Consider the following 288,358-nt stretch of genomic DNA (forward strand, 5'->3'; position numbering starts at 1 on the left):
TTGCCAAGGGTCCTGACCCAGGAATTTCCCCTCTCTACAGAGAGCCCTAAGATTGTTAATGTGTCCTTGTACTCCATCCTGCCCTTCCCCCTAAAGCCCACCTATTTTGCAACCTTAGGCCATTCCACCAAGCATTCTTGGGCGTAGACCTGTCCTCAGGAAGGAGAAAGATATTGGGGAAAAGGCAGGAGAACAAAGGAAACCTAGGACATATAAAGAGGGCAGAACACCTTGCTTCTTAGGATACCCTAATACCAGCAATGCCCCCCTTCTCCCTTCCGGGAGAAGTCCATGTTACCCCTTTCTAAATAATCCCTGCTTTGTATGCTTGCCTCAACATGCTTCTCTAATGTTCAAACTTCAACATGTGGAAAAGTAAGACTTGTCACCAGTAACCAATGCTGTCACTACCAGACTCAATTTTGCACGAAGTTCCTGAAGCCCTTTCCAATCTCTCTCTTGGGTGAGAACTTTCCAATCAAGACACAGCCAGTGATGAGGGGACGGACTTCCACAGTCTTCTATTCCTTTTGTTTTTGGAGCCTGCCTTTCATTGAATCCATTTCTCTGCTTCCAGTTTTCTGTGCTACACTGGAGCTGAAAAAAATATAAGGGGATCACTAAGCATCCTGAAATCCAGAAAATGGTAAGTGTGTGTTCTTTTTTTAAGACTGGGTAGGGAGGCTGTTTGAAACCACTGGGATTGGCAATGTTGGCTGGAAACTCCTCATAATTGTCTCCAGAGTCTGGTGGATAGAGGTTCTCTCCTTGGCAGCTTAGGCTTTAGTTTTCTCTGACTAGTATAGTGGAGCTTAGGTCAGTATGTTAGACCTCAAGACTTTTGTTCCATAATTGTATGGGGTTTTCAGGGCCTTCCTGAATTCCTATGTGGGCATCTGTGTGCCATTAGCTCAGCATGTCCCCAGAATGTGTGGTGAAGACTGGGATAATCATCAGAAGAGGACCCCAACCTCATTAGTTGTGTTCCTGTGTAGGAGAAGCTGTGGCTTTTTTAGGGACCCCTGTTCTTGTTCCTCTTAAGTTTTTATTTTTGTTGTTTATATGTTTGTTTATTTTAGACCATGAATTATTCCCATGGGTTTTTATCTACTGACCCACATTCTCAACCTTTTTTTGTATATTTATAGAGACAAAGTCTCACTGAGTTTCTTAGAACCACACTCAGTTGCTCAAACTGGTTTTGAACTCAACATCCTCATCCCTCCTGAGCTTTCTAAATGTAGACTAAGAAGTATCTCAAATCCTGAATGGTTATCTGATAGTTTAGCTATCAGATTTGGATTAAATCCCAAATTTCCACCTCCCTTCACATTCTCAAAGGCAGGGATCTTGCTCAACTTGATTGAAAATAAAATAAAATAAAATAGATAGTAAAATTACAAGTCAGCTGTGTCATGGACAGCTTATTTAAACACACCTGAAAGTTAATGGATAGATATGTTAATGAGCACCATTAAAGCCTATTCAATTTAAAAACACACTTGAGACTCACTTATGGGAATACCTTCAACCAAATTCATTTTCCCTGGGGTGAACCCAGTTGGAAGTCACTGGAAGGAGGATGGGATACTTTTAGGACAAACTTGAGCCTAGTTGGTAATAAAAATGCCTTTTTCAATACTCATTTTAAATAGATATTAACCACAGCTCTGCCAAAAACCGTATTTAAACTTCGAAACTAACACACACAAAAAATGGGTTCTTCTGCTATCATGCCCTCTCCCACATTTTGGGAGTTGTATTTTTTCGTGCTAAAATAAATCCTATTCTTTATACTATTACCATCCCTGAGTGTCCATAGATATTATTCTTCAAAACATGTGAGACAAGATCCCATAGAAAATTGGTTAAACGGAAAATTTAGTTTCATCTCAAAAGTTTAATTTCAACATAATTTTGTTTTCCCATGTTTTGTTTTAAAGGCATGCTTTATTTGTATTTTTTTCTCCAAGAACTGGATGGCAGTTTTAAAAGATTTTGCTTTATTCTTGTGAGACTTTCACATAAGATAAAAGCAGGAAAAAATTAGATAACATTAAGAATAATGACTTTTTACTTAATAAAAAAATATAGTCAATGTGTCCCAGTCACCAGGGACAAAATTGTGACATATGCAGTCAAAGAGAGAAATAAAAAATGTCCAAAGCTTCTGCCCCTTTTAATGCTTTATTCACTCAAATTGCTCAATGCAATTATACTCTATAGGTTATTACTCAAGAAAATAACTATCCTGAATGCTAGGCACTGTAATAGAGATAATCCATTCATAGTAAAAAAAAAATAAAGGTTGATTAATTTAATGCTAAGAAGTCTAGATTAATTTTAGACACTGCAAAAGTAACTTAAACATGACAGGCTAGTGACAGACATTCCCTCTGTATACTAAGTTTAAATGTCAGAACAAAATTCTTAAGCCTTAGCCTTTTACTCTAGCAGATGCACACTCACTCAGACCATGGTGACCAGGTCCAGAACCAAGGCAGGCTTCTCCTGGTTTGGAGTGGACAACAGGTTGAGGAGAGAACCTATGGAGAAGTTGTGGCTTTCACCAAAGTTCAGATGAAGTGGTAGAGTTTGAGACATGAGAAAATCATGCAGAGGATCAGAAGAACAAAGACAAGTGATGGGATGTCAGGTCCTCATCAGGCTCTTCAGTTTGAGTGCATGCTAGTTTCTGCTGGCTAAATCCCTGCTCATTAGATCTATTATTTATGCTAAATTTGGAGGCTTTAACCTCTCTTTTAATTCTTATTAGCTCTCATGGGATTTCTTCATGACATCATTTACCCTGGGGTCAGAAACCTGGTATAGTAGTCTGCACTCTGATTTTCTTGTCTCACTCTCTTATCAGGCAAGTATAGCCTGCCAGATATTTCCCTCTGTTTATCAAGTTAAGGGGAAGTAACGTTTTTTTAGGCCATACTGGAGGACTCTGTGTGTGTGGCTGGTGCCACTTCATGTTTCAAACTGGAGTTTTTAAAATGGAGTTGTTTAAGCTCAGTACTAAGGCCATCCTCACAGTCCCAATTAAAGACTTTTTAAAAATGTAATGGGACCTTAATTGAGGTTTTTCGCTCCATATGTGTAAAACCATTTTATTAAAATGACCTGTAGAAGCATTCCAAACATGTCCCGGAAACATCTTTGTCCTAGTGTGGAGGAAAATAAAGATGGGACTGAACTTGATTTAAACTATAAGGAAGTTTAATCACAAAGGCTAGAGTACATAGTGAATCTGAACATCAAAGGCCATGTGAGAAATCTGGTACATTTTAAAAAAATAGTTATCAATGGACTTTTATTTTACTTATTGATATGTGGATCTGAGGATCCAACCCAGTGCCTCACCCATGCTAGGCAAGCATTCTGTTATTCCAGCCCTAATCTGATACATTTTTAATAATCTGTTTTATATATACTTTAACCAGTAGCCTTAACACTTTTTCAATATCTGTTTGGATTTAATTAATAACCCAGAAATCAGTGAAGGAAAGAATCTAATAACTGTGGTTTCAGATATCACAGTGTCTGAGTTAAGATTTCCCCTTTTAAGAACTTAACTGTGTGTTGTGTTCTCATTCCAACCTCCCATATTTGCCCAGTCCTTAGTTTTACAACAGTCTTACATAAGGTATCTACAGTTATCAATGTCTCTTAGCCTATTTAGAAAATATCATTATCTGAGTTATGTCTTTTAGAGATCAGTTTGAACTATAAGTGTGTAGCATCTAAGAGGAGTAGTTGGATGCTGTGAAGCTGGAAGAAATTTTTTGATATTCCTTTCATCTAAAAGGATGTTTTGGGGAGGTGCAAACCAGATATTAAACTCAGAGGCAATCCATGACTTATGCTAATCCCCAGCTCTATTTTATCTTATTTTTTTCTTTTTTTTTGGAAAGAGTTTCTTAGTGCCTTACCATTGCTGAGGCTGCTTTGAACTCGCAATCCTCTGCCTAAAACTCCCAAGCCCCTGGGATTAGAGGCATTTCCCACCATGCCTGACTGGCATTTTATTTTTGTATTAGATACTGTGAAAAAAGGTGTAATAAAAATGGAATTGCAGTTATTTTTTTGAGAAATGTTTTCCAATTTATTTAGATGTATGCCCAGAAATATTATTACTAGATTGTATGGCACTTTTTAGCCAGATTTATTATTATTATTTTTATTTATTGAGTCACTATAGATTAACCCATGGGCACCTTTTCACTGTACTATACACTAACCTGTACCCCTTTTTTGAGACAGCATCTCACTCATTTGGTTACAACCTTACCAAATTGCTGAGACTGGTCTTGAACTTGAGATTCTCTCTTATACTCCTGAGCCACTTGAGCATAGGCATGTGCAGCCTTGCTTTGCTACCCAAAATTGTAATTAGTGGATTATATGTCATTTTTATCTTGAGGTTTCGAAAAACCTTAACACTTTTTTCAAAAAATATATTTATTAATTTTTAAATTTTCACTAATATTTTTACATGTATATGTACACTGGCATAATTGTAATCTTTCAGAAACTGTTCACCTTAGTTGGTTTGGCCCTGGGAGATAAACCCAGGAGTGTTAACCACAGAGCCACATCCCCAGTCTTTTTTATGTTTTATTTTGAAACAATGTGGAGAAAACAGGAGCCACTTCAATGAAACTAAAAATGTGTCTGATCCCAACAAAGCAATTTTTCAAACTACAGCATTTATTTCATTTTGAATGTACCTCCTCTCTTCACCTATTTTTCTGGTTTCAACAGCATGGACAAACATATCTGTAGCCTTATGCTATCATATAACTACCTATTACCAGGATCAGAAACACAGTATTTTATATAGGCTTTGCTACTGTTTGAGGAGTATCATATAAATTAAATAAATACTTTACACAAAAAATAATAGCAATTTATATTCTTTTTCTAATTTAAGAGAAATTGTTTCTTGTCCTCATCAATACTGTGTAATTTTTTTGGCATCAGATGTTAGCTTGCATTTTTATAATTTGTTAAGTTATTAAGAGGTTTTAATTTTCGAACATTTCTCCTACCATAAGTTTCATTTTCTTTTTTATTAAATATTCTTAACTTTTATGTGAGCTCATGAGTTCTCCCACTTCTCTTTATACCTTTACTAAAAATTATGTTATTATTAAGTTGTGGCTGACATAATACTCTTATGTTGTTTATTTATTATTATTTGGTGTTGAGGATGGAGCCAAGGGCCTCACATGTGCCAGGTGAGTGATCTGCTAATGACCAAGAACTCTAGCCCATCTTTGTACCACTTAATGAAAATTTTTTCTTCCTTAATGTTGCCCAATTTATAGTTTTTTTTAACATATTTATGTAACCTTCTGAAAATAAACAACTGCTCTGTTTTGTGGTTCTTGAGATTTTAATCAAAGTTGACATTACACTCATCAACATTGCCAGGCATTTTTTAAAAATCTTATATAGAGACAGGTTGTTGGCAAGTGGCCAAGCTATCCTTGAAATTTTAATCTTTATGCCTTAGTCTTCCAAATAGATGGCATAAGAGGCAAGTACAATGACATTTGCAATATAAATCCCTTTTATTCATGCTGGGCATTGAATGCAGGGGCAACTGATAAATGAATCACATTCCCAGGATTATTTTATATATTATGTAGTGACAGGGTCTCACTGAGCTTTTAAGTGACTCTTTTTTATTGTGGCTGGCATTGAACTCACAATCCTCCTGCCTCAGTCTTCAGCGTTTTGGAATTGCAGGCATGTGCCAACACACCTAGCATAAATTCCTTGTTATAGTAACTTTTGACAGATACATATGGGCTATTGAATCTAGGGGTGGTATACCCTTAAGCCACAGCCACATACCCAGGCCATTCAATATTTTATTTTGAAGCAGAAACTTCCTCATGGTGGCCATGGCCTTCCTGTGTTGACGAGGCTTTCTTTGAACTTTTGGTTCTTCAGCCTCTACCTCCCAAGTCATTGAGATTATTTGTGTAATACCATGCACAGCTGTATTTTATTTTTATATTGAAATGAATAATACTTCTGAAAATGAGTTTCTTCTGGTATTAAGAAAGCATATAATATAGTTTTCCCCAAAAATAATTTCTTGTCCCAATGATTTTATTGGAATGAATGTCATATTTCTATTTCTGCAAAACACTTCACACTTTCTCTAAATTTCAAATTTCTTGTTCTTTGTTTTGTTTTGTTTCATTTTATTTTTATTAATAAAGGTTATGTGTTACTACACACATCTATTTATTCATGTTATTATAAGGTATGTAATTATTTCTATAAGTTCATACTGTGCAACAATATGTGGTAAAATTCATCTGTTGTTCAGTGATGTACTTCAAGTAAATATAATATGTAGCCTGAACATTTTGCAATAAAAATTCTAGATGTCAGTATTCACTATGACATATAAAAAATAAATAAGATAAATTTTTAAAAAAAGTTTAAAAAGTTTATATTTTATTTATTGTAATGTATGCCTATTATTAAATGGGGCATATTTGGTACAGGTACATATATATTACAATTATATACAATTAATATTTTATTGCTACATCTCAAATTAATCATATCTCTTTCAATTTAATTTGTCTTATGGAAGCACCCATCCATGACACTCTATGCAGATGTACACTTTTTGTGGTGTGATAATTTTGTTTTTGCTTGTATATTCTGCCCTTTACTCTCCTTTTTATGAAATTGTCATTTCAAAATTATTCATTTTCCTGAATTTTTGACCTTTTATTTTAACTAGTGAAGTCTGTAGATTTTCTTTTTATTCTCAGCTTTAGGTGCATCTTACTATATAAATTTTTAATGTTCTGTAATTGACCTCTAATATTCTGTAAATTTACCTCCAATTCTGAGCACTCTGGACTATTGATGTCTGAATGAAAAAAAATCTCAAAATTGTTCATGCAAAAAGCAGGAAATGGATGGATCAGAATGTAAGACTGGTGGATGCTAAGTATGTAGGTGACATTATTTTTTTAAAAGTATTGGTGGAGGGGCTGGGCTCAGCTCCAGATTTCTGGACATAAGCGCATAAGAGGCCCTGTGTTTGATCATCAGCACCACATAAAAATAAATAAATAAAATAAAGATATTGTGTTAAACTACAACTGAAAATAAACACATTAAAATTGTGGAATATATGGGGGTAGGGAGAAAAAGATCAATGAAAAAAAAAAACTTGAGCAGCACAAGGGTTCAGATGCGACAAGTCTACAATGGCATCATGAGGTTTGAGGGGTAGTGTTCTTGGAAGCAGAAATAATATTTGGGAAGAAAGAAAAAGGTAACTGTTGCACTATTCCAAAGTGAGAGAGCCAGTTGAGTGGGTTCTGTTTTTAACTCTTCCCATCTATAAGTGGAATTGACAGTTCATGAGGTATGCCTCAGTATGTAGTAGAACACCATATTGAAGTAGCTTCACACTTTTTCAAGACTACAAGCTTTCTTTTACAATTGCAGTCACATTAAATCTTTGTACTTTTTAGTTATTCATTCATTTATTCACTTATTTATTTGTTTTTTTTATTTACCACTTTTTCTTGTCATTGTGTTTACATTACTAGTGATTATATAAAGGTATAAATATCCTGAATGTTAACTTCTTCAATGTTGGTTTATGTGTTTATGTATTTACTTATTATTTGAACAATTTTCCCCTTGCCAAGTCTGATTTATATTATATATTAATCTTGTTTTATAAATACTTGATAAAAAACACATTCTTTTAAACAGCTGAAGGATCTATCTCCTTAACATAATTCCAATCACAAACTAAAGTAAGCATCTGGGTCAGTTTAAAGCTGTGTGAAATCTTTTCTTTTTTCCTATTTACACCTTACAGTAGGACTCCTCTCTCACTTGTATATGTTTGAGAACATACTAATTTCTGAATGCAGCATTTAATAAATATAGATGAGTTTTCATCAACAAACCCACTATTGTTTTTAAGTTGTTTATATCCTTGACCCTGAAAGTTTCACTGATTACCCCTTCACCTCTCTCTCTCTCTCTCTCTCTCTCTCTCTCTCTCTCTCTCTCTCTCTCTTTCATATTACAGATTGAACCCAGGATTGCTTTTCTGCTAAGAAACATCCTCAGCCCTTTATAAAATATTTTATATAGAAAAAGGGTTTTGTGGAGTTTCTTAGAGCCTCACTAAGTTGCTGAGGATAGCTGGCTTTGAACTAGTGATCTTTTACCACAACCTTAGAAGACTCTAGAATTACAGGATTGCACCACTGAACACAGCTTTTCATACTCTCTTTAAAATAATCAGTCACAACTCTAATAATTAAAATTGCATTCACATCACTCTTTTCTAATGCAGTAATATATTACCATCTAAAATATTTTTTAAACAAATGTATGAGGTAACTATTATTTTATTCCCAGAGTTTATTCTGTTACCTCTTTAGGATTGATAAATGGTCTTCTTTCTCTTCTTTCTTCTTCTTAGATATGTGTGGTCTCTTGTTATCAAATGGGTCTATGATAAGTGTGTTTAAAATTATGATTCTAAACCTATCATGAATCCCAACAATTCCAAGAGTATTGAGATAAGAAAAGGAACAATATGCATAACTAATGAATCACTTTCAGTGGAAGCATAGTGCCAGTGTCCAAGGTGAAATGCAATCAAGATGCTTCAGTTGTAAGGTGGTGTCAGAACACTACCGTAGGGATTTGAGGACCTCTAAAACACCATGTCCATATCAGAATCTTTTATTCACCTTTTAAATACAGTTATTGCTGCTTGAATAAAAAATAAAATACTATGTATAAAAAAGGTAAATGAGAATTAAATCCTCTGGAGGCACCAAGGTTGATTTTTAATTCTAGCGGATAATTAGTAAACTAAGATAGACCTTACAATAGCACCATCTTTTCCAACAACATCGAACAGAACATTTAGATGTACTAAACTGAAGTGACAAAAATGCATTTCATGGAGGTGGTATCAAAGAAATTTTAATGGCAGAATCCTGGAAATGTTAGATAATATTATACACATACATATACAGTTATACAGAGAAAAAGATAAATGATAAGCTCACAAATGCAAGGGTAAATTCAATGTACATGAATTGCATGTACAAGGTAATGATGGCACCTAAAAAATCAAGAAAGTAGTAATTGAGGTGATTCAGAACTCTATAATTGTGGGGAATAATAATAAAAATTTAATAAAAATAGATACTCTTATATCCCTTTGGGTATGCCTCTTTCCCCTGCTGTTCATCTGAATTTGATTCTCTCAAATAAGCTTAGGTGAATATTTTGTCAGCTAAGTTTTGTAATTCCCAGTCCTGAACTCACTTTTGTTGCTTTTTAAAAATTTATTCTCATCTGCAGAGGCACAAACCCACTTCACTCATTTTGTTCAACGAACTGACTTTTTTATATCTTTACAATCAATGTTTGAAATAGTCAGTCTATAGGAGGGTCTTCCATATCATATAATATGGTTCTCAGACCCTGTGGGAATTGAGGGTAGTTCCCTGCTGTTATACTATCATCTTCCCTGTGAGAAGGCTTATCTATCTTCTGTATTCCACCAACTCAGAAGAGAAGTATTTGTGGTAACAAGCTAAAGAACACTAGAAGATATAAGATTTGATAAAATGCAAGAAATAATTTTCTCTTAGACTTTTATAGGCAGTATGGCTATTTCATCAACTTGATAAAAATTTATATACTCACAGTCATTCACACTATGAAAGTCTTATATTTAAATAATCCATAATTGTAAGAAATAATTTCTGGTTATTTCATTCCTCTAAGTGACTTAATTTTTTTAGCTATATTAAAAATCAGAAATTACTGAAAATTAAATCTATGTATTCAAATTTCCATCATGATAATGTGATCAGAATTAAGTAGGAATTAAGAGAACATTGAACAATGTTGCTTTAAAACATGATTGAAACTTCCCTGCCTTTTCTGAGTGTAAGAATCAGGTTGATAAAGCAATGTCAAATTTCTGAATAGTATGTAAGTTTATTTGTGATTCATTTTTTCAGTACTAGTTTCCAGGGCTGAGGATATAGCTCAGTTGGTAGAGTGCTTTCCTTGCATGCATAAGGCCCTGAATTCAATCTCTAGCACATAAACACTCAAAGAGACAGAGAGAGAGAGAGAGAGAGAGAGAGAGAGAGAGAGAGAGAGAGAGAGAGACCTGTTCCTTTGTGATGTAACTTATTGGTGGTCTTTGCTAAACCATTCTCTTCATGTTAGATACTCACATGTTCTCTTTGCTTTTAGTTACTTTTGATAACTTCTGCCTTAACTATTATTTTCTTATGAACCTAATAGGGATTCATTTTATTATTTGGAATTAAAAAATCTGCTTTTCACAAAAGGAGGTTTTCTACTGATATATATATATATATATATATATATATATATATATATATATATATATATATATATATATTCTGATCATTCTAGTTTTATATTTTGGAGATTGGCTGTTTTATTTTCAGCTTTTTAACCTACTCAATTTAAACTTGGTCAATTTGTTGGCTAGTTTCCTATCATTTGTTTCATCAAGTGAATGTAGTTTGATCAATTTTAAGGTTCCATTCTCTACTTTTCTACCTCATTGATATTGGTTTCTTCAAAGTTTCCCATCAATGTTTCTGATTGGTGGTGGGAATAACTAGGAACTAAACTCAGAGCTACTGGAGTACTGAGCCTCACACCCAGACCTTTTTTGTATTTCATTCAGTGGCAGGGCCTCACAGGTTTGCTTAGTGCCTTGTTGCTGAGGATAGCTTTGAAGTTGAAATACTCCATCCTCAGTCTCCAGAGCTACTAGGATTCTAGGCTTAAGCCAACTTACCCATCTAGATCTTGCATGTTGTAATTTGATGTCCTTTTAAAATTGCAAATACAAGTATGTTGCACTTACAGAAATATATTTCGATTCATTTTGCAACTATTATTGTGGTAGCAATTTTTGGGGGGCTAATGTGTCTCTATAATTTTTTCTGTTGTACTTATTAAATTAAAAATATATCATGTTAATGTCATGTTATTGACAGTGTTTTACAACATTTATTATTTTTGTAGCTATGTAGTATCTAAAACTGAATAAGCTCATATTTCTTGAATCTTATATGACCCCCAATATAGCTAATTTCAGACACACTTTTTACTGTTTGTACTCAAATTTGTCACTTTATGATTAGTAGGCCAATGACAAAATTTAGTTTCCTTCAAAATATAAATATTTAATTGTATTTATTCAGGTTATCATAACATATCATAAGCCTTTAAATAAAATAGTAGTGTGACTACTTCATAGGTAATTGTGAGCTGTTTAGTAATTAATATTTTACCACAATGTGTCCATTAGAAATAGTTCATAATTTACTCAGTGTACATTCATTAAAATATGATATTTTTAGAGAGCTTTAGCATGACAGCATGAAGATATTCATGAAAGGTTAGCCCAGCAGAACTAGTGAACAGAAAAAAAAATCCAACTATTTATCATTGCTGGTCCAGAAAAGTACCTCAAGAAAATAGACAAGTAAAGGTATAAACAAAAGTATAAAAGGCAATAGAAATACACATTTTCTACTTTCTTAATGGATATTGAAAGCAACATATAAACCTGCATATTTAGAATATTTGTCCCTAGTTCCTCAAAAAGCCTAACCTGAAAAATAAAAACAAAAACAAACAAAAAAAACCCTCTCACTATGTGGTAAGCATTCTTAGTATTCTTCTTTTTTTTTTTTTTCGTTTTGTGAAACCTTTATTATGAAAATCCACTTAAATAGATGAACTACTTTAAGTGACTTTTCAGTAGTTTTGGATTTGAAGAGGAAGGTCTCAAGGTAAGCTTGGAACCTCATGGAATCAAAAAAGATGGGAGGCACATCCAAGCACCCAAAGCCTGAGCACCACTGTGTGGGATTTGGCCAGGTCCTTACACTGAGCCCCGAGTCTGCCCTCTGCCTGCAGTGTGCACTCCAGTGTATAGCAGACACTCAAGACTTGGCCACCAGGCTCAGGCCACCCAGAAAAAGCTCTTGCTTCCCACACTTGGGCTGAATAAGAAAGGGAAGCCTTTGATGTCAGGCCCTGGGCAGCATCCCACACCTCCCCTGCACTTACTGGGGAGCTCACCCTCTCTAGGCCCCTCACAATCTCAGGCATAGAAGATGAGCTCTGGGATCTGCCCACCCTGGACCCCCGTCCCAGTGGTACTATCTGAAGAGCACTGGAACTGGAAGGCCACCTTCCCACACTGTACTTCCGTCATCCCTTCCTGCCCAAAGTAGCTAAGCTCGCTGCCGTCCAAGACAGCGCTGACAGTGTAGAAGGTGTCCTGCTCAACCTGGACTGGGTGCTCAAACCAGACCGGGAAGGTGTTACTGGATCCATCCGACACAAACTTGGTCAGGTTTTGAGCCAGGACCATCCCCAGACGCTTGAGTTCAATCTTTACAGTGTACTCAGCCTTCCCAGAGCTGGACCCGTATAAGCCCAAACCTGCTATAAACACCCTTCTATCCACGGCAAACTGGATGCTGTCACAGCGCCCACGGTACCGCCACTGGTTGCTGCGGTAGGCAGAAGACTGGAAGCGGTGGCACCTCTGTGGAGCAAGGCCTTTCCTCTTGGTCAGGGGAAAGTCAAGGAGGGGCTTGTTGGCAGCTGTGTACCACAGGAAGATGTTGTGGGTCTCCTCCAGGGTCAGGATGTCCGACTGGGCAGCACCATTGGCAAACTCCTCCAGAGTCATGGTTGGGATTCGGACCAGATAGAGGGCTCACCCCAGTACATGCCTCTTGTTATGTGGGGTGGCTGGTAGGCCCTGCCTTCTGCACTCTGCTTCAGCCCAGTTCAGGACAGCTTCAAAGACCACTGCCTCTTTAGTGTTGAGGGCCTCACGGGTCACGATGATCTCCAGGGTCTGCCGGTCAATTTCACAGAAGCCTTCGGACCGAAGGGCCATCTCAGCCTGTGCATCAATGACCTCCCAGCAGCGCTGGGTCAGTTCAGGTTCCTCAAACAGCCGGCTCTGGGACAGCAGGACGCATGCATTTTTGGCTTCCAGGCTTGTCTCCAAAAAGGTGACACAGGCTTTTGCTAGCGCAGGCACAATGTACTTCTTAGCAGCATACAGAGTCGCCAGCACCGTGTCAGCCTCCAACTTGATCTCATCACTGTACATGTACTTTAACAAGACCAGGAATTCCGCGGGCTCCACGTCAGGAATGTGGATTTCGGACTTGACCTCTGCAAGGTCCCCATAGAACATAGCATAGAAGACAGAGCTGCCGACAGCCAAGACATATTTATGAGCGGGAACCCGCCTGGCCGCCCCTAGCGGCCCCACGATGAAGTGTACATCTGCCATGAGCTCGTGTTGAACATCAGCGCGTTCCTCTCGCTCAGCGTCGGATGGAAGGACTGCGGCCCCACGATGAAGTGTACATCTGCCATGAGCTCGTGTTGAACATCAGCGCGTTCCTCTCGCTCAGCGTCGGATGGAAGGACTGCCAGTTGGGGCTCTCAGGGTTGTTGTTGTCCGGGGCGGGCGGTGGCGGGGCGGGCGCCGGGCGGGGCGGGCTGCTCGGACTGGCTTTCTTACCCGTGGCCGCGCCAGCTGCGTTGCTGTTGGCCATGTCGGTGGCGGTGGCGGCAGCGGCGGCTCTGGCTGGCGGGTACAGCTCCGCGGCCATCTTCGTGCGCAGGGCCTGGGGGGTGGCCTCCGCGCTCGGAGGTGTCGAGCCGCGCGTCCTCGCGCCGCGCAGGGGCCTGGGGGGCGGCTCTGTGAGCCCCAGCAGGGAGGTCAGGCACTGCGCCGCCCGCCCGTGCAGGCAGGCCAGCGGCAGCAGCATGGGACCGCGCGGCAGCGGGCGCTGCTGCCCCTGCCGCGGCCCTCCCCGAGGCCTCGGCCCGCCCCGGCTCCCACAGCCCGCACGGGGCCCACCCGCCCGGCGCCCGCCCCTCCTGGAGCCCGCGGCCCGGCCGCAGGGGGCGCCGTCCCGCCCGCCCGTCTGCCCTCGCCCGTACCCGCCGCGGAGCCCAGTATTCTTCTTTATATTGACACATGTTTTGAGGTTTCTAAAGAAAAACATGTAAAAAATAAACAGTGTCTTCAGACTGAAGTGTTTAATATTTTTTTCTCATCACCCACACACATACATTTGGCTTGGTACAAAAATCCTTGTTTAATTCTACTAATTTGCACTTTTTTTCAGAGTGCAACCAAAAGTCTCAGGATGTGTATCTTCTAGTCTAGCATGTACTTAGTGCCACATTAGTTATTCACCAATGGAAATCAGTACTCAAAAGGCCCTGATTAATTAATTAATTATTTTTTAATTTTACTGTGGTATTGACTTTAGTAAATATGAGGATCTTTATTTTATTCTTCTTATTTTTGTTCTTCTTTGTACTGGGGATAAAATTTAGCAGTGCTTTATAATTGAGCAAAATCATCTCTGCCTAAGTTTCCCAATTAGTCTTGTACTTTCATTAGTATCAGGAATTAAACCAAGAGGAACTTAACCACTGAGTTACTTGAAAAACTTTTTTTTTCTTGGTTAAATTTCTGAGGTTGCCTTTAACCTTGAGAATTACCTGCTTTTTCCTTCTGAGCTATGGTATTACAGAAGTTCACCATCATAACAATGAATCTGTACTTATTTGGTTGGCCTCACCATCACAACTTACTAAAATTATAAATGTACACCATCATGCCTGGTGCTTGCTGAGCAAGTGTGAGGTACTGGGTTAAATTCTAAGAATAACATATACATAAATAAATAAAAATTATAGATGTACACCTTCATGCCTGGTGCTAGCTGAGTAAGTTTGAGGTACTGGGTTCAATTCTAAGGATCACATATACATAAATAAATAAAAATTAAAAGTCCATCCACAGCAAGATACATACTTCACATTTGTTTTTTTATTTTATTACTAAATTAATATTTGTTAATAAAATTGGTTATTAAATCCATACTATTATAATTAGGCTTTATAAAACTGGATAATGAACTAGAAGTAATGTATATGTTTTGGTCTCAGGAGATTACAGTTCATCAGTTATTTACAATGTATATCTTTTTCCTTTGATTTGCAACAGTTAGTTATCTCCTTCAAATAGAAATTAAAGTAGAGGGTAAAAATCTTGTAGGCCATATTTGTTTCACCTAAGTGCTAATTTTGTAATTTAAATAACTATTAGATAATTAATTCATTTTTAGTAAATTTCAGATGTTAGTCATTTTAAGGGCTGTGGTGATTGACCCCATTGACACTTTACCAATGAGTCACAGCCTGAGAATTTTCAATTTTAAGACATGGTCTCTCTATGTTGCATAGGACCTCACTAAGTTGTTGAAGTTGGACTCCTACTTGCAATCCTCCTGACTCAACCTTCAGCATTTCTGTGATTACAGTAGTGTTCCACTGCCCCCTAAAGTTATTAGATTTTAAGAGAGCATTATTGGAAATAGAATGACCTTGCTTAGTTTGCTTTGTGTTTGTAATCCTCTGACCTCAGAATCCAAAATTGCCAGTTTTACCAATGTATGATAAATTGTGTAATTTGTATCTTTGTGAATTACTCATGTAACTTATGTGTAAATAACATGTCAGGAAACTTAATGCTCAGGATCTTTTTTCTCAGGTTTCATTTGGTCTTTTAGTAAATGCCTTGTGACTTCTTTTTCATAAATCTGACTGTCCCTATGCATAGTTCCTTCTGTCTGAAAACATGGCTATGAGTTATAGACGATTTTTGGCTTTTTAATGCAGACTTTTTCCCTACTATGTTAGAGTAAGACCCATGACATATGCAAGAGCATAGGTAAGAGAGATTGCCGACACTGAACTAGAGCAAAAGCAGGAGTGAGGAGGCTGAGGAGTCCAGAGAACTGAGGATTGTGTGAGACTGAGCACACTAATCATCAGGGAGATCAAGTTTATATTCTACATAAAATAAATAGGCAATATAAGAAAGCATATATGTGAAGTATTAGAACATACTAGTTAATCATGTGAAATTTTTATTCACTCATAAAGCAGCAACAACAATCAATAGAGTATTAGCAGAATGTTAATTAGAACATAATAAATGTTCACTTTTACAATAAGATATATATATATATATATATATATATATATATATATATATACAGTTGAAAATTTGCATTAGATACCTTTTCAAAAAGAGATAAAAAGACAGATACTGCAAGACATGCCTGTAATCCCAGGACTATAAATTAGAGGCCAGCCTAATACACTTAGAAAAACTCTCTGCCAAAAAATAAAAAGGACTAGGGATGTAGTGCAGTGGTAAATGACCCCAGAGTGCCCTCTGTGACCAAAAATACAAAAGAGAAAAAAATGAGAGAAAGATAGAGAGTGAGGGTCTAAGAGAGAGACAAAGAGAAACAGAAAGAAAGGGAGAGAGAGAGAGAGAGAGAGAGAACCAAGATTAAAAATATACATTTTAAATGGGTTGTGGCAAAACAGTCAAACACCTGCCATGCTTGTGCAAGATCTTAGGTTTGATCTCCATTGGTGCATGCACACACACACTCACAAAAAATGAATATTAATTCATATAAGAATATTAAAACTTGACTACTTTACAATAGTGGTTGATGTATAGACCTAGTTTTCTTATATACTTATTACAAATTATAAAGTAAAAATGAAAATTAAAAAAGTCACAGTATATTCACATAAATGTAAGTGGATCTCATAATGAAAACTCACTGGGTTTTTTTAACAGTAATAAGTTACATTTTTATTTTCCTATTTTACAGGCTTTAGTTTTGGCTGCTTTATGAATTCCATAAATTATTTATTATTCATCTTTTCATTTCTAGAAAGCACATGTGAACTTAAAATTAACTTTATAAATATTTTCAGAGTGTAATTCTTTATCATTTAGTATATTCACATGTTTACCATCCCCAGGATTTAGTTTCAGAAAGTATTTTAGATGAAAATAAATTAGTGTCAACTAGCAGTCTTTCCTTTTTTTTATTTTTCACAGAGCTCTAGGCAATGACTTATATTTATTTTGGATTCATGAATTCACTTGTGCAAAATTAAATATAATATTAATTGTAAAACACATTACAGTTTCTCTGCTTACTTTCAATTAGCTAAAGGTTTCCTTGTACACATTCATTATAACATTTAGTGCTCTCATGAATCCTACTTGCTCAATATGGCTGGGATCATAACCCAGAGTTAGAGTGCTTTTCTAACCTGTTTGAGGCCCAGAGTTCAATTTCTAGCAACACAAATATAATATTCCTTAGTAACAGTCTACTGTGAGGATTTACATGTTTCCATTTATCTATTTACCTTGCATTGATTTTATATATTTGTTCTTATGTATAGTTCAGTAATTAATATTCCTATACGAATGACAGTCTCAATACATTTTTAGTTACTTTTGGTATATTTCTGAAATAAATGATTTTTCATCTAGTAATTCTTTATTTTACCAAGAAACCATCAATGTAATTTTACTTTTGTATCAGAGAGGCATGGAATTTTCAATATTCTGCATATTTACATTTTTCTTTATTGTATTGTTTTATTTTAGGGTATTTTTGCAAATATTTATAATTTTTTTACATAATATAAAACAGTTGCTTTGGATTTGTAAAAGGAAAAAAAGAATAATGTCAAAAATAAACAAATAGTTGTTCATTCAAATGTATAACAAAGATATATTAGAACTGTGGTAGCAGTTCTATGTAATCTTTACCGTATACTATGTACTATGAAGTAATCTAGATTTTAGTAATTATTATTGACTTAACAGCTTTAAAAATTTGGGGTCTCTGGGATGTATAACATTTTTTTCAATGGTTTAGTCCCATATTGTTGGGTAATTATGAAGGGTGCATTTTGGTACTGGAGTATGAATGTCTAAAAAGTTGATTATTTGGGCTCTTGGCTCAATCAGCCTCTCAATAAGGAGGAATGGACTGCCCTCCAGCCAAGGCTAAAAACTTGGAAAAGATAGGTTTTTGAAAACAAAAAAGGAAAACTTGATAATTATGTCTTCACTTTCATGGTGAGGTTATTTTTTGTACAGCAGTTTTCTCAAGTCCAATTTCTTATTTCTTATTTTTACTTTGGAAGCATAAGGAAGACTCCACAGCTGAATCTGATCTATAAATATGTAATTGTTTTCTTCCTAATATTTTATAGTTTTAGTTCTTATATTCTAGTGTAAAACACATTTTATGTTAAACATTGTATATAATCTCACGTAAAATCCAATAACAGTACTTAAAACATAAACATGCATTTATATCAATCTACATTAAAGAAGAGACTATTTATTCTCCATTTAATTTTTCTGACACAATTTTCAAAATTAAATTGACCAGAGGTATGAAGTTTACTTATAGACTTCTACTTTTCTTCCATTGTTGTGTTGTTCAATCTTATTTGTATATATACAAATATATACTCTACCTTTTGAGACACTGGCATTTTAGATATGTGCCACCATGTTTTGTTAGTTTTTGTATTTTATAAAGATGAAATATTGTTTACTTGCATTATTGAAAATCATTCTCACTTATTAATAGAAGTGTTAATAATCAGAAAATTTTAGGATAAATGTGGCCTCTTTAGTTAATAGCTAGAACTGAATTTTTATCTGTATACCAGGGATTACTCTTGTGACAGAGGGGGGTATACGTACCTCAGGTTTATTTTAGAATTGATTTGCATTTAAATTATTATTTGTTTTCTATTTATTTATACTTATTTTTTTTACTCTAACTCATATATGGATTTCTCTTATGATTGTTAAAATAATTCTTGCAATTAAATTTAAAATAGTGCTCTATCAATACATATATATCATAAACATGGAATTCATTTCCCAATTATGTCTATTTGAAATACTTTTGTATTGACACAAGTTCCATGTAGCTTTATGTTCTTATATAGAAAGTCACAGATAATAATCTCATCATGGAATTCTAGTGTATTCTGTGGTATCTTGTTTAAAAGTGCTGTGTTCTTCTACACTCTTTCATGGGTTTTTAAATTTTCATTTTTAGCACTTTTGGGACACAGATGATGTATTCTTTTTCTAAAATTTCCATAGAATATTTTAATGCCATGCCTGTAGGATGCATTGTAGTATTTTCATATTTCTCACATGGTAAGAAATTAAGAATATATTGATGATTACTGAAATTTTTTTTAAAATTGAGACATCAGCCATTACTCAAAATTATTCCAAGTTCTTTTTTGAAGGCTGAGAAGAACACTCTTGAGTATCTTATCCCCACTGGTGATGTACACAATATGAATACATATCCTGCTCTTTTTGGTATTTCTCTGTCCAAAACCTCAGAGTTTTAAGCAAATTTGCATGTAGTATGTGGTTTAGTGGAAATCTTTGGGATTTGGAGTATGCATAGTTGATTCTGAATTCTACTTTTTCTGCTTAATATCTGTGGATATACAAACACATTCTTTCTTTCAAACCATTATATAAGTTTCATGTATAAACTAGGGTTGAATGACATAGAGTGCTTGATATCAGTAATTCTTTCTTATTTTCTGCCTTTATAAACTACATATTGTGCTTTTCATCTTCACCTCTTAAAATGCAGAATCTATTCCTAAGTCTATCTAATATTTTTTTTCCTTTTTTTTTCTTTCTTTTTTTTTTTTTTTTTTTTTACTGGATTAGGGGTGGAGTACCGGGAATTGATGTCAGTGGCACTTGGCTACTGAGCCACATCCACACCCCTATTTTGTAGTTTATTATAGACAGGGTCTCACTGAGTTTCTTTGTCTCTCAACATTGCTGAGACTCAGTTTAAAGAATTTTTTAAGAATTCTCCTGCCACAGTATCCTGAGACACTTGTTCAGGCACCCACCACTTTTATTTGCATTTTTTAAATTTATTCTGGCTCATAGGAACCAGTAAAGATGAAAGTGAATAGTATAGTACCTACACTCAGAAGATCTTGATTTCTTTTGATTTTACTTTTCAAATCCTGTTGTGCCCAAAATAACAAGCCTACATTAGTGGAGGAATTATCAAAGCAGAGAATCATTGTGCTGCTTGTGAGGATGATACCTAACCCTCTGAAGTTCACCAGCCATCAGCTAACTTTTTCTAACAGAAAAACCCAGATAAGCCCAGCTTAAAATAATAAGGCAGCGCAATCATAATCTAATAAGCTTTAGAGTGATTCATTCACCATTTATAATTGGAAACCAAAATTCTGTCACATACTTGGAGAAAATTCTGTGGAAAACAGCAGTTGCCTTATTGGTACTCTTTTCCTTTTTCCCTAAGTTAAGTCTTGACCATTATTGAGGTGCTTTAAGCTTATGCAGACATGTATACATCAAATTGATGCAAAAACTGTCACAATACCTCATACAAACTGAGGAAACAATACCACAGCCTAGGTAGGCATTAGGTCAAAGGCTAAGTTACAAAATAAGATGTTTGTGTTTAATATATTTAAGTTTTAGAGACAAGGCTGTGAAAAAATATACCAAAATGAGACATCCAACTCTTGGAACTCTGTTATGCTCTCTGACATCTGAAATGGGAATGATTCTGTGTTCAGCATCACATAGAAAAAAAATTATTTTCTTTTATACCTTGTCTTTTGGTCTTCATTCTCTTTCTGAGGGCAGTGCCACTACTGATTTTTGGTTTTGTGGCAAAGTATTTATTAGAAAGTGTATTCTCATATCTCCTGTATGGAATTCAGTGGTCCAGGCACTTTGATTCCCCAAAGACAGGGAAGCCATATCCTCAAAATGGAATGTGATCATTATGAATTAAGTTGTGCTAGAGCATTAAAATTGAGAGAGTTGTCAGGATCGAGTTCTAAATACATATATATTCTTTATTAGTAATTTTATATTTTTCTCATAATAAGAATACTGTAGATAAATTCAGTTTTGTGATTAAAATAAATTTCAACTATGTCTTTTTTTTAATTTTATATACTAAAATAGTTAAATCTTCACCTGTGCCTAACATATTATTTGTAGTTGGAAATTAGGGGAGTGCTTCCCAGTTGAGAGCTCTAAGTGTCTTTTTTTGAAATTAGATCAAGAGACTTTAATAAATAAAATATTGCCCATTGTATAGTTTTCAGTAATTAACAATGTGTATGCATTTAATTCATACATTGATATTATGCTATATAAAAGGCTTAATGTAAATATCCTATTGCCAGAATAGACTCCATAACTTTTAAGTAAACTTGCCTTTTAAAAAATCTGCTGTCTGTACTCAATTATAATCACCTTTAAATAATGAAGTAAATGCACACAAGAACATGCCTATCTTGACTCATTCTGGCCTCATTCATTCCTGGAGTTGATGCCATCTACTGTTATTAGATAGTAGACTCAGTGGATTCAGACTAGGAGAGAAGCAGTTTCCAATCAGGTGCTCTTGGATGATACTTGTTTAATCCAACATATGATAAGTACAAAAGCTATGAATTTCACTATCTGATCAACTTTTAATTTCTGGAGCTTGTCATTCTTTCAGATTCATTTCTAGGCTTTCTTCACAGTGCTCAGGAGACTGAGGTTCTCCTTCCTCCTAGATCATAATAAAATCTATTGGGAAAATGCAAGTCACCCTGAAAGCCAGGCAATAGTTAATGTGCAGGGTATTGAGACCGTATCTGTACACTGGAAAGGGAGAAGCACTCTGAAATATTGTGTGGAGATTATCTGGAGAGTAGTTGGATGCCCTGCACCTGATATAAATCTCTTGAGACACCCTTCACTTAATTCTTTTTTTTTCTTTGACTATTGGCAATACTGCTACATGATAATGGGCATGCAGTCATTTCTTTTACTTACTCATTTTAACTCCTTGAATTTATATCCAGAATTAATTTAACCATGTTATATGTTATTTCTGTTTTAAACAGTTCAAGGAGTTTACATTATTTTCACAAGTGACTTTTTTTATACTTACATTTTCACCAACAGAGTGCAAGAGTTTTCTTTTTCCATATCCATAGTTTCTTGACTCTTTGTTTGGTATTAGATTATTGAAAAAACAATTCTCTTTTTTGGGTGGTAGGCACTTGGGACTTAACTAAGATGCACATCCCCAGTCCTATTTTGTATTTTATTTAGAGACAGCATTTAACTGAGTTGCTTAAAGCCTCACTTTTTCTGAGTCTGGGCGTTAAACTCAAGGCCCTCCTTTGTCAACTTTCCAAGCTGCCAGGATTACAGGTATGTGCAACTGTGACTGGTGACAAAAGCTACTCTAATACCTGTGTTCAGTATACAATTGTCCACTATTTGACTTGCTTATCAAATATATCAGGGAAGATTGTGGAGCCCAGTTTTTCAAGTATTCACAGAGAGAGTGTGTGGAAACCTTCTCTGAGAATTAACAAATATATGTGCTTTATAATCCCTTATCTGAACTATTGCATGGGATTTTATAAACCCATTTAGATGCTTGCAAATAAATAGTAACCAAATATTTTGTTATCTAGGGGAGATTTGCCTATAATCAGTAAGTTTTATTCCCAGAACTTGAGCATATGGAATGGCTTTTTATTTGGGGTCCTCTGCCTAAGCCTCCTACTTTTCTTTCTCTAGAGTGTTTTCTTATATGTGAGGTAATGAGTTTCTTCAATTGAATGGGAGATGTTGAGATATTAAATCACTTAATAAAGAAAAATTTTCCTGCTGGGAAAAATTTGCTGTCATGATATTTTTAGAGGGGCAAGCTGAGGACTGGAGATCTTTGTGTGCTGAACACCCATAAATGCATAAACCAAGTTATTTGTGATTTAACTTCTCTTTCCCAATCCCAGGGTCTTAAGCCCATGGAAGCCCTTGGAAGAACATTGATAACTATTATTTTCTTCTGTTCTTCATGGTATTAATGTGCAGATCCTTCTTCAGCACAAGCAAAATTAAGATCTAAAGCACAGAAAACAGTTTAATGGTAGAGTGTTATATATATGGTCCCAATCTTCCTCTTCTTGGGATTTCACTAGCTGTTGGCAATTCTGTTCCAATTACATAGCACATTGCCTAAGGCTGGACTGAGATCCAAGCCTACACTAGCTTTTTAAGATCATCAAAGGGTAGACATTTTCCAAGTTGTACAGTTTCTATAAATTTTTCAACTCATTTTTTTTTACTTTGCCTAAGAGGAACTTGAAATATAATATTTCCTTTTAATGTATTCATTAATGGAAAGTGAGTCAGGAGCTACTACTTATTTGTATTCCCAACAGTGCCCTCACTTAATGTTTGCCTTTTATCATTGGGCTATTATTGTAATCCTGTGTTTTGCAGATTGTACACAAACTACACCAGTGAATTCTGCCCCCACGTTGATCTTTCTTCAGGTTGACCATGTTAACCATTCACATGTGATGTTGTTCTTGAGGTGTTTCGATTTATGTTGACCTTTAAATTCCTATTACGTATACATAAAGTTTTACATACATATACATTCATCTATGGATTTTGTTTTTTATTATTGTAAAATAAGTTCTTCTTTATATTCAGAATTTTTGGGTTGCTGGTTTCAAATATAACATATAACATTCTGGATGAATTTTAGAATTATTTCTCTGGTCACTTCTCTCATTAAAAGTAAAATATGCTAATATTTTAATGAAGTGATATTGTAGATTTAGGGGAAATTTTACATCTTGGTAATGATGAGTTTTATCATGTACACAATGATGTGTATGATAAAGTCTTTTATGTTCTTTTGTATATTTTTATTTTCACAAACTCTACATATTTTTATACACGCATGAATGCAAAATAACACACATATGTGACATCTACATAAAATTATGTGATGACTCACATATTTGTCAAACTGGATGTATTTTGATGAAAATGGGTTTTGAAAATCATTTTCTCACTGTATTCCCTTTGCCTTTCTAATGCTATTCTTGTTATATCTTTCTCAATGTACATTGCCTTTTCTCCATGTCCTGATTTCAGCTGTTTTTACCAATACGGCCATATCCTTATATGTTATCATGGTTCAGATATGCTGTAATTTAAATGAGCATATGCTTCTGCTGGGGAATAGACATGTATTTTCAATAGCCATTTCTTAAAAGAAATTATAATTTTTACTCTCTCTTTAGTTCCTGACAATTTACTTGCTCCATGTTTTTACTTATACTATTTTATTTTTGTGCAACAGATATGATTTTAATTACCATTTTCAAATTTCTAAAGCAATTGAGCTATTTTATATTTATTGAACAATATGTTTATTTTTCAAAGGTGGCTATTGAAGTCTCATCCCTTCCTTTTATTGACATTGAGCATTGAATTCAGAGGCACTTAACCCCTGAACAACATCCTAGATTTTTTAAAATATTTTCTTTTGATACATGGTATCACTTGATTGCTTAGGCCCTTACAAAACTTCTGAGACTGGGTTTGGACTCACAATTCTCTTTCCTGTGTATCCTGAGCTGCTGGGAGTATACAAATATGACACCAATCATAGCTCTTACTTTCTCTATTTTGGAGTCTCTGTGTCTGATATTCTTTTCATTTTTATTTACTATTTTGGTGCCCAGTTTTAAAATCAGGGATTCTTAACTACTGCGCTACATAACCTAATATTTTTATTTTATTTTTTAAGTTTAAGACAGGGTCTCTAATTTGCTTATGGGCTTGGATGTGTTGCTAAGGCTTGGAATCCTCTTGCCCTAGTTTCTGTTACACCTTTTTCTTATGTGAGGCATACATTTTGTCATATGTGAGGCAATTAGTTTTTTCCCAATTTGTTACTTCAGTTTGTACCCTTTAATGGTATCATATTATAAATATGATTTGCATTTAAGTATTTTCCTGTTTTGTTATAAAGGTATCATTTAGTTGCTGGGGATGTGGCTCAAGCCATAACACGCTCACCTGGCATCCGCGGGGTGCTTGGTTTGATCCTCAGCACCACATAAAAAATAAAATAAAGATGTTTTGTCCTCAGAAAACTGAAAAATAAATAATAAAAAAGTTCTCTCTCTCTCTCAAAAAAAATAAAGGTATCATTTCACTTTGAAAATAAATAACCATATTTCTGTCTCTTAATGTTATTATTATTTTATTATTCTTCATGATTAAAAAAAGGTGTGTCATACTACTCAGACACATTCACAGCCATTTCTAAAGTTTATTTTGATTAAGCATCTCACTAAGATGCTTAAGCTGATCTTAATTTTGCAATATTTCTTTTTCTTCCAAGTAGCTGATATTACAATCACCAACCATTATGTACACTGAATAATTTCTTTCTTGTAAAAACTTTGGAATATCTTATATTTTTCTTTTATATTAAGGTATATTTTACCAGTGAATGATTTACTAAATAATACCAGAAATTGATACAATGGCATTTTTTTATTATGCAGATACTCCAATGTTTAAACATATTTTTTTTGAAAGTTTATCTTTTTTTTCTCCTTTATGGTAGTTCTGTTTCTGTGTTATATCATTGTCTAAATGGCCAGAGTCTTCTTAAGTATTCTGTCTTTAGTTCCACAGGGATAATAACTCACCTCATTATGATATCTATATTGATTGCTATAGTGTTAAATCCAATAGTCATATGCAGCACAATGTTTTCATTAATGACGGACTTTATGGACTCTAATGGCTAAATTATAACCTAGGTGTGTAGTGGTATATACCATGTAGAATTAAGTAAGTAACCTGCATCATTAGTAAAATAACAGAATCACCTTATGGTGTATTTTCTATAATGTATCCATATAATTAAATGAGGCATCATTATACATACCACACATAATACAAGTATATAATATATAAATAATATAAAATTTACCAGAGCTCTTTTAATTTTAGTTGTGTTCTCAACGCAACATTTGGAATTACTGATACTTTTTATGCTATATTCACTGTTAATATGTTCAAATATTACTCCTTTGTTAGTATTTTCTCTATACACTCTACCTATAAAAATTGCCTTTCTCAAAATATTGAGACTTATATTTAGTGAATGAAGTCTTACTTTTATATTGAATTTATCATTTAATCGTGTAATTTCTAGTACCCTAATTTTTTTGTCTCCCTTATGCTCTTCCTCACCAACTTTTATGTAATTAATTTGATTATATTTAACAATGCAAATACTTGATCAGCATCACAGTCTACCGATCAATGAATTATTACAAGTGGAACATACTATGTGACTACTATTTCTATTAAGAAATAGAACATTAATGATGCTACAGAGAACAGCTTCGTGTCCTCTTGCTTTCACTATACACTCCAGTCACCCTAGTGGTAATTTCAACTATTTGGTTTCAACTAGTTATTTTAAAGTATTATTGTTTAAACAAGCAAACAAACAAACAAACAAAAAACAATTGGGACAATTTATTTATTTTATTAATTGTACAAGAATTGAGTAAAATATGTATCTCATTGTGTAGGAAACAAAATCTTACACCAATTATGCCTGAAGCTTTTTTGGTGGAGCAAATAGGAGGGTGATCTAGGAGTGATGAAAAAGAGGGGTAGCTCAAAATATCAGGGATGGAGCATGAAGAGTTCAGTTATGAGGGGTTACCTGAGTATACTTGAGTATAAGGATTATGGGATTGTTTGAAGAAAAAAGAAAAAAAAAGCTTAGGTATGAGTTAATGGAGACAATTTGAGGTAGGTCATATGGAACAGGTTCAGAAGTAGAGGACCAGCAGATTTAATTTGGATGAGCAGTGCCTGGAGAGGGATAAATTCGAAGTCTTGAAAGAAAAGGAGAGTGACATTTCTGGTAAAGCTCTAAGAGCAGGAAGCCAGGTGTGTGGCATACTTGTTTGATTACAGCATTCTGATTTTCAGGAATGTCAAAATATAAGGCGACTAGGGTAAGTATCCTGCTGCCACAACATTTCCTGTCTTCTTTCCCATGGGATCAACCTCTTTTCTTATATAATACACAGTTAGCATTTTATTCATCCTCCTTAGATCCATTCTTTTAGTCATTCACCATTTTTTCTTCTACTTGTTCCAATTTGCTTTTTCTTTCATTGTGTCCATATTCAGATCCTTGATTCTCAAGGATGCCTCATTTTTTATGCTTTTCTCTAACATTGTTGTGGGACTGGGAATGAGCTCATGGGAATCTTGGTAACCAGGGCCCTGACTTAGAAAACCTGGACAGTGAAAGATGGTGGCAGAAGCAGTGTATTTTCATGATGGAAACAGCAGTGGCAGTAACCTGTTGGAAAATTCAGAATATTTTGGTGTCCAAGAGTAGAACTGATGACTCATTGATGTATACCTATGTAGGCAGTACCAAATCAATTTTCCACAAGGTTTGTAAATTTATTTTTTTTTGCCTTTCTATTTCATGTTCTCCTTCCTGATTGACATGCAATAGTGAATTTGTTTTTTTGTTAACTTGTCTCTATAGTCATGATTTATACTCATTTTTGTAAATTTACATAATGGTTTAATGTTTCCTCTTTAATTAAGTGAATTTAGAAATATTTTGACTGTAACTTAATCTTTTGGTATGCCTTCTTTTCCTCACAAATATAAACCACTTTCATTCTGTCATATCAACTTTTTGCTACACATGTACTTTGCAAGTATTTTCTCTCACTTTATATTTTATCTTGGATACCTGAGTGTTCCTTATCTACAATATTAAAAATTGGCCTTCACATACATAAATCCATGAAAATAAACAGGAAAGCATCTTAAAGTTTGAGTAATATAGATCACTGATATAATTTCTCTTTTCCCAGTATTCAAATAAGTTCCATGCACATTCATTTTAAGAGGATGACCAAGGTCAGGCAGAAAGTATAAATAGGGTATTAGTAGGAATAATCCAAAGCTCCATGTAATTGAGTGGTTTACAGGGTTTCAAGAAAAAATAAATAAGACTTCCACTCTGTACCCAGCTCTGTCCTCTGCTCTGCATCTGGAGACAGTGTATGATGTCACGTTTTAATCTGTCATAGTCAGTTTTGTGCAAATTAACCTGTCTTGATACATTCTCCTGGATCAGTGTCACCTCTCTTCCTTCATCCACTGTGCATGAAATTTTATTTTTTGTGATTCTGTCAAATACTCTCTGAAAAAATAAAAATAAGCTCAATGGAGGATCTAACATCTATGTTGCTATAGTTTTCAGATTCTATGAGGCTTGAATGTTGTAACTTGTTATGACAGCACCATTCTCTCTCTCTCTCTCTCTCTCTCTCTCTCTCTCTCTCTCTCTCTGTGTGTGTGTGTGTGTGTGTGTGTAGTCTCTCTTTATTTTTTTGAAGGCCGTATCACTACTAGGAGAAGGGAAACATTTGTAATCACAACAAAAATAGAATAGACATTATAACCTGGAATGATTTTCTTCCAGAGTTTCTGAAGGAGTGTGTCTTTGATAAAATTTGTTATTAACCCTCTGTCTTGATAATAAAAACATCCATTACTATAAAAGAATGCATTTTTATTGTTTTAAGCTGTTATATTTGTGATTATTTTTTTAGTAGCAATGGGAATCTCAGTACTTTTTTGCAAGTTTAATTGACAATTTAACCATACTGAATTCTCCTAAAGTGGTAGGTATCAAATATAAATACTGATTGTCCAGGTTGTTTATATATATTTGCAAGTTTAATTGAAAGCTGCCTAACATATTTTCAGAAACAGAATGAGATTGGTAAGGCAAATTCTTCAGTATTTCATTCATTTATTTAATATCTTACCTGCTGCTTACTGCAGATGTGACTCTATCTTTTATATAACTTCTCATTCTTTATAAAATATTTTGTTCTAAAATACTTTTTAATATATTTTATTTTTGCAGTTTTCAAAAGGGTAGGGCTGATTCTGACAAACTTCCTGAAAATATGTTTTTATTTTCTAAAATTGGAGGAATTCTTTATTGCTTCTGTCATCTACTTAATTGAGAACAGAAAATTTACTGGTCATGTTTCTTTCACTTCTTTCACTGAGTGGATGTATTTGTGTCTCTTTTGTGGTCTTGTTTTTTTTTGTTTGTTTGTTTATTTGTTTCTGAATTGTAGATTTTTGAGATTCAAACCAACGTTTTTAATATGGTAAAAGTAAGGTATATACCAAGTAGGTTACTTCTGTCTCTTGCTATTTAATTATGTTTTTTTTTCACAAATGAGTTATAACAGAGCTAAAAAAGTCGATATTTTCAAGGTCACCATAAAGGAGGTGTGCAAAAATAGAAAAAAGTTAGACAACATGGAAAAGTCAACAAAATATATGCACTTGGGCTTCTGACTAATGTGGTGAATTTCTGGCTGAATGTTATCTAAAGTGTGCTGTCATTGTGTACATAAAAATTTGAAAGTGAAGACTTAAATTCAGGATGGTCACATAGAACTCTTTTTCATCTCTAATGTGTCTTAGAGTTTTTACCAGGGGTATTAAAGGATCTCTATACTCCTTATTGTGTAGTGTTCAGTGACTTTGAAACCATTTATGAATTCACTTTCCTGAAACTTTAAAAAGTTGAGAAAAGTGTCTTGTAAAACATAAAACAATCAGTATAAAATAACACTATATTCTGTTGTTTAAATGGTATCTCAACCTATAAATAACTATATTAAAATCTATACTTAGAAATATGTGCACATAGGAAAGAAAATTTAACAAGAACTATTAATAGTACCTATTAATATTGAAGTCAAAATGTCACTAATAACATTTTATAATTTCTCAGTATTATCTATTGAATTCTGTATGTGCTGTATTATTGTCAAAGTTTTACCACACTGCAGAAATTTTGTAATATATTAGAAATCTTCTTTTTTTTGGTACTATTGATTGAATCTAGGTACACTTAAGCACTGAGACAAATCCTGTGCTCCCATGCCCTTTTTATATTTTTATTAGAGACAGTGTTTTGCTGAGTGACTTAGAGCCTTGCTAAGTAGCAGAGGCACTATTTGACCTTGTGATCATCCTGCCTCATCCTCCCAAGTCACTGGAATTATAGGTGTGTACCACCATGTCTAACATATATTAGCAACCTTAAGATTGACACTTGTTTCTCTTTGTTTTATAATAATCTATTGTTATTTTGTACAAAAATTATGCAGTGTATTTTGGGATGTATAATGTGTACAAAAACATTTATAGTACTTGTACAAAGGGTACAAGAAAATAAACAGTCTGTGGTAAGGATTTTATTTTGTATTTAGTAAACTCATATAATATTGGCTCTAATTAAATTGAGATGATAAGATGGAAATTATAATTTTCTTAGCAACCAGTAAAAATAAAATGTAGTGTCATTGAAATACTAACAATTAATTAACCTGAATGGAATAATTATTTGCTTAAAATTATTGATGGCCCCATTCATTCTAATGATCCAAAATAAAAAATAACTGAAATGTTCTTGAATGTTGAAATGAACAATTTGTAGTACATCTATAAAATACAAAAGCAGTTATCAATATAAAGGAACATTTTTCTGATGCACACATGCTTATTGACTCTTACACCAGCTGTATTTAAATTATATTGCCTTATGCCAGGCAAAATAAAATTATAGTTTTTATAATACATTACAGTAACATCCTTCTGGGGAAAAAAAAGTTGCATGTAAAAGAAAATGTTTTTTTTTTGGGGGGGGCGGCAATGATGTAAATACTCTGTGCTTAAAAGCAATGAAGGTTTTTAACATTCTAATTTTTTTAAAACTTTATAATGTATTTCTATGACATTCAAGACATGTACATATGACATCACCAAACATAAATATACAAGGAGGATGGCTGGCCTTTTTTGTGAAATGGGTAGAAGCATAGAAAAAATAGAAATGGCATATAATAGGCAGGTATTAAATCTGGGTAACTGGTAAAATATTTACTTTTTTAAGATACATTTTACATTAATGTAATAAAACATTCCCATGCTAGTTATTAAGAACCTTTTTGCTCTTTGGGATAGTAGATGAAAAAACTGATTTAGACTGTCCTGAGCAAGGCTGATTCAAAATGTGTTTACTTTTGAATAACTTCTGAATCTTTACATAAATGCTTTATGTGGTTTTATATGGGCATCATACTTTCATGAAAATTTTAAAAGTTATCTTTGTGAAATAATTATGTTTCTCAGAATACTAGTAACAATTAATGATTTGGTATAAATCTCAAATTGGTTTTCTTTCTATTTTAATATTTTATCATTCTCAAGCATTTATCCATGTTCTAACACTTGGACATAACTTTATTTATTTTTTTAATTCAGCAACCATTTGGTAAATATTATTTTTTATTCACTTTTTTTCCATCAGTACAGAGGATGGAAGTAAGTATCACAAAATACACACACACACACACACACACACACACACACACAAACACCAATGGATATATATATGTATTCATTCACTGGAAAAATATTCACTTTGTGAATATAATTTTTTTTCTTTGAAATGACACCATACCATGTTACGAATTCTGTCATTGAACTTGCAATCCAAAAGCATAAGGCACATTCATTGCTAGGATTATTGGCATGCAGCACAACACATGGCTTAACCCATTTTTTTTAATAATTTTCTCCAATTAAATTATTTGTTAAAATGATGTGGTTCAAAATCAAAGCACCTAAAACTGTGTCTGGTGTATTCCCAGTAACCTTTAACTGAGTTGAATTGGCAAAATGAATATCAATGATCAGTGTATGCAAAGAATATCAGTAATATAATACAGGCACTCTGGTTTGAATAATTGCCCAATAATAGTCCATATATTTAAGGTTTATTTTTAAGGGTGTTTTATTTAGTGAAAACTTTGCAAAAATAAATCATATTTGGAATTGTTTAGTTCATTGTACAGTATGTACTTGAAAGGAAATGTTCACACCTTGTGTTTCTGTTTTCCATGGGCTTCTGCCATAATGTGCTCACTCACATCAAACATAAATGTATAACACCAAGCATTTATCAACAATAATCTCCAGAACTTTGATTTAAAAATAATATTTTTTATTTTTATTTGATTATCACAAGTATATTTCATAGCTAAAAAATTCTGAGAAATTAGGTGGCCAAAGTCATGAGCACATATCTTATATGTCTTTGCAACTCATTCTTCAAAAGATATTAATTTAAAGTAGTAGTTTTTAGTTTTTACTGCACATGGTAATTTATTTCATATCTTTCAAAGACACACATGCCTCGGTTTCTCTCCACGGATTTCGATTACATTGTTTTAATGCAATATTTATATATATTTTTTTTATTTTTTTGGAAATTAAGAAGCACTTCAAGTGACTGTACACTTTAGCCAGAAGTAGGAAGCATTGATTCATAGTTGAAAACACATTAGCTCTGTGTGGTTTCCTTGTGTGTTGTGTGGAGTTGTCCACTTCAGCCTTTCATGTGGGGATATATGGAGAATAGATTTGCCATGTTGAAAAAAATCAAAGAATGTTTTTTTAAATATATTTTCAGGTGTTTATTCAAACTCCTTGTGGAGGAAATTTTTTTTCAGTAGACCAATCTTGTTCTCTTGCTTTAATATTAAGAAACTCTTTTATAAAAATAATGTCTAAGGTTATTCCAGGTTAAAAATCATAAGTAGACTATGAACACCAAAAAAAGAGAATAAAGTAAGTTGAAGATACATTTTGTGTTATGTGCATTTTTACTATTATCTAATGATGAAAAATAAAAATGAATCATTTAGCTTTATTTTCAAAACATAGTCCAAATTGATTTACCCAAATTTTTCCCTATTAACCCCCCCACACACACATACACACACACACACACACACACACACACACACACACACACACTTGAATGCTTTTAAAAGTATTTGAATAGGAAAATATAATAAAGGATGTAAGACCTAAAAAATTGTACTTCTATAGCATAGGTGTAATTCTTCAGTTTCTTAATTTTTAGAAGAATTTTTATGATTTTTTTTTTTGGTGCTGATAATTCAACGCAGGGTCTTTTGCATTCAATTGAACTATATCAAGAGCCCTATAAAAGTTTCATGATTATTGTGACCTGGAGAAAATCTGAGTTTTTGAGGCAGGCCATTGAGATTCTAAGTTTAAAACATGAATAACCTTTTAGTACCTGTGGCATTGTAAAGTTTTATTAATTAGGTAAAATATAAAAATTGTTCTCTGAAAGAAAAAAAAGCATTAAATGAAAAAATATCTCCAGTTCCATATCCTTTCCTGTATCCCAGTAATTGGCAATACTCTTTAATAGCTGTTCTTATGAAGAGGCAGTATCTCTTTACCATTATGTGAATTTAAAAATAGCTATTATATTACACCAAGTAGAAGAGAGAGAATATGCAAATGTACTGGTATTGTGCTTAGATCTAAAGTGTCTTGAATTCTTCCTGTTTTTGTCTTTGTAAACCTCATCATCTTAAGAAGAAGAAGCTCATATTAGGCTTATGAAGGAGAAGAAGTTATGTGGATGAGAATGAAAAGACCACAGTGTACAGCCATCTCTCTTCTAGAAACAGGGGAACCATGTCAAATAGCTGAGCTTACACTTGTAAAGTATCTGCTGAAATCAGAATAGCCCAGAAAAACCAATTTCAAATTTGGCTTGCTCATAAACTGCTCATTTGAATTATGAATTACTTTGCTGGTAGTTTGTGATAATTAACAGCTTTGTAATACTTAATAGCTTAAATGCATTTAATGGAAACAGGAAGCCAGAATTCAAAACATTCTAATTTCAAGTTAACTGCATAGATTTAGGTTTGGAAGAAGCACCAAATTTATTTTTCTTGATTTAATATTGAAAGTCCTATAAATTATATTGAGTATTGCCAAAATTCATGTAGACATTAAAATGTTATTAGTACTTTAACTCACAGCATACTCTGCAACAGAAGATAAACCAGACAACTATAGTTGGATCACTAGGATGAAGGCTCAATGGAAAACCAAACAAAAAATAATAATCTTTTTGTTCACAACTAAATTTCAGTTTCAGGTGTAGACAGATATGAAGACATGAGGACACTTTTCCCTGGATTTGCATCATCCTTTGTTTTCTGTCTAATATATAAAAATTATACTGACCTTAACAGTTTTCAGTTTGGAAGAATGGTCTGCCGTAGGAAACTCTCACCTTATAGCACACTCATGGGTCTAAAAATACCATTTCTTTCTCATTTGGTTTAAAGGAGAAATATTGTTAAGGAATAGATATTTCCTCACCTCTGATAAGAAAGGAGGGTTTTAGTCATTTAATTATCTGCAGTCCAGGGAATCACAGCATATCAGATATACACTTGTGATATGACAGCCATTTGCCACATGTGGCTAATGAGTTCTAGGAATGTGGTTGATCTACATTGAGAAGTATTAGAAGTGGAAAGAAGTGTGAGATTTGAAAGCTTAATGAAAAATACATGTAGTTAGCTAACAATTTTCATTGTTTGTATATTGGAATGATAAAATTATGGATATATTGTTTTAAAAATAAAAAAAAATCTTAGAAATTATAATCATGATTTCATTATATAATGTAATGTTTAATTATTTTATAACTTAAATTATTATAAAGTACCAATTATTTGTAATAACCTATAAGTTATAAGAATTTATAGGAATTTATTTATACATTCTTATAATTATTTATTTTATTTGTTTTCCTTACAAACTCTAAAAGTTCAGTTACACATATATTTATCATTTTATTTTTTCCAACTATGATGCTGTTGAAGATTGTCTACTTCTTCTAAAATCTAGTTGCTTCAAAATTTCTGAACAAGAGCTGGTTGTGTATTTGCATTCCTGTAATGCTGGTGAATCAGGAAGCTAAAGAAAGTTCACAAGCTGAGAGACAGCCTCAAAGACTTAGTGAGATTCTGCCAATTTTTTTTTTTAAAACAACTGGAGATGTTTCTCAGTAATGCATCCCTGGGGTCTATCTCTGGAACAAAAACAAACAAACAAACAAAAAAGCCTTATTTAGTCAGAGTATGAAGGTTATGAAATCCAAAAATGTAAAGTAATTCTCACTCCATTATTTGCATTTGTGAATCTGTCTTTGGTATTATTGTCATTGATAATTGATATAAAATTATATTCAACATTAAATACTTATGTCCCCTTTTATGGCCAGGTATTCTTGCACATAGAAAGCTCTGTCTGAGAAGGGATATAAATAACATTTTGTTATTTTTGGGTCTTATAGCCTGAATTGGAATTATTCACCTTACACTCAGAGGCACAGCTGTCTAAGCATGGTATTTTTTCTATTCGGGTAAAAATTATAAAATAAAAATGATTGAGGTGATAATTATTAAATCAGATGAAAAACCAGAGAATAGAGGTAAAGCTTCAAATTCTGGGAAACAATTCATCTCTGTCTCAGGCAAATATTTTGATCCATCCCCAGGTTTTTGGATGCCTGGGTGGCTTTGTAATGGGCTCTTTCCCTCTGACTTTCAGAGTCTAGAGTATTTCAAAAATAAGAAGTCTTCAGGGCTGGGCATTATAAAATAAAAACAAATGGGCTGAGTAAAAGTATTCATAACTAATTGTGAGAATCTGCACTTTCCTGAGGTCACTTCTGTAATATTTTAATCCTAGTCTAAATTTGATAGAGCTCAATATACTTCCACATCTGTCCCTAAGAATGGGATTGACAGTCAGGATTCTAGTTTTTGTCCTCTGAATGGTGACCACTGTCTAGCTTGAAACCAGCTCTGTACTTTATTACCTACACACCTTCAGAGTTGTTGTTAAATACAGGATCAGGACATGAGAATTTTGACTCATATAAATAACTTATATTTGAGAGTAGTTGTGATCCAAGGAGTTTTCAGTTTCTCTTTCCTTATCGGGGACACTCACTTTTTAAAGTGCATCTTCCAATGTAGGCAAGTATGAGTTTCCTAAATGCCATATTTTCTCTGCTAATTCACTATATTATGAAGTATTGTTTCCTGGAACATTTCAATTTACATGGAGTTTAATTCATCTTTTTCTCTTACTTTTGTATGGAATTATAAAAAGTGATTGTGTGTGCACATGTGTGTGGTTGTACTTTTACATGAGAGGAACATGAGGTTATAACATGAAACTCTTTAAAAAGGATTTGTACCTAATGTCAGGTGTTAAGATGCAAGTCCATAATCTCAACATTTTAATAGGCTGAAGTGAGAGAATTATTATATTGAGAATAAAAAATATAAAGGGGAGGTGAATGTTGCTCAGTTTGTAGGCACTGCTGAGTTTAATCCTTGATATTAAAATAAAAAAAATCTTTGAACTGTTTATTTGTCTTTCATAAACATAGACAGCAATTTTAGGGCCCCCTTAAGAAAGTTTAGAGAGTGATGTCTCTTCAGAATCTGCCATGTCTTTGAGCGGCTATGGGGTAAAAGTTACATGAAGCTGACCCAAGCTCCCCACAGGTTCCATGTTTGTTGAATTACCTAGAGAATGCCAACCTGTGTGTAATCCTCTCTTCCTACACAGAAGCTTGTGGTTAGGGAATGGAACACCTTGTTGGACTAGCTGGATACTCTAGATACTGTAGAGAATCCAGGAATATCCTTTATAGGTTTCATCTAAATAGTTTAGGTATTGGAATATTAATATTATCTTCCCCAATTGTTAGGTTCAGCTCCCCAGAAACACATTATGGCTCAGATCTATTGATTCTGTAACTGAAAAGAAAGGCAAATATGATTTTTGTTCTCCTTTTTCTTACTCATGTAGGGAAGATTGATTATAAGGTGCCAGAATTTGAAAGGAGAATAAGCTGTAGCAAGGATTTAGAAAAAAAAATCCTAGTGTGTTTATGCAGACTTCTTCAAGGAGGAACTCACTATATGCTTATTGGAAGACATAATGTAATGCCTCAAGTTTGGGGTGGTAACTGAATATTTAAGTAAGTAGGTTGGTGGAATGAGCATGTCTCATTTAGTCTAATATTTTTATTACCTATAAAATGGAGTTTATCACTAATATTTGAAAGATTAAAAAAAGTTTCCAAAGAGAAAAGATAGAGGCAAATTTCAAAAAAATTGTATTCGAACTAAGGTAATTTTTTGAGTCTGAAAAAGAACATGACTGAAGGTTAAGTTAGATCTTAGGTGTATCTGTGGCTATAATTTTCATTGCTGTGGAGCTATTTGTAGAATGTCAGATTGGAAAAAATTAAGAGATAGGTAATAAGCAGCTTTTGTTTTTCTAAATCTACATTGCAATACTTCAAATTCATCAAACATAAGATTTGGATGCATCCAAAATCTTAGGCTGTCAAGGGTTTTTTAAGAAGAAATAGCAAATAAATAAGGTGAAATGAAAATGGACCAAAGGAGGTTAGAACATTAATATCTTTCTGGGCATATTGTGACATGCCAGTAATTACAACAACCTGGAGGTTGAGGAAGAAAGATCAAAGCTGAAGCTTAGTGTAGGAACTTAGTGAGAGACTGACTCAAAATAAATAAATAAATAAATAAATAAATAAATAAAAGGTCTAGAATATATCTTAGTTGTAGAATACCCCTGTACCAAAAAAAAAAAAAAAAAATCAAAATTCCAAATGAAGTATCCTTTACCTTGAAGCCAATGAATAATTAGGAGTGTATGTTGTTTTTTATGTATGTATCAGTGTGTATGTTCATTTGGGCTGCCATGAGATGGCTCAGTACTCTAAGGGTTTCATATAAAGAAAATTATCTAGAGAATACCAACCTTTTTTTTAAACAAATATTTTGTTCTTACCTGAATGTAAAAGTGTTAAATTAAATATTATTTTATGTAAAACAATGGGAATATTCAAAATGAGTATCTGAATCAGCATATTTAAAATAGTGAGGATCTTCTAACTCATATTGGGAAATGTGCTCTTCTATGGCAGAACATAAAAATTGAAGGTAATATCTTCAACCACTTATTTCATAAAATGGCCTATAGAGTGTCCCATTTTCCTCTGACATTTTTTTTATGTTTTATGGAAGGTTTCAATTATCAACTTCCAGATTTATGTAATTTATAACAAGCTGGTATACATAAGTGAGTTATTTTTTATCAGAATAAGTAACTTGAGCGAGTTGATGTAGAGACCCCTAATTTATAGAAAATGAATTATAAATATAAATATTGTTCTATTCTGGGGCTTAAAACTGTCACCTCAGTTAGTAAAATTTGATAGTAGTGAACACCAAACTTTTGGGATCTGTACTGGATGGTATCAGAACTGAATTATTGGACTACTAGTTGTTGAAATATTGGTTGTTATGCAAGTTTGCACATTTGGTATCAAAGGTGGTTGCAGAGTCAGGAATGGTGGCACAAACCTGTAATCATTGTGATGTGAAAAAATGAGGTAGGAAGAAAGTAAATATGATTCAAGACTCAGTAATTTAGAGACCCTAAGCAACATTGTAAGCCCATTTATCACAATTAAAAAACATCAAAACTTCTTGAAATGCATTTCAGGTGTAGAATGCCCCTGGATTAAATCTCTAATTTAAAAAAAAATAATTCTGTTTCAGAAGAAAGACATCACAGATCAGAATGTTAAATTAACTTCATGTATGTGTTTGTTCACTAGTGATAAATGAGACCCTGGTAAAAGGAATATTTCCAAGCTGTCAAAGAGGCATTTATGATGCCAGAGAATTTCAGATTTTTTTTCTTAACTGGTTACTATTCTCCCACTTTCTACTTTGAAATGAACCAAGTGAGGATACAGTTTCACAGTGAGAGTGGCTATCCATATCTGGGAATGTTAAACCTGATATGTCAGTTTCCTTATGAACTGAGAGATTAACAGTCTATTCCCTTAATTTGCTTTTTTATTTTTATTTTACGTTATAACTTTGTGCCATGTGATTCAAGTTGACCCAAGTACCTAAGTGTTTTGTAATAGTTTGCTATTTAAAAATTTTATTCTTTTGTTTTAGAAATGAGTTGTGATGTTGTAAAAGTAATTTTTTAAATACACTGTAGATTTATGTTATATTTAAATAATGAGAAGATAGACAACTTTGGAGATAAACATTCAAATAATTATGTGGACTGTTGAAAGTTTTGGTGTGTCTTTAGTGATATCTTATGTCTTCTACACACTAACGCAACCACCATCATATGAGTATTATTATTACTTATAATTTTGTTGTGCACGTCTCAAGTATCATTGCTTTATTTGCTTGTGCTTCTTTTGAATACTCAATAACTAATTGCAGCTATTATTTATCCTTTGGAATTATGTTGGATTTTTCCCAGTTTTTTTGCTTCAGTGTTTTGCTTTACATGTGCTGCTCCCTGGGTTTCATTATAACAAAATTATCCACCAATTTTACTTCTCATAATGAATTATTGGGGCTGGAGATATAGGTCAGTTGGTACAGTGCTTGCCTTTCATGCAAAAGGCCTTGGGTTCAGTCCTGGGCACCACAAAAAAAGTATCTTATTGAATGGTTGACATCATTATCATATGTGAAAGCCACCTCTTTTAACTCTCATTAATAATATTTGTATAAAATTAAGTACTATGTCATTAATAATATGGTTTATGTAATATGTATTTCTTCATTTTTATTTCAGGAACCATTGACATGATTTAAGATGTGGTCATTGAGTTTTCGGAAGAGGAATGGAAATTCCTGGACCACTCTCAGTAGACTTTACATAGAGATGTGATGTTAGAGATCTGTAAAAACCTACTCTATTGGTGAGCCTAAATTTCATTCAGAATTTTTAATTCAAAACTAATATATTTTTTAACTTTATAGAGTATCTTATGGTACCTTCTATTCTGCATTAAAATGTTTGCTTCTTGATTTTAGTACAAAGATTGCTCATTTGTTTAGGTAGAAAAGAAAATGTTAATTTTTTTTCTTTTTATGTTTAACTTATCTTTTCTAAGTAGTGATCACAATGTAGAGAATAAAAATGGTTTCAAAGTGTTTTAGTGTTTTTGTCTAGAAAAAAATATTTGAGAAAATAATTTTATAGACTCTTATAGGATATTTTCTCTTTCTTTTTTTCCTAATGAGTGTAACATTAAAAAGACTTCTTTAGTTACCAAGAAAATTACAGAACGTGACATATTCCATCAAAAAAAAATTGATGTCACTATGTAATCTTTGGTCACCATTTTGTCTCCAATGAAATAACCTTGGGATTTGAAGAGAAAAGTGAGAGTACACATGTCAAATTGGGTAGAAATCAATGAAGCAGAGAATACACATAAGAGGTCCAAAATTAAAGAGGAATTCACATTTAAAAATGTTAATGGATAAGCTAAAATCTGACAGAAAATATTTTTTCAAGCCTAGGATTGTTTCAGTTGCAATCATTAAAGAGCATTTCATGCTCTCCATTTACCATGCATATCAATTATTTAAGCTCCTTCTTGTTCTTCAGTGATCTTCCTAAATTTAAATTAACAAAATATTGTAGGAAAATCAAAAGAAGAGGGGCTGGGGATGTGGCTCAAGTGGTAGCTCGGTTTGCTGGCATGCATGCAGCCTGGGTTCCATCCTCAACATTGCATACAAACAAAGATGTTGTGTCCACTGAAAAAAAATAAAGATTAAAATTCTCTCTCTCTCTCTCTCTCTCTCTCTCTCTCTCTCTCTCTCTCTCTCTCTCTCCCACTCTCCCTCTTTTAAAAAAAATCAACTGAAGACACAGACAAGTGACAGGAAATGTGGCATAGTGAGAGAGAGGTCAAACTGCCTAGCTTTATTTATATCAACAGGTTAATTTAGGTCATTGGCATTACTAGTACATACTGTTCACTTTATTACTAGGCAGGTTACAAACAGCAACATTATGCAGCTTATTCCTCAGTTATATACTAAGTTGCAATGTGCAGTGTTAGGAGTTTTGTGTAGCTCTCAAGAAAGTCCATTGTATAAACTTACTGTTATATGGACAATTTTAGACTCAGTGAACCATTGTGCTTGTCTAAAAAGAGAGTTTCTTTATTCCAAGGAGTTGTGTGCCAGAGATTATGTTTCAGGTTGATAACACTCTAGTGCACAGCCTTTTCAAGCAGGGCACTGCCATAGCAGCTTTACATTGCACATGTATTTAATTACTTGACTATTTCCTAGGGAAAATGGCAGGGCATTTTAAGTGGGGCAACAAAGTCTTGTCACCCCTACAAATTATTCCACAATGACTGTGAGGATATGAATAACCTGGCATTTATTTGCATTTGGGAGCTCCCTTGAAAATCTGCTCATTTCCAAATAGCTCTAGGCAAAACCAGTGTAAGATATTAATATTAGAGGAGAGTTTCTTTAATATAATTTAAATATTTATTCATTCAAATTTTTCTCATCAGAACTTTATATGAATGCTTATACTGAATATTCTGTGAAGTTTTTCTGCCATGTAATGAATAGCAGTATTTCACAATACCTGCTCCTAGTGGTTATGTAAGTATAGCTGATCAATGTGGTTTAAAGAATAACTTTCAGGGCTGGGGCTGTAGTTTAGTGGCAGAGGGCTTGCCTCACACATGTGAGGCATTGTTTTTTATCTTTAGCACTCCAAAAAATAAATGGATGAAATAAATGCATTCTATCCATCTATAGATACAAAAATTAAAAGAAAGATTTATATTGTATTACAATTATTCATAATATTGTAGGTAAAATTTCTCTAATTCTTGTGTCTTTTTTGACTCTCACTCTTTAGAGAGCTTCAGTGTTGTTCATTATGTTTTCTAACATTAGTGATACTGCTTTTGTTTTTATATCTATATTTAATAATTGAATAGAAATTATCATGACTTGTCACTTTAGGACAGCATTAGGTAAAATTAAACTGCAGGTGACCCGTATGCCATTTTTCAATCAAGTTTTCTATGCTTTTACTCACAGGTATAAATATTATCCCTGTTTTATATTTGATCGTATATAGTGCCCTGATTATTTACTCTACTTTTGTGCTTAATCATGTAATGTATCTAAATTTTGTATATATATATATATATATATATATATATATATATATATATATACAAACACACACACACACACACACACATACAAACACATACACATACATACATACACACACACACACATACAGCAGATTGAACACAGAGGTTCTTATAATATTGAGCTACATCATCACCCCCCTTTTGACTTTTAATTTGAAATAGACTCTTGTTAAGTGGCAAAAGTTGGAATTGTATTTCCATGCCTAAGCCTTCAAAGTAGCTAGAATTAATGGCATATTCATAATCTCTGCATATATGAATCTGTTCTTTTGTCTAGGAGTAAGACTTTAGCTTTTTAAAGGTACCATAAAGATGTTTACAATTTTCTGTCTTTTATTTATTTGTCAAATATGTAATTGTGGTCAAAACTGTATATCTTTGCTGAACTTATTGTCTTATATGTTTTAAATTTACTGGTCACTTCTGTTCATTCAAATTTTTTTGTAAAACTTTTTTTTTCTAGAAAATTTGTATCACATTTTTTCTTCAAACAAGTTCTCCTTTTCCTTACTTTTTCATCCCTAATGCCATTCATTTTGGTCTTCATATTTGGCTACATTAGATATTTCTCAGAAGTAGAATTACCTGGTATTTTGGGGTGTGTGTGTGAATTACTCTTTTTCTTAGCATACTCTCCTGAATACTGATCATTATAGATATTATATAATTTACTTAGTATCTTTGAAAAGATTTCTAACATTTTCATTCAAAATTGCCTTCAAGTAGTCATTTGAAATGATATTTGATTGGCTTGCCACATTGTACTCTTTGAATGTTTTTTAATGAGAATTGGTCTGTAAATATATTTTGTTTTGACCATCAAGTTGAGGGCTAATTGATATACTTTCAATTTTATTACTCATGGCTTTCTCATTTAACCTAATTCCATTGAATATTGTGGCTTTTATTATTTTATATTAGGAAATATTTTTATTTTTTTATGTGTAGTTATTGATGCACCAAGAGTATTCCAAAGAATTTTTCAAATAATTTATTTTGTTTACACAAAAAAATATTCATTGTTTGGTGTTACACATGCTTCTTAGATTTTGGGAGGTGCTACTGACACTTTTTTAAGAACAGGTGCTTATCCACTGAGCCACATCAAAGCTCTTTTTGGGGAAGGGTACTGGGGATTGACCTCAGGGGCACTTGTCCAATGAGCTACATCTCAAGCCCCATTTTTTTATTTTACGTAGAATCATGATCTCCTTGATTTTCTTAGTACCTTGCTATTGAAGAGGCTGGCTTTGAACTCACAATCCTGCTTTTTCAGTCTCCCAAGCTTCTTGAATTACAGGTGTATATTACCGTGCCTAACTTGGAGCTGTTTTTATATTTTCTTTTGTGACAGTGACTAGGTAAATTGCTTAGGGCCTTGCTTAATTGCTGAATTTGGCTTTAAACTCATATTCATAAATTTTGAATATCACTTTCACTTTTGCTTTTCAACTTATTATTTTATGTTACAAAGCAACTTCAATATTTTAATATCTTTAACATTTGTTTTGTATTTTTAACCTGATCTCTTTGGAACAATATTCCATACACTATAAAGAAGATTGCCTCTGTAAACCTAATGAGTATTTAATGCTTTCTGAAGTTTTTTTCATTCTCTGGGTACTAATGCAATGATATTTTTTATTTGCATCAACTGGGGATTGATGTATCCTACTATTACTGTGTTGCTTTTTATGCTGTTGATTTTTTTTTTCTGTGATTTCTTTCTAAAATTTTTTTGTGATTTCTTTATATATATAAAAAATATGAAAGGAGTTATAAATATTTCTACTATGATTATATTCCAGTGATTAGTCATTTTTATCTTTATATGATATCCTACTTTGTATCTCATTTATATAATTATTATCATCTTTGCAATTTTGCATGTAATATTGTTATATCTTTTTGTTTTTAGTCTTTTTGTGACCTTATATCTTAAGAGAAATTTCTGTAGATTTGCATCTGACATAGTTAATATATTTTTATTTTATTTTAATATATTCTTATTAATCACATTGTTTTCTGATTAGTTTTTTCAAATTAGTTTATTTCTACTTAAATTACTGATGAGAAATAACTTACTTCTGTAGATTTCAAATTTTTTTGATATTTTATACATTTTTCTACTATGAAAAAAACTGCCTTAATTTGTATTTCATAGATTCTATGGTGATTATTTTATTTTATTTCCTTCAATGTTTATTTTATCATTACTTTGGAATTATATAAAAGTACATAGGATCTCACTGAGGTGCTTAGTGCCTCACCATTGCTGAGTCTTTCTTTGAACTCATGATGCTCCTGCATTATTCTTTCCAGATACTGGGATTACAGTCATGTACCACATCTTCCAGCAGTACCTGTGTATTTTAATTGATTCTAGCCTTTGATGTATTGTCTTCCAAAAATTTCTAATTTATGAGATGGTGCGTATGTGTGTGTGTGTTTGTGTGTGTGTGTGTGTGTGTGTGTGTGTGTGTGTGTGTGTGTGGTGCTGGGGACTAAGCCCATCTTTTTGCATGTGAGGCAAGCATTCAAACATGTGATCTGTGTCCTCAGCCTGAGACATTGTTTTTAAAAGAATATTTTTAGTATATAATTTCTATCTTTTCTGTTGCTATTTTTTTCTGATTTTTTTTTCAATTTTTTACATTGTCATTTAGTTTATTAAACATATTTCAGGTGGTTTTCTGGCATTACTTAGATAATTAACAATATCAATTTTTGAACTCTCAATTACTAGTATTGCATTGTTTGTTTGCTTGGGTTGAATATACTCTATTGTGTGAGCTATTATTTTCATTGGGATTTTTCTATTCAAAATTGGTTCAACTAGATCATTATAGTCATTTTGGAAAATATTTGGAATTACAAAGTAAACAAAAAAAAGCTGATGTGCAATGATATATAAATTTAATTCCATATAACTGGAAAGCTGAGACAGTGTAATGCCAGTTTAAAATAAATTTCAGCATCTTTTTGATAAACTGTCTTTTAAAAAAGTATACAGATATAGATATAGAAATATAGAAATAGATATATAGAAATACAGAAATGCCTGTGGATCTAGTTTGGTGATAAAATACCCCTGTATTCTCTTATGAAGTAATCCCCCCAAAGATAAAAATATAAATAACCAAATAAGAAATATTCATTTCCTGAAATATTTGAGTCACAGGTGGAGTCTGAATATGTTGAAGTGAAGGGCTATGATTTGACATTGTTGTAGTAATATTAGTCAGTTTGCATTTTATCATCATCTGTGGTGCTATAATTTCTCAAGATTATTTTCAAAGTTCTGAAAGCTTTTGTCATCATATTGTAGTAAATTCTATATATTTTTTGAGTAATAATGGCCTTGAATCATACTGTTCTTTGGCTATTCCCCCCACTTTGATAAAGTTTTGTATAATTGCAGAGTTATTCACCATAGTAAATGTAATAACTTCCTATTATTATTTTAGGTATGTCTTCTAATAAAAACCAAGAATTTTTGGGAGAGCAAGAAATAAAATATTCTTTGCAAAACTTGAAAAAGCAAAGGTATGGAAAGCAGGAGAGTTAATACTTGGTTTTAAACAAGAATTTGAAATTGAAAGAGAGGGAAGTTCATAAAATTTGTCTTAATGAATGGATAAAAACATGAAAATTATTTATTCGTAAATTACAAGTTCATCAGTTTATAGTATTACAAACATCTAAAAAGACTGACTGCTTAACTAGTGCCATTCAGTTTTTATTTGGTTAAACTTTAAATTACATTATTGTAATTCTAAAATTTTTACTACTCAGTATTTTGTGTAAAACCATTTGCAATACACAAAATTTTAAATTGCAAAAACATGTATCAAATTACATTTACACAATGTTTACAGGGCATTATGAAGCTGTATCTTAAAAATACCTTTAGAAAAAAAAGACTCAACCAGTTTGCTCAGCTTTTAAATAGAATTAGAATAGAAATTGCCATTTTAATAAAAAAAACTCAAAAAGTTATTAAATGCTTATGATCAGTTATGTTTTTAAACCTTTTAATAATCTCTACATAAGTGCAGGTTAGAGAAAAGTGTACAGATCATTAATTTAAAGTTGCAGCATTCTAATCTGTCTTTTTAATAAAGTAATAAGGAGATTTTCTACACAGTATAGAAAAATTGTCTTACAATTTAAACACATGCATAGTATTTTTACTTAATGAAAAGAAAAACATGCAGATTAAGGAAATGCTGCAATAAGCCTTACTAAGACATTTGTGTTGAAAAGAACAATTCAGTAATTAAATGTGTTTACAGTGAAAGTTTGGCAGGTAATGCTTTTTAAATGCAATAATAATTAAGCAAAAAAAGGAGAAGAGAAGTAGTTGAATCTTTCTAAAACCCATCAAATAAGCAAAGAGCTCATCTGTCATGTATGGCAATCGAAACATAGGAAAGTCTCAGGAAATTTTAGCACAGTCTCCCGGAAAACCAACAGCCCAAATGGCTTGCAGGAATGCATCACACCCCAAAAGCAGACATGAGGGTCTTGTGAGAATTGTGAAAGGCTTCTGACACTTTTCTGGGATTGTGCTAAGAGGTAGAAAACATGCCTGGGATAGAAGTAGTAGGAATGGTGTGGGGCAAATGAAAAACAATGAAGGGCTTAAGCTAATAATTGTATAACCCTTTGAGAAAAGTAAAGCAGCCACAGTGGTGATTTAAACAACCTTTGAATGTGGAATGGCTTACCATTAAACTTCTCCTCTATAAGAAAAAAAACATCTCTAATATCTTTGTCATTTCATGATTCTGTCTACCATTGCAGAAGCCCACTTTTGTAGAACCTTCTCCCTGAAACTTGATAGTTTGAATCAAAGGTGCTTGTAAATATTTATTTATAATTTTAATTCAACTGCAAGCAGTCTTTGTGTAGTAACCAATTTATTTATGGCTCATAAGTGAGCATAATTACTCCATGTCATCAAACATCAAGCATCCCACCTGAGTAATTTCTTTTTTGGAAGGTGATGAGCCATCTGAATAAAAAAAAATATAAATATCTGAAATAATTAGTAAAGAAATATAAGACCAGGCAAGAACTTATGTTTAAAAAGGCAAAACATCTTATAAATTCTCTAGACCACATAAGTTCTGAAAAACAATTTGTAGATAATTTTTTCAGTTCTTTAATTAAGGGAGTGTGCATCAAAGTAGGAATAAGATTTCAACAGGAAAAGTCTATCTTGAGACAGTTGATTGGCATTCTGACATGTCTCACCAATCTCTGTGATACTAAGTGGCTATGTGGCTCCAATGGATGATACCATCTCCAGTGCCATGCTGAATTTAGAAAAAACTAGGTAGTATATAACATGTGCTGGATAGTCTCAAACCAGCTGGATTTCAACTGTGAGTTCCGAGATACCAGACTTTTTTCCCTAAAGGCTTCCATGCTTTTTTTAAAATTTCATGCACAGTTTATAGATATCTTTCAGCAGCTCCATCTGACATGTACTGCTTCGTCTTTCATATCAACAGGGATTTTTCACAAGACTCCAAGTGAATATCCCAAAAGATCTATGCATTTTTGTGGTTATTGGTGGAATGGGTAAAACTTTCCAAGTGTGAGAAACAGAGACTTTCTGGATCATATACATGTCCCTAGTGAACTAAATCCTGTTGTCATTAGATTTTTCTGAGGCCCTAGGACTACTTATCTGTGTATCTCCAGGAATATGTTTTCAACAAATCAAAAGTATTCTCTAACTTATTTCAGTGAGCTAGTTACATAGAAAGAATTTTAAAAACACCCTCAGTGATAGATATTTTTGCTGGAAAGTTGAGCAGCCCCGCTCAGATGAAGTTTGCTCCTTGGCTTAATGAAGAATGCTCTGGAACATCAGGGCAATGATTATGTCCCAGTGCCTGCAGGATTCCCCACAAATTAAAGCTAGACAATAGTGTTTTGGAGGCAAGGTGGAACTGTAGGGATGTGGGGCATTGGCTAAGCTGGAGAGAGACAACAACACATATGGCAGTCACATTTGAGGACCTTGGTGTGCTTTTAAATATATTTGAACAGCATTTGTAATTATACCCTCTCTGTCTCTCTCTCACACACATATATGTTTATAATATTGTGTTTAAGATAAGCAGGGTTTGGAGATGAATTGTGGTGAGTGTAATGGTGAAAAGACCAAAGACAATTGCTGAATTTTTTATTTGAGCACTCTAGGGTAGATGCTGATACCCAATCCTGTATGGGGCACAAAGACCACATGAGGCAGGAAAAAGAGTGCTAATCTTGAGGAAGGATTTTGTGTTGATGTTTGTGATTTCTCCTAGATATCCATTTGAACATGTCTGAAGGTGACAGGAGCGTACTGGGAAGAAAATGGATAGTTGGGAGGCAGGGGAATTTGTAAAATACTTCCATGAAACTGAGCATGACCCTGGGTGAGGAGAAGATATAGGAATACAGGAAGCATTTCTCTGAGCTGGGGACACATCTGTATTTAGCAATGGAGAAGAAAAGTCTATGAAGAATACAGAGAGTGAAGAAATAGAAAACCAGGGAAATGACATGACATGGATTTCTGAAAGAGATAATTTTCAAAAGAAAGGCAGAACCTCTTGTTCTGAAAACCACTAAAAATGAACTACAGGGTGGCAAAGGAGAGACCTTGGGATTTGGCACCATAGTGGTTTCTGATGATCTCAGTGAAATCCCTGTTTTTAGGTGGTGGAAACTAAAGCCAATTGGATGGTTTGTGGAAAAATTAAGGTCAGCATAGTGAAGGCAATAGCTGGAGATTGTTTATCTCATTGTGTACAATGAGATAAAGGGAGATTTAGCCAGGTGTTAAAATTTATGGTCTCTGAGATGTGGGGAGAGTTCATTCCTACAAATGATTTTTTGTGGCTGCACAAATCTTTTTTCTATTACCATGTTTGCTATTTGCACCCTAGAGATTTTTTTTAAAGTAATATGGAAGCCCAATAGTAATTTCTGGAGAATATGAAGGGTGCTGGGGCAGGGCAAGGGATGAAAATAGAAGATGGATAATTAGATATGATCACTGTGTACCATGCATTTGGAAATATTATGCTTGAGTTCATTAACATATGCAATAAATATTTGTTAATTAAAAGCAAATTAAAACTAATTATTTTATTTGATCACTGACATCTTCAAGACTCCTTTCTTTAAACATGTATGTGTATGTGTGTGTGTGTGTGTTTGTGTGTATGTGTGGGTGTGTGGGTGTATACAGAGTTTTGTAGTCACTTGGTAAAATTGCATTAATTAACACAGCCATGACACCAATTTGTGTATTTTATCAAAGCTTTTTAGTCCACATCTTAAATTTTTGATTCATACAATGCTTAAAGAAGTTATAATTTCTATTAGAATCTCTACATGGAAGTATGAAATGATGGGAAAAATATTTTAAAACTCTCACTCTCCAATTTATGAAATTTAATTCTAATGGAATTTAATGTTATTTATACTCTTGACATAATACTCCCGAAATAAATGTAAAAACCTTTGAAATAAATAAAACACACAAGGATCAGTCAAGAGAACTGTCACAGCCCCATGAGAGCAGGATGAAGTTTATGAAATACTTCTGAATTGAAAGCTAAGTTCCATGAAGATTGGAATCAACATTTTTCATGTCTGTGTGTATTGGGATAATTACTACATTAATATATTTAGGTGTTTGTAAAGTAGGAGAATGTAAGATACTATTACAGTGTTAAAAAATAGGGAAATAGAGGAACACTATCATAAACAGTCATGTTGAATTTAGCTGGAAACACAAATGTGAAGCCTAGAGATGTTTTGTCGAAACCAACAAAGTTAAGCAACTAGATCATCAGTTTTCTTCCTACTGAGGACAAAGTAGAAGGCAATATTTTACACACATACTTTTAATAAATTCAATTAAATGCTTCATTTCAAGGGAAACTAATAAAAAGGCTCTGGTAGAAGGAACTGTCAAGTTCAACTTGTTAAACTGTCTTGTACACATCTATGACTGAGAAGGAAAAATGACTATTTACCATGAATAAATTCAGCAATAACTGAAAGTCTTCTTAGATAAATGGCTACATTTCAAATAATGCTGAAATATTCAATAACTCAGGGAGCTCTTCAGAATAGTCATTCCGTGCCTGAAAGACTCATGGGTACATTGAAGTACGTACTCAGGGCTTTGAGTTTTCTTCAAGAAAAATTTTCTTTTTTCCCAAGCTTTGACCATCCTGACATCAATGTATGAATTCACATATTCGGGGTAAAGCTGTACTTTGATGATCCAGTAACTTTTCTCCTTTAAAATTACAAATTTTCTATAGAAAATGCTTACTTTACCTGAACACCCAAATCCATTGTCATTAATTGAATGAATTTAAATTGTTTTTGAAAAACATTTTTTTTTCTTTAAAGTTTCCAGTGAACAAAATCATCCTTTGATATTTGGGTGAAAAATCAGTGAAAATTTCTTTGAATGTTTGAATATTTCTCAGGCAAAGATAAAATAACTTTCTCTAGATTATTATAAACTGCTTTTATTACAGAAAAGTCAGCAATGTGATAGAAAATAATTTGTTTTTATTGCTTTTTTTTTGGTTGTTGTGGTGGTTTCTTTTGTTTTGTTTTGTTTTGTTTTTCTGGTTCTTTTCCTAGCAAAGAATGTAAGGCCTCTCACTAGACCCCAGATATGTACAGCTTGTTCTTTTAAAAAGTTAATTAAAAATATAATGTTTCATGTGAATGTGAATACTCTTAAAATATATTTTTCAGGTTTTCAATTGAAAACAATTCAGAGTAATGACATGCAATATAAAAGTATATGCCTCTCATAGAGCTTTTTTTTTCAAATGACTAATTTCTGAGAAGTAAATATGGATAGTGAACTGAGACATATTCTCTTAGAAAGAAATCAAGTAAGAGATGAAGAGTGAGAGATAAGAAGAAAATAACCAATGAAATGAGGAAGAAAGAAAGTAGAAAAGAGAGAAAGGAAGCAAGAAATATGACTAATGATTTTTCTCATTTGGGAATGAAGACAGCTTAAAGCTCCTTTTTCCTGAGGGAGTCAGTTTTTCTTCCAGTTTCCCCTTTCCAATGTAGTCCATCTTCTCATTCTCTCACCCTCATCATATTGGATATTTAGCAGATATACATTGTGATTATGGACCAATCTGTGCTTGAAGATAATTTCTTCAGCTACTTTACAGTCCAGGTTAGTAATGAGATGTAGTTTAAGAACTGTGAAAAAAAATGAACCATGGATGCCAATAATGCAGGATTTACTCTTTCCCACTCTAGATACCAAAATGAGAACCTCTTTTCTGTTAACCTTGGCTGAGAAATATAAGGAAAGGTCCTGACTGGCCCTGGTGATGTCTAACTCTACTAAATATTGTTGTGAGCATAATGAACTTGGTCTGTACAGAAATGACTCACAGACCCTGCTATCTGTTTCTGGTAGGTTAGTGCAGGTAACTACCATGGCTCAGAAATGCAAGATCTACGTGGAAAAGGTTAAGTTATAAAAAAAAATGGAGAAAGAATATGAAGCTCTCAGTATCACCAGATTACTACTATTTATCAGATCAAAAAGACTGTGTTTCTCAGTAATATCACCCACAATTTATCTGACCCTTAATGTGTATCAGCACACCTTTTTACTTGGACTATCTTTATTTATTTCAACCAGAGATTTGTTGAGTAAGAAAAAGAAAGTACCCTCATTTTATAGGTTGCATATTGGAAGTGAGGTAGACATGAAAAAAGATCTCAGATAATTTTCTCATGAATATGAATGTAGTAAAATAAGTTTAGATTATCTTTTCCTTAGTATTCAAAGAATTACTATCTATGGAGCAGAGTGATAAATAATCAATTTTTTATTCATATAAAGCATATTTTAAGTGTAAGGTACTAATTAATTCAATAAGGGCTTATGTTCACTGTTCTCTAAAAAGATAATGAAGATTCTAAAAATAGAAAAGAAAGAAAAGCAAGGTTGCTGGAAATTATTTACTCTCAGTACAAGTTTTATTGTTGAGTGTCAGTCCTAGGGCTGGGCATGTTTGAGGCAAGGAAAGTCAGTAAGCCTTCTCTGATTGTTTTAATGAACAAACTTTATTTTACAGAGAGTTGTAGATTTACGGGGAAATAAAGCACACAGTACCATGTCCTCATGTGCCTTCCCTTATTCGGAGTTTTCACTATTTTTTTCTCTGTATAATACTGAGAAATATTCAATGTAAGTACAAAATCAAAGTATGTTGCCAATAGTGATTATTTAAGTAATTATTAATGGCAATAAATTGTTGAATTATTTATTAAAACACTAATTTTACAGTTTTTAAGCATTGACAAAGAATTATTTCAATTTTCATCATGATGACATTTTACAGAGTAGATTCACCATGCCAGAGGTCCCTGTTATTCAACTCTTTAGAATCTTCTACTCCCCTTGATTTCTTGGCAATGTTTAACATTTTTAATGTTTTGACTTTTTTAGAATGTCACAAATTTGGAATTATGCAAAAATGGCATTTAAGACACTATATTCTTTCTGGCAATATGTATTTATGATGCCTTCATGTGTTTTTATGTTTGATAGTAAATTTCATTTTTTAAAAAATTTTTAATGACCCTCCAGAGTATAGATGTATCACAGTGTTTACATAGCTACTGTAGTATCTCTTAGCTGCTTCCTGTTCTTGGCAATCATGAATGAAGAAGCTGTGAATATTTGTATGTGGGTTTTGTGTGGACGTAGCTTTCAATTCCATTGAATTAACACTGAGAAATACAATTAGTGGCCATATTAAGTGTATATTGTGATTTTTAAGGCTACATAACTGTCTTCCAGAATGGTTGTTCAATTTTGTGATCCCAACAGCAATGCATAAGAGTTCTTGTTCCCCATCTTTTCCAGATCTTGATATTGTCAGGTTTAAAATTTTTGAAATTTTTATAGGTGTGTTTAATTTGTAAGTCCTTGATGACATAATATTCAGCATTTTTTCTAGCTTTCCAAATATATACTTTGTTTTTCTGAGGAATATATTGATTTCTTTCATTCAAATTTAAAACAATTGTATTAGGGTAATACTGACATAAAATGAACCATACATATATAATTCATACTTTGTCATGTTGGGACATATGTATTTGCCAGTGTAACAATGACCACAATCAAGTTTTTAACAATGATAGTTTATGCCGATGGCTCTTGGTGCTTCATTGTAATTTCTACCTTTTGCTTTCTTCTCCTTCTGGAGGAGGGGAAACACTGACTGACTTTTCACTGTGATACATTATTCAGTAAATTGGAAATCACACAAATTAATTGTCAGAGACAGTCTGCATAGATGGTTACCTTGGAAAAATCAGTCATCCCTCAAACTTAGTGTATTCATCTGTAATATCAGAAGTCTTGCAATCAGGAATGAAGATACTGGAAAGATAAGGACAAAGTAAATAATGAATCAAGAATTCTGCCTGACACAGCGAAGACTCTTGAATTCTGGTATCCAGTGTTACTCTCCATGCTTTAGTTTGGTGATGCAGAGTACAAGTGGGAGACTATTACTCGGTAGTTTTTTTCTTTTTATTTTATTTGTCCTTTTTAGATATGCATGATAATAGAATATATTTTGGCATATTATACATACATGGATATAATTTATTATATTTAGGATTATGTTTTGACATATTATACATACATGGACTATAACTCATTGTATTTAGGATTCTATTTTTGTGGTTCTGCATAATGCAGTTACTCTGGTCGTGTGTTCAAATGCAAGGATAAAGAACTTATGTCCAGTTCCATAGTTCATTTCTGTCACCTCTAGCTATAATTGTATAGATTTCAGTGTTCTCAAGATATTTTTCTTACTGGTGTTATTGAGGTTGAATTCTCATAAGAGTGCTCATCAAAAAAAAATAAGATAAGTAGTGACACTTACAATGTTGTCATATACTTACCACAATTACCTTGTTTTAAACATTTTAACCACTGAAAATAAACCATGTAATCGGTTAATCAAACACTCACTTACATGCATGGCAAACCCCTAGTAACCAACTCTCTCCTTTCTAACTCTATGATTTCCAGTTTTGGGACATATAATATAAATGTAGTTATAGCACAGGAGAAATTCCATGTCTGATTTTGTTTAATTTTCTTAATATTTTTGATATTTGTCTACATGGTCACCTGTATCAGTACTTCATTTTAATGGCAGGTTAATATTCAAACATATATATTTGAATTCTATATACAAATATATATTTATTTATAAGAATATATCTATATGCACATGTGCTTACTCAAACATGGATACATATAAATACATAGACACATTTGTTTATCATTCTTGAAGGAAATTTTGATTTTTATATATTTTCTAGTGGAAATGGTGATGCCATTGATATTCATGTTCAAGTGTTTGAATATCTGATTTCAGTTAATTTGGAAATATATCTAGGAATGAAATTTGTAGGTCATGTAGTAATTCTATGTTTTAAAATTTTAGCCATCCTCAGATTTATTTCTATACCTACTATATCATTTTAAATATTTAATAAAAGTGTGTGTGGCTGCCCATTTTTGCACATGGTGCCCAACACTACTTTTTTTAAAATAATTCAGGCATTCTCTTGTTTATGAAGTACTCTTTCATGGTATTTTTTGGATTTTTGTTGTTCAGGTTGTTGTAGTAGTTTTGGCATAGGGAAGTGAAGCTTGAGGTGGTCCACCAATGGGAGACATCTTCTACCTGTTTTGTTCAAAGAATCTCACTAAGGTATCCAAGATTTCCACAAACTTGTAATACTACTGCAGATTCCTGAGTAACTTTGATATGAGCATATGTGTATTAATAGACAAAAAAGATAAAAGAATCAATATCCCTCTAGTTGAATTTCACTGAAAGAAATATCAGGAACTTTAATACAAGAAGACAAAAAAAATAGAGCAACTATAAATGTCTAAGATACAAAGTACATAAAAAATTTACATAAAAAGTACATACAACTTTATGATATGCAAATGGTGTAAGATACAGTGAAAATTAATGTGATTGTTGAAAAATCTGATCCAGATACAGAAACAATTACCTACAAGTTATTTTCAGCTATTTAAATAACTTTGTTTTAATAGAAAATTTTAATTCTATTTTATTGATTTTTATAAGAGGTAAAATATTCTGAAATAGAGAATATTATGTTTATAAGAGTGACAAAGTTGATGTTGATCAGTTTAGTCAGAAGCAGACTTTTTTTCTCTGTTAAATTTGCATAGATTTATTTATTATTTATTATGCACCAAAGGACAGAGTATGTCATCACCATTGATCCCAAGCCTTTGAAGACAACTCAGGATGTGATAACTTGCCCACACTATGCATTTTAACAGTGAGATGATGGAGTTCAAACAATACTGGATCTCAAAACACATGATGAGCAGCAGAAGGGTGTGAGTGGCTCTTTTTTCTGGGAATTTATGGAGGAAAATCTGAAGCTTTAAAGAAACATGATTGTTGTTTAAATTTATGAAAGAGAATTATTATGTATCTGCTTGAAAGAACCATATGGTCTCAAAACTAGAGATCACTGAATGCCATTGGTGCAAAAAAGAGGCACCTGTGCCTGTATCTCATGAGAAGAAAGGAACAGTGGTCAGTGAGAAATAGAAGAGCAGGCTACATTTTATTTGGTCTAGCCACAGTATAGAAACACATGATGGTGTAGGTGCACATGGTAAGGATTAATAAGAAAACAATTGGCCACAGGATGGTATTGTGGTTTTTAATTTGAAGCAGGCAAACTTGGAGCCACTGAGGTAGATGGTGATGGCCAAAGCACATCTAGCATGTGGTTAGTGCAGGTGGTGAGTCCCCTCATGACCTTGGCCAGGAAGATAAGTTCTTTGCATTTGAACTGACATGAACTGTCCTACACTTCTCCAAAATCTGTGATACAAAAAGTCCCATGTGTGAGGAGCATTGGGATGTGTGTTAGATCCATGTGGGTAATAGGGAGGTTAGTAATCCTGGGCTTGGGGCCCACAAAGACAGTGACAATGTAAAGGCAATGCAGAAATGTGTCTGCTGATATTCCAATGCCAGCTTAAGGATAGAAGATATTTCTTATAAAAATAAAACTGAAATATTTGTTTATCTTTATGGTAATTCTTGGAAGAAACACAGGACTATTTGATTGCAGCAGGATTTTTATTGACGTGCTTTCAGTCAATCTATTTCACTCTATGTAAAGCACCATTTTATTCTTGATCATAATTTGAAGTCAAGAGCTGATATGGGGCTCTTTCTTCAATGGCTTACTACAAAGAAAGCCCTTGTTGCATCTCAAAAAAAAGAGAAAGAAATTAAAAAATAAGTAAAAAATAAATTTTAACTCAAACATACCTCATTCTTAAGAGTGATAATTTTGTTTATACCCATTTACCTCATAAAATTGCTCATATATTACCCTTGTCTTTAAGCCTGCATACATAATGTTTTCCTTTGTATCATAATTTATATTATTTAATGGTCAATGTTTGCTTGATTTTCAATCTTCCCTGCAGATTTCTTAAAATTAAAAATGGTGTCTTATTTTGCTTGTATCTACAGTGTCTGAAATATTTTTACTTACATAAAAATTATTTACTACAAGTTGTGGATTTCATGTTTTCATAAGCAGAAATAGGAATATTGAGCTGGGGTTGTAGATCAGTAGTTAAGTGCTTGCCTAGCAAGCATGAGGCACTGGGTCCAATCCTCAGAACCACATTAATGTAAAATAAAGGTATTGGGTCCATTTACAAATAAAAATATTTTTAAAAATGATATAGAAATCTTCTAGGGAAATGATCCCATCATGCTCATTTCCAAGTCTTTTTTAATTTGCAAGTGCTTAATTGTAAGAGTTTAAAATATTTTTTTCATTTATTCACATGACCTTCATTTAAATCACATCCTATCAAATTCAACCTGTAACATTTCAGTTAGAATATCTATCACCAATGGAAAAAGGAGAACTGTCTCCCATAAACGATTTTATGAAAAATTTAAAAACTTGTGATTGTATGATGCTGGAATATTTGTTATATGACATTACTTATGTGACTTCTCTTACATCATATTCATTGAAGGACTGAAACACTCAGGGTATTGTTTCTTATTTACAAAATATGCCCATGTTTTCAAACTTAAAGTCATTCTCCTACCAATGACTGTATTTACATAGTTGCTGAACAGTGTGCAAAATATCTCCACTATTATGATCTAGGTAACATTTCTTCTTCATCTACCTTCATGAAAAGGCAAATGTGACTGGATTAAAATTGCACTTGGAAAACATTTTTGTAAAAAAAAAAATTAACTCAGAACACCATTAGTCAAAATTTGAATGGAAAATATAAGAGAAAATAGTTCTCATGAAAAGAGAAAATATATTTTCTTTAGGCTATTTTAAATTGCTCTTCTTAATTGCACAAAATTAATTGAAATTATAATAAATCAATTTGTCATTTAAGTTTAAGAAATATTTACATATTTAAAATAATCAAGGCGCTGGGGCTGTCACTCAGTCATAGCATGCTTGACTAGTACTTCTGAGGCTCTGGTTTCAATCCTTGACACAAAATTTAAAAAAAACAAATTAAAGATATTAAAAAATAAAATAAGAATTTTTTTTATTATTGAGTATCTTATACATGACAGTAGGATGTATTTTGGTATAATTATACAAGAATGAAATATATTTCATTCTAATTGGGACCCCACTTTGTAAATTAACTTGATGATGTTATTCACTGTGGTAGATTCATATATGTACATAGTGAAGTTATGTCCAGTTAGTTCTGTTTATTGACAATTCTCATAATTTTATAAAATATTTATATAATTATATGTTATTAAAGAATAACTCTAAAGCTCATGAAACAGCTGGGAAAAGAGAAGAATTCTAGAAAATTTCAGGTATCAAAGAAAAAAAGTTGTATAATAAAGGGGGGAGTTTGCAGTATCAATTTAAATGAGCCTATGGTTTTCTGTAATAATAGCACTCTGCCATGTCATGAAAAAATAGCATGTTTTTATTTAAACTTAAATTTATTCTAGTGTTTTACTGTGTATTCATACTTTTGGTATTTTTAAAATTACAAAATTCAGTCTATTTACATAAAAATCAAAGACTAGAATTGGAAAATTCTATTGTCATATTTTATGTTCTTTATCAAGGATATGTCTTCATAAGAAACAATAAAGCTACAAGATCAACTAAAATATTAGCATTCCAGATCCATGTCAGATATAAAGAAGCAAGGTTTTCTGATACATGAAATAATAAACTGTAACCAGAATTTTGGGCCTATGGTTGTGTATTCAAATATCAGTATGCCAAACCATAAAATAGTATGTTTTATTTTATTACTAATTTATGTTTATTCTACTATTTTTTGTCTCCAGGCATCACTCAGATCTTTTAAAAAATTTAAATGCACCTCCATTAAATATCTAAGCTCTAGTAAAGTGCAAGTTAAAGTAATTCTGATATAGTGTAACAAGAACCATTTTAAAGAATGCAATGTTTCCTATTTCATGTAAATTCAGATAACACATTTTATATAAAGTTACAACTCAAAATAAGATAATACTAGATAGTTGTTGTGATTGATTTGGATGTAGGGTTTCTCCAAGTTGCTTAGGGCCTTGCTAAGTTGCCGAGTCTGACCTTGAACATGTGATCTTCCTATCTCCCCTCAGTCTCCCAATCTGCTATGATTACATTTGTACCCAAGGATGCCAAGATATGCAGTTGTTTAAGTATTGGAAAAAAAACATAATCTAGAGTAGCCACAATTATAGTATGTTACAGAATAGATTCAGTGCCTCAAAGATATCCAATTTTTACCCTTTCCTAGTTGTCCTGAGACATGGGAAATCATAAATCTTGTAATTGTCTGTTGCTTAGCCTCATCCAGGATGTCATATACTCAGAATAATATATATGTGGCATTTTATCCTAGCTATTTTCCTAATCAAAATGTGTTTAAGATACCTCCTCAACTTTCCATGTTTGTTTGCTTATTAATATTTTATGAATCATGTTTCACTTTATTTATGAGTTCATTTTTGATTAATAATATGTAAATACTTACTGAAGGGTAATTATTGCTTTCTGTTCTTGCAAAATATGAATAAATATGTTACATTGTGTGTGTGTGAGAGAGAGAGAGAGAGAGAGAGAGGGAGGGAGAGAGGGAGAGAGAGAGACAGAGAGAGAGAGAGAGAGAGAGAGACAGAGAGACAGAGAGAGAGAGAGAGAGACAGAGAGAGACAGAGAGAGAGATACTGGTGATGAAACCTGAATTCTCATGCTTGTTAGCTAAGTCCCCTATTAAGGAGCCACATTCCCAATCAAAAAAAAAAAATCATCAACCTTTGAATGAAGAATTTGTGTGGAATCCAGCTTTGAAATCCAATAAATAAATACCTAGTATGTAGTCTGTAGATATATGGTAAGACTGCAGCTTTAAAAGAAATTGCCAAAGTCACTTTCTAGGTTGGCTTTACAATTCTGTGATCCCCTTAGCCATAAATAAGAGTTGCTCTTGTTTCTCTTCTTTGCCTAACAGTTTGCATTATCAGACTTTGGAATTTCAGCCACGCTTATGGGTGCATTACTTGCAATTCAGTTTGATCCATGATGTTGAAAATGTTTTCCTGTCCTTGATTGTCATCTATATTTGTTTGTATATCTTCACAGATCTTTCATTAATTAAAAAATTAGGTAAAACTGACATACAATGAACTAAACACACTGAATTATCAATACATTGAGTTTTTATATATTTACATCTACATAAAAGCATCAGCACAATCAAGACAGTGAACATTTACATCACACCCAACAGGTTTCTTGTGCCCCTTTGGAAACCCTGCCTCTTCCTCCTCCATTATATAGAAACAACACAGAACAAAATTTTTATCATCATAGATGAAAGAATAATTTGAAATTTATATGAGTAGCCATATCTCTGGTCTGCATAGTGGATGAACTTTGAAAAATCTCCCTTAATTTAGTCATCTCTAAAATCATGATGCTACCTGGCTAGTGGCATAGGACTGTAATTCAGGTGGCTCAGGAGGCTCAGGCAGGAGGATGATAAGTTCAAGTCTAGCATCAGCAGCTTTGTGAGTTCCTGAGCAACTTATGAAGAGGCTGTCTCAATGTGAAAAATATAAAGATCTACAGATTTGCTTAGTAGTTAAGTAACCCTAGGTTTATCACTGATAGAAAATTAATATAAAAAAGTGAGAATTTCTCCAAGCAGAATGTAAGACCTTTGGGAAAGGTAATTATTAAAATATATAAAGAAACTGGGATAGGATTTGGCATACAGTAGGCTTGAAATTCCTGGAGTTACTAGCCAAGATTTAATCAGGGATCTACCGTACGTAAGGAAATGTATAGATCCCTAGTGCCTTTATTTCACCAAGAGCTGGTATTCCCTACAATTAAGTAGACTTCATTTTTTTTGTTAGTATTTTCTGGGTTTTTAATTTTTTTGTTATTTGTTTTTTGGATTTTTATTTAAAATCTGATAACATGTGGGAGACCATCCTCACACGTGATTTGAGTTACCTCCCTGACTGGGTGAGAGGCACTTAGACACAGCTGTATCAGAGCTTTCTCCACAATTCTCCATGTCCAAGGGTTTGTCCATGCAGAGGTGTGTCTGGCCACTGCCCCAAAGACCCAATCATCACCCCTTACCTTGGGATGTTGCCCCCTTTAACCTTCATTGGATGGGATTTTCCCTGGAATTTTTTGTTCTTCAATAAAAAGTTTACTCCTTGGCGTGTTCTTGCTCTCTTGCTAGCCTCTTCAGTAAACCTCGCTATCGCATTGGGTGCCTGGAGGTGGGAGCTAGGAGAAACCATCCCAGAGCTGGTTCTAAAGGTAATTAGAGTCTTGTCTCTTTAATTTAAAACTCCCTAGTGTTTACTCATGAATAAAACCTTCTTACATGAACTAGTGCTGGTCGAATGGAAGAGGTGGCACCCAACATGGGGCTCATATGTTAAATTGACAAGGTTGAGTTAGGAAGCGTGCTATAGAAATGCAGAATTTTTGACAAATTTTAGGGTCACAGAAGTACTAGCCAGTTTTTGAAGAAAAGGGACCTTAAAAAATTTACTGATGGGGAATTCAACTTCTACCAATAAAGACATGTATTTGACTATTTTAGAGACAATAATTAATCAGAAGGGAAAGCAAGTTAAAAAGACTCTGTTGCTACAATTCTTAGAGGTTGTAGGTGAATTTTGCCCTTGGTTTTATGACCAAGATTCACCAAATTTACATACATGGGACAAATTTGGAAGAAAATAACATAAAATTTGCCTTTCTGATGAATTACCTGGAAACTTTGAGAATATTCAAAAGGTTTGGACTGCATTAGAGATCTGTCTTTTTGATTACATGGGCCATAGTCCATGGCCCCCTGAAGATTGATTGAAAGCTATTCAAAGAGCCATTAACTCTATTCAAATGGAGAAATTACCTGAGGCTACAGAAATCTCTTTTCCTCTAAGCCTGTTAAAAACTAAAACAAATTATATTCAAACAAAAAACCTCGGGGCAAAACTGAAAGTAAAAAACTTAGCCTTGCCTGAACCAAACTATAGTAGTACAGAGGAAGACTATAGAGAGGAAAACCATAGAGAGTTGGTCACCAGGGGGATAGAAGGTCATTTTCACAGAGAGGAGAATCCAGAGGAGATTCATAGAGATATAGAAAGTCCTCCTCCACAGGACTTACAAGCTCAAATTCAACATGAAGACAGGGAAGAATCTACAGAAAAATTGCAGTCTGAGGAACGTGAGCCAGAAAACGAAGTCCAGGATTTACCAGGGAATTTTAATAGTTTTTGCTTTACGGCACCTGTCCCAGCCATTTGATTTCAGCCATTGTCTCTTAAAAGGACAAATTTTAACAGATACTCTAAGCTGGCAATGACTTTTCTTACTTCATTCCAGCGGGGAATTGGAAAGGCACAGGAAGCTGGGGAAGACACTAGCAAATTTCAACTCTTTCCAGTTTTTGAACAGGTTTAATGATCAGGACCATGTGTAATTCTTTTTAAAACTATTAAAGAGTTAAAAATGCCTACAAGGTCTATGGTCCAAATTCACCATTTGTGCAGAGCTTGCTTGAGACTATCTGCTCTCAACTGCTCCCACGGAGTGACTGGATTTCTTTCGCTAGACCTTGTTTGAGTGGGGGGAATTTTTACTCTGGCAGTCATATTGGACAGACTTTTGTTTGAAGCAGGCAGAAAGCAATTGGAGGCAAGATTTTCAAACACCCGTGGACATGTTTTTAGGAATGGGTGAATTCATTGATTTTGAAAGGCAGCTAAAGTATGAATTTGCAGTGTATGATCAAATTACAGTCTGTGCAAAGCATGCCTGGAGAAAGATTGCCTCCAGGGACCAATCTAGTTTAGTTCTGAGTAAGGTTAAGCAAGGTGCCAATGAACTTTATTCTGATTTCCTGTGTGACTCTATCAGACTGCAAACCATTCCTTTGGTGATCCAGGTGCTTGTGAGTTTATTGTTAAGCAATTGGCATTTGAAAATGCAAATAAATATTGTCAAGATGTTCTCATATCCCACAGAAAAAAGGGTTTTCTGAGTTTATTCAGAGTTTATACCGGAGCAGATCTCACGTCTGTGAGATGGTTTCAGAGATTCTTCGCTTTTGTTCTGATATTGATTCAGCCCATTTACAAACAATTACTCTCACAGCAGCTTCAAAACAAACTCTTCAGCCCCAAGAATTAGTATGCAGAACCTGCAGGATCTGCTTTCATTGTGGGAGGAACAGCCTTTACATGTGAAATTTTAATGCTCATAATTTTAAGTCCAGGGCTCCATCTGCTGTTGGTAATAGATATTACAGAGTTGAAGACCATGTGGCAGGCCAAGATGGGGCTTATCAGTTCGCCTTCTGGCTTCCACTTCTGCTAGTAGGGAGTAACAAATCTTCTGGTCGGCCCATCCCCAGGCCAGAAACACAGGGGAATGAGAAGAAAGGTTGTGCAATTAAACGTCATCACAGCCTACCATAGGGTATGATGATGTTAAATTTCTACCAGAGCAGATCTCACGTCTGTGAGACAGTTTCCTTATGACCCTCAATGACAAATGAACTAAATCCTTAATTAGGGCTACAACAAATCCCTACTAGGATTTTCAAGCCACTTCCTAGAGGAAGTATAGGGTTAATTTTTGGATGTAACAATTTAAAAGTGGCCGATGAGATGATACCTAGAGTAGTAGATTCTTATTTTGAGGGAGAATTAAATGTTACTGTAAAGTCAAATTATGCCCTTTGGCTTACTCCAAAAAAACCACATTTGCTCAATTAATTTTATTACCCTGTAATTCGAATGGACACCCACAAGTATATTAAGTTTCCAAACCGCCAGACAGAGTGAACTGGTCTAAATTAGTGTGGCACAAGTGCCGCCTACTTGAACTTAAAATTAATTATAGAAAGTTCAAAGGTGTAGTGGACACCGGATAAGATATATCAGTCCTGTCCAGTCACTTCTGGCCTAAGAAGTGGCCCTTACATATAGCATCAGCTAACTTAGAGGGAATTGAAAAAATCTCACAGCCTGCTCAAAGTGCTAATTATCTCCCTTGGGAGGATCCTGATGAGAACACTGGAGTTTTAAACCTTATGTGTTCGAGACTTTACCAGTAAACCTATGGGAAAGAGATATAATAAGCAAAATAGGATTATTATTAGTAACTCTAAATTCTATGAGATCATTTGAGGAAATTAATCAAGGGTTCTTCCTGGAGATAATGAGGGAACTTATCAGGGAGAGTATCTGCTTACAAACCAGTCTCCTTGACAGAGATTAGTAAATACTCCAAACCAAAATTTTTACTAGGGGCAATGAGTGTCTCCCCAATTCAAAAAACAGCAGAAAATATCACCAGGATCACAGAAGAGTCTATATGGATTTCTCAGTGGCCAATCTCAGGGGAAAAACGTAAGATAATTTATATGTTAGTTGAGGAACAACTTCAGGCTGGTCATATAGAATCAACACTTAGTCTTTGGAACAACCCCATTTTTGTTATTAAGAAACAGTCAGATAATTTGAGATTACCACAGTATTTAAGGGCAATAAACAATGCAAATCAGCCTATGGGATCATTGCTGCCTGGAAATCTGAGTACATTATTTATGAGTACATTATTTAAGCACTATATGCTGCTTGGTTTATGCACTACTCCCCCAAACAAACAAAAAAATTAAAAAAACAAAAAATTTCTGTCTGTTCATTTGGAACTCACTATCTCTACCTAATAGATGAGTAAACCTGGGCATGGAGGAGCTAGTGGATCAAATTGTCCCATAGTTAATCTAGGAACAAGATGTGACTTTAGTCTAAGTGGTATAGGTTGGCTCTGCCTCAGTTTGATATCTGATGATCAGTGCAGAGTGACCCACCTATGCATACAGCCCCTGAAAGCCACAGGATTAGCTTCTTCCTCCCTGGCTATGTGCAAACAGATGGTCAGCTGTACCTGGTATCTTCAATATGTTCTACATAAAAATACACATTGTGTGAACAGGGATGATTCAGTTTTTTTTTTTTTTTCCTATGTAGGTGCCCTGTTTTCGTCTCTTACTGTTCTGAGTAAAACTTCCAATGGTATACTCAATAAGAGTGGTTGAAACCAGACAACTTTGTCTTATTTCTGATATTAGAGAAAATTATTTCAGCATTTATCCATTCAGTATTTCCCCAGTATGATGTTGACTATGGGTTTTTCTTATGTAGGCAGCATTTTGCATTGTTCTATATCTGTTTGAAGAGGTTTTATTATGAAGAGAGGTTGAGTTGAATTGAATATTTATTATTGGGATATCCCAATGGTTTTTGCCTTTTATTCTGTTAATATAATACTTCACATTATTGATTTGTTTATGTGTGAACATCCTTGCATTTTTATGGTCAATTACTCAGAGGGTATAATATCTTTTAGGTGCTATTAGGTTCAATTTGCTTTCATTTTTTGAGAAATGTTGCATCTATTCTTATCAGGGGTTTTGAATTTTAATTTTTTGTGCAGTTGCCTGGTTTTGTTATGAAGATAATGATAGAACCTGAGTTCAAGGACAAATTTATTAAGAAAAATAACAATTTTATTGAAAGAAAGTTGAATTAAGCAAAGCATGCTTTTTAACCCAAGAGCCCAGGATCAACTTAAACATTTTATAAGAACCTTGCCAGAGGATCATGACTGCTATATACAAAAGGCTACAAAGAATGGCAGCAAGTAAATCCCATGTACATTTTATGTTTACCATCTCATTTCCTATTGGATTTCACCTATAAAACATAAGCAAAAAGATGAATTAGTATTGCATAAGTACCCTCTGAACATGGAGCCATGTGTGATTATATAGGTTGAACACCCATGCGCTCTCTCTCTCTCTCTCTCTCTCTCTCTCTCTCTCTCTCTCTTTCTCTCTGTCTCTTTGAAAAAAAGAATACTAGCCATCAAATACACCCTCTAAGCAAACTTTTAAGTGCTACAACATTGAAAACTCTAGGCATAATATTATACATGAAATTTTTAGAACTAAACTGAAATGTTATACACATTGACCAGTGGCCCTTCTGCACCAGCCTCCAGTAAGCAGCACTGAAGAAGTCTATCTCTGTTCTAACCTTTAAATAAAACTTGCTTTTTACACTTTCCTCAGCATTTTTAGGTGTTCAACCTTTGACATCTGGAGAAATAAAACTTGGCCCTGATTGATTCTAATCATGTGCATTACAAATATTTTTTGTTTTGTGTTCTTGCATGGTACTGAATCCTCACTGGATTCTGAATTTCTCACAAAATTGTCTTCGTCCATGAAATATTACATCAGTGTTATGTGTTGGGAGTGGGCTAAAACTTCCTCTTCTTCCTACTTAAAATATTCTTTAATTCTGTTTTGTAGAAACCAAGATCCACCTACTAGGTGTTGCTGTTCTGGACATCTTAACAAAACTGGGTGTGATATAGATATAGATATAGATATAGATAGATAGATAGATAGATAGATAGATAGATAGATAGATAATAGATAGCTGGGGCATTTAGACACTTGCATATTTCTTTCTGTATTTCTCAACTTGTGTTATTACCAAGATATGCAAGTTCATGTTGGTGTCTCTGATCATGACATAATGCAGCAAACTCAGTCTAGACTTTCTTTCTTGACTATTTCTTTGCTGTCCAAAAGCACAAAATCCAGTACCCACTACCCACCATATACATATTTGTTTTATTAGAAGTGAAGTTGATGAATTCTTAATCAATACTTACATAACAAACTTGCTTACCTAGTAGAGTAAAGTGCTTGGTAAATATTACTTCAGATGTTATCTATATTTGTGTAATTTCCTGTCCAAACAGCATTTGTTTAAAAAAAAAACTCAGACCATTTTCCTTTTAAAGTTTTTTATTGCATTTACTCACATTAGAGTTCAGTATTTGTAACATAAGTTCCACAGTTTTGAAAAATGTAAGTCATTCATTTATATGTCATTTCATTCTAGTACAGAAAAGTTTCTTCACCATAAAAGTGATCTCAGATTATTTGTTTTTGTTGTTGGTTGTTCTTATTTCTGACTTTTCATTTGTTTGTTTGTTTTTTAAGACAGATTCTTTCTCTAATGCTCAGTCTGGTCTCATTCTTGTGGGCTTATTCTGTTCTGCCTCAGCTTCCTGAGAAGCTAGGATTTCAGGCACAGGAGGGCCAGCCACATCCACATTTTATCAAAGGGCTGCACTGTTGTCCAACTCTGAAAATAAGTAGACGTAGTTTACTCCATGTGTTCTCATTCTCAGGAATGTCATATTGAATGAAAGAACTACACTTTGAATCCTATTCTAATGGGATCCCCTTCTACACCGAAAATATTAATTAAACTTCTCTACAAATCTTTACCATAATTGATCTGATTACTATGAGCAAAAGAAAATACAAAAGTGTTCAATGTAATTAAGCTTCCTATTTCCTGTTGCTCTATCTTACTTTGCCATTATCCTGAAAAGAGATCAGCACATCAGATGCTGAACACTTCTTTACTAGTTTTTCACAAGATTTTTGAGGAATCTATCATTGTGATGATATATAATAGTTTGTGAAAATTTTCAAGTGGGAAGTGTGTTTGAAAATGCAGAGTATGATAAGATAGATAAAGTATTGTAATAAAGTCTTTATCCTTGGGCCAGGAGCTTCACAGGGGTATTTACATTTCAAAGAGTAGTGAAGATTTCACTAATTGGGCTCAATGGTAATGGCTGGTAAGGGTATGAAAGAAAGAGTAAAAGAAGCTCTTTCTTTCTCAGGTACTGATTGTTGTAAAAAAAAAGTGTTTTTGAGGTGTTAATTTGCTCAGAACAGTGAAAAAAATTCTGTTGTGTTAGAAACTTCTGTAGATTTTGAACCTCTGAGTATCTCTTCCTATACCCTGGGTATAAAGTTCTAAAACGTCCTGAAAATGGCCTTTAGGATGATTGATTGAGTACAGCACAAAGTTTTTCCTCTTAATCTAGCTGCAGCCAATAAATCTTCTTCCTGATACTCCTCTGGTGTCTAACCTTTTCTCACTTGACTACACTGGCTTCTTTTACTTAGAAAAATGTATTTAAGTTTTATTTTGGTTGTTGAGCTAATTATAGGCTATTCTTTTCTTGTTGAATGGAAATTTCTTGGAAGTACATATGCTTCTCCATAAATTTGCTAAAGAATGTCTATATTCCTTCCAATTTAAATTGTTGTTGAATAATTTGCTGTCAATATTTGCACATGTAAAAGTGGTTTATCCCATGCTTTGAATATAACCCTTGTAACTCAGCCACTGAGGTTTTAAAGAAAAAAAGGACCTTTCTATCTATCTATCTATCTATCTATCTATCTATCTATCTATCTATCTATCTCTATCTCTATCTCTACCTCTATCTCTAATGTTTTGTAACTTGGGTGCTAGGACAGAAAGCCTTGAGAACACACCCACCAGAGGCACCAAGCAATTCAGACTTCAAAGACAGCACAAGAAGATCTAAGGTATACCTATCTCCCAAATTAACAAGTGAATCACAATTTCTTTACAGGATGTTTCAGGCAGGCAGACTTTGAATAGCTTATTTTGAAAAAATCCTTTGTTCTGCCAGGAATGATGGCTCATGCCTATAATTTCAGTGGCTCAGGAAGATGAGGCAGGAGGATTGTGAATTCAAAGGCAACCTCAGCAAAAGCAAGGTGCTTCTCCTTTACTAGCAAAGCAATAATATACCTGCTTTGCCTTTTTCTCAAAACCATTTCCTCCTTCTTAAATTGGTATCAGGGAAAAAGATCAAGGCTTGGTAGCATATACACCATTTCTGTAGTCATCAGTTAATAAATGTGGATAAAATGTGGCAGTGTGATCATTGGATCATATGGTAACTTTATTAAGGATAAAAAACACAATGCTTCTTTCCCAGAAGGCTGTGTCAGTATCCAAGAAACAATCAGAGACTTTCTGAACTCTGTAACCAATCAGTATTTGTCAATTCTGTGTTTTGTGTGAGTCTGTGCCATTTATTAGTGGCTAGAGGAATCTGCTAGTAATTTTAATTTCATTTCCCATTTGACAGGTGCTGTTTATCATCTTTCCATCTGTTTTCATGCTCTTTCTAGAGCTTATTTTGTGAAGGGTCTTTTCATGTCTTTTTCTCTTCTGTACTTGTCACTCACTGGAACTCCTGTGGCACAGCATCCCACTATTTCAACTAATTGTACATGTTCATTAATTGAGGAATTATTAGTGTTTATTTTGATTATTTCATTATTTAGAATATATGCATATACAACCGATCTACAAATTAACGGAACCAGTTATCAATTTTCAGTTGTTTGTTTATGAGGTCACAATTTTAAATCCAAAATTACTCACAAAAGGAATAATATTATGAGGGAGTAGAATATAAGATATATATGATATTTAACATATCCCACAGTACATCTTTTGATATATTCAGTGACATAAAATACTGACATCTATTTAGAAATGCAACTTTAATAGTTTTTTCTTATTAAAATAATACTACAACTCCATAATTTTCATGGCATGAATTATTAAGGCCAGACATTTTTCATGTATTTTTCTACCATTTAAATTTTACATTTTGATTTCTTGTGAAACATATCACCCAGAAAATGAAGAAACTGTTGCTACTCAAGGAAACATAATCTTGAAAGAGTGAGCAGCATAGCCTGATGCTTAATTGAATCCATATTTAGAGTTCCTCCTCTTTTTTTGGAGAAAATGCAATGTGGCACACTTCTGTAATCTCAGTTACTTGGGAGATTGAGGCAGGAGAATCAAAAGTTTGAGCCCACTTTCTAACAACCTAGCAAGAGCCTAAGCAACTTACTGAGACCCTGTTTTGAATGAATGAATAAATAAATATATAAATAGGGGCATGGTTTAATGGTTCATTGCCATCGGTGGGAAAAGAAAAGAAAAAAACAAAAAAGACATGAAGCCAATGTACTAAAATGCTTTATAATTTTGAGAAAGTATACAAATTATATATTGACATCTTTAGAATCATGACAGATAAAATTCTTTTTATTTTAGAGAACTTTTTCACAGCTGTTTATGAAGTTACTGGAAACTTTTTAATATATATTTTATATATGCATTTTGTGGGATACATTATGATAATTCAGTACATATATATAAGTAGTAGTAATCAGATTATAGAAATAAGTATTTTTATCTCTTTAAATGTTAATTATTTTTATGTATTATAAATCTATTTACTAATTTATTTATTTGCTTATTTATTTCTTTATTGTTTAATTGATACTGGGGTTAGAACTCAGTGGTACTTAGCCACTGAGCCACACCTCAAGGCCTCTTTTATTATTTTACTTAGAGACAGGATTGCTGAGGCTGGTTTTGAACTGAAAATCTTCCTGCCTGTGTCCGTGAAGTTAGTGGGATTACAGGCATGTGCCACCTGCCAGGTGTAAATTTTGTTTGGAAACATATTTTAGGTTATTTTCAATAATACTTACACAACTGTGCTGTAGAAGTACCAGAAGTGATTTCTCCATTTTGGTCTTGTGCTCTTCAATGAACTCTTTTGATTTGTCCATTTCTACTCTTCCCATTCTCCTGTGATTACTATTCCATTCTGTTCTACTATATTTAGTTATTGCTTTCTACAAATGAATGAGGACCTTTGGGGTTTGTCCTTCTGCACTGGAAACATTACACCTAACATAAAAATGTCATGGTGTACTTCTTGTTATGGTAAGGTACACAAAATAGAAAATTTACCATTTTTATCTTTTCTTTTCTTTTAATACCAAGATCATTGGTTTACAAATATTATATATATACATATAGAAGTTGCAACCCATTAAAATTTTGTTCCAATTCTTTTGGTTGAAACTTTTGATGCTTTCTAAGAGTGCAGATAAGGGACAGTAAGGACATTTGTACTATTGTGAAAACATTCACCATCCATTCCATTGATTTTTCTTCTTCTCAAAATATCCCTGATTTATTTTCTCAGCTCCTGGAAACTGCCATTCTGTTTTCTGTCTGAAAGAGTTTCTACTCTCAATTCCACCTTCTACATTAAAGTCTTACAGCATTGGATAATTAATGACTGATAAGTCACTTGCAATGATTTTTGAAAGGTTGTGAATTACTCCTGAACCATTTTTTGTTGATGTTCCAATATGCATAATATTCAACGGTATGCCCATGACATGTTTTTCCTATAATTTCATGTGTTTTTGGACATTGAGGTTTTTCCATCAGGGGTTATTTTTTAAAATGGTACTATGAGAACTGGTGTACATTTGAAAACTTCAGTCCCTACATTAATATTTTTGAACATAATTGAACTTATTTTTTAAACACATGACAGCAGAATATATATAATAATTCTTAATATACATATAGAGCACATTTTTTATGTCTCTGTATCTATATAAAGTATGTTCACATCAATTCATGTCTTCATACATGTACTTTGGATAATTATGTCTATCAAATTCCACAATCATTGTAACCATCTGCCCCCTGTTTTCCCCTTCCAGCCCTCAGGCCTATATAGAGTTTGTCTATTTCTCTCATTCTCCCCATCAACACCCATCTTTGAGTCAGTCGCCTCATATCAGAGGAATATTCTGACATTTGTCTTTTTGGGATTTGATAATTTCACTTAGCATTATCTTCTCCAGTTTCATCCATTTACCTGCAAATGCCATGATTTTATTCTCTTTTATTGCTGAGTAATATATAGAGAGAATATTTTTTATATATAATCACGTTTTTGTTTTATCCATCTCTATGCTGAAGGGCATCTAACTTGGTTCCACAGTTTAGGTATTGTTGTTTGTCTTCATAATTGCTGCTATTCTGACTAGAGTGAGATGATATCTTTGAGTAGTTTTGATTTGCATTTCTCAAATTGCTAGAGATTATGAACATTTTTTCATGTATTTGTTTATTGATTTTATATCCTCTTCTGAGAAATGTCTGTTCAGGTCCTTGTCCCATTTATTGATTCATTTATTTGGGTTTTATTTTTTTGGTGCTTAACTTTTTGAGTTATTTATATACCTGGGAGATTAATGCCTTATCTGATGTGTGAGGGGAAAAATTTACTCCCAAGATATAGGTATTTTATTTACCTCACAGATTGTTTCTTATGCTGGGAAGAATATTTTTAGTCTGAGTTTTTCAATTTATTGATTCTTGATTTTAATTCTTGTGCCACAGGAGTCTTATTAAGGAAGTTGGAGCCTAATCTCACATGATGAAGTTTAGGGCCTAATTTTTCTTCTATTAGATAAAGAGACTTTGATTTAATTCCTATGTCCTTGATCTATATTGAGTTGAGTTTTTGTGCATGGTGAGAGATACAGATTTAATTTTATTTTGTTGCATATAGATTTCCAGTTTTCCCAGCACCATTTGTTGAAGAGGTTATCTTTTCTCCAGTGCATGTTTTTTTGTCACTTTTTTTAAAAATATAATATGATTGTAGTTTTCAGGTTAGTCTCTGGTTCCTATATTCAGTACCACAGGTCTACTAGTCTGTTTTGGTGCCAATACCATGCTGTTTTTGTTACATTGCTCTGTTGCATTGTTGAAGATCTGGTAGAGTAATGCCACTCTTCCTGCTAAAGACTGCTTTAGCTATTCTGTTCTCTTATTTTTCCAGATAAGTTTCATGATTGCTCTTTCTATTTTTATGAGGAATGCACTTTGGATTTTGATCAATTGCATTAAATTTGTAAAGTGCTTTTTGTAGTGTGGTCATTTTGATAATTTTAATTCTGCCAATCCAATGGCAATGCAGATTTTTTTTTTTTATCTTCTAAGGTCTTCTTTAATTTCTTTCTTTAGGGTTTTGTGGTTTTAATTGTACAGATATTTTACCTCTTTTATTATATTAATTCCCAAGTATTTTTTTGAGACTATTGTACATTGGGTAGTTTTTTTCATTTCTCTCTCAGAGGATTTGTCACTGATATACAGAAATGCCTTTGACATATGAGTGTTTATTTTATATCCTGCTACTTTGCTAAATTCCATTACTAGATCTAGAATTTGTTCTGGTGAAGCTTCCTGGTTAATTTAGGTATAGAATTATATCATCATCAATTAGTTCTGATTTAAGTTCTTCTTCTCCAATATGTATCTCTTTAATTTCTTTAGTCTGTCTAATTGCTCTGGCCAATGTTTCAAAAACTATGTTAAATAGAAGTGGCGAAAGAGAGCATCCCTGTCTTGTTCCATTTTTTTTTAAAGAATGCCTTCAATTTTTCTTAATTTAGAATAATGTTGACCTGGGCTTAGCATAAATAGCATTTTTCATATTTAGATATGTTCCCATTATTCCTAGGTTTTCTAGTGTCTGGAACATAAAGGGTGCTGTATTTTGTCAAAGGCTTTTTTTTGCATCTATTGAGATGATTACATAATTCTTATCTTTAGGTCTATTGATGTGATAAATTACACTTATTGATTTACATATGTTGAGCCAACCTTGCATTCTTTGGATGAATCCCACTTGATCATGGTGCACAATCTTTTTTGATATTTTTGTATATGATTTTCCAGAATTTTATTGATATTTTTTGCATTTATGTTTATTAGAAATGTTAGTCTAAAGTTTTCTTTTTTCTTTTTGTTTTGTCTTTGCTGGTTTTGGAATTAGGGTGATATTGGTCCCATAGAATGAGTTTGAAAGTGCTCCCTCTTTTTCTATTTCCTGAAATAAATTGAATAGTTTTGATAGTAGTTCTCCTTTAAAGGTCTTGGCAAACTCAGGTGTGTATTCATCTGGCTCTAGGCTTTTCTTGGTTGGTAAGCTTCTGATAGCGTCTTCTATTTCATTGCTTGATTGTGGTCTGTTTAAATTGTGTGTGTCTTCCTGATTCAATCTGGGTAAATTGTATGTGTTAAGAAATTTCTCAATGCCTTCAATATCTTCTATTTTATTGGATTATAAGTTTTCAAAATACTTTGAAATTATCTTCTGTATTTCTGTAGTGTCTGTTTTAATGTTACCTTTTCTATCACATATGCAGGTAATTTGAGTTTTTTCTGTTCTTCTCTTCTTTAGTGTAGCTAAGGGTCTGTCAATTTTATTTATTTTTCCAAAGAACCAACTTATTGTTTTGTCAATTATTCAATTGTTTCTTTTGTTTTGATTTCATTGATTTCAGCTATAACTTTAATTATTTCTTGCCTTCTACTGAGGTTGCTGTTGATTTGTTCTTCTTTTTGCCAGAGCTTGGAGATGTAATGTGGGAAAATTTATTCAATGACTTTTTCTTCTTTTAAAGAATGAACTCCATGCAATGAACTTTCTTCATAGTACTGCTTTCATAGTGTCCCAGATATTTTGATATGTTGCATCAATTTTCTCATTTACCTCTAAGAATTTTTTTTAATCTCCAATTGATATTGTATGCAACCAATTGTTCATTAAGTAGCATATTGTTTAGTCTGCAGGTGTTGGATTAATTTTTATTTTGTATTTAATCACTGATTTTCAATTTCATTCCATTATAATTTGAAAAAGTGCATGATAATATCTCTACTTTTTTTGTATTTGGTAAGAGTTCATTTGTGGCATACTATGTGGTTTATTTTAGAGAAGGCTCCATGTGCTGCTGAGAAGAAGGCATATTATCTTGAAGCACGTTGAAATATTCTATATATGTCAGTTAAGTCTAAGTTGTTTATTGTATTATTTCGAGTTCTATAGTTGTTTTATTCTACTTTTTAATGGAATATCTATTAAGTGGTGAGAAAAGTGTGTAAAAATCATTCAATTCTTTATAGCAGATCAGTAAAAAAACAACGGTTGGCTCAGTAAAAATAAATTGTGAAATATTTATTTTGGGGAAAAGCAACCAAATTAGATAGAGAGAAGTAAAACTATCTCTATTTGCAGGTAAATAATCCCATATATAAAAGATGCCGGATAATGTAGGTAAAAAATATCACTGCCACAGCCAATATAATGAATTCAGCAAAATAACAGATTACAAAATAAATAATGAAAAGATCATCTGATTTATATAACAGTAATGAACATTTTAATGTAAAAATCTAAAAAATTTATTTATATTTGCATAAAAAATACAATGCATAGAAAAAATAACCAAAACCAGAAAAAAAACTTGTACATAAAAATAGAAAACATTCCTCAAATAAAATAGTTCAAAATATATAAGAAGATATTCCATGTTCATAGATGATGTAGTTAGTTTGACAAGAGGGAAATGCTGAACAAAATAATCAACAGCTCTAAAATGATCTCTGTCAAAATTCCAAATACATTTTTTTTTATTTTGCAGAAATAGGATAGCTGGTCATCAAATTCAGACTAAACAGAAAAGTGACACAAATAGCAAAAATAAAATACTTTTAAAAGAAATATAACTCAGAATTTGTAAGTTAAATTTATACAAATCACAAAAATGTGGTACTGGCATCAGGAAACAAGCACATTGATTAATGGAAAAAGTAGATAACCCAGAATAAAATCCACCTGTCTGTTGCCTATGAATATTTTATAAGAATACACAATGGTTAGAGGACAGTCATATCACTGATGGTGCTTGGACAAATGGATATGCATGCAAAAATAATTTCTTTGGAGGGCTGTGAATGTGGCTTAGTGGTAGTGCACTTTCCTTGCATGTGTGAGGCACTGGGTTCAATTCTCAACACCACATACTCATAAATAAATAAAGATATATCAATAATGTTGAAAAAGGTTATTGGAGTAACATAATACTACAATCAAAACTTAAATGTTAACTTTGAGTTGTGCAGAGGGATATAAGGGGAACAGAGGTAGATATGGGAATGGAAAAGATGGTGGAATGAGACTGTCATTATTCCTCTATACATATGAATGATTACACTACTTGTGTGATCCTACACTATTGACAGACAGAGAAAGAAGGAATTTTTGTACAATGTATCAAAATGCATCTTACTGTCCTTTATAACTACTTAGGGCAATTTTTAAAAAAATGAATGTTTTAACCATACCTAAATATGAGTCCTGTTTAAAAGACATCCAAAGTTTTCACACCATATGCCCTTGGATAAGCTAGAATCTCCATTAAATATAGAACTTTGCTTCCAGCTATAGGATGGAATATGTCATTCCATGAACCATTGAATTGAATAATGAGTATAGATCCCCACAAAATTCAAGTTTTACTTGAGAGAATGAGATGTGGAATAAAATGGAGGACAATTAGGGTAACCACAGTTATTTATGAAAGAAATATTTCCCACAATGAAGAAAAGAGTGGCTCACTCAGGAATGTCATCTTTAACCTAACTTAAAGTCCAGGGGAATTTATTCCATTTGTCTCTGGATTTCTTCCTCTCTTCTCTTTCTTTTTCTTTCTGACAACCCCCACTAACTTCTACCTTCACTTTCTTCTTTTCTTTGCAGCATGTGATGTCTGAGTTCACTCTATAAATTTACTATTTTTCCAATGAGTTTTTTGTTGTTATTTTGTTTTATACCTGGGATTGAATACAAGGACTTTTTACTTATGAGACCTTTTTTGTATTTTCTTTAGAGAGAAGACCTCACTGAGATGCTTAGGGCCCCATTAAGTTCTTGAAACTGGCTTTCAACTTGTAATCCTTCTGCCAAGTCCTCAGAAGTCACTGTGATATTGGCTCCACTTAGGTATTTAGAAATCAAATTTTACTGAAAGCTAAATACACTGATACTTGAATGTGATTACTGTGAGATGTTTTCAGCAGACAGACCTGAAAATGTATCTTTTCATTTTATTTTATTCATATATAACCCTTAAAGATTTATACTTTATTATTTTATGCCAGGATTTACCAATTTTGTATCCATGTTAGTGGGCTAATTTCAGTTTGCTATAATTGGTAGCCTCCAAAATGCAAGTCTTCTGCTTTGGAAAACAATAGCTACACATCAAAAAGTTTTCCTTCAGAGGGGGCTTGTTTATTGTTATCTGAGAATGGAATAAATAGTTTTCTTTTTCTTTGAGGACATCCTCTCAAACTATGGCAATACAGGTATTGTCAGACTTGAGAGGCAACAACAAGATTACCAGTCTGCTGAGAGATAAGCCAAAGCTTCTGTCTCATATAACCTCATTTTGGAAGCTCCAGCTCCAAATCTGAATGAAAGTGGAGACAGAGGAGTCTCTTAGGTAGGCCCTAGGAAGGCACTTTGAAGTCTGACCTTTCTCCATCAAAACCCACAAATAGGTATGCTTTGAATTGTTACTAACCTAAATTTTAAAAATATTTTTTTATTTGTAGTTGGACACAAAACCTTTATTTTATTTATTGTTATGTGGTGCTGAGGATTAAACTCAGCTTTTCACACATGCTAGGCAATCACTGCCACTTAGCAACAACATCAGTCCTTACTGGAAATTTTATAGAATTTATTTTATCTTATAGTATTAGTATAATTTATAATATTAAAATTATATTGTACATGAAAAAATTTCAGTATAAATATGCACAAAGCATAAGAATTTATGCAAAAGGAATAAGAATTTAAAAGACTGATAGTTCTAGATTTAAACTACTTTGTAGTACTTAACATATTTCAACTCTTCTTATATCAATTCATAAACTCAGGGACACACATAGTAAAAATCTTAGCTAACATAATATTAGCAGTAGTAGTCATTTCAAATAAAATATGTAGTTTGTGTTTATAAAAAATATTTTGTTCATTGAAATGTTTACAGTTTTATTACATGTAATGTCTAATTATGTTTTTCACTATCACATAGATATTATATTAAATTTGAACAATCTCAGTGCCTTTTGAGACTATCATTAAAAAAAAGGAGAGGAATTTGAATCAAAATTGAGAAAAAGATCAGAAGAGTAGATAAAATGTATTGAAGGGGAGAAAGAAGAGACAGGAAAAGGGAATAACACTTGAATTAATCTGCCCAAATTCTATATGTGAATATACCACAATGAGTGAAAACATCAAGTGTATCCACCACAAAATAATTTTCAAATAAAATTTCTACAGATATGTTGGAACAAGTGCATGGAGTACTGCATACATGGAATACATTAAGGGTGTCTCAGTGGCAGTCCATTCCCCTCATGCAAAGTGTGTGAATGGCAGATGGCTTACCCCATATTCACAGCCCTGGGTGTGAGACCATGTGTTGCAGACCCTACACTTCCTTCATGGCCTACTTCTCAATTGGTCCCTGCAAGGACAGTTAGCCAGAAATTGTATTGGTGGCTGCCTATAATCTGCTTAGCTTATGCCTGTGTATATATACATGGTATCTGTGCACTAAATTCAGACCTGCTTCCAGCTTAGTCTCTGCAGTACTTGATTAGTGACTCTGCAGCCACATTCTCCTCTATTCTGTTCCATGAAGCTTCTCACTGGACAAGAGAGGCCACACAGCTGGTCATAAGCAGGGACTTGAGGTAATCCTATAAGACAGGGCATTTTCCCTCACAGAGTGGTGAGGAAGGGGAAATGGGGAACCTACAGAGTTCCACCAAAGACCTGCAGCTGCACATGCAGTGTACTATCATAGATACAAAAGGTTTATCCCTGAATAAGAGAAAAGTCCAAAAGTTCTGGGACTTAATAATAAACATTAACCCATGCATCAATGCTACTGATGTTTTTGATTCTATAATATAGGACAAGTTAATGCAAGCTCTAGTGAGACAGGGGTATAATTTACCAATACATATTTTCTGTATTGTTACCTTAGACTTTTAGATAATACTACCTATAGTCATAGACTCCCCCTTGTCAAAGAACAGTAGATTAAAGACATGGGGAGATGGAGGGAGAATGGAAGTGCTGGGGAATAATATTTGCCAAATTATATTGTTATACTTTGTGCACGTAAGAATGTATAACAACACATTATACCATTATATACAACTATATGCACCAAACAAGAACAAAAAAAGAAAAAAAGGACCCTATTGTAATAAGAGAGTTGGTGTCTGGTTTGATCAGTTTAATAGGAGAGGAAACCAAAGACAAGAGAGGGGAAAGTGGATTCTTGGGCACCCTGGGTACCTATTAAATGGTTCAAAATAAATTTGTAGAAACTGCATTTTGACAGAGAGATTAATAAAACATTATATGAGCCAGGCACAGTGGTCCCTGCCTGTATTCCAGATGCTTGAGAGTTTTAGACAGGAGAATGGGAAGTTCAAAGCCAGTCTCAGCAAAAGTGAAGTCCTAAGCAACTCAATGAGACCCTCTCTCTAAACAAAATACAAAACAGGGATAGGGATGTGGCTCAGTGGTCAAGTGCTCCTGAGTTCAATCTTCTGTTCTAAAAAAATTATCTGAGTCCTAGGTTCCCTATGATGAGGCAGTATCTTCAATATGGACTTGGTCCTCAAATTGTAAAAAATGAAGCTTATGTGACATGTGATTTTAGTACTCCTATTTCTTTCTCCAATTAAGCAGGGACATACACATCTCTAAGTCATACTATTGTCTGCAGTGATATGAGGTGATTTTCAGGCATATGACAAAGGCTAGTGTGGTGCTTAGTATCAACACATTGATTACTGTCACTTGTTTATTTCCAAAGTGGAGCAGAATAAAATAATTAGAACATTTGTACTAGACATGGATTACCTGTGATCTGATTCTATCTCTGTCATTTAGTAGCTGTAAAACCTTGAGTGAATTATTTTACCAGCCTGGACCTCAAATGTTTTGTTCATAAAATGATGATAATAATTCTACCACTTAATAAGAATAATGGGGGAAAATGAGAATTAAATTAGTTACTCAACAAAAATAATGTCTGGTATATAAATAGACAATAAGTGTTAGCTGTTATGATAAAAATCACAACAAGCAATCCAAAAATTAAAGAAAAAAAAGATGGCGGTATATACAGACAATAAATAAATGCAGAAAAGATGCTTAACATTCTATGTCATTGGATGTTAAGCTGCATGGTTCACACCTTGAGGATCAAGGCCACATTGAAGATACTGTTTCATCATGGGGAACCTAGGACTAGATAATGCTTTTTTGTACAGGACATTGAACTCAGGAGCCCTCAGTCACTGAGCCATAACCCCATCTGTGTTTTGTATTTTGTTTAGAGACAGGGTCTCACTCAGTTGCTTAGAACCTCACTTTTGTTGAGCCTGGCTTTGATTTTGCCATCCTCTTGCCTCAGCTTCTTGAGAAGCTGGATTACTATAACTAGAAATTACTCACATCTTGAAGCATGGGTAAATACAAAAATCTTACAATACCAACTGCTTTGTGTAAGTGGAGGTTCAACAGGAACTCTCATTTATTGCTAGCAGGATAACAAAATTGTACAGCCACTTTGGAAAAGTTGGGCATTTTCTTACAAAGCTAAACACAGTCTTAACCACAATTGTCACAACCACTTTTATGATATTTATCTAATGGAGTTGAGATCTAATGCCTACATGAAAATCTGCATGCACATTTTTATAAGGTCTTAAGTTGTGGATACAGTTAGGTGGAACTTCACTTGCCTAGTGTGCATGAGTATCTGAGTTCCATTCCATGATTACACAAAAATAAAAGTATTCATACTTCCGTTATTCATAGTTGCCCAGAACAGGAAGAAAACAAGATATCCTTCAGTAAACACTTACATTTTTTTAATTAAAAAGTATCATTTTCATCAAATGATGTGTTGTTCAGAATACAAAATCAATGGGCTAACAAATATGAGAGGACACAGAGGCACATTTAATGCATACTGCTTAAAGAATAGCTGGTTTAAAATTTTATAGCTCTGTGAGTTGAAGTATGTGACACTCTTAAAAATGCTAAACAATAGACAATAAAGTATTAATGGTTCCATAGATTCAGGGGCAATAGAAGACAGTGAAGAAATGAAGAACAGAGAACTTTTACATTCTGACACTGTTAATAATGTAACAAAATGGTGGACACTCAACAGAATATTTTATCAGTTTCTTCAGAAATAAATAACAAGTAGTCCAATTAGTCTTGGTTGCCATTTTATTGGTTCTCTAATGATAATGAATCTAAATGAATAGGCAGAATGTAAATAATAGAAAAATCTGTGTGTAGAGAAGGCATATGGGAACTCTTCTCTATATGCTAAATTGCCCTGTAAATGTAACCTTATTTGAGAAAAATAATGCCTTTCTACAAAAACAAACAGAACACACTGGGGGTTCTCATACCTCAGCTATGAGCTATGCCTGGATGGCCCTCACTCAGTGACACAGATGCCTTCATTCTAAAAATTAATGACCCACCACAACTCTGTCTTTATTTTCCTATGAGGTTTTTGTGAACCTTTTGTAAGATATAGAAAGTTCAGGCATCCATTTTCAAAATATTGTATTTTAGTTTTAATTGTCAACTCACTGAGGATATACAAATATCAGAAAATAAAAAACAGAACAAAGGGTCACCAACAGGTAACACCTGAGTGTGGCAGACAGGAAGTGAGTGGAAATGGTCTTGCCTGACTAACACTGATCACTAACACTGATCACACAATAAAGGAGGGAGGACAACTAAAGGGACATTTATTTAAAAAACCCAATAGAGAGAGTTTAAGTTAGGCAATGTTAAGGAATACTGTACATCTCACATACTCACCAATGAGGAACAAGGGGAAAGGCCTTGTGAACTAGAGAAGGAAATTCTCATTGTTTCTGACTGTTCACCTAGACAGTGGATCTTACAATATTATCAGTAAAAGCCTCATTTAATGCTATATATTTTGTCTCTTATGAGTACTTGAGCTTGTTTCTCACACTCTCCTACCAAAAACATTGTCAAAATTTTCAATCTCTTTATAGAGAATGGTAAACAAAAGACCTTATAGGGAAAACTAGTATCTTACCTACTGAAGAAAATTGATTCAACTTTAACGCAAACATGAGTGACATGTTATCTTCCTGTAAAATAGATAGTACTTCCTTAAATACTGAGAACATTTGTTCCAATGTAATTTTACTACATTTATACTAAAGAGAAAATGATCTGAAATGGCTTTTTAGAAAGTCCATAGCAAAGTGAGGCACAGTGATGCATGCCTGTAATTCTGGTATCTTGAGAGGCTGAGTCAGGAGAATCATGATATTAAAGCCAGCTTCAGCAACATAGCAAGATAGTCAAATATTCTGTCTATATTAAAACTGGCTGAGGATGTTACTCAGCAACTAATAACTCTGGGTTCAATTGCTGGTACCAAAAAAAAATTCCACCATGTAGCTTATAAAATGATTATGCTGGGTTGGGGTGGTGGCTCAGTGTTAGAGTGACATATCTTATGAATAAACACTCAAGATCACTCCAAGTAAACAGTACTGCATGAAATAACCACACAGAGGCAGAGTAATACCTTTTCAGGGGATTCTGTGATGACTCTTCTGACCTACAGGGGTGTGTGGAAATAAAGAAAGGAGCATGTACTGAACCCTTTTATTGTGAAGTAGCCATTGAAATGAGGGAAGGAGTAGCATTACAAAGGAACAGGTGAGTGTAACTCAACCCCGTGGCTTATGACTACACATGTAGATCTTCCTTGCTATCTGAGCAGGGAGAACTTCCAAGTTAGCAAAAGATGTAGTGACTGGTCAGAGCCTTGTGTTTTAGGGATGCAATGTGTGGTCACTCAGAGTGGCTTTCCACTTATCCCACCTTTATTAATATAAATTAAAAAGTCAACTGGGGAATTTTATCTCTCACTGGATTTTTGATCCAAGATCATCATCATAGAACGTGTTCATAATTTTAACTTTCCTGACAAACCTAGGAAGTGGTATGTCTAAAAACTCTGTATCTGGGAGTTTCAATTTTCTGTGTCAGGTTTTTCAGTCATTTTCACAATTACTGGGTGAAACTCTACCTTTTGAAATCTGATTAATTTACTGATTCATTTTTAGTACCTTAAGACTCTCAGTATCACAATTAAGAAAATGTTTGTAATATGTGTAAGACTTATTGTGTCCTATGGGGCTCTGTTTCCGCCCTTTTCCTCACTTAATAAAATTGAGTGGAGGCCTTGTGTCAGCCATAGTATCATTAGTTTAAGTTATAGATAATAGTACACATATTTAAATAACAAGAAAAGATTTACCATCTGTAGTTGGTCCTAGATTTTGACAAAAGTTATTTAAAGGGACCATGACAAATAGATATTTAGGTTTTACTATAAGTATAATCTGATTTTTGACTTTAACAGAATTATCAAAATTAAAGAATATAATAAGATGTATATAAAAATGTGTATTTTTGAAATTAGCTCTAGATTAACTTAAATTATTATATTAATTTGGAATTTTGACTGTGACAGAGTGTTTAACTTAGAAGCAGTGGTCTTTATTAGGGACATGAGAAAATATATCTATCCAAAATTGAAATTACATATGTTAAATAAACCTAGATACATATATATATATATATATATATATATATATATATATATATAAACCCAGACTGGTGGTATTCATGTAGATACCAGGTAAGTGCAAGTGAAATAAGGAGCCGCTCCCAGGACACTCTCACAGAGGAGCAGGCACAGGATTCTCATCCCAGCACATTGTGATGGCAAAATTACATGGCCACTGGAAAGAAACTGGTAATAAAACATGAAACAATGAAAACCCACACAGTGATTAAAAAGAACAGAACACCCTGGTGAACTTCTAGGGAGTGTTGCTAAGATCTGTTAGATTTCAGAAGTGATCTCAGAAAGGTGCTTATTGTGCATAAGAAGACGCATATTGGGCATGTGTCTTAGCAGAGGGTACCACAGTGAGAGGTAAGAGCAGTGTCTGCTATGGTTTGAATACAGTTGTGCCTCTCAAGATCCATTGTGATTAAAGGATTGTTCTGCAGGGAGGAACTGTTGGGAGATGGAGCATACCAAGATGTCCTCAATCCTCCCAGCATGCCCTCAGGAGGCAGCTCTTGTGGGACTCCTTGGTAGTTCTTATAAAAAGGTTGTTACAAAAGTTCTCACTAGCTCTCTCTGCTTCTTGGCACTAGATGTGACCACTCCTACCACCACCACTGACCATTTGCCATTAGCCATGAGGTCCTCACCAGGACTGATCCAATGGAGGCACCATGACCCTGAGTCTCCAGACCTGTGAACTAAATAAAACTTTTTTCTTTGTAAAGTTACCTATCTTGATCATTTCTTTATAGTGATGAAAAGCTGACTAAGGACAGTGTTCCACGTTGTAAGGATGCTGGACCATACATGAGAACAGATGGTCTATAAGAACTGGATCCTAATGGGGGTACCCAGCTGAGGCAAACTTGTCAATAGAACCCTCAATGCCAATTCGAGCTAAAAGGCTGAGTCTGATGATGGAACTGTGGAGAGAGGAATTCTGTTAAGATTTTTAGAGACAGTCTGACAGCAGTAGGATTCATCATTCTTTCACCCACAATGGGGAGTTGAGAAGGAGGCTACCTTCCCATCTCTCTCTACTCCTGCTCCACATCAAGCCCAGGGAGAGGTTTGGAGGGTCCCACCATCACCAGGCAAGGAAGAGAGTGTGGTGAAATGGGCCCTAGGTTGCTCACAGTGGGGCCCTGGAGATAGTGAGGACAGACGGGACCCTGCCCAGTGTGGAAGAGGGAAGCTGGCTGTTAGGGGGGGATGCAGGAGAACAACTTACTTGTTCTCGAGAAGTATAAAGGAGTCATGCTGAAGCTGTCTGAGTTCAGGTCATTTTGACAGACTCTGTTCCAGAAATTACTTGCATGGTGGGGGACCCTGAGAGGAGGTTATATGAGCTGTCTCTGTGGCCATAGAATGCATGAGAGAGGTCCCTGAAGATCCCCTAAATCCCCATGAAAGAGCTGGCTTTGAGCATCTGACAGAGGGGATTATAATGGAGCACTTTCTGGGCTGGGGATGTGGCTCAAGTAGTAGCACGCTCGCCTGGCATGCATGCGGCCCAGGTTCGATTCTCAGCACCACGTACAAACAAGGATGTGTCCGCCGATAACTAAAAAATAAATATTAAAAAAAGAATTCTCTCTCTCTCTCTCTCCTGTCTCACTCTCTCTTTAAAAAAATAATGGAGTACTTTCTGCTGAGAGGCTAAGAGCAGCCTAATGAGTGGAGGAGGAAGAGGAAAAAAGAAAAAAGAGAAAGAGGAAGGGGAGGAAGATGAATGAAGAAGAGGAGGACTTTTAGGGATATAGAGAGGAGGGATTAGAGATTAGAAATGTAGGGATGAAGGCCACAGAGACAGGGCTAGACAGTGCAGGGAAGTGTGAATAAGGATGATGGGAACAGGGGAAGGAGGGAATAGGAGCTGGGAAGGAAGAATGAAAAGTTAGATGCAGGGATGAGAAATGCAGAGAGAAGGCAAAGCGGGGGGGTGGGGGGCGGGGTGAAGGACACAGGGATGAGAGATGCTGGCATGAATGACAGAACCGTGGAACACAGCCATTAGGAATACAGGGATGCAGGCATGGTGACCACAAAAATGAGGGATGTGGGGATCAAAGGTGGAAGGATGAAGGCTACGAGGTCCAGGAAAGAGAGACAAATGCTGACGAATGAGGGAAGCAGAGGTGAAGAATGTAATGTAGGTTTTATCTTAAATATCTCAATACTGCACCTACTAAATAAAACAAGATGTGCCTGCTGCAGCTGTGGTGGAGGCAGTTCTGGGGAGCCTGATGTGAGTTTGGGGACCTTCGCAGAGGCTCTGTAGTTTTGTGGGGAAATTGCTTTCTGGGTGCAGAGAATGGGAGTCCCATCTCCAGTCTCCGCCACACCCTGCAGACAATAGGATAACTATTTGTTTTTCACTGGAGAAATGCCATTCATCGTTACAGCAGTAATGACCTAACTGGAAGGGCACTTTGTCCTCTGCCTCATTTCTGGGAAAAGGATGAAGCCCAAAGTTTAAGTGTGGGGCAATGACACAAGCACGTCCAGCACGTAGGCAGGCGGGTGTCAGCAGCAGCCTGGAACGCGTTTCTCAGAATACCCACGTGGAAGAGCTAGGTGACAAGGGCATGAGTTCATTTGTGTCAATTAAGTGATGCAGCCTCTGCCTGGGGACCTCAGCCCATCAGTCACTCTCTCACACACCAACAGGGGTATAACCATACCAGTGACCACAATGTGGCCCCCAATGACACAAGATTCTAAACAACATCTGCATAAAGTCAAGTAGGGGAAGGGCTCTTTGGAGCTTGGCCAGAGCCCCATCGGCAGCCCCAAGTCCTCTAAATGTTATGCTTTGGACACAGCATTTCCTCTAATTTCCTCTAGGTTCTCCTAAAACTCCTATATCTGGAAAACCCTTTTCCCTCCAACCAGCCTTCCCTGCCACTCGGAGATCCTGCCTGGGGTAACCCAGCTCTTCCTCCACCCCAGCTCCGACCCTCACAGAGATTTGTGTCGTCAGTAGAACTCAGGAGGGACATCCCAGCCCCCTTGATCCCAGATGCCCTGCAAGCAGACAGGCTCCACCTTGCTACAAAGCAGCAGTGAAGGCAATAGGTGTGACTCAGCTCAGACAGGGGCACAGTGGCAGCCTTCAGTGCCTTCAAGGCCAGGAACACAGAAGGGACTGGCCCTTTGCCAGCTCCCCAGGGCTGAGTAGACAGAATATGAGGGGAGTTTTGTAGAAGGTAAACACTCCTTGACACTGGGAGGACCCATTGATGATCCTACCCACAGAGGACATACCCCTGGGCAAAACAGGAGGCCAGGGTTGGGGGCTCAGGGTGAACCTGCCTAAGTTCACACCAGGGTTTGCAGCTCGCAGAGCAGGTGGCTTGAGTTTTTCAGCCTGGAATCTTGACTGGGATCACAGGACAAAAATTTGAAAAGGGCACTCATGGATAAAATAAGGGTTATAACTAAATTAATGTACTTATATTCTTAGAAGACTGGATATCCACAAGTGTTAACCAGAACACACAACTCCCCAGAGCCCCTCTTTCTCATCTATTTTGTTTGCTCACCATGATAATGTTCTGACCTCAAGGCAGGTGACATCAGCAGAAGTGGCAATGGGAAGCCAGATTTTAAACGGACATGAACCCAAATTGGCATAATCATTTAGCATTTTAAATTATGTAGCACAAAGCAGCCCCAGAAGATGCTCCATGTAATAGCTATTGGGATTCTGTCACTCATATGACGCTGGAGTTACAAGTAAACATCTACATTTGAGCCACTCAGGGTAAAATGTTGAGACCTCACTTCCATAAGGAACTGGTCTCAGGTATCCCCACAATTCTCCCCACTGTTCCTGCCCTCTTCTTGCTTCATGACTCTTCACCACTGTCATTGACTGAGCAGCAAATGAGGCCTTAGGAACCACATTTATAATATGTGCTCTTCAATTGGCCACTATTAGAGGAAGTATAAGTTACTACCTAAGGGAGTACATATGTATGTGTGAAAGAGAGAGTACATGCATGCATGTATGTGTGCCCGAGAACATGTGTATACATATGGGTGAACGTGTGTGACAGTTATGTCACAGAACAAGTCTTATCCTGTATCTGAGAAGATGAATGATTTGTAGAAACACAGACAAATCTGTTAATTGCAGGATGAATGACTCTGGCAGCTGTGAGTCTGTCACCCTCAGATTATACATCATAAAGGAGATCTTGATAAAAGAGTGAGTTTACTGCAGTGACATCCCATTAATTCATCCTTGGCAGGGAACAGTGAAATCTAATTTTTCCAGATAACTTAGATTACCCTGTAATCACTCTAACTCACAAATTAGCATTTGACTGGAAACATTTTTATCCTTAACCAAACTATTCAAAACACAATTTAATTTTCCTTCAATGACTCTGGTTCCTTTCTGTGAAAGCTGGGTCATTTCATATGATTACAACAAGGGAAACTTCAACAGTGGGTGTGTCCATTTGATCCCTACAGAAATGGCTCTAGTTTACCACATCTTTTGGCCTCACTTGTGCTCTTACTGGTAAGCCACAAGTGTGTGACTACAGTGATTCACAAAGGCCCACAGGATCAATTATGTCAAAAAGGTGAACCTGACCGTAATCAATTGAGATGCTCTTTTTCAGCTGACATATAATCCATCTAGTTTAAGTTTGCAGAACCATAGAGAGCAGGCTGGAGCCGGGACTCAGGAAATCAGGGATGTGCCACGGCTTCATGACCCTGGACAGTCGGGTTATGCAGGTGGGCACTGTGGTGCTGGATCTTCAAACTGCTGCTGAGTTTTCACACCACAGTCCTTAAACCATATAGACCCTTGGAGTTACTGGCTCTTACCCTACTGTATTCCATGGAGGACCGCAGATGGCAGCTGCTCCTTTGTGCTTGGAGTCCTTGCCCACTGAGCCCAACCTGATGCTGGGCTGGGTGTCTGCAGCAGCTGGGCCTCCCTTCTTATCAGTGGAAAGGCCAGCAGTACACTGTTCTCTGCTTCTGCTGACGTCTCCAGAGCTGGAGCACTGACTCAGTCCTCCCCTCTCACTCGCCTTTAGGGGTCTAGATTAAACCAAGAACCAGGAGCTACAAAACTGAGTCCAGACTCTGGCACTCAGTGACTATCACTTAACCAAAGTATTCAAAACACAATTTATTTTTCCTTCAATGAATCTGGGTCACTGGTCAGCACTGTAAGCCTTGGGAATAGGGACAAGCTCATAGTTCCTAAGAACAGTAAAAACACAGAAGTTGGTGAATTTTTGTTTGTAAATCACAGAGGATTATAAAGATCATAAAGAAAGATGGGTATTGTTCTACTCTGTATCGATTGTCTCATTTGGTGTCCACATCAATCCCATGAGGTAGGAGCTCATCATACCCCATTTGACAGATGAAGAAACGTCATTAAAGATCACAGTGGTAAAAGATCACAGTGATGTACTTAAGAGCTCTATAGCACCAGCTTTCTTCTCTGCTTCACAGCCTTCTTCCTAGTCCAAAGTCAAAGCTGACCCTCCCACCGTGTCTCTCACATCACTACCTCCTGATGCAGGTGAGAGGAGGAGGGTCACTGCTGGACCTCTGGACCTTGCCCATAACCTGGAGTCTTAATCATCAGTTTCATAGATGAGCAAAGAATTTTGAAATGTCAGATTTCATTTTCTACTTACAACATGTTTTCAAGACTAGTTCCTCAAAAACTGACTTACTTCCTCTAAGATTTGCCTTTGTTATGTGGCCACATTTCAGCTGTCTTCTGCTCCACTACAGGCTGTGGCCAACCCCACAGGGCAAGGTCAGATAGGAACAGCAATTGGCTGCTAGTAACAGAACATGGCTTAAACAAGAAAGTATTTTATTTCTCTCTCATGGGAAAGAAGTCAGAGTGAGAGTGGAAGTTCCACTGTGTCCTCAGGGACCATCTATCTTTCTTCTCTGCCTCCCTGGTGTGTAATTCTGACAAAAGTTACTGCATCCCTATTGCAGCCAGAAAGACGGAGGAAAGAAGGAGGAAAGAAAAAGAATACAGATGACTTCTTAAGGAGTTGTACGTATCTGGTCCAGCCCAAAACAAAACAAAACAAAAAAACCAGAAACCGTACTAGGTATATCCATCAAAAGGAGGATAATCCTCTTTATATGAAATGCTTGGGACCAGAAGTGTTTCAGATTTTGGAACTTTTCAGAGTTTGTCTTATTTGAACACTTTGGTGGTTGAACACCCCTAATCCAAAAATTTGAAATCCTCCAATATCTGAAACCTTTTGAACACCATATTAACACTCAAAAGGTTTTGGAGTATTTCATACTTTCAGATAAGGGAGGCTCAACCTGTATGTAGGTGGAAAACCAAAAGGGGAAAAGGAGCAATCAGGGTTATTCAATTAACCCTGACATTCATGCCTAGAGGAAGCAGCTGTGACCCCAGGGCAGGATGTCTAAGCAAAGAGGATTCTATCTGAAACTAGAGGCTCAGAGGCAGCACAAGTGCTGTACCTCTGAGGCACAGCAAGCAGAGGCAGGGAAGCAGGAGTGGTGTCCCTGACTGTGCTGTGGCCGTGCTCAGTTGACAGTGCAACGGGAGCTCTCTGGGAGACCTCTTATTACATCCACATCCAATAGTTCCCTGTAGTTAGTGGAAAGTCAATGCCATGGAAGAGCTTAGCTGTACTGGAGTAAAATTTCCCCCTTGCTGCAGCGAGCTACAGAATCTATCCTCTTTGGTGAAAAGTGTTGACCCAATCTGTTTCCTGCTTGATACATCTGAACACCACAGACTAAGTAAGTTGTAAAGAATAGGTTTTCTTGGCTTATGGTTCTGGAGGTTGGGAAGTCCAAAAGCATGGCCCTGGCATCTTCTTGGCATCTGGCGAGGGCCTTCTTGCTTCATCATAACATAGTAAAGAGCATCACGTGGTGAGACAGAGCAAGTGTGCCGGCTCAGATCTCTCTTCTCTTCTAATAAGGCTAATAATGCCATCATGGGGAGTAACCCTTCTCTGATCTCAGCTAAACTTGGTCACCTCCCAAAGACCCTACCACCAAACACCATCAACTCATTATTTCAGGGATTATGTTTCCAGCACTTTTGGAGACACACTCAAACCATAGTAGATGTTTTCCTAATGGTCCTGATAGAATTGGTGAACTGTTAACAGGTGAAGATTCCACCATAGTATAGCTAAGACCCTTATTCCTATAGACTGGGACACTGACTTAGAAATAATGTGCAGATCTGAGACCACTTGAGTCATCATCTGTTGGAGGTAAATTTGAGTTTGAGCTCCAAATATTTCATCAAGTCCATCTGTGAACTGGCTGTTGTTTGTCTGTAAGATGCCTATAGAAAGAGGGCAGAGAGGGAATTCCAATGCATCCTGCTTTGAGCAAGTCCCAAGGGGTTCCCTCTCTCTATAGATGCCCTTTTACAGATAAACATGAAAATCAGACAGGTAATAGGAGGAACCTCAGGTGCAAACTTGATGACAGCTGCTCTGGGCCAGGTTCTGGAGACATTTTTCTTACCAATCACTGCAGTTCTCATGGGGTGGTCTTGGTCCAAGTCAGTGTCCCTGTCAGACCAAACAGTAGCTTACTCCATATTTTCATATAACAATTGTAACATGAAAATGGCATCACTGTTGTGCCTTAGTTGGTTTCAACTAAGATACTCAAATCCACAGATTCTCAAGTCCCTTACATAAAATGATTTAGTATTTGAATATAACCTGTGCATATCCTCCCACACACTTCAAATCATCTCTAGGTAATATTATACCTAACACAATGTAAATGCCGTGAAAATAATTGTCATACTGCGTTGTTTATAGAATAATAACAAGAAAAAAAAAGTTTAGTACTGATTTTTATCCTACTTTCTATCTGCAGTCGGTTGAATCTATAGATATAGTACCTGTGGATACCATGACTATATTTCACTAAAAATAATTTGAAGACACCACTTCCACTTTTGATAACTATTGACAGAGGCAGTATTATTATTTTGAAAGCTATCTTAAAACAAATTGAAAAAGAAAATTCTGACCCATGGCCTACATTCTTTACTTGACATAAGGAGACCCCTAAACTCAATTAAGATTCTAAAATTATCTGCCTAAAGGATTTTTAAAATTCCAGGTCAAAAAGGACAAAGTTCAATAATGAAAAGTACTTTTTCTGGGCACATACACTCCAGGCCTTTCCTTCCACCAAGTCCTCTTGTGGAAGGGCTGGGTGGTGAAAACTTTGACAAAAAATAATTAATTGGCATGACCCAAGAAAGGACATAGGTTTATAGATTCTTGAAAACACCAACTAAATAGGAACTCCTAACAGAGACACCTATTGATATTGTAAACAAAAGTCTAGCTAGAAATTAGTATTATGTCCTAGTCATCGGGAAAAACAAAACTAGAAATTTCTAAGGGTTCTGAAGGAACACCAAGGAAGGGTACATGTGGTCAGCTTTCCCTCATCTTCTTTTCTTCCTCATTGCTCCCATTACTTAAAAGACTTTGAAGATTATTTGCAGCAAATTGTATTTTCTAAAATTGAAAACTATGATATGCCATTAGCTAAAGCTAACCACCACACTGTACAGAAACCTGTAATAGCCCATTTTTTGTTACCATAGTGAAATGCCTGAGGCTGGAGACTTTACACAGGAAAGAGGTTTATTTAGCTCACAGTTCTAGAAATCTAAGAGCATGCTGTTGACATAGGCTTGGCCCTGGCAGGGACCTCAAGGTGAATGGTGTCTCAGTGGTGGAAACATATGTGAGAGGGAGACAGCAAGGTGAGACAGGAAATCAGAGAGCAACAGAGGATCAGGCTTACTGTTTTGAGCAACTCACTCTTGTGAGAAATAACTCGGGGTCCAATAAGAACTACATTAACCCTTGCAAATACAGCACCCCAAAGGCCTAACCACCTCCCATGAGGCACTACTCCTTGAAAGTCCCACCAATTTTTAACATTACCACACTAGGGACCAAGCTTCCAACACATGAACCTTTAGTGGACAAACCACATCCAAACCATAGCAAAACCCAAACCAGACCCACAGAGAGAGACCACATGCAGAGGCCCACTTGTAGAAGAACCTCCAGGCACATAATTAAAAAATCTTTAGATGCTTCTGGCCCCAGCGTCTGAGTCTTCCAGCTGCAGCCCCAGGAATCAGAGCAGAGACAAACCCTTCTGCTGCACCCATCCAAATGTCTGATCCACAGTATCTATGAAAATAAGGGACTGTTTTAAGCCACTAGGATTTGAGGCCATTTGTAACACAACCATAGAAACCAGAACATTAAGTAATCACAAAAATGTCTGTCATTATGTGCACACTCCAGAGCTAACTAGCCCAGATGGACAGATCTAGCACAAAAGAAAAATGCAACCTATCATAAGATCTCTTAAAAGTCCATGGGAGATACTGCCATTATTGCTTACTCTGTAAAAATTTGAAATGAGAAAATTCAAGAATTTCCAAAGGAAAGAGGAAAAAATAACCTTCTTATTATGTGTTGAATCTTAAATTTTTTTTTTCAAGGGAACAAAGTTTAACAATGACTCTCATTAATGACCTTGGTTACTAGGTTACAAAATGAGAAGAAAAGTAGATCATTCACAGCTTTTATTTATTTATTTTTTGTTTTTTTTTTAGAGAGAGAGAATTTATTTTTAATAGTTATTTGTTTTAAGTTCTCGGCGGACACAACATCTTTTGTTTGTATGTGGTGCTGAGGATCGAACCCGGGCCGCACGCATGCCAGGAGAGCGCGCTACCGCTTGAGCCACATCCCCAGCCCCTCATTCACAGCTTTTAAACATAGCTGGAAAAATCTTTTTACATCATTTTATAAAAATAGAAAGATGCAATTGAAAGAAAAATTTTATACAATTTTCTTGATAGATCTAATCTGTAAACAGATTAGGGTGAGTTAGTGCTTTTGATCTAAAACATTTCATTCCTGCTCCTACGTTAGGATGAAGTCTGTAAAGAACAATGAGAAAAACCTGGAGAGTGTACCAAGTTATAATTTGTATTTAGTCTTCTAGAGATCTGAAGTTTTAAGGCAATCAAGTAAGTTGAATTCCAAGGTGGGAGCAGGCCTTTTGAGGAAACATGGGGCACACTATCTACCTCTCTTTGAGCAGAGCACAGGGGACACATGTGGCCACTTTTAAGTAAAAAGGTATCATCTACATTTTAGCAAGTAATTAAAGGTCAAGTCTGGGTTAGTATGTAGATTTGGAATCCCTGGAGAAGCCAGACTTCAGGGAGTTCACACTTGCAGAATCACTGAGTGCTCTCTAGAGAAATATCAGAAACAGGCAGAAGACTAGAGAGACCTCTCTAAGTTGCACAGGCATGTGGATGTGCAGGAAAAGATCAGTCACTGTTGGAGGGCAGGTACAAAGTCACACTCATTTATTTGCATCCTTCCTTCCTGCAGCAAAAACCTTAAGATACCCAGAGAGGGGTATCAAATGCTCCCACCTACAGGACAGAGGAAAAATCCATTGATTTTGAAAAAGGAATAAAAACAAAACCCATTTGTCTCTGGGAGAGGAATAGGTAACCTTTTACCCCCAGGACACAAGAAAGATCCATTGCAACTGTGAGGGATGTAGAAGCAAAAACTTCTTACTTCAGGGAAAAGACAAGAAACTATTTGGGGCCCAGGATCTTACACCAATATCAAGCAGAGGCCTGCTATCAATGAGAGGAGGGGAGGAAATACATCTCCAAGACCAACCATGATATACAGAAGAATTTAGTTGTCACAGGGAAGACAGGCAAGAGAGCTGAGAAAGCCCCACATTGAGGTTTAGGATCTAAGAAAGAGGGTGAATCAGGACAATAGAGAATCTGCCCTCTCACCACGAGCCTAGTACTGAGTAGCAAGTAAAGACACCCTACCCTGCAGGAGAGGGAAGAACCACTCTGGGCCAAGGCATGCTAGAACTGCTAAAATGAAAGGGATCATTATGAACACTGAGAAGAAACATCTTATAGCCCTTTCTCCAACCTAAGAACAAGATAGAAGGATCTCCTATTTAGAGAAACTGAAAGCTTTAGCTGCATTGAAGGTAACAAAAGCAATAACAAAACCTAAACCCAGTTCAACCCCTAAAAGGACTGAATAGGCACAATAACTTACTGTATAAATACTATTTATCTCTGACTGCAGTGTTCTTCTACACACAATGGAATTCAATCAAAAATTACAATTTAAAAAAAGTAAAATAAAACAATCTAGATATAAAGCAATTGACAGACATAGACTTGATGACCCAAAAAAGAGTTGGAACAACCGGACTGGAATTTCAAATACTATAATTCATACACTAATGCATTTAGTGGAAAGAAGAGGCAATGACCATTAACAGACAGATAATTTGCCAAGAGAGATTAAAAATATAAGAAAGAGTATACTAGGGATGCTAGAAATATATGCTATCACAGATGAAAACTTATTTTGAAAGGCACAAGAGTAGAATGAATACAGCTTTGGATTAATTAAAATAATACTTGAAACTGGATCAACAGAAATTATCCAAATAGAAACACAAAGAGAAAAAAATGGCAAAACATTCAAAGACTGTAGGATATCATCATATGGTCTAACATACATATCATTGGAGTCACAGAAGGAGAATAGAGAGAATGGTGCAGAAGAAATATTTTAAGACAAAAAAGTAACGATAATGATAAACTACAGATTCCAGAATCTCAGAGGACCCAGAACAGAATAAATACCAAAAATAAAAGAAAGGAAACAATATCAGTACCCACTACTCACGTCAACTGTTGAGAGCCACAACCGAAAGGGGCCCCAGCAAACTTCCAGCTGCCAGCTGATGATTGGCTCACAGCGACCCCAGCAAACTTCTAGCTGCCAACTGATTGGCTCCTCTGCGGTGATGCTCATTGGGCTCTTTCCCTGCCCTTTCAGACCACGGAGCTGCTCATTGGGGGACTTTTTTTGGCTCCGCCCACACGACCCAGCCAATCGGCCTCAAGAGCAGGAGGAGTAGGGGAGGTTGAGAGGCTTGTGGGAAGCCGGTGGTGGCAGTTGGGCTCTGAAGGTTTTTCCTGAGGAGCTGTGTGGTTTGGTGTGTGTGTTCTAAAAATAAAGTTCATTTCTTTTGACAAGTGGCTCCTGAATTGTGCCCAGCCAGACTGCGGCAATCAACAACAAAACTCATGCATTGGGCTGGGGTTGTGGCTCAGTGGTAGAGCATTTGCCTAGCATGTGTGAGGCACTGGGTTTGATTCTTAGCACCACATGAAAAAATAAGTAAAATATATTGGGTCCATCTACTGCTAATAATATTTTTTTAAAAAAGCCACACATTTACACAGACTACAGTCAAACTGCCTAAAGCTTCAAGAGAAAAGCTTGAAGGCAGCCAGAGAACAGAGAGAATATTACATATAGAGGAGCCAAGATAAGGGCTGAAAGAGGAGAAAGCTGTCACCAACAACTCTATATTCAACAAAACAGTGTTTCAGGAATGAGAGTGAAATAAAGGTGTTCTTGAATGAAAGAAATCTAAGAGAATTTGTTATCAGCAGACCAACCTGCTCTGAAGAAACAATGCTAGTGGAAATTCTTCAGATAGAACAGAAACAATAGAAGAAAACTGGGAACATTAGGAATGGAGTAGAGTAAGAAATTGTAGGTATTAGCATTCTCCAGAGGAACAGAACCAATACAATGTATGTAATTATGAGAGGGGATTTATTTGATTGGCTGGATAGTCCTACAGTGGCCATCTGTAGGCGGGGAGCCAAGAAAACCAGTAGCTGCTCAGTCCAAGAAGACAGAAGCTTCAGAATAAGAGGGATCAGTGATGCAGTCTCAGTCCAAGGCTAAAAGCATGAAAGACCACCAGGAGCTGCTGATGTAAGTCTACATTCAAAGACTGAAGGAGCTGGAGGTTGATGTCTAGGGGTTACAGAAGCACAAAAATATAGTCACTCAAGAAAGGTTGAGCGGGAGCTTCTCCTAAGACTCTGACAAGTTACCCAATGTTCCCCAACACTTTTCCCTCAATAGGCAGCTCTCCTCATGGCAGCTCCTTCTGTGAGGACTCCCATCATTAGGTGACACTCATCTGCTTTCTTGCATGCCACTGTCATCAGGGGAATGAAGTGAAGTCAGTGAGGAGCTGAGATGCACCTGTACCCAGATCTGCACACTATTCCTAAACAGAAAATAGAATTTAAGAATAAGAAAAAAGGTCAAACAGGTCTTATAGCACAATACCCAAAATGCCCATGGTGCAATAAAAAAAATCATTTGTCATATGAAGAACCAGGAGATTTCCCATTTAATAACTTGAAAGGCAAATTATAAGATGGCAACATTGAAATGACTCAGATAGGGCTGGGGATGTGGCTCAAGCAGTAACACACTCACCTGGCATGCGCAGGGCCCTGGGTTCAATCCTCAGCACCACATAAAATACAATAAAGTTGTTGTGTACACCAAAAACTGAAAAATAAATATTAAAAAATTCTCTCTCTCTCTCTCTCAAAAAAAAAAAAAAAGAAAGAAAGAAAGAAAGAAATGACCAGATATTGGAAATATCTTCTAAGGATTTTAGAGCAGCAATCATAAAAATACTGCAGTGAGCAATTATGAACACACTTTAAAAAAGTAAAAAATAGAAAATGTCAGCAAATAAAGATATTAAAAGGTACCAAGTGATGTTATATAACAAAAAAATATAATAATTGAAATTTAAAACTCACTGAATGGCTCAGTGATACTTTAGATATGATACAGGAAAGATTCAGCGAACTCAAAAACAGATCAATAGAAATTTCCAATATGAGCAATAAAGAGAAAGCAGGGGGAAAAAAATTAAAAAGGCAGAACCAGAGATTCAAGAGAAGGAGGAAGCGGTGGAAAAGGAGCCAGGAGGAGTGGTGGTGATATTTGCACAACAATGTGAATGTACTTAATGATACTGAGCTATATGCCTAAAAATGGTTAAATGGCAAGTTTTATGTTACACATGTTTTACCACAACAACAAAATAACAATTCCAAATGTGTATTTTCAATTAAAGTTTCGAGATTTATAAACAAACATCAATAGAACTGTAAAAAAAAAAAAAACACCAAAAATTTACCACTATAGTTGGAAACTGCAACACTACTCAGTTAGAAATTGACATATTGGCAAAGATATAGAAACCCCCAAATATGCTATCAACCGGCTTGACTAACTGAAATTTGTAAAACACATTACCTGAACCAATAGAACACATGTTCTTTTCAAGTGCACACATAACATTTGTCATATGTTGTCTTGACACATCATATCAATCATGTCATGATAAAACCATAAAGCAAACCAAGTAATTCGAGATTTAAAATAATAAAAATTGTATTCTTTGACCACAATGAAATTCAACTGGAAAATAATTACAAAAAATATATCTTGAAAGCTCTTGTGCATTTGGAAATATTATTAAAAGTACACTTAAAAAAACAAACAAAAACTTGGGTCAAAGAGGAAGTTTAAAATGGAATTATAAAATGTATTTAATTGGATACAACAGAAATTGTGAGATGCCCCCAAAGCTTAGAGGGAAATTGATAGCATTAAATACTTATATTGGAAAATGAGAGGACTGGGGAGGTAGCTCCATGGTAGAGTACTTTCCTAGTACCTGCGAAGCCCTGGATTTGAGATCCCCAGCATCAAAAGAAGAAAGAGATATCTCAAATCAATGACCAAAACCTCCACTCTAAGAAACTAGGGGTAAAGAAGTATTGCTTGTATTCCGTGTGCATTTCTATATTTAGGGGTTAAAATCATAGTGTGGCTTTATTTTGGGAGCCATTTCCCACTTTCTCAGCATAAGTTCACACTTTGTGGCACATTTTTCTGTGAACTGAGTTCTTTGATCAGATGCAATTTTGTGTGAAGCAATAAATAATCAGAACATGTGTCAATTCCATTGAGGACAAATCAATGTTCTCTCCATGATGAAAAGGTTCAATGGAGGCAATATTAATAGGTCTACATTTTTTGTACAAGAATATATGCTCCCCTAAGGCAGAACTTGTTTCTTGCTCCATCTCCAGTCCCTAGGAAAGTGCATGCAACGTGGTAGGGGATCGGTATTTTTGCTGAACAAAGAAATTCACTTAAATGTTCTATAGCATATAAGCTTTGCCAGGACTTCCTGCCTGTGTCTTAGGCCATGTTATCTTTGAGATCAACTATTCATCTTTCTTTTGCATATTATGTTCCTTCTTCCCTTTCTGTTCTTCTGTGCTCTCTCATCCCTCTTGTTATACTGTTGTATATATAAGTTTTGAGGCACTTCTTTTTTTAAAGAATAACTTCACTGTAGGGAGCCCAGGCTCAGGTCAGACCCAGGACCATCCCTGCCACCCACACTAGAACCCAGGCCCAGGCCTAGGACCACCCCCACTGACGTGTGTGAGAGCCCAGGCCCAGGACTGCCCCCATGGAGATTGGAGGACCATACTGTGGCTCCCTGTTTATCAATGCATCACTCCCCCAGCCCACCTCCATCTTAGGACACTACAGCCATTACCATAGCCCTCCCAATATAGTAGCCTCCACCTTGGGACAACAGACAGGGCCTTGAGGCAGCTGCCCACCCTAGTACAGCAAGTCACAGCACTGCATCTCCACACAGGCAGCCCAAAGCCATTGTAAGACCCATCTTTTCAGGCTCATCTCTGAAAGTAGTAGCATCCATCTTGGGAAACCCTCACTGCCATCCTGAGTTACCTTCACTAGTGTCACCACCACCTTTAGTTGCAGTAGCATCCATTTTGGGACACTGGCAGGAGACTGGAAGACCAACACCGAGGGGGGGTACAGGTAATCTGCAGGGACACTACAAGATTATAAGGTAGAAACTGTAATACCTAGAACTGCACTGCAAGAAAGGAAAAAAAAAACAAAGGAAGGAAGTGCATCAAACAAGCCAAGATACTACAATAATAGAATCCATGGACAGGGCAGTGATGAAATGTCAGAGAAGTTCAGAATGTACATAATTAAAATGATCTGAGAAATAAAGAATGACATAAGAGAGCAAATATAGGCAAAATTGATCACTCCAATAAGAGATAAGAGAGCAAATACAGGTAGCAAAAGATTACTTCAAGAAAGAAATAGAGATTCTGAAAAAAATGATCAGAAATCCTTGAAATGAAGGAAACAATAAACCAAATAAAAAACTCAATAGAAAGCATCACCAACAGACTAGATCATTAGGAAGAGAGAACGTCAGATAATGAAGACAAAATATACAATCTTGAAAATCAGTTGACCACATAGTGAAGATGGTAAGAAACCATGAACAGAAGATCCGAGAATTATAAGATAGCATCAAAAGACCAAATATAAAATTTATGGGAGAGAGGAAGGCACAGAGATTCAAACCAAAGGAATGCACAATCTCTTCAATGAAATAATATCAGAAAATTTCCCAAACATGAAGAATGAACTGGAAAATCAAGAGGCTATAGGACACAAAATTTACAAAATTACAACAGATCTATACCAAGGAACATTATAACAAAAATGCCTAGCAGACAGAATAAAGTTAGAATCTTAAAGGCTGCAAGAGAGAGGAATCAGATCACATATAGGGGAAGACAAATTCGGATCATAGCAGATTTTTCAAACTAGATCCTCAAAGCCAGGAGATCCTGGAACAACATAAACCAAGCTCTGAAAGAAAATGGATGCCAAACAAGAATCTTATATCCAGCAAAACTAAGCTTTATATTTGATGATGAAATACAAACCTTTCATGATAAACAAAAGTTAAAAGAATTTACAGTGAGAAAGCCTGAACTACAGAGCATCCTCAGCAAAATATCCCAGGAGGAGGAAATGAAAAACAACAATGAAAATCAGCAAAGGGAGGGACTACACTAAAGGAAAGGCCAATCAAAGGAGAAACCAAGTCAAGTTAAAAACCAAAAATAAACCAAAATGTTCAGGAATACAAATCATATTTTAATAACAACCCTGAATATGAATGACCTAAACTCATCAATTAAAAGACATAGACTGCTAGATTAGATGAAAAAAAAAGGCCCAACAATATGGCTGCCTTCAAGAGACTCATCTCACAGGAAAAAACATCCATAGACTGAAGGAGAAAGGGCAGGAAAAACATAACACTCACATGGACCATGTAAACAAGCAGGGATTTCCATCCTCATATCAAATAAAGTGGACTTCAAACCAAAGCTAGTTAAAAGGAATAAAAAAGGACATTTCATATTGCTTAAGGGATTGATACATCAACAAGAGATAACAATCATAAATATCTATGCCCCCAAACAATGGGGCATCTATATATATCAGACAAACCCTTCTCAAATAGACCACAACACAAGAACACTGGGTGACATTAATACACCTCTCTCACTGCTGGATAGATCTTCCAAACACAAACTAAACAAAAAAATTATATAACTCAATAAAACAATCAATGATTGAGACTTAATATACATACATAGAATATTCCATCCATCAATGAGCAAATACACTTTTTTCTCAACAGCATATAAATCCTTCTCCAAAATAGACCATATGTTATGCCACTAACAAATCTTAGCAAATACAAAAAAAAAAAAAAAAAATAGAGATACTACCCGGCATTCTGTCTGACCGTAATGGAATGAAATTAGATATCAATGATTAAATAAAAAATAGAAGCTACTTCAATTCCTGGAGGCTAAATAATATGCTATTGAATGATGCATGGATAACAGAAGACATAAGGGAGGAAATTTTAAAAATTCTTAGAGGTAAATGAGAACTCCAATACAACTTATCAAAATCTCTGGAACACTATGAAGGCAGTGCTAAGAGGAAAGTTCATTACATTAAGCTCATTCATTAAAAGAAGAAAAAGTCAACAAATAAATAATCTGACATTACATTTCAAAGTCCTAGAAAAAGAAGAACACACCAACACCAAAAGCAGTAGAAGATAGGAAATAATTAAAATAAGGGCAGAAATCAATAAAATTGAAACAAAACAAACAATTCACAAAATAAAAATTGACAAAACAAAAAGCTGGTTTTATGAAAAAATAAAATTGATAAACATTTAGCCACCCTAACAAAAAGAAGGAAAGAGAAAACTCAAATTTCTAAAATTCATAATGAAAAAGGAAATATAACAATAGACATTACTGAAATACAGAAGACAAGTAGAAACTATTTTGAAAATTTATACTCTAGTAAAAATAGAAAATCTCAAAGACACTGACAAATTTCTAGAGCCATATGATCTACCCAAACTGAGCCAAGAGGACATACACAATTTAAACAGATAAATTTCAAGCAAGGAAATAGAAAATACCATCAAAAGCCTACCAATCAAGAAAAGCCTGGGACCAGACAGATTCATAGCCAAGTTCTGTGAGACCTACAAAGAAGAATTAATACCAACACTCCTCAAATTATTCCATAAAATAGAAAAGGAGAGAACCCGTCCAAACTCATTCTATGAAGCTAGCATCATCCTGATACCAAAACCAGGCAGAGACACGTCAAGGAAAGAAAATTTCAGATCAATATTCCTGATGAACATAGTTGCAAAAATTCTCAATAAAATTCTAACAAATTGCATACAAAAACATTTTAAAAATAGCACACCATGATCAAGTGGGGTTAATTCCATGAATGCAAAGCTAGTTCAACATACAGAGATCAATAAATGTAATTCATTACATAACTAGACTTAAAGATAAAAATCATATGATTATATCAATTTATGCAGAGAAAGCATTTGACAAAATACATTACCCTTTCATGTTCAAAACACTATAAAAACTAGGGATAGTAGGAACAAAACTCAACATTGTAAAAGCTATCTATGCTAAACCCAAGGCCAACATCATTCTAAATGGAAAAAAATTGAAAGCATTCCCTCTAAGAACTGGAACAAGATGGGGATGTCCTCTTTCACCACTTCTATTCAACATGGTCCTTGAAACTCTAGGAAGAGATTTGACAGGAAAAAGAAATTAAAGGGATACAAATAGAAAAAGAACTCAAAAATCATTATTTGCTGACAACGTAATCCTATATATAGAGGATTCAAAAATCCCCACTAGAAAACTTCTAGAATCAAGTAATGAATTCAGCAAAGTAGCAGGATATAAAATCAATGCCCATATATCAAATTCATTTCTATACATCAGTGATGAATCCTCTGAAAGAGAAGTTAGGAAAACTATCCCATTCACAATAGCCTCAAAAATAAAAAAAAAAAAAAAACACTTGGGAAGGGCTGGGGCTGTACCTCAGTGGTAAAGTGCTTGCCTACCATGTGTGAGGCACTGGGTTCGATCCTCAGCATCGGATAAAAATAAATAAAGATACTGTGTGTTCATCTACAAATAAATAAATATTTTTTAAAAAAATACTTGGGAATCAATGTAACAAAAGAGGTGAAAGACCTCTACAATGAAAACTATAGAACACTAAAGAAAGAAATTGAAGAAGACCTTAGAAGATGCAAAGATCTCCCTTGTTCTTGAATAGACAGAATTAATATTGTCAAAATGGTCATACTACCCAAAGCACTATAAAGATTCAATGTGATTCCAATTAAAATCCCAAAGTCACTCCTTATAGAAATAGAAAAAACAATAATGAAAATTTTAGTCTGTGGCCAGCGCAGATGGTATGAACAGTTTGGCCATGTGGGAGAATCCTAAGGGAGTTTAAATTAAAGACACAGACTCCAATTACCTTTAAACCAGTTCCAGGACACCTCCTCGAATCCCTAGCCTCAAGCTGCCCAGGGAAGTAGCAAGGTTTACTGAAGAGGCTAGCAAGAGAGAGAAAGAGTATGCCAGGGAGAGGGCTTTTATTGGGGAACAAAAAATTCTGGGAAAAATCCCATCCAATGAAGGTCAAGGGGGCAGTGTTCCAAGGTCAGGTGAGACGATTGGATCTTTGAGGGCAGTAGTGAGACATGCCTCCACACAGACAAGCCCTCGAACCCAAGAAGGGTGGGGAAAGCTCTAATACATAAAAAAGTATCTGAGCGCCTCACACCCAGCTGGGGGGGGGGGGTAACTCAATCACGTGCAAGGATGGCCTCCCACAGAAAATCATTTGGAAAAATAAGAGACTCAGAATAGCCAAGGCAATCCTTAGCAAGAAGAGTGAAGCAGGAAGCATCACAATAACAGACCTCAAACTACACTACAAAGCTATAGTAACAAAAACAGCATGGTATTGACACCAAAATAGACATGTAGACCAATGGTACAGAATAGAAGACACAGAGACAAACCCATATAAATATAATTATCTCATCCTAGACAAAGGTGCCACAAATATACATTGGAGATAAGATAGCCTCTTCATTTGGGAAGACTAAAAATCCATATACAGCAAAGTGAACTAAACCCCTATCTCTCACCATGCCCAAAACTCAACTCAAAGTAGATCAAGGACCTAGGAAATAGACCAGCAATCCTGTGCCTAATAGAGGAAAAAGTAGGAAATAGACCAGCGATCCTGTACTTAATAGAAGAAAAAGTAGGCCCAAATCTTCATCATTTCTGATTAGACCCTGACTTCCTTAACAAGAGTCCTAAAGCACAAGAAATGAAATCAAGAATCAATAAATGGGATGAATACAAACTAAAAAGCTTCTTTTCAGCAAAAGAAACAATCAATAAGGTGAAGAGAGAGCCTACATTTTGGGAGCAAAGTTTTGCCACACACACATCAGGTAGAGCACTAATCTCTAGGATATATAAAGAACTCAAAAAACTTAACACCAAAATAACCAAACAACACAATAAATAAATGGGCTAAGGAGCTGAACAGACACTTCTCAGAAGAAGATATACATTCGATCAACAAATATATGAAAAAAATTAAACTCCCTAGTAATTAGAGAAATGCAAATCAAAGCTACTCTAAGATTTCACCTTATGCCAGTCAGAATGGCAGTTATCAAGAATACAGACAAGAATAAATGTTGGTGAGGAAGTGAGGGAAATGGCACACTCATACATTGCTGGTGGGACTGCAAATTGTTACAACCAATTTGGAAAGCAGTATGGAGATTCCTTAGAAAACTTGGAATGGAACCACCATTTGACCCAGCTATCCCACTCCTTGGTTTATACCCAAAGGACTTAAAATCAGCATACTATAGTGACACAGCCACATCAACGATTAAAGCAGCTCAATTCACAAGAGCTAAACTATGGAAGCAACCTAGGTGCCCTTCAATAGATGAATGGATAAAGAAATTTGGTATATATACATGATGGAATATTACTCAGCATTAAAAAAGAATAAAATTATGGCATTTGCAGGTCAATAGGTGGATTTGGAGACTATCATGCTAAGTGAAGTAAGCCAATACCCAAAAACCAAAGGCCAAATGTTCTCTCTGATAAGAGGATGCTGATCCATAATATGGGGGAAGGCTTGGGAAAAACGAAGGAATTGTGATTGGGCAAAAAGGAGGGAGGGGAAAAGAGAGGGCATGGGAGGAGGAAAGATGATGGAATGAGATGGACATCGTTACCCTAGGTGTATGACTGCACATATGGTGCAATGCTACATCATGTACAGCCAGAGAAATGAAAAGCTGCGCTGCAATTGCACACAATGAGTCAAACTGCATTCTGCTGTCATGTATACCTAATTAGAATAAATAAATTAAAAAATAGCTTCATTGAAAAATGTACACACCATAAAGTTCACTAGTTTAAAGTGTAATTGTCTTTTTTTTCCACTTAGTACATTTTTTGTATCATTTTTTCTTAAAGAAAATATAATTGTATTTTGCATAACTTAAGTTTTGGATAATACAAATATTCTGCAATCTTATACTGTATTATAATAAATATATTGTTTGTAAATGCATCATCTGACTACTTTACAAGACATTATTTTTCAACTTTTAAAACTTGTTCTTTTTAGTTACATGTAACAGTCAAATGTATTTTGACACATCATATATACTTGGAGTATAATTTTCCTTTTTTGTGGTTGTACATGGCGTGAAGTTACACTGATCATGTGTTCATGTGTGAACATAGGAAAGTTATGTCTGATTCATTCTACTCTTCCCCATTCCCATCCTCCCTCCCTTCCAGTGACTCCAAACTGTTGGATGGGGGGAGCCCCTCCCCCATTGTGAGTCAGCATCCTCATCTCAGAGAGAACATTTGGCCTTTGGTTTTTGGGGCATTGGCTTATTTCACTTAGCATGATAGTCTCCACTTCCATCCATTTACCAGAAAATGCCATAATTTCATTTCTTTATGGCTGTGTAATATTCCATTGTGTATATGTACCACTGTATTTTATTTTGAGACATGTCTTGCTACATGACTTGGGGCCTTGTTATGTTACATAGGGCCGTGCAAAGTTGGTGAGGCTGGCTTTGAACATGTAATCCTCCTGCCTCAGCCTCCTGAGCTGCTGGGATTACAGGTGTGCAGCCACTACACTAGACAGTAGAGCATTTTTAAAGTTTGTCCATGTTGTAGCATGTATCAGTACTTTATTCCTTTTTATTATGAAATAATATTCCATGGCATAGATATGCCACATCTGGTTTATGCTTTATGCATCAAAGCATTGGGGTTGTTTACAACTTTCTACTATTAGGGATAATGTAACTATGAAAAAGTTTTAAGTGTATGTATGTGTAGTTTCACTTCTCTTGGGCACACTCCTACAAGTAGAATTGCTGAATCACATGGCAACTCTGACATTTTTGAGAAGTGCTGGCAGGGTGTCATGGCACACACCTATAATCCCAGCAGCTCTGAAAACTAAGGAAAGAGGATTGAAAGTTCAAAGCCAGCTTCAGCAATTTAGAAAGGCTCTAAACAACTTAGGCCCTGTCTCTAAAATATTTTTTAAAAGGGCTGGGGATGTGGTGGCTGAATGGTTAAGCATCCCTGGGTTCAATTCCATGTACCAAAAAAAAAAGTGTGAGACTATTTTCTCAGGTGACTTCCAGCAGTGTCTGAATGTTCCAACTTCTCCACACCTTCACCAATCCTTGTTATTGTCATTATTATTATTATTATTATTATTATTATTATTATTGTCATTCTAGTTAATGTTAAGTGGATCATCTCTCTTCATTTTGTTTGATGTGATGTGGTCAACTTCATGTCAATAAATTCATTTTTTTCATGAGCATTTTGTAAATTTTATTTTGTGTTCACTTCAATGTCCTGTGGTCTGATAGCTGGGGTGAAAGAGTGAAGCAACTAAGACTATATTTTTGTTAGAATATGAGGTCTCTGGTTTCTTTACTAAGGTTTTTTAACTTCCTCTAGGTAGTGAGTGGGTTTTGTGGTCTGTGGGGGTTCACCTTGGATTTCAATTCTTTCTTTGGTTCAGTGTGGAACCTCCTTGTGCATTAAGGCATCCATCCTAGTTGTTCACTAGCCCCTCCCCTCCTCTTGTAGTGACAGGGCGCAGATAAGAATATTATTCCCCTTCTGCCAGTAAATTTGTCTAGCTAGTGAGAGTCTCTGGATTTTGCTAATTCACCGGGACCATTTGAGGGAGTAATTTTGTATACCTGAGCAATAAGTTGTTCTTCCCTTCCCACTTCTCTTTGACGTTTCTGGCATTTAATTGGATTTTAGCTCATTTGTGACTGTTTGCCAGTTTTTCTGTGGGAAGAATGTGTTTGTTTCTATTAGATTGCTGTTGGTTTTTTATTTGAAAAGGGGGATGCCATGATCTAGCTGCCCTCTACCACCTTTTCAAAAAGTGTCCTTAGCAGTAGTTGTAGGTGTTTGGCTTACTCCTGGAAATTCCTCATTATTCATTCAACCGTCACTGTATACCTACTGTGTGTTCAGTAGGGCTGTCCAAGCTGGACTATAACAGAGAAAAAGACTCTTGCCTGCCCTCATGGAGTCTCTTGATAAATTATGCCCAAGTCTCTCAAGAAAAACTTGTTTTGCATAAAAATATTTTTTGCATAAAAATACAGAATATAATTTCAATACTTCAAATCTCAGAATTCATACCAAATTCCACTAGATTGTAACAGTAACTTACAGGGGCTGGGTGTATGAGAGCACTTACTTAGCATGAGCAAGGCCCTGGATTTAATCCTCAGTACCACGAATAATAATAATTAATTTACAGCATGAGGACTATAATTATTGTATTATATGCTGGAAATTTGCTGAGTAGATTTTAAGTGATCTTACCACAAAATAGGCAATTATGTGTAATCATAGATATAGGAATAATTTCACTACCTATATTAAAACATCATGTATATCATAAATATATACAATTAAAAAAATTAAGAGCCAGAGGATACAGCTCAGTGTAGAGCCTTTGCCTAGCAGGCATGATGCCCTGGGTTTGATCCTCCCCCAGTAACACACATACATACATACACAATGATACAAACAATAAAAAAAATGTTTAACCTTCATACCCTCTATATTCTTTTCGTTTTTATTCTTATAGATGGACACAATACTTTTATTTATTTACTTTTATGTGGTGCTGAGGATCAAAACCAGTGCCTTACACATGCTAGGCAAGTGCGCTGCCACTGAGCTACAATTGCAGCCCCTACCCTCTACATTCTTGTGACACTTCATACTTAATCAAAAGTGCTTTTGTTGGATATGGCATGGACAGAGGGGAAGCTGAAGATCAGGGGTAAAGGAAATCTGTCTTCATTTTGGAGCTCTCTCCATGTCATATTTGAAAAGCTGCATCAGACATAGCTCATTTTCCACTCATTGCTCACGGTATGAATTAAAATCACTTGCAAATTCCTTAGCTGATGATGCACCAAAAATAAATGCAATTCTGGCATAAGGTATTAAAAAAAAGCACAGTGAAACATAATGGTATTGCTTAGAGAAGATATTTTTACATTTTTAAGTCTTGAGGCATACGAGATTTTTAAAATATCTTTTTATAAGCACCATAAAGCAGAATGGCTCCCTCAGTCATTTGGAGAAATCGGAGCAACATGGTGCTATAGACAAATATTTATCCAAAGCCAATTTCTGAATATTATGTTGCTGCAGCCACATCAAGTGCCCTGAAATTCTTAAATGATTATTTCAAAACCTCCAAGACACTCGGGACATTAACACACTCAGCAAATATATGAAGGACTCTGTGTTCAAGGCATTATACTAAGGACAAAGGGAATGATAGAAATAAATAAAATGGCACCTTCCTGTGAGGAATTACTGGGTATAATATGCAAGAATGCTGACATAGCAAAGTAAAGATATAAAGACTACATAATGACAGATGGCAAGCTGCAGTGATAAATCCTGAATATCTAGAGAAACATCAAGAGAGGGTTGACTGATATGGTCCCCAACCTGTGTAAACAGGTTCCCTAATATTCCCTAGTCAGAACTCATAGAACACATTCTATGGTCTCTTTATGTCCCTCCCAAAATTCATGAAATCTTACCCCCCTTGCACAAAGGCAACGGTATTTAGAGGTGGGGCCTTAGGGACATGATAAGTCCATAGAGTGGAACCCTCATGAAGGAATTAGTGCCCTTCCTTATGAAAGTGGCCCCAGAGAGACCCTCCACACTAATACCATGTGAGGACACAGAAAGGCGTGCTATGCGAAAAGGGGCCTTTACCAGATATTAAATCTGCCAGCACTTTGATCTTGGACTCCATTTCCGTGAGAAATGAAGTTGTTATGTAGAAGCCATCCAGTTCATGGTGTTGTTATGGCAGCTCAAAGGGACTGCTATAGAAATGGATAGCAGAGGAATAGAACCCCAGGCCAAAGCCAAACATGGCATTTTGCTGCCAGTACAAGCCCATGGGATTTTTAACGGTTTACACTCACCCTCACTGGTGTTCTTTGAAAGTGTATTTTATTCTGCAGTTTTTTTAAGGGGCTGTTCATCATTCATAAGATTGAATGCAGAGAACAAGACTCTTGCTTCCATCATTCATAGGATTGTTCAAACTGTATTTGTAAATTTCTTCATATTTCCTACTAGTTCTCTGCCTCAGAGACTTGACTCCACCAAATCCTTGGTATAAAGGTATCCCTGATTGGCTTATACACTTTAAGTTCCAAAGGCCAGCCCCCTGTGCAAACTTTTTAGGATTTGAGAACAAGTTCATTCATATTTTTTTTTATGGATTCTGAATCTTCGAGCTTTCACCTTTTAAACAAGGCAGCTTTGTTATTTAAGTCAGGTCCAAAAACTATAAAAATGGTCAATTATCAGCTGGGTGTGGTGGCACATACCTGTAATCCCAGAGACTTGGGAAGCTGAGGCAGGAGGACTGCAAGTTCAAAGTCCAGTCTCAGTAACTTAGTGAGAGTTTATCTCAAAATAAAAAGGACTGGGAGTAGGGCTCAGTGGTAGAGGGCCCTTGGGTTCAATCCTCCAGTACACACACACACACACACACACACACACACACACATACATACACACATATATATTTTTCTCCAATTGTCAAGGAAGCTGATATTTATTTCTTCCAGGAGCAATGTGTACAGCCAGTAACTTCCTACCAACCCCATTCCCTGACTCCACCACGTGTGGTTGCTCAACAGGGAAATGTTAAGAGATTCTATTCTACATAGAGCTAAATAATTAAGAGGATAATTTTATTATAGTTAACAAAGGGCTGCTTTTTGCTGTTTAAAAGTTATTTTCTAAGGAAATGCCAGTTCAACCATGAGTGTCACAAATAAGAAAAAAGTATTAATTTGCCCTTTAAAAGTCCACACAAACTGTGAAAAAACAATTGCCTCAAATTATTGCTCTATGCTCACAGACAAGTTTCTAGGAAAAAAAAAACTTATGATTGGCTGCTTTGGAAGTAGAATGGGAAAGCAAATGTAAAGAGGATGCACCACCTAGTGACCAGAGCTGGAACTGCTCTTGATGAAAACCAGACATACTTAATCAAGAAGACACCCATTCTTCAAAGGCAAGTTACCACCAAAATGATTTAATTCTCTTTTCAGGGAACCTGTAATTAGCAAATAAACTAGAAAAAAATAAGAGTCCATCTCATGATATTTATGTAGATACTCCCAAGAGATATTTTATAGCTTCTAGATCAGGTATGATGGTTAAGTCTTCTGGCTATTAATATGTGCAGATGTTTAAAAAGCAATACACACAGACACCTAAGTTTGAAAAGAAGAATGTTAAGGATATTTAAATGTTTCAAAAGCAACCTTGAGTAGAACCCACTTTGAATAATTGCTTTTCTGTCCAATAAAGGGTTCACGAGAGAACTACAATAATTCAAAAACATTTATCACATTTACCAACACTTCCACTTTATCAATAAAGACTGCTGGAATGTGGCAAAAATAAACATTTTACTTCTTAATAATAAAGGTAAGTTGTTATGACTATTCAAGATATTTAAATATAAAAACAGGTGTACAATATTTCTTAAGAGTGTAATTTTATTAATTTTAATACATTTGCAACCCTCTACCTTATTAACAAAATTTGAATCATGGCAATTAAACACATAAGTTCTACATTTTACTTTATAAAGACCAGACTATACTGCAAAGCTCAAAAGATGACTGAAGCAGACATAGAAAACCTTAGTTAGGTAACAGAATCAGAGCTCACCCATTCTCTACATTCACAGCTGAATGGCTTTTCAAGACATCCCCTTCAGGTTGGAGATACAAACCACAGATTGACTCAAGCAACAATAAAACTAACTTCATGGAATTAAATGGTCTTTCCATCACTGCAGAATTTGTTCTTCTGGGTTTAAGTTTATATTTTTTCACAGAAAAAAAATAATTCAGGTAAATAAAAACAAATTCCAGGTTAGCATGTTCAGTGTTTAACTTCTTTATTTTACCTTTATCAAGGCAAGCAAAGTACAGATGCTGTACATTAAAAACATACAAACACACAACTCACAACACATCAGTTACTATAGGCCAACAGACCTTTTCCTAAGGATTGCTCCTCTCTGAAGCACATAACCACAGCTAAATGTACAAAGAGCCATCTGCTAGTCCCACGTAGCCAACTCCAATTAGCAAGACATCTATTAGTGTCAATATTCCCAGGCCACCAAAGCTGAAGAGCTTGCCCAGGCCTTCACGCCACTGGCCCAGGTAGAAGCGGTCTGCTCCAAACCCACCTAGTGTGATGCTGCAACAAAAAAGTAGGCTGAAATCTGTAAATGTAGCCAGCTATGGCTTAATATCCACGCCAAGTCACATTTGTGAAAAGGTCTTAAATTATAACAACCCCTAGTTAGAGCATAAATGACCATTTCATAAATTCACAACACCAAATAATGCTGGGCAAGACTGCTTATCAAAAATAAACACATATGGCTTAGCATGTACAGGGCCTAGGATTCAATCCCCAGCACCAAGAAAAAAAATGAATAAAGATGCACACAATTTTTAACCATGGTGAAAGATATGTTTTTCTCTTTTTAATAAAAATAATCAATTTCATTGCTTTTTAATCAAATTAGTCTGACAGAAAGTGTTCTGACATGTAGTCCTGAGCTGGAATCTTGAGACATATACCACAATGAAGTAAACCAGATAAAGTTGTCTTAACTTTCTTCAGTCACTTTTTTTCTTTTTCGTATTGGGGATTGAACTCAGGGGCACTCGACCACTGAGCCACATCCCCAGCCCTATTTTGTATTTTATTTAGAGACAGGGTCTCACTGAGTTCAGCACCTTGTTTTTGCTGAGGCTGGCTTTGAATTCACAATCCGCCTGCCTCAGCCTCCCCAGCCACATGCCCGGCTTTTCAGTCACTCTTATCTAAAAATTTAGTATTACGAATTAATGATTCTTTTTTTTTTTAATAAGAAATGTTGTAGTATATTAGTAAAATGCTTAACTAGGGAAAATTTCAAATTTAAGTGCTTCAAATCTTAAGATCTAACAATATCAGGAAAATATATATTATAAAAATTTCAAAACTCAAATGAAAGGAAAGAGTAGAAAATAGTTTCCATGAGCCAGCTCTCATGATTATTCACATTCAGCCAACTCTGTTTTGATATTGTTAACCTACACCCTCCCCCTACTGCAGAAGACTGCTGGCTCTGTGTTTCCAAAGGAGGTTCTGCATTTGTAGTCAATCAACCACAGATCAAAAATATTTTTTGGGAAAAAAACTGCATCTGTACTAAAAATGCACAGACTTTTCTTTTTGCCCTTATTACCTAAACAATATAGAATAACAACTATTAACATAGCATTCAGGGCTGGGGTTGTGGTTCAGTGGTAGAATGCTCGCCTAGCATGTGTGAGGAACTGGGTTCAATCCTCAGCACCACATAAAACTAAATAAATAAAGTCATTTTGTTCATCTAAACTAAAGAAAAACATTAAAAAAAAAACTATAGCATTCACATTGTATCAGGTATTATAAATCATCTAGAGATGATTTAAGCATGTGGAAGGATATCTACAGTTCTTTGCAAATACTATGCTATTTTACATAAAGGATGTGAGTATCCAAGTGGACCCTGGAATCAACACCCCAAGGCTTCTGAGGGACAACTGTACTTTGGGGCACATCTCATTTACAGAGAATATTTTAAAAGTACTATGTTAACCCTGAACTCCTTGAAAATGCAAATTGTAAATTGTTTGCAAAGAAAATATGAGATCCATTTTTAATATGTGCCTAAGTGTTCAGTAAGATGCCGTAAAACTGGAAATAAAACATTGATTTAAAAAAAGAAAAAAAAAAGTACTACGTTAAACTCAATGAAGGAAACAATTTTTAAGTCCTTAAATGTATCATGGTAATGTAAGATGTTAACTATGCAGCAGACACTGGGTGAGGGGTGTGCAAGAAACTCTCTACCATCGTTATGACATTTATATAAGTCTAAAATTACTTTAAATTAAAAAGTTTTCTTTTAAAGTCAATTGCTAGTTTAATTTGAATAATTAACTGACAAAAACTATGTATGGCCAGCTGTCAAATCTTATTTTGTCATGTCTAATTTCCTATCTTGGATTCCTCTTTTACTTTCCAGTAAACCTCTGGTCAGCACAAACCCTAATGTAATGTCTCTCAACAATGGGCAATTTGGCCTTCTAGGGAACATTTAGCCAGGTCTGGAGGCATTCTGATTGTCCCCACTGGGGGAATGGGGTATGACTGACAACTAGTAGTAGGTATAGGCTAAGGACACTTACTGAACATTTTTACTATGAACAGGACAGCTCTACTACAAAGAATTATTTGGCTCAAAATGTCAACAGGGAGAAGGTTAAAAAATCCTGCCCTATGTCACATATCGCAGGTCTCAGGCTCTAACATCAAGACTTCATGGTAGATAACATAACTTTTTGATTAAACATTTAACCAGGGCCCCACTTGTCTTTCCCCTTAGTGGGAAGACTGATATAATCCTAATGAAAAGTTTAAAATATAAACATTTTAAGAGTTATAGATCTGTAATTATCTGGATGATAAAATTATAGATTATTTAGTTTTTCTTTATTTTCCACTTTTCATTATATTATAATAAACTTATATAAAATAGCTTACATTATATAAAATAATGTTATTTTTTATAAGGTCAATGTTACTTAAAATTTAAAAATATACCTTGCAAAACCTTCATATTTTAACGTATGCATTTTACTGATTCACATAGGTTCAGGATGGGAACCCTGATTAGTCCTAATGCTCTACAATAACAACTTAATTAAGTCATTTCTAGAATGACTTAAAATCTAAATATGCCTGCAGCTAAATTCTACAAAAGTACTGACTGATCTTTTTACCTATCTGCACCTGTGTTTTCTAGAGGCTATCTAACAGAAGTGGTAGGATCTTAGCAAAGGATGTGTCTGGCTAAGCCTAATGTTTGAAAAATTTCATTGATCCCAAAGAAATCCAAATGGTATTTTTAACTTATTAATACCAAAGCTTACCTTAGAGCCATAGCAGTCGACCACTTATAACCTCCAGTCCAATTACAGTATAGCATTTTGGGAAAAGTACGATTACCTTACAAAAAGAAAAAGGAAAACACTCTACATTAAAAAATGGGTACAAAAATACTCTCAGAGATGTCATTATAACTAGTGCCTTATAATTTAGAATCAAAAGGTCACCTCTATTTATAATTAGTTTTACTCTAGTTGATAACACAAAGAAAGTCCTTACCATCTATAAGCACAGATTTAATATTTAAATCAGTTAAGTTGGTGTTAAAATTTAAAGAATATGAAATACTCTACTAGATATCAAAACTTTGGGTGAAGACAGATATATACAACAGGAAGAGCCAGCCCAGAACCAGCACCACATATAAACATTTGACATATAATAGAGAGTGACAGAGATGAGCTGCAAAATTGGCTATCTATGCGGGAGGAAACAGAAAGGTGAACTTGCCTCCTAACATCTACCAAAGTCAATTTCTCGTGGATTATAGTACTAACTGTGAAAGGCCAAATTTCCAGTTTTTAAAAGAAAATAAATATAGAAAATTATGAACCTGGGGTGGGAAAAGAAACAACAAAAAGTAGTAGTTAACTATAAGACTAATTATTTAATCACATTTTCAAAATTCTATTAATCAAAAGATACTCTAAGGAAAGTGGGGAGGAAAAAAGTCAAAATCTGGGAGTTTTAGGGTCACCTAAGGACAGTACCAAGAATATAAAATAATACCAGAAATCTTTAATATTAGACAAAACCTAAAGATAAGACATACTGAAGATCTAGATCATCAAGAATAGTTATGGGCTACCACTGGTGGGAATGTAAATTTCAGAATGTAAACCACTCTAGAAAATAAGACCTGAGGGAGAATATATGCCAGACACACTGCTACAAATATACAAACAGAAGATAGGTACAGAAATTTTAAGAGTTACTGCAATAGGTGAAAACAGCAAAAAATTCAATACCTTGGAGACTGGATACACTGTTGATACAATTTTATAATTTATAATCTGACAGTGTAAAAATAATAAGAGAAGTCCCATTAGAGCCCTAATGTTGAGAGGAAAGAGGTCCCAGAAGACCACAGTCTTATGTTATTTTATACATCTAATCTAAAATAAAGAGCATATCACACTATATTACACACACTTACACACACACACACACAAACAGAACCACAGAATATTTTAAAAGGGAAGTGGATGATGAAATTCAAAAGTTGTTACCTCTATGGAGAATGAAGAACAAGTGGACAAAGGGAACATTCAGGTGGTTACAATGTATCAGAATTGTTCATTGTTAATCAGGGGAAATTCAATTACAGTGTTTTAGATCTGAGATATTTTTTGTTTTATGCAATTTTGTATTTAAAAAGAGTTGCACATTTTCCATACATTTCTTTTTCAGTCCATCAAGTCTACTAATGCAGATTGGCACAACTAAAAAACCGCTGGTGTATATGATAAAATAATTAAATTTTCAAGTTTCTGGTGAACTTAGAAATACTTTGTTTATGAAATTCCTTGAACTCTGACTGACTTACCCAAGCAATGGATGTGATCCCGCACTGTGCAGTTGGTAGTGTAACGTTGCCGAGGACAGGACACTGTCATGCAGCTGGTGGAATTGGAGCACTCATAATCTGTTTCAGGAAGCTGCCAGCAAAATCTGCAAGTCATGTTGATGATAAAGCTCTTTTGGGATTTGAAGTCTTGATCCTACACATCGAAGGACACAGAATTACTCAATCATAATACAGTTGTTTGCCATCATGTCATTAAGACCACATAGTCATATAATACAAAATTTCTAAATTATGTATATTTAAGAACTAGCAGTAAGTGGGAGAAAAATAGACACAAAAACAATATGTATGCAAAACAAATGTATGTTGTATGATCTTATAATCATAAAAATATACACCCAAATATATACTACCTACCAAAGTGGGGAAAAACCTACATAAACTCACATCAAAATAGCAAAAGTTATTTCAAGGTGATAAGATTATTTTATCACTTTTGCCTAATTAACTTATTTTTTAATCAGTACATGAATTTTTATTTTAATTATTTATTTATTTTTGTGCCAGCAATTGAACTCAGGGATGCTTAACAGAGTACATATATTTTAGTAGTATAGAAAAAGATTATTTTATAAGGTCATAGTCACAGATAGCTGCCTGATGCTTCTGTGAGCATAGCACACTGCCTTGCTTCCAAGTTCCCAATTTTCCCAGCATTTTCCAGCTTAGAACAATCACATGGCATATATGTCTGAATTGCTGTGTGTCATGTAGTTCTTCTCAGTTGGGTTGCCTATTGGGTGACCATGCCAAGTGCTCATGGAGATGACAGCAGGAGGAAAAACCCTGAGGTGCAGACTGCAACTGGAGATGGCAGGGAAGACCTGGAACTCAGAAGCAAGGGAATGTGCTATGCTTACAGAAGCACCAAGCTGGGATTAGGGAAACTGGATCCTCCTCCAAACTTGCAGCTCAGTGACCCTCAAAAAAGGACACTCTTACCTTTCTTTCAGCTATATTTCTATCTGGGATTTATTTTGGACAAAACAGGGACTTAATTTTTTTTTTCCAGAGAGGTATGCAGTCATCCCAACATTTACTGAATCCATCTTGTCATTACAAAGAACTGACTTCTTTGCAAGCTCATCTATGTAAAAAGAGATTTTCATGCCTCTATATTATACCAGTTCTTACTACCAAGAACACAGAACCCATCTGCAGGGATTACACCCACTTCAGAAACACTAGTAAAATGAGACCTTCTCCAGGTCTTACAAAACAACATTTCTGTCCTGCACATTTTCATATAATACCAACTGGCTTGTCAGTTACCAACATAATTGGAACAGTAGCAATTTGATAAGGAAGGGAATACAGGATTTTAAAATTTATTTCTATTTATGTACTTTATAGGGCTGTTATAAAAGAATACAAAAACAATTTCAGAATATCCCTCCAACAGTCAAATCTAACAACACTTTTAACTTGGGAATTTACAATGCATTTATTTAGAATAGGTAAGCTGCAGTACTTACAACACATGTAACAGAAGGTTTCACTGTGCAGTCAAAAGTGACAGGCTTCCCATAGACACAGGAGAAATTTGTAGCACAGTCTATACAGTCTGCAGGAAGTCTGCTACACAAACCACTGCTTGGACACTTCATCGGTACTTTCTGTGAGAGGTGAGAGAGTGGCTTATTCTCTCTTGACACTGATCAGAATAACAGGAAAACAATTTTTCTAAGGTGAAGAGACACAAACATTAGCAATGAGACACTATGCTGGAATGCAAAAAGCACTAAGTTGGAGTCAGAGTCAGAGAGACACCTACAATTAAAGTATGGTTCTGGCACCAACCAGCTGTATGACCAGGTGGGCAACATACTGGTAAAAAGTATTTCAGTCCTGCCTCCTAAGTGGCCATGAATATTGAAGATGCTCATGTACAAATAATGTAGAGAAAATGTTAGGTGCATGTTAGGAGCTCAAAAAATCTACCATTTATAAGATGAAAACCTAAATCTTAGACAAGGTAGGAGTTATGGAAAATCTCAGGGAATCTATGGTACAAATGAAGCCAGAATTCAAATCTCCCCATTTCCAATCCAAAATTCTTTTCATTCAAATTTACTGGATAGGAAATGAAGCCACTGACACCTTTGGTGTACCAACTCTAGAAAACACTTTGTCATTATTCCACACTGATATTTCAATAAGCCATATTTGCTAATATAATATTTATATTTTTATAACAAGGTTCAAATTAATTCCATATTTTAATAATTTTTTCAGCAAGTTGCAACGTTTTTCCCAATCCAAACAATGGGGCAACACATTTTTTACAGTTAATAGAACATAAAAGTCACTAGTATTAATGAGAAGAGGGGTTTTAAAAAATGTGTAAAAGAGCCAAGAATTCTTGCGTTTTCTCTTTAAAAAAATGCATTAATTCACATTCAAATAAAAATCCTAAAATACCTCTTCCAGTTTTGAGTCATTAGTATAATGGAACTCTAAAGGAATGAAACTACTTTCCATTTACCAAACACCACTGTATTAAGCAGTCAATCTACAAAATACAATTTTCTTTTCTACTGTTCCTATTTTGACATGGCTGGACACTTTAGAACCACAACTGCTTTCAGGCAGTTAGGCTAACCTCACAGCCTGAATGGAGAGGAAACAAAGGCCCAAGAGGGGTGAATAATTTCCTCAAGTTCCCAATAGCACCATGAGACTCAAGACTTCAGTCTCCATTAATCCCTCTCATACGCTTCCAATTCATACAGCATTGGGGGACCTTTTAATCACCAGCAGGAACTGGGTGCTAGAAATAGAAGGGATTTTCTGAAGGGAAAGAAGCACTGGTTAAAGGTTACTTTGATCGAGGAAGTGGAAAAATAACAGAAATAAGACTGAAATGAGAAGCGTGAGGTTGGAAAAGAGATGAGGTAGGAATGTCAAAAGGTATTCAAATACCAAAACTGTCTACTGAAAATGGCTGTGTATCTGCCCGTATTTCACATAACCTAAGATACAATGCACAGTCAAAAATTAAGTGACTTCGTATACTAAAAGAAACTGTATCAAAAACAGAAAGAAACTACTATATATAAAAAGGCACATTTACTAGAATAGAAAACGTCTAGTACCTGCTGCCCTGGGAACTACTGTGAATGTACGTGTTGGGCCTGGATCCTTTATTGCCTGAGCCAGCGGCTGCGAATGCTCTAAATTTAAGGATCCTACAATTAGAGAAACACGTTATCCCGGGATATGAAAACCTTGATCTGTGTGGTTAACACGCAAGTACTACACCAAGCCAATAACTGCTCTTGAAAACCTCAGGGTCTGACTTCCCCAAGACAGAAAACTGAAAGGGCGCATCACCAATAGGGTCTACACCGTTTCGAGTCTGCAGGTAACAAAGGCGGTTTTAAGTTCGGTTTCTGTTTCCCCGGTGGAGCCCCAGAGAGTTCCCTCTCAGCTGGAGGGTTCGGTAGAGAGGTAGCTGAGCACAGGCTCCGGCGAGGCATCCAGGGCACGCCAGACTGCAGCTACCCGCCGCCCACCGCCCAGCACGCAGCCTCTGTGGTCCTGGCCCCAACGCTTCTAGCAGCTCCTGGAACCCTCTAAACTCTCAGCCCGCCCTGGCGCGACCCCCGACCTTTAACTCACCACCACCAGATAGAATGTAGAACTGCGAGAGGAAGAGCAGCACGCGACACAAGCGGCGGAGGCACAGGAGCGGTCCCGCTGCAGCTGCCATCTTGCCGGCGCCCGCGCACTTCCGGGCCGGGGGCGGGGTTCCCGGCGCGCTCCTAATGGGGGCGTGTCCGGGCGCAGCCTGAGGATTCCAGGGCGCAGGCGCTCTGAAGCTGTGGTCCCTGCGCTATTCTGCGTGGTCCTCTTCTTCGCTGCACCTGCGGAAGATCACCTGGAGGAGTGCAATCGCCTGACCCGGTGAAAATGCTCGGTCCCCAAGGGTCCCTCACACTATTTGACTAGACGCGTGCCCCGCCTCCTTCTCCTTCCACTGCTGGAGCCTGGGAAAGGATCGCTGTAGTACCGAAATTCACCCCTGAAGTGACTGAAGGTAGAGGCGGAAATTTGGGAAGTTAGGCACTATATTCAGGTAGTTGGATGCATACGTTTAGAGATAAATGTTGCTACTGTGTGCTAGGTACTGTGCGAAGGTGCTGGGACCACATTTCATAACTGGACCTGCCTTACTAGCCAACTCCTTAAGGATACGTGGTATTTAGAGAAAATTCCTGTACGACTGGGGAAAAGCCCGATGTGGGATTTTTCACGCGAAAGGAAGGTCTGAGCACAGCCTCTCCCCGAAGGCGACCAGCCTAGGGTAAGAAAGGGAACGCTTTACCCACCTATGTCTGTTCCCAGCACAGCAGACGTCTTGGGGTGCCTCTCTATTCCACCCCTCTTTACCCGCCACAAGATCGTTCACTTTGGGGTCTTCGGGCTGCCCATGAAATAGGCCGAATTCGGGCCCCTCTAAAACTGAGAGCAGCTTCCTCATGCTAAGAGAGTAAAGGCTGAGGAGCTGACCTCCCCTGGTCTAAGAGACTCCAAGGAAGCCCACAATGCCAAACTGTTCCCTGCCCTGCACTCTATCGTAGGCTAACTAAATCTGCATATGGGTATTTCCTAATTTTTGTCTCACTTTGCCTGCCTCTTCTCTTTTTTTAAAAGCTGTCTTTATCCTCAGAGCCTCCCAAGATGGAATTGTGAAATAAAAATTTTCTTCTAACTTCCTTCAAAGCTGGCTTTAAATAAAAAACCTGCTTTCCTACCAATTTGAATATTTGGGTAGCAACCAGCAGTGGAGTAGCCTCTTCTCCAGGGCTGTATTACTGTCACTCTCTAACACCCACTCTTTGACTTGCACTTTTGATGAGTGAAAGAAGAAAAAAGAACACGGAATAACCACTGGCACATGCTTTAAAATTTTTATCACAAGGTACACTTATTACTACTACACAGGCCTGACATATGACACTTTGTTTACCAACTATTTCACAGTTCACATTCCTCAGGAAGTAAAAATCAGAAATCATTTTGAGTCTATAAATCAATAAAATGTCATTCCCAACAAAAAAGCAATTTAACTCTAAGTGAGCATCTTACTGGTATAAGCCCAAAGCCGAAACAAGGAAACACTGTGTGATGCATTTTATTGGGAAATTCATTATTTCTAAAGACGAACAAAGCTCACTTTTTAATTAGAAGCATTAAAACTGCAACTCTTAAACTACAATGCAAATAACAGATTCCACAACACTGAATTTCTTTGATTTTATGAGTCCTTTGTCAGTAATTCAATATTTATTAATACTGCTTTACTTATTGTTGCCGGGTAGTTAAAACAAATTAAGTAATGATTCCATTTAAATGAGATAAAGTTTCAATGTTAACTTAAAAACAGCCATAAAAATACCTGAGACATAAGAAAATAAGATTTCCCCTCAAAGTCAAAAAGGCTTTGTGGACTTTTAATGGAACCCATCTTTTTTCCTCCTTTTTTCTTAGTGCTTGGGATAGAACCCAGGTCCTTTTGAATTCTAAGCAAGCGCTCTGCAACTGATATCTATCCCTAGCCTTGAAGCCTATCTGCTGAAAATCACAAGTCTTAGCAATAACTTCATATATCTCATTTTCTAGTGTTTCCATGTTGCAATGAATAATAGCTCACCATTGAGGTCTCTGAAGTCATTGACTGCTTGGAAATTTCCCAAGCTTCTCTTCTTATCATCTTCAGAACACATTAATGAATTAACTTTATACATATATGCTAATCATTCACTGTGACCCATTTCAACTGATCCCATGAGTGGATCCATCAGTGGGTCCAAAGTTCTTAGAAGTTCTAACATGTTAATTAGTTAGGAAAAATACATTTGCAAAGGTCAAAATAGATTACATAGAAGCAAGTACAAGGAAAGCACTTTAAAAGTCTTCCTCAGCATTTAGTGTACGTGATTTCTTGAGATTCTTCAATTTATTAATGGCAGAAGTTACTGAAATCTCTCCATGAATTTTGTTGTCCCTTGTTCGAACATTTACAGCATTATTTATCTTTTCTTTTTCTCCAAACACTGTAGAAAGGAAGGGAAATAAATCAACCATTAAGTCAACAGTGGTATTATGAGTCTAACAGAATTTTTCTTCAGTATTAGTCACTAATGGTCTATCTAATGGTCATTAAGTTTATGCTTTAGCTGAGTGTCTTGAGGTAAGGAATGACTTATAATCAAATCTTTTTATTGCTCTCTTGAGAATACAGTATTGTGGCCATGGGGCATGAATTAGAGCAGGAAATCTTACAGATCCCCTGACTCTACCTGGTGATACTCGATAAGTCAAAAGATGCACACAGACCCATGCTGGCCAACCAGAATTTTCTGGGATGTGGGCAAAAAGCTTGTTCTCGGTAGTAATCCATATTGTGAGATGATAGCAGGAATCTGCAGCCATGTTTCTTGCCACACAAAAGGAACAAACTGGTCCACTGATAATTCCAACAAACTAGATACTCAAGTGAAGCATACATGACTGTGCAAAAACAGGAACCAGAAATGGGGAGAGATAATCCTTGTAAGGGCTGAGGCTCCTGGTTACTTTTCTAATGCTTTGGGCTGTTTAGGTCCACTTTTCATGACATGGGTACCCTTCTGATAAATCTTTGTCTAACCTAATTTGAGATTTCTGTCACCATAATGAGCCTGATTAACAATACAATACCTACCACAGAGTCAAACATTATCAATGAATAATTGTTGATAGGACAACTTTATGTTTATTGATTGTGTTTTCTACTATTCTTTCAGCTTATAAGAGAGAGCAATATCATGCCTGCAGGCATGTCAATATCAGTTTCTTTTGATTATACAGGTTTACAACCGAAATTTTAGATTCTGTATCCAATTACTCAAGTTCCTCAAGTTATTTTATTTTTCACCTTAATTCTTTTCTTTTGAAAATTTGGAATCTTTCTCATTCATTTGTTTAATTCCCATGATTTCTAATAAACCAGCAAAGCAAGGGAAAATATTTCAGTTCTGTCACATGGCTGAAACATAAGGAGAATAATGCTACTGAAGAGGTTACTTTCAAATTTCTTTCATTTTCATTTGATATGTTCACTATTGTTAATAATACTATACAACAGGATACATGTGGAACTTTATAAGTTTTCATCCAGCAAATAACAGAGGACCTAGCAACAGCTAATCCAGGACTCTTCTTTGTCCGTAGATATTTACAATCAAACTGTCATAATCAAGTAGTTATGCCATAGTCCTTATTTTGCTTTTTTTAAAAAAATTAAAGCCAAAAATATAAACAAACTGAAAAAATATAAACAAATTTAAGTTACCCAAAATAAAATTATATTGAACCAACTGTGCATTTCTTATTTTCTTATTCAGTGTACAGCTGTCATCTAAATCAACATCGGCCATAAATCCTTCCTCAAAAAATTCATTGGATACCTGGAAGGACAAGGAATACTTTCATTATTACATTATTTTTGGTTGACAGACTGACTCTAGGACAGCCCTCATTATTCCCATCTGATATTCATACCCCTGTGTAGCCCTCTACCCTGTATCAGTCAGTCTGTTACCCACAGAGGAGGGCAGAAGTGGTGGTAGTACACTTCTGAGGCTGGGTTATAAAGGACTGCATCTCTCACTCCCCAGATCACTCAAGCTGCCATGTTGTGAGGACATTCAGGCAGCCTAGGAAGAAGTCAATAAGGTAAGGAGCTAAAGTCCATGTGAGTAAGCCTGGAGGACTGCAGCCCTGTGACAGCCTGACTGCAATCTCATCAGACACCACACCAGAACGCACTAGCTATGCTGCTCCCAGATTCCTACCTTGAGGATGCTGAGATAATAAATACTTGCTGTTTTAAGTTGCTCAGTGTTAGGGAAATTGTTATGCAGTAACAGATAATAAGGTATTCTTCTCTAATAGAGCCATATGGAAAAGAATGATTTAATTATGTTTTGAAATACTAATTTCTCAAAAACATTGTGATTCAACTACATGGATATGTTTCATGTTACTTCCAATACTGAAAACTTATTAAATTAATGTGTTAGTTATCCAGTATTTTAAAGCAGGGATGACATTTCAAGTCAATGACCTACACAGAATACATGGCAAAGTATTAGGTACTTCAAATGTCTCTAATTTTACCTGAACTGCATATTCTTCACAAGTTGAACCCACAGGGATGACCATCACCTGACGAGGAGATAGCCAGAAAGGCCTGAAAAGTAGACATTTTCAAAATCATTTCAAAATGACCACTTATTCTGTGATTAAAAAATAACCAAAGATTTTTTTTAAAAGTATGGCTTTAAAAGAGAGCAATTTCAGTGGAATGGTTTAGAAGCAAACTAAACCACATTAAGAGTTAAAAGGCAGTAGAGTAGACAAAAGGAGAAATCTGGAATTTTGATAGGAAAAGAGAAGGAAAAATGGGTTGGAACACAGATGGAAGGTTAATCATATACTTGTGCTTCTGGGCATTTATCCCAAATAGATGAAGACTTATGTTCACATAAATCCTGCACACTAACATACATGGCCACTTTATTTGTAATAGCTAAAAGCCATAAATCCCCCAAATATCCTTCAGCAGGAGAATGTTCAAATTGTGGCGCTTCCACACTATGGAACATCATTAAGTAAAAGTAAACCAAGTGTTGGTACTTGACATAACACTGATGGATCTCAAAGGAATTCCACTGAGTTAAAAAAAAAAAAGCTGATCTGAAGAGATTGCATACTATTTGATTCCGCATACTTGACAATATTAAACTGACAGCTCTATGGAAATGCAGAACAGATTCATGGTTTCCAGATTGGTAGACAGGAGTGAGATAGAGCATTAGTGGGAATAATAAGAATAGGAGGGTCCTTATAAGTGAGCCTTGACTGGCAGCAGTTATTCCATCCAGACACTGTGATAAAAACCTTATAGAACTAAGCATGCACGTGTTTGTGTGTGTGTGTGTGTCTGTGTGTGTACAGAAGCACACACTCTCTTAAATGAGTACAAGTGAAAGTGGTGAAATCTAAATGAGGTTGATAGATCATATCAATCCTTCTTTCCTAGGTTGTGATACTTAAATTCTGCAAGTGTTATCATGGGAGTGGGTGGAAACTGAGAAAAGACTATGCTGCACCTCTCTGTATTGATTGTGTCAAAATGTAATATTTTTTAAAAAACATGGAGGGGTAGGTAAAAGCAATGTTTGATGTGGACATTTGCCTATTTCTTCATCATAATTTCTAGGTGGAAGGGTATGCAATAGGGATTATTCCCAGACAGTTCTTTATGAATGTGCACATTTATATATTTTTTCTTAAACTGTAGAAATAAAATAACATATGATGGACATAATTAAACATTTGATGAAAACCAGAGTGTATAACATGCTCTGGCCTCAGTCTGTCCCCAGTCTTACTTTCCCCAGGGAACCACATTTTAACCGTTTTTTCTTTTAGTTTTTGGAGACATTTCCCTCACAGGTCAGCTGGTGTCAGAAATCTTGGTCCCTGTGAGGAGGACAGCCCATACCATACACTGGCACCACCTCCTGTCTCCTACTTCATCTTCTAATTTCACTAGTTATCTTTAGTTGTTTTTTGTTTGTTTGTTTTTGCCACTTTCACACTACCATTTTAATGTAAGACACCATCATTTCAACTGGATTTTAAATTAAAAACATGGATATTCCTTCACCAAGTTCCAAATCACTACATGGCCTCTGGGAATACAATTTCCCTTCAGTAGTGATAAATACTGATCCTATGGTATGGTACCATCAAAATTAGTTTGAAGTTAGAAGGGAATACAATTGGGACTATTCCCAGATGGTACTTTATGAATGTATGTATTTATGTATTTTTCTTAAATTGCAAAAATGAAATAATATATATGGTAAACATAATTACATATGATAAAATACAGAATATTGGGTATAAAAGAAAGAAATATATACATATTAACTCACACTTAGTATCTATATTCTTGCCTATATTTTTGGCTTCTGTATAATTTTAATAGCTTAAAAGCTCCATGACACCACAATATATTTCTCCAAGGTCCTAAATTAAATATCTCAGTTATACACAGACTCGAATTGCCCAGTACCTTTGGAAGACACTCAGGGAAATTTCTTACCTTAGTATTCCTGCTCAGAAATTTTCTTCCCTGCCCTCTCTTGACATGAACACTAGAATGCATGTGTGGGAACTAGTTTGTGGAAGATATACAAACACAGCACCCTGACTATAATATACATACATATATATATACATATATATATATACATATATATATATATAATATATACATACATATATACATATATATATAATTATATAATTACTCATGAGTAAAGTGGCCAGTAGGTAATATTCATATATATTATATATATATTTTAGTTGTTGATGGACCTTTATTTATTTATATGTGGTGCTGAGAATTAAACCAAGTATTTCATACATGCTAGGCGAGCGCTCTACCACTGAGCTACAGCTACAGCCCGTCATAGGGCTTTTGAGGATCCTGTGGCAATGACTCAGCATTGGCATCCAGTGCCCAGTATCCACAGTGGAAGCTACAGGTATTATGCCTAGCAATAATAGTGGTGGGGCTATAGATCCTGAAGGCAGAATCAAACTACATGAGCAAATAGTCAGTTTCTTAAACATGGGATGGGAACCAAAAATGGCTGGTGTGCCACATTTTCACAGGTTGTATACTGCACCTTCACTGAATGTGGGCTGTAACTCCAGGTGCAGCTGGCTACTTCTGAGAGCAGTGATAGTGAATTCAACAATACTGGCTCAGGCCTTACTTCTTGGCTATAAATTACTTCACAGTGCTGCTGGCAGAAAGCATGGTATGAAAGAAAAGCAAAGCAAAATTCAGAGTAACTGTCTTCTATGAAAAGAAAGTGAACTTTGCTATCTTTTCTGGCACTGGCACTTGCTGAAAGGGATCCAATGTAATCAAACTGCCACAAGACAGCTGGATGCTCCCCCTGGGTTATGGTACCAGGGTTGTGGGATCAGGATATGTCATTACCAATGGTAAATTGTGTCCCCAGAAGATATGTAGTCATAATATATAACTTGGTGAGGGAATGTCCATGTTATTGAGCTCATGCATATCACCTTCTGGCCACTTTATTCATGATATGAATAATTATGAGGGACAAAAAGAAGTTGATGATAACTGAATGGGCCCTCTTGTATAGAATACTGAGACTCTTTTCAACAGTGAGGACCTTACAGTGGGTAATACCACTTTCATGGCCTATTCTGAGGAATCATCCATAAGTCCTCTTCCCCAAATCTATCTGCCATTTATTTTTCCAATCTAATTATTTCTATATCTCTGGTCTTGTGGCCAAAGCCTACATCAGAGCCCTACATCAGTGTAAAACTTCAGACCTCTGGCCAGTTTTCCTTCCAGGCAGAGGGGACCATAAGATGTACTATTCTACATTCTGCAATGGAGAGCATTTTCCTTTTCCGCAGTCATCCCTTGATTGGACTGTGATGCTGTGGCCATTCTCTCTGGGTTTATACCAGTGTATTACTCAGCTATTTATGGATTAGGTTTCCATGTTTTCTTCCCAGAAAATGGTCACGAGGAACACCCAAAGGTAAGCAATACAAGCTGAACAAGAGATGGCAGTGTGACAAGAGACAGTACACTGGGAAACTGAACACGTGTTTTCCAGACAGTAACTGGATCTTTGATAGGCTTAACACAGGTGAAAAGATAACTCTTTAATAGGACTGAGTTCCCCAAAGAGAAAATAGTGCAATTTTATGTCACTCTGTTTTTGCTTTCTTTGTTTCTGTTTTCTGATCTGGCAAAAGGAACAAGATTTCTTATATATTCTTTGCATACCTGCTAATTATAAAAGCGGGAACTGCCATTTTTCCTACCAATTTAATGTTGTTAGCCATGATTTTTAAGAATAGAAGACATCTAGCTTTTCTCTTTCATGTCACTTACCATTTCCCCCCATAGTTTTCTGCAAGAATGGCTATCATTCTTTCCACTGATCCCAACACTGCTTGGTGAATGATCACAGGTCTCTTCTTATCATCCCCATCCTTACTAAAAAATGAAAATTATACATTTTAGTATTTTTCTAAAATTAGGTAATAACTATTATATTCTTACCTTATATCTAATTTTGTCTATAGATTTAGATTAGTGTTTCTGGGTATCTTTCCATTGACTATTTCTTTAGTGGCTGTTCAAAACAAAAGATTGCTTTGTCTTTTGTTTCATTTATTTTTAACAAATTTTATTAGACAACTCTTAACACATACAAAAGTACAGAGAGTAATGCAATCAATTCCCATCTTCCCTTTCTTAAATTCACAGGCAGTTTTATCTGATCCTATGTACCCCATTCCTGCCACTATTGTGCCCACATAGTAAACCTAATTTTTCAAATTGTTTTCAATATTTATTCTAGAAGTCCACTGGTCAAATTCCTTTCATAGACCTAAAACCTTCATGACACATGTCTTACATTTAATGATCTACTCCCCTTTAGAAAAAAATAGAAAAACAAAGTATGACTCTTAATCAAAATGAAGTAACCACCCTGAGATCTATATGCACATTTCTCAGAAAGATAAATTTTACTTCACTGTAACAAATATAATAGGTTCTTATGAGAAAATTTTACCTACAAATTGTACCAGCTAGGTACTACTAAAACATACACAAACCAAACAAAAACAGAGACTAATTAATTAGCTTTACTTCAAATGAAGTAATATTGGATAACATCTCCATCAATAATTTTCTGCTAAGGGAAATTACCTTTAGATCAACGTCAAACAAAACTCCCTGTCTAGATCCCTCAGAAAGTTTTGGGGTGAGTGAATGTCTTCAATCCAGCCTTATGCAGACATATGTAGAAATCATTTATCTCACAAACTTAAACCAGCATGAGATATTCCTGAATGATATATTATATTGTTTTCTATAGGAAATGAAAGAGAAGCAGAATAGCCCCTTCATAAAACCCTGGTAACCAGAAATTTCTGTCCCATGATTCTTCAAGTGTAGACTTAATGGCAGTCAGGGACACCAACTCTGCTTTTATCAAATAAACATTAGAATGAATATCGAGTTTCCCCCAAAATAATCTCCATGGATTTTCACAGAATCATATTAGATTCATAGATAAACTAGAAGATATTATCTTTACAATGTTGATTCTAAGAATGTTGTGTGAATCTTCATTTAAACAATTCTTTACTGACTTTTGATAAAATATTATAGTGTATATTTGAAAATATTATGTATTTCTATTTCTTATTAAGTTTATTCTTAGATATTTTGCATTTTGTTGTTTCTGAAATGTTTTTTACATTACATTTTGAGGCAGGTTATTACTAAATGGATATGAAAGCAAATTGGAATTTGTACTTTGTGCTTACTGCTTACTAATAATAACTTACTGTATTATTAGTTCCAATTTTTCTCCATTTGATTCTGTCAGATTTCAAGAATTTTGGGTTGTTTTTGACAGTTGTAGGGGTTGAACACAGGGCCTCACAAATGGTAGGCAAGTGTTATACCACTGAGCTACATCCCTGGCCAATTTCTAAACATTTTAACATCTACAAATAATAACAATGTAGTCTCTCTTTTTTTGAATATTTCTACTTTCAGAATAATCCTGAGTAATGGTACAAATGGTAGGCATAATCACCTTCTTCTCAACTATATTGAGGGGTTACTATTGTTTTTTGATAAATGTTCCTATTATAAGAAGGGAATTTCTTTCTTTCTGCCCATGACACAGGAACGAATGCTAAGTTTTACCTGACACTTTTCTGCAAGGCTGAGTCTCGTGTTATGTAATATAGGATATATTATTCTTGTTAATATAGGATAAATCCCTATTCCATCATGGCGATGACCTCGATGCTTTTCTCTCCTTCCTAAGCCTGAATAAATCACATTGGTTCTTACTCTAGAGCACACCCCAAACACACCCTCTTTGTTCACCTCTATCACCTGGTTCCATCCATTGTCATTTCTGACCTGTTCACAGACTGCTGCTGCCTCTACTTCTGCTCTCCCTCTCTCCACTGTCCACATACACCTTGAATGGCTGGCTGGCTGATTTGTTTCTCCTCCACGACCTCCTTGTATGAGGAGTGGTTGTTCATTTATTCTAAGCATCTTAAAAGGAAAATATTCTATCAAAAATTATTAAATTTTAAACATGTCAATAATTTTCCTTCTTTCCCCAAAGGAAACCCATAGCAATAGTTTCAATGGCTAATTTAACCAAATATCTGAAAAAGAAATAACATCAATTCTACATAATCTTTTCCAGAAAATAGAACAAAATGGAATAACCTTCCCAACTTATTTTATGAGGCCAGAATTCACAGATACTTGTACAAAGACAGTATGAGAAAGAAAATTACAGAAAATATCCTATATGAACGTACATTCAAGCATTCTCAACAAGCCATTAGAAGATCAAATCCACTAATACATAAACAATGACACTGTATGACCAAGTGTATTTTATCCCAGCAATGCAGTGCTAGTTTAATGTACTGAATAAACAGAATGTACCATAATTATAGACTAAAGAATGAAAAATCATGTGACTATATGAATTTATACAGAAAAACAATTTAACAAATCTAATAATTCAACACACATTCATGATAACAAAACTCTTGAAAAATTGGAAATACAAGGGAACTTCTTTAACTTGATAGAGTATCTACAAAAAGCCTACACATTAACAGTATGATTAAGACTAAAATACTATATACTTTCCTTCTAAGACTAGAAACAAGGCAATGGTGTCCACTCTCATCCTCTTACTCAAAGCAATACTAGTTCTAGCCAGTGCAATCAGGCAAGAGAAGACAACAAAAGGAATACAAATCAGAAACAGAAATTAACTGTCCCTGTTTATACCTGGAATGATTGTCCACAATCATGTAGAATCCTGAGAATTCTACAAAAACACAAAAGCAAATGTCCTAGAATTAATGTGAGTTCAGCAAAGTCTCAGCATACATGGTCAACTTACAAAAATCTGCTGTATTTCCCCCATATGAGCAATGAACACATGTATATAAAAATTAAAACTATAATACCACGTAGAATCACCCCTTAGAAGTGAAATACTTGGATATTTGATATCTACATCAATGAAGATTTGCAAAGGACTTCTATACTAAAATCTGGAAAAAATGAGGAAAGAAATAAAAAGGTCATGGATCGCAACAGAGTTCAAATGTCCATCCGACCCAAACTAAATGCAATTTCAATCAAAATTCCTCCCAGGATTTTAAATAGATTTATTAAAAGCAAAATAATTCTGAAAAAGAAAATAAAGGATTCACATTATTGATTGTAAGTTTTTACTATAAAGCTACATGGTGGGGCTGGGATTGTGGCTCAGTAGTAGAGCGCTCGCCTAGCATGCGCAGGGTCTTGGGTTCGATCCTCAGTACCACATAAAAATAAATGAATGGAATAAAGGTATTATGTCCAACTAAAAAAATTAATATATTTTTTAAAAACCTACATGGTGTTAAAAAAAGATATAATCAGTGGATCAGCAGAACAGGTTGAAGATCTAGAAACAGATCCTCATAAATATGTCTCTGTGTGGGGGCGAGGAAGGTAGGGGTTTGAACCCAGGGCACTTTACCACTGAACTATATCCCCAGCCCCTTCTATTTTAGTTTGAGACAAGATCTCACTAAGTTGCCAAAGCTGGCTTTGAACATGGAATCCTCCAGCCTCAGCCTCCCAAATTGCTGGGATTTTAGTTGTGCGCCCAACTGTCCAACTGATTTTGATTTTTAATTTAAAAAAAAATTGTCTTTTTAGATATACATAAAAGTAGAGTATGTCCAATTGATCTTTGCAAAAGCAAATCAATGACAAAAGAATGATCTTTTTAATGCATGATGTTAAACAATCTAGATGCAACGAACCCTAATCTATACTCTACATCTCATTCACACACTCACACACACGCACACATAAATGCAAGAGATATCTTAGATCTAAATGTGAAACTTAAACCTAGAGAATTTTAAGATAAAACATAGGAGAAAGTCTTTATGACCTGTGTGCTTAGGCAAAGAGTTTATAGACACTATGCCAAAACTCACAATCCATAAAAGAAAAAAAAATTATAAATTAAACTTCATTCTAACTAAAAACTCAATATGAATAAAAAGATACTGTAAAAAAAAAGCAAGCTACAAATTTGGAGAGAAAATATTTGTAAATAACTTAACTATCAAAACATTTATACCTAAAATACTTAAAGATATAAATTCTCAAAATTCAAGGGTAATAAAACAACAAAAATCCCAATTTTAAAATGAGGATAAGACATGAACAGGTCCTTAGCCAAAAAGCATATAAATGGGAAATAAGAACATAAAAATGTTAATTTTGTTAGGACTGAAGAAATGAAAAATCAAAACATAATGAAATACTATTATGCATTTGTTAAGGAGAATCTTAAACAGGGGTAGGGATATAACTGAGAGGCAGAGTGCTTGCCTAGCATGGAAGAACCTCAGTCCCTAGCATCATAAAAACAAACAAACAAATAAACAAACAAATCCGGACAATACCAAGTGTTCTCAAGGAAGTGAAACATATATAACTCACATGCATTCCTGACAAGAATATAAAATGGTAAAGTTACTATAGAAAACAGTTCAGCAATTTCTTACAAAGTTAACATACACTATCATATTTACTCTAAAGAAATAAAACTTTCATTCACATAAAAACTTATCCACTAATGTCTAAAGCAGCTCTATTCATAATCCCCCCAAAATGCAAACGAATCAATGCCTTTAAGTGAATGACTAAACAAGCAAATTGTGCTGCATCCATACAATGATGGTATGCTGTTCAGCAATAAACAGGAACAAACTATTCAAACATGCAAAAACACCCATGAATCTATAAGGCATTATGCTATGTGAAAGAAGACAGACAGTCTCTTAAGATTAATATGGCATGATTCCATTTATATGACATCCTGGAAAAGGCAAAATTATAGTGACAGAGAACATATTAATTGTTGCCAAGGATTAGGGGCAGGAGGAAGTTTGACTGCAAATAGCACAAATAAATTTATTGGAATAATATAGTCATAACTGTGAAGTCAAACCACTCTATATGTGCCAAACTGTACACATGCATCTATACACACACACACACACACACACACACACACACACACAGAGACACACACATCACACACAGAGTTTCACTGTATGTCAAGAAATATTTTTACAACAAGAAGTTATTGGTTTGAAAAATTTGCCTTTTCCCCTGCTTTCTCTGGCAACTGTCTCATCCTCACGTCACTCCAGCTCTTTGTGAAGTCTTCCCCTATGCCTTAGGGACAGTTAACCACCTGGACCATGTTTTCTTGGTACGTTGTTCAGATCTCTAATCCTATGCTTACTTATCTTTCTTCCCCTACTAGACCATGTCCTCAGAAAATTAAAGTTGACCCCTCTTCTGGTTTGGATGTATATGTGTTCCCCAAAGGTCATGTGCTGGAAGCTTGGTCCAGGGATGGAATTCAGGACCTTGTGCATGCTAAGCAAGCATTCTACCACTGATGTGGTGGATCTTTAACAGGTCAGGCCTAGTGGGAGGAGATCAGGTTATAGGGTCATTAGCCTCAGAAAGGATTAATGTAGTTCTCAGAGGACTAAGTTAGTTCTCAGGAGAGCAGGTTGTTATAAGGCTACCCCACACACTTGCCCCTTTCTATATGCAGCCATTTCCCTTTCCATTTCTCTGCCACATTGTGATGCAGTCAGGAGGGCCCTTGCCAGATGCTGGTTCCATGCTGTTTGGGCTTTACAGATATCAGAATAATGAGTTGAATAAACCTCTTTTCTTTAAAAGTACCCAGCTTTAAGTGTTTTGTTGTAGCCACACAAAATGAACTAAGGAAATCCCCAAATAGTGTATAAATACATAAACAAATACATATTAAATATTTGGCATATATACTAGATATACACTAATGTTTATTTTTGTATATTCATCTCAAATGACAAATAATTAGGATATTAGTACTACTTTATTTAATCATATTCAATCACTCACCTAACATATGTAAGATTAAATCTAATAGGCAGTTGGAAGTCCAACTGAATTGTAGCACATTGGTGGTATCTGCCAATAGCATCCTTGATTTTATATCAATCTATAAATTAAACAATGTTTGCTTAGTGACAGTTGAAATTTTTCTTTTAAATTTTTACTTTTTTCAATGCATATGATCCACTTACTTTAGGGCCATAAAATGCTCCATCTCCTGGGTTCATTTTCCATGGTTTTCCAAATTCCATCAAGCTATTCTGCATTTTAAACTTCTATTTTATTGCATATTTTATCCTTTTTTCATATACCTCATGAAAATGAATTCAATATCTTATATTTTACATTAGCTCAATATATATTTATTGAGCATCTTTTATATTTAATAGGGATTATATAAAGATGATTAAGATGACACTTCTCTCAACATACATACATACATTTTAAAAAATATTTATTTTTTAGGTGTACTTGGACACAATACCTTTGTTTTATTTATTTTTATGTGGTACTGAGGATCGAACCCAGGGCCTCACACGTGCTAGATGAGCGCTCTGCTGCTGATCCAAAACCCCAGCCCCCACATATGTACATTTTAATTGGGGGGGGGGGAGAGATAATTTACTAAACTCTTCCAGTGAATTCCAGAGTTAGAGAAAGGATGCTTGGGTCCTCCTTCCAATGCAAGTTCCTTCTGACAGCTTCTGCATCCTGGTGAAAGTCCAGGATCTGTTTCACCTTGTAGATGGATGTTCCTCCACACATGAAAAAGCATGAGAGTCTTGCCCTTGCTCCCTCTTTCATGCTGTGTGGGTGGGTGAGAGAGCTGAAGGGTAGGTCTTGCTACTTCTCTTTAGCTTCTCCTCCACTTCTGCATGTGTCTGGGGATGGGGGAACCCCATGATTTATAGCAGTGTGTGGGCATGAGGCTCCACTTTGGTCTTCAACCTAAGCCACTACCTCTCCACACTCTCTTCACAGTTTGTGATGAAGATGTCCCACACTAAAGATGAGTTGGTGCCTGTAGTAAAGGGGAACTTTGAGTCTCCTGGCATTCCTGTGAATGCAGCTTTCCTAGGAAGAAACTGAGCATTCCTAAGATCTTGACCAGAATACTGTCAAAATAACAGCCAAACTCTTGTTATCACCCCAAAATACTGGTGCCAGGAATGAGGACTGACATCTGGGAGTGAGGTGCTTTTGGAGGAGACCAAGACAGAGGTGGTGCACAGGGCCTGTGGCTAGAGTTAGGAAGTTGTGGCATGCTCCCAGGACTTCAGTCAGAATATGGTCTTGGGAGAGACAGAGATGTCCTTCCTGAGGTCTGGGAGTGTCCCCTTATGCACTGACCCTAACCTTGGCTTTTCAAAGCTGAGATGTGATGTCTAAGTCTGGGTGTGTTCAGGCACAGTGGGCTCTACAGGCTGGGTCTGACTCAAGCACCATGTGCATGCATTTCAGGCAGAGGCCACATCTCTGAGACTCTGAATCAGACTAAGGTAACTCCACAGGCAATGCTTTAAAATCAACTACACAAACCAAGACATAATGCAAATAGAAGGATTTCTTAAAAAATGTATGCCAGTTATTTGTGACTGGCACCAAAAAAGGGTACAAATGAAAACCTGACATAAACTTTTAAGTGTTAAACAAATGTTTTCATCATGAAGGCAACTGGACAAACACATTCTACAACCTGCATATTGATCCCATGACTTCTCGTTTTAAAATTTCTAGAGAAGTGCAGTTTCTTGAGTGCTTTTCATACCTACAAAAATGAAAGGGGAGCCTTTTCTTTCTCCTTACCTTTTCAGCTTCATCCCACATCTCAATTTCTCCAAGGTAGTTTTTTGGCCTTGTAGCCAAGTTTAATTGAAAGGAGAAGCCAAATGTTGAGTAAACTGATTGTAAAAACTGCAAACACCCCTTTATTTCTTCTTCAATCTGAAATCAGAGAAAATGAAATATTCAAATAGAACACCAAATTAAATTTATTTAGGACATTTAAAAAATTCTTCATATCAGATAAAGCCTGATTTTAATAGAGTATATATGACACTATTTTGGTTGCCTATCCATTCCTGCCTTTTATCTTCATTTGTGGGACAGGCATACGCAGGATGCAGACAAGGGCACCACATTGTGAAAAAGCAGTGGTACACCAAGAACAGGAGGTAAAGAGGGCTGCCCAGAGGAAGTTAGGGCCACACTGTGGCCAGAGGCTGGGCAAGAGTTCTCTGTAGAGAGGTAGGGTGTGGCCAGTGGGTTCCCAGTCCAAGCAGAGGAAACACTGAGGGTGAAGGTCAAGGTCAGAGGAGCAGACAGTCAGGGAGCTTCATACTATGCAAGGGAAAACAGACAGGGATGGGTGGTATATGAAGAGGCTAGAAGTACACAGGAACCAGAGAAAATAAAGTACCTACAAAGCCAGGGTCATGTCTGGATGTGTTACCCTGACAACAATGGGGAGCCAGTGAAAGGTAGAGGGGACTAATCTGAAACAAACTGTTCTTTTGCTGTATGAAAACTGACTGGCAAGGCTAGAGAAGTCTGTCAGGAAGCTGGTGAAGTTGTTCAGGAATGATAGGATAGTGCCTTGAACACAGAGAGAGCAGTCAGAATGCAGGGGATTGGTTTAAGAGGTATTTATCCTTTAGTTTTATATGTCAACTTGACTGGGATAAGGAGTAGCTGGAAAAACATTATTTCTTATGTTTGTAAGGGTGTATCTGGAAGTGGTTAGTATTTGAATCAGTAGACTCTGAGTAAAGATTTGTCCTCACCAGTATGGGTAGGTACTACACAATCTGTTGAGAGCCCCAAAGAGAACAAAAGGGTAGAGAGAAGGCAAATTAAATTCTCTCCCTGCCCCCGTCTTTTTAAATTTTTTTTAAATTTTTTAAAATTTTGATTTGTTATATATGACAACAGAATGAATTACAATTCATATTACACATATAGAGCAGAATTTTTCATATCTCTGGTTGTATACAAAGTAGAGTCACATCTTTCATGTCTTCTTACATGTACTTAGGGTAATGATGACCATCACATTCCACCTACTTTCCTACCCTTATGCCCCCCTCCCTCTCTTCTTAAACTAGGACATCCATCCTTTACTATCCTCAGACATAGGAACTTCTGGTTCTTTGGCCCTTGGACTACGGGACTTACACCAGTTACACCTCTACTCACAGTTCTCAGGCCATGGGTCTCATATTGGTAACTAGGAATCACCCACCAGTTTTCCTGGTTCTCCCACTTACAGATGGTATGTAATAGGGCCTTCCTGGGCTCTGTAATCATGTGAGTTGATTGCCATAATAAATACCCTTCTGTATATCTCTATATATTCTATTGGTTCCCTTTCTCTGAAGAACCCTAATACAAAAAGTAATTGCCCTTGTACTAAGCATTATGCTGAATGCTGGGAATTCAAGAATGAATGCAACAATTCAGGAAGTAATGCTATATTTAGGGAGAGTGATCAATAGGTCTTATAGATTTTCCTATTATTGTTCTATTTATTTCTACTTTAATTTCATTGTAGCTAGAAAAAACCTTTTATGATTCCAATTATTTCAAAATTGTTGAGGTTTGTTGTATGGCTTAGGCTATGATTCATCCTGGTAATTCTATCCCTCCTTCCCTCCTTTCTTTCACACTAGGAATTGAATGCAGGGGTGCTTTATCACTGAGCTACATCCCCAGTTCTTTTTTGAGACAGGGTTTTGCTAAATTGCTGAAAGTCTCACTAATATGCTGAGGCTGGCCTTGAACCTATGATCCTCCTACCTCAGCCTCCCAAGTCACTGGGATTACAGGTGTGCACCACCCGGCTATGTATAGTTTTCTTTAGTGGTTTTTCTAGGTATTATTTAACTATCACAATCTACTGATGCTATGATTTTACCAACTCAAGTGAGTGTAGAAACTTTACCTCCTTTTATCCTAGTCAGCTTGGACTGCGACAACAAACCATAGTTTGTGTGGCTTAAACAACAGAAGTTTATTTGTCACAATTCTGGAGGCTAAAAAACCAAGATCAAGGAGATGGTAGATTCAGTTTACTGGTGAAGGCTTTCTTCCTGTCTTGCAGACAGCTTCCTTCTTATTGTGTCCTCACGTGGCAGAGAGGATAGAGAGAGAGGCAGCAAGATCTCCTGTATCTCTTCATATAGCAGTATTTATCATATCATGAAAGCCACACCCTTGTTCTCTCATATAAACCTAACTGATGTCCCAAACTCCATATCCAAATGCCATCCTATGTCAGGGGGTGAGATGGGGTAGGGCTTCAGATATGAATTTTGGGGTGAAAAACTAAGTTCATAGCAACATATTTGCAATATTTTCCCCACATTTAATCATATTTTTGATGATATTATAAATGATTATTCTTTATTTTCAATTTCTAATAGTTCACTGCTAGTATATAGAAACAAAATTGATTTTTATATATTGATATTCCATACTACAATTTTTAAAAACTTAGTTCTCATAATTCTTTTGTAGATACAATTAGTTTTTTGTAGATGTCATCCATGACATACACGGTCATGTCATCAGCAAGTAAAGAGTTTCAATTCTTACTTTCTAATCTGGATATTTATTTCTCTGTTTTGCCTTTTTTCCTTACAGAAATTGTCCAGTTCAATAATCAATAATAAAACTAATGAGAGATGACATTTTTATCTTATTCCTAACCTTAGGGGTAAAGCATTTAAACTTAAAAATAATTAAACTTTTAAGTATGACATTAGCTATAAGTTTTTCACAGATGCCTTTTATCAGATTGAGGAAGTTCCCTTCCATTCCTAGTTTCTTAAGCATTTTTATGAGAAATGAATGTTGAATTTTACTTTGTTAATTAAAAACCAAGTAACAGTGGCTTATTTTCTATTGTTAAATCAATCTTCCATTCCCTGGTCAAGATAAATTGTCCTTTAAAATATTACTGGATTTAATGTGCTAAAATCGTATTTAGAAATTTTGACATTATGTTCATGACATTGGTCTACAGTTTTCTTTAACTGGCTCTGCTTTGTTGCACATCAGGGCAATGGTACCTCATAGAATGAGATGGTAAGCATTTTCAATTTCCTAGCAGAATCTGTCTAGAATGGGTATTATATCTTCCTTACTTTTTGGTAGAATTAACGAATGAAGCCACCTTGGACTGGAATTTTCTTTGTGAGAAGTTTTAAACTATTGATTTAATTTTCATAATGGTCAAAGAGCCACTCATTTATTTCTTCTTGAGTGAAGCTTGGCATGTTTTTCAAACATCTGTCCATTTCATCTAGGTTGTCAAATTTGTTGATACAAAGTTGTTCACAATGTGCCCTATTTCTTTAACGTACAAAATCCATAGTGATGGTACTTCTCATTCCTAATTTTTAAATTTTGTGTCTTATCTTTTTTTCCCTACATTTGACTAAAAGTTTATCAATTTCATTATCCTCTCAAAAAATCAGCTTTTGCTTTTTAGTAATATTCTCTATTATTTTTCTTTTTTCTATTCCGGTGACTGTTCCTCCAGCAATTTCTGTGTTAGCTTTCTGTTGCTATGATAAAACACCTGAGATAATCATCTTAAAAGGAAACAGGTCAGTTGGCTCCATTATTTTGGGCCTGTGGTGGGGCAGACTATCATGGCAGGGAGCACATGGTAGAGCAAAGCTTCTCACATCATAGCAGCCAGGAAGGAGAGCCAGGGGCAGGGAACAAAGAAGGAGAGATGCCAGAGTCCCAGTATTCCCTTATCTCCTTCAAGGGCATGCACCTGACTTCCTCCAGCTAGGCTCTACCTCCTAAAGGTTCCACCAAATTTCAATACACCATCAACTGGGAGCTAAGCCTTCAACATGTGAGTTTCTTGAGGGCATTTAAGATCCACATCATAATAATTTCTTGCTCTGTTCTTTATTATTTTCTTTCTTTCTTTAGTTTCCATTAGGTGTATTTTGCTCTTCTTTTTCTGGTTTCTTAAGTAGAAAATGAGGTGACTGATTTGAAACCTTTTGTAATGTAGGTATACAGTGCTATAAATGTCCCTGTGTAGCTCATTTTAATTTGTGATGTTGTTCTCATTTTCATTCAGTATATAATATTTTAAAATTTCTCTCTTGATTTTTTTTCTTGATATATGAGTTATTCTGAAGTGTGATATTTACTTTCCAAATATTTAGAAGTTTTACAAATAGCTTTCTGTTATTGATTTCTACTGTAATTCCACTGTGTTCAATGGAACATTGTTTTAATTAAATTCCTTTAAATTTATTGAGACTTGTTTTATGGCCCAGAATATCTTGGGAATATTCCATGCATACCTTCAAGGAATATATATTCTGCTATTGTTCTATAAATGCCAGTCAGGTCAAATAAGTAATTAGACCTGAAGTGTTTGACAGTGACTCTCTGTCAACAATTTTAATTTGAACTAAAAATGTAAACTCGATAAGAATTTCTAGGCAATATTAAAAAACAAAAAATCCTGAATTCCAGCAAATCTTTAAAATAGTCCACTTAGTAGAACTTGAGATAATAAAATAAGAAAAGGAAGCCAAAGGACAAAAATAATAAATCTCATGTCAGGAAATTATTGACCTATTGATGTAAATTAGATAACGGCAGGATGTCAGAACTGAATAAGACTAAATGAAACACCTCATTTCACAGCAAATCTGAAACAGAAGGAGATGTGAATTCCTGATAGTCACGCTTCACCTTGTGTCACTGTTTACCTGCTCCACCGTGCAGAAGATATGAGCATCATCCTGCTGGAAGCGCCTGACCCGGGTTAAGCCACTTAAAGTCCCTGACAGTTCATTTCTATGAAGAACTCCAAAATCAGCAAATCTAATTGGCATTTCCCTCCAAGATCATGGATGATGAGCAAACATCAGACTAGAAAAGATACATGAAACACAGTTTTTACATAGCATAGAAAATAATTATTATCTAAATATTAAGAAATTACAATTAAGCCTCAATATTTGTAAACTCCTTATTCTGGTTCTTAGATCACTATATTAAAAATGCTCTTCTAGGCTGGGTTTGTGACTCAGTAGTAGAGTATTTACCTGGCACACATGAGGCACTGGGTTTGATCCTCAGTACCATATAAAAATAAATAAATGGAATAAAGGTATTGTACCTGTCTACAACCAAAAATATTTTTTAAAATTGCTCTTCTATGGATTATTCATTTATTTAGGTTCTGGGGATCTAACGAAAGGCCTCCTGTGTGCTAAACACACTCTCTACCACTTAGCTAAGCCTCTAGCCCTCTTCTAGGAATTTTGGAATCTTAAGTTTACATCACTGCAGCATTCTAGAAAGAATCTCATTATGTCTTACAGAAATTCTGACTTCATCCACTCAGTAAATCTCCACTTGCCATTTATAATTCATTTCCAAGGCTACTTCTTAAGTGAAGCCCTCTGGACACTTCTCCAAATAGGACTGGTCCATCTCTTCTCAGACTCTAAGAACACTTCAAACATATAACTGTTATGGCACTGGTCTTTTTAAATAAGTGATTGCCTACATATATGTTCCTGTCCCTTATGCATGTGAGCTCCATGAGGAAATGGACTATATAAATCACCTTTGCATTTCTAGCACCAAGCTCAGGAAGCATCCAACTAGTATTCTCTGTGGAATTCTCTTCTGCAGAAAGCACTCCTGAATACCTTATTCCATGGCTACAGGCTTCCTTATTCTGAAGCCTGAAGATGCAAAATATCTCTCTATAGTCACTTAGCCTTACTTGTAATTAGAGTTAAAATTGCAGGCTACAGGTTTAAATAATACCTGGTGGGAAAGTTAAGAAGGTATTAATGTAAATGTTTTAGAGAGTGTGGGACACTAGCTTAGACTCACATTCTGTTTAAAAAGAGAGACTGAAGACTATTAACATACCAGTTTTCATAACATTAAAGTTATATATATTTTAACATGCTGTCATCTTCAAGTTAAAATTCTTTTTATCTTTACTAAAAAGGGGCAAGGAGCTTTCTTTAATGTTCCGATATTGGTTTAAATAGTTAGCTTCTAAGGTTAATTTATTAGAAACTATGTAGGTTGGTAAGACAAAACCATAATAGTTGTGTGTGTGTGTGTGTGTGTGTGTGTGTGTGTGTGTGTATAGAATTATGTCTATTCACTTCTAGCTGTAAAATCTGCTTGTCTTCAAGGTTGAATTTATAAACCTACTTTATGATAATTACAGTCTCTCATAGAATCAAAAACAACATTGGGTATAAGATATACCTTTATTTTAGGTACTATTAGGAAATAGAGTGACCTATGATTTACTTTGTGACAAAATATTAAGATGCCACCAATTATAAGATGCATCAAAAATTCAGAGAAGTTGATATATGGAGGGAAAAAGTACCTTACAATCAATGAAATTCAGAAAACCATTTATTATGACCTCAATGCTTTTGTTAAAATAACCCAAACACTACATAGAACTATTTGCAAATATGTATATATGAAATATATTACTATTAAGAGGACAAATATAATTTTTTAAATTGATGCTGTTCTCTGAGAAGCACAAAAACTAAATGGTTTCCAGTTAACATTCCATGCCTGCTGAATATCAAACATACTTTCATTCTCCAGAATGAAAATAACTAGATAAAGATGATTAGTAACCATCATTCTTCAGATTAAAGTAACCATTTAAATCTAAAAAGCAAAATAATAGTAACAGCTAATTATGATGAAGTGTGCTGTGCACTCTTATGCCATATCTTCTCCACTTTTAATACTTACCAGTGCCCTGGACAATTCATGGGTTTGAGAGCAAAGGTATCCTTTTCAATATCAAAGGTGAACATGTTCTCACTGTAATGCTGCCAGTGACCCGAGGCTTCCCAGGGTTTACTGTTGTACATGTTGGGAGAGAGCACTTCCATGAAGATTCATTTGTGATACTCCTCCTTTAAGATAAGAGTGTTTAATGTTAAAATCTGCTAGAAGAGATCACAATTCCATGCAGTACAACACTATGAGCAAACTTTTTAAACTAAGGATAATGATTCACATGTGCTCAGTTTTAGATGTAGTATTTTCTACATCATGAAAAAAAAAAAAGATTTACATATGCACAGTAAAATTTTCACTATATATTTATTTTATGTACAAAATAGTGTATAATATAAATGTTATAATTCTTTGTAAATTAGTAATTAAAATTCAATATCCATAGAAACTTTCTATAAATAAAAACTTCAAAGCCCTTCTTTATTCTAGATAAACAGCAGGGGCTTTTTCCCCCTATTACTTAAGAGGTAGGGAAAATTACACAGTTTAATAAGTCTGAATGTTTAGTGTCATGTTACAGTTTTGATCCATTTAAGTTTTAGACAGAAATGAAATTGATAATTTTAATTTCTCAATTTTGACATGTTAAGTAGCTAATATCCACTAAGTCAGAAGCTGGCTTCTCTCCCTATTAACAGCTTCCTTCATTAAATCATGGTAACAGAAGAAGAGAGTTTGTCAAGTAAAGTTTTTATTTTATTGATACCTTTTCTTCCCCCTGCCTTTGTCAAGATATCAATGTGATGATATTTGTTTTTATTACATTCTCAACATTTGTAAATCAAATGGACATTTGGCACACATGTTGACCACCATACTTTCGGCAAGTTAACAGAATTTAAAATTTATAAAAAGACATTTTAAAATTACAAACAACACAGTGATAGTTTTGGATTACTGAAGGTACTGAAGCTTTATTTATTCCTGGCCACTTGAAAACCCCTAAATAGCTCCTATATCAGTGTCATTTCAAAAAAAGAAAATAGTTTTCAAGCAAGTTCTCATTACAAAAGCTAAAGCAATTCCACATGAACAGCTTCTCCCCAAAACCCCATTAAAATAATTATAAAGAGAGTTTTTATATAAGTGTTAATTTACAAAGATAGAAAAGGAGAATTGAAGATGAGTGCTGGGATACTTTAGAAATTAGAAAGTAGGAAACAAATAACAATTGCCTCAAAAGACCTGGGAAAGCTGGGACTAGGCTGGCAGTGGGAGAATCTCAGGAGCAAACTTGGTCCAGATGGATATAGATTTCTTGGCTTCACAGTTTTAAGGCTTTGAATGTGAGGTGTTCCCCAAAAGCTCCTGTGTTAATACAGGAATGTTTGGAGGTGAAATGATTAGATTAAGAGAGCTGTGATCTAATCAGTTCATCCTGGTTTGGATGGACTGACCAGGTTAGTATGGCTGAAGGAGATGGGTTCCTGGGGTTGTACCTGGATGAATGCATCTTCCCTGTGGCCTCTTCGCCCCTGCCCTCACTATGCTTTCTGGACCCTATAAACTGAGCTGCTTTCTTCCACCATGATGTTCTGCCTCAGCTTAAGGCCAAAGCAGTGGAGTCAGCCATCTATGAACTAAGACCCCTGAGACTGAGCCAAAGCAAACCTTCCCTCCTAAGTTGTTCTTGTTAGGTAATCTGGCCACAGTGACCAAAAAAAAAAAAAAAAAAAAAAAAAAAAAAAAAAAAAAAACTGACCAACAGTGCTTGTCTTCTGATTTTTAGTTTTCTGTTGAGAATTTTAATTACATTTGATACCCAGTCCTATGTCTCTGGGAAACTTTTAGGATCTTTTCTTCATCTCTGGAGCTTTGGTATCTCTCAAATAATGTGCATCTTGGTGACCAAGAGGAGAAAGCTTGTACCAGCAAACTTTGACATACTTCTGTTGGGGGTTTAGGCTGTCCCTTGCTCATTCTGGGTTCCCTTTGCTAAGGAACTAACAGGCAGAGAATGACTTACTACTCTGTGAAGATGACCAATCCTGACTACTGGGATGATTGTGCTGCTATCAAACAGTGGAGTAAGGAAGGCTGTGTCTGGTATTCAGTCAAAACCCTTAATTATTCCCACATCCAACAATAATAGTGGGGAACTCTATAAAGACAGAATTACTAAGAACTTAGATCATATGAGAAGATTTAGGCTATCCACATTATGGCTTGAATTGCATCCTGCCCCAAAAGACATTATGAAGTCCTAACTCCCAGCACTTCAGGATGTGGGAACAGTGTCTTTACAGAGGTAATCAAATCAAAATGAGGTCCCTAGCACGACTCCTCATCCAATATGTCTAGCATCCCTATAAAAAGGGGAAATTTGGACCAGAGACAGTCATGCACAGAGGGAAGACATGTGAAAACAGAACAGGAGAAGGCCACAAGAAACTGGAGGACTGGAGTGACAGCTTCTACAAGCCAAGGAACACTACAGATGGCTGGCAACCCTCATGCAGTGAGAAAGAGGCACAGAAGGATCCTCTAGAGGTTTTGGAGGAAACATGGCCCTGAGGACATCTGGATTTTACACTTCTGGCCTCTTGAATAGTGAGACTATGAATTTCTGTTATTTAAAACTGTTTGTTTAAAACTCTAGGAAACTAACATACCTACCACTAAAACTAGCCATCTGAAGTGCCGGTGGGACATGGAGAACATGGATGGGGTGGCAGAAGGAGGAAGCTCTGGCTTCTCAGCTCAGGCCCATGTCAACCTACAGAGGCTAAGGCTGCAATGGTAGCATTTATTTATGTCTTGTCTTTGCTTTTTTACCTGAAGAGCGCTAATGATGGCTAAACACACAATTTAGATTTTGGGTGAAACAGAACTGTCAAAGCCAACATGATGATGATGATACAATGGCTGATGGGACTTTGTCTAAAGACACTAATATTTTCACTCAAACAGGGCACAAAAATGGGTACAGGGAGGCACAAAGGATTCCCATGCTGGTTATTCTCAACTTGCCACTGTCTGTCTTGCCCACGCTGACTCAGACATTACAGCTATGATGATTGTTTACTCTGTGTTGGCTTGACTGAACCCTGGTGCTCCCAGATTGAAAACTGCTTCTGGGCATTTCTCCAAGAGTTTTTGTCTGTTTGTTTGTTTGCTACTGGGGATTGAATTCAGGAGCACTTGACCACTGAGCCACATCCCCAGCCCTATATTTTGTATTTTATTTAGAGACAGGGTCTCACTGAGTTACTTAGCACCTCACCATTACTGAGGCTGGCTTTGAACTCACAATCCTCCTGTCTCAGCCTTCCGAGCCACTGGAATTACAAGCATGTGCCACTCTGCCCAGCTTCTGAGAGTTTTCCTGGATTATAGTAGCTTCTGATTTGGTGGACTTATTAAAATCACCCTCCCAAATGTGGATGGGCATCATTCAATCCGTTAAGCACCTTAACAGAACAAAACTGTGGAGGAAGAAGGCTTTCGCTGTTTTTGCTTCCTGCCTGCCTGTGGACTCTCTGACCCTTGGACTCAAATTTACACCATCAGCCTCCTGACTCAGGAGCCTTCAGACTCAGACTGGAATCACACCACCAGTTTGCAGGTGGCAGAGAATGGGATTTCTCAGCTTCTGTGATCATGTTAGTCAGTTCCTCACAATAAGTCTCTTCCTCTCTTTATATCCTTCTGGTTCTATTTCTCTAGAGAATCCTAATATATTTGGCTTCTGGATAATTCTAATATTTGCCTTCTGACTTCTAACTGGATTTGACCAATGAGAAGCTCTGAAAGAATTCAGAAGGTAGAAGAAGGGAGAGGTCAGAGTACTTATTCCCTTTCCCCAGTGTTTTCTTGCCTTGGGTTTATTTTGGTCCTGGCTATGTTCCATAGTTACAGCTTCCTTTACATGGCTTCTCCTCCATGGAGTCCAGCTCTCTCTGATTTCTGGTACCACTATTGCTTCTCCTTTCCTCTTCAGGACTAGAGGTAGAGGGTGAGGGATTTCTGCTGGTTTTGACCCCAGGATGCTCTACTATCCATCCCTTATAAGTCACCTTAACTGGGCACATACCTTTGTAACTATCTCCTTCACTACACCTTCTTCAGTTAAACCCTCTAAGTGCCTGGGTGAGGACCCTCTCTGCACAGGTAAATACACTGAGATTTCACATTATCTGCAAAGAAATCTACTGAGTCCAGGGTCATGGGGAGAGGAAGCAGACATTCTCCAAGAGGAGCCACTTTCCTCTCCACTCCATGGCTCCTAGACCATGCAATGAGTCAAGCGGATTCTGGGAAACTCAAAAGATGTGTCTGTGGAAAGTTTCACAAAAGGAACCTCATATACTGCTGACAGGAATGTAAAAAATAGTCACCTTGGAAAATAGTTTGGCAGTTTGAAATCAAACAGCATTTAGAGAAAACAAAAATCAGCTACATATTTTTATTAGAAGACACAATCTATTATTTCTCTTTTAAGTTCAAAAATTTTTATAAATATTACTGAAATAAAATTAATGGAAATAATTTAAATATAAGAGAAAATAGTAAAATGTAAATTAAATAAGAGAGAAAATAGTACAATGTAAAATGTAGTTGAACAAGAATAAAACATTTTAAAAATTTAAACTTACTCGTATGAAATCCATAAGTGTATTATAAATGAAGGCTCCTCGGGGAAGGAAAAAACAGCTTCCAGGACTCAGATCATGGAAAAAGAAAAGTTCCTGTTCCTAGATTAAAATAATAATTGCATTTCAAATTTCATCTTTTGTCAAATAATATTCATCACATACACATGATATGCTAAGAATAAATCATACTCAATTATCTTCCCATATTCTAATAATAGGCATTCCAAAGACTCTCAGTACTTATCCTTAACCGTACATAATACCACATGTAAAATGACAATTCATTCTGATGATTACTTAGTCTTTAACTTGGCTTTTCTGTCATCTTTCTCACTTAATGATAATTTTCTTACTTGGTTACACTTAAACACGTATCTTATGTGGAAAAATATGGCTTTAAAAAAGACCAGAACATTCCACCACAGGAGGTGTGCTTCAAGTGATAATGGTCATTCTTTCTCATGGCTTTCAGCTACCCCTGCATCTGTCCTCACATCAACCTGCAAGGTTACCCCAGACAAGGACAGGCAGGGAGCTTCGTAAGTGAATACCTTGCCAATCACAACAAAGCTAATAAGTGGCAGGATTGAGATTAACAATCCAGGTCTACCCGCTTTCAAATCTCATTCCTTCTTTCTACACCCACCCTTGACTCCTAAATACAATGCAGTTTATGGAGTGTACACAATTTTAAAAAATAATTTCATGATAAAAATAGGAGAACGGTATAATTTTTAAAATCTAATAAAAGATACATAAAAGAAAGACTTTGCTCCTGTTAACAAAGTTTGAAGCTCCCCATTATGAGGCTTCAGTATTAAAACAGCTTGGGAGCTAAACACAGTGGAACATGCCTATAATCCCAGCAACTCGGGAGGCTGAGGCAGGAGGATCTCAAGTTCAAAACCAGCCTCAACAACTTACTGAGGTGCTAAGCAAATTGGCTCAAAGTAAAAATTAAAAAGAGCCGGTGATGTGGCTCAGTGGTTAAGCACCCCTGTGTTCAATCCCTAGTACCAATCAATCAATCAATCAATAACAGCTTGGAACTGAAGGAGAAGCCCACAAAACAGACTGGTGGATCATAATGAAGAATTAAAAATAGGTGAGGGGATTTAATTTATTATACAATTAAGGAATGTAACTATAAAGACAGCTTTCCAAAAAAAGAGATTACTCAATAAAATATCTTTAATGCAACTAGGTAGCCACCTGAGAAAAAAAATAAATAAAGCCAGATTCATATCTCATTCCTTATACCAGATGTAATTTGGGATGGATCAAAATTTCCAAATGTAAAAATAAAGCCATAAGTGAAGTAGGAGTGAACAGGGAATATCTCACAGGAGGATAGTCTATGCAGGACACAAACTCCAACATCAAACAAGAAAACTATCTGCAATATAGATACAAAAGGCTGCCTTTCTTAATTTAGAGAGATACTGTGTATTTTATCCATCACACTGGCAAAACTCTGGGGAGGGCCTGGGAAAAACATTTGCTGAGACACTGTTAAAGGGAGTGTCTATGAGATGTGACATTTCTGGTGGATCTGGCTGTGCTTATCGAAATCTAGAAAGTATGTATTTCAGCATCCCTGGGCCCCGAGAGCATTTAGCCCATACTCCCAAGATCAGAAGCTCTGCTCAAAGGTCACGGTTCCAGAAAAAAGCAGGGTTACCCACAGTTCACTATTCACACTGTGAATGGGTTCAACCCACGTCTTGCTCATACTGCTTGCTAAAGTGACTGTGGATTCCTTGGAAGCCAAGTCAAAGGGGAACCTTACAGTCAGGTCAGCAGTCCCAAGCCCACTGCCTTGAGACTACCTGTTGACGGGTCTGCCTCCTCCCTACACTCCCAGCATCTTGAAGGCAGGATGCTATCCTTTCATCTTCCTCATACATTATTCATATCACTCAAAGTAACATTTAGTGGATGAATGAACGAACAGGTGAATGAATGTGTCAATGAGTAAACTAGCTAACTGGGGGTACAAGTGGGCAGACTAGAGATTGAACTGACCCAGAGATGGAAGTTTGGAAGAAGAAAAAAAGAGAGAGAGATAAAGAGATGTAACTTTTGAGTATTCCTCTACTTCATGTAAGGTTAGTTTTGGGTGTAAAAATTACTTTAAGTATGCAAAATTATCTTACAGTACGGAGAGCAATACAAGCAGACAATGGATCTTACGAATATAGCAGGTTGGGTTAGGTTTGATAAAACCAAAAACTCTTAAGCTTGGGAGACTAGCTTGTTAAGTAACAAGGATCCTGTAAACATGCAGGCTAGATTTATTGTGCCCCTGGGAAAGTCTCTGGAATGAACACAGAAAATGCTTCTGTTGATTAGCATTTTTAGCTTGCGGCTGAGTGCTGACCTAAAAGGGAAAGCCCTGCCCTCCAGATTTTACATAACGTGCCCTTATCAATTCCTGTCAGAGTGTCCCTCGCAGGGACCTCAGGAAAGCTAGTGATTCTGCCTCAGCAAAATGCCCTGTGCTCCCAAGAGCCTGCTAACAGAGGAGGGGCTGGTCACCTGCACATGAATGAGAACTGAACACAGTTCTTTTAAATGAAAGACAGATGCAAGGAGAAGGCTAAGGACGGACAAGGGAAATTAGTGAAATGAACAAGTTTATTGACTCATACATTCTGACAAAGAGCAAATTGAGTTCATGCATATGTGATAACCAGCCCAAGGTCACAAGGGAACTTAGGGCCAGTCTCAGAACAGCGAAGGCTTCCCTCCTCCAGCAACCTCCTCTGGGCAGCAGGGAGGAGGCATTTCCCAGAGGCAAGCTCTGGATACTCTGCCATGTTTTTACTGGACAAAGGAAAGGAAAGATATTCCCCTGCACAGGACACTGGACGCTCATTTAGAGCTGGTAACAGAAGCCTCTGTCAGCACTCAAGGCTCACTTACCCAACTTTTGGGATATTTCCCACACACGTTCTAGAAAAGTATGCAAAATAGGAAATCAGCAAAGAGAGAGACCACAAAAATTGTGAGAGTAAAGTAATGGTAAAACGAGAACACTGTAGTAAATGTAGAAAATAGTGAAAATGCAGAAAACATTATAACATGTGAAAATGCATAGTGGTTATTTCCTGCTGTGGTAGCTAATGTCCAAAAATGACACCCCTCCTCCCAGTTGCCCCCCATCCCCCTGTGCCCTAGTGACCGATACCTCTCTGTTGAGTAGTAGAAGCTAACCGGTTGGACTTCCAAGACCCGATTGGACGTCATCCTATCCTGCAGTTTGAGCCTCGGGAAGGCTTGCTGTGGGGAAGCCCAACTTCCCCAAAGGCCTTCTTATGAGGACATGCATGCTGGTTTTCTGGGAGACAGCCTCCAGCCAGCCCAGCCACGCCAGCAGAAGCACTAACATGTGTCTGACGAGCCCAACCCAGACTGCAACCTCATGAGAGAACCCAGGTGAGAATTGCCCACTCACAGAACCAACATGGCTAATAATAAACAATCCACGAAGTTTCTCTTAAAGCAGCACATCATTGAACCACTGACTAGGCAAACTTCAAGAAAGTGTCCAAATAGATTTCTTGCTGTAATGTTGATGTAAACAACAACATTAAAAAACCATCAGGGGGGCTCTTAAACGGAAGGCCTTAGAAGTGCTTCTACATCTGAGCAGAGCATCCAGCTGTGGGAAGGAAGACTGGCAGGTGGTGGGACAGGGTTGGCTGTGGGAGAAGAAACCTCATAGGCTGGGGGAAAACAATGGTGACCACAGGAGAGCCCAGGAGGTAGTCAGCTGGAGGATCCAGTGATAACATTTAATTTCCAATCTGAGTCATAACCCTGTTATTTCTCTTACAAACTCTAGAATGTGCTAGGGTTAGAGTGGTATTTACAAATGTGGATTTAATTCTGCTAGACTAGATTGTGTGGCAACTCCTTTGATTGCTCTCCCTAGATGTAAATCTTATTGTATTTCCATCAGAGATAATTATGAAGAGACTTGGACTCAAATTCAAACTTAAAAATATAAGACAAAGATGAAAGCAGAAACAAGAACAGAGACTCAAAAACAAACAAAACACAGTTCAAGGATAGTATAACAAAAACAGACTTTTGATACTGGAGAAAGCTGGTAGTTTGCAACAGACTGTACCCCACACCCCGTGTCTCATCCCTAACAAGGGCCTGTAGGCAATTAACCTCTTCGTGACTTGGAATTTTGAGATCTTCAACTGGAAGAAAAAAGTGGCTCTATGATCCTCAGTGATAGTGCAAATTCTAAATAAAAGTCCTGAAATGACAGAGAAAGAGTGAACAAGACTAGGAGCTAGTATGCTATGAACATCTATGTCATGCAAGTCTGCACCAGGCCCTAAATACAAATCTCTAGTCCTCAGCCCAACCCTGCACCTAGACCTTTGTACCCTGGAGAAGCCACAGCACCAAAAGGTCCACTCACCAACCCAGGGTCATGTAGCCTGTCCCCTTGCTTGAGTTTCCAGGGGAACTCAACTGTCCTCTGTTCACTCTGCCAGGCATTACCTTCACTGAGGAATGAGGCCAGGTCCCTGCCTCTGAGACCTGACACAGGGATGGACATCAGTCATTTCAACAGGAAGTCATTTTTGAGACTCAAAACTATGTCTAAAGTGGGCCTTGCGGGATGAATGGGACTCAAACTGGTAGAAGAAATCTGCCAAGGAAGAGTGGATGCCTTCAGCAAGTACTTGCATCAGGACCTGCTGCAGGCAAAGGGCACGTCGTGTCCTGCAAGAGATCAGAGCTTCCAGCAGCACTCAGCATTTCTTTTGCTGTCTTTTTGGCAAAAGAATTTCTTATTAAATAGACCACTCCACTGCCTGTATCTTGCCAAATACACTAATCACCTGTGAGGGAGTTCTTTAAAACATACTAATTTTGGATTATTAGTTGCCCCTAAACTCAAAGGTGACATCCCCTGCAACCAAACCTATCCCAGGTACTAGAAACACATTTGGGAAGAAGACACTCCTGCAGCCCCAAGGAACTATTCTCATACTACCAAGGCAATTTTCACTATGCTCAATACCTTTCTTTAGTTTCTGTTTTTAATAGAATTTTCAAGTGTTGACTGTCCTTTCTTTGGGCTAGGGGATAAGTACATGGCACTTGCTTAGACAAGATTTGGGGTTTTTTGGCCTGGGAAATACTTAGGATATACCCTCTTTCCTTATCACTTCAATACAAATAGGTATTCCTCTTCCAGATAAATCTAGAAATCATTTTGTCATAAATGGATTACAAACCATCACTTTATAATCTTTTTCTGAGAACAAGAAGTATATTAGATACTGCACAAAGTACAGCAAAAGACATAGCTCTGACCCAACAGGCTCAAAAATCTAAATTAAAAGAAAACAAAGGGACAGGATGAAAAGTAGTTTTCTTCTCTTCTACCTCCTCTTCTTCCACCACCCACCCAAATGTATCTTCCATGGGGAATTTCTCAGTTACACAGTTAATTTTTAGGCAGAGATGATGTCCCACGTTCTTTTTAGGGCCATAACCACTAACACACTAAATAACAATAAGGGAAATGTGGTCACATTAATAAAATCAGGGTCAGTTCTGGGGCAACCTGAGGCTGCATCATGGCTTTCTCTCTCAGCAGGGAAGGAAGGGTGCTGGGGAGAGAAGGGCCCGCAGGGCGACAGCTAGGGAGTGTTAGGATAGGGGTGCAGAGTGCTGCACAGTACCCACTGTGCACTGTCAGGGTCAGTCAGACACTGGGCTTACTGGAAGCTGGCCCCCACAGCAGCAAGTAAGGAGGGCAAACCTCACAAACAACACATCTCAGTTGCAGGACATGATTGGGATTGGCATCATCAACCACATGAGACTGGCCTATAGTGGACAGCAGTCAGAGACAATGCCCCGGGTTGAAAAAGGAATCTACCCCATTATGAAATAGAAGAAACCTCAGCAAGTTGTTGTCTATGATCTCTGAGCTGATAAAAGGGTAATACAATGAACTAAGAGTTGTTAATCCATCAAAATCCATGCTAATGAAATTCTCTAAATTGAGTAAAAAACATCACTTTAAACAAATGTAGAATTTTTTAAATTTTTGTTTGCAAACTTGGCTGAGCTTTTGGGACAAAAAGATCTTATTCCCTATTTAATGGAAAACAGTGTTAAAATACCACAACTTAATGCACAGCTGTGACAATGTATTATAAACATTAATATAGGTGATCTATACATAATTGACGAATATCACATGGAAAGTGCATAAGGAGTGTTCAGTTCAAGTCTGGCAACTCACTAGGACTTCCAGCAAAGCCTTCAACTTTGGGGCTGGGGATGTGGCTCAAGTGGTAGCGCGCTCGCCTGGCATGCATGCGGCCCAGGTTCGATCTTTAGCACCACATACAAACAAAGATGTTGTGTCCACCGAGAACTAAAAAATAAATATTAAAAAATTCTCTCTCACTCTTTCTTTAAGAAAATAAATAAATAAATAAAAAGCCTTCGACTTTGTCCTATGAAGTGTGCAGCCCTGTGAGGCACTGTGACCATCTGAAGACCAGCGGGAAGGAAGCCTGTCTAAGAGGCTCTTTCTTTCTTTGTTTAAATTAGAGCACTATAGTTACATATAGTAGTTGGGTTCACTTTGACAGAATCATATGTGCAAGGAATTTGATTTCAAACTCCATCTAGCACCCCTCCTAGTTTTTTCCTCCCCTCATCCCTCCCCCTATTCTCCTTCCTCTACTTTATTGATATTTGACTTCTTTTTTCATTTATTTTTGATTGTTCTATATATACATAAAGATGAAATCCCTTTGGTGCATATATATATATATATATATATATATATATATATATATATATATATCTCATGATTTTGTTAAGTTAATTATGTATTTGCTCCCCTTTACCCTCCTCCCTCCCTACCTCCCTCTTTTTCTCTACCTTCTACTTCACTGATCTTCTCTATAATTTATGATCTGATCCACACACACACACACACACACATACACACAAACTGCCTTCTTTCCCTTATTTTGCTTTAGCTTCTACATATGAGAGAAAACAATTGACCCTTGATTTTCTGACTCTGGCTTATTTGACTTAGTATGATTTTCTCCATTTCCATTCATCTATGAGCAAATGCAATTATTTTATTCTTCTTTATGGTTGAGTAAATTGCCATTGTAAATTCTACATACACCACATTTCTAAGGGGCTTTTAAAAAGAAATTTTGACCTTGCTTTTGTTCAACAGACTTTGTTCTGCTGAACTATTTTGCTTCTGTAGAAAATGACACCTGGGTTTATTATCTTCAACTCCTTTGAGTTCTCTTTTCTACCTGCTACATGAATTCCTAAAGCTAACAGTTTTACAACTTTCGAGAACTAACTTCTCCTTGACATGCCATAAATGATCCCCAAAAGGCAGAATGTGGGTTTTGGTTCTCTTCCCAATCTTAGGAGGAAAGTGTCATCATCTTCTTGGTGGGGTAGCATTTCCAACGACCAAATGTACCTGTTACTGAAGTCAAAACTCTATACTTCAGATACACATTTTACATTTCAAGTGACCCTCCATCATGTGTGGCTTGTGACAACCCCTTGGAACAGTTTAGAAAGTTGCCCCTATTTGTGTTCCTGATGGATACATATAGAGCAGTATCCACCAGTGCACACACAACTGGGATTATTCCAATGAGTACAGACTACCTGGGCTACAGCAGCCCTCTTTTCCTTGAAAGAACCTGGAGGCAAATACCTGTCAGTGCCCAGAGTACACACCTAAAGACCAAGCACATTCTTGTCTGGAGACTGAAATTGTCCCAAACCTTTTCCTGTGATGGCTTAACACCATCTCTTCAGGACATATAATACACAAACACTTATGAGAACACCTGAAGCCTAGAGTAACCAGAATGCAGAAGAAATTATTTTGGTTAAACTGGGGTTAATACTTCTTCTTCTCAGTTTTGTCAATATTTTCTGTATAATATACCAGTCTACTGCTCTGAAAAAAAGAGTGTTCAACACCTAATGTTTACTGATTTAGGATCTTTTTAAAATTTTTTTTTAGTTGTCAATGGACCATTAATTAATATGTGTGGTGCTGATAATTGAACCCAGTGCCTTACACATGCTAGGCAACCACTGAGTAAAGTCCCAGCCCCTGATTTAGGATCTTACATTAATTAAAATTCACTGTAGCTCTCTGGTAGCTCAGTGGTGAGGCACTTGGAGCCTCAGCACCACATAAAAATAAATAAATTAAATAAAGGTATTGTGTCCATCTACAACTAAAAAAAAAAAAATCTTAAAAAATATTTTTAAAAATTCACTATTCTTGTAATTTCATGTTAAGCAGTAACAGATGCAGAAGATTTCATATTTGCCTTAGTATTTGACCCCCAGACATGAAATGGAAGATTTAAAACAATGACAATAAATACTTGTTTTTTTTTTAATTGTTTGGAGATAGGGTTGTCTTGTACTTTGTTCTCTAGGCTGGCCTTGAACTTCTAAACTCAAAGGATCCTCCTGTCTCAGCATCCTAAGGAGCTAGAGCTCTAGGCATGAATCACTGTTCTTGGTTCCTTTGACTTTTTTTTTTTTAATTGAAATTTGCCAATTTTCCCTAAAAGGGACATATAGGGCTTGTTGTTATTTTTGTTTGTTTTGATTGGGGCTTGAACCCAGGGGTGCTTTTACCACTGAGCTACACACCCAGCCCTTTTAATTTTTTTAGTTCGAGATAGAGTCTCACTAAGTTGCTGAGGTGCTTGCTACTATCCTGAAACTTGCAATCCTCCTACCTCAGTCTCCCAGGTTGCTGGCATTACAGGCATGCACCACTGTGCAGGGAGCAACGTATTATGTTTCAAAAGCTGGTTCATTGTGACTAATCAAATGACTATAAACTGACTTGCTCTCCAGGGGCAGCCTTTGTACTTTCCCTAGAGCCATTATGAATGCCTGGAAAGAAGCTGATACGTTTGCAAATAAACACTTCAGTTTTAAAAGTCAGATCATTCTGATAGAATCTTATTTTAGAAAGACAAGGCACAGTTTAGTATATGACAACAATCTGTTCTTAGAATAGAAATCTGCAGGGGGAAAAAAAAGGAAGACTCTAGAAACATTCTTTGAAAGGTGTTTCTATAATTTTAGAGTTCCAGGGCATTGTATAATTTTCCAATCCTGCATGTAAACAGCTGACATGAAAAATGACTTCCCTTGTATATGCATCTGCTTCCACATTGGCTTCTATAATATCCTCATTCTGTTGGGACCAACAAGAAGCTGGTATGGGAGGAGGGCCTGACCTGGAAGGAATACAGGAGATGACCTGCACGCTAATTAATGTCATGTCTTCTCCACGCCCCTCTTCTCACCTACATTCATGTACAAGCATTTAAAATTGGATGAAAAGAATGTCAATCATCATTTCAGTGAAGAAACATCTAATGAAAGCAACATGCAGTAGTCTTGGGTCTGGGAAGAGACCTATGACCTTTGCCTGCTCCCCTTGGCTGATTTTCAACACCAGAAGACAAGCTTGTCTTCTTCCCTGCAGGCGGCTCTAGGGCTCACTGCCTAGGAGCCTGCCCAGAGCCAAGACCAGAGGGCCCCAAGCCCCATCAGCCTTTTCCCCCCTTTTTGAATATTTTTAAATTTACATTTCTAAGACTATGTTCATGATTAATCAGGTTAACTTTTACGATGGTTTAAAGCTAAATCTGTGTATTCTAGGAAGTGTCTACTCTAGCAAGAGCAGCCCTGTGATCAGCAGTGTCAATCACACTCCACTGACCCAGGTAGTGCAGTGACAGAATCATGACTTCAGGATTCTGCATGCGATTTGGGCAAATGTCTTATATCAAGTCAGTATATCAGAATGACAAGAAAGAATATTTTAATCATGCTAGCTGCTTTGAAATATGCTGAATATTACCTTAAATAAAAAAGTATTCCTGCTGGCTGGATGTGGAGGGCGGGGGGGGGCATAGCTTGGTGGGAAAGTTCGCCCTGGATTTGATCCCCAGCACTACAATAAACACAAAAGCAACAAAACTGTTTCTCATTAGTATGAAGTTAATTACATAAGCTTACTTACTGATTTTCTATTCTACTATATCTTTAATCTTTTTTTTTTTCTTTATGCAATTGTTTTCAACAATTTCTTCAATGATTTCTATGTGAATGTACTGTCAGGGTTTTTTGGTATCTAAAAACAAAGTTATAATAAAAATAAACATACTTGTCCATGGTCTGGTGTGTGTGTGTGTGTGTGTGTGTGTGTGTGTGTATGTATGTTTGTTTTTCTTTCTTCTTTAAACAGCTTTATCAAGGTATAACCAATAGACAAAGAACTGCACAGGACTCTAGATACATCCAACACCACTCAAAGCTGTCTTGTGTGTTTTTGTTTTGTTTTGTTTTGTCTGTTTTGTTTTGTTTTGATTTTGGGGTATGGTTGTGTATGTGTGTGTGTGTGTGTGTTTGTGCACGCGCACGAGCGTATGTGCACATGCGCACACATATGTATCCATGCATGCATGTAAGAACATTTAAGACCTATCCTTAAACTTTAAAGAGAACAGGGCTGGGGCCTGGGGATGTGGCTCAAGCGATAGTGCGCTCTCCTGGCATGCGTGCGGCCCGGGTTCGATCCTCAGCACCACATACAAACAAAGATGTTGTGTCTGCCAAAAATTAAAAATAATAAATATTAAAAAAAAAAGAAAAAAGAGAACAGGGCTGGGGCTGAGGCTCAGTGGTAGAGCACTTGCATTGCATGGGTGAGGCCCTGGGTTCAATTCTCAGCACCACATAAAAATAAATAAGTAAGTAAGTAAATAAATAAATAAAGATATCGTGTTCATCTACAACTAAAAAAAAAAAGTTAAAAAAATTCTGAAGAGAAAAATACTGTATTGTTAATGACAGGCACTATACTATTCAGCAGATCTCTAGAACTTAACTTATCTTGCAAAACTGAAACTTTACACCCACTGATAAACACCTCTCCATTTTCTGCACCCCAGTCTCAGGCAACTGTTACTATATTCTTTCCTTCTATGTGTTTAGTACTACAGATGTCTTATAAAAGCAGAATCATGCAAAGTTTGTCCTTCTCTGTCTAGCTTATTTCACTTAACTTAATATTCTCCAGGTTCATGTTGCAAATGGCAGGTCTTTTTTAAGCTGAATAATATTCCACTGTGTGTACATAACACATTTTCTTTATCTATCCATCTGTTGATGGACATGTTGTTTGATTCCACATCTTGGCTACTATGAATAATACTATAGTAAACATGAGAGTATAGATATCTCTTTAAGACCCTGACTTCAATTCTTTTGGATACAGAACCAGAAGTGAAATTGCTGGATATTTTTTAATTTTTTGAGAAACTTCCTTATTGTTTTCCAAAATGCAACACCATTTTATATTTCCATCAACTGCATACAAGAGTTCCCATTTCTCTACATCCTCACCAAAACTTTTCTTGATAATATCCATCCTGACAGGTATGATATGATATCTCACTGTGGTTTTGATTTGCATTTCCCAGATAATTAATGACATTGAGCATCTTTCCTACACCATTTGGCCACTTGTATGTTTTCTTTGGAGAAATGTCTGTTCACATTCATTGCCCATGTTTTAAACAGGTTATTGATATTTTGGCTATTGAGTTGTAGAAGCTCTTGACTTATTTTAGAAATTAACCTCGTTAGATATACAGTTTGCAAATATGTTCTCCCATACTGTAGGATGGCTTTCAACTCTTTTCATTGTTTCCCTGCTTGTTGGTGCATTCTTTGGAGACAGGCAGTCCAGTGTGGTACATAGGAGGTGAAGCTTAGAGCCTCATTACCTGAGTCTCATTGTTTAACCTTAGGCAAATAACTGACTCTCTATGCCTGGTTCACTGTGTCTACCAATGAATTATATTAATTGAAAGAGAAAGTAAAATATCCATTAAGACTATCCAAGGGTTGGGGATTCAGTGCAGGGGTAGAGCACTAAGATCTTAAGCACTACAAACAAACAAACAAACAAACAAATAAATAAAAACTTAATTCAATTAATGTCCCTCATCTGTTTGTCAGTAGATTCAAGTTTGATCTATTCAATGGATCAATACATTCCCACTCTAGTCAGAAAGCTGTGTGGATGGATATTCATCGTAATTCCCAGATACTTAGGAAAATGAAACTTTAAAAAGGGTCTCTGGACAATTTAAACTATGACAATTTTTTTAAGAGTGATCTATTTCCTAACACTACCTGTGTACATCAGTCCTAAAATATTTTCTGTGCCAGAAAAAGCAAAGCATTTAAAGATGTTGGTTTGCTAACAAAGTCTCACAGATCTAACTAAGATTATTGAGGGTCAGCATTTTATACTTATTTATTTTGGGTAATGACTGAGTTCAGCACTCTTAAGCTGGTGTCAAAGTTTTAAATTTTTATTTCTCTGATACTTTATAATATTTACTCGAGGGCATCATCGAACACAATTTCAAATGAATGATTAGTTATGCTGGATGCTAAGAAGTCAATATTACTTAACTCCATCCTCATATCCACTCAAGCTAACCTTAAATTCCCCAGGTACACTAACTGAAGATTCCATGGGAGCTCTCTGTTAGCACAGTTATCCCTCCAGCAAAGACATGGCAGAATTTTATTTTGTTTTCTCATATGCTTTTTGCTTGTATGTGTTTGTGTTTTGGTTTTGGGGAGGCGGGAAGAGATATGAGTAGGCTCAAAGCTATACTTCAAATATGAAATGACTCTCATGCCCTCGTCGCAAATGTCCACAACTGAGGAATTTCTGGCAACACTTGGAGATTTTAGAGGCACCAATAACCTTTCTAAAAATGATTTTGTGACTTTCATTCTAAATGACTATACAAACAAATCATTTAATAGACTGCAGAAAATGGGCCACAAAATGACCAGGAGGCACATGATATCATGCACAATAAGAGGGAACAGGACCAAAATTCAATTTGTAACTTGGTTTAAGTACAAAATCCCTAATTGACATAGGTGGCTGCATTAAATAAATGTGCTGGGCACAACGAACAGCAACTGCACATACCTGTGCAACAGAGAAGGTCCCTCTCTATTTACCCTCCTTATATTAAGAGTCATTGGTCCAATTCAGTTGCAAGTAACCTGCAAGTTTAATAATAAGGGTTTTATATTTTAAAAAAACGGTTTGATTAATTTGGCATAGGGTGATTTAGAGAGCAAACAGAAAAAGCTAAATAGACCCAACATTTCACCCATTAACCATATCTTTCTTTAGCCTTGGTGAGGCTTTCATCTGATCCCTTTAATATGTCATTTTTCCCCTCCCCGTTGCCCCTTTCAATTTTGCCATTTCTAGGACTCTTACATTGAGGGAGTACAAAAATGTCTACAGCACTTAAACTCTTGAAAAGGGTTGTTTGAAAGAAAGGATCTAATTAGCAGGGGGTAAGAGTGCCTTTACTTACTCTGGAGGACAATTGTTCCTGCCAGAGAAGAACCTTGAATAATCTTTGCCTGTGAAAACACAGCGACCTCTGATTGATTTTGTATAACCTGAAGCCTAATGAAAATCTGTCTGCTTCTTCCAACTGTTGCCAAGGAAATTTAATTTGGGATCTACCAATGTAAGATATCTTCCAAACTCTAGGCTTGCCTTGGGATTTAAATGCAAGACTGGGTCCATTTCCTGCTGGCGTGGGAAGCTTGCAACTGAGGATGTTTAGAGACAACTTGATGACTGCACCGTGCAGAATGCTCAGGGAATTCAGGGAACAATGTGTTCTTTTCTCATTGAGTTGTTCATACTTGCTTGAGTAACCTATATTTACTCTTCAATCCGAGATGAAGTTTCTTAACTTTGTATTGTGACTAAGACATAAAATTTTAAGATAAATTAATATAACCTCATACATTTCTTGCAGCAACTATCACCCCACTACTTACACACACACACACACACACACACACACACACACACACACACACACACTTTAAGTAGTGAAACGATGTGTATTCCTTTTTCCTTTTCACCCTGGGATCATTTATTATATTAAAGGCCTCCGAATGGAAGGACCAAATGGCAAAGAAGAAAAAGAGGTGTTGAAGTGTTTCCTTTTTTTCATTTCTGGCTTTAACTATGAGAATGGGACTTATTTTTAGTGAAGAAGAAGATAAAGGAAGAGCAAGGTGGGGCAGGACGAGAAGGAGATGGAGAAGGGGAAGGAGAAGACCCTCTAGTGATAAAAGAATTCCATGTCAATGAACGATAGCATTTTTATAAATCTTTTAGAATCTGTGGATATATTTTATTAATAACACATTTACAGCTTAAGTTCTTAAAGGAATGGACAAATCATACATAGAGCTTGACAATGTGTCACTCATGTATTTGAAGGGGATGATCCACTCCTATGGTGCTATTAATAAAGTGAATAGGTGTGATAAATATGTAACTCTTCAAAGGTAAACATTCTTAGAAAAAGGTTTTCGGCTAAACACTGTACTATTAAACAACTATTGCCAAAGAAATTTAATTTGGGATTTACTAAAATAAAATGTTTCTATTAAGTATACCTACTAAAACAAGGGAATCCTAGTAACTTTTTTCTCCTTCAAGAGAATTTGGGCTGGGGATATGGCCCAGTGGTAGAGCACTTGCCCAGACTGCTGGAGGCCCTGGGTTCCATACCAGCACTAATACTAATAATAATAATACATATTAATAATTTGTAAGCACACCTTTTCCTACTATTTTATGTAGCACACGCTAATTTGTACTTGCCGCAATGAACTCACAATGGTAAGCAGGGACTGAACTTTTTTTTTTTTTGGTATCAGGGATTGAACCCAGGGGTGCTTAACCCCTGAGCCACACTCCCAGCCCTTTTTTATATTTTATGTACAGATAGGGTCTCACTGAGTTGCTTAAGGCCTTGCTAAATTGTTGAAGCTGCCCTTGAACTTGCAATCTACCTGCCTCAGGCTCCCAGGCCATTAGGCTTACAGAAATGTGCCACTGAGCTGGCCTAAACATCTTTTGAAAGAAAATAACTATACAAACAGATGTCTCTGATGTTATAAAGTATCCTTATAAAAGAGAACTGGAGAAGCCTTAGACATTATCTTCTTCAAACGTTCTCAGCAGATGCTCCCTGGACCACCTGTCTGAGGACCAGCAGGAGGTATTGGGGGTGCATTAACTTACAGGCTACCCCTCCCCAAGCTCTGCCCCTTCCTTCAGGCCCAGTGAATCTTAGAAGGCAGAGTCTAGACACCTATAGTTTTAACAGGCACTTATTTCATTCTTGTGTTTACTAAATTTTGAAAACCCTTGTTATTCTTTCTCTTCCATTTTCATATGCAGAAATTCTAACCCAGTTTGTCCAAGATCAGAATGGCAGATATGGGCAAACTTAATCCAATGATCAAATACCACACTACTTCTCTGTAATAAAACATTTGCTAAATACTAAATTGCAGAAAAGCAGAATGAACATTATTTATTTATTAATTTAGTGGGTGCTGAGGATTGAACCCAAGGCCTTATGTATGCTCTACTACTGAGCTATACCCCAGGGACAGAATGGACATTTTAAGTTCGATAATTATCTTATAATAATATCTTAGAGCTTTCTCATTCTTTCTTTTACCCCACAAATCTGTCTTGAATAGCTTATACTGCATAAGCCTTCACTATTATGCGTCAGGAGGTGGGGGCTAAGTGTGCAACTGAGCAAAGAAGAGGTGTGTACCAGGAGGTACAATTACAGTTGCCTGAAATGAACACCACAAGAGTTAACCAGTTAACTGAAGGGGTCAGAGAGTTGTAAGTAGCTGTCCTCAACTCAGGTTCAGGTTCAGATGATGAATACAGATGTCACAGAGGAGAGGCCACTTCTGGTAGGAGGGCTGGGCTTGTAGCAGCCATGGGCAGCAGAGAAAGCACACCTTACTACTCTCATTTACTACCCAGTGAAAATGGTACAGGCTGCAGCTTGAAAGGTACTACTTTGTGCACAAGTGTTCAACATGAATGGAAAAGGAGAGGTAAAAGAAAACAGGGTCCTCGTTCTAGGCATGGCATCTCCAACTCTGCTTTTCCTCACCCCTACCCTCCCTGTTCAGTTCTGCTGTCCACCTGGATCCTAGCTTCTTCCCGCCACTTGTGAGAGAATCCCCACACTCACCAACACTTAACAGGCTCTCCTTTCCCACATGGGAACCAAGGCTCAGAGGAGATTGGCAGCCTTCCTGAGGTCAGAAAGTGAGAGGCAGCTTCCAGACTAGGGCCTGAATACCCTGTGCACAAGCCGGTGTTCCTCCACTACAAAGCTTCTCTGGTAAGGGGACTGGCTGAGATAGCATCTGAGACAGGAAGGGGAAACCCAAAGCAGCACTTCAGAGGGCTGTGGGAGGGGCCTCAGACTGTGAAGTTATTTTCCCTGGCCCTGTGTCCCTTTCCTATGCACCACGGGTAAAATTCCTCCAGGCCAGTACAGCTGTCAGATAACTGCTCAGTGTTTGTAAGCTTTAAGAAACAAACAAACTGATCAACAATCAGCTTTTCTTTTCTGCCATGGTTCAGTAAGTTTAAAAAGGAAGCAGGAGAAAGGAAAGAGAACTGACCTAGAATTGTCAACCTTTGATGTTGGCATCCAAGAATATTTTAAAAAAGAAGCATTTTAGGCAAACAAGGAAAACCACTATTTCAATGAAGACCCATTCTTTGAATAGAATAAATTCAGATTATGAAAACACATGACGTTTTTACCTATTTTTAAAAAATAACTTTGCCTTATACTAATAAAAATGGCATCATGTGGCCCCAACTGTGGTACTTATAAGCTACTGCAGGCTAAGACCTATAAGCCACAGCTTGAAGATTGGGGAAAAAAAAAGAGGAAGGGGGTGTGAGAAGAGAAGGGAAAAGAGAAACACTCAGAGGTTCTCAAGACTTGGAAACAGGCGTAAAGTTCCACTGGATTTGAAAACCCCTCATCATGTGTAATCCGGGCTGTGCCTGTTCTTGAGCTAACAGAACCAAACTGGAGAAGGGGCCAATTTAAAAATACCATAAATAACTGTAAACATCTGCAGCACAAGAAAATCATGTCATGCTAAACATGTTGTTTATGGTGCTATAGAACCATATGCAAAACTTAGTATTTCCTTTGTTTTTGTTTTTTACTTTTGTTTATTCATTTATGGTGCTGGGGATTGGACCCAGAACCTTGCACTTGCTAGGCAAGTGCTGTACCAGTAAGCAATGACCCCAGTCCTTAGTATTTCCTTTAAAAGCATACCATGCCATTATCACTACTAGTTATTAAATTTTTCTTTTACAATTTTAAGTTTTAAAAAATTCTATAAAAGTTTTTTTCAGGATTTAGGTCAATGTTAAAAAAAACATGAGACAAAAAACAAGATAGTTTAAAAAAGGATGACAAAAAATATTTTCTTTCTGAATGATATGTTTCTAGAAATCATGGGAAAATCATTATATTTGATTTAAAAGTAGTGAATTCAAGATACACAAATTCTAAATACCAAGTCTCACCAATCTAGAAACATGCTGAGAAAAAATAGATTAAAAACACAAACTATAAAGCAACTAAAAATAACCATAATAAGGGCTGGGGTTGTGGCTCAGCGGTAGAGTGCTCACCTAGCATGTGCAAGACCCTGGGTTTGATCCTCAGCACCACATAAAAATAAATAAATAAAATAAAGGTATTGTGTCCAACTACAACTAAAAAAACATTAAAAAATAAGTATAATAAGAAAAAATAACTTTGCCTTGTACTCACAAGGCAGTAGTCTGTGTGACCTATTTAAAGAAAACTGAAATTTTTTTAAAGAGAGAGTGAGAGAGGGAGAGAGAGAGAGAGAGAGAGAGAGAGAGAGAGAGAGAATTTTTAATATTTATTTTTTAGTTTTCGGCGGACACAACATCTTTGTTTGTATGTGGTGTTGAGGATCGAACCCGGACGGCACGCATGCCAGGCGAGCACACTACTGCTTGAGCCACATCCCCAGCCCAGAAAACTGAAAAATTTAAAAAATTTTGTGATAACTATAAAAAAAACAAGATATGAGTAGATGCATAGACCATGCCGTGTGTTTGGTTGTAAAGACTAAGAAATTTTAAAAGGACATCTTTTTTCCTCAAAATAATTTGCAGATTCAACATAAAATTTCCAAAGTTCATCTGAAAAAGCAAACAGGCTGTAACGACAACAACAAAAAAAATTTTTGCAGAAGAGTACTAAAGATTTTACATCATTTAAGCAATATGGCACAGGTAGAAAGATAAGCAGAAGGATGGTCAGAGTAGATAACCCAGAAATAAAACCTATACATTATAAGAAAATACCACAAATCAATCAAATAAAGAGGATGGTGTCAACTAAGTAGCAATTCCAATTATTTTTCTTTTTAAATCAGAGCTGTCTCACCCAAGTACATATACTGAAATAAATTCTACATGAATTTAAGACTTGAATAAAATTTTTGTTAAGACAAGTAACAAATTCATCTAGAAATTATAAACTACTATTTTAATTTTGATTATAAAAATAAATTTATCGGCGAATATTGAACTGGAAAAAATATTTGTAGTAAAAAATGTTAATCCAAGAGCAAATAGCTTTCTAGTAAATAGCTCTAGTAAATAGCTCAGTAAACTAAGACAAACTTTTGGTAAGACAACTTGGCAATATATATACCTGGACCCTTAAATATATCTGTATCAATGACCCACTGATTCCACTTGTGGAAATAATTGCATATAATAAATACTCTCCACAAACGTATTTATCAGAGTTGGAAAAGTAATCTAAAAGTGCATTAAAGAACACTTAAGTAAACTATGTAGAATCTTTAAATGAAGTTTTAAAAAGTGTATAATAATGCTTAAAAACATTTGTAATTTTTAATTTTTTTTATACTGGGGTTTAAACCCAGGGGACCTCTACAACTAAGTTACATTCCCAGTTGTTTTTATTTTGAGACTTGATCTCTCTTAAGTTGCTGAAGCTAAACTTGAACTTGTGTTTCTCCTGCCTCACCCTCCCAAGTTTCTGGAATTATAGGCTTGTACCACCACATCTGGCATACACAGAAATATATATGTGACTGGATATACATATGTTTCCGCCCCCATATATAGATACACAAACATATGTATACACCACTGTTTAATGCCTTCAATTTTTTTTTAAATAGGGCATAAGATCCAAAATCAATAATATAGTATTAACATTCATTTTATAGTGTAATATTATAATTCCCAGAGCATCTTAATATCTTTTTCAACAAAATAAAGTCGTAAGAGAATCAGTTATGAATTAAGTGTATATTAAAAAGTCTCATATTTAAAACATTGCAGGGCAATATTTTAAATGCAAATATAATAATGCAGTTTCCTAAACTGGATGAGCACAGCACAGATATTCAGGATAAAAGCACTTCAACGTTTCTACCTTCCACATACACCCTAAAACTGCATTTTCTCTCTACATAATTCCCTGACAGTGTCCACAGAACCCAGGGGAACTTTCAGGGCTTTTCTCTCTGGTCATTAGAATGACAACAGCACGTGGCCTCACACCCTGACAGAAGTATGAGAGGAATTCAGGATGCAAAGGCATGTGGTCAGCAGGACTATGGAGTGGGGCAAAAAGCTCTGGGAGTACAATAGACATGCACAAAAGCCAGAGAGGAGGCAGGATGTGGACTGGATCTAATCTGATGCTTTACTCTTAAAATGCCCAGAGGCCAAACTCCAGCTCCCCAAAAACAGAGGTGGCAGATCTCTTTAGTTAGGTAACCAAGCCTGGGAAGATAAAGAGGACAGGCCTCAAAGTAAACCAAACCCGTAGCACATATGCATACTGCTTGTGTCAAGTACAAGACATCTTTGGGTGACTGTCATTTAAAGTGTTTGTAATAATGCAGAGAATCTGTTATAATGGTTTTGTCATCAGTAAGTTAAATGATGTATTGGAAATTTATTGTTTGTAAATAATACTGCTATGTTCAAGTTCACTTGATTACTGTAAGTTGTAAGTGTAATAGATTTGGTTTGAGACATTTTTTTCCTATTATGATTATAAGCTTGCCTCCCAGACATCTTAAATGCTTAAAAATAAAATATATTAAACCTATAAATGTAGTTTGAAATGTTTAAGGAAAATTCAATCACTTAAAGTGAATCCAATGATCAGTCTTATTTTACACAAAAATAATTAGAACCATTAAGGGAATAACAAGTTTTCTAAACTACAAAAGGAAATGAGCAGAATGTTTTAAAACACCATTAACAGCAGTTCTTTGGAAGGGTGGCATCCCCTCTTGGACATCACTGTCTACCATTTAGTCACTTCCACAGCCAGAAAAAGATGTAAACTGGGCTCCTGGATACAGCCACACCCACAGGAAACAGATGTGGTTGGCAAGGCAGGCCCCAGCCTCTCCACAGCCCTCTCTCCCACTTAGAGATGGCACTTCTTCATCCCATCCTCCAGGAGAGATCCGGTGCTACAAGGCATTCCCAGTCACAGTTGTCATGGAAAAATGGTTACTGATTTGGTACTTTTTCCCATGTATCACACAGCAAAACAATTTTAATCTCTTCCATTAGATACCTACTTTCTCCTGCTCATACATTCTCTTTCCTGCCAGTGTAACCATCTCTCTTTTCTTCTCTCTCAGATCCAGTTTGGACCCTCAGTGTCATGTCCTCTTCAGCAGAACAAAAGGTCTACAGAAGGCCAGAGTGACCATCCACCCTGAGTCTACCATGTCAAAGGTAAAAGCCCAACAAAATGGACTGGGGTGGGGAGGAAGAGGTCTCACTGCCAGGAAAATGAGATTTAAAATAAAATGACTGTCAGAAGCCACTTGAATCCAAGGGAGAAATAAAGAGAGAAAGGCCATCAGAAGGGAACAGAAGAGGCAGAGCTGCTTCAGTACTTTGCTTAATTCTTCTTGCAATCAGTATGATCTTTAAACAAGGCTGGAGATGGCAAGGGCCTTCAAAACAACTACAAGGCCCTCACAAATTTCTCCCACTGCAATGAAAAGAGATTATATGTTTCTGTGGCACCATTGTTAGAGTGGCTTTCTAAGGAAGAAAAATGGACAGCTGTCAGGAAATGGAAGCCAGGGAATGTTTTCTCAAGTTTTCAGAAAAGAGCAAAGAATAAGATTCTGGAAACTACAAACTTGGCAAATATGGCATCGATCCCTAACAAAATTCTAGGGCAGACTGTTAGACAAATGTTCAGTTATGAAAGGAATAATATATGTATAGTATGTTCAATACAAAATGTGTTGGAAATGATTAAGCACTCCTTAATCCTTCTCGGAGGGGCTGGTATGACAGTAAATCTGCATAAAATTTGCTATAGGAGGAAAGATAATCCTGTATCACTATTCCCTCATCTAGTGTCAAAAGAACAGAATCCCTAGAAAGTCAATGCCACAGAGGAATACAAAAGCTAATAACAAGTAGCAGCTCCTTGTTCTAGAGACCTCCACTGAAGCCTCACTTGAAAACCCAGTTCAAGGTGTATTCTGCACAGAGGTACCAAGGGGAATGAGGGATCATTAGCACCCAGTCAAAGCTCTCCTCCACACCAGGTGCATTGGTCAAGACGGGCACCATCCTAAAGGCATACTGTTTCCCAAGGTGCTTCTTGTGGCACTGTGCACAGGAGAATCCCAGAATTCAAATCCCACTTCCTCCACCTACCACGCCCAAATCCTCTCTGGCCTGCAGTTGGCCTTCCAGATTGACAGGACTAAATGTCAACAGGTAGGAAAAACCTAGAATACAATGTCTGGTGTTATTTAGGAAAACCCCCAAAAGGAGTAACCAGATTTATGTAGTCCCCTCAACTCAAATTCTGAATTCTTTTATTGTGTGTGTGTGTGTGTGTGTGTGTGTGTGTGTGTGTTTGCTAGGGATAAAACCTAGAACCTTGCACATGGTTGGCAAGCTTTCTACCACTGATCTATATCCCCAGTCCTAAAATCAGAAACTCTTGACTTAGATTCTCTTGGGTCATCATCTTTTCTTGACAGAAAAAAAGGTAAAATATGAAACACTGAATAAAAAGAATTCTCTGAACAATATTTCGTGTTTCTATTCTTCCCATCTTGTAGCATGTACTGTAAAAACCAAAGCTGCCACAGCCACAGGTTTATACTTACTTGTTCCCTGGCAAAGAAGGTGCTAACCAGTGATCAAGTCCGCCCTTTGCTGCCCCATCCATATTCTTGTTTTAATCAGATATTTTGAGTGAACATTTATGTAACAGGAAGATATTTGCTGGGACTGGAGTTGTAGCTTAGTGGTTGAGTGCTTGCCTCATATATGTGTGAGGCACTGGGTTCGATTCTCAGCACCACATATAAATATGCAAATAAAATAAAGGCCCTTCAACAACTAACTATATATATATATATATATATATATATATATATATATATATATATATATATATATATATATATAAGATATTTGCAAAAAAAGGAGAAAAAAATCCATCTATGATATCTTATTTTTACTGGTGATTTCATTAACTATGTGTCTGGGGACAAATAAAGAGAAATGAAGTCACTTAAGGGAGATGCATTGCAGGATGTGCACCATTACATACACCTGAGAGGCAATTATTAGAAAATATTCAAATTTTGTAAAAGTATATGCATAAAAGAATGTGAACATGAGTGTCTTAGTCTGTTTAGGCAGCTATATCAAGATAACCTAACCTGGATGAGCTCTGGGCAGGCAAGCCCCATGGCTCTGCCAAGCACAGCCCACAGCCCAGCTATGGTAATTGGTCCCTGCAGCTCTCCCAGGCTAGAATCACACACTGTAGCTCTACTGGTCTCAGGGGACAGAGAAACCCTAGCAGGGACTCTGTAGTGGCCTGCCTTTGTGGCAGCCTCTAATTACTGAGGTTCCCGACCCAAGGTCCTGGCTGCTTCATCCACAGAAACCTAGGCAAAGGGAGCAGCATTCCTGAAGCCCGTGGACTCCTGAGGCCTGTAGAGGTGGCACTGCCTGAATGCCACCAAGGTTTACCACTCTGCCCTCTGGAGGGGTGGCTAGTGCCACATGTGGGCCTACTGAGGTTGAACTGGGATGGCCAAAAGACCTGCCCTGGAATGTGGGGAGCAGAGCCTTGAGGCAGTACCACCAAGAACTCCTGGTTTTCTCTCCTGAACATGCTTCTCAATACAGACATACTGAGAATTTTCCAAATATTTAAAGTCTACTTCCCTTTGAATTAAAAATTCTATCTTTAAATCATTGCTCTCTTCTCACATTTTACTATACACATTTAAGAGAAGTCAAGCTGCACCTTCAACACTTTGGTGAGAAATTTGCTTTGCTGAATCTATCATTGCTCACAAACAAAACACCACAACAAACATAATTCAGCCAAGTTCTTTGCCATTTTATAATAAAAATCACCTTTTCTCTGGTTTCCAAAAACACGTTCTTCTTTCTCCTATGAGACCTCGTATTCCAGATTTCATCCTGATCTTGACCATGTGGGTGTTCTCTAAGACAGAGACTTCCTCTGCAGCTCTTTTATTCCCTTTTTAAGCCCTCACCATCCTCGACCTTTACATACATTAACAGCAATGTGGGCCTTTTGTAGTTAGCACCTCAAAATGTCTTTTGACATCTACCCATTGTCCAACTCCAAAGTAGTTTCTGCTGTTTTAGGTACAGTTTTGTACCAAGTAATGATGTTTCAGTCAATGATGGACCACAGGAATATAATGCAGCTGAAAATCCCTATTGCCTAGTGATATTGTAGCTGTTGTAACATCATAACAAGGCTTTACTCAAGAATTTGTGGTGATTCTGGCAACAAACCTACAGTGCTGTCAGTCACATGACAGTATAAACATATAATTATATACAGTTCACAGTTCCTGATAAGAAACAATGGTGCTATACTGGTTTATGTATTTACTATGCCATATTTTTGCCTATTTTAGAATGTACTCTTATTCTATTGATATAAAAATTTACTGGAAAACTGTACAGAAGCAGCCTCCTACATCTTGTGTTTACTATGTCTCTTGATTGCATCAGGAAGCCATTTCAAATGATTGACCTACCATCTAAGATTGTGTAAGTGCACTCTGTAATGTTCACACAATATTGCCTAAGCACACATTTCTCAGATATATCCCCTTGTTATATGACACATGGGGCATATAGCAGTGACTTCACTTCTGGTACTAATTTCTTAGTCCATTCGGACTATATAATGAAATACAACAGACTAGGTAGTTTATAAACAACAGAAATTTATCTCTCGTAGTTCTGGAGGTGGAGAAGTCCAAGATCAAGGTCCTGGCAAATTTGGTGTCTGGTAAAGGCCAACTTTCTCACAGATGATGCCTCTTGTTCTGTGCTTACATGGCAAAGGAGGTAAGAAAGCTCTCTGGGGCCTCTTTTATAATGGCACTAATCTCATCCATGAGGGCTCTGACCGTATGCCCCAGTTACCTCCCAAAAGACCCTACCTTCCAATACTATCACTTCAGGGGTCAAGATGTGAATTTTGGGGACATAAACATTCAAGCCATAGCAATATAAAACATTTATATAGAACTCCTTCAAATGCTTTTTAAAAAAATATTTTAAGTTATAGATGGACATAATATCTTTATTTCATTTATTTATTCATTATGTGGTGCCGAAGATTGAACCTAGTGCCTCACATGTGCTAGGTAAGCGCTCTGCCACTGAGTTACAACTCCAGCCCCTTTCTGATGTTTTTTGAAAGCAACAATTTAACTTTAATCCACAGTTATATTTCATAGTTATATTTCAGAATGTTTTAGATACAACCTATAAGATAAAAGAAATACAGCATGTTTGTTACCTAATGCTAAATACAATCTTAATTGGAAGAATTATTCCCATCTCAAATTCACTTTGGAGTGAGAAAACAATGGATTGATATGTTCATTAAATATATGAAAACGAGTAGGTATTAGATCATAGATAATGGAATTAAAATGTATTGAATTTTTGGCTCATCTTGATAGGGTTTCAGCTGGAATAGTTGGCTGAAATGAAGTACAAAAAGATGAAGTAAGGATGAGATCAATTTTAGGATTGGTCTCTGTGAAGGAAACATGGTGCATTATTGGTACTATAATGATCATCTGAATAGATCTCTATGTATTATTTCATACTTTCAATTAGTAGCCATGAAAAAACAAAGCCAATGTTTCATGAAAGTGAGTCTTGAAGAAAGGCATCCCCAAAGCCATAATTTTCCCAACACTGGCTAAAGCACACAGCCATGTGCATAAGGACCTGACTCTCTCTTCTATTTTTAATTACATATGACAGCAAAGTCCCAAATCCTTATTTTATGTCTTGTACTTAAATTATCCCTTTCCTCTCACAATTTAAGGTCATTCTCTTTTTTCCATTCTCAATTGTTAAGAAAAGTCACCATTCTCCCTCTATCAGAATGACCAGTTATTCTCTAATTTAAGTTCCATTGTTTCCTTGCTGTTGTCTCTGGGAACTTTTGTCAGTGTTCCTCACCCTGCCACCATGAGGGCAGCTCCTGGCACAGGTGTCAGGGAGAGGGGCCCAGGGAGCGGGAGGCTTCCTGACACAGGGTCCAGGCCTCACCATCTGTATGACTGCAGGCAATCTGTGGAAGTCCTCCACCTTTTCTTGAGTAAAATGGAAACAGCCATGTCTACACCGCCACAGTTTTGCTGTAAGGTTTAAAGCCACTCTGCATTTGAAGTTCAATAATCACAATGAGGATATCAGTTTTATTTTTTACCTCCTAATCAAGGTATTCACCCCTAAGGAAAAATCATACAAAGATTCAACAACCTCCATTAAAAAACAAAACAAAATAAAACAAAAAAAAAAACACCAAATCATTATCTGATAACAGAAAGTTCCGATAAGTTGATTCATTTATTCAAGAAATATGTTTTAACTCCTCTGTGCCAAACACTTGTTGGTACTGAGGATACAGCAATGAGAAGACAAAATTCCCAGTTCTTATGGAGCTTCCATTCTAATAAAACTCAGTCAGTAAAATAAATCCAACTTGAGTGGCATGGGAGGCCTGGCAGTTCCGAGCACAGGAATGACAGCATAGCTAACCTTTTGACAGGGTCCTTTCGACTCTCTGAAGTGTGTGTTGGGAAAGGACCATGAACACAGATGCTCCTAAGATGCTACTGCAACAATCCAGGTGATAAGAAGCAGTCACAAATTGGGTCTACACTACAGTGTGCCCGACGCTGAGTGGACTAGAAACTGGCTGAGCACAAGGGAAGAGTCAAGGAAGAGCCCAGGTTTTCTGGGCTGAGCAACTTACTAGCTGTGTAACCTGCACATGACCTAATTTCTGGTTCTGAGAACTAGCTGGGTGTTGAATGTATATAAAGCACACAGCCCAATGCCTGGCACAGTGGGCCCTCCAGTAACGTTCAAGTACAAATCATAAACTGTGAATTGTCTGCTGTGTGCCCAGCTCTTAGTCTATTAGGTCCAGAAATACAAGCATGTGGAAGAGGTGTAATCCAGCCTCCTGGAGTGGGGATCGAGTGGGAGAGAGAAATATTTCTGTATGGTACAGGGTCGAACAAGGGCCACAGGAATGTGCAGAAGAGTTAGAAGTCAGGGGGGAAGGGTGTGAGTCATCACATGGGCGGGATCTAGGAGGGCTGCTTACAGGAGGTGGCAGAGTTGCCTTGTTGGGAGGAAAACCCCTGAGACCTCTCATAGCTGTGAAAAGACTGTAGAAAAGGACAGCATGTTCAGGGAGCACTTGTCTGACACTGAATGATGGTGGTTTATTATTTTTGAAGACAATGATACTGTCTGTGTCTCCTCTATGCACCACATCCTGAGACACAGGCACCATATCCTGAGGATCACAACGTGTACTCTGTTTCTTGTAAATGTTTCTCAAAACATAGTTGTTATTTGGTTTGACTGTTCTTGCTTTCACAATTATAATTTGGTTCAGTCAACTCTAGTCAGCAATGTAACATCACATTATACATCTCCAAAGCAAAATCCTGCAAAAGTACAGTTGCCTGAGGGTGGAAGGGAGGGGTCCCAATCCACACCCCTTGGGCTTTCTCTTTCCATAGATTCCAAGGAACACAGAAGCCTCTGGTGAATTCTGCCATGATCCACAGCCCTGAGCAAGTGTCACTTCTAATAACATTACTCAGTTGGTGATACGTTTGCATAGTGGTCAATCATGATCCAGATCTTTTCATATTGTCCATATACTTAGTATCTGCCTATAAATCTACACTTAATTTCATTTTCTTAGTAAGATGAAATAAAAGGACTACAACATCTAATACAGAAACATAAGCCATGAATTTCTATATTCATGGCATCAACCCTGAAAACAATTCAATTTCTATGAGTTGGAAGGTAGGAGGGAAATTCAGATATGAAATGAAATTGGTGACAATGTCACATTTGGTTTTTATAATTTGAGTCATGGAGATCTTGGAAATTTTATAATGTGAAAAAAACAGAAAATGAGAAACAGTAATAGTTCATGAAGAAACACAATTATTATGGGGGGGCGGGGCCACAGGTACCTGGGATTAAACTCAGGAATACTTAGTCACTGAGCCACACCCTGCCCTTTTTTAATATTTTTATTTGAGACAGGGTCTCAGTAAGTTGCTGAGGCTGGCCTCAAACTTGCAATTCTGCCTCAACCTCCCAAATTGCTGGGATTACAGGTGTGAACCACCACACCCAGCAGAAACAAAATTCTTAATTCTTTTCCACTGAAAGAAATGCAATTACTTTTTTTCACTATTTTTTTTCTTTTGATGCTTATTTGAACATTACAGATTCAAATGCTTAAGAAAACACAGGTACACTTGGTGCCATTAGTTTGTATTCTGTTCTAACTATGGTGCAGATGGAGAAAAAATCATTAGCAAACTAAAGGTAAAATAAACTCAGTGTGGACCTCCGTCAATGGTCAAGCTGTATTTTATTTTATTATAATTTTCTTTTTTGGTACCAGGGGTTAAACCCAGAGGGGCTTAACCACTGAGCTATAACCTCAGTCCTTTTTAATTTTTTTATTTTAAGACACAGTCTAGCTGAGTTACTTAGGGCCTCACTAAGTTGCTGAGGCTGTCTCTGAACTTGCGTGTGATCCTACGGCCTCAACCTCCCAAGCCACTGGGTTTACAGATGTGCACCACAGTGCCCAGCTCACGCTGCACTTTTTTAAAATATAATTTTTAGTTGTAGATGATATGATACCTTTATTTTATGTGGTGCTGAGGATCAAGCCCAGTGCCTCACACATGCTGGACAAGCGCTCTGCCACTGAGCTACAGCCCCAGCCCCTCAAGCTGCATTTTAAAAGGAAATTTTCTATTAAGTCACAACACCCAGTCCTTATCCGTTTTACAAACATCTTTAATAACTAATCAGGAATGAGAAATTATTCTTTATTCTTTCTTTCATTCTTTCTTTCTTTTTTTCTTTCCATAAATGAGTTCTGTTAGGACAGAATTCCTTTTCTTAATAAATTGCACTAAGGTATCATATGCCTGGCCCTAAAGGGATCAGTTTGACCCAAAGGAAACAGATAAGAACTACAGAAAGTAGAAACCAGCAATTTAGCAAATCAACATCTCAGTTGTCATATGCCATGAACTTCTAAAGGAAAAAACAATTGTCAACCACATTTAAGGAGATTCTTTTTTCCATCTCGCAGGCCAGGTTTTGACCTATGTGATTACAGGCAAGCCTGGCCTCTGTAAACAAAGCACACCAGCCAGGCCTCTTCAGGCTCCTTTCTCACTCTTCTGCCAGTTCTATCTACTTAGTGGCTTTTGGCTCAGAGAAGGTGGAGCCTGAATGAAGCAAATGTATCATCTTTGTCCAAGCTCTATATGAAATTCTAGATGAAAATTTTCCAAAGGCACAAACCATGCATGCCACAAATTTATTCAATTTTTCTATATGGTTAAAATGTATTTACAATATTATGCAATATTTATCTAGGAAGGTCTTCTTGTTGCTTGGTAAATCAGCAGGTCAAAATTAAAACCTTAACTCATGAAGAAATTAGCAAATATTTAATATTTTAATACATTTTCTATTTTTCCAAGTGTCAAAATATTTTTTAAAAAATCAGAAAACTTTCCTTCACATTTTTCAAGATAGTTGTGCTTCCTTTTTCAGAAATTAAGGCAGAACTGCCAATGAAAAGCAGCAATCTATGTAGATCAAAGCAGTGAGGAATTCCTTTATGGCATGGTAATTTAAAAATCCAAATAAAATGTATTTACAGTAGAAAACCTGAAGACAAAATACCATACTCATACAAAACAAGCAACAGAGTTGGGAAATAGAAGTGCCCAGGGGAAGCCCCATTATCAATTCTTTGACCTCTTGGAGCTAGATACGAGGCCTAAAAATAACACAAGCTGATTTCACAAGAGCAGAACTCAACCAGGCTTTAGGGCCTGAAGTCCTGGATCAGTGAATGTGTTTGAATAAAGGAGGGCAAGTAGGGGCACAGTGGTAGAAAAGGAGGTGAGGGGAGGCCTACTGGCCACAATTAGGGCTCTGAATTTTGTTCTAAATGTTCAGAAGCCACTGGAAGATGATCAGCAGAAAAATGTCAGAATCATATTTACACATTAAAAGAATTACTCAGCAGTATTGTAAAGTAAGACCAAGTAGAGGCAGGAAAAGCAACTTCTGGCAGCAGATGACTTGGACCATGCAGGTGGTGAGAAAGATCAGATATGTGATATGGTTATAGAAAAAAGTCAACAGGAGTTGCTCATCAGTCACATGCAAGATGCAAGAGGAAGCCAAAGTCAAATTTCTACCTCTTTTCACTATAAATAAACTGCAGATTCCATAAATTAGGAAGAACCATTCAAATGAAAAATAGGTATGGGCTATACACAATTTTTAAAAAGCAAGAAACATTTGCAAATGATAACAAAAGATTTCAACATCTCTCGTAATGACAGAAGTGCAAATTGAGACAAAAAAAAAAAACAGGAAGCTTTCCCCCATGTGATTAGTAAAACAAATTTAAAAATAATTATAGTGGGCTGAATAGTATCCTTCAAATTCTTGTCCACCTAGAACTTCAGAATGTCCTTATTTGCACACAGGGTCTTTGTAGATATAATTACAGTAGCCACCTCTCTCGTTCACCTGTGGTTTTGCTTTCTTAAGTTTCAGTTACTGGCTGTTTTATTCAGCTTTTTCATTACTATAACCAAAAGACCTGACAAGAATAATTAGAGGAGGAGAAGTTTATTTGGGGGCTAACAGTTTCAGAAGTCTTAGTCCATAGATGGCCAATTCCATTGCCATAAAGTGGAACATCATGGCAGAAAGGTGGGGAGGAAGAAAGCAGCTCAGGACAGAGCAACAAATAAGCAGAAATGGGCAGGGGAGCGTTCTGCTCACCAGAGACAATATAAACCTCAAAGGCATATCCCCAATGACCCAACTCTTCTAGTCACACCCGACCTGCCTAAGGTTACCACCCAGTTAATCCCAACCAGTGGATTAATAATACTGATTAGTTCAAGACTCCTAAAACCTAGTTATTTCACCTCTAAACTTTCTTGAATTGTCTCACACATGAGTTTGGGGTGGTGGTGGGGAAGGGACACTTCATATCTAAACTATAACACAAGCAGCCAACAGTGATCAGGAAATATTAAATAGAAAATTCTAGAAATAAACTAGTCATAATCTTAAACTGAATACTATTCTGAGTAGTATGCTGAAATTCTGAGCTATCATGTTCTATCTTACCAGGACATGAAAATCATCCCTTTGTCCAGCATATCCACCATATATACGCTATCTATCTGATACTCATTAGTAACCATCTAGATTATCACATCAATTGTCATGGGCTCTTGGTGTTTGTGTTCAAGTAACCCTTATTGTACTTAATAATGGCCCCAAAGTGCTGAGTAATAATGCTGATAATTTCAATATGCCAAAGAAGCTATAAAGTGCTTCCTTTAAGTGAAAATTCTCAATAAAGAAAAAAGAACTGAATACTGAGGTTGCTAAGATCTATAATAAACAATCTTCTGTTCAAGAAATTGTGAAAAAAAGAATAAAAAGAAATTCATAGTTTTGCTGTTGCATCTCAAACAGCTTAAAATTATGGCCACAGAGTCATTAAGACAGAGGGTCTGGTACTATCCTCAGTGTCAGGCACCCACAAGGAGTCTTAGAATATGTTCCCTGTGGACTAGTCCAAAAAGAGTGGACTAGTAATTAAGATGAGGTCATACTGGATTAGAATGCACTCTAAACCCAATGACTGGTGTCTTATAAGAAGAGGAGAGGACCTACAGAGATAGAAGGGGAATAAGGCCACATGAAGAACGATGCAAAGACTGACATGCTGCAACTATGAGCTAAGAAACTCCAAGAATGACCAGCAGAGTTAGTGAAGGATTCTTCCCTAGACCCTTGACTTCTGGCCTCCAAAACTGTGAAAAGAATAACATTTGTGGTTCTTCATAACAGCAGCCTTAGAAAACAAATACAATAATAGGCAGTGTTACCAAGAATGTGGGAAGTAGCCATCACTCTCATGCCTGTTGGAAGAACCATAAATTAGTAGCTTAGCCTTTGGGAAAGATGATCAGGAGATGCTGACCACAATTTAATTGACCAGATCTCTGACTCAACAATTACAATCTTAGGGGTTTATTCTAAGAAAATAAGAAATATGTACAAAGACTAAAAGGAAGAATAAAAAATTTAAAATTAGTCATATAAAGTATATATGGTATGAATTTATAATCAAGTACTATGTAGTTATTAAAAATAATCTTTGATTAAAGGATAGGTTGGCAGTTTCTTTCAAAACAAAACATACTCCTTAGCACAGGTCCAATCATTGCACTCTTTAGTATTTACAATAAAGAGCTGAAAACATGTGAACACCAAAACTTGGACATGAATGTTTAGAGTCACTTTATTCATAAATGCGAAATTTGGAAACAACCAAGATATCCTTCAAAAGTGAAAGAATAAACAAACTGTAATACAATTTACTCACCACAATTTAGAATATTATTCAACAATCAAAAAATGAGCTATCAGCCACAAAAAGGCATATTACTAAATGAAGTGTCTATGTAGATAGGATCATGTTATATGATTCCAACTGTATGACATTCTGGAAAAGATAAAAACACGAAGACAGTGAAAAATGACAAGGGTTTGGGGGAGCTAGAGCACAGAGGATTTTTAGGGCAGAGAAACTACTCTGTATGATATGCTATTGGCCATTGTACATTTGTCCAAACCCACAGAATGTACACCAAAGCAAAACCTAATGTAAGCCATGAACTTTGGATGATAATGATATGTCAGTGTGGATTTGTCCATTGTAAAAACTGTACCACTTTGGTGCAAATGCTGGTAATGGGGGAGTCTGTGCCTATATGGGGGCAGAAGGTATATGTATTTTATGTTTGATTTTGCTGTGAACCTAAATCTGTTCTAAAAATATTATGGTTTGGATCTAGAATGTCCTCCATGTGTAAACTCACATGGTGAAGGCTGTTCCCCAAATATAGGAGTTTTAAGAGGTGGGGCACTTGGGAATTGATTGGATCTGAAGGCTCTGATCTCAGTGATGGATTAATCCATTGAGGGATTCATAATTTGAATGGACTATTGGTAGATAGTGGAAAATATAAGAGATGAGATCTTGTAGAAGGGAGTAGGTCCTTGGGGGTATGCCCTTGGGGACAATATCTTGCCCCTGGATCCTTCCGCCACCGCCATTTATCTTCTATCTCTGCTTTCCAGATGTCAGAAAATGAACAGCTTTCCTCTGTCATACCCTTCCACCATCATGTTCTGCCTCACCACAAGTAGGAAACAATAAAGCCAAACTAAATCTTTCCTCCTTTTAAGTTTTTTTATGTCAGATATTTGTTATTGTGATGAAAAGCTAAATAGCATAACAAAATTCATTAACTTAAAATAAAAATTTCCAAGGAAAAATTATCTTGAAAAAATATTTGATATATAATATTCAAGATATATGAATACAAAAATACATGGCATGATTCTGATGTTCTTTTTAAAAGTATTTACAAATATATTTAGATATCATGAGATAAAAGCACAGAAAATAGAAAATGCTAACACTGAATGCTGGGATTACATGCAACTTTTGTTTTCCTTTGTGATTACAAGAAAAACATGTATAATTTTGTGATCAGGAACACACAGCTAATGTAATTTAAAATGCAAAATAATATAAATGCAAAAGTCTGAAAACCCTAAGAATATTACTGTGAGAAATAACAAATCCCTTCAACTGAGCTCCCCATGTGGTCTGTGTTGTTTTAACCCACCCATCACATTCATGTTCATGACCTTTGTAACCTACATTCCTCCCAAACTTCCCCTGGGTTCCCTCAAACTCCTCTTTTATCAGGCAACCTGCTTACTCATGCAGGGATGCTAAAATTCATCTCTTATGAATACCCTCCCTTTCCCCTGCTTGCATAACAAAGGTTTCCCAGAATTTTTACGCACCAGTTCCTTCATTCCTCTTGTGATTTGCTGATTAAAAAAAGAGAGAGAGAGAGAGAGAGAGAGAGAGCTTAAAACAAAGTGTTCTTTAAAACTAAAAACATGGGAGCAGAAGGGGGTAAAATCAATATAAATTTGGATGATAAAGTTGAGAAATTATCTCATCAAGCAGAGAAAAAGGACAAAGAGGGAAGAAATGGGAGATAAAAAGGGAAAGAAATCAGGTGCCCATCACAACGAATTTAAGAAGAGCTGCTTCTTAACCTCTCTACTGAGTACAGAGAAGGTCCCACAAACTTCCAAAGACTGGGAGGAACAGAAGCATATATAAAAGACAGAGGATAGGGACATCTCTGAAACTACTGACAACCTTGGAAACAAAAAGACAATTAGTGATGCCACAATATTAGGAGAAACCAATTTCCAATCTAAATTCTAAAGTCAACCATGCTATCAACCGTTCCAGTAGCTTAAAGATGTTCTCAGACATCAATGTACCTTCCTTGATGCCACAACAGCCACTGTTAATGGCCAGCCCTCAGCCTCTCCCATTCTTTCTTGACAACAAGTCCCAGTTTTATTCAGATACTAAGCGATCATCTGTTTTGAAGGAGGCAGGGTACCAGCCCCAACAGGGTTGCTACAGTTTGGAACTGGAATGTCCCCCAAATTTCATGTGCTGAAAGCATGGTCCCCATTACAGCAAGGTTCGGAGGTGGTGTGGCTTTTAGGCAACTATTGGATCCTGGAGACTCTGACCTCATCAGTGGAATATTCATGGATTGGTCCAGTGATAGCTGAATGGACAACAGGTGGGACCTAGCTGAAGGAGGCAGGTCACTGGGGGCCTGCCCTGGAAGGGTTTCTTTTCTCCCTAGCCACTTTGCCCCCACCCTCCTTTTCTCTCTCTGCTTCCAGCTGTCATGTTCTGAGTAGCTTCCCTCCATGCCCATCGCCATGATGTTTCTACCTTGGAGCCAGCTGACTATGGACTAGAATCCTCTGAAACCATGAGCCAAAATAAACTTTTCTCCTCTAAGTTGGACTTGTCAGGTATTTTAGTCACAGTGATGAAAAATTAATGGAAACAAGGGTGAATCCTTGGCAGAAGCCAGTTACAGTAAGTCCATTCCCTTGGCCTGAGATGTAAAGATGGTTAGGAGGTTTTAAGAAAAGGATCTCTTGGCTTTTAAAAAGAGGCTCAGCAGGCAAAATGGTTCCTTTTTATTTACAGATATTGTCTTCAATAGAACACCTTCAACATGAGGGTCACCTTGCAGGTATCCCATGAGGCCAAATCCTTACACTTAAGGCTCAAAGAGGTGATAGCTGGGAAAAACCTGAGTCCATGAAGATATCACCAGGCCTACACCACTATAGCCACTCTCACTCCAGACATATCAGATATAATAATAAATGTCCTTTCTGTTTAGGTTACTTTTATTTGGCTATTACTTGAATATGATGCATATCCTTCTTGGAAAGCTAATGGACCCAATAAATAGAAAAAGTTAAGGGAACTCCTGCAATTACTGTGAGGGTCACCTGAAGAAAACAGCTGTGCAAAAGCCCAGGAAGCATCCACACTGGAGCCTGACTACAATGAGGCTTCAGGATGGAACCCAGGAAAGACAACAGACTTTAAAAGTGTGTAGCTATGAAAAATATCACGCAGGAGGCTTCTGCAATCTTCTTAAAGAGTTTAAGAAGACATAATAACAGATAAAGAATTTAAGAAGGCATAATAATGGGCACACAGACCACATAAGAGCATAATAGCAGGTAAATACAAAACTAAGCAAATGAAAAAATGAGGTCATTTTTTTAAGTGAGGCTAATTTTGAAAAAGTATTTAACAATGATTATTCAAGATACTCTAGAAAAATTAAAATCTGCACAAGAAAGGAAAAGCACACTACTTGGCTCAGCAATGAATAGCACTTACACAGTCACAATAATATTAACAGGAAAATCTCAAGAAACCCTCTTTTCTGCATCCTCTGGCAAAAGCAAAGCCAGAGGATGGGAAGAAGAATTGGGGAAGAAAAGGAAAAGGGAGGGAGAGCCTGGGGTAAGAGCAATGCCCTCTCATCTTCCGTAAGAGGAAATCAGTGGTAATATTAAGGTAGAAAAACCAAGAGATCACAATAGCACCTCATTTCATACTATGGAAGTCAATTCCAAGGAAAAAGATGAAGGTTGAAGAAACTTAAATCCTGTCATACTGACTGACCTATAAAACGATATGAATACATTCCCCGGGTATAATAAAGCATCTGAGTGGACTTTGTTCCAGGTTTCTAGCATGAAGCTTCTAAAACCCTTGTTATTTCCTGAGTGATAAGAGCGTCTTTGTTATGCTAATGAGCGGCTCCTGTCCCTACCTAGAATCAGGATGGAGACTGGTCACCAGAAAGAGCAACTATATTTGATTACAGGATTGGGACTTACAGCTGACTGACCTTCAGGGAGCAGAGTGGGGTTGGAGATGGAGTTCAATCATATGGCCAGTGATTCTGCTCTAATGATTCTGCTCTAATGAAGCCCCAATATAAATTTCAGATATGGAAGCACAGTAGAACTTTCTGGTTGGTGAACTCATGGAAAGGTGGGGTCCTGCAGCACTACTGGTAGCCAGCATGGGCACCATGGCTAGAGGCTTTGCTCCTGCCAGAGGATGCAGAAAGAAAGGTTTCTTGAGATTTTCCTATTAGAATGTTATCCCAGAATGTAAGAGGATTTCTGTCTAGGAAGACTGTCAACTTGGATGGTCATTTAGTTCCACTTTCTTCAGAACAAATGTCTAGTGGTTTCCCTATGGTGGGAGTTAGCCAAAGATAACATGGAAAAATGCAACATTTGTTCTTAGCATACTTCACTTTCCAGGCACCCCTTTCTCCCACCCTGGAGGCATCTCAGCACTTGTTGGAGCCAAACACACTGGGCTACCCTTCTCCAGGTCTGCTCTCTCTTTTTCCCTCCAAAAATCTCCCTTCCTGTGGCATTCTGTTGCCCTTTAAACATCAAAGTGCTGGTTTCATTTATCTGGTATGAAGAATTAATTCATACAAAATATAAATGACTGCTTTTTAAAATATTTTTTTAAGAGAGAGAGAATTTTTTTTAATATTTATTTTTTTAGTTATCGGCAGACACAACATCTTTGTTTGTATGTGGTGCTGAGGATGGAACCCTGGCCGCACGCATGCCAGGCCAGCGCGCTACCGCTTGAGCCACATCCCCAGCCCCCATAAATGACTGCTTGACACAGACAATACTCTTCAAAAATCTGGTTACTTTAAAAATGATATGTCATTGTGATAATCCAGAAAGAAGAAATTCTGATGCTTTTCAAGTCAATTTATAGACAAACTGCTGATGAGTCAAGAACCAAGTGAGCTTCCCTGGTGCCTGTGTCCTCAGTCCTCTGCAGCTTGGGGAGCAAAAATGGATCTTCCACTGTGAGGAATCCTCCTGCTACTTGTAGAACCAGGGCAACCTGGCAACACCAACTCTCACACTAGGCTCACACAGGCTCTGAGGGGAGCTGAGCATCCCCTTCTCCCCCTGCCACCTCACAGCATGTCTATTTTCACTCGGTGGGAAACTGCAGATGAGAATCCATATCCCTGAGGAATGGGCTAAGTCCTTCCAGGGCTTCACATGGAATCCATTCCTCAGTTAAACTGCAAGAGACAGAGGTGGGAAATCAATTTCTTTCAGTATTCTTTAAGTCTTTGATGCTAATCTCAGTCCAAACAGACTTTCCAGAATGATCCAGATTTATACTCCACAAAGGACTGGGATATCTGCATCAAAAATCAGAAAACATTATAAAAGGCAACGTGATATTCGTTTATTTGTACTACCGAAAGCCACTGGAGAAAACGCCTTATCTGGAAAAACAATTTGAACTTTCACTCACCTTCCCAAATCTAAATTGACATCTAATACCCATTTTCCTTGGAAAACAATAGCAGGCAGTAGAAACAGAGCCTTCTATGCTAAGAAATGTTATAGGAACTTGAAAATAAAATAAATACAATACCCAGTTTCTATGTACACTCACTTTCTCCTTTAGCATCAAAGTGTGTTTGTGTTTTGAAATACTTAAGTGGAAACAGTGACTTTACTATGTTCCCTCCACCCAAGTTCATTGCTACAATACCTGAAACTCTGCCAAAGTGTTTGGCCTATCACTCTAGTCCTAAACACAGCCCTGTTTTGAACACTTTCACCACTCCCTTGACTTTTCCATTTTTTTTTTTTTGGAGAGGTGTTGGAGATCAAACCCAGGGACTCAGGCATGCTGGGCAAGCACTCCACTGCTGAGCCAGATACACCCCAAGCCAAATTTTCCATTTTAAAAACAATTTCTGGCATCATGTCTACTTTTACATTTTGAACATGTTTATATAAAGGAGGGCATTTTAATTTTAAGTTATGCAAGTTGAAACTATATTTACTACCTGAATGTGGGTGATTCTATAATACTTCATTTAAAGTTGAAAATAATTCCATTTGTGATAGAGCTCTAATAACTCTACTAATGATATGCGTGACAAAAAGCATGTATTTATGAATCAGTCTGTATAATTACTGATATGCATAATGACTAACTAACATCAATCTTTTTTCAATAACTTTGACCACAGAATTGTCACCTTCTCTCCCTAAAATAATACACTATGAGCACAGAGATTCCCGACATAGACATGAAATGTATATGATTGAACATATCTACTGAAAGAGAATAAGAGATTACCTGAGGTCAATTAAACAAGCCACAGACCCTCACAGGGAGAGGAGAGCACATAGCCCCAGGGTAAGGGAGCCATCTGAGATCACAGGATGCCCCTGTACTGGTAACTAGTTGACACCTTCAGCTCCAAACTACTCTGTTCAGTTTTCAGAGCATGGAAGGCAGTAAACTGTGCCACAATGACCTTGAGGCGAGTAGAGGCATGTAAAGAATATGGTGAGGAGGAAGTTACACTGTCCCTCTACAGCACATTTACCTGTAGTGGTGTCCCACAAAACTGCTTCATGAAGTCAAGCCAGTTGCTGCCTACTGCCACCAAGAGGCCATCTCAATGCCTCAGGCTCAGTGCCTCCACACAGCACACCAGCTCTGCTCAGTCACATAACCACATTCCAAAACCCAGAGGCTGGCAGAGCTGAGCTGTAGTTTCTATCACAATTGTCTGCAGGACTGAGCGAGAAGTGGCAGGACCTGTTAGTAAATCTACCTGAGGAAGGAAAAGGCCGGAAACAGAACAAGGAGGTACAGTCTCACAATTAAATCAAACCTTATAATTATTTTTCTTAACCATGCTTTCATCTGTTGACTCAACTACGACTCAGGCCCTGGGAATGAAAAATAAACCAAGTTCAATGTTTAGGTGCTAAAGGGAAAGAGAAAGTTAAGGCGTGGTTTGGAGTGCTGGGGAGATTTACAATCCAATGAGGATGAAGCTAAGTGTCTTATTCACTGGGGATGCTGCAACAAGATATCACAGACTGGGTGATTTAAACAACAGACATTTGTTTCTAAAAGTTCTAGAAGATTGGAAGTCCAAAATCAAGGTTCTGGCAGGTTGCTGGCAGATGCTCCAATACAGAGCAGTACTAGCAGGCAAAACGCTATGCAAACTCATGGCATGCATGGAGAACAGCCAAGCAGGCAGCAGGAAGTTCAAGAGTTAGGGGAGAAAAGAAGGGAGAGGGTAGAATATAGAAGTCTTAAAAGACTGGGTTAAATAGACTAGAACTTATTTTGTAATTGAGTCAAGTCAGTCAAGCAGTAAAGTGTTTCAACAGAGGAGTGGTATAATCAAATCTGTTTTGGGGAAAAAACCTCGATACAAATATGGATGGGAGATATTAGAGGTGGAAAATGATTCTGATGAGGGGTTCATTATAAAGATCTGTGAACCTCTGGAAATAGCTGCAAAATCATGTGTGTGTGTGCACATGTGTACATGTGTTCACATACACACACTTGTTCTAGAAGGGGACCTGTGGTGTTCGTCAGATACCAAAGGGGTTCATAACTTCAAAAGGGTTAAGAACTACAGGGTTAATGTCAAGTGCATAGGGATGGAGCAGAAATGGCAAGTATGCAGTGAACAGGAAGAATTAATGACTGCAAAATGCCTTTCTGGATCTTCAGTGAATAGTGAGTGAGCGAGGAGGAGGATCCAAAGATGACCACAAAGTTTCTAGCTGGGAAGTGCTGGGGGAGAGGAAAGGAGAGAGGAGAGAAATGCTATCATTATCCTCAGAACAAAGAAGTGATTTCACTTCAAAGAATGGAATATTTAACCTCTGAACTTATGTCACTTTTAACTGGAGATTATCTTCTACTTTTATTGGCCAAAATATTTCTGCCTAAAGACAGAGATAAGATGAACTACAGAGGACCCTGCTTGCATATAAAAATAAAAAGCAGATGAGAAAACAATCTTCAAAGCCTTTCTCACAGTGATTTCTCTCCCTGGGTAGGCCCAATTTTCCATATTCTCCTGGCATTAGGAACCCTCAGGGGGATGTATCTGCCTCTATCACACCAGAGATGGAACTGAACATACATGAGGAAAGTAAATTAAAGATAATGAGCAAAACAGTATTCAATTTTTAAAATAAAAAACATTTTATGTTACTTGAAGATTTTTACAAATTAGGAATTTCACTCACCAGTATGGATTACTCCTTCAATGAACACAGTTTCTTCCTTTGTATCTTCATGTATCATGGGACAAATTTATACTTCTTTAGGAAACACTTGTTAGGCAGAGCCTTAAGGTTCTCTCTGATTTCTTCCCTGTCCTAACCTCCAAAGTTAAAATAGTGACTGACATCCAAAATATGCTCAAGGTTAGGTCCAGAACTAAGTCAGTGTTCAACTCTAGCAAGTAAATTTCTACATGTTAAAAAAAAAGTGTGTGTGTGTGTGTGTGTGTGTGTGTGTGTAAAAATTTATTTCTATGGATTTAAAAACCATTACTACCTGCTTTTATTACATAAGTAATGCACAACAGCACTCCAATTTTGAAATAAACCAGAAGTATACATTTCATTACAAGCCAGCAAAGTGGCCCAAGACCAAAATGTGTGTGCCTTTTTGTTCACGGGGGCACAGGGGGAGGGGGCACTTAACCACATCCCCAGCCCTTTTTTATATTTTATTTTGAGACAGGTTCTAAGTTGCTAAGGTTGGCTTTGAACTCACAATCCTGCTGCCTCAGCCTCCCGAGCTGCTGGGGTTATAGGAGTGTGTCACTGCTGGGCTCTTGGTATGTTTTTTAGGATGCAGGTTCCTGGGACCGACCCAGACTTACTCCATCAGAGCTGCTGCAGTGGGATAGGAGTCTGCACTTAACAGCCATTCAACATGAATTTTGCCAAGACAAAAGCTGTAAAGCCACTGGTGTGGAAAATAGGTGGTAAGGAAAGAAAGAGATAAGGATGAGCACTTGAAGAATAAACAAATAAATAAACTTGGGAAGGATGTAGAAAGACAACGGAAAAACAAAATCAGTCTGTTATGCAGGATAAGAGGGGGGTAGGATAAGAACACCACAGAACCTTGACCTCAGTTATATTCAAGGAAACTGGTCCCCCAGGTTTCCTTTCTGACTGTTCTTAATCAGCTCTGAAGTTTAAAAATCTGTGAGGTGAGCCATGCACAGTGGCTGTAATCTAAGCAACTCAGGAAGCTAAGGCAGGAGGATAGCAAGTTCAAGGACCGCTTCAGCAACTTAGTGAGACTCTGTCTCAAAATAAAAAATAAAAGATTTGGGGGATGTAGCTCAGTGGTACAGCAACCCTGGGCTCAATCCCCAGTGCCCACTTGCCTGTCCTTCCCCCTCCCCACCCCCTTGTGCACACACACACAAACACATACAAATCTGTGAATTTAATGTCCTAAGAGAAGAGGCACAAATAACCAGCACTCCTCCATCACCCTCACTACTGTCGCCCCAACTTCTCACAGAGGACGTCAGGCCCTGAACTCACCCCACTTCCAAGGAGAAGGGGACAGCAGTGGCCTTCAGTTGTCATGGCTGAACAGATCATCTTAAAGGGGGCACCTCTTGCAACTGTGCCCACATCACCAGGGTCCAGAGTGACTCTGGGAGGGCCTTAGGGGCTGCAGTCTCGTTGGAAAGGGGCTTGAAGCTGATTTATAAAGAACTTCAACCCGCTGGGAACCAATGATGGAACCCGGGGAAGTGGAACCTTCACTCACTGAGTGGTTCTCAAACTCCAGCCTGCATCAAAATCAACAGTGGGCCAGCCTCACTCCAGAGCTTCTGGAGAAGCAGGCCTGGAGCAGGCCAAGATTCTGCTATTCTGGATACATTTTTTTCAAATGTTGCTTTTCCTAGTACTACAGATTGAACACAGGGGCATTCATTAGACTATGGAGCTACACCCCCAGCCCTTTTTATTTTGAGACATGGTCTTAAGTTGCTGTTGAGGCTGGACTTGTGATCCTCCTGTCTCAGCCTCCCTTTTCCCTGGGATTACAGGTGCGTGCCATGGCTCCCAGATTGACAGTCTGCATTTCCGACAAGCTCCCAGTGCTGCTGCTGCCTGTGGTACAGGGCCAGCCCTGAGAACCTCCGTCCACATTGTCAGCTCTATTGAAGTCTCCACTTCACCACCAACCAGCTTGAGCGACAGGAAAAAGTTTGGCACAGGCTAAGGAAAATGCAGATCTGAAGCCAAAAAAGACATCTTAATGAGTGCTAATCGAGAGGCAGGGGTCAAGCTAGCAGTGTCCAGATATTAAAGCCAAAGGGGAAAGAAAAAAAAAAGGAGAAAGGACAGGCAAGTGGGTCAGAGAGCAGAGAGAAACCATGGGTTTCAAGAATCCCAGAAAGCTGAAAGGAGTTGCTTTATCTCACTGAAAAGTCCCTGGACTTCCTGACATTGGAGAAAAATGCTTATGGGTTCATGGGCTTTTTGGTTTTTGTTTTCTTGTAGAGTTCATGACTTTTCCTCAAGGCTCTGTGGCCCCAGAAAAGTCTGTGCTCCTCTACTCCAAACCCAGATTCCCCAGCAAAGGGTAGAAGCAAGTGGCAGAACTAACCAGCTGCACTGAAGCTTGGCCACCAGTGAAGCCTGCTCCTGCTCTGGGGTTTCACCATCAGGATGCCTAGATCATTTTCAAATATAATTTTCTGCTTTAACTGCTGTCTTGCAATCTATTGGCTGATGTCATAGGAATTAACAAAAAACTACCAGTTCTCTGATTCCTTTTGTACATGAATTTAACTGAAGTGATATCAACAACCCCCTTCCACCTCCCACACCCTCATTGCCAGCTGCACTGCGTTTCAACTGGTCATTGGCTCCTTACAGGGCTACCTCAAGATGATTCCCAAACCGTAGTCTCATTTACTGTGATCTGAATTTAGCTCTACATGTGAAAAGGAGGGTTTTTGTTTTGTTTTGTTTTTGTTTGTTTTTATCTCTACCACTTTTACTGTGTGATCTAGTTTAGCTATTTCAACTTTCTGTGAAAAGGAATTTTATACTAAAATGTAATGCTTACCCACTGCCCAATCTTCCTTCAACTCACCCAACAAGATTTCATACAGTCTAGAAAATAATTTAGAGACTGAATAAATAATAAATAAATAATAATAAATAATAAACACATAAAGTGCTCTAGCAAAGCACTTTCTTAGTGTCTGTGAGCATTTGCAATTTAGTTGCAGAATTTTAAGTATTAATGATTCTTTCTAAAAAACTTACAAAATTAATTTTTGAATGCAAAGTATGTAGTTACTTTCTTATTTTTGGCATTAAACATTAAATATGTAACTATCAAAATTATATTTAGCAAGAAAACTATTACTTTGTTGAAAAACTGCCCTGTTCATGTTTTCTTTTAAACATTGATTCAGTTGGAGGAGCTGTCCTCCTTTAAAACCTGATGCTTTGAAATCTGTTATAAGAGGATTACTAACTAGTGAATGCCAGCTATTCAGTAATGCTTTCCTCATAATGTCTTAAAATATCAATATATTGTGCTTTAATATATCTCTAGCAATTTTGTGAGGTCTCAGATGCACTGTGGAATGCTCCAGGCTGACATTTAGTCCTTACACACAGGACTTAACACTAAAAACAACTGGAGAAGATGTGACCGGATTTCCCAAATGGGTACTGAGCTCCCTTACATCTAATCCTCTGGAAGCTGCCTCACTTTCACCTCTAATTAAAAAAGGAAAAAAAAACAGTACAATTAAAATCGCATTTTCTTCCCATGATAGGCAACCAGAAGGGAAATTTTAAGAGTTACATGATTTTAAAAGCCCTACACAGATGCTGTTACACAAACTCAATTTCCTCTAGTTTTGGCAATTTGGCTCAAATCTTACTACTCAGTCCTTATCCACCTGAACCAGCAGTGCTTTGCTATCTGGTGTCAACTGGAAGATGAGATTTTTCTTACAGACCTAACATTTAACAGAGCAGCTGCACCTGTTAACACATGTCATCATAAATTAAAACTTAACTCATACTTATTTTCAATGCATAATAATACTATATTACATTGAAAAACTGGGATAAACTATCACAAAACAATGAATTGTGACTTTATGCAGACAGTTCCTTTCAAGTCCTCCCCTTAATCCATACCTCCAACCTCCAACCACCATCTCTCTCTCTCTCTCTCTCTCTCTCTCTCTCTCTCTCTCTCTCTCACACACACACACACACACACACACACACACACACACAGACACAAACACACACACACACACACTTGCATACCCACCACTACTTCATGGCATATATTTGTGATTACTTTTTAGTCAAATTCCTTTTAATTTTTTTTTGACAATTTTGGAAGTACTTTCCAATCTCCTCTGAAGAACTAACAAAAGGAAAGATGCTTAGAATCTACTCTGTGACATTTCATTATTGCTGTTATTGTCTTATGTTTTCTTTAAGGAATACCTTCTTTAAGAAATGCTGCCTCAGCTGTAAACTGTAGCTTGAAGGGGTCATCTGCAGCTCACTGGTTTTGCACACTGATTCCACTTCTTGATCACAGGTCCTCACTGACGGTGGTACTGATGTGGACAGCAAGGTTAACTGAACAGCTGGATGAAACAAGCACTTAGAATTTTCATTTGAATGTGAGTGGATTAAGAAGATTAAAGGGTAGATCCATAATTTTGAGATCGATACTATTCACAAATACCTATGCCAGTTGTTGGGGGTGGGGCGGTGAATGCCTGTAATCCCAGCCAGTTAGGAGGCTGAGGCAGGAAGATTGCAAGTTTAAGAAGTTCAAGGCCAGCAAGGCCTGTTTCAGGAAGGAAGGAAGGAAGAAAGGGAGGGAGGGAGGAAGGAAGGAAGGAAGGAAGGAAGGAAGGAAGGAAGGAAGGAAGGGAGGGAGGGAGGAAGGGAGTGAGGAAGGAAGGAAAATGAAACAAGCAGGATGTCGCTTGGGGTAGAGCACCTGCCCAGCATATGCAAGGTCCTGGATTCAATCCCTAGTACCTCAAAACATTACAAACAAAATCCCTGTGCCAGCTTCTAATTAAGAAGGTCACAGAATATGCATGCTATTTCTTCTCCTTCACGAGTTCCTGCTCCCCCACCCCAAAGAAAAGATCTAAAACCACAAGGAGAAACCAAGATCCATGAGAATGGAAGACAGCAATGACTTTCAGAAAATGGAATACGAGCAGGTGGGTGGTGACAGGATGGGACAAAGGAGAGGCTGCCACGGGGACATGGCAGAGAAGACAGATTGCTCTCAGACCTAGGTTGCAGGCTTGGGGGAGCAGGACCTGGCCACAAAGGGCAGCGGGGAGTACAAGGCTGAACATGGTGGGGGTGTCTATGAATGTCTACAGATAGAACACCTGGGACCCCAGGTTCTCCCCAACCCTGCTCAAATGCCTTCTTCCAAGGAAAGAGCTGGCAGGCTGCAAAGCTTCCAATGTGCTTGCTAGTGACACATTCTTTTTTTCTTTTTTATTGTGGTAAAATACACATAATATAAACTGAAACTCTGTACCCAATAAACATCAATTCTCCAGTCCCTCCTCCTCCCAGCCCCTGACAACCACCATTCTACTTTCTGTCTCTATGAATGTGACTACTCTCGGTACCCCACCTAAGTGGAGTCATACAGTATTTATCCTTTGTGGCTGACTTATTTACTTGGCATAATTTCCTCAAGACTAAGCTACATTGTAACATACGTCAGAGTTTCCTTCCTTTTAAAGGCTGAATAATATTCCATTGCATGAATGAACCTCATTGTGTTTATGCATTCACCCGTCAATGAGCACTGGGTTGCTTCTACCTGTTGGCTATTGTGAATATGCTGCTATAAACATGGGTGTGCAAGTATCTTTTCATGTTCCTGCTTTCTAGTGAATCAGTTATTTATGAATAAATAATTAAGGATAGGAATAGAGGAAGGGATCTTGAAAATTAAATTAAAATTTAAAGAATGTTAGAAGGGTTGAAAAATGAAATCACAGAACTCTTTCAGCAAATAGTATAAATGGAGATCAAACACACAAAAAAGGTAGGACTTAATGTAGATGTTCTAATATTCAAATAACATAATTTCCCAAGAAAAAAGAAAGAAGGTATTTAATCAAAGAAAAAAACTGAAGTTTCTTCAAAACTGGAAGGTATCCATATTCAGAAATCATTTAAACACCTGGAAAAAATTAAGATAGACCATAGGAGGCCCCATAGTGAAATTCTGTCCTATCAGGAATAAAAATAAGATGCAGAGAACTTCCAGAACAAAAAGCAGGTCATGTAAAAGTTCAGGAAATGGAGGAGTACCAGAGATCGAAATAGTAATACTTGTGTTATAGTAGAACAATGCTATCCAAATTCAGAGAAAAATAATCTTTAAGTTAGAATTCTATACTTGGGGCTGGGGATGTGGCTCAAGCGGTAGCGCGCTCGCCTGGCATGCATGCGGCCCGGGTTCGATCCTCAGCACCACATACAAACAAAGATGTTGTGTCTGCCGAAAACTAAAAAATAAATATTAAAAAAAAAAATTATATACTTAAGCAAATCACCAATCACGAAGGAGGCAAGCTGTCTCCATCAGAAGAGAGGAGCTGAGGAAGCAGTTAGGTAGAAGCAGGGAACAGAGGCTTCTGACCTTGCATTACAGGCCTATGGCCTTGTTTCAACAGAGTTCAGTGAATGTCTACTATGTGCCAGGCTCTGCTCTGTTATGAGTGCTGGGAATGCAGCAGTGAATAACACAAAGTTCCTGCCCTCATGGAGTTTTCAATCTAAGTTGAGAGGGACAATAAACAAAAGTATCTTGCTAGGTAAATTGCTCTGAGAAAAATAAGCAGAGTAAGAAGGGACAGAAGATCAGGTAGAGTGCTAGTTTAGAACAGAGGTGACCCAGAGCAGGGAGGGGAGAGCCTGCATGGGTGGGCTGGGGAGGGGTTTCTTCAGGGGTGAAGGGTGCTGAGAACAGTCAGCCACAGAGACTTCAGGCCCAGGCTGCCTCACCCAGCCTGTCCCCCGGACAAGCAGTCTCTTAGAACAAGGTTTTCCATTTGTTCCCAGACTTCTCACTCCTTCCAGACCCCTCTGGGAATGGATTCTGCCTGGAACTGCAGCGGCAGCAGACTAAGTGGCTCCAATTACTATATGGCCAGAGCCCTATCTGGCCAATCTCCTTTTCCTCCTCTCCAGGGGGGAGACAACACAAGTCTTTACAATTGCAAGAGCCCAAGAATATCATCTTACACTTGATGGGTTTTTTATGTGGATTTTCACAAATGAGAGGAGGCTGGGTAGGGAGGAAGGGAGGAGGCTGGCATTTGCAAATGGAGAAACTGAGGCACTTCTGGGTAAGGGACATGATCAGGGTCACAGGTCACATTAGTTACAGTGCAAACTCTAACTTGAGCCTACTTCAGGAGCCAGTACTGGATCAAAACCAAATGTAAAAGTTTTTTGCCCTATTATCTTTCGATTTCTCCACAGATGTAGAAATAAATCACAAGCTGTCAGCAGTTCAAATGAACAAAGGCTCTTTTTACTTAATAAACCGCAAAAGGACTTCTCTTGGAACTTTACCTTGAGTTGTCATTTTCTAGTCACTCACACTGAAGACAGGTACCAAACCTGGGTGAGCCTTGCTCCACTTTAGATTAGAAGAACTGTAGTTCCACAGAAGAAGTAAAGTGCAAATTAAAGGATGGAATCAGGTCTCCCTAGCAGAAGATGGTTCAAGGGTTATATTAAGTGCACTGCTCCTAGCTCCCTTCCACAATGCACCATGTTAGCTGTCCCTTCCAAACACTGCAATTGCAATTTTTTTTCTTCTGGTCTTCAAATTGCATCTCTCTTCTGGGAGCACAGGAATGTTTGCATGTGCCAGGAAGGAGTGTTTGGAGGTGCAGGATGGGAGGAGCAGCCACGGCATGCCAACACAAGGAGTCAGCAGCCATAACCCTGCTGCTCCTGCTGAGCAAGGAGACCCATGGTGGCCCCATCTCCTTCTGGTTCTGGCCAAGTTCCCGAAGCTGATTAAAAACTTGAGTCACTGTTTGCAACTTGAAGTCAGGCCACCACTTCTTAGCCAGATTTACAGTTCTAAGAGTTTTTAAAGATACTCTGACATTTAATCCTTAAAAATTCTCTGCATGAGAGAATCAAACTTGTGTCTACATCCACTTGAAATGAGACAAAAAATGTAAAACTGGACAATGGATGGGATGATATGTGATGAAACAAATAAAGTAAAATAGTACCGGTGGAATCCAGGTGTTAGAGATAAGAGTATTCATTGCAAATCCTTTCAGCTGTGTTGCAGTTTTGACATGTTCATTTAAAAATGTTGGGGTCCGTGGAGAGGGACTCTCCCATCATCCTGGATCATTTCAAAACCCACATGAATGGTTCATTCAGCAATCCAGCCTCAAGCTTCCTGACTCTCTGGATACCTAGGATGCTCCCTTCAGCTCCTGGCCATTCCTCATTCACAACAGTGATATCCTGAAGTTAAAAGGAAGTCTTTTCCCAGTCCAAATTCTCTTCATTCCATCTCCCTGCCTTCATGGTGCTATCACTGCAGAAAGATGCCTAGTGCCCGCACCTCCTTTCTCTCCATGACTTCTGCTGTCAAACCCTGGGGCACTTCCTTGCCAACACACAGGAACGGGCATTTTAAGGTTGGGAACACAGTACGGGGCAGAAAACAGCTCTGCCTGAATGGAGGTTATGTGGAGCCGTAGGTCAGCTCCCAGTAAGCCATGTAGTGACGGATGAGATGTGGGGATACCTCTCTCCTGGGCCCTCCCTCCAACACCCCATGCCTCTTTCCTGGGCTGGCTCTCCACTTTCCTATGGCCTGAATCTTCCAAGATGGCTTAGCCTACTCTCATTCTGATGGAGCATATATCTTTCAACACTTAAAATGTTTTTATTATGAAATAAAGGCCTTGTAGCTTTACCTAGGTGAAATCTCCATTGCAATGTTTAAAAACTCCACAGTCAAAAAAATAAAACTGATCAGAAAAACATTAACCTAGGTTTGTATGAACTCAAAAAATAAAAATAGAACCTTATGATGTGGGAAAAATGCAATAATAAAATAGATACTGAAAAAAGCATCCTGGTTAATCACAGTCTCAGATGTAAGAATGGCCAAGCTGGAGTTCTGGATATCAGCTGTTATGGATTTGAGTCATATCATCTTCTTTTCAATCTGTAGAAATCGTTTTGGTTAGTCTTTCTGGAATCCAAATCGGCTGCTGTTCTCCCTCCAAGCTTCAGGCGTTCCACGTACGAGCCACCAGATGCCGCAGTCTCTGGCTGGGCACAAATCACAAGTCTCCACACAGCTTGTAGATTCAAACAGCAATTCTTTATTCCCGAACTCACACCGGCCGTCTACAAACACGTTCTGGGGGAATCCACGTTCTCTGCTCAAATCCACTCTCTCCCAAATCCACTCTCTGCCCAAATCCTCTCCGCATGGGCTTCTGTCTCCCAAAATATACTGTCTGACCCTAAGCACACAAGAGGAACTCAGCAGCAGGATACGCCCTATTCTAAAGGGGGAACACCCTAATCTCCTATTATGCTAAACCACCCTATTCTAAAGGAGGAACACCCTAAACACGGATCCTGCCCTGGTCCTTGAGCAAGGTCACCTTTCAGAAGTCCTTCCACTAGACAGCATGGGAGTAAGCTGGCAAGGAATTTGTCATACCTACATGGCTGATGGCTCCCAGCAATTTTAAAATATATTTAAAAGAATAAAGAAGGATATAATGAACTCCTATAGATTAATCCCTCAGAATCAACAGTGTCAAGATTTTTGAAATATTGGCCTCATTATACCATTTTATTCTTTTTCTATTCATTCTTTGCTGCAGTATTGTAAAGGAATGCTAACTTCTTCAGTATGCCTCTCTAAATTATGTAGAATTTTAAAAAGCATAACCACAATGTAATGATCACATAAATAAAATCAACACTGACTCCTCGGTATCACCTAACTCAGTCCATGAAAATGTTATTTTCCCCAAATAAATCTTAATCAGAATCCAAACTGGATGCACCATATATATTAGCTTTGGTTGCATTCTTTCTCTTCTTTAATCTAGAAGCCAGCTCTCCCCCACCTTCACTTATTTAATGCCATTAATCTGTTGCAGAAAACAGAGCATTTGTCTCTGAACCATTTGCTTGATTCACCTGCTAGTTTCCTTGTAGCATCATCGTTTAATATTTATTCTTCTCTTATCTTCATGAATGGAAGTTAGCTGTAGAGGAGTGATTAAATACAAGGTTTCAGTTTTTTAGCAAAAATAATTCATAGGTGGACTGGGGTTGTGGCTCAGTGGTAGAGCACTTTTCTAGCATGTGTGAAGCACTGGGTTCAATTCTCAGCACTACATTAAAATAAATAAATGAATAAAGTTTTAAAAAGAGTGGAAAAAAATTCATAAATAGTGCTGAGCACTTCCGACCGCATCTCATCAAGAGGTCCATAGTACTTGCTGGGTCCTCCGTTAGTAACCCACCAGTGGATTAAAGTAAAGTTCCTCTCAACCTTTCTTCAGAAGTTTCACCATTGATGGTCATTGCTTCAATCATTTGTTTCACCAATACGACGATTTTCTGCATCTAAAATTCTTATTCTCCCAACAGCTATTAGCTGGTGTTCTTCTAAAAAGAGCAAGTTTCACTCATGAGACTGCTATTTGTTTACCTGGATTACAACTGATACACAAAAGACAGGATAAGTGCATCATTTTTCTTTTTAAATATTAACTTTCAGAATAAGACTAGTATCCTAATTCATAATTCTACTCAATGTGGTCTAAAAAGTTATTTGGCTTTTCTATCTCTTTTAAACTATCCTTATAGAATCATCGATTTTTATATATTCTTTGTTTCAATTAATTGCAGTGTGTGTGTGTGTGTGTGTGTGTGTGTGTGTGCGCGCGCGGGTGTGTGTGTCATTGTTCATCTTTGGCTAATGAGAGTCTCTTTATATTGGCTTCTCTATCTCTTGACATGGACCCATTAGTCACTGGTAATTTCTTTGCTTTCTGGCACAATAAAATGTTCTGACACATCTGGAATATTTCCTGTCCTATACTTGAAACTAGCCAGAACCCTGGTGACACACATACCTCAATGTGGGTTTTGGACATGTTTCATTGCTGGGATTATCACAGCTTCTAGGATCGTTCCATAGATGGGGCTAGGAAATTCATATTCATACTAATAGTTCCAATTTGGATTTAGCATTATAGCATTTTAGTTTAACTTATCTGTATTACGTTTTGGATCTGAAATGTCCCACGAGCCCTGTGCTAATGTCTTGGTCTCCAGCCAATGGTATGACTGGGGGGGGGGTGGAGACAAAGTTAGGTTATTGGGCATGTCTTTGGAGGGGATGTTGGGACTCCCATTCCTTTCTGTCTCTCTTTGCTCCCTGGCCCCCATGAGGTAACAGCTCCATTGCTACACATTCCCACCATAATGTACTGTGCCATCACAGGTCCAAAGCAGTAGGACCACATAGCCATGGACGGAAACCTCTAGAACTGTGAGGAAAAATTCAAGTGGATTTTTCTCAGGTATTTGTCACAGTGACAGAAAGTTAACTAACACAATCTGCATTAGTCTTCTTAACACAAGTCTTCTTAAAAGAAGACTTTAGGGGCAGGGGTGGTGGCTCTGTGGTGGAGCGCCTGCCTAGAATGTGTAAGGCACTGGGTTCAATTCTCAGCATTGCGTATAAATAAATAAAATAAAAGTTCATTTTTTTTAAAGAGAGAGAGAGAGGGAGGGAGAGAGAGAGAATTTTTTTTTAATATTTATTTTTTAGTTTTTGGTGGACACAACATCTTTGTTTGTATGTGGTGCTGAGGATCGAACTCAGGCCTCATGCATGCCAGACCAGCGCGCTACCACTTGAGCCACATCCCCAGCCCATAAAATTCATTGACAACAAATATATATATATATATATATATATAAAATGTATATATATATGTGTGTGTGTGTGTATGACTTTTAAGATTTTATTTCCAAACTGTATGCCTCTGACAGTCTTGATTTTAGGAGGGAAAGCCTTCAGTTTTTCCACTATTAAGTAAGATGCTGGCTTTGAGGTTTATTTATGTAGGCATACATGTATGTGCATATTTATGTATATACATGAGAATGTTTAACCATGGTAAGCAAACATGAATTAAGCATTTTTTTTTTTAAGGAATGAGTGTTAAAATGTTGTGAAGTACTTTTTTGGCATCTATTAAAGATGATCCTAGGGGTGGGGCTGAGGCTCAGCGGTAGGGTGCGGGGCCCTGGGTTCTATCCTCAGCACCACATAAAAATAAATAAATAAATAAAGGTATTGTGTCTGACTACAACTAAAAAATAAATATTAAAAAAAGATGTTCCTATAATTATATGTTCTCTTTAGATCTACTTGATCTAATACAATAAGTTACATGAATGGATTAATAAATCACATTTGAATTGTTAGAGTAAATCCTGCTTGTCCATTTTTAATGTAACATTAGATTCTATGTTAACAGTTTATTTAAAGTTATGCGTTAATATTGATAAGTAATATTGTTCTGCAGTTCTCTTTTAATAAAGTACTTATCAGGCTTAAGTATTAATGTTATATTTACTTCACTGGAATATTTGGAATTCTCCCTTCTTTTTCTGTGCTATGGAGCAGTTTAAGTAGCACTGGGATTATCTGAGCTTTAAAAATTTGGAAGAATGCCCCTGTGAGAACATCTGGGCATGGAGCTTTTAATCAAGCTCTTTTGCAAATTTCATGCGCAGTTGGGGTGTTTAGATTTTCTGTCTCCAGTGGCATCATTTTTTTGTAAGTTACAACTTCATAGAAAGTTATCTATTTCTTCTAAATTTTCAAATATATTTTCACAGAGTTGTGCAAAGTAGTCACTTTCTTTGTTTTAAATGTTCTGTTTTGATAGTTATTTCTGTCTCATTATATATGTGTGTGTGTGTGTGTGTGTGTGTGTGTGTGTGTGTGTTAATTTAATATACATTTTTTTTAGTTGTTGACAGACCTTTATTTAATTTTTTGTATGTGGTGCTGAGAATCAAACCCAGTGCCGCCTCACACATGCTAGGCAAGTGCTCTATCACTGAGCCACATATGTATATATTTTTTGGGGGGGTACTGGAGATTGAACCCAGGGGTGCTTAACCACTGAGCCACACACCCAGCCTTTCTTAATATTTTATTTAGAGACAGGATCTCACTGAGTTGCTAAGGGCCTCGCTAAGTTGCTGAGGCTAGTTTTGAACTCACAATCCTCCTGGATAATAAAGTACCTCTCACCAGCACTTGTTGTTGTTTGACTTCAGAATGGCTGCCAATCTTACTGGAGTGAGATGGTATCTTAGGGTGGTTTTGATTTGCATTTCTCTGACTGCTAGAGATGGTGAGCATTTTTTCATATACTTGTTGATTGATTGTATGTCCTCCTCTACGAAGTGTCTGTTCAGGTCTTTGGCCCATTTGTTGATTGGGTTATTTGTTATCTTATTGTCTAATTTTTTGAGTTCTTTGTATTCTCTGGATATTAGGGCTCTATCTGAAGTGTGAGGAGTAAATATTTGTTGCCAGGACATAGGCTCCCTATTTACCTCTCTTATTGTTTCTCTTGCTGAGAAAAAACTTTTTAGTTTAAGTAAGTCCCATTTGTTGATTTTTGTTATTAACTCTTGTGCTATGGGTGTCCTATTGAGGAATTTGGAGCCCGACCCCACAATATGTAGATTGGAGCCAACTTTTGGCGAGGATGTGGGGAAAAGGGTACTCTTGAACATTGTTGGTGGGACTGCAAATTGGTGTGGCCAATTTGGAAAGCAGTATGGAGATTCCTGGGAAATCTGGGAATGGAACCACCATTTGACCCAGCTATTGCCCTTCTTGGACTATTCCCTGAAGACCTTAAAAGAGCGTACTACAGGGATACTGCCACATTGATGTTCATAGCAGCACAATTCACAATAGCTAGACTGTGGAACCAACCCAGATGCCCTTCAATAGATGAATGGATAAAAAAAATGTGGCATTTATACACCATGGAGTATTACACAGCACTAAAAAATGACAAAATCATGGAATTTGCAGGGAAATGGATGGCACTAGAGCAGATTATGCTTAGTGAAGCTAGCCAATCCCTAAAAAACAAATACCAAATGTATTCTTTGATATAATGAGAGCAACTAAGAACAGAGCAGGGAGGAAGAGCAGGAAGAAAAGATTAACATTAAACAGAGACATGAGGTGGGAGGGAAAGGGAGAGAAAAGGGAAATTGCATGGAAATGGAGGGAGACCCTCATTGCTATACAAAATTACATATAAGAGGTTGTGAGGGGAATGGGAAAAAATAAGGAGAGAAATGAATTACAGTAGATGGGTAGAGAGAGAAGATGGGAGGGGAGGGGAGGGGGGATAGTAGAGGATTGGAAAGGTAGCAGAATACAACAGTTACTAATAAGGCATTATGTAAAAATGTGGATGTGTAACTGATGTGATTCTGCAATCTGTATTTGGGGTAAAAATGGGAGTGCATAACCCATCTAAATCTAATGTATGAAATATGATATGTCAAGAGCTTTGTAATGTTTTGAACAACCAATAAAAAAAAAGCAAGAAAAATCCAAGGAACTGTCACAGCCCCGAGGAGCCTCCTGCAATGTCACCATGAAATGTAGTGTGGGACCCTGGATAAGGCAAAAAGGGGTTGTTAGATAAAAACCAAGGACATGAGAATAAAGACCGAACCCTAGTTAAAAAAAAATAAATAAATAAAGTACCTCTGCCTCCCTAGCCGCTGGGATTACAGGCGTGTGCCACTGCACCCACCCAGCTTGTCGTTATATCTTATTTGAATATATACTGCCTTCTTCATCCACCTCTTTCTTAATTAGATGATCTAGCTGTTTTTCCTCTTCTTGATTCAAGAACTCAATTCTTTACTTATTTATTAACTCTTTTGGTTTTCTTTTTCCAACCAGTTAATTTCCATTTTTATATTTATAAATCCCTTCTTTCTAGTTATTTTGTGTTTTTCCCTCAGGGTTTTTTTGTTTTGTTTTGTTTTGTTTTTGTTTTTTGGGTTTCTTTGTGTGTATGTGTATGTGTGTGTGTGTGTGGTGCTGGGGATTGAACCCATGGCCTTGTGCGTGTGAGGCAAGCACTCCACCAACTGAGCTATATCTCCAGCCTTCCCCCAGGGTTTTGAGTTTGATGATGCTCAGTTCACTTCTTTTTAATCTATTGAAATTTTTATTTCTACAGGTATTTATGCTATGAATCTTCCTAAGCCTTGTTTCAACTATATCCCATAGACTCTTATATGTCATGCTTCTTTATTATTATTGTTTTCTCAGAATTCTGTAGTTTTGTTCATATTCTCCTTTTGATCCAAGAATTGTTTAACAAGGTTCAAATTTTCCAGATTGAAGGGTGCTATAGTCTGTCTGTGTCTCCTCAAAATACACATGTTGAAACCTAACCCCTAAGATGATCCTATTAAGAAGTGGGCCAGGCTGGGGGTGCAGGTCAGTGGTAGAGTGCTTGCCTACCATGTGTGAGGTCCTAGGTTTCATCCACTCATGAATGGGATTAAAAGAGGCCCCAAAGAGCAGTCTTACCCCTTCTACCATGTGAGAACACGGGGAGAATGCACCATCTACGATGCATAGAGCAAGCCCTCACCAGACAACCAATCTGATGCCTTCATCTTGGACTTCCTAGCACTGTTACCAACATAAAATGAATACATTTCTGTTGTTCACAAACTATCCAGTTTATGGTGTTTTTGTTATAGCCATCCAACTGCACTAACACAAAGGGCTTTTTTTTATGAATAATTAAACCCTTATTGAAGACTTTGACTTTGAAGCAAAAGGGTGTTCTTACTTCCCTCTAAAATTTTTCACATTCTAAGGAAATTTATTTTTATATGTACTTTATCTTTTTCTTTGCCTATATTTATCCCTCTTCCAATGCTATTGGTGTTACTCCTTAGATGTTGTACTTCTGGTAGTCACCACTCAAGCCCTACCTCTATCACTAACCAGCTGCAAGACTTTCGGGAAATCTTCCAACTCCTCTGAGGTTCACTATCTTCCTCTGTTTAAGTAGGGCGTTGATGCTAAGATTCGCTTTAGGTCTAAATTCCATTCTATAGCTGCACTGCAAGTGATAATTACCTCTGTTTTCTATTTAGAATAAATTGGCACTGAAGTAAAAAGCTACTCCTCACCTGTTCTTGAGCTTTAATGCAGTGGAATTTTAAGAGTCTTGTGACTACTATTTGCAATTCCCTCTTGATCTCCATGTTAGTACCTGCTTTGGATCTTAATGAAAATTATGAGTGTATGTCAAGATTGCTCAATAATTCTTCCTGGAATTAATTTAATGACAATACATTTGAAGGCAGATACAGACTTCTTAGGAATAAACCTGAATTCACCACGCATTTTATTGTAAGTTCTCAACAAACCTTCCCTCTAAAGAGTGGTGATGTTATTGACTTGAAAGTTTAGAAAGTGAATTTTAAAGGTGACTGCTTTTCTTGGATCTCAAGGTATTGGAGGATCTGTGACTTAACTTAGGTCTGTATGGTGGCAAAGTCTGTCAAATTTCACTCTAACTATCACTTCAGAGACAGGGCCAACCATGCATTCTTTTTGGTTCTATTAGGGAATTCTTTTGTTGTTGATGTTCTTTTCATTTTTAGGCTTCCTAAAAAACTTGTAGTAAAATGTATATACCATAAAACCTATCACCTTAACCATGTTTAAGTGTTACAGTTCAGCAGTGTTAAGTATGTCAACACCATCATCATCATCATTACTATTAATTGTGGTACTGGAGACAGAACCCAGGGCCTTGCTCATGCTAGCCAAGTGCTCTACTGCTGAGCTACATCTCTAGCCCTTTTTATTTTAAGACAAGGTCTTGCCAAGTTGCCCAGGCTGGCCTTGAATTTGTAATCCTCTTTCCTCAGCCTCCTGAGTAGCTGGGATTATAGGCATGTGCCACTATATCTGGCCAGCCTTTTACTCTAATCATTAATTTGTACTTTTACTCAGAAAATGCTGCTTGATTTCTGCTTTTCAAAATTATTTGAAGTTTTTTATAAGGTCAACTGGTATAAAATACCACGTGCACTTTAAATCACAGAATATGCTCTACTATTGGGGTATAGAATATTATATGCATTGATAGATCTCCTTATTCGTTATTTATTTAGGCCACCTACGTTCTTAATTTTTGCACTTGATCTGTGTAAATCAGAGTGAGGCATGTAAGAGTCCCCTATTATTCCTGCCTTTCTATTTCTCCTTTCATCTCCTATAGTTTCTGCTTTAGGAAAGCTGCCTCTGGGGTATTTAGGGCACCAATAGTTAAGCTTGTCATTGCTTCATCATGAATTACAGACTTGACCATTATATGATGTTTCTGCCTTATGTGATGCTTTTTTTTAGCCTAAATCTACATTTTCAAGATTTTCTTTGAAAGGCAACTTCCCAGCACATCCTCTTGTGTTTCTAACACACTCAACACACACTATGAGTGTACTGCAGAAAGCTCAGTTTTAATTTCCTGCCAATCCAAGAAAATATTCAAATTGTTTCTTGTTTTGGGGTGCTGAAGACTGAACCCAGGGCCTTCCGTGTACATGTTAAGCACATTCTGCTATTGAGCTACATCCCCAGCTGCAAGAATCTTTACTTTCAATAGTAATGAGTCTTCTTACATTTTTTAATATAAATGAAGTGTGTAATACTTAATGTATAGTAAGGTCTGTTTTCTTTGTTCTTCTTTAGTGTTCATTTTTCGTATTTTCTTAGTATTTCTTTCAATAGTTGGATGGTGTTGTACATTTGCTGTAGTAGTAGCTTAATACCAGTCATTCTGTATCATGTTTTTGGTCATTTCTTTGTTCAGATATTATTTGCTGGCTTCCCAACTGGGAAATTCCAAACTTATTATGTAGAGTTGGAGTTCCCTCTAGCTCCAAAGACAGGCTCTAAATATTTTTAGTAGCTAAAAAATCAGACTACTCAATAAAATAATGCATGGGATAAAAACAAAGATTTTCTAAGGAGAATAAAAAGATGTAACATTTCCCTCTTTCCATAGATGGGAAAGAGAGAAAATAAGAAAAACGAAGAAAAGAGTTTTAGAAATTGAAAAAGAAATCAGATCTAAATATGGAAATTGATGCAAAAGTTGTAGTCTACTAACTTCATATTTAGTAGTCTTAATTTGTAAATTAACTCTTAGGCTACACACAAACATTTGTAAAGGGCTATGTTTTTTTAAGTTTCTAAGAAAAATCTTCAGTTAGCAGTTTACAATCTTCTAAAATTAGTTAAAGTAAAAAAAAATAATTGGTGTGAAAATGCAAGGGTTAGCTGTGTGGGAAAATGTCTAATTGAGGGTTGTAAGTTTCTCGTTTCTTGAGAAGAATAAATATTTTGAAGAGTAACACTGAAGGTGGCACTTTTAAAAGAAATTAAATGGTTTCTAGAACACACATGAAAAAGAGTAGTAAGGAAATGGTAATACAACAACCAAAGAAAATGATAAAGGGATAATAAACAGGTTAACTGTGGAAGAAAGCTAATTAAGAGCAATAAGATATCATTAAAATTTTAATTACATTTAAGGCAGAAGAAGTCCATCTGGAAAACTGAACTACCCAATTTTGTAAAAAATTTGAACTTCTACTTAAAAATGTCTTATAAATTAAAAAAAATGGAAAACAGTTATGAAAAAACTGTTCAACCAGAAAAGTGCCCTCCAAAGCAACCAAGAACACTGATAAGCAATTTTTCACACATCAATACACCACACATTAAGATTCACTTTTTTGGGGGGGGGAGGATGGCAGCGCTGGGGATCAAACCCAGGGCCTCAAGCACACAATGTTCTATCACTGAGCAACATCTCCAGTTAGCTGTTCATTAGGGTAACAAAGACCTGGGGACTCTTGTTTGATGTGTAAATTCCCTTCTTTTTCAAGAAGACAGGGTGGCACTCTGCATCACAATATAAACTGAGGGCTGGAGATGCAGCTCAGTGCTAGAGCACTTGGCTAGCACTGTGAGGGCCTGGGTTTGATATCCAGCACCACATACAGCATCATCATCATCATCATCAAATAAATAAATGTACATACAGATGTCAATCATTCTCCTTACCCCCCAAATCTACTTCTACAGATTTACCCATAAAAAACAATATTCAAAGACACATCCACTGAAGCAGTGTTCAAAAGGGAAAACTGGGGAAAACTCAAATATTCACTAATAATGGATAGGGTAAATAAACTGTGGATTAGCAACAAAAAAGACCACTGCTATGATCCTTAAAAATATATAAGGAGAAGGAACCTAAGAAATTGATGCCACTATATTTCAGGATCACTGCTCCCAAATGGGCCTTCAACTCCCTTTATCTAACCATAGGCTCAGAGGTCCTGCTGCTAATGCAACATAAACTCTGCTATAGTTGGATCTGGAATGTCTCACAAAGAGGCATGTATTAAGGCTTGGTCTCTAGCATGGTATTTTGGGGAAGCAGTAGAACCACTGAGAGGTGGGATCTACTAGGAAGTCAATGAGGCTGTGCCACTGAAGGGGATGGAGGACTCTTCTTTTTGCTCTTTTTTCAATTACCGGCCATGAGGTGAATCACCTTCAGCCACCACACACTCCCACTATTATATACTATGTCACCACATGCACAAAGCAACAGGGCCAACTGACCATAAATTGAAATCTCCAAAACTGTCAGCAAAAATAAACCTTTGCTATTTTATGGTGATCATCTCAGTTATTTTGTTACAGTAACAGAAAACTGACTAATATATTCTCCCAACAACAATAAAAAGGAGTGAAGTACTGACTCATGATACATGGACAAACCTTGAAAGCATGCTGAGTAAAACAAGCTAGATACAAAGGAACATATTGTATGAGGACATTTATATGAGATGTTCAGAATGGGAAAATTTATAGACAGCAGATCATTTAGTGGTTGCCAGGACTAAGGAGTGCCAGCGCTGCAGGTTAGATGACCACTAACTGGTATGAGGTTCTTTATGGGGTCCTAAAAATGTTGGAGAGATAGATAATGGTTAAAGTTTTGTGACTCTATGAATATACTAAAAACCACTGAAACATACACTTAATTTAAATGGGTACATTATATGGTATGTGAATTTTTTTATGTTAATAAAGTTGTTAAAAAACTAAGAGCTCTCCCATATGCTATCTTTTGGCACCTCAGTGTCCTTATTCTGCAGAGATAGGCATACAAAATTTACCCCCTTTTCAGAATATACTGTACAATTTCACATGGAATTCTTACTCTCCTCTCACTGGGTTGCAGATGGTCACACAGTGTGAGGGATCAAGCACTCTGGCACAGGGTCTGACACTGAGCCTTGACATTTCAGGGCTGTGCTCCAGTCTCTGTCCAGCTTCCTTCTATCCTAGCTCAGAGATGGCACCAATGCAAAAGTGTTCAGAAGTGCCCTAAGTTGTGAAGATTAAGCTGGATCTCTAGCCTCCTTGAGCCGGACACCCTTTCTTGACAGCACCTACATCTCTAAGGATAGAGGGGCACCCTCATGTACTTAGAATCCTGACCCCTGGGCCACCAGCACTACAATGAAGTAATGAAAGCCCATGTCCAGGTCCCTTAGGCCCTGGTTCTACTTCTCTTCTAACCTAGTTACCTAACAAGTTCTTCAGCATCTACATCTGAGTTTCCTCATCTACAGAAAGGAGGTGACCACATCTACCTCACAGCAGGCATCCATCAATGTATGACTTCTCTGCGCTGCCTCTATTAAAAAAAAAAAGTCAGATTTCTGCTGTGGGCATAATATTACAAATTCTAAGACATGGCATCCACCCAAAAGCCCAGGACTTTATTCTTATCCACACACACACACACACACACACACACACACACACACACTCTTTTCCTTATATGTATTACACTGGGAAGACTGTATTCATCAGCATTCCATTACCATAACAAAATACTTGAGATAACTTTTAAAAAGGAGGGTTTATTTTGGCCCATGGTTTCAAAAGTTTCAGTCCATGGTCACTTAGCCCCATTGCTTTGGGGCTGTGGTGAGGCAGACCATCCTGGCAGGGAGCAAGCTGCTCACACCACCACAGCCAGGAAGTGAAAAAGAAAAGGAAAAAACAAAGAAACAAACAAACAAACAAAAAAAGTGTCTCCCAAACCCCTTCCAGGGTATAGCCTTAGTGACAAAACTTCCCACGAGGCTCCACCTCTGAAAGGCTCCATCACCTTCCAACAGGGCCCTGCTGAGCAAAAAGCCTTCAACAGGCAGCCCTTTAGGAGACTTCCAGGCTCAACTGTGTTCCACACAGTCTGCAAGCTCCTGGGACCTGTGAACAGGTCAGCAGTCTCTAACGCCTTCTCCTTCAACTCTTCTGACAGGGAGATGTTTCTTTTTTACAGCTTTATTGAGGTATATTACACAGGTCATAAAATCTACCCACTTAAAGGGTTCAGTGGTTTTTATTATTGACAGGCCATCATAGAGAGGAAGGCAAAAAAATCAATAAATAAATTCGCTCCCTTCTCTTGCCATCACATCCTCTGTTCCCTACCACTTCCCTTGTCCTCATCTTTCCACCATGATTCTGATTCCCTGGGTGCCCACTGAACGAAAGGCTACTCTTGGATTCCTGGGTGACACCTCTTGGTGACCAAAAAGGAAGAGAGGAAAAGGAGGGAGGAAGGGATGGAGCAGCCAGTGCAGCAGGGGTCCCTTGCTATGGCATGACCCCCTCACCCCACTGCACCTACCAGAAGAATCAACTGGCGAGGCCACAGGCTAAGGTCACATGTCTAACTGAAAACCAAAGGGATGAGGATAAAAATGAAGTCAAATAAATGAAAGGATTTTTGTAGACTTTTAAGGGATAGATGGCAAGTTCGGAGTTTATAAGCAAAAGCTGAAATTTTATTTTTAAACTTTGCTGTATAACCTTTGTTCTAATCCTACAAATAGTCAAAATCCCACAGATAACCTCATGGAACTATCTAAACAATAAATAATTAATTGGGGACAAAAACCAAATTCATACAAGTGATGGTAAACATTTACCATCTAATCTGACTACATTTTTTTTTCATCTTGATTTCTAGTTTCGATTGGGTCCTAATATCTTAAGAAATACTAAGACACATTTTCTATTCCTAGTTTATTTTCCATTGGTTTTATTTTCCAATCATGCCTTACCTTTTGTGTCTTCTCTGGATTTTAGTAGTGAAAAGAAAAAGCATATTTTAGAATAAATGTTTTTTAAAAAAACCCTCATGTCCCCTAAAATCACCCTCATATTCGAGTTACTTGAGTAAAATGTAGAAATTCTTTTTTTTTTAAGAAAGAGTGAGAGAGAGTGAGAAAGAGGGAGAGAGAGAGAGAGAATTTTAATATTTATTTTTTAGTTTTCGGCAGACACAACATCTTTGTTTGTATGTGGTGCTGAGGATCAAACCCGGGCCACACGCATGCCAGGCGAGCGCGCTACCGCTTGAGCCACATCCCCAGCCCCATAAAATATAGAAATTCAAAAGTATTCGAGGTAATATAACAACCAAATAGACATTGTAAAAGACATATACTTAAAATGATTAAAGACCCAGAGAAATAAAAATCCTGGCAAAAACAGGGTAAATAAAAAGATTAGGAAAAGCTGATGGGAATATATTCAAATATGTCACAAATAAATATAAGTAATTATATGTGTCCATTGAACCGATAAAAATGTAAGTTGTGTAAAAAGGGAAAAATAAACCTCACAAAATACACAGAGACACATGTAGATACAGAAAGGTTAAGAGGGAAATTTATATATACTAGAGGATTTTAGATTCTGGGACTGGTGGATCAGGTAATTTAGTCTAGCCCTTCCTATGAACAGAACTGGAAAAAATATAAAGTGTATTTTTCTCAAAGGCAAAAAGAACCAATAAGATAGCAAAAAATAGCCATACCAGGTTCTGGGAAAAGAGGCGTCTGAGAGATGAGCCAAACATGGGGCAGTTTTCCCACTTAGTGGTGTCCTCTAATTCTGGAGAATGAGGTTGTAACACTGTGACTCCATCCAGGCTAAAGGGGCTGATCACTGGAGTCTGAGGCCCACCAAAGTTGAGAAGACTAGTGAATCCTCCTTTGGAATCCCAAAGACGTGAAGAACCAGAAATTGGGAAGCCCTCAAGGCTGTCACAGATTTCCAATCATCTTAGTTCTTGAGACTGAAGTGATGTGATCCCAGATTGCTACTGCTGCAAACTGCTTGGCACACATACAACCCATTCTGAAAAAAGAAAACTACATCATCCTAGATCTTCACTGATTTTCAAATGTTTGTATTTTTCTGCTACTTAATTAAAAATAATCAGACATATGAAAAGATAAAACTTCATGGGAAAAAGCTGTTAGAAACCACAAGCAACAGCAACATACCCAGAAGTGTACTAGTACTAGTATATGAGACCAAAAGTGCAAAATAACTGTGTGTACTATACCCAAAAAGATAAAAGACAAGATTGATCTATTTGGCAGAGAATTGGAAACTTTAAAGAAGAACCAATGAACATGAAAAGAGGTTAATCTCATTAGTGATTAGGAAATGCCTGCTAAAACTACAATGAGCTACTAATATACTCCAACCATGATGGCTCAAATTAAAACACACACACACATACACACACACACACACACACACACACACACACAGCATTGCTAAAGATATTGAGTAACAGGAACTCTCAAGCACTGCTAATTTAAATTGTTTAAACCACTTCACAAAACTTAGTGTTACCTAATAAAGCTGAACATATGTGTAACCAGTGCCATGGCAATTTTACAGCTAGGTTATACATCCAACACGACTCGTGCACCCGAACACCAAGAAACATACACAAGAAAATTTCCAACAGCAAAATTTGGGTACTGGAAGGAAAACTGGATAATCCAGTAATAGATTTTAACACACTTGTTTCAGTAAATTGATCAAGTAGAGACAAGCAGAAAAACAACTGACAAGCCCAATTTAAAGGAAATATGCAGACCCAATTGATGAACCATTATTTTCAACTGCACTGACAACATTTAATAAAAAAGAAAAAAAAAACACCCTGAATTTATTGGGTAGTGACGCAAATTTTAACAAAGATAAAATAATCATTGCCCTGTAGACTACATATCTTACAGCAATTAAATCAGAAATCAAGGGCAAAAATAGTACCTCTCTTCTTGGAAATGTATAGGCACAGTGCTGAAAAATCACAGGTCTGAGAAGAAACCATAAAGGATATTAGAAAATATTTAAAACTACAGTGAGAATCAAAGCACTACATTTTTAAATACATGGGACTCTGTTAAATCACTAGAGAGAAAATCGGAGATTCACAAATACATAAGAAAAGCAAAAAATCTGAAAATCAGTAATCTCAATATGTGACTCAAAATGAGAAAAAAACAGTATACAGTATAATCAGGAGCAGAAATTAGTAAGATTAAAACAAACTCTTTTTTTTAAAAAAAATCAACAAAACTAAAAGCTGGTTTTTAAAAAAGATTTTTAAAAATAGGGCAATATCATGAATGAAGAAAGGGTTTCACCTATAGATGCACCCAACTTTTTTTTTTTTTAAGAAGGGGTTGGGGATGTGGGTTTGGGTCAGTGGTAGAATGTGAGCTTAGCATTTGTGAGGCCTTAAGTTCTATCTCTAGCACCAAAAAGAAAAAAAGAAGAAATAAAGAAAGAGTAAGTAGCCAGGCACAGTGGCCCAAACCTGTAATCCCAGCAGCTTGGGAGGCTGAGGCAGAAGGATTGTGAGTTCAAAGCCAGCCTCAACAACAGTAAGGGGCTAAGCAACTCAGTGAGACCCTGTCTCTAAATAAAATAGAAAACAGGGTTGGGGATGTGGTTCAATGGTTGAGTGCTCCCAAGTTCAATCCCTGGTACCAAAAAAAAAAAAAATGAAAAAGAAAAAAGAAAGAAAGAAAAGAAGCAGTAAGTCTATGCAATACAATTGAAATTTAGGGTAAAAATGAACAGTTTTAAAGGAAAAATGAAAAATAAACATTTTAAGGGAAAAATGTAACCTCAAATTAAGTCAAGAAGAAACAAAACTTGAAGAAGAAATTGAATCAGTAATTTATAATTTATTCCCTCAAGACAAACTAAAAACAAACAAAACGCTGGACACTAGCCCTGGATAATATTAGTGGTAAGTTAGATCAAACATTCAAGATGCATATCTCTATTTACACAACCTTCCAGAGAACAAAAAATTAAGAAAGTATTCTCAACTGATAGAATGAAACTAGGAAAAACAAAAGAAACCAAATCAAACAAGTACAATATGAACATCTTCCTAACACAGATGTACAAATTTCAAATAAAACATTAGAGAACTCAATTTTGCAAAGTCTTAAATAGTAACACTGTCAAGTTCAACTTATCCAAGTAACATAAAAACAGTATCATGCTAGAGAAATCTATCAAGATAATTGTCATTCAGGAAACTGACAGATTAAAGGAGAGAGAATGCATTATCATCTCAATAAGTAGAAATAACACAATTTAAAATTCAAGGCTTACTCATGATACAAACTCTTAGCAACTTAGATCAGAAGTTTAATAAAGGCTATCTACAAAAACATAAAGCAACTATCATACTTAATGATGACAAGAAAATTGTCCTTTTATAATCTGATCTAAGATAAGGGTGCCCACTCACTGCCTGTACCCATCACTGTACAGAGCATCAACATGGAAATGAGACAGAGGATGGACATAAGAACTAGAAAAGGAGACATGGACCTATCATACATGCAGAGAACAGGAAAGTGCTTGGAATAACCATAGAAATCTATAAATTATTGATATTAAAATGAAAGGCTGCTGGTTATAACATAAAAATAGAATAGTCAATGACACATCTATCCATCTAACACAGTTAAAAAATGAAAATACAAATATGAGCCATTGAAAATAACCAAAAACTACCCAACAAATCTAATTAGTCATGTAAGATAAAACATTATTGAAAGTAATTTTAGAAGAATGGTAATGTGCTCTGTTTGCATATAAACAAGAGTTCAAATTATAAGATACTAATTCTCCCCCTTCTAATTAAACATATTCATTGTAATTCCAAGGTCCATGTTAAGGTTGTGGATGTGTGTAAAATCTGCCAGGAAAATCAATGGGCCAACCAACTGACACAACATTAAAGAACACCCAAGGTAATGTGGGAAGGCACTTGCCCTACCAGTTTTCAGGATTTGCTATTAAACTATAGTAACTAAGACAGTGTGGTTTCTACCAAACAGACCAGTGGGAAAGAGAAACAGACCCACATGCATTTGGAAACCTGATATTCAATAGACAAGATATTATATATATATTAGTATAGAAAAGATTAAACACTCAATATATAGTGCCAAAATAGTTGGTAATCCATATTGAAAATAACCAATCTCTTTCTCACCACACTCAGAAACTCGATTTTAAAATTAAAGACCTACATGGGAAAACCAACACTTCAAATCTAAAAATATGTATGTATGTGTGTGTGTGTGTGTGTGTGTGTGTGTGTGTGTGTGAACATGAACATATTTATTATGAACATCTTTATTACCCAGAGAAAAAAAAGCATTTTTAAAAAGACATTAAAAGAGCAAAACTCATAGCTCAGTGGTACAGTACTTGTTTATCATGCAAGAGGCCCTGGGTTTAAATCTCTGCACTGCAAAAAAAAAGAGAGAGAGAGAGAGAGAGAGAGCAAAAATCAGACAAGACTGATAATATGACGACATTAAAGTTAAGAGCAACAACCAGAAAGTGAAAGATAAGCCACAAACAAGAACACATTTGCAATGCATATTGCCATCAAATGACTAATAACAAATACAAAGTACTCCCAAAAATCAATGATCAATCTTGTCTTTCAATAACTTCATTGTTGTTAAAAGTGTGAAGATCTTCAATTTTGCTTCCATTTTGAAAAATGAACATCTAGCCTCTCGGAGAGTATTCTCTACCTTATTGTCATGCCAATGCAGAAGGCTACAACTGATTGGAATAAAAACTATCAAAAACAATTTAATATTAATTCTTAATAACTTTTATAATTATGAAAATATGATAACTGTACAAATGTTGTAAAGATAGTAAGATATATATTTGAATATTCAAAAATTAAAACATTAAGATGGAAAATAAACATAAAACATAAGAATCATTAATAATGCCTCATATGCCCACATAATCCTTATTAATATTGCAGAATTTTTTTCAACACTTTCTTTCCATTAATGAACACATTCACTTCTATGCATGACACATTGAGTCTGAGGCAAAGGTGGCTCCATCCAGCAGCAGTATCCATCAATCAGTAGAAGATGCAAACTAATGCTTAAGAAAGAGGTTAAGTCTGGGAGTGTTGTCTGCGGAGGTCACATTTGTTGACTTGGGAATTGCTAGTGCAGGAAGAGACTGTGGAAGGAACATTAAGAGTGAGAATTAGAAGTTGGGATAAGGGTCATGTTAAGATGTTGGAGGAAAGAACTCGAAAAAAAGAGAAGGTGGGAGGAGAACTGGGCTACTGTGGAAACATTTCAAGAAGAGGGTATTAATCAACTGCCACATCCTGCACAGAATGAGTGCTAAGAAAAGGCCAGCACATTTAGCAGTCAAGAGGGCTGTGCTGAAAATGTCAGATTACAGGAATGCAAAGAAAACAGATAAGGGAGGTAGAGATGCCTGGGTGTAGATCATGCAGTCAACAAATCCGGCAAGAAAAAAAAAAAGTGACAAATGAATAGGAAGTTTTCATCAAGATAAGAGAGATTCAGGAGAGAAGTCCCAAATATTGGAAGACTGAAGATACTAGAGAAAATAAAATAGACTCAAAGCCCTGACAGCAGAAAGGGAGGAGGAACTTGTGAAAGGAGAATAAGACTTGTCAGGAGAAAAGAGCCAGTATGACAAAAGAGATTCTTTTCTTTCTTTGACTTTTTTCTATCTTGTGGCATTGGAGATGGAACCCAGGGTCTTGCACAGGCTAGGTAGGCACTCTATCACTGATCCACATCCTAAGCCCACAAAAGAGATACTTCAAGTTGATGAGGTCAGGAGGACCCTCAGGGTAAGTAAACTCAGAATTCAGTACCCAGATATGTCAAAAAGCAACTTAAACCAAGAAATATCCACATTAACCTTACTAGGACAGGAAAAAAAAATCTATGTCTTTGCTTCAGTTACCCATGGCATGAGAACCAAGACTAATACATCAACGATTTTATAAGAATTGATGGTAAAGGAAAGAATTTTAATTGGTTAACCACTGACAAGTTCCTGTTTCCTTAAAAGCAGCAAAATATTAATTTATTTTAATTTTGAATTTCGGATGTCAGTGTGCATCCACAGAAGATAGTCAATAAATACTGCTAAGTGTTATATGCAATGAATGTTTCTGTGCTACATAGTCAACAGCATAATTGCTAGTTTAAGATACAGAATTAAAAGCAAAACCAATTCAAGGTGAAAGAACCCAACCCAGATCTTCCTATATGTCTGTGACTAAATCAGGAATACAGTGACTCATAGCACTTTATGTAAGTTATATTGAAGTTGCTTCCCTGGAACAGAGAAGTTGGGCTGACCTGTCCCTGTGATCTTCCCCAACCTTTCCACATCCAAACCTCACACTTCTCTTTGGGCCTATCAAAACTCAGCCCCACCTTGAGTGACGCCAAGTCAAACAGGCACAGACATCCTTGTGTCATGAACCCAACAAACTGGAGAAACAAGAATGCTTACTGATCTCCATAACTATTGCTTAAAAGGGGACCTAAAATTTATAAGTAATAAAAACAATTACCTTCTAAGCATATGCACAACTAAAGCTTACAATTGCACTATGTGGAACTTCTAAAATGGCTTTTGACTTCAAATACAAACATACATTAGAGGCAAAAGCTAACTATGAACTTTGTTATAAAGCCATGTATGAAGAGTTGATGTGACTTGAGAAAGTAAAGCTTGCAAAGATTCTTACTGAATGTAGATTTCAAAATGTTAAAACAACTTTAGTTTCCAAAATAGCTGTTAATTTCCTGTAATGTTAAGTAAATTAGTAAGTTAAGTGTGGAAGTCTCTGAGGTAATAGCAAAGCAATATCAGAGGGAAACTGAGGTTTTTTTGTTTTTGTTTTTTTTTTTTTTTTGTACTCTCTTGGAACTATTTGGAGAATGACTGTCAGGAGTGAAGTCACAAAGAAATGCCTACACTCACAGTATTCCACATTCCACAGATGTTTCTGCTCCTTGCTCTAATGAACCCTTCTCTCTTTGTTTTCACATCCTCCAGTAACACTGTAGATCTCCTAGGTCATTCAACATTTTGAATTTACGTCTAATTAGTTCAAACTGCCACCACAAATCATCTCTTTTTTGTGCCTCAAAATTTCCTTATTCTCAAATTTCTTCTTAAACTCCAAACTTAAAATTCTTTACATTTACCTTTTCAACATTTTTCAAGTTCAGCCAGCAGCACCAGATCCTTCCATCCATTTTCCTTCTCCCTCTTCTGTTCCAGTGATCCATAAAGATTCTCTAAGCCTCTATCTTTCTGTAATTATTGTCAGGCGTTTCAAAAAAAAAAAAAAAAAGAAAGAAAAAAACTCTTGCATCTCCCTGAGGTGGTGGTGGAGTTAGAAGGGGCTCTGCATAGCACTAAATTAATCATGACCAATGAGGAATTTCTAAAAACTCTAATGCCTGCTGAGCTACACATTGTCATTCAAATGACTACAAATTCCCAACATTTCCAGTCCTCCTCAAATAGGTTAAAAGAGGCTCTTATGAGATGTCAAGAGCTTTGTAATATTTCAAACAACCAATAAAAAAATTTAAAAAATAAAAAAAGTAAACAGCAGCAACAAGAATATACTGAATTATATAATTTTCAAAATGAATTTTCATGCCGAAATGGTGTGGAAAGCCAGTGATTACAAGTCACCAAGATAAAAGGAAATAACTCAAAGTCTACAGTTGGAGCAAAAGGAAAAATAGTGAAATATTTTAAAAGCTAGTTTGTGATTTTCATTCTCTAATTGCAATAAGTCAAAATTTAATATGCAACAGAGAATGGAGAAACAAAATTAATAAATATGATGGCTCATGTTATATCAAAACATGAAAATGAATATCAAATGTGATTTTAAAAAGATCGAAAATCATGTTTGCAGTACAGGTACATCACTAGTTTTAAATAATGAACTTTGACCAACTGAAAAAAATCAACAACAAAAAAGCTTGACTTCTTTATGAAAGCACTAAAGACTTCAAAGAAGGGTGGCTGCACTTTCATTTCCACTCCCCAAAATATAACAGAGCCACTTCAGCCCTTCCACTACAGTCCTCCAATTATGGAAGTCCTGTGCATGTAAATCACCTTCAAACAAGCACAGGGTACGTCAAATTCCCACTCAGCCCTACACAGCTAAATAACAGCTGCCTCCAGCAATTCAAACAACCAAAATAACTTCAAATTGGAAAAGTTTTTTCCGCTTTCATTTTCACATTAAAGTTCATCCATCATGAACTTCAGTAGAGTTTTGACGAGTGGGAAGTAACTGAATGGTCTGGAGAAGGCAGCCAAGCGGCACCCGCTAGAAAGCCCTGCCCCCCTGTGGCCAGATGCGCTGCTTGTGCAGCCGATCAGCCTGCTCTGGGACCAAAATTATGTGCAGCGCTCACCTCTGGCTGCTGAGAGATTCAGAATAAAGTCTCCTCCGCGGAAACACACCTATCCCAGACTTAGTGGCTGGGACTAAAGGGACACACAACTGGAGGGTATGGTTAAACAGCTGGTGTCTGCACCAGGCCTCACATAAGGTCTCCGCATGGCTGCAGGAAGCAGGGGCATTCAAGGTCTGAGATGACTCTGAGGCCCCATTTAAGTGACATCTTTCCTGTTCACAAATATTTTGTGACCTTGTAGTTCATATTAAAGGTCACGGCTGACTTTCTGAGGTACTTGAGGGCATAAGAGGCATCTGGGCACTCTGGGCTTTTGGTACTATCTCTGTCAGCTTCCTACTCTGAGGTCCTTCCTGGACCACCTCTCCCTCCTGCAGTTGCCCAGGGTCTCTCTTGGAATGTTTCAATCCTCTCTGGTTCACATTCATAGTTTCCAATCAAGAGTCTATAGGCACTGAATTCTACTCACCAACAGCCATGTTCCAAACCTATACTCTGTCCCCCACCCCTCAGGGTAGGCTCTCAGCTCTCTGTGGATGATGGCTGGCTGCAATGCTGGTGAATCACAAGAGAAAACAGGAAAAATGCCATCCCAGCTATCCATGAGCTATGGTCTGTGTTCTCCTCACATTCATGTGTGGCAACCTAATCCCCAAGGTGATGATATTAGGAGGTGCGGCCTTCATGAGGCAATTGGTCACAAGAGTAGAGATCTCACAAATGAGACTGGTGCTCTTACAGAAGAGGTTCACGGGGGCTTATCTGCCCCATCCACGGAGGATACAGTGAGATGTCTGTGAGAAATGAGCCCTCAACCAGACACCAACTCTGCCAGTGCCTTGATTTTGGCTTCCAAAACTGTGAGAAATAAACATCTTGGTTATAAGCCACTCAATTTATGGCATTTTGTTTTAGCAGCCTGAAAGGATGAAGACCCCAAGCATTTGAATAACAACCTTTGGAAACTGAGTTTGGCCCAAGTCCATTAGTAACTTTCAGAGAGGGGCTTCCAGAACAAACACGCTGCCCCAAAGATATTCTGGGGAAGACTGGGTGGGTCTTATGGCAGCTTGCAAGTGAGTCTCTGGGGAATGAGCCTTCCTAGCACCTATGGAGTCATTACTGAAGAAAACTTAACTCTAACATTTCATTTTCCCTCTGGCCACAGGAAAGAAAATGACTCCTTCCTTCCCAGTGTGTCTTCTCAGGCCTGTTTTGAGCCAACACAAAGAACCAGGGCTGTCCATGAAGGTGGGCTTTGCTCCTCCCCACCAGATAGAAAACAACGTATTTTGAAACTTCCATTTTTCATTCTAATGCTCAGAAGTCACGTAATAATCAGGTGAGTTAACTGTTTTCATTTGCATTAGCGGAAATAGAATGATATGTTTCAAAGACAACTACAACCTATTTTCTACATGTACTTGAAATTATATGTATATGAAAATAGACAAATATAATACATTATTTCCTTTGATCCTCAGGCACGATTTATTCTGTTCAATAACAAATGTGGAGATTAAATGATTCTGTTCACTGATCAAATAATGAAATAATCTAAGATCATCTCTGGAAAGGTGAGACAGATCCATATTACATAAAAACAAATTATTTCCATAAATTAACTCATGAGTTAACTCATTCAACACACATACACATGCGCACGTGCACACACACACGCACACACACACACACATCCTTTTCTTTCTGAATTTTTCAACCTTCTTCAGTCTGCCCGATGCCCCACTGCCCTCAGTCAGTGTCACTAATCTCCTCCAAATGTCCCCAACCTGCACCACATGCACTACCAACAACCCTAAGCACAGCACACAGAGGGGCACTCCTTTCACAGACTGAGGGGAGGACAGCTGCAACATCAGAAATGTAAGAAAACTAAGAATTATATGATATCATCTCTGCAGAGTTTGAAGCAGCAATGGCTCTTTCAATTCTGTGGCTAGGAGAAAAATGACGTTATCCCTCCTGTCGAGAAGAAAAAAAAAAAAAGAGAGAGGAATGACCTCCTCTGACCACTGGCAGGTCCACATTGCCTTTGCCCTCTCCCAAATATTTGAGGCTACAGTCTCTGATCACTTGTTCCCTCCTGGAAACTCCCCTTCTCAGCTTCTTCAACATCTATGCATGAATTTCTCTCCTGATTTCTCCACGCCTGACTGCCCCTGCTCTGGTGATGTTTTCTGGCTCTGCATTTTTTTAGCAATCCATGTTCACAAAACAAAACTGGCAACAGAATCCTTCTCCCCACCTCGCCCTTCTGTAAAAACAGAAAAAGCAGAGCTACTCTGGCTGGAGGGGAGGATGAGGCGTGAGACCCCGTCCCTCGCCCTCCACATTACCCACTGTCACCTGGGGCATCTCTGCAGAGCTCTGTGGTTCATAACCAAGGGCAGGGAGTTCTCAGCTCCAGCTCCATTTCCCCTCCTCTGCTCCCTCCAACCCCAGGACCAACTCCCCATTTCTGTCACAACAAAGTTTTATGTGCTCTTCTGGATCCAGTTTAAGGACCATCTCCTCTGTGGTGCTTCCTGTCCTGAGCAGATTTGAGCACTCTGTTATCCTCGGAGGTATCCTGTGTTGCCTCCACTGTAGTACATGAGCAATGTTCATTTACACCTATGCCTGCTCTACTCAATTTCAACCATGTTAAAGGTTGACAGGTTGATGATGGTGGAGGTGGTAGTGGTGTATGTGTGTGTGTGTGTGAGAGAGAAAAAGACAGAGAGACAATGGGAGGGGAGTCCTAGGTGAACCTAAAATGAAGCTTGGACATATTCTGGTTGTGAGGGAGGTGTCTTGATCTGCATGTAGAGTCTGTGAGGAAGGCAGTCAAATGGGGAAATGGGAGAGGAAAGGTGGCTGTTGGTCTCCAGCCCAGTCAACAAGAACCAAATCTAAGCCTTAGAAAGGGAGAGATTCTGGCAAAATCCAGTGTTAATAAGATTTCTGTCACTGTGATAAAATACCTGAGATAATCAACTTAAAAAGATAAAGGTTTAGCCAGGCACAGTGGCACATGCCTGTAATCCCAGTGACTAGCTAAAGCAGGAGGACTGCAAGTTCAAGGTCAGCGTCAACAGTTTAGAAGACCTTGTCTCAAAATTTAAAATTGAAAAGGGCTAGGGATTTGGTAAAGTGCCCCTGGATTCAAACCCCAGTATGGGGGGTTGGGGGCAGGGGTAGTTTGGACTCACAGTTTCAAAGATTTCATTGCACAGTTGCTTGGCCTCCGGTGGCCCAATGCATTATGGCCAAAACATGTAGTAAAGGAGGCTGCTCACCTCACAGAGCTGGGAAGGAAAAAGGGAGAGAGGAAGGTGCTGGGGCCTCACTCAATATGCCCTTCAAGTACACACCCCAGTGACCAACCTTACTCCCACCTCCTAATCCTTTCACCACTTCTCACCAGTGCCACATGTGGGCCTTTGGGGACATTCAAGATTCAAACTATAGCATTCAGGAACTGCTTTCATGAGAGACTTTATGAATCACAAGTTAAGGCAGAATGCTAAAGGCCTCATTCTCTTCTTTGAAATAATAATTTCTCTATTCATTTCATTAAGATCTAAATTTCTAAAAAGACCTGTATTTTCTATTCAGAAAATCTTGCCTAAAAATGAATAAAATCCTGCCTAAAATCAGAGCCAACAACTCCCAAACTAGCAGTTGCTAGTGAAAATAAACTTTAAAGAGATAAGAAATGCTGCAACAGGTTCAAGATGGAAACAAAATTCTAAGATGCAAAATCAATCCAGGAAGGCTGTTAGACAAATATGAGTCTGGCACTATTCATAAGAATGGAGAACTTGTAGCCACTGTACTTAGGACCATTTTAAAGAAACCAAGAGTCCTTGCAAGACTGCCTGTCTATAAGAGTCCCTTAGAAATATCTGGACATTCACAGTTTAATGAAGAAGGTAACCATTAAGGCAAAAATCTCCTACTAATTGATTGTCAACTGGCAGACTGCATTCAGGCCGGCCTCTGGAATTCCTAGTTATATAAATAGCTGGATTTCTTGTTCTGCAGAAAAGCTTTAAATCTCTCTGACTCCTCTCACTTTGGAAAATTAATGAGGGCGATAATCCCAGTAGATTCCTCTCCTCTCCAGCAATGCACACCCCCTGCGCTCCAGAGGGTTAAGAGCAGACCAAGGCAGGCTCTGGTGTCACATCCAGTTTGCAGATGCAGGACCAGCAAGGTACACTGGACTCTCACTTGGTGAATTGGGACTAGGGAGGGCAAGTCCATGGGACCAGGGACCTCTAGGGAGAGGACCTATTTATGATCACTTGTGAGACTCTCCTTACAAGTTGCTTTGCTTTTCTTTTTAAAAAAGTGAATACTATGGGGCTAGGATAGAGTACCTGCCTCGCATACACAAGGCCCTGGGTTCAATCTCCAGCACCACACACACATTTTTGTACTTTGTGTGTACAAAAAAGAACACTCTGTTGGCTAATCAACAATTCTTAACAGCCATATGGATATAATGCTATGCTACATACTAAGGATGTAAAAGAAACAAGACTGTCCTGGTCCTTGTCCTGGTAGAGCTAACTTTCTCATGCAGAAGACAGCCAGCAGAATAAGTCCTAACAAGTAAGATCACTGCTAAGACACCAGTGAAATCAAGACCACTAGGCCACCAGGCTCTTGTCTAAACTGCAGAAGACAGTAGTTGGGGATTTTACATGAGAGAGAGACAGAGACAGAGACAGACAGTGCACGCAAGTGAGAAAGATTACACAGGCATTCTCCCTTGACATACGAGATAAGTGATATGGCTTTATAATATGAATTTACAGCCCAATTCATGAATTTAGTTAACCCTTCTCGAGTTATTCTACAATTATGGAAAATCCTGTGACTACTGTGCAAGTCAGAGTTTGGGCTGTTTTTATTTTTTTTATTTTTTCCCTATACATTAAAAACAAAAAACTAAACAAAATTAAAGTTGCTACCATGTAAGCTAGGAAGTTAAAGAAAATATTGTGTAAGCAAAACAAAAAAAGAAAAAAGAAAAAGAATCAGAAATTATTAGAAAACACAATTTTGACCTTGGAGTCCTCATTGGAGTCTAGGGCTAAGTGGCTAAAAACTTAATGAGAAATACTGGTGTGATCTTGGAATATCTCCTCACAAAAATTCATCAATTATCAAGTGGAAAAATGGTGAATTAAACATGTCGAAGTCTGGCAGACACAACATGACTAGGATAGCAAGGCGAACGTCACAATGGCGGGATGGCTTCCCTCTGTGCTCGCGGTGAGGCACTCAGAGCACAGCATCATTTCAGTTTTCAGTGGTATTTCTGCCAATAATATATGACCTGAATCCGGTCATGAAGAAACACTTGGATGGAACTAAGTTGAAGATTCTTTAAAACTGTCAAGGACATAAAGGACAGGGAGAAACTTATTGTCGTTTCCATTTTCAGCATCCTGCACAGTCTAGCCACTAGCAAGGCCATTTATTCACTTAATCACGTCTCTTCACTCATTCAAAAAATACTGAGTGAGCTCTACAAAGCCCTTAACATTATTCCATATATTATACAAAAACAAAAAACAAAAAAAAAAACCGTAGTTTTGTGACATAATCTGTGCTTGAAATTGGGGAGGAAATATATACATATAAATTATACCGTAAGAGATCTTGCATAGATTTCCTGGAACGAGGGAAAAATTAGGGAACACAAGTTTTCAAAGAGTTAACTGAAAACACAATTTCAGGTATGAAAACCTTTTTTGCATTTTAAATCTGGCTGCATTTCCCCCCTAAAATGTATTACACATTGCTGCCTTCTTTATCTGAACACAATTCAGTTTATGCAAATTTTAGTTGTGTACATCTAAATAATGCAATAAAAAATAGTAACAGGGCTGGGACTGTGGCTCAGCAGTAGAGTGGCAGAGCGTTTGCCTAGGTTCGATGCTCAGCACCACATAAAAATAAAGGGTTAGGGTTGTGTCCATCTACACCAAAAAGTAAAATTTTTTTAAAGGATAGTAACAAAGCTTCGCTTTACAAACAAACCTGAAACTATGCAAATGCCCCAGATTAAGAGCAAGCATCAAACCAGGCATTGTGGCACCTATCTGTAATCCCAGCAGCTCCAGAGGCTTAGGCAGGAGGATTGCAAGTTCAAAGCCAGCCTTAGCAACTTAGTGAGGCCCTAAGCAACTTAGTGAGACCTGCTGGGAGCCATTAGCCAAGTAGGTATGACAATTTCCTTGCCAGCGTACCCCCATGTTGCTTAGTGGAAGGTGACCTTGCTCAAGGACCAGGGCAGATCCGTGTTTAGGGTGTTCCCGGTTCAGGATAATCTGAGTTTAGGGTGTTCCCGGTTTAGAATAGGGCATATCCTGCTGCCTGAGTTCCCCTTGAGTTCTCACAGGATTCAGAATATATTTGGGAGACAAAAGCCCAGTGGAGGTGGATTTGGGCGGAGAACGTGGATTTTCCCAGAACGTGTTTGTAGAGTGCCAGTGACAGATCGGGAATAAAGAATTGCTATTTGAATCTACAAAGCTGTGAGTGGCTCGTGATTTGTGCCCAGCCAGACTGCGGCAGAGACCCTGTCTCTAAATAAAAAATAAAAAGGGCTGGGGACATAGCTCAGTAGTTAACTACTCCTGGGTTCAATCGGTGGTACCTGCACCTCACCTCCCCCCAAAATATGAATAAACATCAAGAATTTCATAATTTCTTTTCTTTTTCTTTCTTTTTCTTTTTTTTCTTTTTGGTACTGGGGATTGAACCTATGGACTATTGAATGTGAGGCAGGCACCCTATCAACTGAGCTATATCCCCAGTCCAAGAATTACATAATTTCAAACTGGCAGGTGGAGCATACTACAACTTGAGTCTGTACTGCTAACCATGGAAAGACAGTTCATATGGAGAACGAAAGAAGCCCCCAAACTCTGTAAGCCTCAGGGGAAAATCCATCTCACAATTGTATAAATTTCAAAGTGCAGGGGCCTCAGAAATACATCTGTTTCATAAACAACTATATTTTACCTACTTATGATATGGCTTTTACTGTAGCATTTCCTGGCCAGTACAGGTATGAATTCCTGACCACTGGGGTACATAAGTAGAGTATATCCCACAAGTTACCTACAAAGTATCCAAAACTTCTTTCCTTACTAACAGAATCTGATTTTTATCCTTAGGAGCCTGTGCTACCAAAACTCCCAATTTTTTAATACTTGCTTTACATGACAACATGTCATGTTCTTGCCAAGGAGATATAGGAAGATATCCCTGGGGAGGGCATCTTCTCTAAACTAAAAGGACAGAGCTAGTGAACTAGGAGAAAGTGTCTTGTGCCCCTTGACCCCCTTCATCTTGCTAAAAATACAAGATGCTATCTTGGGATGAAAGAAATGAGTACTGAGGCTGACAGCATGAGAAGGAAGGGTGGAGAAAGCTGGGTCTCTAAGAAATGCCACGGCAGCTGCACCAGAGCTGGACTGCTACCTCATCCTCCTTGCTAGATAAGAAAAACTCCCATTCCTATACTTTAAATTACTCTCATTCCATCAGCCAGAAGTAATGATACCTAAAAAGTATTTATTTGCTCCCACCAAAGTCTTCTTTGACCGTACTTTTGATAGTCTTAGAGCTATAATTTACGAATCCTCAGACTTTGTTCAAAGGACCCAGTTAAGCAAATCAGTGTAGTCTTTGCATTCACCAGGCCACAGACTGGCCCAATCATAAAAAATGGTAAGTAAGAAAGAGTTTGAGGAGGCTTCCCATGCTATGAGAGACAGCCACAGAAAGAGACACTGGTTCTTCTCTACTTATCTGTGTTTATGTGAGGCCTGGAACTGCTGTACCCACTGTTACAAACCTTCCAATGAAATCCATGCAGAGAGGAGTGTAGATGCATCTATTACCTCCATCCCCAAACCCACATCCATTACCTCCACTTCCAACTCCACATCCTCCACCTCCATACCTACCATCACTTTACCACCTCCACTTCCACTTCTAATATTGACACCTCTACCTCCTCAGTCACCACCTTTCCTACCATCTCCATCTCTTCCATCTCCATGTCTACCACTCGTAGCACCTCCACCTTCACCTCCCCTACCTCTACCTCCACGTGTAACATCTCTACTTCTACCTCTACCACCTCCACCTTCACCCCCCTCACTCCAACTCTACATCCACAACCTCTACCTCCACATTCACTACTTCCTGTTAGAGTCTGTAAACAAGTCAGGATGGCGCCTGGCATTTTGCCAGAGAAATATTAGAGTCTGTAAACAAGTCTGGATGGCGCCTGGCAAAATGTCAGAGGGAGTGGTTTGTGACGTAACTCCAGCGAACCATTAAGTGTGGAGATTCCTTATTGGTTGACTGCTGTATCTAGTTTATGCTAATTTAAATAAGCTGTGTAAAATGTATAAATACCTCTGTTGTCCTACAATAAATGGCTCCTACTCCTGCTGTATCAAAGTACACAAGTTGCTCGTCACCCCCTGGTTATTTTGCTGCAGCCAGACAGCGGCAATTTCCACTACCTCCACCTCCACCTCTACCTCCACCACCTCCCCCACTTCTCCATCCCCCACTTCTACCACATGCACTGTTTCCCACCATCTCTACCTCCACCACCATCACCACCACTACTACTCCACCACCACCATCTACTATCCTCTACCACCATCACCTCCACCTCTGCCACCTTTTAATCTCCACTAATCACCTCCACCTCCACCTCTACCTTCACCACTGCCACCACTAGGACTCTACCACCTTTATCACCTGCATTACCACCTCCATCAACATCACCACCTCCACCATCACCACCTCCTCAATCAACACCCCCACCTCTTCTATTTCTACCACCACTTATGCCACCTCGATGACCACCAACGCCTCCACCTTCACCTTCACCACCAACACCTTCACCATGTCCCCCTTATTTCTTAGTGTATATGTATGTTCCCTATAAAATAAGTCAATAGATAAAGTAAGCTGGTTACATTTTACATATCTCCAACATATGTCCAATGAGTCATATTATCTTACATATCCTCTTGCTTCTCAAGCCCAACTATATTAATATTTAATGGTCTCTAAATTTTTTTCTACTTAGCTGCCACAGTTAATAAAGTGGTCAGTCAAGAAAATGTCAACTAACATATATCTCATGAGCATAAATTTTGTCACGTGTGCTATCTGTGTGAATATAAAAGACCTTCCCTGAGTAGCTGAAATATATGAGGAAGAACACAGGCACTAAGAGCTGAGGGCACAGTGTGGGGATCTGCTGGTGTCCTTGGGGTAACACCTACCCTGACAGAGGATATAAAGAGAGGGGAAAGTTGCCCTCGTCACTGGAGCTCAGGATGCGAGGAGCAGCTGTATGTCCAGAGCAGAAGGGGCCCAGAGTGCTCTTGCTTTTCCTTCTTAGCTCTCCTACTGGTGAGGTGGGATAGTGACTTCAGTGAGAGTGAGACAGACAGAAGAGGCCAGCCCCTCCGACAGAACTGGGAGGCTGGACACACAGGCCTTCAGCATCCTTTCACAGGCTTTCCTACATCATTTTCTTGCTTTTAGTGCCCAGCTCCTTATCACCAACCAGGAATCCAAGTCAGGTCAAGAAGTGTATGCTGAAGTGAAGAGGCAACTGAGTTTTAAAACAGCCCTCTAGATCCCACAGATCTTACACCTGGAGGCCTTGGAGCTAGAGGGAGATGGAGAAATTTTTCATCATTGATAACTTCACAGACTTAGATACATTTTCTATTAGCCTTCATGGAGATTCCTCTTTGTCAGGAGAAAGAAGCATCTTTTCAAATATTGCCGGGTTTCTGTTCTCGTGACTAAAAGGCTCAGGGGTCACTCTAGTTAAACTGGGCTAACTGGGCTGCACGAAATAACCACACAAGAGACACAAATACCTCTTTCTTTGAGGTTGCTGTGACGACTCCTCTGACCTTAAGGGTCCGCAGAAAGAGAGAGAGAGCGAGAGAGAGAGCACACTATCACTCACACACACACACACACACACACACACACACACACACCCGCTGACCCATTTATTGAGGAGAAGCTACTCAAATGAGGCCAGGGGTCAGGTTTCAGGGGGCTGAGTCTATCTTCATGATGTCCACTGTCAGCAGGTTGATTGACACCTGGGTAGGCCACACCCAAGGGCACAGTAAGAGAAGGGGACACACACCAGGCACTTCCATGGAAGATTCTATCCTAAACAGGGCAAGGGGTAATATTACAAAGGAAGAGGTGAGCATAGCTTCACCCATGGGGCTGTAGCAAGACACACCCATTTCTGTGACTGAGCGCCTCAGCACCCAGCTGGGGAGTGTAACTCAGTCACCCACAAGGTTGGCCTCCCACAAAATATGAAAATTCACTGATCACCAAAAAAACCGGAGAGCTATTATTCAGGCAGCAGAAAATTATGACTTATTAAGCCAAAAAGTATACTCAAAGTAACACTCCAAGTAATTTCTTATCATCCATCCTCCCCTCTCATGACAAATAGTGTTCTAAAGTTTTGAAGTATGTATCCTTTTTGCCAAATATATTTAAAATATATTTTTTTAGTTGTAGTTGAACCCAATACCTTTATTTTATTTAGTTATTTTTATGTGGTGCTGAGGATCAAATCCAGTGCTTCACACGTGCTGGGTAAGCACTTTACTGCTGAGCCACAACCCCAACCCTGCCCCCAAAAAAAGCTTCTTAATCATGACTGAATCCTTCTTTCACGTAAGGTTAAGGAAAATCCCCATAAATTGTTACTGGATCATCATTTCTACTTACTGCGCATAAAACTTTATGTAGTTATCTGTCTGCAAAGACAAGCAGTAATGGGGGCTTATACATATAAAGAAATTAATTGCTTACGTTTATATTCTAGAGTTCAAATAGAATGAACTTAACTCAGCTGACTTCATTCCCCTAGTGTAGGGAGGAAATTTGATTAGGAAAAGCTGCAAAATTTCAAGCAATCTATTTAATTTTTAAATTATCCCTTAAAATTCTTTAACTATACACTTAGAATCCAAGGAAGGCAGGGGACAGATGTAAAAATGTAACTTGATCACTCTTACAACAGGCAATGACACCAGAGTCAGAGGAAGTAGCTAAAAATGTAATCACTAACTACATCTAAAGACAAAGGATCCCATTTCTTCTTCAGATTGATTGTCAATATAGTCATCTCCAAATCATATCCGATTCTAGGACTCTATGAACATCAATGTCTGTGATGTTCACACCCCTTATATAAAATGACACACTATCTTCCCATATCCTCCTCAATATTTTAAATAATCTCTAGAAGCCTTATAATACCTGAGGCAATGTAAATGATTGTTGTTTAAGGACTAATACCAAGAAAAAAAGTCATATACAAGTTCATGGCAGACAGGAGCTGGGCGCAGTGGCACATGCCTGTAATCCCAGCAGCTCAGGAGGCTGAGGCAGGAGGATCCTGAGTTCAAAGCCAGCCTCAGCATAAGCAAGGCACTAGGCAACGCAGTGAGATCCTGTCTCCAAATAAAGTACAAAATAGGGCTGGGGGTGTGTGGCTCAGTGGTTGAGAGCCACTGAGTTCAATCCCCAGTACAAAACAAAAATAAAAACAAAACAAAACAAAAAAACCCTCACAAATAGAGAATTGTATATCATTTTTCCACCTCAGAGAAAAGAGAACCTATCACCTGACTTCTATAGCATTTTGTCCACCAAAAATAAAAGCTTGGGTCTTTTAGGCAAAACACATCTACAGAACAGACTGGTCCAGTTCAGAACTTGTCTAAGAAAATTTTGCCAAGTATCTCCAGACACTGTCTCAAGGAACCAGGGAGACTGGAGAGATGCCAGTCTCCCTCAGTGAACTAGGATACCAATCAATTATGCGGTAGGGTTTACAAAATGAACTAGAATGCCCATCCCATTTAATCCCCACAGAGAAAGCTGAAACAATTGCTTCTCCCAAGGAGTGAAATGGCATCAATCTGATGCCTGGGACCAAAGCCAACAGTCTCAGCTGGAACCTGAGGGTTCTCGGTCAGAAACTGGCACCTTGAATCTATAGCAAGTGGATCTCTTGCTCCCACTTGCTATGCCTTTCCAAAGGCAAGAAAAGTTGTTTTTAATATTGGAAAATTTAGGAAAGTTAAAAGTAAAATAAAAATATGTTATCCTCTTGTAATGAGAGAGAAGATTATGAACTGTCTGTCCATTTTAAGGATCTCTGTTTACTTCAACAGTCATAGGAAGACATGCATTAAATAAGTATTTTTTTAATTGTAAGAATAGTGTATAAAAATGACAAAATTTTCAGTCATTTTTCAATGAGATGAACCTTTACAAAGAGATCTATGGTGCCTAAGCTATTTCCTAAAGGGAACAAAGATTACTCCTATATAATTGAAAGTCATTTCAGATCCTTTACCAAGTATCTTCTCTTTAGACTGTTGTGACTTAGGTTTTAAAACTTGGTTTTCCATAATTATATTTACAAAGTTAATTACATTAGAGAGCCAATTCTTTTTAATTTTTTTTTGTGATGCTGGGATAAAAACCAAGGGCCTAGTACTTGCTAGGCTAATGCTCTGTCACTGAGCTCTATTCCCAAACACCTTTCACCTCCCATAAAACCCTTCTGTAATCCATGTTTCTTCTCAAAAATACAAAAGCACAGCACTGCCTTCTTAAAAAAAAAAGACAGAATTTTAAAATATAGGGAAAAATCACTTTTTTAGTCCCACACCAAGATGTTATATTCCCCTAAGTATCTTGGATATTATAGTGCTGTCATAGGCTTTGGTAGGAAGTGGGAGTAGTCAAGCTTTTAAGCTCCTGTTTTATTAATATCTTTTTATTGTTTGGAAAATAATTTTATACTTTTCTAAAAATGGAATATACTCATCGTAAAAATGTCTAACAGTCTACAAGTGTCGAAAGGGTAAAATGAATTGCTGCCCCACCATTACTGTGAAAACCTGAGAAAGAAAATGAATTTAAATAGTGAAAAACTTGAGGTTTGCAATAATTAGATTTCGTAGTACATTCCCCTTAATGAAAGAGAAATGGAGTACCACATGCCAAAGTCCCCAGCCTTTTGATCCACCCTTCAGAAATAGAAAACCAAAATAGAAAGCAACAACATAGTCCATGAAGACAACTGCACATACCACCACACAAGAACCACAGACCATCCCTGCAATCCACCTTCTGTGAATCCCCCCAACTTTTCCTCTTTTTTAACCTCAATGTCAAATGCCTTTCCTTCATGCTAAGACTTTACTTTTGAGATAACACCCAAAAAGAAAGAATATCAAAAAGAAAAAAAAAATGAATTCTGTAGATGTTAAATCCACTGGATAGTGCTAGTTTTTTTTCTTGCTTAGACTTTAGCCAGATAAAGTGTCTTATGGAACAAGGCAAAAAATAAATTATCAATCACTTTTAAGCATATTGATTATAATAAAAAGATAACTTCCTGATCATTTAAGTATTCATTTCTATTTGTGGGAAACTGAAGGCAACCTTACACAAAGTACAGTTGAATATCCCTAACTTTTAGAGCACCAACACATGGCAAATTCCACACTTGCCCTCACATAACAGATTGTAGTCAAAGCACAGGTACCCTAAAAATACTGTACACATTTACCTTCAATCTATGTATATAAAGTGTAAATGAAATACAAATGACCTAAGACCAACCTTAAGATATCTCATAATGGAGATGTAAAAATGCCAAAATTCAAAATCCAAAACATGCCTGATCCCAGACATTTCAAATAAGGGATAACTGATATGTAAAGTTTTCTTCGTTATGTTCTAGACAAATTTTATCTTCTTCTCCAACCAGAATGATTCTGGTTAAGCAAGTAAATGTATTTTACAACATGTCATATTAATTACCTGATTATGTATCAGTAATGATAATATCAAACATCAGAGAAAAGAACCTGATAAAATTTCAATTTCCATTTTTATATTCTTTTAGGTTTCTTTGGTACCAGAGATTGAACCCAGGGCACTTAACCATGGAGCCACATCCCCAGCCCTTTTTTATATTTTATTAGAGACAGGGTCTCACTGAGTTGCTTAGGACCTCACTAAGTTGCTGAGGTTAGGTTTGAACTCCTGTTCCTCCTGCCTCAGACATCTGAGTCACTAGGATTATAGGTGTGTACCACCGTGCCTGGCCTCCATTTTTATATTTTAAAACGTAATTAAAATTTGTTTCTCAGTGAATTTACTGCTTTACTTTTGAGAAACAATTCACTTGATTGTATGTTTTCTAATAGTCACTTTCACTGTTAAGTTGACTTAGCAAAAACTGACTCTTTTTCTCAGTTATTGATTAAGTGTTTTCCTACAGATCACATTTCACTTTCTTATGTCTTGTATCATAAAAGTGTTCAAGAACACTTTAAAGCAAAATAATTGAATACAATTATTTTAATAAAAATAATTGCTAAAAAATAAATCTTAACAAATAAAAAACAAGCATTCACATTTACTGAGCTTTTGTTTTTATCAATTATAGGTAAGAAATGCAAATGTCGGGCTGGGGATGTGGCACAAGCGGTAGTGCGCTCGCCTGGCATGCGTGTGGCCCGGGGTTCGATCCTCAGCACCACGTACAAACAAAGATGTTGTGTCCGCCAAGAACTAAAAAATAAAAATATTAAAAAAAATTTCTCTCTCTCTCTCTCTCTCTCTTAAAAAAATTAAAAAAAAAGAAATGCAAATGTCATATCCTCAAAAGCAGATAGGATTTAGTTTCATGTACTAAAGATAACAATTTGGTATCATTTTTTGAAACAACACTTGTCAGTGGTACTTTTATAATTCAGAATTTTTCAGAACTCAAAAGGCAGAAATGCACACATTCTTCTAAACATCCTAAACATCCATTAATCTGCCAACAAACACATATATAAATCTGAATAAAACTTTTTTCAAAGCAGAGAGCATTCTAGTATGTACTTCATGGCATTACAGTGTATCTTTTAGTAGAGAGGAGCCTGACAGTGTTAGTGTTCTTTCATGAACATGAATTGATTTATTACCATACACCCATAGGAAAAACATGTCACATGGCCTGGAACAAAAAACATGATTGTTAGAGTTAATCACTTAGAACAGAGAGAAAGTGCAATCATTAACTGAATTGGGATCTATCCTAATAATTTTTGGCATAATGACTTTCGGGTACTACCAGAAAGCTGAGTGTTTGGAGCTAATCAGATATTTAAGTCTCTGTTCATATTAACATGAATTTGTGATATTCAAAGAAATTTACATGGATAGTCTACTCAATTCAACATGTCTCATAGAATTCAGGAAAAATTTCTTTATCTTCATCTTTCTTTGTTATGAACCATTTATTATAAATATACCCTGTGAATGCCAGTTAAGAAAGCATTCTGGTTGGTAAACTGTTAGTTAAACCATTTTTTAGTTAAAAAAAATGCTGACCACCAAATGAGACTATTATATTTTTATGAAAAAAAATCAAAAGTTTTGCATTCCTTAAAAAATGAGAAAAGTATCAATCAGTCCACTTACAGTGAGTTCACAGAAATCGAAGCTATCAAGACTTTTGCTTCTGTGCAGTCTCCCTTTAATTCGTCTTAAAGAAGGTTTTCCTTGGCTGACACTAGAAGTAGCACCATTGGGATTTTCAGAGGATGGAGTAACCCTGGAAGAAGGGGAAAAATTGCTTAAAAAGGCAGATTTACAGGTGAGCCTATTTTCTCAAATTAGTGGTAACCATTTACTTGAGGGTAGCTTTGGAAATGTCACACACACTCCTTTTTTCAACCAAAAACCCAAGAGCCAAACATTCTATCGGATACTCTTTCTAAATATTTCTTAGCAGCTGGTAGTGTAGGAATCTTCCTGAAAGAGTTCAAATATTCCAACACTAAAATTCATTAAAAGTCAACTCTGCCACCATCAAAGAAGCAATTACAACTAGACTGAGGTTTCCTAAGTAACTCACAGGCATTGGCTTCCCTTGGGACAGTGGTCTAACCAGCAGCACTCAGCCTGGTTCACCCAGTACAAGTCAGCTGTCACTGGAGAGATCCACAGATACTGTTCAGCATGCTTTTGTTAAGCATGAAAATAACTCCTCCAAATTTAAACATGACAGTCAATAATTCAGCATGATTTTGGAATAAAAAAAACACAGATAAGAAGAAATAGAAAATAATCTAAGCTATTCATCTATGGAGTGTACACTGGGATACATGTTCATACATAAAAACACACACACAGAACTGACACATGCTCTCTTATTGCTGCGTCACTACTGGGTGGCAGCCTTAGAACAAACTAGTCAGAGAGAAGATGCTCTGGGCACCTGCAAGAAAACTGTTCTGTAAATTATTTTCTTAGAGATGACAAAATGTATAAAGCAATGGGAATGATTTCTAAATACGGTTTATGAAAGTCAATTTCTTCATATCGTGATGGAATTTCCTATTCATAATGCAGTCCACGTTCATATAATTTTCAACCCTTTTTACTTCTTAATTTTTTTATACTTCAAGTGTTGACCAGATGGGATAACATAAGACACAGCCTGTAAGCTCTAACTCCTTTTTCTTTTTCCCTTTTTTTTGGGGGGGGTGGAGGGTACCCGGGATTGAACTCAGGGGCACTCGACCACTGAGTCACATCCTCATTTCTTTTCATTTATTTGTTTATTTATTTTCAAATTTTAAGACAGATTCTCTCTAGGGTCCTGCTTAGGGTCCCGCTAAGTTGCTGAGGCTGGCTTTGAACTTGCAATCCTCCTGTCTCAGTCTCTGGAGCTGCTAGGATTACAGGTGTAAGCCACCACACTAGCCTCTAATTGCTTTTTAAAAGATGCACAGAATGGACTACTAGCAAAATAAACTTGATTCATATATGAATAAGAGTAAATATTTGCAAGGTGGTGAGCAACTATAATCCTAGCAGTTCAGAGGCTGAGGCAGGAGGATGGAAAGTTCAAGACCTGTCTCAGCAACTTTAACGAGGCTTTAAGCAACTTTGTGAGACCCTGAGTCAAAATGAAAAATAAAAAGGGCTAAGATGTGGCTCAGTAGTAAATTACCCCTAGGTTCAATCTCCAGTACAAAAAAAAAAAAAAAAGAGAGAGGGACTATTATAAAATAGACAAGTTTATGTATGCCTGTAATTTAGAATGAAAATATCTATATATTTAGAATATTTAAAGAGTACAGAAAGATATGAAAATGGAAAGTAAAATGGGCCTCCTTCACCCTCATCCTAAACCTCAGTCCATTTTCCAGACAACTACTGTTACCAGTTCCTTTTATTACCTCCCAGACAAATGCTTATGTTATTTATGTATGTGCTTATTTCCTTTAGGAATTTTTTAGTAAGATGACCAAATTATTCATATTTTCCTGCACCATATTTTTTCACTTAATATGACTTGCATAATAACCGCAATAACCCATGTAGAACAATTTCTTTTTAATAACTAAACAGTATTTTATGATACAGATGTAACATCATTTATCAATCACTTCCCTGCTAAGGAGCATTTATTTTGGTTTCAAATGTTTGCTATTAAATCTTTTTTAAAAATATATTTACTTTATGTATTTTTACGTGGTGCTGAGGATCGAACCCAGTGCCTTACATGTGCGAGGCAAGCACTCTACTGCTGAGCTATAACCCCAGCCCCTGCTATTAAGTCTTAAAGCAACAAATATCAATGACAATATTTGTAGACAAATTCAATACTTACTTTGGAAAGACTCCTAAGTGGAAATTCAGGGGTAGGGATAGAAGATTTCTAAATGTTAACAGGCACTGACTTCCAAAATTTGCCAATTTACACTTCCACCAACAGTGTATGAGAATGTGCACTGGGTGAATCATTAAATACAAGAGCAACTCTATCTTTTAATTATTTTATAACTCAACTTTTCTGAGTTCTTCATTATACTTTTGTCTTGCTGAACTGATGATTTGTATAAAAAGGACTATTTTGGAGTTTCCCATGAAAAAGAGGGATTTGTCAATTAATCTTTGTCAGTCTGTTAGGTGTTTGCTTTTTACATTTCAAATCTTTCTGATTAGATGCCTTAATGTTTATTATTCCAATTTTCTTAGGGATTTAATGTTTTATCATATAGAAAGTCTTTGTGCCAATGATCAATTTTACCTTAATTTTATGCTATTTTAGAGCTATTTTATGTGGTGATAATTTTATGCTATTTTATCTGATGATAATTTCCCCATATACATTTTTTTTTGGTACCAGAGATTGAACCCAGGGGTCCTTATGCACTGAATCACATTTCCAGCCCTTTTTATGTTTTGAGACAGGTTTCACTAAGTTGCTCAGGGCCTTGCTAAGTTGCTGAGGCTGGCTTTGAACTCATGATCCTCCTGCCTCAGCCTCTCAATCTGCCTCAGCCTCTCAATCCCAGCCCCCTTGCTGGGATTGCAAGTCTGCACTACAGTGCATGGTCCCCATTTACATTTCTATGTTTATCTAGTTTATATTTTTCTGTGCCTATGTTTTCAACCTTTCCAAGTCTGTTTTTTTCCTTAAATTGTACCTTTACATCTTGGCATGTAGCTAGAGTGGTTTTTTTTCTTCACCCAATCTGAGAGTAAATATCTTTGGGATGCACTTAATCCATTCAAATTGTGCTTATTTATATGTATAGATTTATTACTATCATCTTTTTCTATGTTTTATTCCCATTATAAATGCTTTCTTATTTTTCTGCCTTATTAATATGATGGAGTTTTCTTGTCACCAACTGCTCTATGACTGATTTCCCTCTCCAGTTAGTAGCTTGAAAGTTACACATATTATTAGGGCACACACACACACACACACACACACACACACAGAGTTGTCACTTGGTATCCATGGGGGATTGGCTCCAGAATCCCCTTTGGATATCAAATCTGTGGATACGCAACTCCTTTATATAACATGGCTATGCCAGACGCAGTGGTTCGGGGCTATAATCCCAGCTACTCAGGAAGATGAGGATTGTAAATTTGAGGTCAGACTGGACAGCTTAGCGAGACCCTGTCACAAAATTAAAAACAGAAAGGGTTGGGGGTGTAGAATCCCTGGGTTCTATCCTCAGTATCAAGAAAAAATAAATAAAAGGTGAAGTATTTGCATATGACCTATGTAGACCGTCTCATACTTTAAATTATCTCTTCATGATTTATAATACACAACATAAATGCTATGTAAATACTTGTAACACTATATTGTTCAGGCAACAATGACAAGGAAAGAAAGTGTGTATGTTTTCAGTACTAAGGTGATGTTTAAGGACACGGAGAGCATATTTTCCTGTCAACACCTAGGTTCATCAATATTGTCACCTCTTCTAAATAATAAACAGCATTAATGCATCTTCATGACCCTTCTCTCACAGCACCACCACACTCCCACTAAAGCCGGCCTTCCCCTTGGAAAGTTTCCACGTTCCTAAATTCTCATTTACTCTTCCAATTTACCTTTGCTCTTCTTGGATTCTTTAACTTACTCCTCCAAATTGCTGATTGGATTATCGGTTTTGACAATTCAACCAGTCTCCTTTCCATCAGTGAGAAAATTAAAAAGTTTCGAAGTGCCTAGACTTCATGACTGAATGTTCTTTTGCAACTTTCTGAAAATAACTGTTAATGCTCTTCTATTTTCTCAGGGATTAGTTCCTCTGTCCTTTCAGTTTGGTAATTCTCAAGGTTCTGGTTTCTTCCACTGTTTGGTGACTTATACTGTCCACTTACGTTTGTCCTGGAGAACATCTATTTTCCTCCTGTGGCATCTACTGTACCTGCCTTCAGTGGCTCTGGCAGAGAGATAGCATGGGGTACTGGGGGGTCTGTGAGGAAACTTCTTTGGGTTAGCAGGATTCAGTAGCTCCTTGGGAACAGCCCTGGCTCTGGCCTGGTGCCCACAGTCAATATTTAAGGAGGTGAGAAAGCAGCACCACTATGCTCTACTTGACACAAACAGTGAGGATCAGGGGCTGAGCCAACCCAGCATATCACATGCAATTCATTTCCCAAGTGTCCCCATCTGCTGTCCGTTGATGTTTTTTCAAGCTATCCACCCCACCTTTGCAAGGGTCTCCTGGGCATGCTCTGGACAGTGATTCTGCAACGTTTTCTCTCAGTCTACCTACCTCTATCTACTAGCTACATTTCAGAATTCTCAAAAATGCAGGTCCACCCGGAGTAGTCGCACACACCCTAATCCCAGCAGCCTGGGGGGCTGACACAGGATTGTGAGTTCAAAGCCAGCCTCAGCAAAAGTAAGGTGCTAAGCAACTCAGTGAGACTCTGTCTCTAAATAGAATATAAAATAGGGTTGGGGATGTGGCTCAGTGGTCGAGTGCCCCTGAGTTCAATCCCCAGTAACCCCCATCCCCCCCAAAAAAAATGCAGGCCCACAGAAGTATTCTTTACCTTCATTTAGACCATCATTAATTTTGCTGAAGCTTTTTAATTAACTTTTTTTATTTAATTGAATTTTCTCACTTTGATTCAGTTCCCAAAGTAGAAATTTAATGCTACCTTTTTCATGATTCTCAATATAAAAAGAAGCACACTTTACAACCCTATTTTCCTTTCTGCAGAGTTAAAAGCTTCCACAAAAACAATAAAGAACTTTATTCAAAGGGAAACGCTTCAGGACATTGGAATGGGCAAAGAATTTTTGGACAAGACTCCAAAAGTACAGGAAACAAAATGAAAAAATAAACAAATGGGATACATCAAACTAAAAACTTTCTGTACAGGAAAAGAAATGATCAAGGAGTAAAGAGACTACCCACAGATGGGAGAAAAATATCTGTACAGCATACATCTGACAAGGAGTTAATATCTAGAATGTATAGAGAACTCCCAAAACTCAAGAGCAAAGAAACAAACAAATAAATGGCCCAATTTAAAAGATGGGTGTGGTGTTGTACACCCCAATGCCAACTACTGGGGAGGCTGAGGCAGGAGACTGCTAAAGCAAACAAGTTCAAGATCAGCTTGGGCAGTGCAATGAGACCCCTCCACAAAAAAACACAAACAAAATAGAACGGACAGTAGACCTAAATAGAAAATTTTCTGGAAAAAAAAAAAAACATACCAAATGGCCAACAGATACATGAAAAAAATGTTCAACATTTTGTTTGTCAGAGAAATGCAATCATGACCTCATCCCAGTAAGAAAGGCTGTGACCAAAACGACTGAAGATAACAAGCGCTGGCAATGATGTGGAGAACAGGGAACCCCTGCACATTCTTGGTGGGAATGCAAATTAATACAGCCATTATGGAAAACACTATGGAGGTTCTTAAAAAAATTTTAAATACAACTACCATATGATCCAGTAATCCCACTTCTGGGTATATATTCAAAAGAAATGAAATTAGTATGTTGAAGAGACAGCTGCCCTCCCATGCTCATGGCAGCACTATTCACAATAGTCAGGGAAGGGAAACTATATAATGTTCACCAACCCATGGACAAAGGAAATGTGTAAGGTACATAATGGAATACCACTCAGCCATAGAAAAGAATGAAAGCTTGTTATCTGAAACAACATAGATACAAGATCATTAGGTGAAGTAAGCCAGACACAGAAAGATAAGCTCCACATGATCTCACACTGCAATATAAAATGTTGATCTCATAGAAATTGAGAACAGTATGGTCGTTACCAGAGGGTGAGGAGAGTAGGGACAAGGAGCAATGGGGAAAGGTTGATCAACAGGCACTAAGGTTCACAAGTCTTAATGTGCACAGCAGAGTGACTAAAGGTAACAACCATGTACTGTATATTTCAAAAAGAAGCTAGAAGAAAGGATTTTGAATGTTTTCACCATAAATAAATAATAAATGTTTAAGGAGATCAAAATGTTTAATTTGATTTGACATTATACAGCATATACATGTAACAGAACATCATATGATATTTCATAAATATGTACAATTTTAAGTTTTTATAGATAAATTAAAATAAACTTAAATTTTTAAATGAGCTTATTCAAAAGAGGACATATTGGAAATAATTATAAAACAATATATGTGTCAATTTTTTTCTTTATTTCTTCTCTCTCACTTTATTTTGATAGCACTGGTTAAATCATATGGTCATATTTTAGGAAGTGAATGCAAACATAATATTCACTTTTTTGATGAAATCATCTGGCTAATATTTTTCATAAGATTTTCTTTCATCTGACTTAAATAGGCATCACTATTTTCCCTTTTCTTCAAACCTATAAGCTTAAAACCTAGAGCTTACACCAAATTTTACAAATGGCAGCAGCCAAGACATTTATCAGAATAAACTCAATATATTATTAAATCCAATGACAAGGCTAAAAAATCACAAATATAACTAGAAGAATGGACCAAACCCTTTCACACCAGGATCATAATAAAAGTACTTAATGACCAGATGAGCAGAATGGATAAATACCAGGTGAAGATTACTCTGGACCCACCTGCCTATAGTCCCCCAAAGAGGATGGAATTGGTTAAGGCTCCTACACAGTAGTATCATTCATTCATAAACTTTGACCAAGTCTCTTTGAAGGTGAGAGGCCAACTGTTAAAAAGCATGGCTCAGTAATGACCAGCTCCCTTTCCTTGGTGGGGAATAAAGAAAAGAATAAACATTGATCCAGATAACTGTGGAGAATGTCAACTCCAGCTTAAGAAATGATCTTATAGGTTTAGTAGAATTTAAGGTTTTGCTTCTCCTTTGTTGATTACTGTCTTTGAAAAGAGGGGTCCTGGGGAGATCAACATGTTTACTTCGATTTGACATTATACAACAGGTTTTTGTTGGACACTCACAGAATACAGGGGCATATCTACAACTCAGGCAAGAAGAACTGTACTTGGTTACAGAAAGCCACCAAGGACAGTTCCCCAGATGTACAGTAGGAGTTTTCTAATCCCAAGGGATCACCCTCCCCCATCCCTGATGGTATGAATTTGAACTGAATAACAGACTTTGGGGATAGTTCCCCAAATATTTCAGGGAATGACGTTTAATGTCAGGGAATCACGTCTAGGAACTGAGTTGTAAGCACCTTATATTTTCTCTTGAATTAAGGGGAAATTAATTCTTCATTTCACTTTATCATCCATAAAGGGATGTTGGGGAGAAAATGTCTCTCTCTCTCTCTCTCTCTCTCTCTCTCTCTCTCCACTCTCTTCCTATGTTTCTCATGGGACCATGTTTTACTGGTGGGCCAGGCCAATGTGCCCATAAGGTAAAAATCCAGGGTCCACCCTCTCATCTCACTTCCTGCTTCCACAGAATAAACATGTCCTGGTAAGGCTCACCCCAGGAGTCGGGTCTCCTTTTGCTCATTTCCCTTCTCCTTGCCTGACATTATTAGGCCAGGGTCCACCCTCTTAGCTTCTGAGAGAAGAGAGGACCATCCCCTTTTGGGCTTGAAGGCCAATCTGCTTCAGCATGGCTTCCTGGAAGGTCCTCATGTGGGTGATAAATGGCACCTGCCCAGATATTAACAACCCAGTAAATTGTTTACCACTTAGTTCTTGTTCCTTGTGTGTACATCCCCCATTTCGAGGACACTAGGGGAAGGTAAACACGAATCCAACCCCATCAATCATGTCACACCTACACTTGCAAACGCCTGGCTCATTGCTGGCTGCCATCCAGATACAGACTGCTAAATCTTCAATACAGCATTGCAAAGCCCTTGAAACCCAACAGAAATCTAAAAAATTCACTCATCCAAAATACACAGCACACAACTCCTTACATTCTGCAACCATCCCTCCCAGACTCTCCCTCTGCTGGAATGCCCTCCTGCTTCCCATCCTTGCAAAGCCGATGCCCAAGGGGAGTATTAGGTATCCTTGTATTTATGTATTCCTTCTATTCCATTTCAAATTTCCAGTAGAAAATAATTCAAAAACAACAAAGAATGGGGCAAAAATAAATCAGCAAGATGGTAAAAATGAAGCAGTTACGCAAGAACCAAACTATTCGTAAAGTGGCAGTGCTTCTATAAGATATGAAGTTTAAATTATCAGCAGGTGACAGACACCACCAACTCAAGACAATGCTGATGAGTGACAGCAAAGCGTCCTTCCCCAAAGAGAGGAATCCCAAACAACAGTGTGAGAACAAGAGCATTGGCATACTGCTAAGAACAGAAGTGCAGCTGACTTAAAAATGACACTGACTCCTTCTAAGGACACTTTCATAGAAGGTAGCAAAATGCTAACTTTTGTTTTTTAAGTATCAGACTTCAGAAACCTTAATGATTCACTTATTAGATTAATAGCAAATAGTCTTTAGTTGCACTTGTAAATAATAATATGTGTAATCATCTATAATTTGCTCATTATGAAACTACAAAAGGACTTGGATATTAGAGCCCTTCACATCCCAGCAGGCAGACCTGTGTGACACATGAGTGGTCCATATAACACCCATGCAGAAACTAATACTACTGGGTCCTTACACCTATTTTCAGCTATTCTCTCCTCCTACAATATCATCTTCCTGTTCCATTGTCTTTTAATCCAATAACCAGCATAAAACCTCCTGACTCTGGGCAAGTCAATAAACTTATTTGTAGACTGGGAAAATACAGCACCTACCTCACAGGGATGCTATAATTTAAATGACAGGATGCTTGCAAAGCACCTCTATAGGTTGCTAATAATAGCTTAATGAACGGCAGCTTAATGAACGGCAGCTTTGAACACTTTCAAAATCTGATTACTGGATGGCTACTTGAATCAGTACATTGATGCTGCATGGCTTTCAGTAATCACTGACTCAAATAACCACAAAAAAAATCTTTTTATAAGATGAAGAAAATCAAATGACAACCCCTTCTCCTCTACCCCAGGTCAGTGTAAACACTCCTAAAAACACTTGGTACAAAAATTAAAAGACAATTGACAACCATACCATTATTATTAAAATTTTTTTTCACGTTTCAGAATAGATAGGATTATTATATGGCTCTTACCAAACCTGCTGAAGAGCAGGGTGACTGTCACCTTATTTAGAAAAAGAGACTTTGCAAATGTAATTAAGTTAAAGATCTTGAGATGAGATCATCCTAGATTATTCAGGTAGTCCTAAATCCAATGACAAATATCCTTATAAGAGACAGAAGAGAAGACAGATGCAGGAAAAAAAGGACATGTAAAGATGGAGGCAGAGACTGGAGGAATGTGGCCACAAAGAGCTACCAGGAGCAGGAAGAGGCAAGAAAGGATCTCCCTTAGAGCCCTCAAGGGAGTGTGGCTCTACTGACACCTTGACTTTGGGCCTCTGGCCTCCAGAACTGTGAAATGACAAATTTCTGTTGTTTAAGGCCACCAAATCTGTGGTCGTCTGTTCCAGCAACCCTAGCAAATACAATATCCTACTGTTTTTCATAATTGGTAATCACAGGAAACCCCCAAAGGATGACAGTAGGCTGCAGCAACTTCTACCCATCTGGGGTAGAGGTAGCAGGCCTTCCTCTGGGTTCCTAAACAGTGATGATTCAGAACCAAACACTGCATGCACTCCTACTTCTGTCTCTAGGAAACAAGAAGAGAGGACAAGCAGAAGAGGGTTCTTATAGGCTCCACCAACGCGCACGGGTCTGTTTATTTCAGTTTCTACATAAATTGGTCTGTAAAATATGATACTCCATAAGGGATTTCAGGAGTCCAGTAGAAAAACAGGGAACACTGCACAAAAGAAAGCTGATGGTCACAAATACCCAAACTAGATGAAGTGTGGGAACAAAGCACTAGATCATCCCAACCCATCTTTTATACTGGTATAAGCTTTGCAAGTCCACGTCTTTTAGTGCAGACTACAATAATTTAAAGACAGAAACAGAGAATTCAAATTTTCATAAACATATCCATAAAAATCTTCATATATATCCCAATTTTCATAGTATGACCTCATATTTTATAAATGGGCAGATGCCAGTGCATTCCAAGGTCTGACACATGTTGCAGATGTCTGCTACAGGTCCCCACCACTCTGGAGTTGGAAACTACATCTTCTTATCTTCTAACCATGTAACAGTGCTTTATATCTCAAACTCTCCATGTGCAATTATGACGATATTGACAAAATTAAAATGCTATCTAGAAAAAAATTCCAGAGGAAATAAGAGATACATGGACCAATTAAAAAAAAAGTACTATCCAATTGTGTTGAGAAGTACTACCCATAACAGAGTTTTTGTAGAGTATGCTCTTCATTTTTTCCTCTGCAAAAACTAGATTAAGCTTTGCAAATTAGCATTCAGTGGAAACTCTGAAACACTCATCTAAGATTTTGAAAAAGGTTACACAAAATCCACCAGATTTTTGCAGACCATCTCTTAATAGGATGGTTTTTATCCCTGGTCCAAATTTATTGTCTGCTTCCATGTAAATCATTACAGTATAAATATTACCTGAATTTTATTTCCTTAGAGCCTCTCTTCACAAATTCTGTGTTTGGGAATGTATTTTCAGAAACAGTGCTCCAAATGATGAGAAAAAGTAAATTTAGATTCTTAACTTTGTGATTTAATGTTGCTAATACTCATGGCTAGGAGCTTCTTAAATATTAGTCTTGTATCTCTTTAAAGTGAGCATAAAAAAACTGATTTCTTTAATGGTCATTCTCAGCCACACGTTATTAAGAATTCATTTTTAAGTAAGAATTCACTTCTCCATTTACTCAACAAATATTTATTGAGACGCTATTTTGTGCCAAATATCAATTGTAGGGGATTTCGTCATGGACCAAATAGGCAAAAGTCCTCCCTCATGCAAGTTACATTTTGATGGAGAGAGAGAAACAACATACATGAAAAATAAATAAAAAATAAATAGTGTGTTAGGTATCAGGAGAAATGCAGGGTATGGGTAAGACTGCTGGTGTTCACCATCAATCTGAGAAATCATCTTTATATATTACTTTGCTTTTCTTCACAGGAGTGACCTATACTTGTTTGTTTGTTCATTTATTTGTTGTGGTGCTGGGATTAAACCCAAGGCCTTGTACAAGCTAGGTGAGCACTCTACCACTGAGCTATATATCCAACCCTCATAGACATTTTATTCAATTTTTACTACTCTAGTCTTCTATGTGTTATTCCTTTCTATTCATCAAATAAAATATCTTCTTCAGAATAAAAAAATGGGGGCAGGGCAAGGAGGAAGATACTAATGTTTACTAAGCATCTATTATTCAGCCAGGCACAGCAGTAGGCATGTTATATTCATTATCAGAATTGATCTGTGTATTATCCCTGAGGAAGATAACAAGATTCTCATTTTACCGGGGAAGAAACAGATACTCTGGTAACTTGCTTAGTGTCACACAGCACGTGGCACAGATGAAATTTGAACTTTGGTGCTCACATTTGTTGCCTTCCCTCCAAAAGTGACTACTATTGGGCTTCTTTTTTTTTTTAACCCACCCTTTTCTCACTGATCAATCTTTAAAGATCTTGGATCATTAATTTCTGACACAACAGAAATTAATTTTCCCAAATACCTAAAAGCAGCCTCCCTTCCTTTCTCTACAACCTTAGGATCAAATTAACTACGTTCAATGGAATAAAACAAAACCTTTATGAATAGCACTGACAAGTAGTTTTAATTAGTAACCATCAATAACTATCACAATTATTGGCCTCTTTTTTTCTGTAATCACCTTCCCTTTACTTATTTCTTCTGTGATAAAACCTTAAATCTTCATCTCAAGCCACTAGAATGCCTAGGTGGCCACTGGGGCTTCCATATGGCAATTTAGAAACTAACAAAGTGCCATATGCAATCAGAGATAATCAACTATATAAACCAGGTCTGGTTAACTTCAAATTTTTTCATTAAGGACGTTCTTTTCCCTGTTACCTCAATAACAATTTCCAGGTCGAAGGAACCAGAAAACATGTAAATGAAATAATAGTCTCTGACAATGCAATTCTAATCTCACAATTTATTTCCCCTACCGTGGGAACAATTCATTTTTACTGTGTACTCAAGAGCAGATGGATTTTGGGAAAAAACAGAGAACGTATATACAAAGATAATAAATTGGTGTCTGTATGCCAAGAAAGCCTGGTTTGAAATTTGGAGTCACAACTCGTCGGTACAGAGCTAAAAGGACAGACAGGGAGGGAGGCCCGGTCCAGTGCCAGCAACCGGCAGGTCCCTGCAGCTAGCTCGCTGCAGCGCGCAGCTCTACGTGGCGCTGGGCACCGTGAGGGTCGTGGCGGCGCTAGGCCCTGGGAGATTGAAACCGCTGCTGCACCCCACGCTCTTGGAGCGCCGTCGGCCGGGTCACCGCGGCCTGGCCACTGGCCCGCCCCTGCCCCGGCCCGGCTCCTACCCCGCGCCCCGCGCCCCGCGCCCGGTACCGCTGGGGCTCTGCACCCACGCGCGCCGCGCCCTCGCTCACCACAGCTTCCTCTTGAGCGGCAGGAGGCTGCCGCGGTTGGAGGGGGTGACACCAATGGCCATCTGCAGCACCGTCAGGTATTTCTGGTACTTCATCTTGTCCCCGCTCCGCTCGCGGGCAGGGCCCCGCCGCCGCCGCCGCTGCCTACACAGCCCTTCCAAGCGCCGCATAGATCAGCTCTGGGCCATCCGCCGTCGCCACAGCTCCCGCCGCTCCCGCCGCCGCCGCCGCCGCCGCAGTGTGCACCCGGCTCTTGCTCCCGCCGCTGTGGCCCTGCGTGGCCGGGATCCCGATCCCACCGCCGTGCGTGGCCAGGGCTCCCGCCGCCGCCGCCGCCGTCGCCGTGCATGACCCCGCCGCTCCAGCCGCCGCCCGCACCGCCTCCTCCACCCGGGAAGCCGGGCTCCGGTGCGCACCCTGCGGGTTTCGGAGACAGTGGGGCGTGCATGGTGCGCGCTCCTGGAGCTGCGGGCGAGGCCAAACATTGAGAATTAAAGTATTTTTTGTTGTTAAAGCATATCAGGAGTTGGGGCTGGGATTGTAGCTCAGCGGTAGAGCGCTTGCCTAGCACAGGTGGGACCCTGGTTCGATCCTCACCACCACATTAAAAAAAAAAATTAAAAATAAATAAATAAATAAATAAAGGCATTGTGTTGTGTCCATCTATACCTAAAATAATTTTAAAAACCCAAAACATCCAGAGTTAAGTTAAACAGTGCTTTTCTTCCAGTGTAACTCATATACCCACATTTCTGTGCCTTGGCAAAGCATCATATTTGGATTACTCTCAGCACATTATTCTTTGTGCTACTAATGTCATTCTATATCTCAAAGAGTTCCTTTAATGTTACTTGTTTTGCTTTGTTTTTGTTGATGTCCTCAAGGACATACTCATCCTTTTCGTCCTCTTCATTTCAGTTTCTTATTTAGTAAATTCTGCTGGCTTCATATCTAAAGTCTCCAGAAAGTCACAATCTCTAAGTTGTCCATTTCTTTTACATTTCCTTTACATTCCATTCGAATTTCACTTCAATTCTATCCTTACCCTTTTTGTTTGTTTGTTTTTGTTTTTGCTGCACTTTCATCTTTGTTGACAGATTCTCTCTTTCAATTACTAATTTTTATACAATGCTGTGCTGGTTTACCACTGGGAGAAAAGGAAGCAACACAACTGTACACTTTGCTGTCAGTGCCTAAACTGAATAAACCAAAGGCTTGCAACAATACAAGAAGTTTTTATTCAAGAAAAAGTACTGCATCTTGTTGAAAACTGTAGGCTCACTGTGGCCTCAAAACTATGGCAGTTTTCTTTGAAAACCAGCAGACTAGCAGCTACTGGAGAAAAAAGAATGGATTTAGGTCCCCTCAAAAGCCCCATCCTCAGAAAACAGTCATCATTTGACCTAACAGTACCTTGAAAAGTTCCATTCTCAGTGCTTGCCTTTATTTGACCTGGCTCAGATCTTGCTTTGAAGTAGCCCTATCCCCAGGGCATTTGTTGAAAACAATCCATTGCAATTGCTTAGCATCACAGCTTCCTGAAGTGGTGAAACCAGTGTGCACTAGCAAGAAGCTAACCAAACTGGGCACAGTGGGGCTTGCCTGTAATTCCAACAGTTCAGGAGGCTGAGGAAGGAGGATTGTGAGTTCAAAACCAGCCTCAGCAAAAGCAAGGCATTAAGCAAGTCAGTGAGACCCTGTCTCTAAATAATATATAAAATAGGACTGGGGATGTGGCTCGGTGGTCGAGCATCTCTGAATTTAATCCTGGTAAGCCCCCTCTCCCCCTAAAAAAAGAAGCTCACCAAGTAAGTAAATAAATAGGATAATGGGAAATGTAAGTACATAAGTTTTCTCAAAAATTTCTGACCTATTCCTGGGACTCCAGAATGCCATGCATACATGCAGGACTGTACATATTCAGGAAACATCTGAAAAGGCCTAATCTTCCATTTCCAGTTGACCTTGAGGTTCAATTCAAGCAGGTTAAACAAGAGTAGCAAACCACCAACTGGGATATTTGGGATATTGAAGGCTAATACACACAGCCTCTCAGCAAAGGCTTGGAGACTTATCGGTTCAAAGCATTTAAGAAAATCTCTAATTATTAGCTGAACACAAATTACGCGAGGAGAAACTTCACTGATTACCCACAACTAAGAATACAGACTTTACAGAAGTGGTCCTATAAAGGAACTAAATGAACAACAAATCATGGTGGAGAGGGGAATATGATTTCTAGAGTACCATATTATGTTATTCAAAGTGTCAAGACTTAAACAAAAAGTTACACAAAATGCAAAGAAACAGAAAAATATGATTTATATATAAGGGAAAAATTAGTTTAATACACTGTCCCTACAAAAGTGTGAATATTGGACTTAACTGAACAAAGACTTGATTTAAATCAAGTATTATAAATATGTTCATAGAGGATAAAAAAAAGCATATCCAAAGAACTAAAGGAAAGTAAAAAATAATGACTCACCAAATAGATAAGATCAACAAACAGAAGCTTTTTTAAAAATTATTTATTTATAATTAGTTATACATGACAGCAGAATGCATTTCAATTCATAGTACACATATAGAACTCAATTTTTCATGTCTCTGGTTGTACACAAAGTAAAGTCACATCATTAGTGTCTTCATGAGCGTACTTAGGATAATGATGTCCATTTTATTCCACCATCTTTCTTACACCCATGCCCCTTCTCTCTCCCTCCCTCCCCTTTGCATTATCTAAAGTTCTTCCCATGCTCTCCCCTCCATACCCATTATGGACCAGTATCCACATATCAGAGAAAACATTTGGCATTTGGTTTTCTTGGAATTGGCTTTCTTGACCTAGGATAATATTCTCTAACTCTATCTATTTACCTGAAAATACCATAATTTTATTCTCTCTTAATGCTGAATAATATTCCATTGTGTATATATACCACATTTTCTTTATCCATTCATCTACTAAAGGACATCTAGATTGGTTCCACAACTTAGCTGTTGTGAATTGTATTACTATAAACATTGATGTGGATGTGTCACTGTATTATGCTGTTTTTAAGTCCTTTTGGTGTTAACCAAGGAGTGGGATAAATGATGGGTCCCTTCCAAGTTTTCCAAGGAATCTCTATACTGCTTTCCATATTGGTTGCACCAATTTGCAGTCCCACCAGCAATGTATGAGTTTGCCTTTTCCCCCACATCCTCACCAACACTTATTGTTGTTTGTATTCTTAATAGCTGCCATTCTAACTGGAGTGAGATAAAATCTTAGAGTAGTTTTGATTTGCATTTCTCTGATTGCTAGAGATGTTGAATATTTTTTTCATATATTTGATGATTGACAGTATATCATCTTCTGAGAAGTGTCAGTGTATTTCCTTGAACCATTTATTGATTGGGTTATTTGGTTTTTGGTGTTAAAATTTTTGAGGTTTTAAAAAATATTTATTTTTAGTTGTAATTGGACACAATACCTTTATTTTATTTCTTTATTTTTGTGGTGCTGAGGATTGAACCCAGGGCCTTGCACATGTTAGGCAAGCTTCTACTGCTGAATCACAGCCCCAGCCCCAGGAGTTTTGAGTGTTTTAAATATCCTAGAGATTAGTGTTCTATCTGATGTATGTGTGATAAAAAATTTGTTCCCATTCTGTAGGCTCTCTCTTCACCTCAGTGATTGTTTCTCTCACTGAGAAGAAACTTTTTAGTTTGAATCCATCCCATTTATTGATTCTTGATTTTATTTCCTGTGCTATATAAGGAAATTGGGACCTAATCCAACATGATGAAAATTTGGGCCTATTTTTTTCTTCTATTAGGTGCAGGGTCTCTGGTTTAATTCCTAGGTCCTTGATCCACTTTGAGTTGAGTTTTGTGCATGGTGAGAGATAGGGGCTTAACTTCATTTTGCTGCATATGGATTTCCAGTTTTCCCAGCACCATTTGTTGAAGAGGCTATCTCATCTCCAATGTATGTTTTTGGTGCCTTTGTTTAGTATGAGATAACTTTATTTATGTGGGTTTGTCTCTGCATCTTCTATTCTGTACCACTGGTCTACATGTCTGTTTTGGTGCCAATACCATGCTGTTTTTGTTACTATTGCTCTGTAGTATAGTTTAAGGTCTGATATAGTGATGCCACCTGCTTCACTCTTCTTGCTAAGGATTACTTGAGCTATTCTGGATCTTTTATTTTCCCAGATGAATTTCATAACTGCTTTTTCTATTTCTATAAGGAATGTCATTGGTATTTTGATTGGAATTGTGTTAAATCTGTATAGTGCTTTTGGTAATATGATCATTTTGACAGCATTAATTCTGTCTATCCAAGAATAAGGGAGATCTTTCCATCTTCTAAGGTCTCCTCTAATTTATTTCTTTAGCATTCTGTAGTTTTTATTGTAGAGGTCTTTCACTTCTTTTGTTAAGTTGATTACCAAGTAGTTTATTTATTTATTTATTTTTTTGAGGCTATTGTAAATGGGGTACTTTTCCTAGTTTCTCTTTCAGAGGATTTGTCACTGATGTACAGAAATGCCTTTGATTTATGGGTGTTGATTTTATATCCTGCTACTTTGAAGAATTTATTTATTATTTCTAGAAGTTTTCTGGTGGAATTTTTTGGATTTTCTAGGTATAGAATAATTTTGTAGGAAAATAGTGATAGTTTGAGTTCTTCTTTTCCTGTCTGTATCCCTTTAATTTCTTTCATCTGTCTAATTGCTCTGGCTAGAGATTCAAGAGCTACGTTAAATAGAAGTGGTGAAAGAAAGCATCCCTGTCTTGTTACAGTTTTTAGAGGGAATGCTTTCAATTTTTATCCATTTAGAATGATTTTGGCCTGGAGCTTAGCATAGATAGCTTTTACAATGTTGAGATATCCCTAGTTTTTCTAGTGCTTTGTACATGAAGGGGTGCTGTATTTTGTCAAATGCTTTTTCTGCATCTATTGAGAAGATCGTATGATGTGACAAATTACATTTATTGATTTCTGTATATTGAACCAAACTTGCATCCCTGGGATGAACCCCATCTGGTTGTGGTGCACAATCTTTTTTTTTTATTATTTGATTTGCCAAGAATTTTATTGATGCCTCATCGAATGAGTTAGGAAGGATTCCCTGTTTTGCTATTTCATGAAATAATTTGAGGAGTATTGGTATTAGTTCTTCTTTGAAGGTCTTGTAGAACTCATCTGCGTATCCATCTGTTCCTGGGCTTATCTTGTTTTGTAGGCTTCTGATGGTGTCTTCTATTTCATTGCTTGAAATTGATCTGTTTAACTTGTGTATATCATCCTGATTCTGTTTGGGCAAATCATATGACTTTAGAAGTTTGTCAATGGCTTTGATATTTTCTATTTTATTGGAGTACAAATTTTCAAAATAATTTTTAGTTATCTTCTGTGTCAGTTATGATATTTCATTTTTCATCACAAATGTTAGTCCTTAAGTTTTCTCTCTCCTCTTTGTTAGCAGGGCTAAGGGCTTATCAATTTTATTTATTTTTCAAAGAACCAACTTTTTGCTTTGTCAATGTTTTCAATTGTTTCTTTTGTTTCAATTTCATTGATTGCAGCTCTGATTTTAATTATTTCCTATTTTCTAGTGCTTTTGATGTTGATTTGTTCTTCCTTTTCTAGGGCTTTGAGATGTAATTTCTATTTTGATGCCAATACCATGCTGTTTTTATTACTAGGTCACTTATTTGTTGACTTTTTCTTTTTTTCAGGAATAAACTCCATGCAATGAACTTTCCTCTTAGTACTGCCTTCAGTGTCCCAGAGATTTTGATATGTTGTATCAGTGTTCTCATTTACCTCTAAGAATGGGTTGCAAAAAGACATCAAAGAGGAGATAAAAAATTCTTCAATAGCATATTATTTAGTCTCCAGGTGTTGGAGTAGCTTCTATTTTTTGTTTTGTCATTGATTTCTAATTTCATTCCCTTATGATCTGATAGAATGCAGGGTAGTATCTCTACTTTTTTGTATTTGCTAAGAGTTGCTTTGTGGCATAATATATGGTCTATTTTAGAGAAGAATCCATGTGCTGCTGAGAAGAAAGTATACTCACTTGTTGATGGATGAATTATTTCATATGTATAATTTTATATATATATATATATATATATAATTTTATATATATATAAAATAATTCATCCATCAATAACTTAGACTTTATATATATATATATATATATATATATATATATATATATATATATCTTAGACTTTATATATATATATATGTATTTATTTGTTTAGATTTTCTTTGGAAGATCTATCCAGTGGTGTAAGAGGTGTGTTAAAGTCACCCAGAATTATTGTGTTGTGGTCTGTTTGACTCTTGAATTTGAGAAGAATTTGTTTGATGAATGCAGATGCTCCATTGTTTGAGGCATATATGTTTATAATTGTCATGTTTTGTTGATGTATGGTTCCCTTAAGCAGTATTAAATGTCTTTCTTATCCCTTTTGATTAACTTTGGCTTGAAGTCTATTTTATTTGATATGAGGATGACACCTCTGCTGGTTTCTACAGTCCATGTGAGTGAAATGTTTTTTCCCAACCCTTCACCTTCAGTCTGTGGCTGTTTTTTCCTATGAGATGAGTCTCTTGAAGTCAGTATATTGTTGGGTCTTTTTATTTCATATATATAAAATATATATATATATATATATATTTAGTTTTTGATGAACCTTTGTTTTATTCATTGATTTATCTGCAGTGTTGAGACTCGAACACAGTGCCTCACACATATGAGGCAAGCACTCTACCACTGAGCATGACCCCAGCCCCTGTCGGGTCTTTTTATTAAATCCAATCTGCTAGTCTATGTCTTTTGATTGGTGAGTTTAGGCCATTAACATTAAGGGTTATTATTGAGACATGATTTGTTTTCCTGGTAATTTTTGTTTATTTTTGGTATTTAACTTGATTTAGTTTCTCCTTTGATTGGTTTTTCCTTTAGTGTAATACCTCCCTTTGCTGATATTCACTGTTGTTTTTCATTTCCTCTTCTTGGAATATTTTGCCGAGGATGTTGTATAGTGCAGGCTTTCTAATTGTAAATTCTTTTAACTTTTGTTTATCATGGAAGGTTTTTATTTCATCATTAAATCTAAAGCTTAATTTTGCTGGATATAAGATTCTTGATAGACATCCCTCTTCTTTCAGAGCTTGGTATATGTTCTTCCAGGATCTTCTAGCTTTCAGGGTCTGGGTTGAAAAATCTGCAGATATTCTAATTGGCTTCTCCCTATATGTAATCTGAGTCCTCTCTCTTGTGGTCTTTGAAATTCTCTCCTTATTCTGTATGCTAGGCATTTTCATTATAATGTGACTTGGTGTGGATCTGTTGTGATTTAGTTCATTGATGTCCTGTAAGTTTCTAGTATTTGATTTTCCAATTCATTCTTTATGTTTGGGAAATTTTCTGATATTATTTCATTGAATAAATTGTTCATTCCTTTGCTTTGGAACTATATGTCTTCCTGTATCCTAATAACTTTAAAATTTGGTCTTTTTATGTTATCACATAATTAATTTTTGAATGTTCTGCTCATGGTTTCTTACCATCTCCACTGTGTGGTCAACATTATTTTCAAGATTATATGTTTTGTCTTCATTGTCTGAGGTTCTGTCTTCCAAGTGATCTGTTGGTGGTGGTTTCTATTGAGTTTTTAATTTGGTTTATTATTTCTTTCATTTCAAGGATTTCTGTTTGGTTTTTCTTCAGAACCTCTATCTCCTTATTGAAATAATCTTTTGCTTCCTGTATTTGTTTATGTAGCTCTTTATTGGAATGATCTTTTGATACCTGTATTTGCTCTCTTATATCATCCTTTAATTCACATAACATTTTAATTATGTACATGCTGAACTTCTCTGTCATTTCTTCTGTTATGCTGGCCATGGATAATAATATTGTAGGATCTGGGTTGTCTGGGGCACTTTTTCCCTTGTTTTTTCTTGTTGTTCATGTGTCTTTCCTTCTAGCACTACAAAATGCACTACAGTTTTTACCTTATAGGCCTATAGTGTCTCTGCAGGGTTCCAATACCTGTCCTTTAAGGGGGAGAACAATGTGAACAAATCCCAATACAAACAATATACCACCTTATACCAAATAGCTGCTATTAAGATGTTTACAGTTTTGTCAAAATATACAGAAATGTTGAGTTAAATTATTATCTACAATATAAATAGTAAGTTTGCAAAATGGTCTACAGTTTCTAATGGTGGACAAAAAACTGGAGATGAGGTGTAAGATGAGATGTTGAGGGGGTAGGAGGTGAGGATATAGAGTTATTAAATCTTAGGAAGCATGAAAGAGAATCTAAAGAAATTGGTTAGTAGCAGGAGAAGAGAGAGAAGTGATTTTGGGGAGACAAGTAAGTGGGAAGACAATTGTGTACAACAAACAAACATAAATATTAAGAAAAATTAAAAATGTAAAAATAGGAGATAAAAGAATATACAACACAACTGTAATATACTATGCAGACACCTCCATCCTCAGTAGCCTAATTCATGAAAAGTACTTGGTTTCACAAATGTTGGGGATGTGGGAGTGGAAGAAGGACGGGGAATCTCAAAGGAAGATACAAGGATTGTTTTTGTATATCAGTATCTTTCCTACTTAGATTCTCATCCAATAGGTGGGGTTGTCTGATGTTTGCTGGTATCTCCACCCTCAGCATGGTGAAGGTTATTAGGGTGGGAGGGTTGGTCTTGGGAGTGTGGCTCCTGGAGGTGGTCCCCTATAGGAGACTGCACCCCAAGGATCTCCTTTGGGGCCTATTCATGTGATGTGGTCGCCTGGTCTTATCTCCTTATATCGCCTGTAAACCTCAAAATTCCTGGTCGCTAATTTAGTCTCTAAACTGTATCTCACTGCCCCCTCCCTTTCTGCTTCCCAATCAGGAAACTTTCTCTCTGGAGGTCTTGTGAGCTGGGCTCTGGGGGCTGTGCACCTTCTGCGGAAAGCTGTTTTGTATTGGGCAGTTCAGGGTCAGGTTTTGTGAGCTATGGACTGGCTGTGTAGCCACAAGCACCATGCTGGTTTAGCAGCTACCAGGGGGGGTGGGGATTTGGGGACTAAAGCTACCTTGATATTGTTTCTAAGACCCAGCTAGAGTTCCAAGCTGGGGGTTGCCCCAAGTAAAGATGGTGAGGAAGATGTGCCAAGATGGAGGCAGCTGCTTTCAGTGGTTAGTTGTTGGGTTGGTTGGGGGCAAGCAGTGGAGTGGGCAGCGTGTTCAGAGATGCAGCTCTGTGGCATGCTGTGTTGTGGCTGGCTGCTGTCTCTAGACCCTGTGTGGTGTCTCCAGGTGCAGGCTACCACATGTAGGGGACTATGGCAGTGGTTGCAGTGTCCCAAGATGGAGGCAACTGGGAGAGCCCCACTGGTAGATGGGGTTTACACAGGAGTGGCAGCCAGAGTTCTTGCACATGGGCAGTGACCAGGTATCCTGGTGAGAGCAGTAGCCAGGATTCCTGAGTGGGTGGGCAGCCAGGAGTCCTGCGCAGGTACTGATGCTGGTGTTCCTGCTCGGGCACCCAGAGGTCCTGTGTGGATTAGTGGCTGGGAGTCCTGCACTGACAATGATGCCTGGAGACCTGCGTGGGTATGGTGGCCATCATTCCTGTGCAGGACAGCTATTGGGTGTCTTCTAATTACTCACAGAGAATCAGTGTTCCCCCTACTTGAATCCCAGGTCACAGAGCAACACAGAATGCAGCCTCCCTCTAACAAACAGAAACTTAAAAAAATAAAAGTAAAAACTCTAGATTTGAAAAGTATAAAAACTGAAATGAAAAATTCACTAGTGGGCTCAATAACAACACATTTGAAGTGAGTGAAGACAGTTAACTTGAAAAAAAGTAAGTTGAAGTTATGCAGTTTGATGGAGAAAGAGAAAAGAATGAAGAAAAATGAACAAGATATTATAGATCTATGAGGAATCATGAACTGCACCAACAAAAATTCTAAGTAGGAGAAACTGAAAGATGCCCTCATGATACACAATAGTCTAAGTGTTGAAAGCCAAAGACAATGAGAGAAACTAACAAGAGGAAAACAACCCATCACATGCAAAGGTCCTCAATAAGACTAATAGCCGAATTCTCTTCAGAAGTCATGAAGGTTAGAAGACAATGGGAAGACATATTTAAAGACCTGAAAGAAAAAGATTGTCAACCAAGAAAGAATTCCATAGCCAGCAGAAATACCCTTCAAATATGAAAAAAGGTATGGCTTCTCAGATAAACAAAAACAAAGAGTTTCTCACTAACAGACATAAACTACTAGAAATACCAAAGGGGGTTCTTCAGGCTGAAATGAAAGAATATTAGACAGAAATTTGAATCTATCTAGAAATTAAAGCACTGATAAAAATAATTATATAATTACATAAAAAGATTTATTAGGATTGATGAAGGCTCAGAGATATAAACCAAAGAATTGTACAATCTTTTCAATGAAATATCAGAAAATTTCCCAAATCTAAAGAATGAGATGAAAAATCAAATATAGGAGGCTAATAGGACCCCAAATATACAAAATTACAACAGACCCACACCAAAGCACATTATTATGAAAATGCTTAACTTACAGAATAAGGATAGAACTTTTCTGTTCTCTTTTATTCAATGTTTTACATAAAGACTGCCAGAGAAAAAGTTCAGTTTATATTTAGAGGGAAACCAATACAGATCTCAGCTGATTTCTCAACCCAGACACTTAAGCCTAGGAGGTCTCGGAATAATATGAACCAAGCTCTGAAAGAAAATGGATACCAGCCAAAAACTTAACACCAAAACAAAACAACAACAACAAAAGAACCCAATCAATAAATGGGCAAAGGAACTGAATATGCATGTCACAGAAGAAGAAATACAATCAGTCAATAAATATATGAAAAAAGTTTCAACATCTCTAGCAATTAGAGAAATGCAAATTAAAACTACACTGAGATTCCATCTCACTCCAGTCAGAATGGCAATTATCAAGAATACAAGTAACGGGCTGGGGATGTGGCTCAAGCCTTAACGCACTCGCCTGGCATGCGCAGGGCACTGGGTTCGATCCTCAGCACCACATAAAATAAAGATGTTGTGTCTGCCAAAACTAAAAAATAAATATTAAAAAATTCTCTCTCTCTCTCTCTCTCTCTCTCTCTCTCTCTCTCTCTCTCTCTCTCCTCTCTCTCTTTAAAAAAAAGAATACAAGTAACAATAAATGTTGATGAGGTTGTGTGGAAAAAGGTACATGAATACATTGTTGGTGGGACTGCAGATTGGTGTAACCACTCTGGAAAGCAATATGGAGATTCCTCAGAAAACTTGGAATGGCACCACCATTTGACCCAGCTATCTCATTCCTCAGTTTATACCCAAAGGACTTAAAAATCATCATACTAAAGTGACACATCAATATCAATGTTTATATTAGTTCAGTTCACAATAACTAAACTATGGAACCAGCCTAGGTGCCCTCCAACAGATGAATGGATAAAGATAATGTGATACACACACACACACACACACACACACACACACACACAATGGAATATTACTCAGCCATAATGAAGAATGAAATTATGGCATTTGCCAGTAAATGAATGAAACTGGAGACTATCATGCTAAGTGAAATAAGCCAATCCCCCCAAACCAAAGGCTGAACATTCTCTCTGGTATGTGGATGCTAACACAAAAAAAGGGGGAAGGAGAAGAATAAAAATTCATTGGATTAGACAAAGGGGAAAGAAAAGAATGGAGGAGAGATGGGAACAGATAGGATAGTAGAATTAACTGGACATAATTTTACTATGTTCATATATGAATACATGACCAGTGTAACTCCACATCTTATACACCACAAGAATGGGAAGTTATACTCCATGTATATGTAATTTGTCAAAATATATTCTACTGTCATGTATATCTAAAAAGAGCAAATACAGAATTTTAAAAAATAAAACAAATAACAAAATGGTAGACATAAATTCTAATTTGTCAATAATTATGAATAATTAAGTGTAAATTTATTGAACATTCCAATGAAAAAACAGAGACTGGTAAAACAGATGCGAACTCAGTATCCTATAATATACTGCCCCTAAAAACACTCTAAAGCCTCAAATGGGTTGAAAGTAAAAGGATGGATAGAATTTCTCTATGCAAAGTGTAATAAAGGAGAGCTGAAGTAGATATACTAATAGGCAAAATAGACTTTTAGAAAAAAAAAATTACTAGACAGAAAGAACCTTTCATAATGACAGGAAGGTCGATCCATCAAAAAAATATAACAACTAGAAAAAGATATGCACATGACAATTGAGCCCAAAAACATATGAAAAAAGAACTTTACAGAATTAAACATAAAAACAGATATTTCAATAATAATAACTGGAAATTTCAACAATCCACTTTTCATATTGGATAGATCAAGGCAGAACACCAACAGGGAAACAAAAGATGTGAACAATATTGTAAACCAACTAGACCCAGCATGCCTCTAGAACATGCTACCCAATAACAGAGGAACACATATTCTTCTCAAATGGAGAAAGATGGAGCAGATTAGGTCATGAAATAAGCTCCCAATAAATTTAAAATTATTGGAGTCATACAAAGTATATTCTCTAATTGAAATGGAATGAAACTAGAAATCAGTAATAGAAGAAAATTTAGGGAAATTCATAAATATGTAGAAATTAAACAAAACATCCCTAAATAGCCAATAGAACCAAAAAGAAATGAAAAGAAAAATGTGAAAAAAAGATGAATGAAAATGAAAGCATAATATAAAACACGATGTAGCTATGACACCCAATAAATATTTGTTGAATTTAAGTACTTAATGGAAAATGTATAGTTGTTAACATAAGATTGATAAAGATGAACAATCTCAAATTCATAACCTAACTTTCTGCCTTAAGCAACTAGAAAGAAGAGCATACTAAACCTAAATCAAAGAAAGGGAAAGAAATATTAAAAATCAGAATGGAAATAAATGAAATAAAGAAGAGAAGAAAATAGAGAGAGTGAACAAAATCAAAAGTTGATGCTTAGAAGATACCATGGTATACAGTAAGGAGCCAGTAAGAATTTGTTGAACTTGAGTGAAGGTGTGAAAGCAAAGTGAAAGGTTTCAGGACTTTATGTAAACATGTCATTTTTCTAAAGAATAAAATATGCTACCTATATAGTTTTGCAGGTGGTGTAAATATTACAGCTAGAAAGTTGGTATCAATTTTTGAAATCCAAGAAATAAAAATTTGCTGTTCTCACAGGACAGTCAATTCCTCAAAGGAAAATGAGGGAGTGAAGCACAACCTGCCTCTCAACAAGCAAGTATCCAGGATCAGAGCAGCTGAACTTTTTGCCTGTCTTTCTCCAAGACAGGGTTTTTGTTTTTGTTTTTCTCCAAATTCCTTTGGTTACCTCCTTCAGCGAGAATTACATTTAATTTTTTTTTAAATTTAGTTATAGTTTGACACAATGACTTTATTTTTATTTATTTATTTTTATGTGGTGCTGAGGATCGAACCCAGTGCCTCACAGGTGCTAGGCGAGCTCTCTACCAGTGAACCACCACCTCAGCCAGAGAATTACATTTAATATTTCAGTCTAATATTTTGTCTTTGTTTTTGCAGTGATGGGATTGGAAACCAGCCCCAAGAAGCACACTGAAAATAGCGGCCTACTACACAAAGACGTTTTAAATAGTGACCCAGTATGCCAGTACATACAGACACACAGAGGCACATGTGTGTGTGCACACATGCACAAATACACCCACTCCTGCAGACAATATTGTAACTACCTCAGCTGAACTTTTCTGTTCTCTTTTATTCAATGTTTTACATATTAATCACAACCCACCAAATTAATTTTTGACCCTTTAACAGATCGTAACTATAGCTCATGTAACATGGCTCTAAGAGATGCCTGTGACTAATACCATCATCGGTCACATCTTTGTTTGCCTCAATGGCTTCCCATGGTCTAAGCCCTTCCATCAGCAAGAAGCAGACTTATCACTCTGTTCGTCTCCAATTAGAGTGATCCAATTTCCATCCCTTCCAAACTAATCTCTGTGCCCTCTGGGTTTCCATTTTTGCAAAGATGAAGCTACCCTACATTTTTAGCATTTCATTTAAACTTTTTCTTCAGGTCTGTTCTCACTTGAAGCTGGACTGTGCCCTGATTCAATGCTATCTTCTGTATCCTTCAGTGAGACTTCACATTTTATATCTTGCATACCTCAACAATCTTTCTACAGTCCTTAAGGAAGGCAGACTATACCTCCTTCTCCTCTTCTGCGTGATCATTTACTGGCTTCCTCTCCACTTCTATTTCTGGCATAATTCTTAATGACTTCAACAGCCACATGAATGAACCATCCAACAGCCTTGCCTCTCAGTTCCTTGTCTTCATCTCCTCCAACGACCTTTTTTTATTCCACTGCAGCCACTTGTTCCTGTGGGCTGTAGCTAGAGAGGTATCTTAGACCCAGGCTCACAAACTCAGTAGGGCAAAGAACTTACTGCTAATGAGCAAAACATTAGGTGTTAGTAGAGAGTAGAGGAAGCTGTGACCTCCGTGCTTGGTCCTGCAGGTCCTTTTTAGAAAGGAGTGACCACTACTCAATTCCAGTTAAGTTTCATCATGTGGAAATGTTAGGTAATATTTCTAAATCTTCAAATTCATGTAAACACATATTTTCATGGTCTTTCTCCCAAATATTAAATATTGGCAACATGATATTTAATATTAATATTGATATTAATATATCAGTTTAAAGATACATTAATAAAAACATTTCCCCTCTTAAAAAATCAGCTCAAAAGAACAAGGAAGGGAAAAATAAATTCCATCATCATAGAAATATGAAGAAATCTGAAACTCCATTTCAGAACGTGGAAAGCAGTGGTAATATAGTAAATGATTTAACAGAAGAAAGAGGACCAACCTAAGTGGCTCTGTAGGGTAGGGCTAGGGAGAAGCAAGTTCACTGGCACTGTGGAACCACAGAAATGCAAAGGAATGAACTGTAAAATATAAACACCAGGTCCCATGAAAGACAGATGTACATGGAGGGACAAAAAAAAAAAACACTGAAACTGTGGAACTAACCTAGATGCCCCTCAACAAAAAAAAATGGATGAAGAAAATGTGGTACATATACACAATGGAATATTACTCAGCCTTAAAGAAAAATGAAATGACATTTGCAGGTAAATTAATGTAACTAGAGAATATCATGCTAAGTGAAATAAGCCAGTCCCAAAAGACTAAAGGCTGAATGTTTTCTCTGATAAGCAGATGCTGATCCATAGTGGGGGAGGTTAGGAAAGAATGAAGGAATTTTGGTTTGTGCAGAGGGGAGTGAAGGGAGGGGTGTGGCTGTGGGGATGGGATTGACAGTAGAATGAGACAGACATCATTACCCCATACACATATATGATCACACTACCGGTGTGACTCAGCACCATGTGCAGCCAGAGGAAGGAGAAGCTGTGCTCCATTTGTGTGCAATGTATTAAAATGCTTTCTACTGTCCTGTATAACTAATTAGAACAAATTTTTTTAAAAAGAAAAGAAAATAGAAGGGAGACCAGTAGAATAGAAGAAGAGAATGAGGGGGGTGGAAAAGGGGAGGTACTGGGGAATGAGATTGATCAAATTACATTTGATAAATGTATGAATATATTATAACAAATCCCCAAATAAATAAATAAATAAATGGGGTTACTTTGAAAGCTGGAATAGGAACCCTTTAGTCTCCTTGGTATCATCTCTCTCCAGCAAAAATGAGGGTATGTTATCACGAGAAAAGGTAGGAACTGGCATCAGTTATAACAGAGTAGGCTACCAGACTGAAATAGAGAGGTTATAGGAAAATCTGTACATTGAGCAATGAGATTCTGAGCTCCCTTCTCAACCTCAGGCAAGAGATTTATATATTCTTTCCTGCAAATCATCAACATTTGGGGTTAAGTCCACATATTTCTTCATTGTGACTATTTAAACACGGTTTAGTACTGAACCTAGTATTATACCGTGATTCGATTTTCCTTCCTAATGCAATGTTTTATTTTTTCCTGAAGTTAGTAATTGGCTTGTTTTCAACTTTAGTTTTTCTAAAGAATCTACGGCTAAGTGTAGATTAGTGACACTCAGGCAAAATGCAATACAATTTTCCATAAACTTAGAACATAGTCTATCAGTTGCATTTCTTCTGGATGCCTCCTTCTAAAGCCCTCCATCCTATTGTTCAAATCTGTACAGATTAGCCCTCTAGGTTTATGCCCTGCTGTTGTCCTGGGAATGCTCTTTAATCTCATTTCTATGTTGAGTCCCCAGGATTCTGGATTTAATATCTTCTCTCTTGATTTATTTCTTTATTTTGATGGATTACCTCTTCTAGTAATTTCCTGATGAAAAGTACATGAGATAGGTATTTTGAGACACCACATATCTGAAAAGTCATGCCATTATCATCTTCTTAATCCATTGTTTGACTAGATATAGAATTCTAGACTGTAAATAATTTCACTTAACATTTTGACTCATTGCTGCAATGTTTTCTAGGTTCCAGTGTTGCTGATGAGAAATACACTGCATTCTGTGTTTTGAGTACATCGTTGTCTTGTTTGATTTTTCCAGTTTTTGGAAAATTCTGGGTCTTCTCTTAATCCCTCTCCTTTAACATTTCATAACAATATTTTATGGAGTGGGACTTTGGTCAGTTACTGTAAGCCCATTCATTGAGAAAAAAAAAGTGTAACTCTTGAGTTTTAGGAAATTTTCTTGCATTAGTTTTTTGATATTTTCTTCTGTGTTCCTGTGTCTCTTGACTCTTTCTAGAACTAACACTTTATAGCTGGATATCAAGTTTCCTGGTACAATCTTATGTTTTTCTATTTAAAAAAATTTTCTGATGTTGCTAGGGATTGAACACAGAGGGCCTCATGCATGCTAAGCATGCAATCTACCACTGAGTTGTAATTCCAGCCCCCTAATCCTCTAATTTTCTTATCTTTTATCTAGTGGTTGTTATTATTTTTACTTACTTTTTTTGTTTGCTTCATTTTCTGGGAAATTTTTTTCTGAATTAGATAAAATTATCTCCAAAACAGATCAATCATGATATAAGGATACCTATATCTTTATCTATCAGAGTGGGTGCATGTGATCTGGAGCCTCATGAGTCTAAAACTTGCAGGGTCAGGCTGAAGACCTAGGAAGAGTGGCAGTTTGAGTCCAAATGCAGTCTGCTGGCAGAATTCCTTCTTAGTCAAGAGAAGTCAGTCTTTGTTCTATTAATGTCTTCAACTGATTGCACGAGGCTCATCCATTTTATGCATGGTAATGTGCATGACTCAAAGTCCACCAACTGAATATTAAGATAACCCAAAAACTACTCACACAAATATCCAGAATAACATTTGACCAAATATCTGGGCACCATGACTCAGCTAAGTTGACATATAAAGTTAACCACCACAAGTCCACTGCTTGGCAATTTAGTGCCCATATATATCTTCTTAAACCATATTTAATCTCTAAATAATGAATACGTCTTACTTCTATCTACCATGATATAACTATCTGTGTACAAAGAAAAATGCACTAATTTGGGGCTGCAATTGTGCCCCAGTGGTAGAGCAGTGGCTTAAGATGTGTGAGGCACTAGGTTCGATCCTCAGCACCACATAAAAATAAATAAAATGGAAGCATTGTGTCCATCTACAACTAATTTTTTTTTAAATGCACTAACTCTTTCCCCAAAAGAAGATGCATTCTTGTAGGATGGTTACTCTTCTCCTTGACAGCCTCTAACTTAAATATAAAATTAACAATTTTTGAATACTATGACAGAAAAAAAATCAGTACTTTTAAATTTATTTATTTATTTATTTAGGTACCAAGGATTGAGCTCAGGGACACTCAACCACTGAGCCACAAACCCAGCCCTATTTTGTATTTTATTTAGAGACAGGGTCTCACTGAGTTGCTTAGCACCTCACCATTGCTGAGGCTGGCTTTGAACTCGTGATCCTCCTGTCTCAGCCTCCCAAGCCTCTGGGATTACAGGTGTGTACCACCATGCCCAGCAGTACATCTTAAGTTACACGATGTGGGGTGGGAGGACAAATATCACACAGACATACACCAATATTCAAAAAGAAAAAATACTGTTGTCCATTATAGTCCTGATGTCTATAATGAGTCATGTGGTCATAGCTGGTATTTATAACTATATTCTTTTACTACTCCTTTCATAATTCTTTAATCCTCAGCAAGCACCTCATCTGGTTGTGATTCTTTTTCTGGTGAGGTGACCCATACCCTATTCCTAAAGGGTCTCTCTGCCATTAGCAGTCCTGCATAAATTAGATTAATGTAGTTTTCCATTGACTTTAATCATAAAATATAGTAATTCTATGAGATGCTTTATGGAACCTCTGAATTCCAGACATACTCTTCCTTACCTCCTTCATGGATTAGGAGTCCAATTTTCCCCTTGGTAGCCAGGATTAATTACCCACAACTGGCACAATAATTCCTTTGTTCACTGTTAATTTAGAGACATGAGGAATCCAAAGTGGCCAGGCAGCAGTTGGTCTTAATTTCCAGTTCAATGAAATTGTTGCTGTATCTTCTAGTTAAAGGATTTCTCCTGCTGGAACTGAAACCTCTAGGCCAACATGTGTAAGTTCACAAGGACAGGAAACAAAACAAAACAAATTTTTGGTTTTTTGCTTGTGAGCCAAAATGGGCTCTAGTGAATGGTGCCACTCCCATTCCTATTCCTTGATTCCTGGACCTGTGAATCCTGGATACGGGAGAAACAGCACTGTGTATTAGACGCTATACAGAGCATTTGTGGCCTTCTGAAAAACCATGCCCAGGAACGTCCACCAAGCTGGTGCTCTAATCTTCAGAAGGCCATTCCACCATTCTGTGAAGTCAACTGTTTCAGAATAGAGGATGCAATGGTCTGAATGTTCATGTTCCCTCCAAATTTATATGTTGATATCCTAACCCCCACGGTGATGGCATTAGGAACTAGGGTCAAAAGCCCGTGATTAGGTCAGAACCCTGTTGAATGAGATTAGTACCCTTATAAAACAGATGCTTGGGGGTTGTTTGCCTCTTCTACCATAAGAGATTGCAGCAAGAGGACAACTTCCATGAGCTGCAAATCTGTTTTCATCAGACACCAAATCTGCCAGTGCCTTGATCCTGGACTTTACAGCTTTCAGAACTGTGAGAAATAAGTTTCTGCTGTTTATTTTATTTTATTAAAAAAATTTTTTTAGTTGTTGATTTACCTTTTTTTAAATTTATTTTATATGTGGTGCTGAGGATTGAACTCAGTGCCTCACACATGCCAGGCAAGTGCTCTGTCACTGAACCCCAGCCCCAGCCCCAAGTTCCTGCTGTTTATAAGCTGCCAATTTATGGTATTTTGCTATGGTAGCCCAGATGGCCTAAATAAGACAGTAGGAAATATGGTAAGATCTGTGGAGCCCCTGCTATACTTTATTTGCTGCGCAGTGACTTCCTTGGTCAAAAGTAACTGCATGTGGAATACCATGAGAGTGTAAAAGGCATTCTGTAAGTCCACAGATAGTAGACTTGGAAGAAGTGTTGTGTACTTAACTAGACTGTTTATTTCACAAACACGGCCCCTTCAATGATGAAAATAGTCCAATATAATCAACCTGCCACCAGGTTCCTGACTGGTTGATCATCCCTGAAATGGGGGGTCTCCAGGTTAGTCTCTGCTTCTAGAAGATTTGGCACTCAGCAGCCGGCAGAGCCATGTCAGCTTTGGCGAACAGAATCTATGTTGCTAAGCCTCTGTACAACCTCCATCCCTGCCCCTATGGCCACTTTGCTCTTGAGCCCTTTGTGCAATGACAGGAGCAACTGAGGAAGTAGACAGATCTCCATAGGACAGGATATTTTATCGACTTGATTATTAAAATCCTCTTCTGCTGAGGTCACTTTTCGGTGAGCATGTTCACATGGGACACAAACATCTTCATGCTTATCTCCCATTCAGAGAGCTCTATCCGCATACCTCCTCCTAGACTTCCTTGTCACCAGTTGTCCAACTGTGTTCCTTCCAAGTCCCATCCAATGAAACTATTGGTCACAGCCCCATTTTGTCTGAATGATCTCCCCATTGATGAAATCAGGGTGTTGGAAGTCCTCAAATATTACAGCATTAGAGTCCATCTCTCCTTGCAGATCTAATATTTGCTTATGCAGTTGAGTGCTCCAGCATAGGGCACATATATATTTACAATCACTATTTCCTTTGGCTGAATTGATCCTTTTATTGTTAAGTAGTGACCTTATTTTATTCTTTTTACAGATTTTGTTTTAAAATCTATTTATCTGATATAAGTATAGCTACTCAAACTTGTGATCCTCCTGCCTCAACCTCCTGAGTAGCTGGAATTACAGGCATGTGCCACTGTTCCCACTTTATTATATTACTCTTCAGATGCACATGTGTTACCTCTTTCTGCAAACAGCGACCTCTTGAAAAATAGGATCATTGTGTGATTTCCACAATGTCTTTCTTTCCCAGTTCCTTGCACATATTGGGTGCTTAATAAATGTTTGTCCTATGAATTAACTTATCTTTGATTTATTATGTAATGTACATTCACAATTTTAGGATGTGTCAGTTAGGAATTATGTTGGAACTAGTAATTGAGAACCTATTATAGTGGCTTAAACAAATCAAAGCTCGCCCCTACATACTCACCAGAAAATATATAAAATGTGTGTGTGTGTGTGCGTGCATGTGTGTGTGTGTGTGTGTGTGTGTATTCTGGTTAGTAAGGTGAGTCCGTAAAGTCATGAAGGACTCTCAGTCACTTCTTTCTCTCTGTTTGGTATTCATTCTTTAGCAGTTGCTTCTATCTTCAGGTCACAAAATGGCTGTCAGAGCTCCAGCCAGTATGTCTGCAATTTAGGAGAATGGAAAGGGAAGAACAAGGAGCAGAAAGACTCTTCTCTCAAACATGGCCGTCTTCCTTTAAAGAGAGTTGCAGGGGAAAAAAAAATCAAAGATTTCATTTAAATTTCATTGACTAAACCCTTAACTGCAGGGGAGGTTGAGAAACATGACTTTTAGATTAGTACTCTTTCTGCCTGAACAAATATGAGTTATATTTCTAACGACGAAAGAGAATCTATCAAGTAACCAGACTACAATCTTTAACAAAAAGATTTCTAACTATTCATCAGTATTATCCTTTTCTAAGCATTATTTTTTTCAGATTTTTTATTTCTCTTTCAAGTCCATAGGTATATTGTCCAAATTTATCCTGACTCCAGTCTTCATATGCAGAGATTTTAGTGCAATTTGATCTGCTCCATACTCCTCTACCCCCTCCCCACACCAAATGAGCTTTGTTTGTTTTCTCTAAGTGGTATGACACCATCTGGTGTTTTCTGCATTTGACCCAGAGCTATGTCTAGCATCATCAGACTAATCAAGAGGTGGGAAGGGACAGGGTCAGGCATGGGTTAGTGGCACAAATCACTTGGTAAATAAAAAAAACAGATATAACATTTGCTCCCTGCATAATAAAATGTGTATTGCAGGATTCCAATAAAATCCTGTTTTATTAATCACCATCAATTGGAAGTTCAGAGTTTATGTTTGTCAGATTGATGCTGTGGATAATATGAAGTATAAAATTTCAAAAAGACATTGAGAGGCAGTTAAAGACACATTTATTCTTAGCCCACATTTTCACATATGTTAAATTCCTCCCAGAAAGTATTGGATGATTAAAGTACAAGTGATTGAAGATAATAAAGTATCTATGTCGTCATCCTTCCCATTCAATCAATAATTGTCGCCTTATACCATTTGCCAGACATTGTGCTAGCTGCCAAAGATATAAATGGGAATTTTTGAAACTGTAGACTTTTTAAAGATATATGGAAAGACTAAAATAAATAACAGGAAAATGAGATAAGTAATCTGAAGTCAGCTTCCATAGACCAATAATCCCAGAAAGCTTAGCAAGAAAATTAATGGCAGAAACTAAGCTTGGATATTTCATAATTCTCTTTTAGCCACACAGAATTAAATCTGTAATTCTGAGAAGACTCCGGCATAGATTGTTCATATAGGATTTTGATGTGTACACATCAGACAGTCTTAATGAACAACAGTGAAGAAATAGAACAAGTCTCTTAACGTGTCATAACATTGAAATAAAATGAGGATAGTTGACCACTCTGGATAAGGTGAAAAAGAGGGTGCAGGTAAATCCCAGTGACTCAAAATTCCATTAGGATATTTTAAGCTTTAGTGCAGGAATTTACACAAGAACTATAGAAGATTAAATTTAAAACTAAGACCTGGAAAGTATTCACTAATTTAAGAGTAGGTCATTTTCAGGGAGGAGGAGGGATCACTGGATTGTCAGTCAATTGAAATTATCCAAACTGATATAATTGTAAGTCATAAACTTGGCAATTGCTGATATCATGATAGACAAAGTGTGCTCACAAGATGATGCCCTGCCCAGAACTGCTGGGTCCTTGTGCCCTGGGGATCTCCAAGTTATTTCATTTAGAGAGTGTATCAGTGTCCTGTGCTTTTGACCTTGTAATGTCAGTCAGTGTCATGTGCTTGTTTTGTTCCCCTTAGTTGGATGAATAATTTATAATCTCTGAAAAGTATAAAAACTCAGTGTACGCTTATGTAACTTGTGTTTAAATATAACGATTATCATGTGCATACTCTTAATTTTTTAAATGATTTTTAAAAGGCTTAGAAGGATTTTATCTACAATTTATTTTAGAAGATTGATTTAGTAGATTGATAAGAGTGGTTTAAATGCTTAGGAAGATTTGTTTCTTATATTTGTAATCCTCCCTTGATGTATTTGAAATGTTTAAGAGGGGCAATTGCATTAAAATAGGAATTTGATTTGCTAACTATATAAATGATGTTTAACATTACATGCATGAGTTCACTGAAAAAGAGTATGTGGAAAGGATTATTCTGATTTTGATTAAAATGATAAAGTAAAATAAGTTCTATTAGTTAAGCTTAAATGTTGAAGGGAAGCAAGCTTTTTTTCATTTGTAAGTATAATAAAATAATATGGGGTAAAATAAGTAAATAGAAGGATTCCTTTCTGTGTACAAAACCCCAGTTAGGATAGTCAAAGCCCCAAGGAAAGTACCACACCCCAAGTCTATCAACCACAAAAGCAGGTGCTATAGTCCCTAAGATGCTAGAAGAAGAAAGAGTTGTGTTTTAAAACTGTATATCAACAAATGATAGCTGTATATATTTACAGGGAACAAAGTGATGTCACTATTTTCTTAGTACAATGTGGAATGGCCAAATCAAGCCAACCAACTCATCCATCACCTCAAAGATTTGGCAGATTTCATGATGAGAGCAATTGAGTTCCACCCTCTCATGACATTGAAATGTACAGTACTCAACAATTAGTTATATTCACCATGCTGTGCAACAGATCTCAACAAATGAATACCCCAAAGCCAACTCATTCCTCCTATCTAACTATTCCTCCCTCTACCCTCTGCTTCTATGAGTTCAATTTAGAGTCCACATATAAATGAGAATATGCGATATTTATTTTTCTGCAGGGGGCTGATTTTTACTTAATACAGTGTTCCCCGATTCTACTGTAAAACAACTAAAAGATAGCATGGAGGAAAATTCATACAACATTGGTCTGGGCAAAGAGTTTTTAGATTTAACTCTGAAAGCACAGGCAGCAAAAACAAAAATAGAGAAATGGAGTTATATCAAATTAGAAAGCTTTTGTACAAAAAGAAAACAATTTAAAGTGTGAAGAGACAACCTAGGTACTAGATGAAACTATTTGCAAACCATACAGCTGAAAGGGATAATATCTAAATATACAAGGAACTCAAAGAAGACAAGGGCTGGGACTGGGGCTCAGTGGTAGTGCACTTGCCTGGCATGTGTGAGGCACTGAGTTCAAATCTCAGCATCACATATAAATAAATAAAATAAATAAAGGTCAACAACTAAAAAAAATTAAAACATAAAACAAACAATGTGTTTAAGAAATGAACAAGGGACCTGAATAGGCATTTCCCAAAAGATGACATACAAATGACTAACCAATAAATGAAAAAATTCTCATCTCCTTTAATCACCAGGGAGGTGAAAATTAAAATCACAATGGCTAGAATAACTACTATCCAAAAAGACATATACTTAAATTTAAAAAAATCAGGGCTGGGGATGTGGCTCAAGCGGTAGCACGCTCGACTGGCATGCGTGCGGTGTTGTGTCCGCCGAAAACTAAAAAAAAAAAAAATATATATTAAAAAATTTCTCTCTCTCTCTTTAAAAAAAAAATTAAAAAATCAGATATTAGATATTCTATTTATTTCTTTATTCTATAAATAAACAATTATATTTGTTTGGGACTAGAGGAGCATTGCAATAGGAATACACATGCCATAGTAAATTGTGGGTATATTCAAAGAGTTTCAGTAAGAGGGAAGTCATATTTAAATTATGAGGAAGACTACATCAGATATTTTGAAATTACAATTTTTGGCTACAGTGATTAATAACAAGAATGGCATTAGTCTAAGGTTGAGCACATAGTTTCTGGGCAAATTTCCTTGTAGAAGTACTTTTATATAATTTAAATTTATATAAAAATGTTGTGAAAGCTTGTGGTTCTGAAAGAGTGTTTTTGTGACAGTCACCCTCAGGTAATCATAGGAATGCTTCCTTCATAACCTCCCAGCTTTATTTGCTTTTTTGGGGTTAGGGTTGAGCCAGGCAATTTCATTCAATTTTGACAACTTTCACATTACTTCCACAAAGATTAAAAAATAACAAATGCCAGTGAGAATATAGAGAAAGTGGAACTCTCATATCTTATTGGGAATATAAATTAGTACAGTTATGATGGAAAACTATATGAAGTGTCCTCAAAAACCTAAAAATAGAGAACCACTCTTTGATCTAGTAATTTCACCCCTGAGTATTTACCTCAAAGATTCAAAATCAGCGTGTTGAAAACGTTTCTGCCTACCCATGTCCCTTGCAGCACTGTTCACAATAGCCAGGTTGTAGAATCAACTTGTCTCAACAGATGAACAGACAAAGAAAATGTGGTCTCTATACACAATGGAATCCTTTTCAGCCTTTAAAAAGGAAGAAATTCTGCCATTTGCGTCAAGATCTGATCTAGCATGCTCAGCGGACTTGCATCCTTCCTGCCTCCCCGTTTATACAGAGCACTCAAAGCTGGTGTAAGAATCACATCGGAGCCCCCTGGAGAAAGACAGTCTGCCTGGAGAGGTAATCTGGGTATGGGGGCAAGAGTCTGAACAATAAGCCAAGCAGGGTTCAGGATAACTCCCAAAACACTCACATCAGACACCAAGAGGAACAAAAGACAGTGAGGCGGCTAAAGCACTCCATCCCTAGAACAGAATCCTGCTAATTTTGCCCAGCACAGGTTCTCCAGCTGCCTGCCTTCACCACACCTATTATAGGCAAACCTGCTGGGCAAGAACAACCCTGCCCACTGGGACAGAGGCTATACTCAGGACCCCCATGGACAGGAATGCCTGTGGAGAAACTGCAACTTCTGACCATTCATACAGATGACCTGGCTCAAGAATCACTGGGCCCTGGATGAAAACCAGCAGCATGAAAAAGACCAAGGTGATGAAGTAACTATGCTACATGAACTCAGTCAAACACAAAGGGACTGACCTGTGATTCCATTTGAGCCAAGAGATCTAGGATACTCAGGCTCATAGAGGTAGTGTAATAGTGGCAACTCCTGATAGTGGTAGGCGAGAGGGAGATGGGAAGTAATGTTTCAAGGGAACAGAGTTTCAGTTTGGGAAGATTCTGGAGGTGGGCAGTGGTGATGGTTGCAAAACATTGTGAATATGCTTAACATCACTGGACTGTACACTTAAAAGACAATTAAGCCGAACACAGACATGATGGTGCATGCCTGTAATCCCAACATCTCAGGAAGCTAAGGCAGGAGGATCACAAGTTCAAAGCCAGCCTCAGTGAACGTGAGGCCCTAAACAACTCAGTGAGACCCTGTTTCTAAATAAAATACAAAATAGGCTGGGAATGTAGCTCAGTGGTCAAGTGCCCCTGAGTTCAATCCCTGGTACAAAAAAAGAAGAAGAACAAGAAGAAAGGAAAAAAGACTAAAATGGCAAATTCAAGTATATTTTATCACAATTTTAAAAATTATTTTTAAAAAATACCAGGGGAATAAATCAAACAGCTGATCTTAGGAGGAAAAAGAAAAGAAAAGAAAAGAAAAAGCCCAGGGGAGAGATGCTTATTTTGAAATTCTAATTAGTAATCTTAGAAAAATTAGGATACTGCATCCACAAAAATAAGATTGGTTGCTATGAAAAAGAAGCAAACAGAGAGCAAGAAAACTTTCCTACCAACTAAAATATGACTGTCAAATAAAAAGTTCAAGTGGATAGAAGAAATGGTCAGGGCTAAGATGAAGCTGGAAAAGAAGTTTGTTGAAATGCAGGACAAAGAAAATATGAGGGACGTCAAAAGACAATTGGTTAGATACAGGTCATTAAAAGTCCACCAAATAAGGGCTAAAAGTTGCTAAATAGCAAAACAGATTACCTTTAAGAGAATTAGAATCAGAAGACATTAGGTTTCATATTAACAGAGTGGTTAGTAGAAAACAATGAAGCAATATCTCAGAATTCTCAGGAAAGACAGCAAACCGAATATGGGGTAAACAAAGTCATTTCAGATATGCAGAGACTTGGAAAGTTGAACATCACCAAGTCCACATAAGATATGACTCAAAATGACCTGCTAACCAGGTGGAAAGGGAATTTAAGAAATAGGAACACATATGCCTGTAATTCCAGCAGCTTGGGAGGCTGAAGCAGGAGGATCACAAGTTTGAGGTCAGCCTGAGCAAATTAGTGAGGTCCTAAGCAACTTCGTGAGGCACTGTCTCTAAAGAAAAAAATAAAAAGGGCTGGGGTTGTAGCTGAGAGGTAAAGTGCTACTGCGTTCAACTCAGTACCAAAATAAAAAATTAAAAATAAAGGAAAAAAGAGGACCATTGGCAACTGAATATGCCTTGGATGAAGCCCAGAAAACCAAAAAGAAATCAAAGGAGAATCCATTGAGCTTTGATATTTGGTGCACTTTTCTTTGGTTAATAGAACTTTAGAGATTTAGAATTCCATCTCCTTTTCTGTAGGTATAATTACACCATTTATTTCTGCAATAATGAACAGTTAGTATAGTTTGGGTAAGTGTCCCCCAAAGCCCCATGTGCTAAAGGCTTGTTCCCTAGCCTGTGGTGCTGAGAGGGTGGCAGAATCTTTAGGAGGTGGGCCTACTGGGAGAAAGTTAGGTTATTGGGGGCCTGTCCTTGAAAGGGATTTTTGGACCTTATCCTTCCTGTTTTTTTTTCTCTGCTCCTGGATGCCATCAGTGAACAGGCTTCCTCTACCATCTATGCTCCACGGATATGCTGTCTTGCCAAAGGCCCAAAGCCAATGGGGCCAAGAGACCATGAACTGGAACCTCCAAAACCATGAGCCAAAATAAACTTTCCCTTCTTATAAATTTCTTACCTCACGTATTTTGTCACAGTAACTGAAAACTAATTAACAGAATAATCATACTGTACATACTCTTTTATTAAGTTTAATTTTTTACAACAAATTGATAGATTTAATTAGGGCAACAAAGCAGAATAAATAGATCACACACAGTGACAACTTAAGGACATTAAAATAACAATAAAATTGATTGGTAGCATTCAAGAGGGCAGGTGGGAGATAGCCTAAGTACTCAAATATATTTATCTTTAATAGACATAGTTCAAAGTTGATAAATCAAAGTACAGAAATGTATAGAATATGAAACAGTGATTTCCTCATTTTAACACATTAATTAGTGTTAATTAATTTAGTTATGAAATTAATATAGTGGTCCTCGCCAGCATTACAAAAAGATGAAATAAAATAGAATTGGAAATATTAGGATGTGTCACACATTTTACAGGTCAGTGTTATTTCTTGATACTCTTGTTTCAGTGAGGGTGTGTGTCCTGGGTGCAGTGTGTACTTCTTCCTCTGAGAAGAGAAAACAAATTTCCTTCCCCTTGAGTCTTGGTTGGATTTAGTGACTTGCCTCTGTGAAAGAAAATGAAGTCCTTAAGACCAAGATCTTCTAAAATGAAGTTGGGAGATATCAAGAGGATTGTATTCACACCTGCCAAGGGTTAAACCACAGAATGTCCCAGTAGTCTTGGATAAACAACTGAAGTCAGTATCCTGCCAGCCTTCAACATCTCTCAGCTGGGTGTGCCCTAATTAACAAACCAATCAAAAAGGATTTGCAGTTTAGGAATTCTGCCAGGCAATGAACTGTCTCAAAAAAAAAAATTAAAAAAAAATCTGTAGAAATCCCTTGTTAAAAAAAAAGAAAGGAAAAGACAAACAAACAAAAAACAGAACTAATACAGTTAAAATGACTATATTGCCAAAAGCTATTCACAGATTCAATGCAATCCTCAGCAAAATATCAGTGACATTCTTTACAGAGCTAGAAAAAACAATTCTCAAATTCATATGAAACAATAGCCAAAATAATTCTGAGCAAAAAAGAGCAATGCTGGAGGCATCATAACATTTTTTAAAAAAATAATACTATAGAAATGTAGTAACAAAATCAGCATGGTACTGACATAAAAACATACACACAGAACAATGGAATAGAATTGAAGACATCAAGAAAAACCCACTCAGATACAGTCTTCTGATTCTAGACAGAAGTGCCAAAAACATACATTGGAGAAAAGACAGCCTTTTAAAAGAACAAATGGTGCTGGTAAAACTGGATATCCATTTGTAGAAGAATGAAACTATATCCCTCTCTCTCACCTGGACAAAAAGTCATCTCAAGCCAGGCATGGTGGCATATGCTTGTAATCCTAGAAACTCCAGAGGCTCCAGGCAGAAGGATCAAAAGTTTGATGCCAACCTCAGCCACTTAGTGAGACTCTAAGCTACATAGGAAGGCCCTCTCTCAAAATCAATAAATTAATTAAAAGATCTGGGGATGTAGCACAGTGGTAGAGTGCCCCTGGGCTCAATCCCTAGTACCAAAATAAAACTCAAAATGGATCAAAGATTTAGGAATGAAGCCACTCCTTGAAGAAAATGTAGAGTGTATAACTCCAAGAGAGATACAGGCCACAACTTTCTCAACAGAACCCCTAAAGCTCAGAAATAATACTAAGAGTTAATAAATGGGACAGCATCAAATTAAAAAGCTTCTACACAGCAAAGGAAATGATTAAAAATGTGAAGAAAGAACTACCAAATGGGAGAAAATCTTTGCCAACTACTCTTCTAACAGAAGATTAATTTAAAATCTCAAACACTTAAAACAAAACAAACAAACAAAACCACCACCAACAGTAAAAATCCCATAAAATAACCCACTCGATAAATAGGCAAATTAATTAAGCCGACATTTCTCAAAAGAGGAAATACAAATGGCAAACAAATATATAAGAAAAATGTTTAACATCAGGTAAATACAAATCAAAACTATGCTGAGATTTCATATTACTCATTCATATATATTCCTTTTTATGACTGAATAAAACTCCATTGTGTGTGTATATATTATATTTTGTACATGTACAAGTATATCACAGTGAATCCCATTATTTTGTATGATTATAATGTGCATGTGTGCGAGCACACAGACACACACACACACAAATCTCTCCTTGCATTTACCACGCAGAACACAATTCAAGGCTTCCCAGATTCAGAGTACTGGATTTGTAATTCCTTGTTTCCCAAATAAATGCTATTTCCTTTGACTTCTGTATTGAGTTATTTTATTATTTTTGGTTAACACTTCAACACTTCTAATAGAATAAAGAAAATGGATAGAATGAAGCAAAAGTGATGGTGTACAACATCGGAGACTATATCAAAAGAGGCACTGTGCTTTACTTCTTGCTTCATTTCCTGCATCACTCTTAGGAAGCCAGCTGCCATATCTTGAAGGCACTCAAATGTCACAATAGAGAGGCCTAGGTGACAATGATGATGAGGGTGATAATATAATTCATTTTACATTTCTCCTGAGAACATCCTTTCTCTAGATAGTCTTTATACTTCATTGTGGAAGAGCAAGGGTGATACACTTCTTGATTATTTCTTTAACTCACGCACAGTACATAGCCACACAGTGTCCACTTTTTCACTGTATGTTACAGCTAGACAGAAATGAGCATGCAGCAGGGATATAAATTTGTGTTCTGTGCATCCTAGCAGCGGCCCCTCTGCACCTATACCAGGTAGCCCTTAATTACTTATTTCCAAGGTATTTCATTTTTTCAGTTAATGTCATGATTCACAAGTATCAATTACATGGAGAATGTCCTACCAGAGAAGAAAAGGTTCATACCTCAAAGGCGGACCCCACACACCCAGGAGAAAGCTCAGACCTTTCACATTAGTACTTTGGTTCAATTGTGTTGTGCAATATATGCTGGAATGCACACACAGCTGCTCCTCTGTGGTCTATAGTATTGATATTACATGATGTTCCTCCCCCAAGAGAAATGTGATGTCCAGTGACAGAGTCATTTGATAATGGATTTTTCTGTGTTAGTTTTGTTTTCTTTCTGAACATAATAATTGTCATTAACATTGAGGGTTTTTGTTTGTTTGTTTATTTTTTCTTGCGTTGTTGGGTGATAGAACTCTGGGCCCTGCATGTGCTAGACAAATATTTCTACTTCTGAGCTGCACCCCTAGCCCAATACTCGGACTATTTTTATGAATCTCTTGGAAAATCAATGAACCTGTTTTAGAAGACCATTGTGATGATTTTTAGTTTTGCTTCTTCTCCTTTAGAGTCAGAATTCATTGGGTTTGTGCTGGAAGGCATTTTTGGGTTTTGTAAAGCTTTCATTGCTTTATCAGACAGGAGCTCACTGTGTTCCGCTTGAAAATTATATAAAAAAATTGACAGATTATGCCAATATTTGTCAAATTTTTGTAACCAGGGCTTATTGGAGGAATATATTATCAGTTCAAAAGAAAAAAAAAGCCTCAATTTTCAGAAATTAATCTTTGTACTTCCTATTTAACCATTTATTTATTTATATTTGGACACATGCTTATTAATTACACTGGCATATATCTAGTCTGAGCACATATAAATTCACATTATAAATTTGCATTGGAGTCCTTTCTCTATTTAACCTTATATTTTTGTTACATATTTTCTTTTTTATTTTAACACTGCTTCTTAACTTTAATCAGTAGCTCTGATCTGTTGGAACACTCAAAGAATTAGGACTATATTATAACACAATAATACTATTTAAAAAACAAGTAAAATTGTTGGTTTGGAAAATATCATATGCTATATGTTAGTTGAGATTGACTGAATGTTAATAACACAAAAGTCATTATCTAATGATGAAATAATAGTAAAATTGAAATAAACAAGTTTTATTCAGTTATATTTTTTTGGATTCTTAGCAGTCCTCCAAGGGATCTTGCAGTATCTATAGATTCCTAGGCAGGGAGAAAGAACTGGGCAAAGGCAGCATGACTGTAGAGGCCTGATGTTTTTTGAGAGCAGGAATGAAGCTTTGCTAATAGAGAAAACATACCTTCATCCAATATGGCTTTAGACCAAAATTTGCAAGTTTGTGACCTGAGGGCTCTATTAGGTCACAGACCTCTTTATTTGAATAGTATTTTTTAAATTGGGAAATTTCATGTACAAATATGGCACCTCTGGGAAAAAATCAGAAATTGTTCTCTCATATCAATAGGTGGAGCTAGTTAGAAGTTCTTAGGTGGGACCTGCCTATTCCAATTTGTCACAGTTGGCATCACTTCCTATTTTGAAACACTTAGCTTACTTATATGTTCTCACCTTCTTACCTGGATTTTCTGTGTTTCAGTTTGTAACCGATGAGTATGCTGTTCCCAATGGGAAAAAACAGATCCTCTTATAGAGAAGCCTCAAGGCTCTCACTGGTGAAAAAACTGAAAAGGAAGCTCAATATCGGGATCCCCACTTATTGATGGTCATGCAACCAAGAGTGCAGATTGGACTCTAGCAGCAATAACAGGTACTAGGAAGCCCAGACTTTCTCCTAAGATAGCAGGACTCAAGAGGCCCAAAGGTCAGTTCTTTTATGGAAATGGATGGAGATTTCTATTTTTAGTGAGAAGAGGCTTCAAAAGGAGATGCTTGCTCATTGCAGGTGAAAAACAGAGGAAAATAAACCAGTCAAAAGACCCCGGTTAGATTATGGATGATTTAAACCTTTTTTTTTTTCAAATTTCAGAAATATTATACTGATGATTATACTGTTTTGTTTTGTTTTTTAACTTAAAGTAAAAAATTTGCCATGTTAAAAAGATCCTTCCCTGTAGACCTAGGAGTATAACTGCTGAATCATGGGATCTACACATTTCAAACTTTGATTGAAGGTTCCAAATTGTTCTCCCCACACTCCCACTAGGATGAACCCAATCACACATTGTTCTGCAGCCTGCCCACACCTTATGGTGGCAACTCTGCACTTTTCACCAGCATGATGATTGTGAAATGATATTTCATGGTAGTTTTAACTTGTATTTTCCTGATTGTTTGTAGAATTGAGCCTTGACTATTTTCTCTTTTCTGAATTGCCTATTTGTCTCTTATGATAATTTTTATCTTATGTTGCCTTTTTCTTATGTGATAGACACATATTCTTAACTAGCTCCTTAAATGACATATGTGTTGCAAATGTGTTCTCCTAGTTGACACTGATTTTTCCCTTTTGTGTGTATCTTTTGATCAGTAGAAGTTTTATGTTTGCATGTAGTTCATTTTATTAATCTTCCCATTTGTAATTTGCGCTTAGCTTTTCAAATTATCAAGAAGCATTTTGGCAATTTTTTTAACTGCTTTGGCTATACAGCACAAAGCATTTTATGTGTACATATATAAATATGTCAAAGTTATAAATGTGCCTAAATTATACAGCTGTAACTAGCTTTAAATATTATAGTTAAATTGTGTAATTAAAAGAAACATGCAAGCCAATGTTGTTTTTAGAAAGTTTCACTCCTCTTTGGTATTTATTCAGCTTTTGAGCTACTGAAGTCAATGGTCAAAATGAAGCAATTATCAGATGCTTGTGGGTGGCGACCTTGGAGAAGCTCAGCCTCCTCTTCCATTCTGTTCTATTTTGGTCTTTAATAGCAGATATTTATTTCAACTTTAGATTTATTATTTTCTTTGTATTTATAATGTACAAAGGTTAAAAGAGTATTAAATCTTAAGTACAGCAAAACTTCAGATTCTCAGCACCTTATCTTTCTCAGTGGTCTCTACTCAAACCTCCAATGTAATTGTATAAACTCTTTTCTAAACTTCTATTTTTAATATATTGCTATCAAAAGTAATGGAAAGGGGAAAATGGAGCTCAAATTATCTGTAAGTACTTCTGACTTCTGAGTAAGGCAGATAACTCTCCTCACTTGAGAAAGAAATCTCTCTTAGCCTTTTCACCCCTAATACAAACTGCTGGGAGACAAGAGAAGGATTTAAGATCCCAGTTTAGCAGGACTTTTAGATATTCAGAGTCCAAAAACTGAATTTTCTAAAGGAATAGACAGAGACTGAGAGAAGAAAGAAGGGAAGAACAGGCTGCACAGTTTGGTTAGAGGCTGGAACCTGAACTGGCTGATATAAGAGACTTTTTGAGACCTAGGATTGGAGACTTGAGGTGACCCTGTCCCTACTGTTACCTCATCTGTCTGATGGTCTGCTTCATATACATGGCCTTGTGTGAACAATGCTTTTGAGGAAAGGCCATCTAGTTCATGTGCTGTAGGGTATAATGGGGGATAGTAAGAAAACCCTTCTACGGAATTCGTTCATCAGTAGAAGGTGATCAGAGAAGAAAGGAACAGGACTACTTCAAGACCCTCAAAAAATACCAAAAAGGACACGTGTCTTCCACCAACCAAGGCAAAGGGCTCAGGCAATTTTATTTAAATCTTCTGACACCTAAATTATACAAACCACAGAAAGGAAGAAGACACACATAGTGATCATTGGTCCACTACAATTCTGAAGCGTAGCTCAGCACGTATTTACCAGGAACAGAAAAAAATCCCTTTAATTAGAGTCTAATTCTGTTCCCTGGAAGTGATGCCAGGTCCATTATTTTAAAGATGCTCTTGAGTTCATGTTTTGGGCTCTTGACTCTGTCCTCTGAGTTGTCCTTACTTTTCATTAGAAGTAGCTCTCCCTGCCTCTTGACCCTAAAAAGGTGGAGGACCAGAGATCTCTTTTCACTTTAAAATGTTCCTGCCTTTTAAAGTAGAACTGATGGTGTTTAAGAAAGTATAGTTTGGTTTTTTTTTTTTTTTTTAATGTTCTAGGTTCTCTGTGAATCTTATTGAAGACCAGACCATGGCAAAAAAGATTTCTTTTTTTTTTTTTAATTTTATTTTTTTATTGGTTATTCAAAACATTACAAAGATTGCAGAATCACATCGGTTACACATCCACATTTTTACATAATACCATAATAGTAACTGTTGTATTCTGCTACCTTTCCTATACTCTACTATCCCCCCTCCCCTCCCCTCCCATCTTCTCTCTCTACCCCATCTACTGTAATTCATTTCTCTCCTTATTTTTTTCCCATTCCCCTCACAAACTCTTATATGTAATTTTGATTTCATCCATAGTTCTAAGATGGACTTCACTTTACATTGGACCACATGCAAGGCTGCTGTGAGAAATGCCCTTAAGATTCTTACAAGACCAACTGTCTACTGAAAAAGCCTCTGTGGTGTTACATCAAATCTTATAGAAGTTTTAGTAAGGGATCTTCAAGTCGAACACTTGATTTTCTTTACTCTGAGGCTTATTGAGAATGTTTTACTGGCCAGAGATACTGACCTAAACCCTCTGTATTTCTTCCTTATCCTGACTAAAATGAAACAGTTCCTCCTTTAGTTCATCTCTCTCTTCTTTTACTTTACCAGTGCAGCCAAGAGAAACTGACTGTGGCTTTCAATCTGTGTTTGGAATCTCCTTCTCCAGGTCAACACGTTCATTAGCTATCTTTTCTAACTTGTATGATTCTGCAAGTGATAGGGTCAGCAAAAAGTGCACTACCATGTGACACAGGCTACCCTTTTCTGAGTTTCCAAAAACAACTTTTTGCACTGCTACCACAGGTTGTCCTCACAACCTCCTTCGTGCCTTTCTGACCTCTACTGCTGCTTGATATCATAATAGTTGACAAATGTTTTAGGTGTGGGTTATGGTAGCATCCATGTCCAGATTTCACTTTCTGATTCAGTGATCCATCATTATGCTGTAAACCAGCCCAGAATGTGGTAGCTTAAATCGATATTCATTTTATTGTTCACAATTCAGCAAGTCTGGGATGTGAGTGAGTGTTGATGGAAACAGCTCATCTCGGCTCTGGGAGTGGGAGGATCAGGTGGGTGGCCAAGCTTGGAAGGTCCAAGCCGTCTGTCAGTTGGTGCTGGCTGTCAGCACAAAGTGCTTGGTTCTCCTCTGTGTGGCCTCTCCTCATCCAGGCCCTATTTCTTTCCATGTGGTCTTTCCAACCGGATATCCTGGACTTCACATAGCAGTTGGTTTCCAAAAGGGCAGAAACAGAAGCTGCTGGGCTTCTCAGGGCCTCGACCCAGAAACCACAATGTTAATTTCACTGCTTTGTATCAGTCGAAGAAAGTCATGAGACCATTGGTATTCAAGGGAAGAGAGACCGATTTTATCTCTTTATTGGTAAAAATACATTGCAAAGGGCATGCAAGATAGGACTGATTGATTTGACCACTTTTAGAGATAACTTCCCTCTCAGATAGAAGCAACAATGCGTGAACTCAGTACTCTGTGAAGCCATTTCTGTTTCACAGTTTCAAACCTGACATTCAAGCGTACCCTTGGCTCCCTGGTGAGGTCAGATGAGAGTTAAAACAACAGTCAAATGATATGAGACTGATTTTGTAATGTTCTCATCTATAGTGACTTGATCTTTGCTTAAACTTAAAAAGACAAACCTCCTCAAACGGAGACCTGTCCCATTGTTGAACAACTCTAAAGTCTAGAAAAGTCTTTCAAGTATGAAATTGAATGCTGCATTTCTATGTCTCTGCCCTCAGGGGTCACTGAAAGGAGAGCTACTCCCCTCTGTACATGACATTCATTTAGATTTAGATATTTTAAGATAGTCTTTTTGATTCAAAGCTCAACATATTCCAACTTTTTACCTGTGTGTTGTGTAAAGTCATGATTTCCAGAAACATGTGTTTCTGTATCACATAATTCACAGAATGAATTTTGCCCAGTAGAGTGTATTAGAGAGGAAAATATGTAATAGATAATTGAAAGCTACCAGATATCTGAGTGCTATCATTTAAGTTTTTAAAGATATTTTTTACTCATAAATGGATCTTTTATTTGTTTGTTTGTTTGTTTGTTTATTTACATGTAGTACTGAGGATTGAACCCAGGGCCTCACACATGCCAAGTAAGTGCTCTATCATTGAGCCACAACTCGAACCCCTCATTTAAGTTTTGAATGCTCCTCAAAGGCCCATGTGTTGAAGGCTAGGTCCCTAGTTCATGATGCTATTGGGAGGTGGTAGAACAATGAGCCAAAATAAACCTCTCTTCCTTTTAAGTTTATTATCTCAGGTATTTTGTCATAATAATGGAAAGCTAACTAACAATGATGCAAATAAATGATTTTTTTGTTGTTGTTGTTGTTTAACTGTGTTGAACATTTGCCAACCTTGACCGTTTGACTTCCTCTTATGGAAATCTAGGCTTTAGAATTTATCTAATCCCAACTTTTTTAAAATAACAATTCACTGTATCAAAACAGTTATCTAAATGCAGTGTCCTCTATAGTTGGTATTTAGTAGGTAATGGAAGTGGAGAACAATACTACACAAATTTTGAGAAAAGCTGAAGGAACATTTACTCTTAAGTTACAAAGAAAAAAAATGCTTCATGTGCCAACATAAAATATTAAAAAAAAAAAGAGAAAGCATGTATAGCTATCTGGTTGAAGAACCATTTCTCCCTGTGGGTGGTGTTTATGTAAGAAGGTGTCTGAGATCCAAATTTAGGGTGAGGCTTTTACTGGTCCAGGCAGGTGGCTATAAAAAGATAAGAATAACAACAACCAAAAAAAAAAAAAAAAAACTATGACCAATGAAAAGTATGGGAACTTAATCATAGGCTTATCAGCCCACGACTGGGCTTCTCCGGGCCACAAACAGCCTTAATCATTTCTTATGTTATTAAGACAACAACCCCCAATTTTGCTGACAACAATTTTTGGTGCCAATATTTTGGTCTTTTGCCTCTAAGTACTAGCCTCCTAATAAAGTCAGACGGCTTTAAAATATGTATGTGCGGGTTTAAGTTTTATAAATAGAAAGATATGTGAGGATATATGAAAGGACTGTTAATTTCACCAGTTAAGAATTTTAAAAATATATATTGTCTTATAATTTTTCTTAAAACATTATAAGTAGGAAAGTTGCTTTGAATTTATGAAGAATAACACAGATATAATTAATGACTTTCCACTTCTGTTTGTATTGCACTTACTTTTCTGAGGCTTAGTAAAAAGACTATATTTAGGAGAAAACAATGTATATATATGGAGATAATATAGACTATTAATGAGTTGAAAATAGTCTTTTGCATATATTTAGTTTGAAGATAATTGCAGATATTTCTCTACATTGGCCCACAAATTGTATGATAAGATCTTCAAAATTAAATAAATCAATGTGCTTTATGTGTACTAAAGTACAAAGCAAAACCACATAATTTTCCTAAAATATTAACAAATAGAAGACAGTTGAAACTGCAAAATCTTTTCAAAATTGATTTTGAATCTAGAGAATGAAGGTGATTGTACAATAATGTGAATGTACTAAATGCCTCTGAATTTTACACTTAAAATGGTTAAAATGGTAAGTTTTATATGTGCACATAGTGCTTTGCCACAATAAAAACGATCTTTTAAAAGATATTTAGCTCACCTAAATATGCCAGAAAATCAAATTTGCCAGTGGCCTAAAACCTCCGGTTTGAAGAAGAAAGGATACAGCCAAGTTAAATTGTTAGAATTGCCCCTCTTTTTCTTTGTGGATAACCTACAAAGTGTCCACTAGCTTCTGGGCAGCTGTGAGTTCAGCTGGAGAATCAACAAGGAAGCAATGTTCATTTGGGCCCAGGCAGGCTTGTGGGAAGGGAGTCTTTGGACATTAGTTGGTCTGAGTTCACTGCTGAGCCAGCTGCAGACAGGAGCCGGCAGGTTCAAGAGCAGTTGATGCTCACAGTGTCCCGCTGGGTCAGCTGACAGTGCATGGGGCAGCACAAGCAGCCCTTTATGCAATCTGGAGCCCTGCTAGCTGCATGGACACACAATCCCTTTATTTATTCCTTTAGGGTGTTTGTGGTCTTGGGGCCTTTTGAATTTTTGTTGCTGCAGATGATGTGAAGTGTGGGTGGATGGTCGTTGCAAGTAGGGTTTTCTCTAGATTAGGAAAAACTCCTAGTTAAAAATAAAATTACAAACAAGAAAGGTGGACAATGCCTGGCCTCATAAGTATAGCTCTTGAGGAAATATTTCCAGTTTCTACCCCTTCTACAGGACATGGGTTTTGTCCGCCATTAGCTAATAGGAATAATGAATAGGAATTATTAAGATCACTTGATATTCTTGCTCTTTTTTTTGTTTTTGCTTTTTAAAAAATGTTTTATCAGTGCATTATAGTTACACATAATATTGGGGTTCATTTTGACATAGTCATACATGCATGAAATATAATTTGCTCCACTTCAGTCCCTAGTATTTCTTCTTTTTCTCTTACTCTTTTTTTTAATAATTATAATATAGCCTAATTAATGTTGGAACCCAAGTTGAATAGGAATATGATGGCTCTTTGGCAGAGAGCATTCTATTTGAATTACAATGCAAAAATACAAATCAAAAGGTGCATACCACTGGGAGTTGGTATCCAAAATATTATATCACCAAGAAGGAAAATGTCTAACTATAAAAAAGTTGTCATGAAATTATCCATGGTGTTCTCTGCTGTGCATGTGGATTAAATAAGGACCTTGTTCAAATTTAGCGAATTTGAACGTATGGTAAATTTTTCATCTCTATCAAACTTTCAGGGGATACTGTTGCTCTGAGGACCACACTTTAAGTAGCAAGGCTCCAGAGAACTGAGAACCAACAAAGGGGAAACTAGGTTACTAAGTATTTGACAATGTGTGGAAAAGTTCTGAACAAAAAAGAATTATCCCACCCAGAATGCCAAGAGAACCTCCATTAAGATACCTGGGCCCCAGGGTGGAGATGAGTGCTGTGCCCATAACTGAAGCCTCAGCCAATTAGTCTATATTACTTATAATACTTAGTATTAGGCAAAAGCTATAGTTGTTATATTGTATTGTGTAGGGAATAATGACAAGAAAATAGCCTGTACATGTTCTGTATAGATGAGATTCTTTTCAACTATATTTGATATGTGGTTGGTTGAATCTCCTATTTTTAGAATGTTGACCACCCTGGGAATATTCCAGTGGGAAGAGTGGTGCTTCTGTCTCAGGTACCATGTGTGGTACATGGTGCGACAAAATCTCCCAATAGAGAATGAGATCAGAAGCAAAGACTTCAGAAAGCCCTAAAAGTTGGGACTCATCAAAACTCCAATAGAGGAAGGAGAAGGGGGAAGGGAAGAAGGGAAAAGGGAGTATCATGAACTGAATCGATTTCCATGCATGTATGAGTTTGTCAGGATGAGCCCAGTCATTTTGTAGTATCGTAAAGTTCAAAACAAACAAACAAGAAATTCCAAATGAAAAATCAGAAATAGAATGGCAGTGCCCCCTTTGAGATGACACTCAAATGCACTTCACTCCATCATGGCTCTGTGACCAGCATCCCAAACAACTGCACGGTATCGAGGTTTATCAAACTTCTATCACATTCTTTTCCACAAAAGGAAGAGTCCCACGGCCCTAGATTTGCTGACCATCATGTTGGACTCTGACCTCTGATCCCAACAGATAGTGTCAAACATTACAATGAGCATACTAAAAATTCTTACGGAAACTGAACTGAGATTTAAAAAAAAAAAAAAAGATACAGATACGAGAACAAAATAGGGTACAAAAGAGTGACCATGACAACGTTTCGGGAACATAATGCAGACAGAAACTGAAGAGATAAAAGTAGATATTGTGATAAATATAATCAACATCACATAAGGAAAATGTCATTCAGCTTCTTGAGCCTCCACATTAAGTTCAAGAGTTAAGAAGATCCTGAAAAGGGTTTGTTTGGCAGGATTGGTGAAGTTCAGCCTGGAGAAAAGTTGCTATGCTGGCTTAGTCTTAGGAACTGCCAGGAAGATAGGAAATGTCCCCTGAATGCCATGAGAGCAGCTTCATTATGCTGCTCTCAGTCCCTTCTCACCACACTGCAGTGCCCCATCAGAGGTGCTTTGGTACTGCCAACATGACCTCAGTACATGTCAGCAACCCTAAGGACAAGAAAAAGGTTCATCTGATAAAATATTGGTTGTGTAAGTAAAATGATGTGTATATAACCCCACAATTATATGTTCACATGGAAATATTAACACTGAGGAGGGTGAACATTTTTCTAGCACCGGCTTCCTGGAAAGATGGACAATTGTTCAGGGGCCGCTGGCCACAGCAACACTATTCCACTGCATGAGAACTGGTTGTACCAGGGCCAGCATTGGTTCAAAACCCAAAAGGTGCTTGACATTTGTGAACATCTTCTTTCTCTGTTTCAATATTTACTTCTGTGAAAGTTCTGTTCCTCGGCTACCCAAACCAGGAATTCACAGCGGGGCGTGCATGTGTGCAAGTAAGTGTGTACATTCTTCCTGTCAACCTGTAATTTACCTGAAACCTGCCATAACTTGAACATACAGCGAAAAATGTGGTCTCTTGTTTATACAGACATACAGCATTGATCTGTGTGGTGTCCCTGTGGCCAGTTGCATGCCTTTGATCTCATATATGACCATGGCTGTCTTGGTGCTGGGCTCCCTCCTTGATTCTGAGATTAGGCAGTGGCTGCTGATTCGTGGTGAAACTTGCAGGTTCTAGAACCATTTTTGTGGGGCCACACCCCCTGACAGATCCAGCTTCTTCATCTCACCAGCTGAGACCCCTCCAAGTGCCAGAAACACCCTCGACATGATTACTTGAGACCCTGCGGCAGCCTGGCTTCTC

At 37.0% G+C, this 288,358-nt stretch overlaps 1 protein-coding gene and 2 pseudogenes across 3 annotated transcripts; all 3 read right to left on the reverse strand.

The window, feature by feature from the left end:
- Positions 1-11,782: 11,782 nt before the first annotated feature.
- On the reverse strand, positions 11,783-13,895 carry LOC143389878 (BTB/POZ domain-containing protein 6-like; annotated as a pseudogene).
- A 97,144-nt stretch (positions 13,896-111,039) lies between these two features.
- On the reverse strand, positions 111,040-121,492 carry LOC143389875 (TM2 domain-containing protein 3-like). 2 transcript variants are annotated; one of them, XM_077108040.1, is made up of 6 exons: positions 121,399-121,492; positions 119,364-119,608; positions 117,218-117,358; positions 115,701-115,875; positions 114,139-114,214; positions 111,040-111,364 (listed from the first exon to the last, which is right to left on the reverse strand). In XM_077108040.1, the coding sequence occupies exons 1-6, from the start codon at positions 121,490-121,492 to the stop codon at positions 111,199-111,201; spliced, it is 897 nt and encodes a 298-aa protein (XP_076964155.1). In that variant the 3' UTR covers positions 111,040-111,198. The 2 variants fall into 2 exon arrangements, with proteins under 2 accessions (XP_076964155.1, XP_076698742.1); XM_076842627.2 differs by lacking the exon at positions 121,399-121,492 and adding an exon at positions 118,838-118,930 and having other exon boundaries at positions 117,218-117,396; positions 119,364-119,531.
- LOC143387185 (threonine--tRNA ligase 2, cytoplasmic-like) lies at positions 120,630-226,391 on the reverse strand (annotated as a pseudogene). The gene is made up of 12 exons (XR_013154881.1): positions 226,359-226,391; positions 157,276-157,368; positions 147,333-147,431; positions 142,687-142,853; positions 140,643-140,805; positions 135,703-135,840; positions 134,084-134,168; positions 133,903-134,002; positions 127,756-127,860; positions 123,909-123,981; positions 123,082-123,196; positions 120,630-121,801 (listed from the first exon to the last, which is right to left on the reverse strand). The product of XR_013154881.1 is annotated as a threonine--tRNA ligase 2, cytoplasmic-like (transcript).
- Positions 226,392-288,358: the final 61,967 nt, after the last annotated feature.

The sequence above is a fragment of the Callospermophilus lateralis genome, unplaced genomic scaffold, assembly GCF_048772815.1.
Source record: "Callospermophilus lateralis isolate mCalLat2 unplaced genomic scaffold, mCalLat2.hap1 Scaffold_121, whole genome shotgun sequence".
NCBI classification, from domain to species: Eukaryota; Metazoa; Chordata; class Mammalia; order Rodentia; family Sciuridae; genus Callospermophilus; species Callospermophilus lateralis.

Bases quoted from the DNA above. Each gene is read 5' to 3' on its own strand.
- LOC143389875 (XM_077108040.1), bottom strand. From the start codon at position 121,492: ATGTATAAAGTTAATTCATTAATGTGTTCTGAAGATGATAAGAAGAGA. The intron at 119,609-121,398 runs GTGAGCTATTAT...GATCTTCCGCAG, and splicing joins TGACTTCAGAGACCTCAATG to GTGCAGCGAAGAAGAGGACC. The intron at 111,365-114,138 runs GTAAGCTTTGGT...TTTTTGTTGCAG, and splicing joins TCGACTGCTATGGCTCTAAG to CATCACACTAGGTGGGTTTG.